The sequence below is a fragment of the Uloborus diversus genome, chromosome 10 (genome assembly GCF_026930045.1).
Source record: "Uloborus diversus isolate 005 chromosome 10, Udiv.v.3.1, whole genome shotgun sequence".
NCBI lineage: Eukaryota > Metazoa > Arthropoda > Arachnida > Araneae > Uloboridae > Uloborus > Uloborus diversus.
In genome coordinates, this window is record NC_072740.1 from 102,697,054 (window position 1) to 102,985,411 (window position 288,358).

At 32.4% G+C, this 288,358-nt stretch overlaps 2 protein-coding genes across 2 annotated transcripts; both read left to right on the forward strand.

Moving 5' to 3' along the window:
- Positions 1-11,961: 11,961 nt before the first annotated feature.
- LOC129231248 (tyrosine-protein phosphatase 99A-like) lies at positions 11,962-173,951 on the forward strand. Its single transcript, XM_054865527.1, has 25 exons — positions 11,962-12,028; positions 26,139-26,438; positions 56,233-56,356; positions 87,426-87,607; positions 89,111-89,295; positions 110,434-110,548; positions 117,695-117,892; positions 118,861-118,956; positions 120,295-120,479; positions 127,241-127,370; positions 130,413-130,526; positions 136,508-136,600; positions 142,669-142,766; positions 142,874-142,967; positions 143,077-143,156; positions 145,814-145,948; positions 151,330-151,464; positions 153,337-153,488; positions 155,072-155,207; positions 159,010-159,174; positions 160,197-160,367; positions 160,455-160,583; positions 160,670-160,941; positions 168,389-168,524; positions 173,823-173,951. Exons 1-25 carry the CDS (start codon positions 11,968-11,970, stop codon positions 173,949-173,951), a joined length of 3,615 nt encoding a protein of 1,204 aa, XP_054721502.1. The 5' UTR covers positions 11,962-11,967.
- A 37,446-nt stretch (positions 173,952-211,397) lies between these two features.
- Positions 211,398-256,510, forward strand: LOC129231788 (chitin deacetylase 1-like). The gene is made up of 5 exons (XM_054866153.1): positions 211,398-211,471; positions 249,770-250,012; positions 253,064-253,213; positions 254,067-254,388; positions 255,505-256,510. The coding sequence occupies exons 1-5, from the start codon at positions 211,429-211,431 to the stop codon at positions 256,334-256,336; spliced, it is 1,590 nt and encodes a 529-aa protein (XP_054722128.1). The 5' UTR covers positions 211,398-211,428; the 3' UTR covers positions 256,337-256,510.
- The last annotated feature ends 31,848 nt before the right edge of the window (positions 256,511-288,358 follow it).

Below are 288,358 nucleotides of genomic sequence, written 5' to 3' on the forward strand. Positions count from 1 at the left end.
AAAAGAAAGTAAAAAATGATGCAGGGAAAACTAATGAAGATACATGAAATTGTTATAGTTTAAGGTTAGTTCACACATCTTTTAGGGAGAAGATATGTATAGGGTGTAACCTAGACGACCCACCATTTCGTGTACTTACATTTGGCTAAAAAGATCGAGCACAAAGTGTCCTTATGGATAGCAAGATGACAGCGTGCACGGCTTGACCACGAAGAGACGGACGTTGCTGTCTCAATAAGCTCTCCCCTGTGTACACCCATAGTCTGAGCTTGAAAAATCTCGCATATGCTTGGGCCTTGTAGCAGAAACAGCTCGACGCCGTGATGTACGTCGCAGATTCTTGAGAAAGTCTGAAGACTATTTCTTACGTAGGGCCGAAAAAAACCCTGAAAAATTTAAGGAAAAAATACCTTACATTTCAGCTAATGAAGATTTGTATCTCACTCTCTAGGATATAATCTCAATGCCGATTTAGATTTTGTGATTCATCTACGTCGGTTTTATCTTGCCGACTATTTTTTGGGTTTTAATCAACGTTGCAGACTGCTGAAAGGAATTCTGCTACTGGGTACATGGGGTAAACTTGAAAGAACAAGCAAAATTAGCAGAGTTAAGATATGTTGCTGATTTTCCAAAAGTCAGAGGGCTCAAGTAAAGAATGTCTAGAAACACCAGCATGTCCTAAATTGAAGTTCACATTAAAGGTTGAAACCCCAATAATATTGAGTACTAATTGGGAAACAAGAGTAAAAGCCGGAGTAAAACCTGAGGTACAACTGCTGTATTAGTTGAGTCGTTTATAAGTAAGTATTAAACACTTTGTTAAGCTTTAGGTAATTATCCTTTTCATATTAATGATATTAAAGTTTTTGAGCTAGGATGATTGAGAATTTCTGTCTTTGCTGTATCGCAGTTCATTTTTAGTCGAATTTTACAACCATAAATGCCAATTATGAAGGTAATTATTATATTTTAAAAGAAACTACAAATGATTTTTTTAAGTGCTAATAATGTTATTTTTATTTTTAAAAGAAACACAGAAAGAAAGTTTTTGCATCTCTTTTACAATGCCATTGACGTTGAGTAGATATAAGTAGCGTTGCAACCAGAAAATTCTGCCGGCAGTGGCGTAGCTTAAGGGAGGGTCCATATAAATAAAAAAAAATCAAAAATGAAAATATCCATTTTTTTCGTGCATGCATTTACTGCTTGTATACACAAAGCTCCAGTTTGGAGCTTATGCAAATTTCATTGGACCCCCTCCGAAATGAAATCTGACTACGCTACTGCCTGCTGTGCTAATCCATAAAAATCTTTGCATGTTTGTATTTTAAAGTACTAGGATTTGAATTAGGACTTCATAACCAAGTGAGGGGAAGTCGCCGCAAACATATCCCCCGGTTGCGCCTCCGGAATACTAATATAAATTTTCAAATGAATTATGATTGGCCCCTGAATTATCCTTCTGCATCGAATAGAAGCAAGTTTTCGAAAGAAGAAAGAAAAAAATAATAATCGACGAATGTGAGATTGTGGTAAATGTTTAAGTATTTAAAATACAGTTTTTTTCTTTTTCTCTTTTTCAATTTCTTTCGAGAAAAATTTAATGTTGCTGTATTTTTTCATATAAATAGATGTTAGAGAGTGGTTTTTTAATTCTTAAAGGGGTAAAAAACACTGATTTATCACAAGAATTACCTCGACAATAGCATTTAACGAAACCATTATTTTCCGTACTTAATTAAGTCGGTTAACTTCTGGGAACCAATTCTGTGTGAACATTCATTCAGACGGATAGAGCTTCCGTTATATGTTGTAAAAAAGCTACTCTTTCTGGAACGTGCCAATTGCGTGCGGAAATAATACGCGAGTAAATCTCTAACTTGATCTCGATGTTACTTCCGCTATCGACAGAAACTTTACATTACACAGTCGAGGACTAGAGAATAATTTCTAATTTTTGCTGTAGGTAGAAAAACTAACTGCCTTAAAAAACTTTTGACAGCCATTTAAATACCGTTTAGCATGCTGGGAGTTTCTTACTAAGCTGTTCAGGTAAAAAATAGTTCTTTTTTTTTTTTTCAAAAAAAAAAAAAAAAAATCTGAATGCAACGGAAAGTTTATTAAATTGAAAAAAAGTGTTTTAAAAGTTTACATGTACAATCATTATATGCAGGCGTACACCGCCAGTACGGTATAGCTGTTTCACATATATCAATGGGACGGTAACTAACAGCTTATATGTTGTTGTTGTCTTGTGCCAACTATGTTGGCAATTTGGGATGCGCTGTTTTTTTTTTCTCCAACTGTACCGCAATTTGGTGTGAAGTCCGACTTCCACAGTTCACACATGCCATAAGGACCCGTTTCTCGTGTAGGCAACCATTCGCAGCACAACAACACATTCACTCAAAGAAAGGACAGGAGAGAGAAAGGACATCCATTCCCGAGCAGGATTCGAACCCGGAACCTCCCCACCGCAGTCAGACTACTCTGATCACTAGGCAAGGCGGCCGACATTAACAGCTTATTATCCACGCTTTTTACCTTCCCTTTACAAGATGAGCATCACCATGCTTTCCGAATCTCACTGGTGTGATAAATCAAGAAAAGGAGTGTACAGAAATGGCAAAGTTTTCGACCATCATTTTAAAGTATGGTATCCCTAAAATTTTATTGAGAACACAAAATTAGAAGATATTATTGAATCATTAAAATATTAAATGGCACAGTTAGAAATCGGAAAAACAAACTTACTTTAATAGCGTAAAAGTATTTAAAAGACTTAAAGACTAACAGGTTTTATAATGTGAAATATTTACCTTACATTACAGGTACGCACAAAATGAACACTGCTTTATTGCTAACAATAACATCGAGTATCACAGACCGTCGCAATACTTCATAGCCAAACGTGAAGTAATCGCAAATCTCTCATTTGAACTATCTCTACTCCTTAAAGCCTGGGCCAAGCAAGAGTAAGCAGCCTACAAAAATATATGAAGTCAACACTGAGAACGGTATCTTACACTGTTACAATACATCATAAGTCAAATGTAGACTAATCGCAATGCAGTCAAGCAGCCTCTGAAATTCCAGGTTTCCACATTAGGATCTCTGACTAGAAAGTTCTTGAACATTTCTAGATTTATTGAACCAATTTGAATGTAACTGGTCAGCGGCGTAGGAAAGGGGGTGGTGCCCGGTCCAGACACCTCCTTTGAAACACAAGAGTAAATTCCAAAATTGAAAACCTAAGTTATTCCCTTGTGTTTCAAATGGCTGGTTTCATCATCTTAATCAGTTTTATGTGTGTATAGCTACCAGGGCCGATCTAGCAGTGTGCAAGTGTGCACCGCATAAGGGCGGCAAAGCAAGGGGCGGCCGCAGGCCTCATCATATAGTTCTTTTAATCAAGCAAAATTCCTCAAGAATTTCTCACAAGATAACTTATAATAAGTCAAATAAATATGCTGAATTTTAAATGTTCAATTATCAAAGTAAGTGCCGATTTCCGACAGCATAGCATAGTTTAAGAAAAATAGATTGTTAGGGAACATTGTGTTGGTTCATTGTCCATTAATATCTACTCTTTACACACATGCTTCATTTGGTTGCAAAATTTGTGACAGAACCGGTAATCAGGCATGGATACAGGGGAGGGGAGATGAGGGAAATCCCCTGAAGCATGAAAGGGTGCCTTCTAAAAGGAGTACTCAGGACCCAGGGCGGCCGCTAATGTTTACCCCCCAAGCTTTTATAGACCTAAACAATGAAGACATATTTTATATATTATATTTAAAAAATCCTATACTGATTAGATACTCTCGCAAGCATTTCAAACAACAAATTCTGTTTTCAACAATCGCGGATGCGTGGAGAGACAGTGGAAAATTGCGACTCCCCTGAGAGTTAAACATATATCAATGACGAACTAAAATTTTGTAATTTTCCCCCTTTAGAACATTTTTTTCGAATTAAAATCACGAATGAACTGCCCGGTTTCAGATCAGGGCTCTTGCCCGGGTAGTAAATTTAAACGTAGCTCCAAAACGAAGATCCAAAAGGATGCCATGACTTCCTTAACGAGACTAAAGAAGGCTTAAAATTGCGTTTTTAGGACTTTAATTTCGAAAAATTTTGCTGTTTGAACCACCGATCTTAAGGACCCAATTAAATCTCTGATTCACCCCTTCCACCTTAACTTAATCAAACATAGCCTGAAAATGTTGGCTTTAAAATCCAAAATGTGTTTTCAGAGGACAGCCCTTCTTAATGTCATCAAAATTTGCTTAATGACATTTTTCGTATTTCTTTTTCGAAATTTTTGCGATGGAGGGCCCGAAATCCATTCCCAAACATTACTACCAAAGATAGTCTCAATTAGCGTCTTTAGAGAGCCCCCTAATCCCACTCCCTCAGTTTGAAATTGACTTCAGTTTCAAAAAACAGTTCGTGAGGGCACACTGAACCCCCGCCCGCTCTTTGTCCCATCGTTATCAAACAATGCGTAAAATACGATTTTCTAAAAAACTCTGGAGGAAACTGCCTGGCTTATGTAACTTTTTACGGCGCTAGGGCATATACCCATCAATCGTGTCGAAGTGAGATGGACAAAAGTCTATAGTTGTGTTTTTCAGATATTAATATCGAAAAATATCCGAAAGATCCGCCGAAGCTTCCCAGTTTTGTTAACGTCACCAAAGATAGCATAAAATTGCGCTTTTAGAAATATCCACTTGGGAGCCCCAAAACCCTTCCTTCCTAAAAATAGCCTAAAATGGATTTTAGTTCCGAAAAATATTTCGGTTCGGAATATTTTCACGTTTTTCCTATCGTTTTCAAATATAGCCAAAAATGGGTTTTTGAAACAATAGTGCCGAGAAATTACCGGAGGAAAGCCGCCAGATCCCTTACCGTCACCAAAGACAGCCTAAATTTGCGTTTTAAACTTCAATTTCGAAAACTTTCGATAGGAGATGATTGAATCTCCCTCCCTCTAGCAACGTCAACAAAGATAACCCAAAACTGCTTGTTTAAAACTTCAGTTTCGGAAAATTTCGGGAAGAGCGCCGATCTTTCCTAAGCTGCGGTCACAAAAAATAGCTTCGAATTGATTTCAATTTTGAAAGAATTTTAGGAGAGAACTCCAACATTACTTTTCCCCTGAAGTCTCGAAAAAGTTCCTAAAATTGCGATATTTGACGTCAATTTCGAAAATTTCTCCATGCACCTTGAATATACCCGACTCTTTTCTCTCCTTGCAACCAAATACAACCAAAGATTACTAAAACTATTTTTCGTACGCCAATTTCGATAATTTTCTGGGAGCAATCCCCCCTCCCCCGATTCCCCCTCCTCTGTCCTTTCTCTGATGTCACCGAAGACAGACTATAAAATGCGTTTTTACGACTAGTAAATTTTGGTATCTATTACTTTCTTCAAAGATATAAATTGTACCTAAGGAGTTTCTTACTATAAAACTTTTCTTTCCTTTTTATGACATTAGTTCTTTGCACACGGGCGAGCGACACCTAGGATCGGCCCTGGTGGGTTCTAAAATTAAATTATGACTGCTTCTACTCACATTTCCAAAAATCAAATTTGACTACTTTTTGTCTGAGCACCTCCCTTCAAGGAATTTCTTGATGCGCCACTGTAACTGGTTCGTCTATGAACTTTTCAAGTGATGAATATACATGGAAAGTTTTAATTTTAAAAATGTAGAGTTCATTGAAAAAAAAAGTATATTTGACTTCAGTAGCTTTTTCATCAAAATAAATTACGTTTAAATATGTATAACTGACAGATTTTTAAGTAGGCCTCGACAAATCACGGTAACATTTTTATCTGACTTATCAGCAACGGTTAAAAAAAAAGGATGAAAAGTATAATATAAATAATGCATATTTAAATATGGATTCTATTGAAAGATGATTAAAAATGCAAATAAACAAATTAAAAGTTTTCCAAGCAATGCCAGACAAAAAATAATATTTTTTTTATTAAATGTATATTTCATTACTGTAAAATAAAAATTAAAAAAAAAAAAGAAAAAACAAGTTTAAGTTTGTTATAGGGAAGCAATTAGATGGTGTAAGCATGTGACTAAAACATTTTAAATAATTTTTGACACAATAATCTTGAAATAAGCAAAAAAAGAGAGAAAAAAGTACATATGACGCCTTTAATTGTTTTATAACAGTGAAAAAGTCTGAGTTATAATACAAGAAGCATCAAGTCCACTAGCACTTTCGTGTTTGAATCTTCTTATCGATATTTCGCATAATTATGTTCCAAAAATCTATTTTGAACATTTAGCTCTTATAAAGAAGTTTTTGATGAAATGACCGAGGCTTTATTATGTACTACATGTTTCAAAATAGTCTGCAAAATAGTTTGGGGTTGTTATAGCCAAGTAAAAGTAAATTCCTACTGGAATCTCCATTCCAGCGCATTTGTAAATATTAACAAATAAATAAATAAATAAGTAAATCTTTGCAGAATTCAAACCTTTTGGGATTCAGATACATTAATTGCTTAAATATTATTGATATGTAATGATACTTAATTTTGTTACGTAGTTATTATTATTGTTATTGTTGTTATTTTTCACGTATTTTATCTTTTCTTTCTATATCTTAAGTAAAAAATAAATAAATAAAACTAAAATAAAAAAAAAACTTAAAAAATCGATTAAACCTTTTTTTAGATCTAAAAATTAACAATCAAAATAATAATTAAAAAATATCTTTATAAATGAGGAAATTCTAATTTTAATTCCAAAAATTTGGCCATCGACTATTTTTAGAGATGTCATAGATATAATTTTGCTATATATTCATGATCAGGGCCGCGCCGCCCCTATGTGCAAGATCGTGCGACGCACGACGGCGCCGGAGTCAAAAAGGCGCCGAGCTCTACCGATTAAAAATACTCCAAATGGAGAGAAAAATCTCAAACCAAAAAAAAAAAAAAAGAACTTTTTATTATATCTATAAAAGCAGGGGTGAAATTATACAGCTCAATAAAACAAGCAATCCTCCTTGCTGCCTACCTGTAAGGAAAAATTATTGCCTTGTTGTGTCTGAATATGCTATTCAAAAGCGCACACTCTTTTACACTGGAAACACATGGTGCTAATTAATGCATACATTAGCATTGTTCTTCATATTGTGGATTGTAGAGCCATGAATGTTACTTCGGCATGTCTGTAATTTCACAAGGTTGAGCGTACGAAGCAGCGCAAAAAATTTGCTATTCCCCATTTTGGTTCGTTCAGTAAATATGTTATATTATAATTCGTGCAATATGTCTTTTAGTGATTTTTTAACTATTGTTCGTGGTAATTTCATTGCATCATGTTATCGTACATTAAAAAATACGGTAAGCACATTTGCATGTTATTTACTTGTGCGTAATATACATATAATAAAGACAATAATTTAGATCAGCTTTTTAGTTCTGAAAAGTAACGACTTAACCATAATTACTCAATTTCTCCTCCACCCTTTTCTTCAACCATTTGTGTATTACGTTAAAGAATGAGCTTTGGGCTATGTGTTTGCTTTAGATATTAAAGTCAAAGCATTTTTAACTATTTCGTATTTTAGAATTATTCGTTTTACCAGCAAGTTTCAGTTTCAGATTTTTAGGTGGAATATTCTCTACAATATTATATCCTCCAATTAGAAATATAATCAGTATCCTCCTGTTCCGTGGCGCAACCAGAGGTGTGTAGGTGTACACAGGGCGCCCCTCTAGTTGCACCGCCCGTGCCCCATCTCCCCAGAATGCTTAGCTGAATGTTTTTTTAAAATATTTACAATTGAAAAGGGGGGTGGGGGTGGGGCGCGTCTTTGGAAAACAAAGAGATTTGAAAAAGGGAAAAATAATGATGTTGGAGTAAAACTTTAATTTCTTTTTAAAAAAATCTTTGAGTTAAAAATTCTGAACAGTTTCAGCTAATTGGTCAAATCTATTCTCCTCCGTCCTATATATATATATATATATATATATATATATATATATATATATATATATATATATATATATATATATATATATATATATATATATATATATATATATATATATATTTTCTTTTCTTTTTTCCTTATTATTTTTCTTTTTTCTAGTTCGCCTGGAAACAAGAAAGTTTTCAAAATGCGACTCGTCCAGATTTCTCCCCCCTCCCCATCAAAAGCATTACCGAGCTTCTCAAATTTCGTTTCCAGTTCTTTAATTCGAAAAATTTCGTAAAAGCTCCCGAATACGAAACAACGTCGCTTGAAACTGCGTTCAAAAATCACTTAAAATTGCCTTTCAAGTGCTTCAATTTCGCAAGATTGCCGGCCCCAATGTTACCAAATATGGCCTTACAATCACTTTTTTAAGACTTCAATTTCAGAAAATATTTGGGCAAGGGCCTTCGAATCTCCTTCCATTAACATCATCAAAAATTAGGTTTTTCAAACATGACTTACGAAAAATTTAAGTTAGAATAGCCTCTGAACCACTTTCCCTAATAATATCATAGACTACTGCTTAGGTTTTTAGGATTTTTATGTTGAAAATTTTTCCAAGGGGGAGCTCCAGAATTCCCCTTAAAGTTGTCTGCAATTACGTTTTTGGAAGTTCAATTTCGAAAAATTGGAGGGAACAGAAGGAAAATTGATTTCTATCTATTTTTCAAAAAAAAAAAAAAAAGGATCAGGTAGAATCCCAAAGTTCCATCCTTATTCTAACGTCAATAAATATGGTCTATTATCACATTTTAAGGCTTCAACTTCTATAAATTTTCGCGGATCTCCTTGTGCCCTTTTTTCCTAATAGCGCCAACAAAAATCGTCTAAAATTGCGGTTTTCAAACTAGAAGTTTCGAAATTTTTCCTTTGAGAAATCCCCGGACCCCTCTTTTTGAAAGATTCAATTTGTGCCCCTTAAACTCTAGTTGCGCCACTGCTCCTGTTGTCATGTTTTGACAGGCATAAAAGTTTATTAATTGTTCATCACTTCGAGATTTGATAGATTCAAAGTGGCTTTAACTTCGGTATCAAAATATTTTCTTCTTCCAAAACGCATTGTATTAGCATCAGAGGAGCTGCTGAACTCCGAATAATTTCGAGATATGAAGTACAAACATACACCATATTGCGAAATTAAATATTCACACATTATTTTTTGTATAGATTAAATGCTAAACGTATTATTTCCCATTTTTATATTTGTCTGCAAAACCTTCCTCCAGGCGATATTTTCCTCGAATGCCAGAGCATAACGGCGCTCAAAAGACATTTGCACGACGGCGCCGATCAGGCTTGGCGCGGCCCTGTTCATGATATGATTGAATTTGTGATAATCTTAAATATTAATTTAATTTTTCATTTCCTTGTCCAGCAACAGTATTCCAAATCGTTTCATTTCCAAATGACATACGGGTTGGCAAAAAGGACAGTTAGTGACACAGTTGGTTGAAATGTTTTTTTTTTCGACAAGTATTAGGGCAGTTTGATTATTATATTTTACTTGTATCTTATTGAGATTTATTCATAAGCAATTTCATGTTTTCTTGTTTGTCTCTTTAAATTGTCTTTTCGTGGATTTTTGTAGCGTTAAGATACTGAGAGCTTTTTGGAACGCTTCTGGCAATATGCTCTTCTTTAGATGCTGTAAGATTGTTTGAAAATAAACTCAAGAGTAATATTTTTTAAATAGTTTACTGAAGTTAAAAATTTAAAACGTTTAACAAATGTTGGATAACGAACAGTACTTGGTTTATTTTCAAAGTTAAATTCTACTTGGATTTTTTTTTTTTTTTTACAGATATTTTCAATGGCTGTTTGGATTATTTCAATAATAAATGGCTCATCAAAAAGTATTGAATGGAATAAATGGCCATTTTTTGGTAAGTTCTTGGATACAAAGAACTTACCAAAAAACCTACCTTGTCCGTAGGGTGAACCATTGACAAAAAAAAAGTGTTTTGAAAAAAAAAGTTGTTGAAATTTTCAATTCCCCTTTTTTTGACTATTTCTCATCTTAGTTGAGTGTTCAAAATTTTGAGACTGATAAACAATTTTTTCATGGGGCGGCTGGCGCACAGTGCCTACACTGCAGAAAACGCCAAAAAGCGCTTATATAAAAATGTCTTTTTTCCCCTACATTCAACCAAGTGAGGATTAATAAATTTGCACAGACCTACCTCTTAGGCAATCAGAATTTTAGAGCCCTTCGTCCACTACTAAGCTTAAAGGGAGCCTTTAGACGGTGAAGAACTATGAGTGCGGGAATTAAAAAAAAAATTGCTTATAATTATAATATATTAATTATTGGTATATTTAATTTCTTTCGTGTCCAACGAAAGAAATAAGACGACAAAAATGAATAATCAAATGTTCAAACTGAAAATTGGTTTTGATCAGCACCGAAACCTAGGGAATTCAAGGGGTTTTTTTTTTCTTTTCAAAATACTTTAGGAAAAAAATGTACTCTTATGTACTCTTTGAAATTAATATTAATTAGTCATCAATGGTTTGCATGAAGACCCTGAAAGGGAATTAGCTGCGTTAACATGCGAACTTTGGGCGCTGAGCCCAAACAAATCGAAAAAACTCGCTAATTACATGCCTGTGCAAACAAACCTCAGTCACTTCCTAAGCCGGGCTGATGAGTGCTAAAAAGCTCGAAACTGCAGTCCTCGGCTGGAATGACTGAGCTGGCGGTGTATTTCATGTATTTCTGCCTTAGCCCTGCCTGGCTATAGGGCGGTAACTTACTGAAAACGAGAGAGGTTTAAAAACATTTTAAAACGCTTTTTGGCTCCGTCGTCCCACTATGCGGTGTCCTAACTTACGAATTTTATTGATTTTTTCAGTTTTTCTCTCTTTAAAATTAATATGTGTTCACAGTACCACAATTTCTTAGCAATAACGCCAAGGAGGAACCTTCTCTTATCTAAGTTGAACTTCCTAAATTTCGGCATGATCAAAGATTTTTTTCATGGGGTGTCGGTGCCTCCTAATTTTTGAGTTTTCTCGAATTGTTAAGCTTTTCTTTCTTTATTGTAGGCATGTGTTCAAAAATTCTAAATTCTTTCGCAATAATGACAATAGGGGAGTGGGGGATGAAGCAAAAATTAATCACAAAGAAACTACAAAATTATCAGTCACTTTAATGTGTTTGGGGGGGAGTGGCAATTTTAATGTTCAACACTAGGGAGGTGAGTTTAAAGGGGTATCTCGTTTTCGGGAGGGGAGGGAGGGGTTTGTAATTATTAAGAGCGATGTGCCATCGTTCTTGCGGGATGGGTATTCTTGGTCCATTCTGTTTTACTCCATGTCAGATCCGACCTTTGGGGGGGGAGGTCAGAGGGGTCAATCCCCCCAGCTTTGAAATATTTATGTATTAACATACAAGTGGGCGTTGTTTTCTGATAAGAATTAGCATTGAGTATGCACCTTTGCCCCCCCCCCTCCCCCACACGCCCGGAAAAATTTGAAAAAACGGTTTTGCTGCACATGTAAGTGTGTCAAAATATTTCATAAATTTCTTATATGCATGCCCCTGATGCGCACGTAAGCTCATGATTATACATAAATAAATAGCGAATCAAGGTAGGAAAATATCAATTCATGGTAATTACTAAATTGATTGCGAACACTCAAAATTGTCGGGCATGACCTGTATTACTATTTTCCCCAAGAATGACCCTCAACAGAAACTTCCAATCCGAGAAAATGATTCAAAAGCACCCTCCTTCCCCAAACAGAACTCACTTCTCCCGAACTCCTCAGCTTAATCATACACAATTCACAGTGTATACGCCCCCCGAAGCAGCTTCAGTTCCCTTAGTACCTAATTCCCCGGCGAGTGGCCTGTTTCGCGCTTCAGGCGAGGGGTGGCGCTTCTCTAGCTTTGGCGCCGGCGCCACGGGCAAACGTCAGTTGCGTCGGTGGCGGAGGAGGGATGAGGTGGCTCTGGGCAGCTGCTTGGCTGGCCGTGGCGCGCGCGGAATTCTTCGGCGGCGGTAAGTTCCTTTTCCTTCGCCTGTCTCTTGCTGTCTTCCTCGTCGACAATTCTCTTATGCCGAGCTGGATCGATAAGATGCCGGGTGCCGATCGATGTTTCTGTCCGCCGCTTCGGTTGAGAATGGTGGCTTTGTTTTGTGTCCGCTTCCTCACAATGCTGCACTTGTTCAGAGACGATTAGGTTGAGGTGTTCAGGATATTAAATTATTCGCCATCAATGATATGCAATCTTTTTTTTTTTTTTTAGTTTGTCGGTGAATGAGACCAAGTATTTTTTTTCTACAGCATCGATCTGTTATCGCTAGTGATTAGTATCGATAAAAATATTACAGCAAAACCTGTAAAATTGACCACCTGTCTAAGTTGACCGCTATTTTTAGGCACAGAATTAGATCTGTACCATATAATTCAGCCTTTATAAATTGACCACCTGTTTAAGTTGGACCATTAAAGTAGTGCACTGCAAGTGATCAACTTACACAGGTTTCCCTGTAATAAGAAATTATCATTAACCTGTGGACGATAGAGCATTAAACACTTTTGCATAATTGTCTTTGTTGAGGCTTCAAAATAAGAACCCAACCACCTGTAATGATTTGACATATGCTTTCAAACATTTTGACAGAAACAAAACTAAGTTGAAATAGCCTCTACTTCACAACATTACCATTACTTATTAAGTATTAATGTTGAGGTATTAAAACATATGTGATAAATGACAGATAGCTTGTAAGTTTAAAAGTAATTGAAATAGAGGAAGGCAAGTAAGAGAGAGAGCATTTTTTGACAGCATCGATCTGTTATCGGAAGTGATCAATATCGATAAAATAGGAGGAAGAAATTATGACTTACCTGTTAACTTGATAATATTAAATAACTTTACATAAATGTCTTTGTTAATGCTTCAAAGTAATTGTCAAAACATCTGAAGTAAAAGAGAGCCCGAGTATGATTAGAAATTTGTTTTCGTTACGTTTGACATATGCAAAACTGAAAACGAAATTGCGTCCACTTCACAATATTGCCTTTGTTTATTGAGTATATGTGAATGTATTAAAATATCGGCGATAAATGACCTGTAAGCTTGAAAGTAATTGAAATAAAAGGAAGCGTTTAGTAGGGAAACATTTTTGACAGCGTCGAGGTGTTATCGTAAATGATGAATAACGATAAATTTAGTTAAAACTTTATATATTTTAACCTGTACACTGTAGTATTACAGAGTTCTGCATTAATTTTCTTTGTTAAGGTTTCAAAGTAAGGGCCCGACTACCTGAAGTAAAAAAGGGCGGGTATGATTTGACAGATACACTGGAATCGTTTGACATGGGCAAAACTAAAAACGAAATTGCGTCCGCTTCACAATATTGTCCTTGTGCATTGAGTAAAAACGATAAGGCATTTCACATGTTGAAACATTCATGATAAATGACAGGTTTTAGTTTGCATTTAATTGAAATAAATTAAAAGAAGTAAATAAGAACACCTTTTTTTTTTGACAGCATCGATCAGTTATTGTAAATGCGAATATCGATAAACATAGTGATCAAAAATTATCATTTACCTGTTACACTGTGGAATGTTAAATGATTTTGAAGACATTTTTTTTGGTAATGTTTCAGTATTAGTGTTCAATCACTTATAATAATTGGGGCGGACAAGATTTGATTTTTGCTTTCTACACTTGACATAAAACCAAAATCGAAATTGGGCCCGCTTCAGCATAAAACCTTTGTCTATTATTGAATGTAAACGGTCAGGTATTGAGAATTTTAAAACATACAACCCCTAAAAATGTGCGAATAATTGAAGTAAAGGGCGGTAAGTAAATAAGGAAATATTTTTTTCTAGCATCAGTCTTTAACCGTAAGTGATTAACGTAGATGTAAATTCGAATGAAATATTACCAGTAACCTGCTGACATTGGAGAAATAAATAATTTACATACTTTTCTTTACTAAAGCATTAAATTAAGGGCTTATATATCTGAAGTAAAAGACCTCGGTTGGGGTGGTATAGTTTACCCTCTAATCATTTCGCCCCAGTAAAACTTTAATTATAAATATGTTTGCATTACAATATTGCCCTTGTTTGTTGAGAATGATGTTAAGGGCTGTCAACAAATGATGTCACACTTTGAGGGGGGAGGGAGGTGTAACAAGAAGTGAGACATCACGTTTTTTTAAAAATAAGAATATGTTAATGAAAAATAGCGTGACATGAGACACGGGGGGGGGGGGGAGTGAAGTGTGACACTCTGTGACTCAGGGGAGAGGGGTGTCAAAATGGTGAAAAAGTGTGACATCATTTATGTACAGCCTCTTAAAACATTTAAAATGTCAAAACATCGGTGTCGAATGATATGCAACCTATAAATTTGCAAATAATGAAAATTGAAATGAAGAAAAGCAACTAATCAGCATCAGCCTGTTATTTTAAATCAGGCTAGTCATTTCAAATTTTTCAGGGGGGGGGGATGAAGCGTGAAAACTCCGTACAAATTGGGGGGGATGCAATTGAACCCCCTAAATAACGAACCTGACTTAAATCGAACATTATCACTAACTTACGTCAAACTGTTAAATAATTTTGCGATTTTTCTTTGTAACTGCATAAAAGTAAGGGCTCAAATATCTGAAGTAGAGCAGGGCAGGTGTGATGACATTTGCTTCTAATCGTTTGACATAAACAAAACTAAAATCAAAATTGCGTCCGCTTCTAAATATTGCCCTTATTTATTGTGTATAAATGTTAAGGTGTTTAAGATATTCTGTTAATAATTTTCTTTGTAAATATTTCAAACTACTTCAGGTTTTAAATAACCGGAGCCCCAAAGCAGAATACTACTAAATTTGCTACGAACGTCGCAGAACAGATGCCTCAGCTACAGAACAATTTGGTTCAAATGTCAGAGGTAGAGGATAACTCTCTCTGTCTCTCTCTCTCTCTCAGACAAAGTTTCTGAGAAAATCTACAGATTTCTGTGAAGACAGAAGCTGCAGCTACAGAAAAGCTGCAGTAACTGCAAATTTTCTGCATATGTCTTCTAACTCAAAAAGAACTTTGCGCAAATTTCTTTAAATTGGAAGAAAATCTAAAATTCTTGGAAATTATGATAATTCGGCGGAAAGCTCGCGAAAAATGTTAAATTCGTTCAGTCATCTGCCGGAACTTTAGATTTAACTTGAACTTAAAGAAAGTTGCAGAATTAGTGCAAAATTCTATCTTGAGTTGGAAGATATTTGCAGAAATTTATCAGTTAATGCTGATTTTCTGCAGAAATTTCATATTCTAAATCAGAAAAAGGCTCTGATTTTTCGAAGTTTTAAAAACTGAAAACAGACTCCCCCCCCCTCCTGTATGAAACTATTTTAATTTAGACTCCCGATTTGTGGAAAATGTCACGTTGGTTACTTGTGTGTACAATGCTTGAAATACTTGCAGAACAATTTTGGTCGAATGATTTTACGTTGCAGAACATCGTCAAGTATTCTGCTTTGGGGAATCGGAGTATAGGCGGGCAGGTAACATTTGACATTTGTTTTGTGATTGTTTAACCTAAACAAAAACAACATTCGATATTGTGTTGTTCTTCCCTATATTGCTTTTGATCATAGAGGATAAATTTATTGATGTTTAAGAGTTAGGGCATTACAAAATCTGTGATTGATGATAAGTCAATTAATAGTTTGCAAATAATTGAAATGAGCGGAACCTAGTCTACAGAAACGATTTAAACAACAACCGGCTGCTAGCAAAGTGTACAATGTTGATAAAAATATTTATAGATATTTCATCTTATGTGTTGCTGTTGTCTATAGACTGCTACACTTAACATAATTTCCTTTTAAAATACTTCAAAGTACATATTAGCGATCTAAATAACTGATGCAAAGGAGGGAGGTAGAATGTAAAACTTGGAAATCGCTCACTAATCGTTGAACATAAACAAAAACCATAATTAAAATGACGGTCCTTTTCAGTTTTGTCTTGTTCGTAGAGGATTATTGCTTACGGTATTTAGGAGAGGACATTAAAATATCCACGATGAATGATGTAAGTTTTGCAGACAATTGAAACGATTGAAGAAAATAATATAAAAAAATACCTCTGGCATAGTTGAATTGATTATTTTCAGTGTTTTCGTGTTCGTAGCAGACAGGGGCGGATCCAGAATTTTTTGAAAGAGGGGTCAAGTTTCAGTGGTCAGCCTGTTATACCGAAAACCTCATAATAGCAGTAGCCCAGTATACGAACTCATATCCTTTGGATTATGACGTACTGGGAAGAAAAATCCTACAGAATGAAGCAAAAAAAGGTTAACATTGATTCCATATAATTATGTATTAGTGTTTCATATCTAAAAATTTAAAGTTTGAATAATAATAATAATAATAAAATTCTTGTCACTGGGGGGTCAGCTGACCCTTTGACCCTCCCCTGAATCCGCCCTTGGTAGAAGAGGATACATGTTTCTGTGTTTAGAGTATCGAAGTATACGCGATGAGTGATATGCTTGCAAATAATTGAAACAATATAAGAAAATTATACGAAGTATACTTTTGGCAGCGTTGAATTTATTACTTTTAGTGTTTTCTTGTTCGTAGGGAATAAATGCTTCTGTATTTAGAACGTGTAATCATTTCGTAATCTTGCAAATAATTGAGGCAAAAGAAAAAAAAAATACTTATGTAGAGTATTTTTGGCAGCATCGACTGTTGTTGTCAGTTTTGTCTTGTTCGTAGAGGATAAATGCAGCTGTATTTAAAACATTAACATATCCGTGATAAGTGATATGCAATTTGCAAGCTTGCAAATAATTGAAACAAATGAAAAAAAAAAGTATATAAAGAATACTTTTGGCAGCGTCGACTTCGACTTTGTTGTTTTTAGTAGTGTTTTGTTCGTAGGGGATAAATGCTTCTGTGTATTTAGAGCATAAAAACATCCGCGTTGAGGGATATGGAATTAGTAAACTTGCAAATAATTGATACGAGGGAAGAAAATTATATGAACTAATACTTCTGGCAGGGTCAAATAAATTTATTAGTAAATGATTATTACTGACATAAATATTAATCAAAAATTGCCAAAATGATTTTACCGTTAGACTGTTTAATATCTTTACATAATTTTCTTTGCACGTGTTTAGAAATATTGCGGGTCTAAAATAACTGAATTAATGAAGGTAGGTAATTGATACCTGCTCTCTAATTAGCTGACGTAAACAATAACTTAAATAAAAATGTAATTAGTTTAAGGTCACACCTATAGTGCATATGCTCCAGAAGCGGATAACGTCTTCGAAAAATAAGGATAACAAGACTTTTCCCCTACCTAGGTGACCCCACTTACAAAGGGGGAGGGGGGGGGTAATTTTTAGGGATTTTCGGCGTTTTTAGAAATATAGTTGGAACATTAATAAAAAATATACAAATCATTTGCACATCCAAGTACAAATTTTCTCGTCCTCCCGATTCATTAGCGTAGAGTAGTAAAACAGCATTCATTGTCATTGTTGGTAAATTACTGGGGGGAGGGGGGATTACATGGAGGTCGGACATTTGACGCATTGAGAAGCAAAGGGATGTAAATGCCTAAATTCAGAGTCTGGAGGTAATCAGTACAAATGGTAGGAGAACCTCTCCTCTGTTTTAGGCCAAGAGTAGCTCTGGTGGGTGCTGCTATAAAGCATGATTTAGAAAAAAAAAAAAATCAATGAAAGCCTACCTAGTATCAGAAACTAAACGCGTTTCACTCGAAATTAAAAAAAGTCCAGTTACATCCCGTTGCTTCTCACTGCCTTAATCGTTTTCATTTTTTTCTAATTGGCGCGCGTAAACATGATGATCTTAACGCAAATTCTTTAAACCCTGTTCTTAAAGTCATGTTTAAGGGTTTTGTGTCTTCTGGAGGAACTTCGAATGTCTGGGAGATAAACAAATATGAATCCGGTCTCGATTAAAATTGTAAAAAGAAAGAAAGAAAGAAAGAAAAAAGCAAACAACTGCCGTATTTCTAATTATCCTAGAGTTTTGACGTTTCAAAAAATTGTCCCTTGAGTTTTGTAAAAATATGCATTTCAATTAAAAATTGTCCTCGATTCATGAAGAAGTAGCTATCGAAAAGAATCTTTAGGAAAGCTGGGTAATATGAGACAACGCACATTAAAAAAAAAAAAAAAAAAATCTTGCTTCAGATGAAGATAATACTCACTTCCCTTCCTGCTTTTTCACCAGTTAATTAATTTTCAGAACGGCACGCTGAATATAACTATTCTAAAGGCTTTTTATGAACGATGTAAATAAAACCGGAGTTAAAATTTGAAACTCTTTCCTTTGCTCCTCTTTAGAAATTTTTGTTTCCTGTTTCAAATGAATTTAACACATATTTATATTTACAGCAGAGGAAGTTGGGGTGGTATGGGATAGCGACACAGATTAGGAATTCTGTATCGTCTTTCTTTAGAAAATACTAATTAACCTTAGAACAGCGTGGAAAGTGGTCATAGTGTTTTTTAAGCTTTACATTAAAAAAAAAAAAAAAAAAAAAATGGCAGTCACAGGATTGCCGACAGAAATGGAACAAAATAAATTTGGTATATGTGGTGTGTGTTTAATTTTCATTTAAAATTAATTGTAATCTCAAGAATTAAAATTTATAATTTGTAAAATATCAGCCACAGGCTAGTTTTTACGTTTTTCATCTATAATATTATGTAAGCTTAAAAATTTTTCTCCTGGAGAATAAATGCACTGACCCGGTTTATGATCAAACTCGCGCTCCTTCAAATTACTTACTCATTATTTGGAGACCAGAGTTGGGCAAATTTTAACTGCATGGACATTTAAAGATTAACAATTGATTAATTGGTAAACGTAACCACAACAACTAACGGTCGATCAATTATAATTGTGGAAAATTACAATTGACAATTTCTTAATTGTTAATTGTAGTGGTAACAGTTAACAATTAATTAATAGTTAATTGTAACTTACTACTGTTAACAATTAATTGATTGTTAGTTGTAGTTTGCTACAATTAACAATTGTTAACTGCTTTGTGAATTTTAATTAAAACTAACTCTTAAAAAAAATACTGGTTTTTATAATATACTGGCGCATGTTGTTGGCAGATGTTAAACTGTATACATTAAATACCTAAAGTGAAATAATTAATATGCAATTGATTTGGCTTCATTACGAGTAATAAATTATTTACTGCAGCACATGACTTTTCTCAAAAAATCTTATGGCTCCAGCAAAATTTTCTCAGAAAAGGGAGAAACTAAATTTTTTTTCCGTACTAACAAAAGCCCAAAGAATATCTGAGAGAAATTACAGAAATGTATCTTAATTACACGATTAAAAAAAAATTAAAACAACAGATCGGTCTCTGAGACCTCACGTCCCCTGTTATTTCCTTCTTTCTCATCTCCCCTTTTACGGGTTAAACTAAAACAATGGTATACAAACTTAAAACTCTTTAATTAAAACAGAAACATTACTAGCTTGCCAAGAAGAGACTAGTATCCGCGGCGAGCGAGCAATCAGCACTGAACGAAAATACGAATTCGAATAATACTTTGAACTCTATACGCTGCGCTGTACCTATTGATACATTAAGTTAATTGTTAGTTTATTTAAAAATTTAAAATCTAGACTTTTCATCAGCTTGATTCACACTAAAAAGTATGAAATAAAATGAGTATTTAATTTCTTGATTATACTTCTCAAAAATTACAGAATATACCGCGTGTTTCTTCTATGAAATTTTTAATTTAAACTTTAATGGCTGCTTTAGCATTAACGTAAATATAAATATATTAAGATGAACTGAAAGTTTTGAGCATTATAATCAAGAAATCAATTACTTATTTTGTTGGCTGCTTTAGCATTAACGTAAATATAAGCATATTAAGATGAACTGTAATTTTTGAGCAGTATAATCAAGAAATTAAATACTTATTTCATACTTTTTAGTGCGAATCAAGCTGATGAAAAAGTCTTTAGATTTTAATTTTTTAAAATATTTTATTTCAAAGTTTTTTCGTTTTATTATTTAAAACGAAAAAACTTTTGTACGAAAAAGTTAAAACAAAAAAGCATACATATGTATTAAAGGCTTATATTTAGCTTATATAATAATTTAATGGCCAAAATCCATAACACACTCCCCTTTCTTCCGCTGGCCACCCCCAATATCTTCGTCTCTCGCCCTGTTACCACACGTCCCTTCCAAAAGTCCGTTCTAAACGTCTTTACAGCGGAGTGGCCTATTGCATTGTGCCGTTAGCACACGAGGAATCTCGCATAAGTAAAAATATTTATTTTAATGGCTTATATTTAGCTTATATGATTAAATTGCTAGAACCCACAAATGTATGCTTGCTTAGGTTTAGCCTTGAAACTTATGTGCGAAATTTATTAACAAAACTTTAGTTTTATGATTACTATTATTTCATTGTTTCTGGCAACAATTGCAAGCGGAAATGTGTAAAGTTTCACCGGGTTAAATTTAACCCGGCAACCGAAAGCAATGTGAAAATTATGACGGAGAAAACAAATACAGAAAAAGTCTTTAAAAACGAAATTGAATAATACTTGGACTCTGTATCCTGCGCTGTACCTATTGATGCTCTATAAAGTTAATTGTTAGTTTTAATTGTGTCATAAAACAGTTAAAAAATTAATTGCAATTATTTTGATTGTGAGAAACGATTAATGTGCAATAATCCAATTAAACTAATCGCAAAGTGCAATTAATAGTATAATCGCTATTAAATTACAATTACTTCTTTAATCAATTAACAAGTTAAATGAAAAAAAATTCGATTAATGCCCAACACTGTATGAGACTCACGCGCTGCTGACAGCGCTACTAAAGTTCGCAGTTCCCAATGAAAGCAAAGTAGTAAAGGAACTGAAAGAAGTCGCGCATGCGCTGTACTCCAAATGTCGGTGAGGTAACGGTGTCACGAAGTAAATGTTTTTCCCCACCTCAAAAATGCTTAACGTTCCTAAAGTTTTTACTTCACTTGACTTAAAAAAAAATGTTTGGAAGTATACTACCGAGTTATCTAATATTTTGGTTGTAAATTTTTTGTGATTTTTTTAAGTTTTTCATAATTTCCTGTCAAACAGCACCTAGATTGGTTATTAACTATGATATAGTTCATATCGTTTTAATTTAATGTAATTTCTTACTCAAAATGGATTCTGTACTATTCAGAAAAGTGTCAAAGCTAACGTTTGACCATGGATGGAGCCCACAACATATAGTTCTGCACCACGGAACTTTTTTTTTACATTTTAGATTCCGAATAAATGTTTTTAGCGGCTTAATATCGAACTAAATTGTGCCATTAAGACAAATAGAAGACAACAGCAATCAATCTGACGCCCATAGGTCGCATGTGACCCGCTGAATACTTCAAATGAAATTATTCTTGAAATCATTTAAAAAAGAAATCGGATGTAACTTTTAACAACAAACTAAATTTATGCAAAATGCACACAAAATTGTAACTTATATCAAAATTTAATCTCACCAAAAATAGGTAGTATGACACACAGCTGTTTCCTTTTGCCCCAGATGGGGTAAACGGGAGCACCTAAATTGCCACCAAAAATCAGCTGGGAAGGTGAACAATATTTTTAGTAACGTTTTACATGACACGTGATACTAATTAAAAACAATTTACTTCGCTTTTGTTGTCCAGCTAAAGAAAAAAAATGTTAGATTTCGAAGCTAAAAATTTTTTTTCTTCCAGTGTCATCTTCAAAATAAGATGTGAACTGTACAATTGTTTGGAAACACGCGGAACTCTCCAAATGTCTTCGATATGAGTCTTTACTCACCAGCATTTTTGTTTCAAAAATTGCCACAACATTTCCTCATGAACGTATAGAAATTAAGAAAGGGCCTATGAAATTGTTTAATAAACGGCAAATTGTTATCTTCCCTCTATTTAATAGCATGAACTGTTATTGCAGTAAAGATAAAATACAAACTAAAATGTGCATTTGAGGGTCATTTTTCAACTTAACAGGAAATCTAAATTTTAACTAAAATAAACCAAGATAAAAAAGGTATGAAGCACAGGGGGTTGAAGGAAATTATGTTAATGCTTATTAAAGTAAAAGTTATCTCCAATTAACACTTTTTAGTCGTGGATGTGACAACATGAGAAACATCTGTCGTATGAATGCCGTATGAACTGAAAAATGACTCATGTAACTGTTTATAGCAAATAGCCAATTGTTGTCTTCCCATAATTTTATAGCATAAACTGTTATTATAAGGAAAATAAATACAAATTGAAACATGCATTTGAGATTCGTTTTTCTAGTTAACAGGTAAACACACACATAAGCACGCAATAAACGATAAATCTAAATTAGAACTGAGTGGCTGACAGCATCTACTGCACGCTCGATAAATTTTATGGCAGAACGCATTTCGTAAAAGTAGTTCAGCTTTATATTTTCAGCAATGGTTAAACATTAATTTATGAATAGCTATGACAGTAAACGTAAATTAAAACATACATTTGACAGCTCTAACGTGTGTAATAAAACATCTTTTCTAAAATTTACATGAGTTCTTAATCATATTTATGGGGTTTATGGCAGTGTTGCGCAGTGGAACTGGAACATGTTTGAAACACATAATTTTGAAACTTTTGATTAAAATGTCTATATTAAGAAATTAATTTGGAACCTCTGAAGACTAACAGTTTGAAATGTTTTCTCCGTTATTCAAGCGATTTTTATTGACTGTCGCAAAAATTATCTCTAATTTGGACTCAGACTTAAAAAAAAAAGAAAAAAGTTTAGTTAATGTAGGCGTAATAAAGACCCTAAATATATAAGATGCTTCTTTCATAGCACAAACCTTATGAAGAATATGAACCCTACTTCTATTTAATAATGCAATTAAATTTTGATAATTTAAAAAGCAATGTTTTTTTTTTTTTTGCTCAGTAACGGACGTATCTCATAATGATACGTCCGTTACTGAACCAAAAAACATGATTTAAATATTGTTTCTGGAAATCTTCAATTTAATTGCATTAGATAGAAGTATAGTTCATATTCTTCATAAGGTTCATGCAGTGAAACGAGCATGTAATATATTTTGGGTTTTCAATAGGTGTTTTGTAATAGGTGCTAAAATAATAAAAAAGGTTGTAATTAGTAACTTACAAAACTCCAAATATGATAGGTACTTCTTCATTGCATGAACCTGATGAAGAATATGAACACTACTTCTATATAATGCAATCAAATTTAGAAAGATTTTCAGAAACTTTTTTTTTGTGGTAAAAAGTACTGACAACAAGTATACCAGCAGTTTTTACTCTTTTAAATAACGTTCGATTACATTTATACGTTTAAGCGGGTAGCATTCGATCTGCAGGCCACAGTTTGATTATTGTTGGTGTAAAACTGCTAAGCTGATTGTAGAAATTGGGATTATCTACCTACATCAACTTAATAAAGAAATAAATGGGTGATCTCATCAGGGGTGGAGGGGGGGGCACCCCAAGCCTATTTGGCGCGGTTGTGCGAATGTCTTTTGAACACCTTTATGCAGTAACGTTCAAGCAAAATACAGATAACACCTGGGTTGAGGTTTTTTTCGTTAGACAAATGTAAAACGAAAAAAAAAAAAAAAAAAAAAAGCGCGTTTGGCATTTAATTTATTAAAATATACGCAATCTGTATGTTTTAAATTTTGGTGTACTTTTTACTTCACATCTCGAAGTTATTTCGAGTTAGGGCGGATGTAAGGGAGGGGGAATCGAAATTGACTTTTGAAATCTGACTTTTTCTCTTGGAAACCTTGCATTGAGCTGCTATTAAAAAAATGATGGCCAGTTTCAGTTAATCAAAGCGGTTTTACGCCAACAATTAAAAAAAAAAAAAAAAAATCTTGGAATTAAATTGAAATAATTATTGCTTATTTTAGTCTAATAAGTACTTAAAAAAAAAGAAATGAAAATGGCTGTTACGCAGTCTAAATTTATAATATTTGATGTACTGTCCAGAAAGCAAGATGTTTATTTCTGGACTTCGTATTAATCAATATTTAGTTTGTTTCTGAAGTAAATGTTTTAAAATGGAGAAACTTGTGAAAACCCCACTTTGCCGAGATAGTGGGTTTTTTCAGGTATGTCTGCCCGGAAAAAAAAAAAAAAAGAACGAGCGAGTTTTTTCGGGCTGGGGCCGGTTTGACGAACCTTACCTTTGATATGATGATGTGTTTTTGGAAAAAGAACATATTTTAAATATTAAAGTTAACGTCTCTCTAAATTATGAATAATTATTAAAAAATTTTATGCCTGTGAAAACATGACAACATAGTACTGAATATATTTCTAAACTGAAGTAAAGAATATTCATCCTTAAAATTGGAAACTGAAATCATTTCCGGTAAAATCAAAAATTCTTAAATACGGAGCCGTTACAAAAGGCATTGAATTTAATATCTAAAACAAAGACGTAGTCTCTCTAAAGCTTTTTTTTTTGAATTTAACTCACAAACAGTTAAATAAAAGGGGGGGGGGAGAACCGGGTAATTATGGTGAAGTCGTTACATTTTGGAAGTAAAAAGTTAACCTAAATTACTGTCTACAACATATAAATATTTCGCATATCTAAATAACATGCAAATGTGCTTGCCGTATTTTTTTATGTATGGGGAAAAGGAAATTTCTTGCGCCTCGTATGCTCAACCTAGTGTACTATAGACTTATAGATATACCGAAATAGCATTCACGGCTCCACATTGAGAAGGAAAATGCTAATATAAGCATTTTTAAAATCACTTCTTTTCAGTGTAAAAAACTGCGCATTTGAATCGCATGTTTAGACACAACAAGTCTTTCCTTTTAGGTTCTCAGCGAAACGCATTAGTTGTTTCATTGAGCAGTATAATTTCACCGTAGCCAATAGGTAGATATAAGGAAGGATTCAATTTTTCTTTTTGGTTAGAGTTTTTTCTCTCTTCATTTGGAGCATTTTTGATCGGTAGAGCTCGGCGCCTTTTTGTCTCTTGCGCCGTCGTGCGAGCACGACCTTGCACATAGGGACGGCACGGCCCTGGTTCTCATTTACCCTCTAGTCTCTGGGATAAGAGGAAACATCATTTCATTCGCTAACAAACAGTTATGAAATCAAATTTTTAGTACCGTGTTACTCTCGTAGAGTGTAGTCTTTGGACACAATACACAATATTTTATCTCTCAATTCATCCAGAAGAAAGGGAAATTAAAAATTTTAAATTCTGTTCCCTTTTACCCCAGCCGGTCATACCTACCAAAGATTTGAATAAATAATTTTGTGCTTGAAAAGTAAAATAATGAATAACAACGTTTAATTGTACAGAATTGCAGATTACTGCAGACATAAATGTTTCGCTGTTACAAGGACCACCTTTTACAATGCAAAAGATGGCAATGCAAAGCTTATGGATGAAAAGATATTCGACAAAAGCCTAAGATTGTATCGGATGTCTTTTCATCCATAAGCTCATTTCTTTTGTATTAAAAAAGGCAATTACTTTCCTTGCTTCCATTTTCCTTTGCTTTCCTTGTAACGTCCGCAGTAATCTGCAATTTTGTGCAATTTTACGTTGTTATTTTTTATTTTACATAACTACCTAGTTTTCGGCGTGTTTAGATTTTACGGTTGATTTTAACAACTTATTTCGTGGTCGCAAAGATGGAAAGATCCTTTAAATTGTTGATCTTGTTTGGTGGGAAGCTGTTTGCTCACTATGCAACCACCTCAGTTTGAAAAGCTTCCCGCCAAACAAGATAAACAATTTATAGGACCTATCCATATTTCTGAGTTATTGAAGATGGGAGGAGGTTCTAACGGAAGTAGGTGTGATGAAAGAGGAGAACAGGAAGGATGATAGTTTGTCAGATACTTGGCGGGGAAAATAGATATTATAGCTTTTTAAGGCTGAGGGTTTTTGGTTTAGAATGAAGACCTTATTTTTTGTGGGGAAGAGATAAAGGTTTTCTTGGCCGGGAAATTTTTACAACAGAGCTGTTTTTGATGATTCTATTATTTCAATGGAGACTTTTTCTCCTTTTAGCTGAAGAAGAGCCAGAAGAGGATCCTCCGGAGCCGGTATTTGTGCGTGCAGGGGCGAATGTGACCCTGCCCTGCACGGGAGGTATAGAAAGTACTCCCGTGCGCAGTCTCTTTTGGTGGAAGGACTATCGTAAGATAGTAGAGGTTCACGATGAGCAGACCACAGTCTGGGAGGCTGAGCCTCATCTGAATCTGCTTGGAGAAGCCCTTTTCTTGCGCAACGTCGTCTACTCAGATTCAGCAGATTACCAGTGCCAAATTAATGGAGAGCAGAGAAGCGCTTTGCGTCTGCTTGTTCAAGGTAAGATAAATATCCTTTAACTTATTGCGTTAATTCTAATGAAGTAAATACGCTATTAGGAACACTGGCACTGATTTCTTGTATGTGGGCGATTAAGTATCTGGGCGCTTGCCCTAAAGCCCTAGATTGTAGCTTAAGTAACGACACGTCCACCATCTTGGGGCTAAACTATGTTTTTTCTATGTCTGCTATAGTGACGTAGCTTGTTTTGCTTCTTGATTTTGGTTTCTAATTAACGCCACGTCAATTTACAGTCAAGAAGCACCACGCTCAAGAAGCAAAACATGCTACTTTACCGTAGCAGACATAGAAGAAAGCATCGTTTAGCCCAAAGATAGCGCATGTATCGCTACTTATTCTACGATTCAGGGCTTTAGCTTGACCGATCGTGTATAGAAATCTTTCAGTTGTACAACATAAGTGCTTACATACACTTATTTGAACACACATAACTCATCGACTTATCGAATTGTATTGACAAAACAAAATCAAATTGATTTTAACACCCCAATGTGAATGTGTTGTGTTCAATTGATCGTCGTCAATCGACGTCAAGTTTATCACGTCTAATATATAGGTTAAAAGAGATTCAAGTGCGGTATGTTGCATTTCACAGCCAAATAGCAAACAAATTCATATCAAAACGGGCAACTGCAAACACATAAAACTTTTACATCTGCTTATGTACATCACTCAAATCGTTTCTTGATTTTAACCTATACAATGTGCACAAAAATGACAGAATGGCAAGATTTCATTCATCGAAGTAAATTCCACCATGAAACATTTTTTTAAAAAACATTTTAAAGCCAAATCTTATTTTTCACCGTGGTGCCATTCTATCAGCTTGGCTCCATCAAGCTGATCGAAAGAACTCGCGACACCCGTTGTCGTTATCATTCGCATTATTGAATCGCCTAATATATCGGAAATGTATCGAAGTTTGAAAAAGATGGAATTTCGATTCTAGTAGGCTAATAATATAGAGGGGTGAAACATCCACAACAGTGCTTGGAACTTTACCTAGGTTAATCGAACTTATTTGTAGATTTTCTGTTAACTATAAATGTCTGAGTTCAATGTGCCATTTAATTTAGAAAGAATTCAAAGCGCATTGCATTGCACCCCGAAGCCCCCCGTGCCTACCGCGTTTGCAGTTTACCAGTTTTAGATGCCCAAAATGACTCGGACAAATGGGGCCACAGGGACAGTTCAACCCCAACTCGACCCCATAGGAAAAGACGCGCTTTTGCCGAGAGTCTGAAACCGAGAACATAGCTGTGTTTATGCCAGGTGTGATTATAAAGTTTAACTCAAAGCGCATCGCTCCCTTGAAACTCCAACAACAACATTCATCCTTTATTATACCAAAAACTAAACTTCCAATATGTGCAAGAATTCAATCAAACTAGTAATGAATATCTGGTCTGAAGTCTGGTGTAACCCATATCTTTTCGACGCTTGGGTCACGTATTTGCCCTATGTCTGAACCGGTTTTGTATATTGTTAGGCAACACAGTTTGTGTTACCACTCTTTTGATTCTGCTTTCAAATTCGACATCTAATTAAAATTGCATGCCTTAGCTATGATAGATTACTGAAACACAGAGGGATTAGTGTTACTTACATTTCTAAAAGCAATGCCTATGAAAGGCATTGCATTTTTCAATACTATTTTTCTCAATACCTATTTTGGATTTATAACACCTTTCACTCCACTAACACAGATTTATGTTTTCATCCGTCACTTAAGGATCCCAACTATATTATCATCTTTATGCGTGTTGTCGACAATAATTGACTCACGTTATTTTAGCATACTCTCTGAAGATAGACGAATATTTGCATGTGTTTAGCATTTTGATGACTATGAAACACGAATCGTCATTGCTTTTCTTGATTTACCATTATTGATTGGAGGTATTGTGTGACGTCTTCGACAAACCAGTGCTGCTGATAAGAGACGCCATTTGACGTGTATAAATAAATCAGCTTTATTGACTAGGTATTAGACAATTAAACTACCTTATAGATCATAATCTCTTCCATTAGCTTTGTTTATCTTACTCGAACTAAGGTTACTGTTTATATCGAGCTAACTTATCCGACATTTTGGTTCCAAAAAGTGATACCACTAGTATGTGCTTCAAAATACCGTTATAAAAACTGCTAACTAAGCCTTGGATATGTTGCTTGCAAGGACATCCCGATGGGAGGTCACTGGAGGTCACTGTGACTTCCCAAAATTTTCTTATTTTGCAAATTTTGTCTGACAATTCGACAAAATTGTCATCATTCGGCAAAATTTGGAGTTCCATTCGGCAAATTGAGAGTTTCTGCCTTCCCAAAAATTTAACTTCGAGGCGCCCCTGATTGCTTGATTGATGTTTGGCTATTTTAGTCTATAACAGGAGAAGATTTCATTTATTCACATTTAAAGCAAATCATATATGAAAATGCAATTGTTCTTTACAGGAAACATGTCCTAATAAGCTATTATTAAATTTAAGGAATGAGTTTTCTTGCTACATATCCTCAAAGTGGAGTGTTTCGCAACTGCTCATTATTTTTTTACCGCGTTCGAGCCAGCTACTATAATAACGTATTTTCCAATGCATGAAACGAGGATAAACCCAGAGCTTCCTTGAAACCAAAATGTCGGATACGGAAGCCTGTCCTCTACTGTGGCTCTAACTCGAACTGACATGCGATAGGTAGTGTTAAATTTGTGACTCTGTAAACGCGATACTGTTAGGTTCCTTTTCACTTTAAGTGTCTGTGTCATGCAAACCATCATTATCCTAGAAGACTCATACTAAAATATGTTACTTAAAAGTTTTTTGTAATTACATTTTGTTGTGAAAGTTGCTTATATTTTTGGTACCTACAATTACCTTATTCAAGTTTCAACTCTTATGAAATGATAATTTCTGAGCGTAAAAGTTAAGTAAAATGGGATTCGTGTTTGACGTTCTTGGGAACCTCATTTGAACAGCTTCCCTCATTCACAAAATAAGAGATTTGGATTGAAATGACAAATTTAAATTTCTTTATAACAATAGTATTAATAATGATAGAAATAATAATGATAATTATTATTTCTATCAGTATTAATAATCATTAAGATAACAAGAGTAATACTTATTATTATTATCTTATTACTTTAGTGGGAATAAAACTTTAAGTAAAAAAAAAAGAGCGAGCCCTAGTTTTAAAGACAGGTAGAAGTATCTGCATGAAGTTTGTTGGAGATCATTTATGGAATTTCAAAAGTGAGAACTTTATTTAAACTAGATGTGTTGCCCGGCGTTGCACGGTCTACCTCGAAAATAAAAGTTGTGTCAAATGATGCATGTTCAACAATCAGACTTAAATAAAAGAAAAAAAAAACTAAAATTTTCCTTCAACGTGTGGAAAAGGGCAGTTTCATTACTAAAAATTTAAATTTAGACCTGTTTGGATTTTTTTAAATTCCAAAATTCAGTTATTGTTATTAAGAGGCGTAAACATTCCATTTCACTGGTTTTCTGGCGGGGGAGGGGAATTGGAGAAGCCCCCCTCCCCCGTGCGAATTCCTTAAGCATCAATGGACCTCTGTACCTAGTTTGGCAAAGATTCGAAATAAACTGGATTTGTATAAGGAAAACCCCCTATGAGAATTCCTGAGCCGCAAAGGACATCTGTGCCGAATTTGGAAAAAATCCGATGTAAACTGAATTTGTATAAAGAACAAATACGAACATACGTTCATTATTTATTTTTAAAAGAAAAAGAATTTTTTTTTTTCTTAACGCCTCAAAAATCGAGCGTAAAATTTTAAGAATAAATGTAGTAGTGAGAAAAAGAGCAGAGAGCATAAATTTTCTTGAAAAAAAAACAAAAAAAAAAACCGTGTTTGGGTGTGGTTATCTTAATAGGTAGGTCCAACAAGTTCAAAAAAGTCACCCGAGTGAAGTATTTTATGCAGTGATCATTTATTCCTTTACATTAAATCAACTGGATTGAATAATGTTATTTCCCCTGAACATTGGAACCGCAATAAATTCTTAATTTTACTTTAGAAATAATTTATGAATACGAAACCAATATATTTCATATTTTATGCGTATTCTCAAACGGCATCACTATCGAAATGTCGTTTTAGATATTTTTATGTTATCATTTTGTGTTAAATTAAGTCTAGTCTAGACATGGTGCAAAGAGCCTCTGACGTTTTTCATGCAAAGAAATCAAACCAAATGAAAAAAGATATGCTTTGAGTAGACTTACCAAATTTTTTTGTTTACAACCCTGGACATTTTGACGATGAGCTCGTTGCTACTGAGTTTCTGTTTTCTAAAGCTCATGCTTTTTTTTCCTATGAAAAATTTAATTGAAATTTATTAGAAGACTTAACATTTTCCTGAAATATTGTACTCAGAAAGATTGATTTGTCGTCTGACTCAGTTTTAATTCTCATTAGACATGAGTTTTTTTAAAAGGCTTATGTGATTAAATTTTATCAAAAAACTCGTAACAAGAAAGTTTTAAACTAATTTTAATGCTTAACAGATGTATAACAATATAAGCTAAAAGTCTCCCCCTTTCTTCAATGTAAATATTCCCTATAACTGAAAAAAATCTCTCAATTGGACCAAATGGTTTAAGTAAGCACATTGTAAATTCAAATATTTTGGAAATATTAATACGTACATAACTAGTTAAATGTGGGCAATGTGAAATAGTTGAGATGACCTAGGGGTGCCCACCTAGGGGCAGACTGTGCCATTGAAATTTCTGCGGTATGGGGTATTTTTTCTTGTTTTTTTTGGGGAGGGGGAGCTCTTGCTTTTAGGGGTCTTCACGATACTTGGGGGGGGGGGAGGTGCGCCCTTGCTCTTTGGGGGCACCCCTGGATAACCTACCTTTTTCAAAACAAAGAAACTAGAAGTTTGTTCTGAAAATTACGGTATATTCAAAAAGAATCATGTAGTTTGCAATAAAATTCGAATTGAAGTAATATTTTTCATTTTTGGCAGTTCATTTGTGCTTGGAAATTTTCCACTAAAATAATTCATGGGGCAAAGTAAAGATAGTCCTATTTTTCTAACCAATTTTTTCTGTGTTAAAAGTATTTTTAATCCGAATGGATGAATAAATAAGCGAATCAATGAAGAAATGTAAAAATAATGAAACAATGAATGAATGACCAAACATATAAATTGATATATATATATATATATATATATATATATATATATATATATATATATATATATATATATATATATATATATATATATATATATATATATATATATGAGAAAAATTGATGAATAAATAATAAATGCATAAGAAAATAAGTGAATTTCGCCCTCTAATCTTCCTCCTATCTCTTCTGTCTATTTCGGAAAAAAGTCCATAAGTCTATTAAACCATATATCGTTAAGAAGACTATTGAAACAATCTAGTTTCAGTTGATAGAACTGATGGCATAAAGTTGCAACTCGTTTTTACATTTTTCGATTAATTTGACATCACACCTAAACAAACCAAGTGCAATCGCTGGTTCGGTTTATTTAGCTTCGATTGAAATACAATATTTATCTTACCAGGAATATAAAATGTGTGGAAATAATTGATTCACACGAGACTGACAACAATGCAAAAACAAACCGTTGCTCCGTATTTACATTCGAATGTTTTGCTGTCACAAAAAGATTTCAGGTTTCAAACAACACGCATCACTTCCTGAACTTTAGTGCTGAAATTTTATAAGTTCTTTTCAATTTTGACAACCGCTAGGTAACACTGGTGTGTAAAAAACGTTGAGACACAAAATTGAGAGATTGCACCAGAGACCAGCGCACGTGACGGTATTTTTTCAAAATTACACAACAATCTGAGAAAATTTTAAAACTTTTGAAGCATAAAATATTTTAGATAAAAAAAATAATAATAAAAAAAGTGAGTAACAATATTTTTCTTAGGACTCAATTCACTTTTAAGTTTTATTAAGTTAACTGGAGGAATTTCTGAAAGATGCTAAAAAATTTTACGGATTTTTTTCGTGGCATGAATCTAAAGGAAATAATATTGAATGATTATTTTGCAATCAATTGATGGTAACATGTTCCAAAATGTTTTTCCTCGCTATTACTTTTTGCAATAACAATGAGTTTTTCTAAAAGTTATTGATTGGCTGCACCGCAATGTCAAACTTATTAATAACGGAGCAGAAAGTTTTTTTCCCTCCGAAGATCCCATAATGAAAGATTTTGACGTTTGACCAGTTATTGCAATGGCCTCATGAATTATTACTCCTCATGAATTAGCTGATCGATTCCCCATCACAACTAAACCGTTCATAATGCATCACGAAAATGTTCTTTAGCATTGATCGTACTGGAAAATTTTTGTAGAGACTTTTGCTATCAGTATATCCTCTTGTTGATCATGAAATCATTTTTTTTTTAAATGGTGTAATTTAAGTGCTGAAGATGTACTTAGTAAGAACTTCAACTGGGAATATATGCCAATTCAAGATCTAAATCTATGAAAAACATGTAACTGTCTGCCTTTCAGTTTAATTTGGCACCTGTGTTCTAAAATCAAGGCATAAGAAATATATGTCGCAAGAAATGTAAATGTCGTAAGAAATGTACACACAAAGAAAAAAAAATCTTTTTTTTTTTAAAAACACATAACTTGTATAGAGAGAAATTTTTACTGTGACGAATTGCGATCAATTACGTGCTGCTTATGTAAGAGTTAGAGCAGTTATGGTTCCCTAATTGAACTTTCATTCTTTTCAATATATTTCTTTAAAATAACCAAAATTTAGCACCTAATTGACGGTTGGAATTTTTTTTTGTGAGTCAAGGGTTGGAAAACAGTTGAAGTTACTTACAGATGAATTATTCATAGGATTTTATTTGGTGCATAGAAAATAGTTTAAGCTCTTGCTTTCTAGATTTTGATGAAAAAAAAGTAAGAAAAGAAAAACAAGAGAAACAATTAGAGAATAATAATAATTATAATTATTTTAAAATAAACTAGAAAATCGAGTTTAGCAGTTCATATTTGTTTTCTCCCCATAATTCATATTCCTGTTCAATCAACGCCGATTATCTTCAGGGTGTGCCCTTTAAATTTATTGCATGGCAGCTAATGCGATTGGTCATTCAATACATTTTGTTTTAATACATCGTGAAGGCATTTAAAAAGTTTTTAACGAAACTACTGCCGGTGTTAAATTTCAATGTATGCATAAGAGAGCTTGAAGAATGGCGAGGGGTATTCCTTATTCTCACCTCGTATAAGCTGTTCACTTATCTGATAATACTCCTTTAATTTTCTTTTTATTGAGGAGGGTGCAGCATAAAGAACAGAATAGCCACAGCACTTGTTGAAGGTATTGAAGCATTCAAGGTTAGGATCACAGTTAAGGTTAGGATCACACAATTTTATTTTGCATTCGCTGAAGTGTGGACTCGGAGATAAAAATAGATGTTTAATGCCAAGTATACTTCCCTAAACCTTATAAATAGTATCATCAAGTCAGAGTAGGCAAAACGATTTACTGTTTACTAGTACATTTTTAGGAAACTACTTGTTACTGCCTTATAACAGGTTGAAAGGATAAATGCCTTTCCTTTAGTACTCGCGCAACTTGAAGTAGGAGATGCTGCAAAATATTGGTTGTCATTCATATGCTATAAGTGGGCTTTGTATAAAACAGATACTCTCAATTGTGTGCGAAACTGTTGAGTACCTTTGAAAAGTTAAGTTACTGCGCAATTATTACACATACGCATTGTATAATTTTAAAAATCTTATTCCAGAGATATAATGCGAGATAATGTTCCGATGCAATGTGAGTCAGTATAACAGCTCCATAGAGCTGTGATACTGACAATACATTGTGATAACAACTCTATAAAGCTCTTATCACTATATCTGTGCTATGTTGACGCTGCATAATTTTTTTTGGCATTTTAGTGCACAAATGAGGCAGTGAAAAGCAAAGGGATGTAAGTGGACATTTTCAAGTTATGAGTAAACGCGTTTAAAGTTGTGGTGCTTGGTAAGCTTTCATTGCATTTTTTTCTAAGTCATGCTGTATAACAGCACTAACCAGGGCTATTAGTACAATCTCTTGCCCCAAGACAGAGGAGAGGTTCACTTACCATTTGTACTGGTTATCTCAAAATTTTTAATTTTGCCACTTACATCCCTTTGCTTCACACTGCCTCAAATTATCACGAATGTTGCAGATAAGTTCAGAAATCTTAATAAAGATGAGTGTATATTGTTTAAGGGCGTTAATGTGACGCCATATTGCACAATATCATGAATATTGCAGATAAGTTCGGAAGTCTTAATAAAGTTAAGTGCACTTAGCTTAAGGGCGTTAATGTGACACACTATTACAGTTTCTTCCCCTTACAAACTGTTTGGAGAGCGAAGGCAAGTCTATAAATAAGCTTTGTTGGATTTCCCAAAATTTATCTTCTAAATTAAAGGAAACCATTTATTCTTTTTCCATTCACCCTGAAAACGGCGAAATCGGCCGTCTTCGCCGTTGAATTTATGTGAGGGGAGAAACTAAGCGAAAAGAATTCTCCCTGGAGCAGGGTGTGCTGAAGAACTTGCGATCGATTGTAATGGATTGGAAAGACTCCCTCTCTCCTCATCTAGAGGGCAGGATTCGATCAGTGCATGCTCCTTTGGACTTAAAGAATCTACAAGAGCTGAAGAAACCCCTGCAGCCTGTCTTTCGCAGCAAGAATAGATAAGACATTTCCATGAAGCCTTGTTTCAGAAATTTGAATTATTTGCATTTTTTACGAGAACCATTCATTGTATCCAAAAGGTTTTATGCATGCATTTATGTTTCCAAGCAAAGTTGGTGCACAAAAATGTAGTGAAGTGCATGAGTATAGGACAAACGGTATTGTTTATTTTCAACAAAGCTGGGTTTACCTTAGAGCATGCTTGATAGCGAACAGAATTTAACCTTTTAATTACTTATTTGTATCGAAGACAATGTTTTGTGATGCGTGATTTCTTGGTAGCTGGCATTTCAATTTCAAAGTGTCTTGTTCTGAGTAACACAATTTGATTCAATTATTTTTCTATTAATAAATAGAAGGACAAAATTTTAAAATAAACCCATTTGTTTCAAACTTAACTTTTGGTAGTTAAATGATTTGCCACGTATTTCGTGTTTTTTCTTCAACATTACTAATTAATTATATGCAATTCTTATTTTTGTCTCAATTTAAAGTGTTTAAATTAAAGTAATGAGTAGTAAATCCCATTATAACATTGAACATATATCTTTTTACTTGAATTTTGTATATGAAAATTGCCCAATTGAACTTGGCACCTGACAAATAAATAAAAGAAATAAAATTGGCAAGCACTTTAAGTTAGTGTCTGTGTTTAAAGGGGTACAATGTTTTCTCGACCCACAAGAATGACCCATTCCTTGAATAAGAAGGCGCGTAACGCATATAGTTAGCACTTCTCCACGAGTGTCTTCAGAGAACTTTCCAGCATAAAAGAAGAAAATCGCTGCTTTCGAATCTGGTTTATCCGTATGGGGGGGGGGGGGGGGGGGGTTGGCTTGATAATCAAGGTGAAATCTTTATCTCTGTTCTAAAGCAGAGGATTACAGTAGTCTGATGATGAATCGCATCAGCTGCCGGGTTGAATTTGCTTTCTGTCTAGTGACTGTGTCAATTAATCCTTTTAAGGTGATCCAGTAGTTAGGCCGTTCTGCTGGACCTTGCAGCTTTGCGTCCGGAAATTTTTGTTCTCTTTAACCTCACAGCATTTATTAAGTTACAAATAGGGATTTTAGGCTGTAAGAATGGATTACACTAAGAAAGGCTGCCCATATTTACACGTACACCACCGAAGATAGATGGCAACTTTCACCTGTAACCTAATGGCGTCAGGCGACTAAAAGCGTGCTGTTTAAAATGAGTTGGAATCTTCATTTCCCGGGTATCGCTCTGAAATTACTCAAAATTAACCCTAAGAACATGAATAAGAAACGGTTTTATACATCTGTTTAAAGTAGCAGTACTGAAAAAAAAAAAAAAAAAAAAACACCTAATGGTACAATTACTCGCGATGCATTCACATTACTTCCCCGTTCCCTCCCCCCCCCGCAAATACCCGTTTTTACATCTTTTCCTATATGATTAAAAAGTTAGTAATCAAATGTCAGGTTGATTTTTATTGCAACTTGCTTCAAACTTGCAAAACTATTCTCACTGCCATCTGACTCTTCGCTATTTTGTCCTTTACATTTTTTTCTCTCTCCTTTTATAAACATGATTATCCAATGTGTGAAATTATATTAACCTCCAATGAAAAGCGTTGTCAATTTTTCCTTTACAGAAAAAGCAAAGACGTGACAATGGTTTATTCACACTTCGAAACACAAAAAACCTAGAGCGCGTGACATTGAAAAGAGGAGAAGAAATTTTGTTTTCATTATTTATGAAACTCATTGTTTTTAAAATTTATTTTTAAGTCAAAAAATTGTTATTATTATTTTTTTAAATTATTATTATTATTATACTTTAAAAAATACTGTACAATATTGAGTTGTCAAGTTTGTATCTTGGACTCATAAAACTTATTCTTAATTACTTCATAAACATTCTCTACAGGTATCACGCACAAAATTGAGCTTCAAAAATTTATAAACTGAGTCGGGGAAAAATGATGAATTAGGGTGTATAATTATGAAAATTATGCTTTAGACTTATTTATTTTTCTAATGAAATTCTTGATTATATTTTATTACGACTTCAAAACCCGTGATCCTTTATGCATCATTAGTTTTTCATGTAAAAAAGCAAATACTAAGGATACGTAAGTATCGTAATAAGTTAAAGAAGCCTTTTTGAAATTAACTTCTTTCAAAAATTTTGTAACATCATACAATTGAAATAGCCAGACATTTATGGGGACCACACTTCAACCTATGCTCTTGATAATGTGTGAGGAACTGATTAAGTTAAACAGATCTCAGAATAAATAAATACAATAAATACACGTTATTGAAATTGATAAAAAATAAATTACTTCAGAAAATTCATTTATCAAGAGGGGGAATGATTAAAGTACGTTTACCATTTTAACTCGAGCTTAAGTTGAGCTCCTTAACATTTGTTTTCTGAGAGAAAGTAGTGAAATTTATAACCTTTTCTTTCTATTTTTTTTAAATATTTTGAACAAAAATTGTCCCATTTAAAAGTGGTGTCTTAGTTGTTTATACATTTAGCTCAGTTTGTCACTCACTCAGACATTAATTGAGTCATAAAACACTACTACTTCAGTAGACAGTGAACGCATTAGGACTCGTTTTGTAGAAACATTTTCACGCAACAAAAATGTAAGTTTCTTCGTATGTTATTTTTGAAATTAATTCTGGAAATTATTTTTTACATACTACTTACTAGTTATATTTATACTTTATACTAGTTACCTGAAAACAACAATCTTTATACTTTATACTAGTTACCTGAAAACCACATTTGGTTTATACCCTTATTTTAAGTAAAATTGGGGGAAAATTCAGGACCATTTTTACTTGGCAGCAGAAAATGTCGGAAAATGAAACTATTTCAGCTAACCAAGACTCGAACTGGTTTTGTAAACCGAAGAGTGTTTATGAATTTAGTCAGTATTGAAAAAAACTGAAAAAGAAACTGCCACATAAACATGTCTATTGAGGCGGAGACTGGTAAATCTTTGAAGTTAAATATTTGTCGTACATTTGCCGAAGATGAATAAAAGTTCTGTCTAACACTGGTCGAAAGATGTGTGGCCTTGGGTGCGATCATTTATGTTTGGGTTGATCGTGCCAAACTCGTAGATCGTGAAAAATTAGCGGTTTTCATCAAAATTGAATCATTTAAGCTTCAGCCGATTGAAAATCAACTTATAATTGCCAGGCTATTTTAATCTAGGAGTTTTTTGTGGACTGGGTTTCTATGTGGATATACGCATTAAAAAAGAAAAAAAAAATTCTGTTGCGCTGGGTTTGTAACTACGTAGTTAAAACGTTTTAAATTATAAATAAATCAAAATAAAACCAAGCTTCATTTATCAATTTTTTTACTATGCCAATATTTTCAGCTCTATTTCTTATAGCATATTGGGTTATCTCCGTGTTTCAGGTATTTTTTGCGTGGGCGTTTGAAGCAATTCTTTTGACAACTGAAGACTGATCGAGCTGATTTTCAATTCAGTACAAGTTGTTCGCCTTGATCCTTCACTCTTTATACAGAAGTGATTGATCTTTGACAAATGTGTGGGCATTTTTTAATCGGTTTCTTCAAACTCTTGCCTCAAGCAATTCAAAAGTCGTTCACATGAGAGCTTTGGCAAATGTTCTTATTTTACAGTGGTTTGGTGTCAAGCTGTTTTAATTTATTACAAACGATGTAAATTCTGAACTTAGTGAGGTTCTGTTAGTCATATCGTGCTGTAAAAGAGTTGTCGCAGTTAGAAAATTAACGAAGCCATGTTCTGCCGCTCCCTTTTTACAACTTTTTGATGTAATGCGTGTTTTAACATGAGATGATTTTTTTTTAATAAAAAAAAAAATGGCAATTCAGGGCAGGCAGACAAAGCTTATAAACTATCAGAAGTAGACCACCAAGAAAGAGAGAGAGAGATCACTGTGCTCTTTCAGTTGGAGTTAAATGTAACAGTGGGATTATCTTTAGCTGAGCTTATCTCCTTCAGCTTTGGAACATGCTTCTATAACATATAATCCACCCTCAATATAGTAGGGTAAATAAAATAGTGTTTCATTTTACAAACAGGAGTTTTTCAAATGTATGCAAACGTAAAAGCAATACAATTAATTTTGGTAAAATAATGTAGGGATAAAAATGCAAAAGCTTTTGGATATGTTACATAGCTTAACTTCAAAAAACTTCTACGCCATTAACAGGAGATGTATGGATAAGCTGGTTTTTCAATAACTGGTTTTGCTTGTCTGAAAAATTTCAATAAAATCTTGTGTACTGTTTTTAAATAGGTAAATTGGGATCATGTCTAGAAACGAAACTTTGACCGTTTTTACCTAAAACAGAAATGTGCTTAAGTTATCTCGTCTGAAAATTTCTAAGGTGGTCATGGGTAATTGTTATCACCCTTGTAGTCGCTACCTTGTAGCCGTTACAGAACCACATAAGATATTGTAGAAAGTACCGACAATGCATTCCAACACATTACGATAGTGTCTACGCACTTAAGTTTCACCTTTTTACCTAAACACTGATTCTTACAACTAAAAAGAAAAAAAAATCCATAAACCTGGAAAATATTGAATAAAAATGTCACGAATTCGTATTCTCTGTTAGAATTCTAAGCTTAAACCTTTATCTTTTCGTAGATCTTGATTTTATTTGGGAACAACATTCTTCATGCTAAAAGTAGTTACAGTTGATTCCACTTAACACTCTCCTTCATAACTGTTTCAGTAGAAAGAAAGTGTGCTCTTGAAGCGTTTGTTTGTTTCTGAACTTCATGATCTTGGAGAGTAAGAGCTTTCTCCAAGAATCTGTAAATCTGAATTACTCACTACTTGAATGACCTTTCAGTAAGAAGCGGATCATAGAAAGGAGCATAAAAGGTGGTAGTAGACGTTCAATTATCGTTTTAAATGGCTGCGAAGATCTGTTCAATCAGAAGATAAGGCTTCTGATTGAATGATGAATTAGATTCTGATGTAGTGATGAATTAGATTTCATCTGCAGCAGTTGTGGGCTAGGACGGTTATCTCATATTTCAGTAGTTTGTGCTCGGTCTATACTTGCAATTTAGTTTCATGGAAGGTGGGGAAAAAACGTTCTCAAAAATCACTCGCGGTTATTACTTTAAATTTCAGTACGGTTGAAACGGGGGATGTGTTGAAAAATATGAATATAAAGCATAACTTTATAACAATGCACTTAGGTTAATTTCAAGTGTAGAAATAATCAGAAAAAGACTCTATTATTCTTTCGCTTAGAGATATTGCTCGTTTTTTTTTTTTTTTTTTTTTCAATGTATGAAAATACTCCACATTTTTTGAGCGAGTGAAAATTTTGAAAATAAGGAAGATGTTAATAGCCAAATAATAATAATAATAATTAAAAAAAACTTTCCAAAGATGAAATAATAGCTGAAAGAGAGGGAAGAAAAGAGATGAGTACTGTTTTTATTTCAAAATGTGGAGCATTTTGTTGCTAAAAAATAAAACATTCAAGTGCATTTTTTGAAACTTTCAAATACCTTTTTTTCCCATGATTTTGTTTTTATTTTCATCCAAAGCGTGAAAACTTGTTTGACTTTATTTTTGAGACACATTCCCGATTTTCAATGCGTGAAATACGCTTGTATAATATCTACTTCTGTCCCAGTAATGTCGCCATCTAGTCACGGGTATAACTCAGATAAAATTCGTTGCCAATTTGACTTCTAGAAAAATCATAATGTGGGCTGTGCAGTTTTATATTTAAGCCTTTTTATGTATTTGAAAATTATTTTATGCTTTAACCCCTATTTTCGAAGTATAAAGATCCTTGAAATAATTTAAATAGCAAGAAAAATTGGTACAATGATAAAAGAGGACAGTTTAAAAAACATATCTGAGAAATAAATTGTGATGGCTGAAAGTGCAAAACAATAACCAAAATTTGTTTCTCAAGTAAACTCATGACAAATTGTCAATCTAATTCATGACAAAATGTGTAGTAAAATATGTTAAATGTAATGTTTAGAATTTAACTCTTTAGCCTTAGTTAAATTTAGAGAAGGGCATACGAGGCAGCGAGAATAAAGGGGATGTAAGTGGCAAAATTAAAAATTTGGAGATAACTAGTACAAACAGTAGGGGAACCTCTCCTCTGTCTTGGGGCAAGAAATAATACTAGTAGCCCTGGTAGGTATTACTCTACAGTATGATTTAGAAAAAAAAAATCAACGCAAGCCTACCTAGGACGTTATCTTTATACGCGTTTTACTTAAAACTTGAAAATGTTCACTTACATCCCTTTGCTTCTCACTACCTCGTATGACGATTTTCATGAAAATAGTATTTGAGAAATAAATGCTGTTAAACCAAAAAAACAGAAAATTGGTTTGGTGGTCTGCCAAACAATTGGACCTTTTTAAAGTGTGGTTCAACCGTTGCCTTGGTAAATTGCATACCAGAAGGAAGAGACCTGTATCTCCTGTATGTATATATCGAAATATTTCAAGTTTCATACATAATAATTTTGAGCGAGAAAACTTGTTCTTTCTTTGTTAGAAATAAAAATGTTTCTCCCCTGGAATTGATCGTTTAATAGAGCTTAGAACTTATCAGTTACATTACGCGCTTCTTATTTTTTATTTATTTATTTGATTTTTTTTTTACGAAAATAGTTAACATGCATTTTTAAGTGAACAACGGCTTACCTTCCTAATATTTAATTAAAGAAATATCGTTGTTTTTTCTATCAGCAACTACAGGGGAGTTAAAAGCATTAAATCTATAGCAAAAATATAATTCTAGGAGAAATAGTTTTAAGAGAATTCTACTAAAACGATGATATTTTAAAAATGATTTCTAAATTCTTAGGAGAAATAATTTAAAAAAAATCCTTGTTTTTACTATCAACAACTAAGCATTGCTGATCAATAAATTAAAAGGTATAAGTATGTGAGAAAAATAACGATGGAATATAATAATATTACAAGCTGATGTAATTATCCCACATTTTCACCGACTATTAACCGCTTTTCATCCTCCCTTCATCACATTTTATTAAAGTGATGTGTCCGTCGAAGGAAAAAAAAAAGACTCTTTGGGAATAATTTTTTATTTTCTGGTTTCTCCTCAACGTTCCATTTTTATTAACTGCATTTTAACGCATTTTGCGAAGTAGAAATAAATTGGATTATTATATGCTTTTCGGAAGGTTTTTCTCTTCTTTATCCAAGCCTCTAATGAACTCTCGTCAAAGATTGCACTTTTCTTATCTTTTTTGTTAATTGAATGGATTTTAAGAAAATAAAAAGCACTAACTGCATTAAAAATATTTTATGTATAAACAATGATGAGTATTTTGTGCCTTAGACTCGACAACAATGTTTTATTTTCCTTTTTAGAACTGTTTTATTTCATTATGCTTCGCCTGGTTTAGTTATTCCCTTTCAAGTAATGCCATATCGTCACTTTATAGCAACATTTGCGCGTATCCTACTGTTGCCCTGAGGCAATGCTATAGTAATAAATTAAATCGATGAGTCCGAAAACCAGTCCATCCCCTCTGATACCCAGGACATAACTGGGTTTAGGACTCAGTGGTTCTATTGTAAAATAAATGGATTCCAAACAAATATTATTAGTAAATTTCTGGTTTGCAACCAATAATGATGCAGTGAAAAGCAAGGGGATGGAAGTGGCCTTTGAGTAAAACGTGTACAAAGTTGTCCTAGGCTGGCGACATGATTATCATGCTTATCTTACTATTATCATGCATTGCCGCATAGTGCGGAAGTTCAGAAACTAATTATATTTGTGCAAATGCATTATGTTTTTTGAATTCAAGTTTAAAATTGTAACATTTGTCTCAGTATCTTTCTGATGAACAGAAAATTTGTTCGAGGGTATTGCTCACTTTTGGTACATACAGTCACTCAAAATAATAGCCGAACAAAAATACCATTGCATGGTGTTTGATAACTGAATTAGTTCCTAATTTTTCACAAAAAATAAATCAGGTGAACTATAATAAAAATGTCATGAACTGATTTTAATAGAATTTGAATTATTGTGTCTTAAGATTTGGTCGGAACCTTGGGGGGGGGTTCCTATACTGCACTATGGTAATGATTTATATGAGAATATTTTTATTTGAAAATGAGAATTATAAAAAAAAAAAAAAAAACAGTTTGAACCCTATTCAGAGAGCCTTATATAAATAATAGCTAATGATAGAGTAACCCGCGTGTGTTTCAACAATGAAACTGACATGATAATGTGTTTTTGTTTTTTGGTAATGTTTAACACATGCAAGGAAAAGGCTAAACTGGATCCGGTAAATTAAAAACTGTTTTACGGGTAGTATCATTTCAAGAGAATGAAGAACATGTAACGCTATCTACTGGAATTTAAGGGGGGAGGGGGGGAGAGAGTTTCTATCAAAATATCAGGCAATGATTTAGTTCAAATATTACAAGCACCCGTCACTGGTGACTTTCTAGTTTTAATATAATTGTTGTATAATTTTCAACGATTTAAAATGATTCTATTGCTTTCTCTTAAATAATAACAAATAATGTTTTTATACCCATTCAATCCCACACCTGATCCTACCTCATTTTATTGGGAAAAAGGCTTCAAATGACTGTTTTATGAAATAGTGATAAACTCAGTCAGAGGTTTGAAAAAATAATAAATAAATTAATTAATAATTATAAATAAATAAATAATATATTTTTTATATGAATTATTTTGTTTTCCCGTTAACACAAAAATATAGTAATCAGATATATTTAATAGCAATATAAGCCTTGTTACGATAAAGCCTTTTCCTGCATTTTTAAACATTACTAAAAAAAAAAAAAAAATATGATATCATGGCCGTGGAGCGAGTAGAAAAGTCTTTTTTTTTTTTTAATAACTCCATAACATACTAATTTCGAATGAGAATATTTCCCAAAGTAATAGGAGAGACACCGATTTTTTTATTTCATATGTTAGACGAACATGTGTTGGTTATCAAACTTAATTAGTTTCAGATCTCTGCTATGAGGGTGAGAGTAGTAGTAGTTAGATTTTAAACATTTCCATTTTTGTGAAATTTATCACATAAAAGTTCCAACATCTTCTGGCGCCCTTATAGTGACACCAATTTTTATTACATATTTTTGATGTATGCAAGTGTAGCTAGGAATTTATGTGAAAACGTTGGTGTCATCATGAAAAGGCGCTTTGAGAAAATTGGCATTGAATGTAGTAAAAAAAAAAAAAAATATCAAACCTCTGTCTGAGTTTATCACTATTTCATAAAAGAGTAAAAACGCTCTTCACCTCATCAACAATAAAACTCGCTCCACGGCCATGATAACATATTTTTATTTTTTTATTTTTTAGTAATGTTTAAAAATGCAGGGAAAGGCTTTATCGTAACAAGGATGAAACTGGATTCGGAATTCCCGTTCATTCTTGCTGTATAGTTATATTGCTGGAGGGTCAAAATTTATATAAAGGAATTTACCCAAATGAACTGCTGCTGAAAAAAAAAAAAAAAAAACAAATAAATATGTGAGGTAGTTAATTTTCCTAGATCTCAATTTTCAACTATATAATAAAGATCGCAAGATAGCTTTGTATGATGATAAACGTAATAATTTTGATTTTAAAGTGAATTCTTAGCAAAAAAAGTGTTTTTAAGAAATTAAGGATATTTTTGCTGAACTGGGACAACAGCTGAAAATTAATTTTATACAAAACTAAAAAAAAAAAAAAATTATATATAATATATATATATATATATATTTTTTTTAGTTTTCTATAAAATTAATTTTCAGCTGTTGTCCCAGTTCAGCAAAAATATCCTTAATTTCTTAAAAACACTTTTTTTGCTAAGAATTCACTTTAAAATCAAAATTATTACGTTTATCATCATACAAAGCTATCTTGGGATCTTTATTACATAGTTGAAAATTGAGATCTAGGAAAATTAACTACCTCACATGTTTATTTGTTATAATATATATAATTTTTTTTTTATTTATTTATTAGAATTTCTTTTTTTTTCAAACCTCTGTCTCAGTTTATCACTATTTCATAAAAGAGTAAAAATGCTCTTCAACTCATCAACAATGAAACTCGCTCCACGGCCATGATAACATATTTTTTAGTAATGTTTAAAAATGCAGGGAAAAGCTTTATCGTAACAAGGATTAAACTGGATTCGGAATTCCCGTTCATTCTTGCTGTATAGTTATATTGCTGGAGGGTCAAAATTTATATAAAGGAATTTACCCAAATGAACTGCTGCTGAAAAAAAAATAAAAATAAATAAATATGTGAGGTAGTTAATTTTCCTAGATTCCATATTGGACCGCTGTCCTATAAATAGGACAGTTGAAATAAACAAGTATAAATCACAAGTAAATAGACCGATTTATATAAACTTTGTCACAAACTTTTTCTGACGTAGATATGTATAATATACAAGCAAATGTTTGACAAATAAATTTAATTTAAATTGGGAAATAACCATAAAACTTAATTAACATATATATATATATATATATATATTAATTTATGATTAATTAAAAATTAAAAATTCATTTAAAAAAAATAAATTTATGGATTTATTTTTAGTGTAGAAGAACAGTGCTTTTGCTATAAATAATAAAATTCAAGAAAACAATTATAGGTTTATTTAGCGAAATATTCATGTGTCCTAAAAACAGGACAACAGTCCACAATACCGACCCTCATTTTTTTTTATTTTTTCTTCTGGTTCACACATTTCTACAAAAAAAAAATAAAATAAAATAATCCTGAAACAAGCTGTATTCATACAATAAACAAACCAAAGTCAAGTGGGTGGATTTTTAAGGTGGAAGGGTGACCAATTGATTGACAGAAGCTTTCCCTCCCCCCCCCCAAATTAGGTATTCTTTTTTATATACAAGAGATATATAAAGATTTGCATTCCTCGAAACGAGATCTTTTGTAGGTGTTCTCTTTAGGGGAAACCATTCTGAAATTTAGGATTCCTTTTAGAGCAGAGTATCATTTGCTTTTTGGTTCGCTTTTGCAGTGCATAGTGTTTCTTTGATGATATGTGAAATAATGAGATTTTTTTTTTTTTTAATAAAATGGTGAAAAAATTTCTGACAGTTGAGGAAGCCCTTGATTATATGAACTCTCTCTGATGATGAACCAGAAGTGATTATATTCCTCCCGAACCTGATTTAGTTAGTGAAGAAGAAATAGATGACTCTTTCACAAATTGTCATACACCAGCGTTGATCTGATGTACAAGATGCTGCTAGAACTGTTGAAATCTTTACGAAAAACAAATGTGATGGGCCTCTTTTCGAAATGAAGGATGTGAAGTGGGAAAAAAAAAAAAAAGTGAACCAAAATTCGATCTCAGCTCTAAATCTATTTACTTTTCAAGAACACCAAAATATAACAGATATTGTTTCTGGTAAAAGTCATAAAGGCCAGAATATTGGGGTGGGGGAAAAAAAATAAAAAAAACGTGCACATATTAACATTATATGTCCATCGAAAGCGCCCAATTTTTCTGCTGAAGATAGCATCTTTTCAAAGTTTCTAAGTTGTATAAAAAACGAGTTATGAGCTTTTTTGTTCCCTGTTCGAAGGTTTTCATCAACCCAAGTCATTATTTAGTGTGTCATCTCAACTCCCAAGAATTGTTGTCTTGTTGAATATTTTTTATGTTTCGTCTGACTTTTTGAGGCTTTTCTCAAGTCAAATTTTAAAATAACGTTTTTTTTCCCCATAAGATTGGCTAAAAATAAATGGATTTGGCTGATCTTTTTACTTTTAAACGGAACTTATGTAATTAATGGTTTATTATTATGATTATTTATGCTGAGATTGGTCACTTGCTCATTATATCCAACCAACAAGCACAAATATGACCAGAATTTTTTTTTTTTTTTTTCAGAAAGATTTCCGTTAGCTGATGCCATTTGGCAGTTTTTTTTTTTTTTCCACTGTCGAAAAATTTTGCTAAATGAAGCACATGCACGAATATTATATAGTATTTTATTATTCGGAAAAATGGAACTAGAAGAAAATATATATATATATATATATATATATAAAGGAATTTACCCAAATGAAACTGCTGCTGAAATAAACAAATAAAGGATGTGAGGTAGTAGTTAATGATCTCGAGTAACGCTCTTGACCGCATCAACAATGAAACTCGCTCCACGGCCATGATATCATATTTTTTTTTTTTTTTAGTAATGTTTAAAAATGCAGGAAAAGGCTTTATCGTAACAAGGCTTATATTGCTATTAAATATATCTGATTACAATATTTTTGTGTTAACGGGAAAACAAAATAATTCATATAAAAAATATATTATTTATTTATTTATAATTATTAATTAATTTATTTATTATTTTTTCAAACCTCTGACTGAGTTTATCACTATTTCATAAAACAGTCATTTGAAGCCTTTTTCCCAATAAAATGAGGTAGGATCAGGTGTGGGATTGAATGGGTATAAAAACATTATTTGTTATTATTTAAGAGAAAGCAATAGAATCATTTTAAATCGTTGAAAATTATACAACAATTATATTAAAACTAGAAAGTCACCAGTGACGGGTGCTTGTAATATTTGAACTAAATCATTGCCTGATATTTTGATAGAAACTCTCTCCCCCCCTCCCCCCTTAAATTCCAGTAGATAGCGTTACATGTTCTTCATTCTCTTGAAATGATACTACCCGTAAAACAGTTTTTAATTTACCGGATCCAGTTTAGCCTTTTCCTTGCATGTGTTAAACATTACCAAAAAACAAAAACACATTATCATGTCAGTTTCATTGTTGAAACACACGCGGGTTACTCTATCATTAGCTATTATTTATATAAGGCTCTCTGAATAGGGTTCAAACTGTTTTTTTTTTTTTTTTTTTTTATAATTCTCATTTTCAAATAAAAATATTCTCATATAAATCATTACCATAGTGCAGTATAGAAACCCCCCCAAGGTTCCGACCAAATCTTAAGACACAATAATTCAAATTCTATTAAAATCAGTTCATGACATTTTTATTATAGTTCACCTGATTTATTTTTTGTGAAAAATTAGGAACTAATTCAGTTATCAAACACCATGCAATGGTATTTTTGTTCGGCTATTATTTTGAGTGACTGTATCTTAAATCTTAGGTTTTAGAATAACAGCTTTTATAACCTACCTAAAAAAGACAAGGTTTCAGCTTATAGAGTTAAATGCCAATTTTTATAAACATTTCATCATTTGCTTTTGTAAAAGGCTCAGTCTCAAAATTCTGGAGGCTAGATAGAGAGCGACAAGGCACCATACGAAGCTTAGGTCTAATACGAACACGGTGACTGTAATTTATCAGTATTTATCGTTATTTTGAAAATTTGGGTTTGATAAATTGTACACTGAGATATTGCTAGAGTGTTTTTAAAGGAGTGAAATTAAACATGTACATTTTGTAAAGGAGTGAAATTTATTTTGCTGGTGTGAAATTTATTTTGCTGGAGTGAAATATACGAATACAGTAAAGACCGTAATGAGGTGGTCAAATTCAAAACAATATTTCCTATGAATGAGAGAGAAGATGGCAGAGAATGAAAAGATGCGAATTACTAATTTGTTTTTTTAGCCTTCAGAATTTTTCACATTTTGAGTTTCAAAAATTTAAAAAACATTCAAATGAAATATTTTTCCAAGATTCAATTGCTTTTTTTCCGCATTTCCCATGATGCTAAATTTGTATTTAAAACAAGCGTGAAACCCGTTTGACTAAATTTTTGAGGAGTATTTTCGATTTTCAATGCGCTAAATACGCTTATAGGGCGTTAAAAATATCCCTGGTTATACGTTATGCAAATTTCTTTCAGACTCGTTCGACTGAGACTGCCCATGCAAAGGAATGTCCCCTTATTAAAAAGAAATTAGAAATGTACTTGCACCGTGTAAAATAAAGGTCATTGTGAAGTGCTCCTAATCATGGAATGATAATTTTCTCAATCAGACTTGAAATTCCTAAGCATTATTTAGGGCTAAGTTAGGGGCCGAATACAGGAAGTTACAGAAGAATGGATCAGATGTGATATGCCTTATCAGTTTACCCAAAGCGTATGATTGGTGCAAAAATGAAAGAAAAATTGGGTGCTTCGTAGAAAGTTGAAATGCTTTTTGGAAGCTTGAAAGCCTGCTTGTTGTTACTGACGAGACATCTCTTTCGTTAAAACCGAGAAAAATTGTTCAAGGCTGTTTCTGAATTTGGTTAATATCTTTAATATTTTATTTTATAATAACAGCTTTTCTAGTCTGTCTTTAAGAGGACAAGGTGTAAGCTTACAAAATGAATACCATTAAGTTTAATGCCGCATGAAATGTGTCAAATAAATTACATATTATCGTTGTATACTGATTGAAATATTTTAAAAGGATTTCTATTTTCTGACAGTTCAGGCTTCAGTGATTTAGTAATCTATAACCCCTATAACCTTGATCTAGCTTTTATATGTCGGATGAATAAATGAAGCATTCTCTAAGATGATTAAACGAAGAAAAAATAAATCTTATTAATTAATTTTAAGTAACTCAAACTCTTTTGCTTCCTCACAAGCTGAACAATTCATATTAACCAGTGAAAATTGAATGATTGCGGAATAGGAAACTCCGTGCAGGAAATTAAATAAGTTTACCTGAACTATTACATCTGTATGAGCATAACTAATATTTTATTAAATTCAAAAATTTTTTTAACATGAGAAATAATTCATTTGGAAGTTATATTTGACAAATCACGCGTCGATTAAGAATTGACTCTACGGAATGAAAGTTTTTATGTCAAAATAAAAAACTACTCTTTGAAAAAATAAATCAATCAATATTGGATTCTAAATCAATTACGTAGTTAACTTCATTTGATTTTTTTTTTATATTATTAATTGCTTAGGATTAGAACATTTGGTCACAGCTTTACACATACAGTAGACTCCCGATTATCCGCGAGCGGTTTATCCGCGGGCCGGATTATCCGCGAATCAATCAACAATCACGAACATGTATTTTCGCAGTAAAAAGCGAATACCAGTGGCTGTTTTTTTTTTTTTTTCCAAAAATTGTAAATTTACACTCAGTTGTTTTTGCTTGATTGATTGATTTGATTTAATTTTATTATTATTATTATTTTTGTGCGTTCTTCATCGTACATACACTTGTTTGTTATTGATGTTAAGTTCGGTTGTGCAAAAATACAAAACATTTGTACTGTACTCTATATATATTTTCACTGTTTGCAGAAAGTGTTATGCATCAATACAGTTAAGAATTTGAGATAGGACAATTTTTACCTGATTTGTCCCCCATTTTGTCTTTTTTGCGGTTATCCGCGATTTTTATTATCCGCGGCACTTGTGCCACCCAATTCCGCGGATAATCGGGAGTTTACTGTAATTCAAAATTATGCGAAATCGCAAGTATTACTAATACTCTGGTCTAGACCCTGCACAAAGGGAAAAATTCCCGCAGAGCAACTGTCCGCATCAAAAATATAGTCATGCGTATTTTCACGCTTTAAATTTTTAATAAAAATTTAGTTGCATGGAAATTGGAGTGTTAAAACATTAGAAATTTTAAAATAATTACATTTTAATATTTTATTTTTCTGAAATACAAAATATCACACATTCTAAATGTTAAGAATCAAAATAGTATGCACTTATTCTTTTACTGTAATCTCTCATTTCATCCTTAGGAGGTTAGTTTTTATGGAACTGATGACTATTACGGTCTTGACGGTTTTCGTATGTTTCACTCCTTCAAAATTAGCGTCACTCCTCTAACAACGTCAAGGAGTATTTTCACGCCTTGAAAAAAACTTGAGGGTCATTCCATGTCAAGTGATCCAAAGTTTTTTCCCTCACCTTTTTGTATTTCTTTGAAATTTGGCTCATCGATTGTACCCTTTGAGGTAATCAAAAGTCCAAATTTTTAGATTTTTATCTCTATTATTTTTTTATTTATGACACTTTGATTTTTCGAAAAACCCGCTTTTTTTCATGGATGCTTGAACATAAAATGGACGATAACTCAGCACCAAATATAGATAGAAAGATTTGGTAAAAAGCACTGTAAAGTACATTAGTTGATGTTTAATGGGATATGCAACATGACTAATTTCAAAAAATTTTAATTTTTAAAAAAAGAAATTTAAATTTTAAATTTAAATTTCTCAAAAAGGTATAATGAATTTTTTTTAAAAAATTCTCAAAAATTTGTGTGTATTTTATCTTTATTTGTGCAAAGTTTCAAGTTGGGATCTCAATGAGATCATATTTTTATGAATTTTTAAATAAAATTTGACTTATGAAATAATGACATTTTTCAGATTCTAACTAGTTAAATATGGGGTTCTTTTACTGGGGGTGGTCTAGTAAGTAGTAATTAATCATAACTATGCTTGAAATGAACTATCATGACTTTGTAGATTAGTACCCCCCCCCCCCCCCACCGCCACACAACCGCTTTTTATCATTTCTTTTTTTTTTCAAAACTGTATTTAGAAAAATAAGCCGGCATGTAAGAGTTATAACCATAATAAACTGGGACGCACGCTGCTACACATCAGTAGTGACTAAAGCTTATAAATGGGGGGAGGGGTCATAAAAGCTTAAAGTCAGAAAAACTGAAAAGAACCACTCATTTGCAGCTTTATTTTCTTTCGGAAAGTGGGACGGTAGGGGGAGGGGGGGGCAATCTGGAATGAAACATAACAACATGGAAGGTTATGCTCAAATTAGCAAAATTTGTTTGATCTATAACTGCTTTTAATATATGTATAAATAGATCTCGCTGCATTGCTCTCGTTTACAAGTGAAATTAAAAGAAAACTAGCATTAAAGAAAAGAAAAAACAGCTGCACTCCAAATGTTGTAGAAAGACAGTTAGTTTTATGCGGACAGAACATATGACCTGATATTTAGATTTATTTTTAGTTTAGTGTAAAAAGAATGAAACAACACGGGGGGAAGCATTCCTATTTTGCTGTGATCTTGGGACAAACTATTTTTTTCCTCCATCCAAAATTGAAAGTTGGTGCAGGGGTAAGGGACGAAATGAATAATAACTCTCCTTATCAGATAGTGAAATAATCAAGTACACTTTGTGAAGTTCGGATTGAAAAAGAAATACTTGGTCTGAAAAAAAAAAAGCATCAGGTGAAGCGTGATACTAGTATAGTGTTAATCATTTGTGTGAGTGAGTGGGGGGGGGGGGGAGGGGTAATATACTTTGTCTTGCTTTAAAGAAGAACATTTACCAGCTTTTAATATGTTTTCTATTCATTTTTGTTTTATTTTATTCATTTATTTATTTTTTACATTTTGAAAATAGTTTTGGAAAAAAATAATAAAAGCGGTGGCCCGGGGGAGGGGGGTCTTTTTCTTACTTTAAAGAAGAACATTTACCAATTTTTAATAAGTTTACTATTTATTTTGGTTTTTTATTCATTTATCTATTTTTTTACATTTTGAAAATAGTTTTGAAAAATAAATAAATAAATAAAAGTGGTGGTGCGGGGGGGGGGGGTGCTTGCCAATTTACAAATTCACGTCAGCTCATTTAAAGCATAGTTATGATCAATTACTACTTACTAGACCATCCCTAGTGAGAGAACCCCATTTTTAACTAGTTAGAATCTGAAAAATGTCATTATTTCATAAGTCAAATTTTATTTAAAAATTCACAAAAATATGATCCTATTGAGATCCCAACTTGAAACTTTGCACAAATAAAGATAAAATACACAAAAAATTTTGAGAATTTTTTTTTAAAAAAATTCATTATACCTTTTTTGAGAAATTTAAATTTAAAATTTAAATTTCGTTTTTTAAAAATTAAATTTTTTTTGAAATTAGTCATGTTGCATATCCCATTAAACAGCAACTAATGTACTTTACAATGCTTTTTACCAAATCTTTCTATCTGTATTTGGTACTGAGTTATCGTCCATTTTATGGTCAAGCATCCATGAAAAAAAGCGGGTTTTTCGAAAAATCAAAGTGTCATAAATAAAAAAATAATAGAGATAAAAATCTAAAAATTTAGACTTTTGATTACCTCAAAGGGTACAATCGATGAGCCAAATTTCAAAGAAATACAAAAGGGTGAGGAAAAAAATTTCCCAAATTTTGGATCACTTGACATGGAATTACCCTTGAGCAATATTTCTGCTTGTGACTAATGCCACGTGGGTTGCCGTGTTTTCGACTTTCAGGAAGGCCAGAAAACGATTATTTTTCGAATCGGTCCCATCAGCTGTATCAAAGGAACAGACTTCTTGTATGTCCGCCGTTATAATGTCCCCTTATTTCCTGTACATCCTTTTTCCGGACGACGTATTTCGAAGAACCAGCTGAAGCGGAAAGTTGCATGATGGTTTCGAAGCACGGGAAACAAAGTTGGCCGAAACTTAAGATGAAACTAAGAAAGAAAAAAAAAAAAAGAAAGAAAGAAATAAAGATGATAATTCAGCTCTAAGGATAACTAAGTTTGAGGTTGAAGTTTTTAAATGAAACCGTTGAACTAATGATACCCCAAATAAACATCGCATTAACTAATTTACAGATCATAATTTTTCACCAAAAAACAAGTATTGTTTTAAAGGCTTATTATATCTCTTCCACGGCTTTGAATAACACGATGGTTTTTGTTTCGTTTTAAAGAGCAACGTAACAGCTTTTTTCCCTATCATTTTCAAATTTTTCTTACCTAACCCACAGGCCGTTTTTAGGGAATGAAAAAAAGCCCATTTTCTTTTTTTTTCTTCTGAATTTAATCATTTTTTTTTTCATGATGTAGGACTATCAGTATACGCTTTTTTCTGTGTTTCTAGTATGCATAACTGCAACAGGAAAAAAAATAGCCTCCTTCTGTAAATCCTTTATCGACTATTGTATGCTCGAAATGACGAAAAGGGCCCTTTTTGAGCCACGATTTGACGCATGAAAATGTCTAGCTAGGTTTGCCTGAAGTCGTTTCTTATTATGCACTAATAAAAGTTCATTCTTTCAGCTTTACAATAGACCATGTTAGATCTTCTTACTAATTTAAATAAATTTACTAGTGCTTTCAGAAAATGGTTCAAAAATGCCAAATTTTAGTCATTCGTAGAACCAAAAAAGAGCTATATCTCAGGAATAAAATGTTGTGAGTGTAGAATATTGACCTACCAAATTTCATCAAAATCAAAAATGCTGCGGCGCCAAAACATCTGAAAATTTGTTGATTTTATATCGAATAGGGAAAAAACGTAGCACTAAATTGCTCCAAAAGGGTTTATCATTGATGTTAATGAATGGTGTTTTAGTATGACGCAAACTGATTTATAAGTATCGTACAAACTTTGAGTTATTTTTAACGTGCAATTTGTAGTTTCGTTTCTGCACACAAGTAGTAAAAAGGTGCTGCGCTGTAATTGATTTGAAGAGTTTAATTCGGGAGGTAAAATAATTTTTAACAGTGCGGATAGGTTCTACTTTCGCATTGCCGCATAACGAAAGATTTTTCTGGAAGTGTTATCGAAACATTCAGGTAAATACATGAACTGTACAGAAGCAACTTTAATTTAGTTTTTAATACAGGGGATAATCCTGAGGGGGGGGGGGGTCATGGCGCACACTGCGCTATTGAAATTTTTAGGGTTGGAGTTGTTTTGAGGGTTATATTTCTCTTTTTTGGGGGGAATCTTCGTGGTATTTAGGGGGTGCACCCATGTTCTGAGGGGGGTGGGCACCCCTGTTTAATAAGTCATACTAGGGGTTCATAGCGTATTATGCACCATGACCCCTCCCCCCCGGTGAAGCTATCGCTGAAGCACAAACCCGTATTTTTTTAAAGATACTTCTTGTCGATTTTTTTTTATCACCATGACTTTTATGCTATCTAATTATGTCAATTAAATCTTTTCACTCTTCAGACATCTCTTATACGGCCTACAAAAAAATCTACAAAATAATCAACCTGAATGAAACTAAATCTCAAGACTCCTCAAAGTAGTTGTCTTATGTCGATTCTTCTCTTCAGTTTTCTTAGTTTATTTTTTGTTAGGAAACCCTTTGTTTTTTCGCTGTGACGAAAATACTAAACACATATAATTGTGAAATACAGTATAAATAATAATGGTGAAGAGTTGAAAATCAAATGCCATTCTCTCTCTCTCTCTCTTTATATGGTTGCCTCAGAGCAACAGTAAGACATCTAATCCCATAAATAACACTAAGATATCTTACTGTTGCTCTGAGGCGACGACATGCAGATTTTGTTTGGGCTTTTGAAGATTTACTTATGAAGAAGTATTAATGCACTGGGGGTCCAGTGAAATTCAGGGGTTTTCAACAATACTTTTGTTTTCTACGGTCTTTTTTTGGTGGTTTTTGCGCAATTTATTTCAGCACGTTGGTTAATTATTATTATTATTTTTTTGCTCACATTATTTGCAAGAACACCTAAATATTTATGCATAAAGCATAAATGTTTCTTCGGATATGGATGTATATTATGGGAGTACAGGTCTCTTTGTCTTATAGCATGCAAGGGGAGATTTAATTTATCCTAATTTAATCCTGGGGAAAATACCTTTAAAAGTGAAACTATATATCTTTATCGCACAAATGAGAAATTCATAGACGAGATAGTTTATTAATCTACATCTAAATAAGAGTGACTGATTCTGAGTTGCAAAAAAAATGGTTTCCTCGAGTAGTCGCTTAGTTTCTTTACGCGCAGCAGCGATTATTCGGTTTCGGTTTTATGACACAATGGTCAAAGTGCTTTTTCTGCAAATGAGACGCGACTTAAGATTAAGAGATTACATTTTCAATAATTTAAAGCACTATTAGTTTTGTGTGTTTTTGAATTGTTTACAGCTTTTAAAAAGATCATATGGTTATTTAGAATAAATTTTTATTTATTTATATGTATAATGCATTGTTTTGTTCTGTTTGGAGTCTTAACTGTAATTTCTTCTCCAGATGTTCCAGATCCTCCTGGGATGCCCTTAATTCTCACATTCACTTCAAGATCTGTTAATTTATCATGGGCACCGAGCATCGACAATCATCACAGTTTCATTCTCCATTATATCATTCATATAAGGTAAGCTCATTTGATTCCCTTATTTCATCATGTAAAAGACCTTGTATAGTCGTTTCTGAATTTTTCCAACCTTAAAAACCAGAACGTAAGCTGTAAAAAAATATTAAATCAATGAAGGAGAAAATGACTTATGAAATGTAGATATGCCAATTATTATTTTGCAAGGCGTGAACTGTGTGAGAATGCAAAGTTAATTTTCTGTGTTGTATTAAGTTCTTGGAATGCAATTTTCATCATTTTATGTAGACAATGTGTTAGGTAATTTATTCATTATAAAACTGCTTCTTAAATACCATTTACGAAGGTTATTTAATAAAAGATCGAATGCGTTCAGTCCAATTGTCTAGTTGTTAGTTATTGTCCAAAAATTACTTCCCGATTCACGTATCAATTACGACTTACTTGCGTTCTTTTTTTTTTTTCAGAGAAATTGTCGGTTTATAGATCCTTACATTTCAACTCTAGCCTTTTAGAAGAATGATGATGGTTATATAATACTCCGTTTCCCACCTAATTAAAATAATGGCTACGAAACTGTCGAAAACTGAAAAAAAAAAGAAATATATATATATATATATATATATATATATATAAAGGGGAGTTATCCTAAAACAGTGGTGGGTGATGTGAGAAAACGATGTTCATGTGAGGCGGTGAGAAGCAAAGGGATGTAAGTGGCAAAATTAAAAATTTGGAGATAACCAGTACATATGGTAGGTGAACTTCTTTCTCTGTCTTGGAGCAAGAGATGATACTAGTAGCCGTGGAAGTTGCTGCTATGCAGCATGATTGAGAAAAAAAAATCAAGAATATTCTACCTAGGATGTTATCTTTAAACACGTTTTACTCAAAACTTGAAAATGTCCACTTACATCACTTTGCTTCTCACTGCCTCATATGTATTTGGATTCTGGGGGTCATTTTACATAAGAATCAGCAAGAATGGTGCCAGACGCATTTAAAACGTTTTTTTGTTTTTTTTGCCGCTCAGTGTATAATTCAAAAACTTCAACCATAAAAAATGGTGAAAATAACGATAATTTATTTATTTATCTCACTATTTTGTACTTTATTTCATAACTTTATTTATTTATCGTTATTTTTGTTTATTTTATAAATTAATTCTTTGTAAAACTTTTATTTATTTTTATTTCATTATTATTTATTAATATTTTTAAATTAACGCTGAAGTTTAACTTCCTTGTATGTTTCGACGACAACTAATTTTTTGCCTTTTATCAAACGCTCGCAATCAAATGAACTTCAGTAATTTTCATTCCGAGTTTTCGGAACCCTGATAATTTGACACCTGCACAAAATTTTGTTAGTGTTACCTGTGCAGGTGAAAATCGTCCGAAGACGCTCTCTAATCTCAACGAAAGGGAATCTTGCCTCCGAGTCGGCCGCGCCTTCATCCCATTCAAGGTCAAGGACAAGCATCTTCAGGCGGTACTGGTTTTAGGTGTCCCTTGGTCGGCGTTCAAAAAAATATTTGCTGATCGTTTTGGGAGCCTTTGGAGTATTTAAGAGGGGGCAAGGAACAAGTTTTTTCAGGGGTCCACTGGCAGACGATACAGGGTGACTGAGCCGACGTAATCATTTGCTCGTTTTTGTGTTGCTATAACATTGGAATTTATCAGTCAATAGTTAAGAATAAAATGCGTCGTGCTCCTAGTTTTCTTTCTCTCTCTTTTTTGGAAAATTTTGTTTTAGATGTAGAAGGGGGGAAGAGGATACCCTGAATACCCTGATTAGATTTTAGTCAAACATCTTTTGCGCAACAAATGGCTTTCAATTTTTATTAACTATATTTAGAAAACAGGATTTTTCACCAAAAACAAACTCTTCGACTCCTTAGAATAGCAAGACAGTTTTTGTTTCGTTTTAAAGAGTAACGTAACAACTTCCCATAGCCTCTTTATCACCTAACCCACAGGCCGTTTTTGGGGAGTTAAAAAGGTCATTTTGCATTTTTTCTTAAGTTTAAGCAATGTTTCCATCATGAAGGACTACTAATATCAGCCTATTTTTTTTCTCTAGTTCTAGTATGCATATAACTAACTGTAACAGGACAAAAAATATCTTCCTACTGTAAGACCCTCATCAACTGTTTTAAGCTCAAAATGCCAAAAACGGCACTTTTTGAACTATGATTTGACCCAGGAAATTTTTTTATCAAGGTTAACTAAAATCGTTTCTTTTTACGCACAGATAAATGATAATTTTTCCAGCTTTGCAATAAGCCGTGTTTGATCTTCTACTAATTCAAATAAATTTATTAGAGCTTTTAGTAAAAACATCAAAAATACCAAATTAACTCTCCCGTGGAGCAAAAATATAGCTATCTCAGGAGAACAAATTTTCAATGAACAAAATATAACAGTTTAGGAGTGCGGAATATTGATAAATATTACCTAGCAAATTTCATCAAAATCAAAAATGGACACAAAAATTTGTTGATTTTATTTGGAATGACATTTATATCAACAGTTTATATCAAAAGGAAAAAAAAAATTATTTTAGAGTACGTATGCTCAAAGATTTGTCCCGAGAAACACGTAAATCAATAAGTTATAGGATTGTAAGTGAAAAAAAAATATTTGAAAGATTGTAAGTGAAAAAAAAAAAAAGTGCAACACTTTATTCTTTACTTGAAAATGGATTCATTTTCAGACATACTACTGCGGCAACTTGAGAAAACTTTGGGTAATATCTTATGGTAAACTGCATATGGCTTCCAGGTGCTGGAGATGGCGTAGTCTTTCTACAAATATGCTATTCTAGTCTACAAATTGCTTCCGTTTTCTTGAGACTCTGATGATTGTGGCATATTTTGTTCAAGTACAAAAGACCGTATGTGTTTCCCAAAACTGTTTTATGTTTTTCTTCTTCACTCAGCATTTACAGCTTTTAATGAGCTCGTGCTTGTTATGGAATATATTTATTTTCCAGAGGCAGCCAGATTATTAGTAGGGATAATTATAAATTAATTGCTCGGAACTATATAATATGAATAAAAAGTTTCAGTTCCTGTTTGGTTTTTGGATAGTTTTAGTTTGTATTTAGACAGTTCTTGTAATGTTCTGTCCAGATATCACCATTCAAGTTACGTGTAATATTTTCGTTCTTATACAACACATCGCACGCAATATATAACGTTTTCTATTAAAGGAAAAATTAGTGGTAGCACTTCGCCCGGTATTGATTAACACTCCAGATGTGGTGATTAAAACATTTGCCAATCGGTCGCCGCTTCTGTCTCTACTTTCCCACAGCGCTATCTTGGAGCAGTATTTATTGCTCTCATGATCTTTTCCTAGCTGAGTGTATCATTTGCTTAGGATAAAAATTCTTCTATTGATACGCGTTTTTCAAAACATTTTTTTTTAACAATGGTATTTTTTATTGGTTATAAAGGTAACTCATCAAATTTAACTGGTTTTTAATGCTAATAAAGTAATTTTTACAATTTTGTAATTTAAAAAAGTCCGCGGTGGGTGAGCATTAGCTTTAAAAAAAAGTGATCATTTAAAAAACTGCAAGCTACCGGCCACTGGATATTAGCCAAATATGCTAGTTTTTGCTTTTGCCTTTTACTCTGCGTACTTTATGTTAGTTTGTTTTATGCAATTTTTTGTCCCATTACTTCAGAATAGCCAATGAAATGTCAATCTCAGTAATCAATTTCCGTGAATGATATTACGAAATTCTAGTTTTTTATATCCTTTTGTTCAAATTGCAACGAATGAAAATTTATCTTTACAATTATTTGCTATGAGTTTTGTATACTATTTTCACTAAGCTTGTACAATATATGAAATTTAATTTATTTTTAAGGGTCATTCCATAGAAATGTCAACCTCAACCTCAGAATTTTTTTTCCCACAAAGCTTTAATTGTGACCTATCATTTCATTCAGCATACTTTCTAGTACATAAATCCAGTAACAGTTTGCAAAATTTCATTCGGTGTTTTTCTTTTGGCTCTAAACGTGCGAGGTTGTAAAAAAGGCTTAGCATACGCAAAAAACATGCGTCTAAGTTTTCTTGTGTAATATAAATTTTTTGAAAATCTTTAAAAGAACTATGTTTATTCAGAATGATTAGATGTTGGCACAATAAAATTGACTTTTTTTGCATACATTACAAGATAAGTATTTTAATTAGTTTGGTTATTTCACTGAAAATATTTACGTTACGTTAGTCACGAAAATGTACTATTTTCTGCTTAAAAACTAAACCAGATGATTGAACCAAACAGCACTTTTTATTTTCTTACATTTGTGTCATATCCACTTAAAAAGGGCAAAATAGTTATTTTAGTATCAGTAGATATAAACTAATTAGTGTGACTAACGTACCATTTCAGCTGTGACTAACGTAACAGTTTGCATGTGACTAACGTAACAATTTAAAAATGACTGCTAATATTTAAAACTTATTTAATTTAATGTAAATTTTCATGAACAATTTTAAATATGTAGGCATTCTATATTGATTAAAAATATAAAGGGTGAAAAATACCAGTAATATTACATTGTAGACCTTCTGTTTACTTAGAAAAATACTTTTTTTAAAGATCTTTATAAAGATACTTCCAATTTAAGGAATTATTAAAAAAGAAAAAAGGTGAGTAAAGCAAAATGAGTGCTCTGCTGAATGTGCATTCAACACAAGAATCCAAGCTTAAGAATTAAGAAATTAAGATAATAGAAATACAGTCTTAACAAAGAAGAACGTCTCTATTTTTTAGAAAATACATTCTACCTATTACTAAAATGAAGTAATGGCTGCTCGTTGGAAAACATTTGAAGATGTTACATGATACAGTGACAATAAGCGCTGCTGCCATATATTTCAGAAAATGCAAGAATGATCATTTATTCAAACATTTGCGGTGATATCTGGAATTAAAACGCATTCTGCAAAAACGTTCGAATGTTTTTTTTTTTTTCAATATTACGTTTTAATTCAAAATTATACACAACACTATTCGTTCGATGAATCAGTAAACCTTAACATATAATATGCCACTGAAAAGTACTCCGGAGTTTCTTATGACGATAACTAGTATATCGGCAGAATACTAGAATTCGGTGAAACTATCAACTTGCATAAAGTTAATTTTTTAAAAGAGAGATATTTAGTATTTAATTAACCCAAGAATGATGTTATTCAGTTTGTAAAAGCAGGTTTTTTTATTTGTTCATTTTTTTTCGCACATTCAAATTGAGTTAATTGAACTGAATTCTTCCATTCAATTTCTTACACTAATATAGAAAAAAGTAAAGAAAAAACCATAATGCAACACAAAGAAGGTTCCTAAAAAGTATAAAAGTAATATAAGAGCAAGAAATTAATTATAAAATGTTTTTTATATGCTCGTTGCTTGTTATTCGATGGTTACGTTAGTCACGTTACGTTAGTCGCACACAGTTTTTAGTAAAAGTACCATTAAGGGCCAAAAAAAGATTCATCTGTAACAAATCTCTAGTACATTTTTAAAAATAGATTGTTTACCTCTTACAAATATATCGGCCAATTTTAAATGCCTGCGTAAGTTTCAGAAAAATTGCTCTCGTAACGTAAGCATTGTTTCTCAGGGTTGCAAAAATGTTACGTTAGTCACGATGCCTTTTTTGGTGAAAAATACCCGCCAGCACTTATTTTGCTTCAAATTTTTGGTAGAAATGAAAAATAGTCACCTTGTACATTTTAAATCTGCATATTAAACCAAAACACATTTATTTTTACTCCCGGTGTAAGTAAAAAGAGTGAAAATCAACTGCGAATGTTACGTTATAGTCACTACGGAATGACCCTTAATCGATATTGTAGAACTTTTTCCTGGAAAAATTATTTTCATAAATCAATTTCCAGCACAGTATATTGTTAAAATTTGTTCTTATGTTTTTATATGAGAAGATAAAGTTACGTCAATTATGTGGTGAACATTTTATAGACACGTACATTTCGATACTAAGTCATTCAAAACTGTACAAATGATGTGCTGGAGAAGGTTTCGGTGAAAGTAATTTCTGCTAGCCGTGATAATTTTGCCAGTAAATTGAAATAATTATTTAAACTAATAAGAAAATAACTGGAGAAGAAGTGAGAAAATACGAGAGTTGTCGTGAGATTGCATAGCAAAATAGGAAAATAATCACAATGGACTTCATTTTCTCGAATTATTTGTGAAGTCAGAGCAGCCATTAGTTTAGGAAATAAAATTACATCAAAGCCAGTTGGCATTTTGTTTTGAGCATTCGTGTGTTACATTTGTGCTCCACCCACAGTCGTACTTATTTTGTTAAATCACAATTTACTTAGTGTATGTCTGTGGTTAGAATCGGTTGAATTTGCATGGCTCTAAAAATTTGCTGGCATTGGTAAGTTTTTGTGGAATTAAAGTGAGACAATCATGACTGGAATATGATAACAGAAACCATAAAATAGGTCTGTAATTTGAAGAAAAAAAGAAAAACTTCATTAGCTTTCTGGAACTCCGCTATTTGTTTAGTTTTTAATCCATTCTGTCGGAATTATGAAATACTTAACCAAATATGTTTTTGTTTGGTAGACAGTGTACTATGGTAAGGAGTATCTAATGGACAAAATTTCAAGTTTCTAGGTGAAAAATCAAAAGAGTTATAATATGTCCAATATTCTGGACATACATTTTTTAAATAAATATTTAAGATAAAAAATCGATGAAACGTCAAACAACTCTCTCTCTCTTTCGCTCTCATTTTACCTAGCTATTAACTTATTCCGAATGAATAGTTTTAATGTAAACACAACTGTCTAAAAACTATATCTATCTTTTATTATGAGAAGGAAACTATTAGTTACTATCAAAAACAATATTAAATCTATAATCACAAACAGTCCGGCATTACATTTTAGCAATGTCTAGCTAATAACGTTGTAAGGGAAAGGAAAGTTTGGAAATCAAGCTTCTTTAATATCTGAGCATTAAAATGTAGCAAAAGCGAATCAATTCGATTGATTTTACTTTATTTATTCAAAACTTAATAAATAAATTAAAAGTAGTTTAAATACAAAACCTGGCACAAAGCAGATTATTTTTAGATTACAATCGCTTATTCCATATGAGACAAACTGTTTAAACTTAGAATTGTTTTCCAAAAAAAAAAAAAAAAAAAGGATGAAAATTAACCGCATCTCATCAAAAAGTAAAAAGCATGAAATTGAAATTACTTGCGTTTCTTATTCACAACTTATTTTCATCTTAGATCAAAAACTAAAGATGCGTTCGAAACCTGTGCAGTTTACTGTTGTTTTTTGGAAAAAATAAATAATTTTAATGAGTTCTTGTCTTCTTGGTTTATTTTTTTAATAAAAAGGTTCGATCTTCTCTTTAGTTTGTGAATTTATTTGTTAAATTGTGATTAATTTTATTTATTTTGTTCATGTTAAATGTTTTTAATAATGACATTAATCTTTCTTTTATGCTTTTATCATGTTTTGTCTTTGTTTTAAAACTTTCACTGGAAAGTATAACAGGAATGAAGAAGGTAATAGCTATTAAAGAAATAAATCTACCATTTGTTATTATTTTTTTTTAATTTCAAAAAATAACTTCAAATTAGAAAAAAAAATGTTAATCAATGTCGTAGACAGTCATTTGAAAGAAAAATGGCAGGGTAGGTATACCGACCAGTAAATGAACACTCGTCGGTGAATGAACAGTTCGTAATTTATTTAAAAAAACTAGGATGCTCCCCCTCCTGCTCGTTTTGCTCGCCAACCCCGTTCGCTACCTGAAGTGGCTCAATGCCACCTGCGGCGGGTGAAAATCGATGATATTAATACTTCTACCCCTGGATATCCTCAGGACATCCAGGGGTGACCTGACATCCCTTGGTTTCCTCAAAATATCCCCAAGAATGGATGTCCGGCCGCTTAAGTTTAGCGGGGTGAGAGAGGACGGAATGGTTTCCCCTCGATGTCCTGTATCCAACCTGTACCAGTATTGAACTGGTAGGCTACCATCAGCGCGAAGGAGATAGGGTTACAGACATAAAAGATTTATTAAAATAAATAAATAAATAAAAAAAATTCAAAAGTTTTTTCTCTGATGAATAGAAACATTAATTCTCTTCTATACAATTCCAAAAGGAAACGCAAAAAATGTTGTGTTTGTGAAGTGGCTGTGGGTGTTCATTTACTAGGTTGTTGTTGCCCTCTTTTCTATTTAAATCCCCCAAAACTTGACGCAGAACCGCAAAATTGCATTTTTAAAAAATAATTACATATATCACTTAAAATGTTTTTACTGCCATGCACCAAATGCTAGTTTCCTCAACAATGTTACATTTTTCTAAACAATCAAATTGTGCTTAAGTGTTCATTCACTGGTCGAACTAGCCTACAATGGAAATTCTTGAGGCGTCAAACTCCGGATTAATTGGGACCATAGTAGTTCAGATACTCAAACAGTTCAGATTTTCGAAAATTTCCAAGAAAATGTATTTTATGGAAAAAGTATGCCATTTAATCAATTAAATTGTTTATGAAATATGTACGAATATATATCTTACATTACAGTACAGAACGCTACAGTATGTGATTAAATTTTTTATCAAAATTTCACTCTCGTTGTTTATTGAACCTATAGGTAAAATGAAAAATATTTACCATATGCTATGCGTACTCTGTGATGAACTATTACACAGTAATTAAACAAAAATTTGAATGAAGTTCAGAAAAATATATGCCACACGAAGAAAATTGACTAATTTCTGTGAGGAAAAATTGACTTGAAAATTTAAAAAATGGTTAAAAAAAATCATTGATTTTTGGCTGAGAGAGACTTGGAATTCTTCTGAGTTCATTAAAACTACATGAGAGTGCGTTTGGATTTTTGACATTTTGGATTTTTGACAATTCGGATTTTTGACATTTTGAATTTTTGACAATTCGGATTTTTGACGATTCGGATTTTCGACATTCGAATTTTTGATATTTTGCTGTAATTTTTTTGGCCAGTACTTTCCTGCGCCTCATCTCCTACCTCTACCAACGAGTGCCCAAAACGGAGGCCACTGCATTTCGAAAGGTTATGTTTATACCAAACAAATTCAATGTTGTTCTTGTTAGTATTGGAAGGTGTCCAAGACTTGGAAACGTCAACATAAAAAAAGGAACAACTTCAAATTACTGTGAAACATGAATACCCTGATGATAACGCAGCCTCATTCAGCGAGGTTCGATGCGCTGCCGCATCGTGACGCACACCCTCCCAAACTTGGTTTATTCGTCTTATCTGATTTAAGACAGTAGCCACTTGTTGGCTTGTATCGGACATTACATTTATGCCACATGTCGACGTCTCTCGCATCATTCTTCTAATTCTTAATGTGTAAATGTCTTGAAATGTTTTTCGCCATATCTTTGACGGTCATCAGTATTTCCTTTATCTTTATGTCATAGATTCTTTATTCGCAAACACAAAGTAAACATTGATCAATACACGTATTGTTTTTGAACAATGAAAATTGATGTATCTAAATGCTAAAAATCGTGTTGATGCGTCTGTTGCTTTCTTAATTTAGTTGATTATCATTAGCACAATTTTTTCGCACAGTCGAGGAAGGATCCCTACTTTTGTTTTGGTTTTTACACTAGCGTCTCCCCCCTTTCTAAAAGTTGTATTATACAACTGTTCTTCCACTCTTTGATCTCATTGACCTGTTCTTGAATTTGTAAGCGTCCCTTTACCCCCTCCCCTCCCCGTCACACCTCACCCCTCACATACATACATAACTTTTCATATTATTATAGCCTTAAATGCTGGTTTACAACTAGGGTTTGGTTGAAGAGAATGGTTTTAAAAGAATTTCTTAGACTAGGGAGTATTCATGCGTAAAGTAGGGGTTTTGATTAGAAATTATAATTGTACGGGGAAACACAAGAGACAAACAGTTGATTTTATAAATTATTCTTTTCTTAAGATATTTTTGTCATGGGGTGGGGTGGGGGTGACATCCCCCCCCCTTTTCTTCTATTTATCTTTATTTTTTCCTTTTGCGAAAAAAATTTTGTTTCTGTTTATTTCATTTCTTGGTGTTTTTTTCTTCCATTCAGCTTTTCCTTTCTTGCGGTTCACGGTTATTGACATTGTCTTTTTGTTTAAGCTTTGTCTTAATCTTTGTCCAATTGAATTCTTTCTTTCGGTTTTACTGTACCTCAGAGAGAGCGCTTGGCCTTTGTCTGCATTCCTATTGGTTCCTTATAGGTTTATAATTTTCTCATTGGGTGTTTGGCTAATCCGCTATTTTTATCTTTTAAGCTGTGTTTTTATCTACTCTTGGCTTTTGTCGGACGTCCTTTCATCCATAAGTTCATTACTTTTTGCATTGAAAAAGGCGTTCCCTGCAACTCGAAACACGTGTCTGCAGCAATCTGCGAATTTGTGCTTTTCTGATGTTGTTTTTTCTTACTTTACCATTCTTTTCCTATTTTAATATTTTTCTTCTTTTCCCACCCTTTCTTTCTTTCTTTTTTGTCAGAAACCGAGGATGGTTATCATTGTTTTTTCTTTTTAATGTGCAGCAGATATATTTTTAGTGCTTTTACAAGATCATTTTATGCACTGAAAATCAATAAAACGCCACAAAAATGGAGGGTTAAATGTTTTGTTATTGTTTAAATACAAAATGTCAAACGTTCTAAATGTTAAAAATCAAAATGTTGCACACCTTACCTTTCTAAGCTATCTTCAATTTCATCCTTAGAAAGTACGGTTTTTTTTTTTTTTTTTTTTTTTTTTTTTTTTTTTTTAACGCAATTGATCACTATTATGTTTTTTCCTATTTTCGTATGTTTCAGCCCAAACTGAACTCTAAAATATGTAAAGGAGTGTTTTCACTTTTTATTTTGTTCACTAATTTCCTTTGCATATGCTTCTGTGTGATTAAAGGTTTCACTAAACTGTAGACAAGTTGTAAAGACATTGTCCCGTTGCTTTTGTCAATTTTTCTAATCGCGTATTAAGGTGCACGAAAAAAAAAAAAAAACAGCCGAAATTGGCTTGTCTTTATACTATTTTGTGACAAATTGTCTCAAGAAGAAAACCGCAAAATTTTAATTCTATTGGTTTAAGTCTTCAATTACTGCATTTAATTAAAGTTTGAATAATTAATCTTCAGTTATACTTTTGCTTGCTAAAGAAAGCATTATTTTAACTTGGTGATAATACTATTTAATGTTTCTTCAAGAAGTGGTATAGCAGCATTCAAACTCTTGAATCATAAAGAAAACCTTGGTTTGAGTAATAATCGAGTTAAAATACCACTTATAAGTGTGTATTTAGTTGCACGAAAAAAAATTTGCTTTTGAAATTCGCTTGTGTTTAGTGCTATTTTGTGACAAATTGGCTCAATCTAGAGTAAAAATACTGCTTAATAGTTTAAGTGTGTCCTTAGATGCATGGGGGAAAAAAAAGCCTTCGAAATGGGCTTTTAGTGCTATTTTGTAACAAACTGGCTCAAGAAAAAAGAGCGAAATTTTATCTCTATTGGTTTAGGTGCTGAATCACCGCTTAGAAATTTAAGTTGGAGTAATTAGTCTCTTCCAATTTTACTTTTTCTTGCTGAAGAACGTGCTATTTTGACTCGGAAATAATGCTATTCAAAGTTTCTTGAAAAAGTGGTGTAATATAACAAGACGGCTTGAAAACTTTGCGCAGAAATTCAAACGCTTGAATTATAAAGAAAACCTTGATTTGGGCAATATCGCGTTAAAAAAACCACTTAATAGACCGCCCTCGAAAATTTCCGCTTTAGGCGCCGCTCTGTCCGACCACCCTCGTAACAGTTTTGTTTCTAGATAAGACGGCCGGTATAAATATTAATTTAAATAAGATCCTCATCTGTTTGAATTTACTAATTTATCGCCGAAGGTGGAAATGGAAACAAATAACCTGGGCGTTTCTTGCTGTTTCAATCTAATGGAAGCAAGCGAAACGATCATTGCTTGCAATTTATTCGAATAAAGAAATTAAGTACGTAACTGAGAACCCCACCCAAATTAATCACGTAATAAATCATCTGGGACTAGCTTGATTCGCTGGAATGGGGAAGATATACTTGATAGGGCTGTGCAACAAAACCCATTGTTTTATCTGACTGCTATGTGTTATCAAAGTTTGATGTGCGATCAGAATCACTTCTGTAGGTGTATGGTGTGTGTCAGGAGTGCCCACCGGGGGGGGGGGGGGATTACGGCACAAATTGATCCATCAATACTGGGGGGGGGGGTATTTTTAAATTAAAAAAAATATTTGCCTAAATTTATTTATTGAATTACTTTAAATTTGAATTATTAATTTTATGTTCACTTGATTTTAATTTAATTTAATTTAATTTCTATTTTATTCGTTTATTTGCTTGATTTTAATTTAATTAAATTTAATTACTATTTTATTTGTTTATTTGCTTTTTTGTGGGGGGGGGGGCTGTTGTATGTAATTTTATTGCATACAGTTGACTCGCGATCTTGGTGGAATGGGGAAGTTTCACTCACGGGCTAGGTCTGCGTAACAAAAACGTAGTTTTCTCTAAGTGTAAAGTGTTATCAAATTTTGATGTGCAGTCAGAATCACTTTGATATTTTTATGTAATTTTGTTACATACAGTTCACTCACTAAACAACGAACATTAATTCAACACCGTGCTTCATATATAACGACTTGTGTAATGGAATTATTCATATCTAACATCAGCAGTTACTTGATCACTGGTTACAGCAGTTGCTTCGTATGAAGCAGGGGAATCTGATGCAAAGTGAAATACACTGGTGTGCAAAAATTAAGGACGAGACGGTTTTTTCAATATAACTTTGTACAAAAGCTTTCCAAATCAACACATTTAATACCGTAAGATCCCCAATACGTAAGGACATGTGTAATGTAAGCAACACTTACTAAAAGAGAAATCAGAGGGATAAAAAGAAGCTTTATTGAAAAAGTAGCATGGAGCGCAATGCGACTGAAGGCCGAAACATCCCTGTGATGGGTGTCCAGCAAGAAACATCCTATTTTTAGCATGGGATATGATCTCCTCCGACTGCTAGGCAGGTTTCACAGCGTCTGCCCATGCTGAGAATGAGGGTGTCAGTGAGTTGTTGAGGCATTGCTGCCCATTCGTCTTGCAGCGCCAATCGAAGCTCCCGAATCGTTACTGGTGGTAAGGTACGAGCTGCCAAGCGTCTGCCTAGAAAATCCCATACATGCTCGATGGGATTGAGATCCAGAGAACGTGCCGGCCAATCCATACGTTCAATATCCTCACTCTCTAAGAGCTGTTCGGCAGCTACTGTGCGATGACATGGTGCATTGTCGTCCATGAACAGGAACTGCGGACCCATAGCGCCTCTAAAAAGACGCATATATAGAAGAAGAATCTCATTACAATAACGGGTCCCGTTTACTGAACCTGCTTCAAAGATGTGAAGGTCTGTACGACTACCAAGCATGATGCCTCCCCAAACGAGAACACCACGACCTCCATACCTGTCCCTTTCAATGATGTTCGAGGGATGATTGCGGCTTCCCCGCTCTCTCCAGATGAGTATGCGATGAGAATCGCTACTCAGACTGAATCTGCTCTCATCTGTAAAGAATACTCGTCCCCATTCATTGTCTCTCCAATTCCGGTGTTCCCGGCACCACAGAGAACGCCTTCTCTGATGGGCAGGCGTTAGAAGTACACACCGTATAGGGCGTCGTGCAAACAGACCACCACCGTGCAGTCTTCTGGCCACGGTAAAACGCGATATCGGTCGTCCAGTCGCCTGTGTCGTGTGTGTAGCGATTTCTCCCGCTGTCTGCCGCCTGTTTCTTCTGGCCTGTAAGACAATATACCGGTCATCTGCGGATGTGGTTCCTCGTGGACGACCACTACTGAACCCCCGGATAGCTGTTCCTGTAGTTTGAAATTGTCTCCAAAGTCGTGAAACGATGCTGTGAGCAATTCCGAGCTCTGCAGCCACACTTGTCACACTGCGGCCTTCCTCCAACTTCCCAATGATTCGACCTCGAGTAAAAGCATCCAGATGTCGTCTAACAGATTGATTATTCGCCATTTCTCGCTGAGGCAGCAACTCGGTGTGATTTTAACTGCTATACGGCGTGCAATCTCTTTGCCAGAAATACTGATCTTACACCGACAACATGCTTTATACTACTCAGACACTCCCCCATTACGTCTGCCTGCATATCTGCGCATGTGCTACCGTACATCACCTTAATTAATCTCTTGATTGTTCTTTCTCTCCGCTCTGCCTCTTCTTTCAGCAGATATGCTAATTTTTCGACTTCGTCCTTAATTTTTGCACACCAGTGTAGTTATGATGGCTTAGCTTTTTCAAAATGAACAAACTGATTTTTTTTTTTTTTTGAGAATTACAGTACATATTGAGGAAAAAAACAATGGGTTTTGCAACAAAACTTGCATTGGAACATTTTTTATTTAACTTTTGGCAATACATTTGTACCTTCAAAAAACACTTTTTTTCCCCCATGGGGCAAAGTAAAACAATAAAATATTTTTCTAATGAAATCATTTTTATTCCATGGAAAAAGAATATTTTTAATCAATGAAATGAGTGAATAAAAGATGATAAAATAAATGAAAAAATAAACGGGTTAATAAATAAATAAATTAATTAATATGTGACGAAAAATAAATGAGTTAATAAAAAAGGGAATGGATAAGAAAATAAGCAACTGAATGAATAATTAAGTGAATTATTAAATGATGGAACGTAAATATATTAATTAATAGAGGATTGAATGAGTAAATGAAAGGAACTATTTCACTTTGCACCATCCACTTTGCTCCACACACTTAGCCCCACATGCACTTCACTAATTGTACAAAATATTTAAAATACAAATAAGCTTAATATTAACTAAATGAATACTGCATGGAGTATTAGTAGGTCTCAATTGTTATTTAAAATGTTAATAACAAGAATTTTATCATTTGATAATAACAAAAATAATTTTTACTTAGAACAAAAAATTACAATTTGAGTATCCATTTTTGAAAATTGCTTGCATTATCATTATGCTTTGATCTTCAAAGGAGTTTTCTTGACTGGAATAGGCTGCATATGTTATTAGTTAAAATATAACCAAATTAGTGGTGCTAAAAAACGAGTAAATATTTCACCATTTCACTTTGCCTCACATTTCCCTACTGAGATGGATGGATGTGCAATCACCTTTGTAGTTTTATGTAATTTATTACATAGATGGTTCATGATGTAAAATTATTTGCACACTTAGTATCAAAATGCAATGGTGACAAAGATTTTTACAAAATTTATCATTAAAAAAAACCCATTGATTTCTAGTTCTCTTAATCTTAATATATGTATAATATGTGTATAATCATGTCCACGCATGTGGGTGCCTCTATATAACCTTGAAAAGTAAACAGTTATAGTTCGAAGTAAAATAGTGCTAATGAAATGGAAAATAAGATTTCATTTTACTAAAAGAAATTGTTTTTCGTGCTGCTTCTCCCCTATAATAATGAAAGAAATTGAAAAGAAATGAAGGGGAATGAATTCCCCTATAATATGAAAGAAATATTCTTGGCGATCGGGCAACTGAGGATTTATTACTGCTGGTTGGACTTTATAAATTTATGTAACATAAATGATTATAATAATAATAAAATCAAATAAAAATATGACTTGCATCTCGTTAAAAGTTTTTTGTCTCCTGATATGAATGTTGCTTTAAACCAGCAATATTTACAACATTTATTATATATTGCATTCACTAAACTCAGAAAAAATACTTCCTTCTCATTTCTTTTGAACTTATGCTCATGTTTAGATAAATAAAACGAGCGAAGAAGTAAAATACGTCAGTTAAAGATTTAGGTATCCATGCGATGAAACCTGAAGATTTTTCTCAAATTAGCTAGATGTATCAGTGTCAATGTTTTCTAATTACTGGAGAATGTGGGACACGCTTTTCTCATATATCATGTCTCCCTCTTCCCCCATTTTCCCCCCTTTTTTTATCAATCCAAACTTTTTAATGAATCATATCGGGCAATGATTCATTTTGGTGCTATAATGTATCAAAAGTTACTTTCCCAAATTGTTTTTAGTTTGCTATGTTTAATTAATGATAATATTCAGAATGTCCCGCAACACTTGCCGTACATTATTTCCCGGTAGCAGAAACAAAGCGACTCTGCGACGTGAGTCACAAATTCTTGAGGAAGTCTGCAGACTATTTCTTTGCTGAAAATTAAAAATGTAAAATGTTTGTACATTTTGCATTATACATGTATTAAGGAATTTTTTGACGTCAATTTAAATTTTAGGGTTGACCGGGGCACGTTTACGCGGATGTTTTTCAATGAAGTTGCTGCCCAGTTTGTGTTTTTAACCGTTAAAAAAAGTATTTTTGAGCCCAAGTCGGTTGCGTGAACTTGCTCCAGACGCGGGGCACGTTTACGCACACTTATTTTGACACCTAACGTGGTTCTGTTGGTGTTTTGAACATAATGCCTTACCATCGCTAAAATAAAGCAAATTTATTGCAGACTGAATAGTGTAAAAAATTGAAGCTGAAAGGGCATGAAGACAGCACTACATGATTGTAAGCTATAAGATACGAATGTGTAACTCAATTAAAAATTAAATGGTAATTTTCAAAACTAAATAGCCGGAAAATACTAAAAATGTTTGAGACAGTTAGGAGTGAAAAAAGTGTCAGGGGCACATTTAAGTAAGACATAGCAAGAACGATTGTAAAGGTGCTCCGACGTGCAATGCGTAAACTTGCCCCGTCGCCTAGTTTGGATTTATTTTTAACGTGCAAAAAAATTTGATAACATTTCAGTACATACAAATAATATTTGAAAAAAGCGTAACGTGCCCCGGCTTACCCTACTGCTAATCTAATGTCGGTTTATCTTGCAAACTATTTTTGATTTTTGATGTGCGTCGCAAACTGCTGAAGCAAATTCTGCTACTGGGCATTAAGACCAGTTGATCACATCTTAGAATGTGAATAAATTGTACGTAAAATTTAATACTCTGCATAAGTCTTCAGAAACGGTCACTAAAAAATGTAAAAGCTTGGGCAATATGTTTTTTATGTTTAAAAACCTTTACCAGTTTTGTATGATATTCTCATAAAAAAGCTTATGATCAATTCCATGGTGTCGGATGCCTATTCGTATCACTTTTTTTAGAAGTTTTATTTTTAATATATCACAAAATGCATGTGCTCACGAATCTTATTTTAGAGTGAACATTTACAATAAAAAAAGAAAAAAAAAAGCTTTTTTAACGTACAATCATTCAAATATAGCTTCTCAAGATTTTAATGTTCGAAGCAAGCGGACAAAAATAAGACAGAAAAAGAAATAAAAAATTGTCTGATTTATTAAGTTGTACACATGTGATATTGTTTCTCGCATAAAGCGTGAAACTGAAAGATGACAATGGTTTCAAATTTTTATCATTTAAGCTCATACTTGTTTTCTAAAAATTTTTGAAAGTTAGTCTTGGAAATACACAAATAACGTCGGACGTACGGTGCTCAAAATTACAGGAATTTTACTAATGAAAATACGTTTAATGGTAAATCGAAAATGAAGCATTCATAAGTAATTCCACTGATTAAGCATATTAATTTAAACTAAATCAGAATAGGATTTTTTTAACTACAAAATATTTATTTTAATTGTGGCTTACCAACTAAGCCGAGACTGCCATTGTGCATCAACAACAGTTAGTAGCATAATTCGTTCTGTTTCCGATACATTAGTTCGTTTCTTTAAAAGGTCATTCATATACGCTCATATTCCCTGTAATTATATAAATTAGTTATAAAATCCTTTTTAGCTTAATTAAATTATTTCAACTTTTAAACATTTTGTTTCTGTATTATAATTTTAGATTCTTTCAGTCTTTATTTATTTATTTATTTATTTATTGAGGGACGGGTTGTTTTAGGAGGAGTTTGGTTTTCATAGCTTTTTTTTTTTTTTGCATTTTCTTTAATGTGTTGTTGGAATTGCTCTTTTTATAAGTTTTAGATACACAAATTTCCATATAAAGTGGCGAGATGATTGCTTATCAATATTGTATTCGCATTAAAGGAGTTTTTTTAGCTTTCTCTTCGAAAAAGATTTCAGTTTGATTTATTATAAATGCATACGAAGAGGAATAAAAGAGTATATAAAGTGAACTAATTTTTTCTTGGGTGAAAAAAAAGTTGAAAAATGCGACCAAAGCACTCTTTGGTCTAAACATTTATTAAAATGAATGCCTTTCCTCCAAAGACGCAGTGGAAGATAAGGAGGTCATCTTGAAGTCATCTAAGGAAATCCTTTATCGCGTGATTCAAATGCGTTTAATGAAAGAAGGAAGGTATTTGGGAGGACATATTCCCATTTATTGAGAAATGCCATCCTTTCCTTTGGATGGGAAAAGATGTTCCCCCGAACACCTTAGATATCGACCGTCGCATCAAACTTGAGAACGGAAATGACTTTGCCTTCAAATTTTATTGGGTTCAGTCCGGAGATGAGATTCTATCTGTTTGGGTGAAGTTAATTATGGCAAAGCGTCAATTTGATTTTGGCAGTGTTATGTCGTGTTAGAACTTTAGCCCGGATTCGGAATTTTTCCACTTCATTCATTAGCGCAAAATATCGTGGTCAGAATGAGAGTGGGGTAAGTCATTCGGACATAGTTTTGAGTAAAAGGAGATTTTGTTTAAAACATCTACAAAAATATCAGAACAGCGTAAATATCAATTTTAAGTACAGGATGTGTATTTAAAGGTTGGTACATTTTTAAATTATGAACTCTATTTTTTTGGCGGGGGGGGGGTGGTTAATTATGGCAAAGCGTCGATTTGATTTTGGCAGCGTTATGTCATGTTAGAACGTTTGCCCAGATTCGGATTTTTTCCACTTGATTCATTAAAACAAAATGTCGTGGTTAGAATGAGAGTGGTGTAAGTCATTCCGACATAGTTTCGAGTAAATGAAAATTTTGTTAAAACTATCAGGACTGCTTTTATTTTAATTTTGAGTAAAGGATTTGTATTTAAAGATTGGTACATTTTTAAATTATGAATTCGATTTGTTTGAGGGAAGCAAATTATGGCAAAGCGTCAATTAGATTTTGGCAGTGTTACGTCGTGTTAGAACTTTTGCCCGGATGCGGAATTTTTCCACTTCATTTATTAACACAAAATATCGAGGTTAGAATAAGAGAGTGGTGTAAGTCATTCTGATATAGTTTTGAGTCGGCTTATTTAAAGTTAAAATTATCGGCTTGTGTTTTCAAAGTTATTCTTGTTTCAAATTGTCACATATACTGTGGACATCAAGATACGTTTTGTCGCTTTCTGACGTTGTGAAAACGCGTTTTGGAATACAAACTCATAAGTGCAATGCAAACTGCATTGTTAATTGAAACCAATCTTTTCTCCTACACAGAAAAGTACTCTTAATGAATGCATAATTTATTCAACTGATTTATTGATAAAAACAGATAATACGCTTGTTCATGAGGCATGTGACTCAACGCTATACATATAGTTAGCAAACCATTATGCAAGATATAGTTAAAAATTCATTGTTTCCCTGATAAAGCATGGATTTATTCAAATTTTGGCAACAAAAAATTTTGTATCTATTTACTGCCCCAAATGTGGGAGAGCGGGAAAAATGTCAAAACTTGCTTTCGGAAAGATGATGAAAGTTTCTGTAATAGCTTAATAAGATTATAGCAGACTTATCTTACAATCAGCGGCTTAGCCAAAGGGATGGGGGATAGGGGGATCATTCCCCCTCCCATGAAACAGCAAAATTATGTGTATGAACACACATGCAAGAGCCTAGATTTGCGCTTTTCGGCCTTTAACTTCGAAAAATTTCTATGACCTCCCCCCAAATGAAAAATTTCTCGCTACGCCATTGCTCACAATGGGAAATCAAAGGTAAGAAGAGTTATAAAAAATATTAAAACCAACTCATCATGTTATGAAGCGCAGGTTGCATCCGATACTTGCAGCAGATTTTTTTTTTTTTTTTTAAATCTTAAGAATCATTAAAAAACTGAAGTAGCACAAAGGGTGAAGAAGTCAACTGTCATACTGCAAAAATTTCCTCGGCATTTCTTGAGAAAATTAAAACTGAGACAGGTTGGATCAGATAGGGTAATTAGAAACAAATTCCGACTCTTGGGGTAATTTATAAAACTAAACAGTTGGTGAGTAAAAACTAGCTGACAAATAGAAGATAATATTTGAGTTCTGCGTGTTTCCATGCAATTTTGTAGGCGTCATCACTGGTTGAAGATGACACTGGAAAAAGTTGTTAAGTTTAGTGATCTTACATTTTGCTTACCAGCAGGTCAACTAGAGCGAAGTAACTGGTTTGAACTAGTTTTGCCTGTCATGTGGAAGGTTACAAAAATCATTTAGTTATGGCCTAAAATTTAATTTTCTTCAAAAAAAATTGATTTTTTTTTCTATTTATTTAGAAAATACATATAAATTTGAATAAAATACTAAGTTCTAAAATTATTAGCAAACACATTTTCAAATCAACGTTTTCAAAAGAACAATAAAAGAAAAAAAAATCCACATCTTTTTTCAAATAACTATGCGGGAGACTTAAATATTGCAGGAGAGCAAAAAATTTTTCATCGCTATTTACCTACTTCACTGTTTATATTTTTCAGCTTGATAATTTCTTAAAATGTACATTAAATTTTTTAAAGAAATGTATAGAAAAAAATCTATCTTTTATAGAAAATTATAAATTGTATATGCCTCCTGCTGGACACCTAACTATTTTTTAGTTTGTATAAATATTTTTGTGGTACATGTGAGGGCTATAGGGGCAATGTTTTATCGATATGAAGTTTCGAACTTCCAAAAAAAATTAATTTTCGATTCGGCCTTGTACACAGTGCTAGTTTACACTTTCAGACGCTAGTCGGAATATATATATCATCTAAAGCCATAAAATAAATAAATTAATAAATAGATTTTATAAACAAATAAATCAAAGTAAAATTAATGAATACATATAATAAATAAATAAATATAATGAATAAATGTAATAAATAAATAAATACAATAAATAAACAAATATATAAATAAAAGAGAATCAAATTAAATCGAAATCTAAATTTAATTTGTTACCTCTTTTGAGGGAAAATTTCCACCTTATAGTGCCTCTATCACACGTGTTTGTATTGTTTATTGGTTATTTGCATTGACTGTATGTACATCAAATATCTCGAAAACCAAGTCACTCGGCAGAATAAACATAACACTTCGACGACTAGTTATTTCAGAACTAGAGAGAGAGAGGGGGGGGGGGACATTACGAATACAATTTTACACTATTCTTTTGCCTTCAAAATTTCAAGTAAATTGATAACAAGCAGAGAAAAATTTACACTTGCAAAAATTTGAGATTTTTCAATCATAAATATTTTCCAATTTTATTCTAAATAACATGTTATTGAGGTCCGGCGTATGTGGTTTGTAAAAAATTAAATAAGTTTTTTTTTTTTTGCTTTAGTTTTTAATATTTTGAACTTTATTTTAAAATTGAAGAATTTAGCCATTTAGCTATCAACTAAATTCATTAAGTTGTCGATTTATAAGAAAGCAGAAAGTGTAATGCTGTATGAACTAATTATATCTAATATCCTTCAAAGCATTCTACATAAATTGAACAAGAACATGAGATTTTAAGAAAAAGGCGTATCTCGAACATTTCAACGCAAGGTTCTTTTTTTTTCTTTAGTTTTTAATTTTACTTTTCTTTTTAGTTTTATTGATCTGTTTTTTTTTTTTTTTTTTGAATTGAAAGGTTGAGTTGTTGATCGAAATATGATGCATAAGCTATCCATTTCGCACCGAAATTTTCTATAAAAGCAATCAACCCTGAAAAATTGTCACATGTGGCGCCCAAACAAATTTCCTAACTCCTAAAATTTCGGACACATATACGATATAAATAGAATAAATGTGTAAAACTGTAAAAACATTGAGTATTGTGTTAATAAGGAATCGTGCATCAAAAAAACTTGTCGATGATGGTTTCTAGCAGTTGCTACCATTTCTCGTCTCTTCATCCTTTTAAAAGCTCTTTTAACATCCGCAGTTTTTCTTTTTCTTTTTTCTGTCTTTTTTTTTTTTAAATAATGTTTTTTTCAAATTTTACTCATACAGACACAACCTTGCACAGGGTTCTTATCATATCTTCGCTTTTGTTTTGTATCTTCAATCATCATAAAAACATGTATGTCTGGAATTTTTTCCTTTCTGAAAAGAGCTGTGAAGTTTGAATTTTCACCGGAAAAGGGAATTTTTTTTTGCTGATTATTTGTCAATTATTTCAAAAAAACTGATTATACTTTAATACAAATGTCCAACTTCACAAACTGTGACCGAGTGATAATTGACAATTCCGTAGTCAGTGAGATAGAGCAGAAGATGGCTTCCGCTTAAGAGGGAGGATTGGACGCAATTATCAGACGATCGTTATTCGGGACAGTTCATTTTCCTCGGCTTGGGAAGAGGACGAATCTGCCTTTCCTCGAAGTTAACACTGGCAGATAGAGACAAATCACTCTTTTGCAGCTGTTTTTTCTCTTACTTCTGTCACTGCTTGAGTTAATAGCATATAGGGTTTCAACTTTGCACTTAGCGCATTCTTATTTTGTCATCGGAATCTAAAATTAATTCACTAAGTACAGTAATATCTTCTTATAACGCGCCTCGTTATATCGCTCATTCGGATATATATCGCGCATTTCCTATATCTCTCCAAACGTTATATTAAACAAGCAATAATTTAAAAAAAAAAAAAAATGGTCAGTTCCTGCACAGGTCACAACAAAGAAATTTTTTAATTTAGTTACTTTTTTAAAATTATTATAATTAATATGAATCTGTATATACATGACAGATTCACAATATTAAATGGCAAAATTAATTGATGAATTAATATTTGAAAAAAAAAAAGAAAAAAAACTACATTGACATCAAGTCTCATCCATTATGAGTTAAAAAAATGTATTTGAACTTCAGTGGATGAATGAAAAGTATTTTATTAACGACTTTGAACAAGATATATAAATATTTAATGGGAGAATGTGATCCAAAATTAGGAATTGACAAAAAAAAAAAAACCACACACACACACACACACACACACACACACAATTTTGCTTTATATATCATATCACAGACAAAAAAAATTAAAAGAAACAAAAAACAATGATGCTTTATATTTCATATCACAGACAAAAAAAAAAAAAAAAAATATGTTTCTGAGAAAAAGTATTTTCTTCTTTTTTTTTTAAACCAGTGAACAAAAGTAGCATGTTTTCTACTTACTTAATTCGTTACCACTTAAACCTGCAACTTTCCACTCGTATTCTACCATAAAAAAAAAGAAAAAAGAAAGAAATAGTAAACTCCCAATTATCAGCGAAATTGGGTAGCACAAGTGCCGATGATAATAAAAATCGCGGATAAACCGCAAAAAGGCTAAAATGAGAGACAAATAAGGTGAAAATTGTCCTTCCTTAAAAACTTAGCTGTATTGATGTATAGTACTTTCTTTAAACAGTGAAAATATATAGAGTACAGTAAAAAGTTTGTATTTTTACACAACAGAACTTAACATCAATAAAGAACAAGTGAATGCACGATGAAGAAAGCACAGTAAATCAATAAATAAATAAAACAAATCCAACTGAGTTTAAATTTACAATTTTTCGACAAAAAACAGCCATTGGTATTTGCTTTTTACTGCGAAAGTACATGTTTCTAATTGTTGATTGACTCGTGGATAATCCGCTCGCACATAATCGAGAGTTAACTTAAATTCGTTTTCTTTCATTTTGAAAGAAAAATTGGAAGAGCAATTTTCTTTCGTTTTTATTGAAAAAATCGTCCTCGCTCTTTTTCGTTGCCTCCCGACAAGTGCGATGTAACGAGGGGTCAGAAACGAATTTAAGGACTTTTTTTTTGCACATCATCGGAACAGTACAATTCGAAGCATGTAAGTTTAGTTCCCTTCTTCTTCACTTTGTACCAACAAAAAGGGAGGGATAGTTTAAGACGTTGCCGTATTAATATAGTGATAAAACATTGAGCTGGTTCAATACAAATTATTAATCAACAATTAAACCATGTTTTTATTTTTGAAACGAATTAATAAGGAAGAAAAGTAGAAATAATTAAAATAAAAAACATGTGTTCAAATAACAATGATTTAAAATATGTACCTCTTAGGGATGCAGCATCGATGCCAGTCTTCAAATCATCGATATTTTAATAGAAAAACTGTATTGAAACACTATTTTAACCAACTACTTTTGTTTTCGCTATCAATTTATTTGAGTTGATGTTTGTTTAGCGTCGATATTTTAATAGAAAAATTGTTTTAACCAATGCTCAGGTTTTTACCATCAATTTATTTGAGTTCATGTTTGTTTAGCATCAATGTTATAATATTATCAACACTTTTTTTAATGAAAAAAAAGAGACATCAAATTAAAAACATAAAAATTAGCAAATACTGGGGTCAAAAATGTCATAGTTCCTCCACAACTATATTTTTTCTGTGCTTAATATTTATGTACATGTATTTCAAATTGCTGTAGAAATGAAATGTTTACGTTTTTGTTTGAAAAAGAGCTCAATTGTCCGTATTCGTATTCTTAAGAATTCTTTTCAATGAAGTTTTAAGGTGAAAGAGTTATTGCAGTTGTTACTTGATAGTAGTAATGAATTCTTCGTTAAATATTTTCGATATTCTTTTCGTGTTATTCAGTTTAAAACTGAAACCTTTGTTGTCGAATGTTCAATTACATTTTTATTTAGTTGTCGCTTGAGCATATAGGTACGTTTTCTTCAGTATTTTTTGGTCTAAAAATTAAATTTTCTTTTATGTTCTTGTCAATTTTTTTTTCACTTTGTTTTAACAGTTCAGTAACTTTATTGTAAAGCAATAAACACGACTCAGTGTGCAAGAAATTAAATCCCTATACAAAAACTTGTTACCATGTAAATATTTCCAAAAAAACAAGGTCTCACAAACGTTGATAGTTTGAGATATACGTACATTGTACACACTTGGATAATTTTATTTCCAAGTTCCGCCAGTACTTTACTGTCAAAGATTCTGCTTTTTGACAGTAAGTCACCGGCTTATGGTGTAAAACATTATAGTGGCGAAATTATATTACACTAATTAAAGATTTAAGTATTTTTTATAATTATATTTTAAAGGCAATTATCTAAAAAACACGCATCTTGAAACGCGATATAAAATCTAATTTTCCTCGACAAAGAATTCCGGCTAAAAACTACTCTAAAAACTCTTTATGTTGTCTGCCTGAATAAAAATGTTTCAAAGCATAGTATTTATAATGATTTTCTTTTTCAACAAGGGGATTAAAAATCGAGTACTTCATCAAAATTTCGCACTTTAAAAATCTACTAAAAATTTATTCTTCAACTTTCCTCAACTTTGAGTGAAGCACAAAACATATGCTGTGATATATAACTTATTAATCATATTAAGATTACTACTATAACTTAATTGTAGAGACATCAGGTGTGGAACAGGGTAATAAAGGGCAAAAACTTTATTTCTCAGAAATTGAATTTAATGTTTTGGAAATAGGGAATTTCATGTACAGCAAAAGAAAAAAAAAATCGTAGCTAGAGAAATATTTCTAGCAGGAACAATATTTTAGTACTGCTTGAAACCAAAAAAATGGGAAACATTTCAAAGAAACATATATCGATATTGCAGATAGTGGTTATTTTTTACGATATTTTTTTATTCACACTTATGTATTCATATAACAAAGTACGATATTTTCTTTTATTCGTTTATTTATTTATTTATTTATTGTCTGTGGCTTACGTACAGGGAAAACGGTAAGATCCGAGAATGTTAAATTTGGTTATGGATGCAATTTTTTCCGAGGTTTGGTTTCTTTGAGTCAGATTTGTGATTAGTTTGTTTTAAAAGTTATGTTATTTGTGATTTTTTTAACATGTTTAACCCACAGATTCCTAATAAAGAAGTCAAATGTTTTTTTTTTCCTTTTTTCTTTTTTTTCGATCCGATTGTAGAAAATTCAATTTTATAAAGTACAGTTGAACTCGGTTAATACGAAGTGTCAAAAATCCACGAATTTGTTTGTATTAGCCGCTATTCGCAACAACCGTGAATGAATGATATTGTGAAAAAAAAAAAAAAAAAAAAAAAAAAACGAAGAAATACTGATCTGTATTTAAAAAATATTGCTACACATATTGTAATCAATTAGGAAATTCAGAAAAAAATCAATTGTGTCTAATAAATGAATGTTTTTGAAAAATATTGAAAAAGGAAAATGATAATCGACAATCGCAGAATAGGTTGTAATCCACAGTGGAAGATCAACAATTTTATCTCCGAGTAAATTGAAATGTTCACAGGTAATCAAATGTGCGGGCTCTATTTTCTATGCAAAATATTTAATATTTTCTTCTCGACACACAATGGGACTTCTGCTACTAACAAAATGATGAATAATTTCTACAGAAGAAAATTACAGTATATAACCACGAGCATTATATGTAAATAGAAGGGAGTTTTGTTCGTCTTAGCCGAGACTATTAATTTAATGTGTGTATTATGCGTGAAATTCTTGATGTAATTAGATAGCGAACTAAACTTAACAAACAAAATGTTCATTTTAGCCGTGATTTCGTATTAAACGTGATGATATTAAGAGAGAGTAATCCCCCCTCCCCTTTTTTTGAAATAAAGCGACATTCACATTTTTATGGATCGCAAGATGGTTATAAAAAAGTTTTTTTTTTATGAAACTGCATTCTTAGTAATTTATCTAACGATAAAAAAAAATTATTAGAAAAAATACTTTTTTGCCTTTTGCTTTTACTGAGATCCAAAAATTTCATCTTCTTCAGAAATAAATAAATAAAAAACTAATAAAAATATGGCAAAATTTTATTTCTTTTAAATTTTTCGAACACAAACAAGATAAACATCTCTGCGCCTATCCGATTGAAAAATCTTTCGCTTTTCCAATTGCTTTGATTGGTTGTGCACGTTTCCATCACGAAATGATGAGGGTAAAAGGACGTCACTCAAGTTTCCTCTTTCCCAATAACTTTTACTACGAAGAAAACTGCCATATTTAAAGACTACATTTGGAATTTGCTAATTAAACAGCATTTCTTGCACTACTCTTTTCAGAAACTAAATTTAAACTTACTAGATCCTAAGTTCGGTATTGATGTATATTTTCCCCATTTCGTGTGCCTCGGATTTTGGATAGTTTCTGAAAAATTAATTTGAAAGGATAACTTTATTTTGAGCCACTGTATAAGTAGAAAACCTGAATTATCTGTGTTTTGAAAATATTTAATTGACCCGATTGAAAAAAGAACGATGACTATAAAATAGACTTTTGTTTCGACTCACTTTTATATTTTAGTTTAATTTAAGGCGAAATTAACAGCTGAAAGTATAGGCAGACTGGCAGGTAGTACAAACTATAAACATTGTAAAAGATATTTAACTTTAGTTTGAGCTTGTTAATATTAAATAATAACTTTGTTTTGAGTCACTGTATAAGTAGAAACCTGAATTATCTGTGTTTGAAAAATATTTAACAGACCCGATTGAAAAAAGAGCAAAGAAAGTTATATATAAATATGCACAATTTATTATAAATAGACTTTTGTTTCGAGTTACTTTTATATTTTAGTTTAATTAACGGCAAAATTAACGGCAGAAGATACAGGCGAGCTGGCAGGCAATGTAATCTATAAACATTGTAAAGATGATATATGAACCGTTTTACAAATAAAACCTGAATTATCTGTGTTTGAAAAAAAAAATTATTGACCCGATTGAAGAAAGATCGAGGACAGTTATAAAAATACACCATTTACTATAAAATTGATTTTTGTTTGGGGTTACTTTTGTTATTTTAGTTCAATTACAGGCGAAATTAACGGCAGAAGATATAGGCGAACTGGCAGGCAATATAATCTATAAACATTATAAAAATGATAGATATATGCAGAAATATTTTCAATGCATTGCTATGTACTATTCATTAATTTTGTATAACGAAATTTTCTTTAGGTCCCTTTGGCTGCGTTTTCCAAACAGAAAAAGAAAAAAAAAATCCAGAATGATATTAAAGACGTATTAATAACGCAGAAGTCAATTATCCCAATGACACACTCATCATTTGCTTGAGCTGCTCATTCATGAAAATGAAAAGAATTTCCTTAATGAACTTTATCGACAATCAAAGTACATTAACCCCGAGTTCCTAGATTTTTTCTATTGCTCTTGCTGTGGATGTGTGTAATTAAGCCTCTCTAAAGCTTAGTTACGAGCCTTTGGACAACTGGAATTTCGCGGTTATTTTATGCTCGTTGCATTGTCAACATTAGGTTTTAACTTGTTTTTTTTTTCTTTTTTTTTAAAGCGAATTATAGTTGAATTTGAATGCCTCAATTGCAAAATCGATTCTTCACATTAAAAAAAAAAAAAAACCTCATTTCTGCTTTAATACTGCTTTATCAATGCTTAGCATGTGAATTTATATTAAACTTTTAGTTCCGTACATTTCTAACCATGTGATGGCAGAAAATGTAACACGAGAGACTATTTACTCTTATGGCACTCACCATCTTCTTCATAACTATTTTCAACTTTTTCTTTTTAAGTGTCTCATTCTACCATAGATATCCTGTTCCATGCATTGCCTTAACGTTAGCATTTAGGGGAGAGCGGATCCAATTGATACCGAGTTATGAGCCTTAATTTTTCGAGTGCGTATGTGCCTGGAACTGAAAATTTCATTTAAAACCAACCAACTTTGACATACATGCATGGGAGAACCAGTCGTTTTTTATGTAGTTATTTTTTTTTTCTTTTTTTTGAGAGTTATTTGTGAAAAATTGTTTTTTCTGTGCCCAAAAGTAAGTTTTTATGATTTGCTTTCAGCTTATGGGGGAGGGGGGAAAGCAAGATGCTACTGTGTTCCTTGATTAGGAGGCATGATTTAACCTAGAAGTTGCTTATATTCATGGGCGCCCGTATGCAAAATTGTTAGGGGGGGGGGGCTCAGATTTTTTCCCCATGGTTTAGTAGAATATTTTCCAAATGGAAACTGATTTCAGTACGGATTAGAGTTATTTAAAAATTTGACATTTTCAATAACTTATTCATTAATGGCTGGAGAAGAAATGTTTTTACATTTTTTGCGAAGAAAAAAGTACTAAAAGTAAGGAAGTTCCAATTTCTAAGCGGGGGCGTGAGCCCCACTTGCCCCCCCTCCATATGGGTGCCTATGCTTATATTCGACGCTTTCTTTTCACCGTTTTTGAGTTAACGCAATGACGTTGTTTCTGTCAAGTTGATGCATGGGTCAAGTTGGTACCGTGTAATAATTAAACTCACAAATTATGCGTGGTTTTCCCCCCAAGAAATGCTTAAAAGAGATTAAAAAAAAAAAAAAACCTTCAAATGAAGGAATCAGCGGATGTTCGGTTTAAAACTGAATCATTCAGAATAAAGAGGATCCATCGTATTACTGAAATAGCAAATCATGAAGGAAGAGTAAGTTGAATTTGGTAACATTTGTTTAATCAAGAAAATAAAGGGACAGAAGAATGAACATTTTTCAGCATTTGAAATGCTGAAGTCAAACAAGTGCATTTTACGGCCTTGAATTTTCCACAAATTTGCTATAAAATGATGGTTTCTAAATGTAATCTCTTTAATGGTCCCTAACGTTGCAATGCCTATTGAAAAGCCCCATTATGCTTAATGCAATGCATTTAACTAATTAATAGAATGGCCAATCGATATAATATGTCATTCAGTGGCAATACTATGCAGGTGCTCTTGTGCAAAGCTATTGTACATACTACAAATGTCTGAACATCAATTAGTAACTGGAGGGAGCAAATCCAATCACTGGAAATGCTGAGGTAAAGATCTCAAGCCACATAGCTCAACTTAGAAACCTGATTTCTTCCCATACTTTACTTTCAATATATCATGTGACTTGAGATCTATGCTTCAAGAATGGAAGGCTTCACTCTCACCACCATTTCTTCCTTCTCAATGGTTGCTGCAAGCTTTTACGGTCTCCTTCGCTTAATTTAGGATTTAAAAGCTTTGTGCATTTGATGGGGAAAATATCCCATTGCATTGCATGTTTCATTTTCTCTCTGCTTTTTCTTTTCTTTCCTCTTGATAAAATTTCCTGTCAATGCAACATCATTTAATGATGCTCCAACAACCTTACAGAGATAGTATTTTGAAACTGTATTGTGTACAAATAATATTGTTTTATTCTCATTAAAGTCGTGCTGTATTGGTGGTTATACGATGTATATCTTCTGATTTTTTTTGAAAAATAGTGTGTAACCTGTGATATTTGTTGATTTGGATATGTATTTTGTATTAGCAAATTTTTGAAAATAATATTGTGAAAAATATCGGCCAACAATATATGGTAGACATAAACGGCTATCTCTTTAATTTTATTCACATCATTTATTTTTCGTTACGTATTATAAGTTTGTAATAGTTTATAGATGAATATGCATCTCGCCCAGCTATATGGACTGTATTTAAAAAAAAAAGAAGTTCTTAGTATATCGCCTTTCTACATTTTAAACTAAATCACCCACTAGATTCTTAAAATTTAGCGTATACCTTCTTATTTTAATTAATGCACAGTACACCTTCTGGTACTTTTACGACTCTACAGAACTGATAAAAAGGTATCACAAGGCTTTGATTACAAACTTCTTCAATTGTTTAAAAAAACGAAATAATAATAATAATAAAAGCTTGGAAATGTTGAGCTTAGAAATACTTCTTATTGTAACATTTTATACATCTTGCCTCTGAGCTTCTGAAAAAGATCTTAACTTAGAAATAACGTTCCTTTTTATTTTCTTTTAGGGTCGGAGAATCTGGAGAATGGGAGGAATCCAATGGCATCTTGACTTCAGACAACAATACCAGTTGGCAAGTGATTGGACTTCAGCCCTACACTGTTTATTCCTTTCGTGTAGTTGCTGTGAATACCATCGGAGCTTCAAAACCTAGCAAAGAGTCTTACTATTTGTTGACTCTCCGAGAAAGTAAGATTTGTTAGTTCTTAAAGCGAGGGAGAATGATTTTCGATTCCATTTCTCTCTCTTTTTTTTAAGGTTTTTCTTTTTCAAATGTAAAAAAAAAGTCCCCTCTCCTTTTTTTTAAATGTGAGCTGAACATGCCATTCATATGCTCGTAGTCGTAGATTAACTGATGATGGTTTTCTCTCGATATTAGAAAAATGGATTTCATCGGAAGTTTCGAATGATTTTTGATTGGTTACTCTTAGGTTATGGTAGATGTATTCGTTCAAAATTACACACACACACAAAAGGTATTTCTTACGAGTAACATCAATATAGGAATTGTATAGGGTAGTCCAAGAGTAACTTCCAGTATAAACGAAGCCCTAGTGGCCTTTCCGCTGAACCAATTGAATAAAAATTTTAAACATGGTTCTTTGAAGGTATGCGCTCGAGAAGGTATAGGCCTATCGCTCCGACGTCATTTTCGGTATTTCAATACACTGATCAATTTACGCAATGAAAAATGGATGTTGGGGTTCGAAAAGTTTGAAATGCATTTACTATAACCGTAACCACGAGCACAGCGTTTTTTGAAATCATGTCAGTATCGATCGCATACCTTTAGTATAACAACAGATAAAATTTTTGTTCGATGGGTTTCAGCGGCTACGCCATTAGGGCTTCATATGTAGGGGAAATTACTTTTGAACAACCCTGTCCTAAACGTACTGGGACGCTTTAAAAAATGTAATGGTAAAATATCTTACAATTATATTTTTCAACTATCTCAACGGAAATTTTTTTGCATATTATAAGTCATGATAAGAATCCTGCCCCAAGAATTTACTCTATTTACAAATATGCAGATTCGATGAAGATTTGCTAATTGATATTGCTTTACGCTGTGTGATATGTCTCATTTCAAATGAACTTGTTTTTGTGTTTCTCAATAGGTAAAGATGATTGTTATGTATATTTCACTAGAATATGCATTTTTTTAAATAGTGTTATACTTAAGTTTCTTTAGGTATCCAGCATATCTAGGCAATTCTATCCAATATGTTCAAGGTAAAACAAATGTTAAAATGCGATTAATGTTATTTATATAGAATAAATATCCATAATTTGCGTATTTACGTTGCTCTTAAACTCAAAGGTACCTCCCCCTCCCCCAGGAAAAAAATATACATCAATTATTTATTAAACTTTTGTGTCTTCGAAAATACAGATGGATCATTTAATTGAGGAAATCGTTAAATCAAAGTTATACTGTAGTTCAATTTGCGGCAAAAAGCATCATCTAGTGGTTTTCTTTGGTACCAGATCGTTAATTCTGAATGTAGACTACGGGCTACAGCTCGCAATTCCGTTCGAAAATCTATTTGATGAATTTGGCAGGCAATCGAACAGTATGTTACCTACAGTCTACACTATTATATGGAGAGTTATGGAGAATTTACCTATGTAATTATTATGACAACAGCTGGTTGCAGGTGAACAAAGTTGTGTTTTTTCCCCTTTTAGTTCCGGATGGCAAACCGAATATTACGTATGCCCACAACACAAGTAGCAGCTCAATATTGCTGCGTTGGGCCCCTCCACCTCATCATACGCTTCACGGTGAATTTCTTGGTTACCGAATCACCTATCGTCTGCGAGAAAGAGCTCGTGGAGAACGAGAAGTCACTCTACGAGATCCCGAAGCTACGGTAAGTCAGTATTTTAACTAATTTAATTGCCATTAAATGCTAAGTTGAGAATCAAATCATAAAGCTGGAGTCGTGCCCCAAATTTGGGGATTCAAATCATTTTTTGGGGATTTTGTTATTGTAAATGATATTAAAGTTAGTTTTATTTATAAGGGAATCCCATCCAATTGATTTCTAAGACCATTCTTAGACAAGAGGTGAGCTCAGATATTCAATTCAAAGCTCTGTACCTGGGAGGTAAAGGACACTACGTCACAAAGACAAAACTTTCCAGGCAATGAGTTGAAAGTTTTTTTTTTTTGAAATGCATGATTATTTGTTAGCTGGAATCTCATTTTTAAGGGGTTTTTAAATGGAGATTTTCTTTTTATAATCTCTTGATTTTTGATTTTTTACATGAAATCAGTTTTTGAAATGCTTATTTTTTTAAGATTATTTCTTATTGGGGTGCTTTTTACCTCCCAGGTCAGTGGCGTAGCTAGACCCGACTTTCGGGGGGGGTTACTTCTTTTATATATATATATATATATATATATATATATATATATATATATATATATATATATATATATATGTAATCGCTTGGAATTTTTTCCTTTCTCTTCTCTCTTCTTTTTCTCTTTTTTTTTTTGAGACTAACTTTTCGGGGGGGGTTTTGTCCCCAAAACCCCCCCCTTAGCTACGCCCCTGTCCCAGGTACATAAGTAGTTCTGCATTTACGAATTATCTCATAAAAAATAGTTAGCAGCGAAACATGACATAACGGTTTGTACCAAGCACATTTGCAAGTGACTAAAACTGTCACATAATTGTGCATTGCGGGAAACCAGTACAGTGCATTTATTATATGCTTCGTCTTAACCCATAAATACCCCTTCTAGGACACTGTGTACTGAGTTTGCCAATTTCAAAGAAGGGATTTGCTTTCAGATACGTATGTATACCTGCATATTCGTCGAAGCCAAAATTTGAAAAGGAAAAGGGGAGAATCATAGTAATGATAGGGATTAGGTGGTCAGTTGGCGATTTTCTTGCCATTTTGACAATCCCGACTATATTAAAAAGATAGTGTTTGAATTCATGAAAGAGAGAAAATTCCACATACTACTACTTATTAGTTTATAAGATTACGAAACATTGCATAATCTATCTCTTTGTATGGGATTAGACTATGATGTAGTTCATCGTCAATCCATCGATATCAATGCCAAAATTTCTGAGCTTGCTTTCAGTAGGCTTCCTCGGCGCCTGCTGTAGGCAATCGATGGCCTTTACGCTCACCCAAGGTGGCACTATTAAAGCTTTGAAAAAATAGAGGGCGGATGAAAAAAGACCTCATGACACCACTGTTACATTTTCGTAAAATCGATGAGCTGCACAAGCTGCCTTTCATTACAGAGTTTGCAGGAACCGTTTTTCAACAGGATATTGTTTAGTTACACGCAACAAGGGTGTCAGAGGACTGCCTCTGCAAGTTAAACACACTTCCTTCACCCATTGGATTAACATGCTTAGCTCCTCATGTGTACATTAGGGTGGAGTGAAAAGTATAGGGAAAAAAAAGTGGTTTTTTTTCGAATTATCTTTTGGTTCGGAGTAGGAAAGTTGAACTTTAGACATATCAGTTTACAGATTTTTTTCATTGAAATCCATTTATATCTTCCGGTGCCTCAAAAGCCTCAAATGTAGTTAAAAATTGATACTTTTATAAAAATTAATAAAATGTGTATATTCGAAATATTTTTTAAATTTATTTAATCGTTTATTTTCTGTCTTGGGTTTGGAAAGTTGTGTGATAGGTATACTAGTTTATATATATTTTTTCAATTAAAATCCATTTATTTTTTCTGGTGTCCTAAAACATCTTAAAAAGCCTCTTGTTTATGGGAACACTATAGAAGTGTACAATAAATCTAACCATTCATAAAAGAATTGCTCAGCATTGACATTTGCTCCATCGCATCCAATTACTCTTTGCTGATTTTATTCTGTGTTATTAAAATTCTAATTCCTTGTAAATAGCCGATGGCGGATCCAACTTCTGATGTTGGAGGCAGTTGTTATTACACCATGACCGCACTAAATGCAATATTCAGGCACAAGTAGGGACTCATGGGCTCTCGGTCGGTCGTTTTCCGAAATTGAAGCCCCCAAAGCATAGTTTTAGGCTGTCTGTGGTCACCTTAAAGAGATATTTTCTCTTGGAGGACTCTCTGGATCCACACTCGAATGCAGCACAAACAATCAAAGCAGCTGCTCTATCAGAAACTCCATATTCCCATTCCTTATAATAAAATAGATATAACTGAACGGTTTTGTGATTGATACAGCATCGTACTTGTACCTGTATATCCATATTCGAGGCTAAAAAGAGAAAGAGGAGATAATAAATAGTTTTGATATTTTTATATTACAAATTTTCACATTTGTTCCCACTCAAATCTTGAGGAAGTGTTTCTGGTGACTGTGCATGAGCTTCAGCGTGAGTATTACTTTAAAATTTTTTACGTTTTATACTTTTGTTTTCTTTTTTCCAATTGATCCTATGGCAAAATCCTTTCACCTTTCAGCAAGGGAAACTCTCATGCCATTTACGCTTCTGCATGTGTATGCGGAAAAAATGAAAAATTGGATCTTTAAAAACATTATTTTGAACGTTTTGTAATTTTTTTTAAATACAAATTCATCAACGTGGAAAAGAAAGTAATTAAAAAAAAAATCGATATCTAATAATACTACAGTCGAGTCCCGACTTACGCGAGGGATGCGTTCCAAGACTCCTCGCGTAAGCTGAAATTTCGCGTTGTGGAAAAATATATGCATACAAATTTTTTAAAGCATACCAAATACTTTTAGGCACTTATAAACTCCCCTCAAACTGCTCTAAAGCATTCCTTAAGTAAGCACTGCATGCAGTAAAATTAAAATGATGCACAAAAAAGTACTGTACAGTAGATACAGTAGCAATATTTACGAGTAAAAAATGAGGATACTAGTGATGATTTATGCTCCAAGATCAGATCGTTATTCTTATCTAATACATTTTTAAATACGCTTCACCTTTTATTTAAAACGTTTCAATTTGTGGCTACATCTCCTCTACCTGATCTTTTTATTAATCCACAATGCAAGAGCGCGTAGCTTCCATTTTCATCATTTTTACTTTGCTAGACTGCTCTGCAAGCTTCAATATTGAAACTAAGTTCTAAACTTTTACGGACATCTTTTTGTTTTGACTTTTAATTGTACATGTGGAAGATTCACTCATATTTATTGTCGCACTACCTTCGACGTTTTGTGATTGTTCAAGCACATCAAGAATCTTAGCCTTTTTAAAAAAATTTATCAGAAACTTTCTTTTTCTTCACATTTTCAAACTTTAGATGAAGGTGACACTAAGGTGCCATTATGGTTATTTGATGCACTAGACTAGTTTGGCGTGGGAACTTTGGCTGTCAGTGATGCTCAAAGGGACGTAAAAACATTCACGAAATCAATATTTAGTAGCCAATAACGAAGCTGATACTTACTTCTAAAAAAAAATCATGTTGTGAGCGAAAAATTCGCGTTAGCTCTAAATTTCGTTACTCCTGAAAAATTCGCGTTATAGCCATTTCGCGTAAGTCGGATCGCGCTGTAGTGGGAGTCGACTGTATTATATTTGAATGTTTTGTAATTTTTTTAAACACACAATGTCAATAAAAAAAGCTGAAAATCAAAATGTAGTACACATCTCTTCTTTACCTGCCATCTTCCATTTCATCCTTAGAAAGTTAATTTTTATGGAATTAACCATTATTATGTTCCTGACTGTTTTTCTTACGTTTCAAAAGAATCAAGGAGCAATTTTAAGCTTTAAAAAAAGAAAAATCCTAGCTCTCAGTGACTGGATTCCGACCAGGTATAGAAATAGTATTTTGAAAAAAAAAAAGGATCAAGGAGTATTTTAAAGCTTTAAAAAAAGAAAAATCCTAGCTCTCAGTGACAGAATTCCGACCAGTTATAGAAATAATATTTTGGAATAAAAAAAAAAAGAAATAAGTCACAAATTCCAATTTTTTTAGAAGATATAAAATCTATTTAAAGGCTGTTTTTTGATGAGGTTTTTGACGAAAAAAAAAAAAAAAAAACCTCTGAAACATTTCATTAATTAGGTTGAGGTCAAACTTGAAGACTTGGATCAGGGACACCCCGAAATTTTTAGGAGAGCGGAAGTTTTCAATTTGCGGAATGGAACTCCAAATTTTGCTGAATGATAAATACGGGTATGCACACATCTATAAACAGGGACATTCGGACATATAAAAACTGCAATATTGCAATTATGTCTCCAAATTTTCCGAATCGTCAGAAAGAATATGCCGAGTGAGAAAAAAATTTGGGAAGTCACAATGACCTCTCGTGACCTCCCACCAGGTGCCCCTTACGTATATGCATCTGCTATTTATATAGATGAAGTAAACAAGTAGATACCGGTTTTTTTTTTTGGACTTACTTTCTTTCCCGTGTCAACACCTCAATTATTGATATATGCGTATTTAAAATTATTGTTGCAGTTCGTTTTTTGTTTCTTTTTGGGTGTTTAATATGCTTATGTTTTCCCCTCAAAATGAGACGTCCCCTTCCACCCCCTGGAATAACCTCTGGTGTCACTAAAGCTCTACACTAGTAACTTTGAAAAGTTGCCACTAGTTACCAGAGTCACAAAAAAGGTAGCCGATTTTGATTTTTGGTAGTCATTTTCTTTTTTCAATATATTCAACACAAAAAATAAATGACGTTAGGGAGTTTACCCTGAATTACGTTGCCAAGGTTTAGTCAACTGGTGCGCTGAACATCTCAAGATTAAAAACGTGCTGTTGTAGCGCGATATACAATATTACTTTTACAAATAAAAAAACATATGTTCGCCACTTTTGGCGAATAAGACTTATTTTTTAGTAGCCATTTTCAATGAAATGGACGCCGTTGGCGTTTGGCGTAGCTAATCCAGAACTTTAGGTATCGCCTATAATTCGCTCGCCCCCTCCCGTCCCCTATTCGAGTGGAAACTTGATGAGTGAGATCTATTCTTTTTCATAAAAAGGGGCAGGAAAAGGGGGATCTGTTCTCATGGACACCAGTTATTTAGTCGTGAATCTTGATCACAATCTATGCATCCAGATCCAGACAAGGACGAGTATTTTTACTCTTCCAAGCAGATTCTCCTGTCTCTTTTCCGAACAAAAGAATTACTTTTTTTCTTCCATAAACATGTTTTTACATCAGATCTGAAGTCTTATGAGACCATGATTATAGTGCCTTTGTGATAAGAAATATGAATAAGAAAGGAACATTTTTCGGCATTTATTCAAAACATGCGAACACGTTTTCGTCTGCAGGAGACCAAAACGAATTGATAGTTTCAATCCTACATAACCGGTTACGAGTTTGCATGCGTAGAGATGATGCGTTTTCCTAGCTCTTTCGGGAGCCTCACCAAAATGTTAGACTACTGTCAAGTTAATGGGCTTGCGGAGAGAAAGAGAAAAATGAGAAGATGCCGAGGAATAGGTTGTTATCACGCTACGAAACAAGCCTCCTCTCTTAGTGTCTGCAAATACCAAACAGGGTGCTGAATTGCGGTGAGATGGAGTAAAGTTTTGTATCTGGGAAGCACATTAGGAAGAATTTTACTGCACACTTAGTGTCACTACAAGGAATTTGACTCAAATAGCTTAAAATATATCTAATGCTAGAGTAGGATGTGATGAGTCATTATGTCGGGGTACGAGGGATGAAGTACTAAAGTTTTTTTTTTTTTTTTTTTTTGACTTGGAAATTTGTATAAAAAATTTTACATCAGAAAAAAAAAGTTTTTTTTTTTTTTTTTTTGGTCCCTTGTGTTTTAGAACTGATTTTAGCTATATTTGGTGCGCGGAATTGAAAAATAAACGTTTTCAATTGATTCATATGAAATGTTTTGAAACTGCCGAAAAGCGCAATTTTAGCCCGTGCATGTGTTTTCATACATATAATTTTGTTGCTTCATGGGCGGGTCATGAGCCCCTGCCCTATCCACTCCCCTTGGTTATGACACCGCACATTACCGTCAACTTTTTACCGTCTACTGTATATGTAAATTGTCAGTCCCTGATAGTTATTTTTCAGCTATTTTTTCTCATCCATGTTTTGCAACAGTTTTTTTTTTCTTTTCGAATAATAATTGAAAAACAAACACGTCTTGGTTCGAGAAACGTTTTTTATTTTCATTTGGAATACAGATACCTCAAAAGAATGACTGGATTTTTAAAAAATATATATACTTTCCAAACTGACGTACTACAGTCGCACTCGCTTATAACGACCCCCCGATGTCAAGAGAACCCTGACTTTACGGGGGGATCAGAAATGGTTGTTGCCATCTTTAAGGGAACATAACTCGCTTTTAGCGAGCAAACCTCGCTTAAAGCGAGAAACATTTTGCGATTCATGAAATTTCTATTGAATTCCAGTTCAACTTATCCTTTTTTGGAAATATTCCTTTATCATCCCAATGTCGACCGAGAGTGAGAGAAAGTTACAATTCATGAGAACGTGTGATGACGGTCTATTATTTTTACTTCCTTTTACAAAAAAGGAAGCATTGTATTCGCGAAAAAATTTTCACTCAAAAATCGGCCTTAATTTCTATTTTGCTCGCCCCCGAATGAACATTGATATTTTTACTTCCTTTTACAAAAATTTGTATTCGCAAAAGATTTTCACCCACAAATTGGCCTTAATTTCCATATTGCTCACCCCCGAATGAATGTTGAGTTTTTTTCTTCAACCCGACCACACGTGGATATGTGCCTAGGAACGTACAGACACCCGACATTTGACAATCCCCGAGTTAATTACAACGAATTTTCTCATGAGGTCTGTATTAGTGATGTTCCGGATATCCGTATCCGTATCCACGGATATCCGAGGGAAAATAAAGATCTGTATCCGTTACTTTTCTGACGGATCTTAAACGGATCATTTCTATTCTAAATTTTTTTAAATATTTGAATGAAAGACTCTTAAATTCCGTTTAAATTAGATTTTATTCCCTATTTAAATTATAAGGTATCATTTCAAAAGCCAATTTGTCCCCCCCCCCGTTACATAAAGGAAGCGGAAATAAATTTTAAAAGTGTGTATCAGTGTGTCTTTTTGTGGCATCGTAGCACCTAAACAGATGAACCGATTTTGATAGTTCAATTTTCGTCCAAAAGGCGATTTGATCGAAAGTGTTCTTAGCTTGGCCTCGTTTTTGTAGAACTTTAATTACCGGAGATATTAATTAAAAACCGACTTAACGTTTTTTCACAGTTATGGTAGTAAAAATTACCCATACGCTAAAAATGTTGGCCCTAATTGAAAGAACGAAGGTTTCTGCGTTTGATATTTATTTGAAACTTCTAACTTATATACAGTAGGAGGTACATAATCTTGTTAAGTAAATTTTAAATGCAATTCTAAGCCTTTATACGCGTGATTGGTAGCGATTTCATAGTCAGAAGATAAGGAGAAAAAGCTCAATGATTTAAAAATTTTTACCTGCTGTCAGTTCATGCTTGTTAACAAATGTGTAATCTGTCCCGCGAAATTCATCTTAAAATGAGGTCGGCTCTCTGGGACATGTTTTGTTTTTTTAATTTTTACTTTAATATTAGTTTTTGTTATTGGTTTGGAGTTTCTGTTATTCTTTATTTTTGGTTTTCTCGTCACCTTCAAAAAAAGTGAGACTAAATTCTCTATTTAGTGTTTGTAAAGGTGTTCCCGTTTTTCATCGGTCGGAGTAAGTTCGGTGGAATGGGTCAGCGCTGCATTTATGCTGAAATAAAATGCGAAAAATTATTTCTAGCCTGTGCAGTAGCAGCTTTACACTCTTGCTCCTGTATCCTACATCTACCGAGTAAGGTACAAATCATTTCTCACATTCCATCTAAGCATTAATGCAGCGCTGGCATTTAGAGATGGAATGTGAAAAATTATTTCTACCTTACTCGGTAGATGTAGGATACAGGAGCAAGAGTGTAAAGCTGCTACTGGACAGGCTAGAAATAATTTTTCGCATTTTATTTCAGCTCAAATGCAGCGCTGACCCATTCCTTCCAACTCTCCTTCAATTTTAACGGAGATTTCTTTAAAGAGTAAATCATAGTCTTGGTTATATTTTTGCCACAGTTGACATTTTTTGAAGAAACTGCCCTTATTCTGACGGGAATACCTTCCGTAACAAATTTTACACTTGGATAGTTGAATTGGGTTAAAAAAAAAATTGAGATCCGTATCCGCGGATCTTGACACTAATGATCCGGATCAGCGGATCTACTTTTTTAACGATCCGGCACATCACTAGTCTGTATGTACGTATGTATGTGCGTATGTGTGTATGTATGTCGCATAACTCAACAACGGAATGTCCTAGAAAGTTGAAATTTGGTACATAGACTCCTAGTGGGGTCTAGTTGTGCACCTTCCTTTTTGGTTGCATTCGGATGCTCCAAAGCGGGTCTTTTGCCCCTTTTTGGGGGGAAATCATTGTTAATTTCGATGTAAACTCAAGTGGTGTTATAATTTGGCGGACACTTGGCGATATATCACCAGTCTTTTGGTCGCCAAGTTTTGTCGCCAACTTGGCAACAAATTTGGCTATTTTATTTTAATTTTTAAATCTGGTTTTAATTTGGCCGCTGTTGGTGATATTTAGAGAGTAAACTATTGAATCACATTAAAACTGCCAATAATTAGAAAATTATATTAAATTCGAGTAAAAGGAAGTCATGTGATGCACACATCAGCTCGTTTTCAACCCGACTACACGTGGATACATGCCTAAGAACGTATAGACACCTGAAGAAGCCATTTTGACGATCCCCGAGTTAATTACAACGAGTTTTCTCGTGACGTCTGTATGTATGTATCTCGTATAACTCAAGAACGGTATGTCCTAGAAAGTTGAAATTTGGCACATAGACTCCAAGTGGGGTCTAGTTGTGCACCTTCCCTTTTGATTGCATTCGGATGTTCCAAAGGGGGTCTTTTACACCTTTTTGGGGTAAAATCATTGTTAATTTCAGTGCAAACTCAAGCGGTGCTATAATTTGGCAAAAACTTGGCAATATATCGCCAAGCTTTTGTCGCCAAGTTTTGTCACCAACTTGGCGATGAATTTCGTGGTTTTTTTTTTTCTAAATCTGGTTTTAATTTGGCCATATTTAGAGAATCACATTAAAACTGCCAATATTGGGAACATTTAACTGTACAAAACGTTTTCTTTGCTTCGGTTCGCAACAGACTTGGAATGAAAGTATTTAAAGTGTTTTTTTGCTCATTCCGAGGCACTATTATTTTTAAATTGGAGTAAAAGGAAGTCATGTGATGCACACATCAGCTCGTTTAATTTGTAGAGTAGAGAAGCATTTGAAAATTCTTTATTTAATGGCACCAATGTTATCACTTTTTAGATGCCTACTTCCGATAATATCGTTTAAATGCTAACTAAAGCAGATGAGAAAAACAATAAAACCGAAACCTGATGTCGAAAGTAAGCTGGTCGACCTTCACCATAGTCAAAGGTTTTTGATATGCAGAAATACTTCAAAATTTTTTCGAAGCTTAAGGTGCAAATAGCGATGATCTCCAGGTCAGGAGTATTTCCTGAAAAACAATAACCTAAGACTGTGACAATAAGACAGTTCAAGTTGAACCAACTTTTTTTGATACAATAGAGAAATAAAAACCTAACAATGCAGTTATGTATGAATTTTTATGATTTTTTTCGCGAACCCATTTTGTTTTACGAGCACTAAGTTACAACGAGCAAATATCGCAGTCCCTTCGCCCAATGTGTGGTATTTTTTCGTCTCGACAAACATCTAATCTGATATCCAGTTCGTTCCACGCATCTTGTAATTTCGTTTTGTCAAAAACACTTTATAACCACCTATGTCAAAAACACTGCAAGGACTTTCAAGAACACGCTGATATTGACAAAGCGATGCTGCAAAATTGTACAGCATTTTGAAACATTGACAGAACGCATTACAGAACAGAACTATGCAGCACAACGAAACATTACCAAAAAAAAAGAGATCTAAATTTAGATTTTGAGTCCCAAATTTGCTCTTTTCTACACGTTGACGGAAATTTTTACATTATTTATTTATTTATTATTTTTTTTAAATTTTATTTCAGCTTGATTGTTGACCATGCGTCACTTGACATAACTTTTATTTTCACGGTAAACCCAGGAGTACCCGGATGGGAGGTTACGGAAGATCCCTGTGATCTTCCAAAAATTTCCTTATTCGGCAACTTTTGTCTGATTATTCGGCAAAATGATTATCATTCGGCAAAATTTGGAGTTCCATTTGGCAAATGGAGAATCTCCGCTATCCCAAAAATTTAAGTTCCGGGCGCCCCCGGATAGATCGTGCAACCCTATATCGATGCAGCTGGTCAATGGTTACCTAAAGTAAGCTACATTCAAGTTTGGCGTCATTACAAAAATAAACTACTAAACAAATAACCCTCCCCCCTTTCCCTCTTTTCAGTTACCTAATCAGTGGTACTGGCAGGTTTTTAAACTAAAGTATCATTAAATTGGAGAATGAAACACGGGTTGATCTGTTGTGTGGCTTTGCACGGGGCATTTCAGTTGGCCTTAATCCGCGTCCATGAAAGCGCGAATTGAACACTTTTTTTTTCTTTTATGGAAGAAAGAAGCCTTTCGACAACTTGTCTTATGAATCGTTCCATTCATGAAGCCGAAAGCATCATTCGTGACCCTTTCACTCCTGTCATCGGTTTTCGGGGACGCCTTTTTCCGCAAAACACGTAAAAACGGGCATGTTTCTCTAAACCAATCTTATTTGGCGGATTACCGCTGTAACGCATTACACAAGCTTTGATTCATTTTCGTTAAGGGTCTTTTTTTGCTCTATCTGTTAATCTTGTAAATTTGATTTTTCCCCCTTTATTTCTGTTTTTATTTTATTGCAATACATAATACTTACAGAGCTGGTATGAGGGAAAAAATAAAAAACAGGTTGCCTTTGATATAAATTATATGTTTGCTGACATATGGTGCGTAAATGTCTTTCTTTATTTCTTTGAAAATTAATAGGCAGGTGTTGTTAGTTGTATGTAATTTTATCAGTCTTTTTTCTCGTGAAAACATTTTAAACTAACTAATATTAAGCTAAACTTTGTTATGACAAATCAATATATGGATATTAAAGCAAATTTATGACAATGTTGAAAATTTTATATTAAACTAAGAGTTCTCTTTTTTTGCAAGTTAGTTTTAAGGTAGATGACGGGGCACTTGTGAATATAACATCTAGGAGCACGTGGGAACAGTTCCCATATCCCCTCTGTGATACAATGGACGCGGCTACAACGCGATTTGACTTACGCGAAATGGCTATAACGTGATTTTTCACGAATAACGAATTTTAGCGCTGACACAAACTAATGATCAGCTACCAAAAAAAAAGAAAAGAAAGGGAATCGTGAGACTTAAAAATCGACTTCGTTATTTGCTACTAAATATTAGTTTCGCGAATGCATCACTGAAATCGAAAGTCTTTCCTCCCTCCCGTCTCGGCGAAGGAGATTTCTCTAATATGATGGAAGAGGATATCAACGAACTCATCGAATAACATGGCCAAGCTTCGTCAGATACGGACCTTGCATAGTTAGTTAAATCTGCGCGTGAGGAAGAAGACAAAGATGAAGAGGATGAAAAGGATAGCTGTTTGCCCTGAATTAAGAAGTTCAAAACAAAGTTAACATGTGTGCAAGAAAGATGCTAAAGCTGTAGGAAACTCATAAACAGAATATGATGCGTTCCATAATCTTAACTAATCATATTGCGTCTACGATGGTTTTAGAAAAGAAGATACTAAAGCAATCAAAAATAAATTTTTTTCTGATAAAGATGCCTGATCCACGGAAAAAATCCTATGATGATCCAAGAGAAGCAGATGATCAACTCATCATTTTTCTTCTTCCTTTTCTTCTGATGATTTGCCTTGTATGCGCTATCAGGAGAAGACTGATAACGATCTGAGCATAATCTTTTTTTTTAGTGACAGATAAAACTTCTGTATCTTCTGTACAATACTGATATAGTTCTGTGTTTTCGTACCGTTTTATTTTCTGTCTCTCTCCCCTATTTATCATTGACAGTTCATCATAACAGTATGTTATGTGGACTAATACAGCTTTTTTTTAAAAAATACGGTAAAAATTCAGTTCTTTAAGTTAAAAAAAAAAATCCTGCAGCATATAGTTAAGAAATGGCATAAAATAATGTGAAGGGTGTTTACAAATGTCTAAAACAATTATCAGATTGTAAATTTATAGTTACTTCTTATTATTATTGACTATTTATTTCTTTATTTTATTATTTTTCTTTTTAACTTTTTTTTATTTTTAAATAGTTGGTCTGCAATTAAGTGTTAATGTACTTACAAGAAATAAAAAAGCACAAAATATAGTCATTTAGATAAAAACTGAAGTTTAAAGTTATTTTAAAATACATTATCTAACTCTGTATGAAACTTTAAACAACATATAGTTAGAATAATCTTTACGTAATAAGTAATAAAACATTCTTTGTAGTATGTAGACAAGTTTTTTTCGTCTCATCCAGTGATTAGTACAGACTTTAAAATTTGATAGTTAGTAGTTATATATTGGGACAAAAATATTTTCTTAGTGAAACAGTTACTGTGCAATTTAAACTGACGCAGATTACAAACTCTTCAATATAATTGGTATATATGCGAATATGATAATTGTTCTGCATTTTTTAATCGTGTTCATATGTGCCCCAGGCCTCTTCGCATTTATCCCGCTATAGGAGCACATGTGAGTAAAAGACAACATTTAAAAAAAAATACCATAAAATAAATAATTAAAAAATCTCAAAAAAATCTCATGGCACAAATCAAAAACTATTCAATCATAGGGGCGTTTTTGCGCTGAGAAATTGATAATATTCTTTGAAAAATGAAGAAATGGGGGGGAAAGATGTTTACATGTACCCCGCTTCCCACTACTGAATGTAAATGAAGAAAGAAACAGTAAGAATATGTTTTATACAACTGAAGAGAAAAATAGTTAACAGAAATTTATCGCATAACTGCGTATCTTTATACCTCGGAATGCGAAAAGTTTCTGAAATTGCAGTGAAAATATTTGCAGGGGAATGCAATCGGATGAAACAAATATTATGAAATACACCAGGCAATCAGGCATATAAACCTTCACCAAATGCTGCAGTGAAAAACCATTTAGAAAAACAGAACGGAATGTAATTGTGTCTCTTTAGAAAAATAAATTAACGAACTCCCAAAAAAGACGAGGGAAAAAACAGCAACGTTGTTCATCGATGACCAATAAATCGATACCGGGTGTAGCCCCAATATAGTAACCGCTAAATGTTTTTCTTTCTTTTTCAATTAAATCAGATCCGAATCCAGTGAAGGATGCAGAACAGTGTTTATTCTCAAACTTCTTCTGCCCTTGAATTCCTTTTTGTGTATCATTTACTATGCATGTCCCCAACAAACGCATTTCAGTTTTATTAAAATGTGTTATACAAGTTGAAGTTGAATTGTTAAAGTTCTGTTACGAATTTATAATTAAACTGAAAACAAGAATTTTTATTTTCATGTACATTTTATCACAAAGGTTTTATTTATCACACATAAAGTAAAAAGAGCGCTGGGCTTATTTTAATTAATGAAATTCGTCAATGTTTGGCTCCAATTTAATAAAATATAGACATGAAGTGTGGTTTTGATAAGCTGAGCTATGTCCTTGGTAATGGTTACCGCTTTTTGGGGTGTTCGGTGAAAAAGTGACATATTATTGGCGCGGATTTGGGTTTTTGCAATACTTCTGCAAAACTACTATGAAAGTAAGCCAACTAAGCCCTTCTTAACCAACATTACCTTCCCCTATTACCTCCCCTAAAAAGAGGTAAACATTGTCATGGCTAAACTTATCAGAGAGAGAGTCACATTATAAATCAGCCTCAAAAATAAGCAGGATGGGAGGTCACGGGAAGTCACTGTGACCTTCAAAAAATTTCCTTATTCGACAAGTTTTGTCTGACGATTCGGCTAAATTGTCATCATTCGGCAAAAGTTAGGGTTCTGCTCGAAAAAATTGTCATTATTTGGCGAAATTTGGTGTTTCATTCAGTAAAATTATCCCCATTCGGCGAAATTTGGAGTTCTATTCGGTAAAATTATTATCATTCAGAAAAATTTGGAGTTCCATTCGCCAAATTGAGAATTTCCTTCCTTCCAAAAATTAAGTTCGGGGCGACCCTGAAAATAAATTTGTTTCTGTACTTGATTTTCAGGTAAGTCAAACTCGAGAACCCCTTTTTCATGCAAGTTGTTGAAAACACCAGAAGATACTTCCCGGTGATGGCTGCTAGTTCTCAGAGTTTTTTAATTTTTCAATACAGTTTATAGTAATTAACAATGTATATCAATAATTTTGTTTCAATATACAATCGCATGTTATCACTCAAACCTTTGTCACAATTAAACACTAGCATTGACAATATATATATATATATATATATATATATATATATATATATATATATATATATATATATATATATATATATATATATATATATATATATATATGCCGCCCGCCTTGTCTAGCGGTCAGAGGGGTCTGACAGCGATGGGGAGGTCCCGAGTTGAAATCCCAGCTCAGGCATGCGTGTACTTTCTCTCTCCTGTTCTTGTCTTTCCTTTGTGTGAATGTGTTGTCGTGCTGTGGATGGTTGCCTACCCTATAAACGGTCAACAGGTCCATAGTCCATATGGCATGTGTGTACTGTGGAAGTCGGATTTCACATCAAATTACGGTACAAATGAAAAAGTGAAACAGCGCACCCCAAATTACCATTCTAGCTGGTACAGGACAACAACAACCAATATAATTTTATATATCCTTTTTGCTAGATAACCGTGTTACCCTTGCAGCTTTTCGCGTACCCCAAGGAGTTACGCGTACCAATAGTTGAAAATCATTGATATTAAGGGCGTCTCATTGAAATTATGATCGTAACAAGTGAGCATAGGAAACTGCTCTGCGCGTAATTTGTGTTATGCATTGTCGAGGAGATGGATGAATCATTGGCGTCGTCGGATAACATTTATTGGGGGGGGGGGACCAACTTTAAAACTGCTAATTTCAAGCTGCTCCAAAATTAAATAAAAAATGTATACATAGTAAAAATGGATTAGTATTGTCATTTAATACATAATATTAAAAACTGAAACATCTTTATCAGCATATACTCACAAAATAAAGAAACTTTCCTAGTCAGTATGAGTGATAAAAATAACTGTTTATTTTGCTCTCTGCGATTTTTTTTTTCTAATGAAGTGTTAACACAAGACAACAGAATTTAATCACTTTTTGTGTATTTTGAGCTTAATTAACCTACTGAAACACAATTTTGACTCAGAAATGGGGGGGGGGTTTCTTCCCCGGAAAATTTTCTAAATTATTGTTTTATAGACTCAGTTTTAGACGATTTTTGGTGATGTTTGAGAGATTGTAGGCCATGTTTGGGAACAAACAGTTTTTTGAAGTTGAAGATCCGAAAAAGTTGAATTTATATAGATGACTTTCGATGGTGTAGGAAAAAGGAATTTCAAGGCTTCTTTCCCAAACTTTTTTCGAAAGTTTAGGTATAAACGCGAAGTTTTAGACTCTTGGTTAGGAAGAAAGGTTCAGGGATGTTAGAAATATTTTCACAGTTGAAGCCCTGAAGACGAAAGTCAAGACGATCTCTGATAGTGGGGAGTGGGCGTTTTTCCAATATTACGCTGAGGGCCCTCTCCTGGTAGTTTTTCGACATTGAAAATGTAAATATGCAATTGTCGGCTATCGTTGCTGACGTTAGGGGAAGAAATGGTATTTAGATACTCTCTCTTGCTTTCAAAATAAAAGTTTCAAAAACATAATTTTAGGCGAGCTCTTATGAAGTCCTGAAGTGATAAAGCTTGAGGATAGTCTTTTTCTTTTTCAAAACCATTTGACTGCTTGTTTTCTATAGAGAAATTTTCCATTTCCAGCCAGATATTTATTTGAAATACGTCTACGACTTCAGTAAAAGCACTTTTAACATTTTGGACTAGTGTAATGTATTTAACACCAGTAACGTCGCTATTGGGGACGGGACGAGGCGGTACCCTTCGGGTGTCACCCGTATGTAGGGTGAAACCCAAAGTGAAATGTAAAATTTCAAGTTTTTGAAAAATACGAAGCTAAAGTGCATTCTTAAGACTACAAATTTAAAAATTTTCCGGCGGGAAAACTCTCGGACCGCCCCTCCCCCTTTTCCTACTCCTCATCATGGAGTGAATACTATACTTAGGATTAGGTTCATGTCAATACTTAAGCCTAGTCGTGAGTTCCTGTAAAAAAAAAAGAGTCCTATTATCTTCACTTGTATTTGAGATATGTTTGACATAATTAAAAGGCCATCAATTTCATACACCCCCTTACTTTTCTGACCCTACGTTTGTAGGGGAAGGGGGAGGGGAACACCACAAATTACCGCCCGAGGTGTCACCCATGCTAGGTACGCCATTGTTAACACTTATACATTAGGTCTATTTTTTCACTTTATTATAAATATCATGCCTCCTGATTATCTTAATAAAATTTTGTTTTCCTTTTTTTTTTCAAACATTCAAGTACTTAGAACTTTTGGTGTGATTATTTCATTACAATATTTTAAATCTTTCTCGCAATATTTCAGCTTTTTTTTCTATTTAAAACATGCTTCGGTCGCCCAGGTGAGGTAATTTAATAAGACAGAATTATATTTTGAAATTGCATTTAGAAAAAAAAAGAAATTATATATTTTTTTTTTGTTTTAAATTTATTGTATTTGTTCGTTTATCATCTACTTGTTCACTTTTAAACCTATCTTCTAGACTCGACATAGTTTCTTTTTTTTTTTTTTTTTGACAAAATAAATTATGTGTTATATAACTGTGCATGTGCATTATCGTCCTTTTTTGGAAATAAAACAGTAATAAGTTCTCCCCAAACAATGGATTTTATTTTAACAAATTCAAATTTTTATGGGGGTCGGACTCTCAATTGTTGAGGGGGTCCGGACCCCTCGGACCCCCCCCCCCCCCCGGCCGCGACGCCCATGGGACGAATCACAATTGTTAAAAGGACGTAAGTCAACACTGATCACAAGTTGACTAACGCCCTGAGAACAAAAACTGATTCAGATAAAAGAAACAGCTTATGACTACGGATTTTGTACATTTAAGGAGATATATCTGATATTTCTTAGAGCACCACTGAACTTTTTAGGGCGTGTTTTCAAAAGTATTTTTTCTCATTTTTTGTATGGTCCTTTTTTCTTGTGTGTGTGTCTGGGAGAGGGTTGAGGGGGGTCGGAGTTTGCCAACACTCTTTGAGAAATAGCACCCTTGACTTGGGAAAATTTCCTTTTACTTTTAAAACTGTATCAAAACTGATGAATTAATAGAGAACTTATGTTTTTGCGATACTATGCATAGGATAGTATTTTTTAAATAAACAATGAAAGTTTAGCAATTTAAAGCAAAGGTTTAGTTACCGATAAATAGCCTTTTTGTTCCAGAACTACTCTGTGAAAATGAATTAAAGAGTAAACTATATCCTGTTATTGCCCTAAATAATACAGGAAAACAAAAAACATTGTGCACTTACATAGAATATATAGGGATCGGGCCGGGTTTAATTGGTCAATGGGTTAAAGTGGTAATATATCAAATAAAAGGCTATATCTTTAAAATAAACTAGAGGCACGAGAGTTAAATTTTATTTTAGATTTTAGTAACACGGAATTAAGTTTTGAATTCAAATTTTTAATACGGACAATATTTTATTTAGTAAGAAAATTTGTTTTGTTTGCTTATTAAACATTTTAAAATCTGAACACCTCTATTAACTTCTCTATGAAATTTTGTTCATTAAAATCTTCCTCAAAAGGCTTCCCTTATGCCTCAGGAGCATTTCCTCATTAACAGCTATGCTGCATTTAGTTTATATAATTACTTTAAGAAGAACAACTTTGAATAAGATGGGATAAAGTGGTCATAGATTAGATTTGACATACATATTTCTTCTAAAATCACTTGATCTTAATTTTTAAAGCAGAGATTAGTTGAATATTAATTTTACTAAAAGTTTATTGTTTTAAAGGTAAACTTCATTCAATAACAACTTAGCTGAAACACAATACATACATTGAAATTAGTGCATTATTGTGTTTCTATAATTTAAAAAATTCTTAGCATTTTTTCTGCAAACTGCAACTTTGAATTTATTCTAGTAAAACAATTTATGTCCCAAAAAGTCCTTGTTAAATATTAATGAAAATTAGACGCTTAGATCTAGAAGTATTTTATATACAATGAAGACTTAGATAATGTTTGATCAAAAAATGTTTTTCTTTTATTTTTTAATAAAGTAGTATTTTTTTTTCAGAACTGTCAATAGAAAATATTATTTTTGTAAAATGTAATTTGAGTAACTTTAACACAGTGCAGATGCTATCTTTAACATATTTCGGTAACATTTTTCGAAGCTATAATTAGTCAATCATTAGAAATTGTTACATTTTCTGATGACATTGATGAAATCGAGGAATCAAATATAAGTAACATTCTCAGTAAGCGATCTTTTAACCATAGTTGACCATCACAAACTTGTAATTTATTTAAATATAGGTTAGACTTTTTTTCGAATTGGATATTCTTTGTATGATTTCTAATTTCCGTTCTTCGGAACATTATTTAGCATTAACTGTTTAGTTATTGCAGTTGTGATTGATTATTCTTTAAATCATTTCAAGCTTGAGAATTTCCTATACCAAAGAAATTTAAACGAGCTATATTTGAAAGATATTTCCTATTGTCATTTGTCTTCTGTAAAATAAATATATGTTTTTTATTTTTAATATTGCAATTTTTCGAACAGTATATTTTATTGAATTAACTTACAACTTTTAAAAATACGGAGTAATCACATACGGAGATTTGAATTCAAAAAAAAAAAAAAAAAAAAGAAAGAAAGAAAGAGAGAGACAGAGACAGAAGAGAAAATAAATAAGAAAAGAAAAGAAATAAGTAAAAACAATGTTTTGAAACGTAATCATGCGATCTTTGATTGAGAAAATTTGGAATTGCCAAAAAAAACTAATTTACATTTATTTGTGTATTCATTTATTTATTTGTTATCCTTTTTTCTCAACATTTTTCTGTTATGAAAAAACTGCCAAATCTTGAAAAAACTGCCCAATCCAGCTTTTCATGGTTTCAGCTCTAACAAAGAAAGTTTAAAACATTAGAGCATTAGCAAATGCGTTAAGATGAGAGGAACTAACAACATGAAAAGATTTTGATGAATGAATTGGTTTCCAATAACTTTTACAATGGGTGTGGTATGAATAAAATTCCGAGAAAACGTAGAAAGGAGCTTTGATGCATCCAAAACCATTCATAAGTTTCGGTTTCTTGGTAAGATCAATTCTAGTAAGAGATTTCCGTTGATGCATTGTAGAAAATGAAAGGCTGAAATGTAAAAGAAAGGAGCAAATGATAAATGAAACTGAGTGTGTTTGCTAATAGCATAAAAGTTAGATTCGCGAGTTTTAAGAATTGAATTGTTAAATAATTAATTATTCTGCAATTCATTCATTACTCTGTAGCTTTTGTTTCATTTTCTGAAAGGGAGCATCATAAATTTAGCAAATCTAAGACTACTGTCATGTAAGTCAGTCGTAAATTTATCTGCAAATGATTTACTTGTTCATGATTTTATACGAACACTCAACGTATTTTTAATAAATTCCAGGATTGTAATCTAGTCCAGACATTTATTAATGCAAATGAAAAAATTGCAAGGGGGAAAAACCCCATGCTCACAAAAACTAAATTTTTAAGATTACTTAAACTGTACTATTTCTAAAGGGTATCAAACATATTTAAGTAGATGCAAAAGGCAAATTTCCTAATCTACAGCATGAGAATTGAATTCAAACTGTCTCACGGCTTATTAAATTTATTAAGGTGTGAACGAAATGAAGCCTTTTTTTTAACGAAGAAATCTCAAATTTTTAATGTATTCTTGAGATATACTGCCCGGTAGTAGAAATAGCGTGAAGCTGCGACGTCAGTCGCAGATTTTTTGGGAAGCTCTGCAAACTGCCTGAATTGGAAATATATATACATATTTTTTAACTTCTTTTTTTAATCGCAAAGCTAGAAAAGCAAACAATAAAACCAGAATAAGAACGTTTAGCGTTTAAAGTATTTTAAGGACCACATGGAACCTTGAATTTGGCGTTTGTCACACTATCCTTATAGTTGAGCTTTTACAGTAGTTCAAGTTTAAAATTAATATAGTTTGTGTGATTAAAGATATGTGTGAATTAATTTCTTAGTGTTTAGTTACAGGGTTAAGCTAAAATCGGGATTTTCAAATTTGGTTCGGGAGCAAAAAAAAAAAAAAAAAAATCGAAATTTTTTTCCCTACTATCCTAGAAATGTAAACTACTTTTTCTACTATCCTGTTTGAACACTTCTGAATTGCTCAACTAATGTGCGAAAAATGCAAGTGCGTTAAGTTTCTACAAAGCTTATTTTGACGATTGTTCGCGGGTCGAAATCTTCGGTAGTAATCCGAAATTTGTGAACTGAGTGGGGCCATTGCTACTCCTTTTTCTGCTTTTTTTTTTTAATTTGCGAAAAACTTTGGTGCCAAATCAGTATTTAGAAGCTTTTTTGCCATATTTTTTCTAACTTAACATCAGCCGCCGATACTGATGCCGATATCTAGTTTTTTTTTGGAAAAATCGATGTTGATACATCGGTAGAACTTTAATGTATTTATAAATAAATACAAGTAAATAACAATGACCTCCTGTATATAATTAAAATAAATCAGGTTGAAATATTTTCAAAATAAGTCGTCTCTGAAAGAATCAATTGAAATTTTATACAAAATCAAACTGCATTGATTTTATATGCATTACATTCTTCTTAGCCGCTCATTTTCTTTCAGGAATACATGATCCGAGGCCTAAATCCTTTTTCTCAGTACTTAGTTTCTGTTCAGGTATTTAACCCTGCTGGTAAGGGACCTGCAACAACAGTAGCTGTGATGACAGATGAAGGAGGTATGTATCTCTCTTTACTGCTTTATTTCACCATCATATTTTATTTCATGTCTTACGAATGGAAAGATTGAGTACAACTAGTTGCTTTTCTTGCAACAAGCTTTTTCCTAGCTTTCAGATCGAAAGGAGGAGCTACAAAAATTCAATCGTTCAGAGTTTTCTAGTGTGGCTCTGACAAGATGAATTTTTGACTTCTTTTTGGGGAGTTCAGGGAAAAAGAGACGCATTTTTGGCCTGAATTTGAGTTAAAATACTTTTATGCTACAAAAATCACCCTACACACCAGCGCCAATCATCCTTCTCCATTACCTCATAAGAAGTAAACATTGTCAATGTCAAACCTCAACTTCTCAGAGCCACCCTATAGTCAGGCTTCGGTTAAAAGATCTTTGGTCTCCGACGCTTTCATTTTTGTCAACGTTGAAAAAGAGAAATTCTTAGACTAGTGGAACGCCAACAATCGTTATCGGCAACTCCTCTTCCCTATTTCAATAAATGGAATCGTTCAAGCCTAGACTGATCGGAGATCAATTTATCAGAGCCTGACTATGTACGACAGCACACTATGTACTAAGATAAAACATAGAAAGCAAGGAGCTCAAACGCGGAAACTAATAAGCGATGAAATTTGTGTTGCTATTGCTCCCCGTTTTCTTTGATTTGCTTTTTTTTCTTTTTTTTGCCCTGTGCACTTTTCTTTTATTTCCTTTTTTCCCGGTGCACTTTTCCATTGTGCGGTCCTTTGATGCTAAGAAATTAACATGGAGGGGGGGGGGGGGTCGAAAATTTAATTCATAAAAAGTGTTCTCTTCTTCACGTTAACGGGAAATTTTACACAATTTTGTTTTCTTTTATTTAGAACCTATCCACCTTATTAATCTTATCTGTCTTTTACTTTTATTTTTTGTTAAAGATGCGTCACTTAACACATCTTTTATTTTCGAGATAGACCATGCAATGCCGAGGGACGCAGCTAGTAGATAAATAAGTCGGAGAACGACAAAATTGTCAAATTTAAGCGACAGACAAATTAATTCAGAGTTTATTGGAAAATCCACTGTAACATGTCTTCTGAAAGAACTAGCCTCCAAGGTATATTTTGGTTTCCCTTGCTACCCGACACCAAGACTCTGTTAGAATCTGAGATAAATAAGTAAATAAACTAAAATGAATATGACATAGCAACTTGATTTAGAGATTCATGAATTGAATTGAAATATTTCTTCAAAAGTGTAATGATATCCAGTTTCAAAAAAAAAAAAATCGAAATTAAAATACATTTTTAATTTATTTTTAAACCCTTAAATTATAACATTGGGAAGATGCTTCCCTACTTTCTTTAGTTCTTCTGGTAATTGTAATGTAATTGTGGGGGAAAATCGAAACTTCCCACAAATCTTCTTTTTTTCTCATTAAGCGAAATTAGTCTCAATTTATGTCTCTCCGAGAACTTGGTTGAGTCATATTTATTTTTCTCTTATGTTTGAGGAATTAATTATCGGAAAAAGCGGAAGATTTACTTTTTCCTTTTACTATTAATCGCCAAAGCTATTCCTTTATCAAAACTTGATGTAAACTAAATGTTTTATTAAAAGTCTAAAATCCAATTTGTTCAAATCTCTCTTATTTTCATTTTTTTAAGTGTCCTAAGTATTTTAAATAAAATACATTTACCATATTTTCTTTTTGAACAATTTTCTGTTCGTACTTCTAAAACAAGAGTCTAAAACAACGTTGAACATTTTAAGATACTTAAAACTCTCGTCAAGCTGTTTTCCCCGACTTCAATTTAAAGAAAAGAAAGTTCTTTTTCAAAAAAAAAAAAAAACATTAATTTTTAACTCTTTGATACAAATTGAAACTTTGGTGGTCCATCAATTATTTAATATATAATTACACAAAAATTACTGCACCCAAGCTAAAATATTGTTTGTTAAGACTTTCGGTACTGTCAGTTATTTTCCTCTTGAGAAAACTCAAACACTGAAGGAAGCCACACTACGCGGAGTCGGAGGCTTTAAAATTACGAGTCGGAGTCAGAATCTTTAAAATTCCAGGAGTCTGAGTTTGCAATTTCCCCTCCTACTCCGCAGCCTACTAAGCAGCACATAATTTTCAAATCTTTAACAATACAATGAATTAGGATTACTATAAAAGAACTACCACCATGACTTCAGAAATCTTACTCGACTCAATAAAATACGAATGCACGTAAGAACGTACCCCATCTTTGTATTAACATGTCTCTTTCCGAGCTTAACTGCAGTGGTTGACGTACGTCTGACGCAAAGCAACGTTATCCCCGAAGACGCTTTTGAATCTACAATAAAACACAGAAGCTTCATTTCTCATTTTTCCCCAGTTCTCCGCTAACATAATTCTATTTCTCCTGTTATACGAGCAGAATACAAAGTAGATACAATCATTCCGCCGACGGGATGGAAACAACCGGAAATAACGTAGCGAAACTACACGCTCTGCGAGTGCATCGAAGCATACAAAATAGATGGATTCCGCAATGAAAGCTTATAAAGCTACCTTATAATTTATTGTGTTTTGGTATTGTTCTTTTATTAGGAAATACGGACGGAACGAACACGGTTAGAACCAGGAGCTAAACATTATTCTACAAGGATTGACTGTTCACCTTATCCTACAGTGGTCAAAACAACTTATTTGAAGAGTGAAACTGACCTGCACACTAGGGTGGAGAAAAAAAAAAGATCAAAATCTGATAAACGTTAAGTAATAGTGCGGAAAAGTTGCTTTTGTAAAGATATTTAGTCATGCAGAAGGATTTCGACAGAAAAAAATATCTTGATGGTTCGCCCGCGCCTTGAAGTTGACCATTATTGCATAAAAACTGGGAAAAGTTACGATAATTTCATAAAAAAAAAAAAAAAAAAAAAAAAAAAAAGATAAATTTGATGTAATATTACTTAAGACTAGGCTTTTGTGTAGATTACACACCGCATGTGATCATTTTAATAATGAACTATATTTTAAAGTTCCACACATGCTTTGAATTTGACCAATATAACCTCCAAACTGACCAACATCGAAAGGCTCCGTACTTTGGGAAAAAGTATCAGAAATCATTATTTGTAAAAATGTGCTCTCCTATTAAATTATTCCTTACATAGATAACGAAAAAAAAAGTAATAAAAGCATTTCTTACATACAGAGAGAAAAAGTTGATTTCCCCTTAGCGCATAACAAAATAGAAAGTTTACGTGTGATAAGGAACGTAAGGCCCCTATAGTGGAGGAACTGATGGCGGATGCGGCCTCTCTAGTTATAGGGGTTCTAAAAGAATGTAAGCGCGTAACTTAGAGGCAAAATGTAAAATTTTGGTGTGCTAAAGAACGTAGGTTAAGTATAAAATTTGGAAAATAAATATGTAGCTTGCAACATCCCACATAAGTCACACCTTGAAGCAAAAGAAGTTGCTAAATAAATTTTAATGGTTTTTGAGCTCTCTAACTGTAACCACATTTCACACTATAAAGCATAGTTTGGCTGGCGACTCGAACTTATTATCTTGACTCCTACCAATGTTTGGCCTTAGTGATGCATTGTGGGGTAATATTTCTGGATTCTAATCTGACTCTAAGAAATCCATCTCTCTTGGCTAGACAACAAACTGTGGTTGACGCTTCTTTGTCTAATTTTACGCAGCGTCTCATTGTTTTAGTATGACGTGAGATTTTGTAAATCATACAATTCAGTAGGTACGCCATCAATTACCGTTTCTTTCAAAGTTCCTACTTTAGGTGGAAGATTCGAGTTTTCCCATTCCCACGTATCAATGAACTCAATGTAGTCTCTCAGCATCGAAATTGAAATCTGGAATTATAAATTTTTGTTCTACAATCGAGTTCTTCAACTTTGCTATCGTATTCTGACGGAAACCATGTTCTCAGATGACGTTTCGATCATCAACAATATTGTAGTTCTGTACACTGGTTACTTTGAGAATCTAAAAAATATAACACTGGAGAATGAAAATGATCGTCATCAGAGAACTTGGTTTGCATCGATTACGAAGACAAATTCGAAGAATTCGACTGGACATTGAAAAGTTACAATTTCAGATTTCAGTTCGAAGCTGAGAGACTACCATGAGCTCATCGATAAGCAGAAATGGAAAAACTTGGCTCCACCTTTCCAAAATGGGAATTTCAGATAAAACTTCGAAAGAAATGGTGCTTGATGGCGTACGTACTGAATTTTATGGTTTTCAAAACCTCACATGTGATACTAAAGCAGTGAGACCGTAGGTAAAATTAGATAAGAAAGAGCTAGCTATAGTTTGTTTTATTACCAAGAGCCAACCTTTATTCGAATCAAATTAGAATCTAGAAATACGCCACAATATAACACTAAAACCGAAAATTGGCAGGAGTCAAATAGTTCAACTAGCACGCCAAATTACATTTTAGTAATCAATGTGATAACAGTTTGAGGCCTCAAAAATATCAAAATTTATTTAGCAACTTTTTTTGTTGCGAGGTGTGGATTATGTCGTCTGTTTTAAGCTACATTTACATTTTCAAATTTTTACACTTAACCATTATTCCTTATCATAGGCAAATTTTAATTTTTGACCAAAAGTTATTGACTAAGTGAAGAATTATCTTTTTGAGCAATCACGATTGCTTATTGCTTTCATTTGACTGTTTTGAGGTCCTATCATTTTATTTTCCGCCAGCACCCTCTGCAGCATCACCGTCAACCGGCTCCTCACGATGCTGCTATAGCGAAAACCGTCTCCAGGTTGGGTCAATATCCTACACTTACACGCATACATACATACATACACGCACGTACACACACACACACAAACACATACACACACATGCATACATACAGATACCTACACATACACACACCTATAGACAACTCCCACACACTCATGCCTGCACATAGACACAAACACATATGCCTACACACACATACACATCCCCCCCACTCACACAAACATTCATACACACAACTATCCACACACTCATACCTGCACATAGACATAAACACACATGCCTACACACACACATACCCCCTACACACAAACACACATACCCCCCACACACATAAACACATACGCCTGCATACACACACACTCACACACACTCGTGATTGCGAAAAACATAATTTGAATTCAAGAGGTCAAAATTGAAATTATTTTTTTTTTTTTTTTTTACTGGATAAGAAATGCTTGTATTACTTATTTTTTTTCGTATCTATGTAAGAAATAATTCAAATTTCAAAGGAAGCAAATTTTTGCAAATAATAACTTCTAACACTTTTTTTCTCAATATACAGAGCATCACGATGTTATTCAATTTTAACGCTATATTCGTCAAATTCAAAGCATGTATAGTTGAAAGTATAGTTTATTATTAAAATGATCTTATGCAGTGTGTAATCTACACAAAACGCCTACTTTTAAGTGATGTTACATCAAATTTATCAAATTTTTATTTTTGATGAAATTATTGTAACTTTTCCCAGTTTTTATGCAATAATGGTCAACTTCTAGGCGCGGGCGAGCCCTTAAGATATTTTTTTTCTGTCGAAATCCTTTTGCATGACTAAATATCTCTACAATAGGCAACTTTTCCGCACTATTACTGAACGTTTATAAGATTTCGATTTCTTTCACTCCACCCTACTGCACACATCATATCATTTACAATCCCATTGGAATTAGCATAAATGCTTGAAATGATAAATTCTGCCAAATTGTAAGAAACTTAAATGGCTTAGATCAGGGGTTCCGAAAGTGGGTGCCGCGGCACCCTAATGAAAGGCGAATGATGCCGCAAAGTGTACATGGTATCTATCCAGTAGGTATAAATACATAATATAGGGATAGACTTAGGTGCCATGATAAAAATTATAATTCTTTAAAGGGTACCACAAATTGTAAAAGTTTGGGAACCCCTGTCTTAGACTTTAGCTTTTTTTTTTTAAATTAATTCTTAGATTTATATATACAAAATATTAACCCCGAGTAACAATAATGACATTTAAAAAGCAAAGACCGCCGCGAGGTCAAAAAATCGGGTTGGGAGGGGCAACTTCCAGTGCAGAACTACTAAAGTATGAATGAACTCACAAGTTAGGAGAATCGTGTTACATACGCAGATTACATTAGTAGCTATGTGAATTTAGTCCTAATTGTATGAGATTCTTTCCCCCCCCCCCCTTGAAAAACTTTTTATACTGAATTCTTAAAAGAGCTATTATAGGTCATTTTCGCTGACGTTAGGAGTAGGAATGGGTTTTAGGGACTTTAGGGTTTAGGGTTTCCTCCGGCAATTTTTCGAAATTGAAGTCCTAAAATCGAAATTTTAGATAACTTTTAGTAATAAGCTAGTTTCCCTAGAAATTTTTCATTAGACTTAAATACGGAATTGGGGACCATCTTTGATAGCCTCAAAGGAGGGGGAAGAGGTTCGGGGGTTCTAATCCAGTTTTTTGAAACTGAAGTCCTAAATACCCAATTATAGGCCATGTTATATGATGACAGGGATGGAAATCTTTCTTAAAAGTATTTCGAAATTGAACTTTTAAAAACGCACTTTTTGAGGATCCTTGATGATGTTAGAGAAGGTGGGTTGAGGATGTGGGTTTGGAGAGCTAAATCGAAACTGAAACTCTAAGATCGCAATTCTATGCTATCTTTGATGATGTAAAAGGAAGAAATTAAATTCTGGGTCCCTCTTGCCTCGTTGGCTAGTAACTATTCGCTTTAACCACTTCAGTATGATAAAAATTAATAATGACCAGTGATTATTAGAAGAAACCAAATTGATATATATATACGCACTGTAACAGTAACATTTGGACTTATGGCCTGGCTCTGAAAAAGCCACTTCCGACGGACGAAGGATTATACGAACTATTCCATTTGTTAAAATAAAGGTGAGGACACCCAGTTTGCTTTGCTACTAACAGTAGTTGGCATTTCGCCAATGTAGGAATATATCCTCATTCAACCTAATTACGCTTGACCTCGGACGAATTCATGTATGATTTACTCAAACATATATAAACTCGCTCAAGGTAAAGCGTTTTGTTACCAGTCATACTATATTACAGGCATCTTCATTGTTTTTTTTTTTTTTTTTTTCTGACTTACAGCGCCAAGTCGACCTAGGAATCTTACGGCAGTGCGGATCACAAACAATTCAGTAAAGCTTCGATGGTTGGAGCCAGAATACGCAAATGGCGTCATCCAAGGATATCATATCTATTATTTGGACGTAGGTCCTAACAATACAGATAAAAAGAAAGTACTTAATCCAACGCAAGTTATGGACCATGTCCTTAGTCCTCTAAGTATGTATTCATTCTATTTAGATCTTTGCTATTGTTTATTTCAATGATTTTTCTCATGTAATTCTTACCTATGAGTCCGTGAATGATCGAAGAGAAGCTCTCAATTACATTTTAAAATTAAAATTGACCTAGCCCAACGTCACTAGAATTTTTTTTACTTGGTTCAATTAGACTAAATTTTTGAAGTGAAAGACAATGTCACGATTAACTGTTCTATTGAGAATGTACTATCGCAATCGCTAAAATAGCGATAAATAAGAAATTTGATTCAACTTTGTTTCACATTAAGTATTAAATTTATACACTATATACACCCATCTTTTCGAGAGGACTTTCTATTACTTTCCTCAATCGCATGAAAAGAAAAAAAAAACTTACGCTTTTAAATATCTTAAATGACGGATGACTAGTCTTACTTTCACTTCCTGGACATAAAGCACTTCACACGAAATTCAGTTTCTTGAACAATTGAACTCCATTTAGTTTGTAGTTACTTACCTGAAAGATATGCTTCATTTACCAAATCAGGTTTATTCTCTTTTTGATAGTTATCAAAAGCTGATAAAAATACCAATGATTCCGCTCGGTCCACAGCCAATAATTTTAAAAATTATTCAAAAAATTTCTACATCTAATTCATGAATTCTATTCAAAGTACCTAAGACTGATTTTACATTGATCTTATCGTATTTCGAGCTAGATCAATTTTTATTTCAGCTATTTACTTAAAATATATCCTTTCTAAAACTTTAGTTCTTCAAATTAGTACCCTTTATAGCTTAAACTTTATTTGTATTTTCTAAGAAATATAATCAGTCAACATTTATTTTTAAAAAATCTTGTATAGCAAGATTTAGTGATCTAAAGCAATAGAATCTTTTACTGTTGTTATTTTCAAACTATGTATACTGATCAATTCATCGAGGTAAATTGATCAACATTTTATGTTTTTCTTTCTTCTCATACAGAATCGTACACACAGTACAAAGTTTGGGTAAAAGCTTATACTGGTAAAAACGAAGGATTGGCCAGTAACAATTTGGAAATTATCACAGATGTACAAAGTAAGTGTTTTTTATCGTCTTACAATTTTATATTAGTTTGTTTTATATTGCTATGGATACATAAAGTTTTTTTCCATTTATCATTTACTAGAGGTTCCCGCTACAGCATTTACCGCGTACATGATAAAAATGAGAAAAGCGCACGGAAACGGAAAGAAATCGCCCACCTGTCCATTTTATTCACTTTTATATGTTCAGGCAACTGTTTTATATGTTGTAGCCTTGTTAATTTTCTTTAAAAATACAGAGTGTCCTCGAATACCGTGTACAAGCTTGGAGGAAAGGTAGAGAACACAATGACAAGCAAGAATTATTTAGGCACATATATGAACGCAAACACAATGCTGACGAGCTACATGCACAGAAAATCAGAAACCTGCAAATGCGAAACATGTTACAAATTTGTTACACAAAGACGATTTCGCACAGCATTACGTACGCACAACATTTCATTTCGCACAGCATGAGAAAAATTTAAAGCGGCTGTTAAAATTTGTGTCTTACAATACATCTATATTACATGCTAGTTTTAACAACGGCTTTAAACCTATCTTAAAAACTAAATTGTTGTGTGAAATCGTCTTAGTGTAAAAAAACAGATAACCGTTTCAGATCCATCAGTTTCTGGCATTGTGTGCATGCAGCGCGTCAGCATTGCAATTGCGGCCATCTTGCTTGCGTTATTGTGTTCTCTTCCTAGTCTCTAAGTTCTTTGGGGCGTTCGGAGACACCCTGTATATCTTTTTAGCAAAATTTAAAATTCGTCACTTACGGCTTCCAATTGGTTTGCCTGTTCATATAGGCAACTTTAGATTTTGCGACCAAAAAAAAGTTGAATATCATGATTATTTTTCTTTAGTAACTGATATACACTGAACGTTAAGCATTAGCAGTTTTATTACATTATCAATCAATTCAATGAACAAATGAAAAGTTCACTGAATCAAATCTCAAAACTAATTGTACCATCTTGAATGTCCCTAGTTTTGTACTGAGAAGAGACACCAGGTCCAGATCTACGTCCCCGCAGATTCCACAGTGCGGGGGGAGGGGCCCAACATCCTTGAGGGGCCCAACGGTCCAAGGAATTGAAAAAAAAAAGAAAAAAAACTAACACTAAGACTTAACACTGCAAATATACACTGCTAGCCTCTAGGGAAAGGCCTTACAGATTCAGTTGCAGGGGGCCCAAAATTTATAGATACGGACCTGGAGTCACCACTAAAAGATTAATATCCAAAGTCATAACTTAACAGTTATGTGATACTAGTTCATGCTCATAATGAGAGTTTGGATGACGCTGTTTTTTATAAAATAACATAACGTTCTTCTTTTTAGGTCCTAGTGCACCACAAATATCCAATTTAACTTGTCAGTCTTCGGATAGCATTTATGTGCAATGGGAAAGACCGAAAATAGTTTTCCATAGAATTGATTACTACTTCATATCCTATCGATCAGAAAACACGTGGGATTATGAGGAGATTTCTATTTCTTCATCTCAAGAACGTCAAAGTCACACGGTAAGTCCTTTCTTTTCGAAAATATATCTAACCGTCAATTGTTGTACTGAGGTGCTTAGAATCTTGAATATCTTGCAATGTATAACTTACCATTGAGTTTCCGACTGAGAATTTTCGTCCTTTAGAATTATTTAGTCCCTTAGAAATTTTATATTACACGCGTTGATTTTTGTTGACCGTGGACGGATTTACAGAAAGACATTCAAGCCATGTGCCTATGACATGAACTTGTAAGGGGCCTCCAAATTATGTATGACATTCATTATTTAGTAATATTATCTTGTTTCCTATATGAAAATGCTAATCGATTATCTGGTTATTATATTTTACTATTTTTTTTTCAAAATTTTGCTAAATTAAATTTTGAATTTCTTTATGATGAACTTAAAAAAAAAAAAGCGCTTCAGGCAGTTTACAATTTGCTGTCGTTTAAAAATTTTTTGGTGCTCTGATCTGAACCATCATGCACATTAGCGAAACTTGCGGTCTTTTTTTAGAGGAGCCCAAATAACTTTGTGCTCAAGATCTGCAAATCTGACCCTGGTCGTCGACGATCTTTTATTTCATACTAGCAGTAACCGCACGGCGATGCCCATTGAATTTAAAGGAAATACCTTGAATAAACAAAAATTTCTCTCCCCCCCTCCTTTTTGATGAAAAATGATCATTTTTCTTTAACTAAAATGCGTACACTCCCTTTCAAAAAAAACCTATAAAAATTTCTTTGGAATTTTAAACTATTCGCCAAATCGTTAAAATATCCGCATTGCAAATACAGCAAATTGAAAGAGAAAATGAATTTACATTCTTGTTTGTGAAAATTGCAACACCATGAAGGAAGTATCATAGTTGAATGAAATTTAATACACAGTTGAGTGGCAATGGTACAAATAAATGATTACATTTTCAAACCAAACAAACAATAAAAAGAAATAAAAATTAGTATTTTGTGTGGTCACCACGCGCCGCAATAAGAGCTGCTGCACGACTCGGCATGGAATGAAACAAAGTTTGAATATCTTCCTGCGGAAGAGTATTCCTTATTGTTTGTATGCGCAACCAAAGTTCATCTGTCAAAAGCAACAGGACGAGGATCACGAGCGAGACGCCGCCCAACGCAATCCCACACATGTTCAATCGGTGACATGTCCGGGGAATATGCAGGCCAGGGAAGAAGCTGTACCTGCTGCGAATCAAGGTAGGATTTGACAGTCCTGGCGACATGTAGACGGGCATTATCCTGCTGGAATACAGCCCCTGGCAATCCTTGCGGGAAAGGAGTAGCTTGGGGCTGTAAAACTTCGTTTATGTATCGGGTTCTGTTCAAACTGCCCACAATTCGTAGCAATTGTGATCGTCCACGATATGCTATGGCCCCCAGACCATAACTCCGGGTGTTCGTCCACTGTGGCGTTCGATATGCACTCTGGAATGTGCCGTTCACCGGCATAGCGCCTGACACGAGTTCGGCCATCATGGTGCCACAAATTGAAGCGGGATTCGTCATAAAAGACGATCTGCTGCTAATCAGCACGCCAGCTCCTATGCACATTGGCCCATTGTAGCCGCAGGCGGCGATGGTTTTGCGTGATTGCGTGAGAGGAATCCTGTATAAAGGAATCCTTGCGCGCAGCCCACGCTGCAGCAGACGTCTCCGAATTGATGAAGCACACAATGAAACACAGCTGTTGCCCACTGTGCTGTCCATTGTCTTAGAAGAAGCTGTGCGGTCCGCCAGCGCCATACGCACCAGGTGTCTGTCATCGCGAGCTGACATCACATTTCAGGGTCCACTCCCGTATTTCCGAGCTGTCCCACCCTCGTCCGTCCACTGTTTCCAAACACGCATGATTGTGCTGCAGTTACGCTGCACACGAGCGGCTACTGCACGATAAGGTACAAAGAAAGAAACATCGTCTCCTTTATAGACACGAATTAAAGGTTAGATTTTTAGAACGTAACTTTCAAACAAAACATTTAATAGTTTTTTTCTAATTTATTTATCAAAAATCGGTCTGCAAGGTGCACAGCGTCGGCAAAAACGACTCCGCTGTATCAGGGGTGAATTCATAAAATGTCGAGGACCAGAAATGGAAATGTCCAGTACCATGCCAATGGAAAAATAACTGAATCCTGAGTTTCTAACAGGATTTTATGGGGGAATATTATATGGAAGAGGAATTTCTTTCCTCCCCCCCCCCCCAAAAGAAAAGAGAAAAGCAATACAGGAACGATTTTCCGATTCGTTCCGGTAATGTCTTAGACTTGTTTTTTTTTCTTCTAATTTCATGTTTCTAGGCTTTACCTTTTTCCCGGGAAGCGTGCCACACACAACACACAAATACACACAGATAAACATCTCGTTTTATTATATAAAATATCCTAGATAGATACTCTAAACAAGCTGCATATACCGCAGAAATGATGCGGGGATGGACAGTCGAAAATCTCATTACATCTTCATCCTAGAAATCTCCACGAGGAATTCGAAATTCGTTCTCTATGTCTTGCGAAACGACATCCTCAAAAAACCGGAAGTCCTTTCTCGTAATCACTTAACTATTTTTAGAAGCTGTAATATATACTCCGCCCGATTCTGAGTAAGGTATGTTGATGTTTTTGGTAAGAATGGATGTTCATAAATTATTCAAAAGGTAATATTGCTTGAAAAAAATGCAAAACCAAGTCAAGAAGTAAGAAAAAAAAAAAAGTCAGCAACATCACCTGGCTTATCCCCCCCCCCCCAGAAGCGATGACACACCCTATTAAAATGACGGCTTAAATATCCTAAAATATATCCTCAAAATTTCAATGTCGCAATCTGCAATCAACACAGCAAGACTGTAAACAAACATCAAAGGACCCAGTGGCGTAATAACGCGACAGACTCCTCCTGATCATTCTTGGTATTTTGGTCAAAGACCTTGACGGTCCTTGCACACACAAAGTCAGTCTTTTTGTTTTTCTTCCTTTTTTTTTCTTTTTTTTTATGGCTGTTGTTCGTCTTCCATCATACAGCAGTCAAAAAAGAAGAAGCATAACTACACTCTATACAAGTTGTACGTAGTACGATCGAAAAGTTCGGGGGACAAGCTGTATAAAAAATTATCCAGAATAGTTCACATTACCGAAGCACATCCACCTTCAAAAGGTCATCTTGATGGACTATGTACTTCTGCCAGTGTTCAAATAACTTTTGGAAACACTCCTGGAAGCCATTTTTCGCTACCTTCTGTGATGCAGCTTTATCTTCCCCTGAGGGAAGAAAGCGGCGCCCATGCAAATGTTTTTTTGCTGAGAACAGGTAAAAGTCACACGGAGCTAAGTTCGACGAAACGTTATGTTATTTGTTTGCCATATCAGAGTATTGATCAATCGAACCGTGCATCCTCAACCTGAAAGTCGCCTTCTTCCCCACGATGAAGTTAAAGCAGCAGCGCAAGAGGCCCTACAGGAGGTTGCGATAAATGTCTTCCAGGAGTCCTTCTAAAAGCTATACGAATGTTGGCAGAAGTGTATATATGCACCAGTTGTCATTTTCCAACAACTGGTGCATACCTTTGCACAAACTGAGAAGACAACAACAGTTTTCTGATCATCCTTAGCTGGGAATAAGCTATAAATTTCAGAAATAAGTTTACGCACTATATACGTATATAAAATTTATTTTTATGTTTTCGTGAAAGTATCACTTAATTCACGAAGATATAAGCTATCACTTAAATTCACAAAATAAAGCTTTTTTTTTTAATACCAATTTCGCTCACATCAGGTTTTTAAGCAGAATTTTCCATCAAACCTTCCCCTCAGAAAACTTGACAGCATGTAAAAAAAAAAAAAAAAAAACAGATAATATTTCAATTTGAAATTAAAATATTGAAAATTTTATGAACTATGAGCGTTTAAAGCAATTATTTTTTTTACTGCGCATGCGCGAAAGATAGCAATTTATTATCTTCATAATTTAGAACCCAAGTCCCCCAATTCATAATAAAATTCCAGTTTAATATGAGCGATCTACTGAGTCGAATTTCAATCGTTCTTGGATAGGCGAGGAATCGTGAGGGATCGTTTGCAAATAATATGTTTTTACCATGAATCACACTGAACGAGTGCTGGCAACTGTTGCAAATTTGCGAACGACCCCTTAGTCTTCGTCGCCTATACAAGAATTATTAAAATTCGGCTGATTAGATCGCTGATCCCCTTTTAATACATGAGTGGTTTAATTTCAAATTGGAAAATGTCAGCTGGAAGATACCTTTTATATATGACAAAAAAGTTACAGAACAATCGGCCCGCAATTTCTCGAGAAAACGAGAAATTCGTAAAAATGTGAATTTTTGAAAGCGTCCCAATAATTTTAGTGATACAGTGTATTTGCTCTTATCTTCTGCATGCAAATTCGTGCTTTTTTTTTAAAATGCAATAAATAGAACGTATCCGTAATTCAAATTATAGCATATTGTTTAATGATAAATATTGTGGCGTATTTTATTAAAATTTTCCTTGCTGACCCTTGTTCGCTTTACGAAAATAATTCGAAAATAAATTACGAAAATAAATAATACGAAAATAAACATTTTAAGTTCTATGTTTTAAATTTTAGTCACATATATTAGGACTCTAGAACTTCCCCCTATGTTTAGATTACTTGACCAAAATTTCTCTCTTATTCACTAAACGTATTTTTGAATTGATACAAAATTTTTCGCTAGATGGCGGCACATGTAATTTGCTTGTGGTCTTGGTTCTGCGTTGTTGATCTTGATAATTTACTTTTGATGTTTGATAATGATAAGCGCTAATCGTGTTAAGTGTGTTCGAGTTAATTATCCGAAAGATGATGGAATTCTTTTAATTTATGCTACTCAAGTCGAAACGATTGGGAATAAAAGTGATTTTTTTTTTCATAATAAATCTCATATAGTTCAATAATTTTTATTGGAAGATAAACGGTTCGAAATCTTTTAAGACATAAGTAAACCTTTTTTTTTTTTTGTTTTGTAACGTTGAATTTAAATTTTATGAAAGAATTAATAAAAGGGGCAAGCGAAAACTACTACAGACACATGAGGAGACTCAGAAAGTTAGAAGTAAAGTAATAAATAGGAAAAAGTATTTCCCTTTTTTTTTATGAAAGCTAATAATTGTACAAGGGTTGCATGGTTTATATGATTAGATTATTTAGATCGAAAATCGGGAGATATGCTCTGGTTTGTGTGTGGGGGGGGGGGACAAAGTACCTACTCCTTCCCACACCAGATATTCCTTCTCATATCAACTAAATAATTTCAGATCTTGCATGAAAGAAAAAAAAATGACACAGCCATCCTGCAAAGCACATATTTTGTTAAATTATTGCTATTGTTTTTGAATTTAGGCCATCATGAATTGTTTGTAAATCAGATGTGTCTAATCTTACAGCACACAACAATTTTTTTGGTTATCTACATAGATCAGGAGTATTTACAGCTGGAAACAATTTTCATTTGTAAAATTTTGTTACTTCTCAAATATTCCAAAATTCCTTGCTTGAATACAAAAAATTGATCGAGAAGTGGTATTAAAGTTGATAATGCATGCCAAAAGAAGTATTCAAAGATCTAATTCGTTAATACTCTTATTCATTTGGTGGAATTTTAACAGAAAAGTGATATTCTAACAAAAAAGAATGAAGAAAATATTATTCAATCACAGAGACATTTTTCCGCTGAGAAATTGATAATATTTTTTGAAAAATGAAGAAATGAAAAAAAAAATTGTTCACATGTGCACCTTTTTCCTGTACATTTTTTAGAAATTCAGGTAATGGTACTAATTATTTGTAAAACAAGATTTTTGGCTGTGAAAAAAATGTTTAGGCATTGGAACCAGTTCCTTGTTATACTAGAAGTTATAGTTGTAAATCTTTCATCTTTACACTGGGTCCTTGAAATTTAAAAAAAAAAAAAAAAAAAAAAATTGGCTGGTAGTGTAAAGGTTAAAATATTAGAAACAATTGGATGGAAAAATTTATTTGCTCGGAAAATTTTTTGGAATTGGCATTAGATCTTGCTGCAAATTAACTAACAAATTGTTTATTTACTAATAGAAACAAAAGCAGGACCTTTTTTGATTTTCTTAATTTTGCTGATGATATTTATTACTAAATTGTTTATAAGCTAGAAAGAGAATCATAAGGAATTTAGATGTTGCATTTTTGAGAAAAGAGTTCAAAGTAAAATATTTTGTTTCTAGGATTTTTGATAACATATATTTCAAGTTTGTGTACTTGGTTACATACAACCCATATATAAGCTTACGTCCAACATGACTGATGGTAAAATACATGCACATAGTGTAGGACAGAATTAGCAGCACACATAAATAAGTTACAACCAGGGCAAAAGACAATAATCAAATCAATTTTCAAATTTGCTGCTTTAAATTAATTGAAACTCAGGTTTCAAGTTGCTGACTGTAAAACAGTTTGAGTTATTAAAGTGCAATTCAATGAAGTGATATATTTGGAATGTAATAGAAATGCATCTAACTTCTTGTTAGTACTTCCAAATAGAGCTATTCATTAAAGTTTATTTAAATTTATGTGATAAAGTTCATGAATACAGATTGAAACATTAAGTATTATTAATACAAATTATTACTGAATTCATAAATAAGCTGTATCAAATTTATTTCTTTTTTAGTCATATGAACATTTATAATCTGTTTGCACTATTTTAAAAAACAAGTTCATGATATGTTTTCTTTCTGTTTAGATGATTATCTCCAATCTAACATCAAATATGATGTATGAGGTAAAAATACAAGGGGCTACACGTAGTGTTGTAGAACATTCCAAATTGTACAAAGGACCATATTCTGAATCAAAGAAAATATTTCTGCAAAGTAAATACATTTTGTATTGTGTCTTTAAACATTTCCCATGTACAGAAGGTGATACTTCTTTACTATCTTATATATTAGTTATTTCAATGCATGCTCGTTTTTCTACTAAATTGAACATTGTAAATGAGAGGCATCATTTCGAAATTATTATCTCTAACTACAGACTAATATTTTTGCCTTAGATATTCTTATTGTTCTTTACTGTGTACATGAACATAACTGGTTCCATCTTCAAAATGAATGAAAAATATATGTTAGTAGCAAACATACCCAGCTTTGCCTGGGTCAGTAATAATATTGAGAAACAATTTATACTTTCCTTTATTTATTTTTAGCTGTGCCCCGCAGTTTCACCTGTGTTAAACAAGACAACAATGTATTAAAAAACTATTTTAAGTACATCATGCTATGATATATATAGGAAAAAAATTACACACCCTTATCCACATCAATGTTTTCCGTTTAATGAGAAAATTAAAGAAAAAAAAAATTTCAATCAAAAATATCTGGTGTACAAATAAGTTTTAAGGGATTTTTTAAAAAGTTTGATCTTTTTTGTGAAAAAATGCTTTCATGTTCAATTTTCGAACTAATGTCCATAGTTGGCCACTATCTTTTCCTATCTTTTTGGCAATTTTCGGATGCCATCTTGGAGAAACGATGCATCTTTTGATGTGATCCACAAATCAATCCAATTTTAGACTTCTTCAAAAGAACGGAAGTGCTGATCCTCAAGAGCAAGGCCCCAATTACCCAATAGGCCACCTTAGGCCCTGGCCTAGGGGTGCAAGCCAGAAAGGGTGCACATCACAGAGAAAAAAAAAACTAACAAATGACTTGTTGAAAAAATAAAAAATAAATGTGACGTGCTAGTATATATGAAGAAGCAAAATTCAACTAGAATAGATTGCAACCAGCCCGTTATGCGGAGAAAAAGAGCCATTGGAGGATAGGTAAGGGGTGTAATGATTGATTCGAGTTCCTTTTCTGGTCAAAGCAGACAATTTTCGATATCTTTGATTTGAACAATAATTTGTTAAAAATATAGCTTTGCCCATGGGTGGACTATGTCCTCCAAGAGGGCATCAACCTTGACTCCCAAAAGGCGCACAGGTTTGAAGATGCATAGGTTCGAAGGCCGGGGGGGGGGGCTTTGCAAAGGTGGAAAAACTTATTAGAAGTAAGTCACACACAAGAAAACTAGTAAAAACCATGACCTAGAAAAGGTTCAGTTATAAAACTAGTTATTGAAATATTTTTCTCTTTAAATTACGTCAGTAAGTATGTGTTATAACTGCCAAACATCGGGGTGCCCAAAGTTAAAATTTTTGGGTGAGGAGGAAATTATCAATTTACCGAATAAAACTTCAAATCTCACAAAATGACAAAATACGAGCATGCACATGTACCAACATCTAACGAAAAGAAAGATTAGACATCTTATTTTGCACAAAATATTCAGCATAGACTGCTTTAATTCTCTACTCACACATGCATTGCATTCAAGTTCTTAGTAAATAATTTATTATACACAATTTAATGTATTTTTAATGATGTAAGTTATCGGGGCTTGCTTCCAACATATTAATTTTATGAATATTTTTATTCAAAATTTCACCATGGAGATCAGATCAAAGTGGATGAAAATGCATGGGATGCCTGGAAGTTTGTTTTAAATGGAAGAAAAATTAAAATATAGAGAGAAAGAGTGATTCAGAACACTGTAAGGTAGAGACATCAGCAGTTCTAAATTTTTCTAAGGTAAAAAAATGACTGGAAAACCATTGAGTTCGGTAAAGTTTTTTTTCACTTGTCTTCGTCCAATATAGCCCCCAATTTGGCATCCTCAAACATTTGTGACCGTCCATTGTTCTCTTTTTCATTGGTGTTAATGTCACCATTTTCAAAATGTCTACACCAAAACTCACATGTGGAAATCGATGAAGCATGTGCCCTGTAAGCTTCTTGCAGCATTCGATTACCTTCAGCTGCACTTTTCTTCAAATGGAAGCAGAAAAGTAAACTTTCCGCAAATTGTGTTTTGTTGTCACAAAAATTGGCATATTCAGAGCACACAAAAACTATGTTGTTTTCACTTCAACAAAATGTCACATACTGAAAATGAATGCCTAACGATGAGGTTATAATATGAAGTTAGTTGCAACATTATTCGTTTTGATTTGATACCAGTGACGCCATCTCTTGAAAATCCTTTCAAACTTATTTGTACACCAGATAATTGAAAACTCTTGATTTGAAAAAAATAATTAATTTTTAATGTAACCAGGTAATAAATACTGAAGTTCTTTCCGCCAGCAGCGGGGTTCAAACCTGAGACCGTAGGGTTGCTGGCCCAGTGCTTTACGAACTGAGCTATTCGGACAACAAAAGTTCAAGCTATTGGTGCAACAACAAAAAAAAAAATGCATAATGATTATTAATGATTTAATTTCAATTTATTGCTGCTCCTCTTCATAGCATGATGTTATATAGCCTGTAGCCTTCCTCAATAAATAGACTGTTCAACACAAAAATAATTTTTCAATTTAAACCAGTAGTTTCTGAGATTAGTACATTCAAACAAAAACTCTTCAGCTTTGTATTATTAGTATAGATATAAAAACATTAAAAGTTCAACCAAGACATTAATATATTAAAATTCATGTATACTGCAAAATATTTTCTCCCATAAGAGTCAACTTTTATGTTATGAGAGAAAAGGAATTTAACTTTTAATCTAATGAATTCAAAAATCTCTTTTATTTGAATTGAATTTTGTTCAAAATATTTCTGTTAATTAATTTGATATTATTTCATTTTACTGTATTGTTTGATTTCTTAATTTAAGTGTCATTAATTCATAACTCACATTACAATAATTATTTTATCCTGATCAATTTTAAAAATTGAGCGTAAGATTTCTTTTATATCATTGTATACTAATTTTAAAAGAAAATGTACTTTTTTTCGCTTTAATATTTTTACAAATGCAATTTTTAACAATTTTTAGCCTCTTGTTAAGTTTATCTAATCATATTACAGGTTTTTCAAGTTCATCTTTAGAAGAAGCTACTATTGGTGTTGGAATCATTGCTGGAATTGTCTGCGTGTCATTCATTCTACTTTTTGCTATATTTTCCTTCCTTGTGTGGAGGTTAGTCATATCTTCCTTTTTTACTCTCAAAATTTAAAGGCAATTAGCATTTGGAACAAAACTGATATTTTTAGTATATTAATATGTACATACTTAAACACCATGATTCTGTTGATAAGCTTGAACTTAGGGATTCAAACTATTTCATTGATAACCTTTTTGAACTACATCTTTTACCATCGATGTTGATTGTAGGGCATTTGATTTGAAAAAAAAAAAGTCTTTTTAAATACAAATTAAAAAAAAAACCTAAATTAGCATAATGTTTTAACCATTGATCATCCTCTCATTTTCCATGCAAATGCAGAAATAATTTTAAAAGTTAATTAAAGTAAACAAAATAAAAAAGTAAGATGTCATCCTGAGCTACATTGTTTCAGTGGCGAAAAGTGCGAAGTCTTTCTTTACTCTCTGCTCTTAGAAATACATCATTTCAACAATACATTAACTCAGAGTTCTTATTCTGAAATAATGAAATAAAAACTTAAATGATTTAAACATTGTGCAGAAACATCTCTTTATTATCACTAAAGATAATGAATCAAACCTAGTTTTTATAACTTTGTTACTACAGCATATTATAACTCAAAATCAATACAAGTTATAATGAATTTGTGAAGATTTAATTTCAATTTTTGAAGAACATAATATTTTCATTACAACTCCTATGTGTATTTCATAGTGAACAAGTTAAGAAAAAGTAAATAAATAAATAAAAACATTTAAAAAATAGTAAATTATATTTAATTTTAGTAATTTTTGTTTTTTACAGTATGTTATAATTACTGAGATAGGAAGTTTTTAGCTTTGCATTTTATCAGACTTAAGGCACTTTAAACTGCTGAATATTTTCAATTTCTTTATGAAAAGCAAAACAAACTTCTATTTGTTTAACTTATGTATGTAATGGAATTTTACTAGTTAGATATTAGGATGATCTTGCAATCCTCTACAACATACTATATTAATCACATACAAATGCATTAATCACAAACAAATCCATAGTTTTGAATTGATGGGTCGTGTTGCTTTTCTGTTTTTTGTTGTGCTCATTATATTTTTTTTCTTTTTCACACTTGAACATTAGGTTTTGTAGTATTATAACATTGTTTTATGAAATTTGTACCAATTCTGTATCTAGTAATGCTTATATATATATATATATATATATATATATATATATATATATATATATATATATATATATATATATATATATATATATATATATAATTTCATTTGATACTTTGCACAATTTTCCATTTACCACTGTAATCACCTCATATTTTACAAACACTATGTATATTGTTTTGTGTTCTATATATTTTACAGAAGTTATTTATGTGTTTTCTTTGTTATTTCATAATTTTCAAATTTATTTCTGCTGAAAAAAAGTTGGATCAAATATTTTTAGAAAATTGTTGATCCAACTTTTTCCCATTAATAATGGGTATTTGCATGTAAGACAATTTTTTCACATAATGCTAATGTGTACTCAAATTTCACAGATTGACTGATAGCTTCTATATAATGGTTTAAATAATGCAGTATGTGCTTTATTCTATATGCTTTCTTCTCACACACATTTTGCACTTTAAAATTTATTATGCCGCCAAAGAAAATAAAGACGAGGGAGAATGAAACAGATAACTGTTTCTATAGTGTAATCTCTATCATGGCATCTGTATAAATGCAATGAAGGGAAATTTGAACATAAGGTGTCTTAAAAATACATAGCTCTGATGTTAATGTTAATCTTTCATGTCAAGATTCATGAAAATTATTAAAATTGAGCTCAGAATTTCTTCTAAAATTATGATTGATATTTTAAGACATAAAAGTCTTAACTCATGGTCCTTAGTAGCTAGACTTATTTGGTATGCAGAAAATATCACCTTTAATTATCAGCTTTTCTGCAATGACTGTAAGCATAACCTCCATACATTTAGATTGATAGTTCTCCATGGTTATACAAATACAAAAGTGACAACCAGCAACAGGCTCAAGGCCTATCTAGGCTGTTCCTAGTCAATTTATCAATCCCCAATGTAGATTAGGAGTCTTCTTGAAATTCTTCACCCCACTGCAGGTAACAGCTGCTTTTGATAAATTATTCCAGTTACCTACAATTCTGTTGAAGTAGTGATAGTTCCTGATTTCAAGATTAGCTTGGGATCTGAACAGCTTGAAATAATGGCCTCTGTTTTGCCATCTGTGCAGAAACTTAACCCATAAACTTTAATAAATGGTTCATGTCCCCTCTTACTCTCCTTTGCTCAAGACTATACATGTTAAGCATTCTAAGCCTGGAATCATAATCTAAATTAAAGTCCATTTACTAACTTTCTAGCCCTCCTTTGAATCCTTTACAATGAATTGATATCTATCTTAAGATAAGGAGACCAAAACTAAACTGCATGTTCTAAATGAGTTATATTTAAACTTTTATTACCACTCCCTAATTTCACAATAAATATTTTGTTCAGGTATTTCTTTATAAAGAGGACACTTTACATAGAGTGCATATAGGCTGTTTTACCCCTTAAAGAAGTTAACCCGAATTTAAAGCTAAATCATTTGTTTGATTAAGTTCGATGAGTAATAGGAATGTTATGTAAAGTAATGAAACCTGAAGAAATATTTATTGTTATCACCACTTTTCTCTCACGGATTCATTTGCAGGAAAAAACAAACCGATACTGTCCATGCCAGAGGTGAAACACTATAACAGTTTTCATCTGTTTCTCTCTCCTGTCCTCTATCTTCTTCCTCTCCTGTGCCTTCCTTCTTCTCTATGTGTTTGAATTTTACTGATGGGATTATCTGTCTTGTCTGGTAAGCTTGCATCAGCTATGCAGAATATATTGGATTAGATTTTTACATTTAGAAGTTTCAAATCTTTAACCATATCTCCCTTCACCCTTTTGCATTTTATACTTATGTTATGAATATTTACATCTTGATGCATGCTTTATTTTGTAGTTTGAAAAGTTTTTTTATTTTTAAAACATTCTTCTTATTTTCTCTATTTCACACTAGTTCAAGTTTCATAAGGTTCATTTGTTGTAATTTGACACTAACATTAATGAGTCATGTATGATTAATTTAATTGCAATCAATTCAAGCAAAGTTGAACTTTCAAAAAAGAAAAAAAAAATCTTTTGCGTTATCAATCTATCTAGAAAAATAACTTTTAAAAAATCAATTTTTGATTTATTAATGGAATTATAAGCAACTTGTAGTTATAACAAGAATATTAATTGTGATAAATAAAACATTTTGCTGATATTTCTCATAGAAAGATAGAAACTAAAAAATTCATTTGTTTTTCAATGAATAAATCTACTTTATAATGTATAGCAGAAAAGTCAATAATTATGATTCCGCAGCGTTTGAATTGAACTGGCTGTAACTAATTGTGTTGTTGTAGGTGTATGCCAAATGTTATTTCAAAGTGAAGAATCAACATAATTTCATAGATAGTTATGAATAAATGCTTTGTCAATTCTTATTTTTTTCCTAAAAATCATTTTGCTGAGAAATGTTTGAGTGAAATGTATACTTTTGTGTAAGATGGAATCAAAGAAGGCATAGATTGAACTGTATTATAGTTTCATATCACAAATTTATTTGTATTCATTTATAGACTTTATTTCATTGAAACTTTATGGAAGTATGGAGTTATAAGTGCATGTGCAATATTTGAAAGCTGTTAAATAGCTCAAAAAAGAATTAAATATGAGATTATTAAGAAATTAATCAACCAATTTTTATTTTTTAAGTGAAACAAAAGAATCAGACTAGCAACATTAAAAAAGTAGGTGTAGAGATTGAACATATCTTTTTTTCGAAAATGCACAACAGACAGTTAGTGATTGTTCTACTTTTAGAACTGAACAACAATTCAATGTTAAAACTACATTGCCAATATGTTTGAGGTATTTCGGTATTTTAATCAGTTTAAAAGCTGAATGTAAGTGAGATTGTGCAGAAATGACATGAGCAAGATGTAAACTGACATACTACTTAAGCATCTGTGTTTTTAAGAATGATGCTTTCTTTTATTTGAACAGAATTAAAGCAACTATGGCTCCAGGACCTGACAATATTCATCCAAAATTTATTTATGTGCAGACATATTAGTGGATGTTATTTGAAAATAATATCTAAAAATAAGAAACTTGAAATTGACATTGATTTATTTTTTATGGTATATTTATTTTTGATATTTCAGCCGTTCAATCAACTATCTCTGCCAAATTTGTATAATATCCATAACTTCTTTTATTAAGTTTATTTGGAATTGAATTGATCATATTTTGCTTTCCCAAAAATTAAATAGAAATCGATTTTATGCATACAAGCTTCATGTTTTTTAGTTTGTTTTTCTGAATTTTTGTATCCTATTCAAAAACTTTAAACATATGCAATCAACACATAGAGAGAAAATGTTCATTGAAGGCCAAGGAGGGAATTATTTTTTCTATTAATTTTTCTTTTAACAACCGTATATTTCTTGAAACGCTATATGATATTTTTTTTATTACAGAAATTTTGATCTCTCTTATGTTTATTAATTTTTTGTAATTTAACAAACAAGGTTATCCATTACAATTCCTTCTCAAAATATATTTGTTTTTCATGAATTATGCATACACTGTTTACAAGAGATATTTTTTAGGGAAACATTTTGTTTCTCATGTGAGAGCGGTAAATATCTATGAAACTCACACTTTCACGAAGACTCTAAAGAAAAGGCTAACTGTGACTCCTTTAATGCCCAGAAATCTTGCTGCAATATATCGGCTCTGGAGGAGTCTATTTTGAAACCTTTTCACATGCATTCTAGTGGTCAGATCAACAATTTGTCGCTTGAAAATAATAGTGACACATCTCAAAAAATACTGAAAATGAGATTTTTAATTGATAATACTTTTAAAAAGATTATCTATGAAAGACGCAGATTGTCGATAGCAAAGTTGCCGGTAGATCGTAACTTTGATTAAAACCAAATTTCACCTAAATTTGATTAAAATTTGTAGGAACCTTAAAATGCTCGCACAAAAACTGCATGAAATAAACAAAAAAATAGTATTAACAATTTTTAAGGAGCATTACAATAATTAGGAATTCTTATTATTGAGACAACGTTAAATTATAAATCGTAAAAATTTTAAAAACAGTCTCCTGAAAAAGTTGCTTTTTTGAGTTGTGTTACTATTCTTTTCAAGCTGCAAATTGTCTTAATCAACTCACTGACATTATTTTCGGGACAGGCAAATTTATTTTGGGTAAAGTAGCCATGTTTCATCCCTACATCCTAATTATGTCCGCCTAAGTTTTCTGGTCGAGCACTAGGTGTTACCACCTGTGATATTTTTTTCTAAAAGTACACTATTTGTGATGTTTTTCTTTAATATAATTTTAATCTGTATATATTATTATTACTTGGTTTTTAGAACATTACCTCTTTTTCAAGGTGTATTAGAAGAGAAAAAAATGGGATAACTATATTTTCAATTCAGGAAGAAATGCATTAAAAAAAATTGAATGCCAAATTTAAGTTAGTTTGTGGTGTTATATAATATTTTTTTTTGGGGGGGGGGGCTGGAGGGTTAGTTCATTCTAATATATAGTACTCAAAGACCAAACACCTTAAGGGAATCAAATATGGCACCTTTACCCTATATGTTCTATATGTTTATGAAACATAACATTTATTGTTTACATAAGTAAACATGATTTTTCTAAACTGAAAGCTTGTTGTAGGAGCAGCAACAACTTCTGCCAGATCAAAACATGCACAAAAAAGTTAAAAGATTTTTGCAATTTGAATTTAGTTTAATTTTTTTTAATCGAAAGCAAAACACATTATTTTTATAAACTTCTAGACTTTCTTTTTGTGTTATTTTTTAAAATATTGTTCTGATATTTAAAAAATAAGTCACATGATGTATTTCACCAGATGTTTTTAGTTATTTTCTTTTTGTTTTCAGGAAGTATTTTCAAGCTGCCTATTATTACCTAGATGATCCTCCACGTAAACGTGCTACTTCAGAGAATTCAAAAACATTTGGTAAACATTCCTTTTTTTCTTACACATTTATTATATGTATTACAAGTTTGAGCTACTGTAGTGGACAAAATTGTGAACACCTTTTGAAAAAAATTGATTTTAGTGGTTTGATGTCTAATAACACCACTTTTTTCTGTAGCAATACTATAAAGTTAGTTATCATTAGAAAAGAAATTTAATCAAGATTGTAAAGCAATAAGGTTTGTTCAGTTATCTGCGTTATATCAAAATTATAGCAAAATAACCAGAAAAAAGAAGCACAGCTAGCTTACGTTTATAGAAAGTAGCTTTCCTTTGTTTGAATGTAGCCAATCAGCATGAGGGCTTACAGAGCCAAGCAGATGTCATCTTGTTCTGGCAATGTTTTGAGAATGAGCAAACAGTTCACAAGACACTTATCAGTGTTTTCTAATTTATTATTTTGTTTTTGTTTATTAACTAATAACTAATTACTTCAATCTCTGACATAAATTTCGTATGATTGATTTGTGAATGGTAGTTACTTCTTTATTCTCTGAATAATTTTCATTTGATACATAACATTTTTTTTTTTTTTTTTTTTTGCAGTCCACTTTTCAAGACAGCAATGAGGCTTTAGCCCCTCAAATTTATTCCAAATTACGACTTAGCTTAAATTCTTTGTATGAAATTGTAAATAATTTTATGTTCCAAAATATTTCGAAACATTTTAGAAACTTGTTTTAGTTTTGAATATACAGTAGGCACCGCTTAATGTGATCACGGTTAATGTTATCATTCGCTTAATGTTATCAGAATCACAAAGCCCGGAACACTTGTATGTTAACATGCGTTAAAAAAGTCGGATATTTTAATCAGTGTCTTTGTTTATTGTTATCACTTTTTCATAAACTTTCAATTTTTTTCACCGTTTTTGTTTCTCAATTAACAGAAATACATAAGCAAACCCTGACAAGACTAACTTTCTTTGTAGCATTTTGTGGTTTTCAATAACAGATCAAAATTTTTCTAGGAATGAAGCTACAGAAAGTTCGCCCCCCAGTGACCACAGACTCCCCCTAAGATAACTTTCTTTTGCATCAAAAATTCAGTCGCTGGATATGTTGCAGCCATTACTTTGTTTGTGTCTAGATTGAAAACAAAGCGAAGTTAAATTAAAATTTAAACAACAAGCAAAACCATGCTGGAAAAGATAGAAAAGCTGAATGTGCTTTGAAACTGGTTTACGAATGTCAGGGAAAACGGTCATATTTTACTTCACCTATTACTATGTGATTAAAAATTGCATAATTCAGCTTCAACTTTTTATAATTCAGATATTTCCATTTTGTTAATTTAATAAATAAAAATTTAAAACTGCATTCAGTTGAGTCATTGTGATTTTAATTTGAGGTTGTCAAAATAAATGCACCTTAATTGGAAAAAAATCATTATTTTGTGTCTCCTGGATTCTTTTCGGTTATTGTTATCAAATTATATTTGTCCCAAAGTGATCACATTAAGTGGCGCCTACTGTATAATGTTTCATTTTATGCACTGTATTTTAAATTGCTTTATTATTTCATTCTTATGATGTGTTTTAAAATTTGAGCTCCTGCATATCATAATAGTTGAATCAACATGCGAACTTTTTGCATGTAGATTGTACTTTTTCTATTTCTATTCCATAAAATTCTTGTAATTTTTTTCTTCAACCTTGTTAAATAAATTTATGTAAAAGTAAAATGGAGCTAAATTTGTGGGAACAAGTTATTTTACAATTTGTGCACATTATGCTATCTGTTGTTTAGTGAGATTCATTTATGTGTTTTTCTTGAGTTCTGAAGAGAGTTTCTTTGCATAATAAATGCCTGGAGCGTGAATTTCTACTGATTGCACTTTCTGGCACATATATTCTTTATTGTACTGTGGCTCATGTCAGAATTTTTTTTTGCTGGTTTATGTTTAATTATAAAAACCTTTTCCATTTACAGCATTTAATTGTTTACAGCATTAACATCTAAAAAGGCATTTTTTTTCCTATGGAGGAAGGGTTGAGCATTCAATGGGTGTTGCAGTTTCATGGTAGTTTTTACCAAAACATTGTCTACTGGTTGATAAATTTAAAGTTTTATCGTGTTAGTTACTAAAAAAAAAACTAATCTAAAAATAATCAATCACGAAAATTTTGAATATATTATGGAAATATTCCTTTCACTTCTTTGTAAACCTTTTGAAACACTTTGAAATCTTGCGTCTTTGTATTTACCATAAAATCCCAAAAGTTACCCCTATCGATTATAGCCACCCCTTTATGTGGAAAGTGAAATTATTTTATAATCCCGAATAAATTCCCCTCCTCTCATTACCTGAAATTTTTTTCGGATCATCTTCATTTCCTGCTCACTCAAAAAAAAAAAAATAAATAATAATAATGTTGAATATTTTCTGCTTTACTTGGCAAGCATTTTTAGATGTTTAGTTTCCCTCTCCATGTGCAGGTTTTCTTTTCCAAAAAAAAAAAAGAAAAGAAAACACTATGATTTAAACAAAAGAACAATAGCGGGGGAGGTTGAGAACCGGTTTCAGCTTTTTATTCCTTTCAAAATGTCAACATGCCTTTTGATACAAGGGCGCCTTTTCTTTTTGTTCATATGTGTTACAAAAGAAATTTATATGATTGTACTGATTTTTTATTTATATTGGACTAGCCGCCTTTGGCAACCTGCTGGTTCACCTTCTTACGCCATTCGCCTTTCTATGCAAGCAGCCACCTACGGCTGCTGTTTGGCTAACTTGTCATTTACCTTTTTACTTCAAGTTTGCCACCTTTGGCAGCTGTTTAAATAAATTTGGCAGCAGTATTAATCGATCTATCTCTATCTTTTTTTTGTACCATTCACATTTTAACGCAAAGATTGCTGCCTTCAGAAGCTATCTACCTTTATGATCTATCTCTAAATTTTCTTATCCATCTCTGTTTATTTTAACCTTCCGGCCCATTTCCTAATAAAAACAAAGATCACTCAAAAAACCGCTTTCTTTATTTAAGTAGAACAAAAAAAAAAGTTACCTCCAAAATTCCCCATAGTGTGCAAAAAGTAACGTTTGTCAAAGAAAAATAAAATCTTGCTGTTTTTATTGAATTAAATGCGCACAACTATGAAATGTAACGTAATATAGATACAGCAAAACGCGCAGATTGGGGGGCGGGGCTAGAAAAAGAAATAAATGCAATCCCTAAATAAAACAAAAAAAGGAAAGAAAAAAAGCAAGCGCTGCCGTAAAAACACATGGTCATCAATCACCATCACGTCATCAAATGTAGAAGTAAGCTATATAGTAAAAAAAAAAGATTAACATTGTTTGCGATTAAGATTCCATCGTAAATATCAAATCGAAATCCCAGTAGTGACGTCAGAGGCATAAAAGATTGAAGAACGCTTTTTTCGATCGATGTGTGGAAAGACATGATGTGTGTTTAACATTGGTTTTGACATTTAAAATATTGTAAAAAAAAAAAACTATTGTGTATTTTTAAGAACTTTTTTCTTCTGAAGAGGACGAAATGTTTTTACTATTACCAACTTAAATTTTAGAAATGAGGCTTTGAAACTTTTCGCAGGATGATATTAAAAAAAATAAACCCAGGAAAAATGCAAATTAAAGGTTTTTTCAAAAATTCATAAAAAATACAAAAAATGCTAAGCTTCAAAATTTTTTCATTCATCATATTTAAAATTAAATTTCCTACATCATATTTCAAAAAATATTTGTGCAGTGTGATTGGGTCGGGGTCTGTGAGGTAAAAAGTACTAAAAAGGGCAAAAAAACACATAAGACATTAAATAAAAATTTTTCTATTTTAAATATCAAAAATCGAAGCCCGAGGTGCACATCTTCGGCAAAAACTGCACCTGTATACCAAATTTCATCTTTCTAGGCCTTACTGTTTTCCCGGGAAACGCGCCACACACAAATAAACATCTTATTTTATTATATGTATAGATGGTGCATTTTTATTCTGACTTGTGAAAATGAACAATCTTCAACACGATGGCATTTTGAAAACGTGATGCTATTTTGGAAACACATTGTTTAAAAAGTAGCCCGAAACTTAGAAATAACCATTTTTAAAGGAAAAATAAAGTAATTAAATGAGTTTAGGATCAGAAATGTATAAATTACTAAATCGAGTAAGAGACTTTTCTGTTTTTACGATCGTGAATTTTGTAAAGAACAGTTTTTGAAACTTCGATTTTCGTAACGAATTTGCTGTTGTGATTGCGATTTTTGCTCCTATTCTGAAAGAAGAATACTAAGATTTTGCTTCATTTATTGCAACCTCATTATATTCATCACACTAGAAGTACCCGCACAGCAATGCCTGTGATAAGACGTTAAAGGAAGTCTGTCGAACAGAAAAATCCCCGTCCCCTTCTGATGTGAAATGATCATTTTTCTTCAACTAAAATGCGTACATACCTTTTCAAAAGACCTATTAAAGTCTATTTGTCAAAACCCATAAAAAAACCAACAGTATCTTTCAAACTCAAAAAATATATATTTTTACAAATCATTTTTAGCATCGTTTACAATTTTCTCTAAAAAGCACCCTCAAGATGCCTCATGGCTGACTTGAGCGTACGCCCACTGGATCGCAAAACCCGCATTTTCAGGTCACGTCACCGTGGCTATGCATATTCTGCATTCCAAGCAAAATTACCTGTTTTCATAACATTTTTTATTGATGCTTTACTCCTTTTAGTCATAGCGTGATGTTTTATAGCCTATAAGCCTTCCTCAATGAATGGACTATTCAACACAAAAAGAAGTTTTCAATTCGAAACAGTACCTAGTTCCTAAGATTATGGCGTTTAAACAAATAAACTCCACAGCTTTATATCATTAGCATAGATGATGAATTTTCAAGCAAGATATTAAGGGGTTTTGCCAACTTTAGGTGCAAAACCATTTCTTTTGAAAAAAACAAAAGGCACCCCCTTTTTGCAATTTATGACTACTAGAAAATTATGACTGGTTTTTATTAATTCATTTTTCACTCTTCTTTAAAATTAATATTAGTTATTTATTTCTTTTTTATTTTCTTTACTCATAAATTAATACTACTAAAAACAATTTTTTTGGCTTTTTTTCCAAAACAATTTCGGTTGTAACCCCCTTTTCTGAAATTAATAAGTTTTGTTTTGAAAATGGAGGGGGGGGGGGGGACTTTCCAGATTATACGGTATTTATTTATTTATTTATATTTTTTGCAAAGTCTCGACAATATCTTTTAGTATATGGGGTTAAAATGCTATAAAATCAGTCCTAAAGGCTACACTCTTTCATTTTCTCTTAACTTTCCCTTCTACTTTGAAAGCTACGATGTTGCTTTTTACATGAACAACAATTATTTAAATGTGTACAGCCTTGAGTTTAATTTTGTAACTTATTTAATGGAAAGTTAGCTTTATAATAGGATCATCTGAGGAATTGATATTTTAAATAAATGTCTGATGATTAAATTTTTGGCATGCACCCAAGTTCTTTGTTACATGTAAATTCAAATATACAAGTCGCCTACTCTTTAACAATTACTGAAAACTGAAGTGTTTTTAAAGTATACTTTACAATTGACTTTTTCTTATTTTAATTATCTTTTCGCAAGTGTAAAAAAGTTAGCGACATGAAATGTTAAACGCAAATCTTTTCAAATTTAATCACTTAAGGCACACATTCAACCCAAAAATTCATCTTTTTTATAAATATCAACTTGATGCTTTTCAAAGCACATTATCCTGATAAATACTGAGGTTCTTGAAAAGACATGATAAAGTTGGTAATAACACTTTGGAAATTCTCTTGATAAGCTAAAAACAGTCATTGTTGAATTAAACATCTATAAAATAAATTCCTTAAATGTCTGAAGTATTTAGTTTTATTGTCAGGTTGCGAGTTCTTACATGTATTCTTTTGATATTTATGCATGTTTTTTTCTTTGCTTAAAACAGTTTGTTCATTAACACACAAATGCTGAACATTTATTCGATTTATTTATATTATGAGGAAGATAAAGTTGATTTTGAAAGCATGTGCTTTTATTTTAGGGGATATTGATAATGCATCTGTTCCGGTTTCTTTATGGTCTGAACATGTTTCTGGCCTTCACGCTGATGGTGACATTGGTTTTTCCAAAGAGTATGAAGTAAGGCATTGACTTCTTTTATTTTATATTTGAAAATTAGCTTTTTGTATATCAATATTTATATTTTTATAAGTTCCTATAAAAAACGCATTTTCAATTATTTATAGGCTATTCAGCAATCAAGTGATTTGGAATTGTCTTCAGAATGCTCTCAGCTTGTGGAAAACAAGAATAAAAATAGATATGTGAATATTGTCGCCTGTGAGTTTTCTGAATTTGTTATGTATAATTTCTGTTTTAATAAGGAAGAAACATTCAAATGCTCAAAATAAACAGACATAGTTTTATGAAGAATTTTTATGTTTTCTAGATGACCATAGTCGTGTTGTGCTAAAAAACCTTCCAGGGCAAAAGAAAACAACAGATTATATCAATGCTAACTACATTGATGTAAGTGTAAATTATATTTCTACCTTCTTTTTGTATTTTACATTTTCAACTTCAAATACAAAATACAACTTTTTTTATTTTTACATTAAAAAAAAAAAAAAACAGTTGCATTCAACTTCACATGGCTTTCATTTGTTTCCATTTTTCTTTGCATTTATGTTTTTAAGTGTACATAATTATTATTTTTATAAAGATTCAAATCATCACAGCTAATTCAATAAGAACATAATATTGATGGAAATGGGAATGTGATGTTTTAAAAAAATGGGCTTTTTCACCTGAGTCATTTCATTGGAAAATTTCTATAATGTAGGTTGTTGAGCATAACTGACAAAAAGTATGGCACTTTTACTTTCCAAATACAGTAAACTTTGATTATCTGTTGCCTTAAACCATTTTAACTTTACAAATGCAAATCAATTTTTATATGTTCCTTGGCTTTAACCTAACCCCTTTACACCTTCTTACGTCACGGGTCCTGGACTGCTTGAAACCTGATTTTTAGATCAGCTCTACTTACTGCTTTAGATATACCCTACCTACTTACTGCTTTAGATCTACACTATTTACTGCTTTAGATCTACACTATTTACTGCTTTAGATTTACATTACTTACTGCTTTAGATCTACACTATTTATTGCTTTTGATCTACACTATTTATTGCTTTTGATCTACACTATTTACTGCTTTAGATCTACACTATTTACTGCTTTAGATTTACATTACTTACTGCTTTAGATCTACACTACTGAATTTTAGATTTGCACTACTTACTGCTTTAGATCTACACTAGTTGATGCTTTAATTACCCTACTTGTGTGCCTAAACAAGTAACCAGACCAGTCTGTTCGAAAAAAATCCCCTTTCCCTTCCTTACACATGTTTGGCGTGACCTAGCTTGATTTGTTTCATTAAATATGTTTGCAGGATTTTGCTTACATATGTGTGTAATCCATTTGCAATAATGAGAGATCCTATTTTTGCTTTTACTTGCATTTATTACACATACTGCTATCACTTTAGCAATAGTTTAAAAGTATGCAAGTGTTCAATTGTTTTAAGCTATTGTGGACACTAGTATCATTTTTTACATCTTTTGCGGATTCTGATCCACGGTGGTTACCTTGCCACCCTGCTCCGTGGATAATCAGGAGTTTACTGTATATGTTTTTGTCTTGATCAATTTTTCTTTAAAAAAAAAATCCCTAACTTAAATTTTGCTTCATAATGAGAAGCAATATGTCATGAAAAAAATTTATTATTATAATTTCTTGATAGTAATGTGCCTGAAATTAGTAATTAAATAATGAAAAAGGCCCTTTAATTATTTCATCATATCTGTGAACTTTAACTAACCTCTGGACTGCAGATATTTGCTTTCCTAAGCCAATGTTAACTGTCCCACTGTCATAAACACTTTTTTCTAAAGTATCCTTTGTATTGTGCTGCTATCAGTGAAACTACTCCCATGACCTTGCCAATGCACTAAGGTGAAATTGGAAATTGGCCTTGACAGCACTTTCAATGCTTCCAAAGAACTTCATTGTGCACTTTTCTGAAAAGTTGTAGCATTGGGAAACAAATCTCATAAGTTCTCCTAAGCTGGTTAAGGGTTAAACATTACTCAGCATGTCCCTGTTTAACCTACAAGACCTCTATTTTCTTAACTGTTAGTTCTAGATACATACTTCCAGTTTCAAAACTGGTCAAAACGTGATGCCGAGTTAAGTTATTGAAAGTTTGAAGCTATAAAAGAATTTAGTGAAGAAATATGAAATCTAACTTTTTATATGGCCCCCAAATCCCAAAATTACATTAAGAAAAATCACAATCCTAAAATGACAAAAATAATAAAAAAAAGAAAGGAAAAGAAACATTTTTACAACCAAAATTCAAGGAGATATTCAAGTTCAAAATTCTAAGAGAATGTGCAGAAATTGGGTGAGAAAACATTACCCTACCAGATAAATATGGATTATCATAACTATTGGAGCAAAAAAAGTCTTTATTTATCCTGTTCATCGCTATTGCTAAACTAAAGTAAATGTTACACTTTGTTTAAAAACTCTCTACAAAAACTCCTACATTTTGAGGGGGGGATATATATTAAGTCTCTATATGGTCCCTGAAAACCAGGAGTGCAATGAGGTATAAGTCACAAAGTGCAGCAATATCATATCTCAGTGAATATTGATAGTACTAATGAATGCCCTTTGTTTATTGTTATATTATTTTTTTATGCTTGTGATTTTTTTAAATGTAACTTTAGGTATAGGGAGGCGTATAAAATGTTAATTTTTGTTGTTTTTTCTCTAAAATTTTTTTATTACTTCAAATTTTCGATACCTTAACTCTGCATCTCATTTCGACCCTTTTTGCTGTTGAAAGTATGTATCTAACTTAATAAAATAAAGGTTTTGCAGGATAAACAGGACACACTGTATGTAACAGCTATTTTATTATGTTTGAACTAAAGTCTCTGGGATGATATTCAGTGCAAAAGTGTTTATTTATTAATTTACGTATATAGTTATTCTTGGTATTGGAGTTGTTCTACTGTATAATAAAAAAGAATGAAGCCTCTGAACATTGTATTCCCCCCCCCCTAAACATGGACTTCATTTTTCGCTTTGTTCTTCACACTATATTTTTTCAGGGTTACAGTGAACCAAATGCATATATAGGCACACAAGGACCGTTGCCTTCAACATTTGATGATTACTGGAGGATGATTTGGGAGCAAAAAGTTTTTATAATTGTTATGATAACAAACCTTGTAGAGAGAGGAAGAGTAAGTGAATTTCTAATTATGTTTATTCTGTGTCATGTGGTATTATTAATAAAATGGGAAATATGAATATATTTATATTTTTTGCTTTAAAAATCATAGTTTTATAATTTGATGATGTGCTATTAAATTAAATTTTAAGACGTTAGGTGAATTAGGGCATGAGATTTTTCAAAAACGATATGAGTTGGCAGTTTGTAATTATAATATTTTGATTAACAATGTCTATCTTTACAATGTAAACCATTAGTAGTTACAACATTTTAAAAAAATTTTGCAAAAGGTTAAATACATTTTTAAAGTACTTGTAGTTCATTACTTGTTTTTACAAAAACTTTTTTTTCTATTTAATGCTCCCCTCCATCCTTATTGTAGTACATACACAGCCAAATTTAGGATTTCGAGGATGACAGGCATTAGAAGTGATGGGGCTCCCTCACACATGTATTTTATATATAATCTCATATATTATTTCTCTAACCTGTTTTTCTGTCACCACCCAAAATCTTCCTTATTCCTTAATCAAATTTCATAATTTACCCTTCATCTAAAGCTTATTATAATTTTAGGTTCCGACTACAATTTTAAGTATTACCAATAATGTTTATTAACAATTAATACAGTAACTTATATTTGTTTAATTTTACTTTTCATTTTAGAGCTAGAAAAAACGATTTATAGATCATTACTCAGTAAAATATTGCTGAAGCATTTATACCATTACTGTTAATTGTACCAATTTTGAGGGGGGAGGACTGTTCACCCCCCCTCGAAGAGAATAAAATAACTTAACTACACCATTAACTAGATTTTAAGTTACTTCTTCAGAACATAAGTAAAAACTAAAAAAAACGAAAAACACGCACACATAAAACATAGGAATCCCTTTGATTTTGTTATGAAAGCAATATTGCAGTCAGGGGTCAGTGCAAAAAAATACATAAAGCTAACAAATTTTGAACTCAAAGATGCAAAATGTCACAGTTCGTTCATTAATACTTCTTTGATAGAAAGATTGAAGTGATTTTTCTGTTTTAATACCCTCTTGTTTTAATTATCATAAAAATCTTTAAAAGTAATACACAGCATTATTATACCATTTTGGTGAAATTGTATAAGTTTTAGTAGTTAAGGGGCTTAAAATGCTAAAACATATATTTTACCACCACATTAGAAGTAAAATATAACATAAGATTTATATATACTTTAAAGAAGAATAATCGACTTTCAGGCTTCTTTTAAAACACTTTAAAGGAACCTCACAAAAACTGTTTAACAAAACATTATAGGGAGGGGGGCACTTTTGACTTTTTCATGACCCTCCCAAAAACTATTTCTGCACCTGCCCCTGATTGATACTTAATTAAGTAAATATTGATAAAAAAATAATATCTTGTTACAAATAATATGCTTGAAACAGAAATGAATGATACATAAAACGAATTCTTGCTTTTTTTTTATTTGTAATTGTTTTCTCACCTTTCGCATTGGAAACTTCTTGCTTCTTATAAAAGTATTTCAACATTGTTGTGCTTTCATGCTTCATTTTTAAAGCAAAAAAATAAGCACTTCAATACTAGTTTAAAATATCAACTCGGAAACCAGCTTAAGAACTCCACTTTAAAGTTTGGTTACCATACACATATAAAAACTGAAAAGGACCAGGCTGGCATCTACGTTAGAGTGAAACCTTTCTTATTAAAACTTTAAAACCACCACCTTTCATTCTGGGGAAAAGTGCTGCGGAAATGGTAAAATGTAAAGAAATGGTTTGCAGGAATCTAACTATAAGCTCTTACAGAAAAACGGTGTTCTTAGAAAAGGAGTGCGGAACTAGTTTCTCAACAATTATAAGATGTCACTAATTTACTCTACCTCAAGGAACCTCACATTGCTAAGTGTTATCAATCCGCCTAGAGGAATTTTTTTTGAAAATAGTCAATTCACATTTGAATAGCGATCAGCGGTGGTGTAGGGGTGTAAGTAATATGTAACCCAGAGAACGTTTTCTCATCAAAAAGTTCTTCCAAAAGAGCTTGGAATTCTAAAGGGACACAGCCAAAAGCGCTTGTGTTTCTGCAAATACATGCATTCATAGTTCTCTTTGATGACCCACCCATGCTTTTATCTCTTTTAGACCATGCAGGAAGTCCCCTGAGTATAAGCACAGTTTTCTGAAAAGGGGAAAGCATTTCACGATCACTTCCCATATGGAAAGGCTAACCAAACCTGCTTTCGGTTGGGTCCCCGTAGTTGTTGTGTGTGCCCCGGATCCCACATGTCTAAATTGGTTCCTGTTTGACAGCAGTAAAAGATGAGATAGAGAGAAAAAAAGGAAGGGAGCCTGATTTTTTTACTTTTACTTTTTTTATTTTGTTGAAAAGAAAACTTTTTTCTTACATATTTTCAAATTTAAGATTTCTCCGGGGCCCCTCAGAACCTTCGACCCCTAGGCAACTGCTTACTTTGCCTATTTAGTAATCCAGCCCGGAGTGCATAATATTTCTAGCTTTGCAATTTTGAAGTGTGAAGCAAATCTAACTAACGTTATTACTCTAATAGCAAAGTGACCATAATAAGACACTTTTGTAACTGTCACATAGGTCACAAGCAAAATCTCCAATAGGTGGGAGCAACTTACGAATGTCAGTTCGTGGCGATGTCACAATGTTAGGTTGCAGTGATAATGATAAACGTCACAAATGCTATTGAGGTCACCTAGTGGTGGTTTCATGACATTACAGCAGTTGTAACAACGGTTGTGTGACCCATTTGTGATCTTCATTTGAGGTCACATTGAGACAACTTTTATTCATTCATATGAAATCTTTTCTATTTTCCAAAAATTAAAAAGAAGGCTTCTCTAATATTTGAGCTCACTGGTTTCAAGGTCCATACTATTAACCCCTACACCATGGATATAATATACATAATATACAGTGGCTCCCAAAAGTTGTTCGTACACCTACGACTTTCACTGAAATAGGACCCTCTCCATTGGTTAGAACTAATATTTCGGAATAGGTATTTAATTATAAGATCTATGATCAATTTTCAACAAAACTACATGATATTTAAAAAAAAAAATTTAAACTTAATTTTTTAAAAATCAAAAACCAAAAAGTGCCGGAAATTTTATGTCACAAAAAACTTTGAAAAATGTCTACATATATTATTGAATAATCTAACTTTTTATTAAGTTACTATTTAGTAGAATATCATGCAGTATCAAAAACACCTTTTAAATGTCTTGGAATAGATTTCATTCTTTTTTATGTCTTTTTTTGCATAATTTCTGAGTAAGTGTTCAACCCTATTCGAGTCTTGCTGTTTCTAGCTCTATTTTCGTTTCAAAGCCATATTCATAATCTAGCCTCCAGATATCTCTAAATATGTTACATTAAGTTCAAATCTGGAGATTGAAGGGTATTTTCTAAACTTTAGGACAATTTTTGAGGCACTAGACACAAACGTTGAAAACAGTGTGCTTCTTATGGTTATTTTGATAAAAAACAAAGTTGTTTCTGATAACCAAATTTTTGGCTAAGAGTTTAAAATTGGTTTTTAAAACATCTAAACGAACAGCATTAATCATTATTTCATCAAAAAATTCCAAACTACCAAGTCCTAATGTTGATATGCACCCTCGCACAAGAACACCTTCACCGTCCTGATTAGCTGGTCCAACTGAGTTCTTAAGATTAAGTTCCTAATTTTTTCTTCTACTTACAATTATACAAAAATGTTGAATTTATTTTTATCTGAAAGAAAGACGTAATTCCCAAACATATTCAACTTATTTATCATTGATTTTGCAACGAAAAGCATAAGCTTTCTGTTTTTCACATGGCCAAGAAAATTTCTGCGGGAAGAAGTCTCATTTAATCCAGCAAATTGGAGAACTTGGCGAACAATTTTAGGGGAAAATTAAATGTAAAAATTTTCATTTAACTGTGCAGAAACTTTTACAGCACTCAAATGTGTATTTTTCATAAATTTTTTAACTGTATATCTCCGATCACCCTTTGTCAACTTTACCGGTTGACCTTTTCTTACCTTATTTTCGGTCCGATTCCTTTCTTTAAAGCATTTTATCAAGCACTTTATATAGAATGGAATAAAAAACCTAATTTAGAGACATTTCAAACCAATTTAGCGCTACTGTGAGGAAAAAATTCAAATTTTGAATGGTGTTTGTGGTTTTTTACGAATACCAGCCATTTTAAAGTAATAAGCACAATATGAAGGAGTAAATAAACAAAAAAATTCAAGCCAAGTGATTTTTAAGGGTCAACACAATGCAAAAATAATAAAAAAAGACATATGATAGTTTAAATGAAGCATTCATTCGAAAATATTTGAGTGTTCGATGACTTTTGTGGTATATTATTTTTCTTTCTTTTCGTTTTTTGACTCATTTCAAAAAGAATATCCGTCAATATTTTTTAAAAACTACAGGGTTTTATTTAGAATGACATAGGAATGATGTAAAAAAAATATTGAACTTCATATTCAAATTCAATTTCGCGTTATTTTGGTTTTACTAAAAAATTTCAAAGTGTATGAACACTTTTGGGAGTCACTGTACATAAACACATTTGTTTTAAAATATGCATATGCATTTTTTTTATCTTCATTTTACTTATTAACGATTGTTACTCTTTTGAAAAATGCTTTTCATAGTGAAATAAATAACAACACTTGAAAAGTTGAGTTTTGGAAATTTCTGTGCTTAATGCCTGATTTTTTGATTTTCTTACTGCATAGAGTTTTTTCTGGAATGGTGAGTCTATTACTGCCATAATGGTTTTTAAATGGAAAGTGTCAGAAACCAGAGTGGTTAAACAAAAAATAAATAGCATAAAAAAGGGGCTTGTTTGTAAATAACTGGTAATTTTGCAATGTTACTAAAAAGTATAGTAAAATCAGTGGCCAGATATATGTAAAATTATAAAATTTGTAAGCTACTTTGTCTCAAGCTGAGCAGATTTAAGAGTTCGCTGTAGTACTATAAACAGATTGGAAGGTACAAGGAGCCAAATGCCAATGTAGTGAGTGCTCTAAATATTTTCTTTTCATGCACTTAATGTAAAAATAAATGAAAACTCAATTTTTTAAATGCTTATTTAAACATTTTAATTTTAAAGTTACTATAACAGTTTTTGTGGTTTTTCTTATTAATGTGAATGCACATGGCAGGACACTGACAATATAAATTGATATGCTTTTGTATGTTTTAAAACTTATTTCAAATCTTGTAAGCATAAAAACTGACATTTAGTAGCACCTTTTGGTTACCAAAAAAAAAAAAATAAAATAAAAGACAACTACAATTTGTTTCTGTGCAAGAATAAACATTGGTATACTGTCTTTTGTATTTTCAGAGAAAGTGTGACATGTACTGGCCTAAAGAAGGTGCAGACGTTTTTGGGATTATTCAAGTAAAATTAATACAAGAAGTTGAATTAGCTACCTATACTATTCGAACATTTGTGATTAGGAATTCTAAAGTAAAAAAAGTAAGCTTTATTATTTTATTTTTCTGCAATTATTAAAATCACATCTGTTTTACTAACCAGTAAAGTAAACCCTAAGGTAATTATTTTATGGCCCTGAATAATAACAATAAACTTTGGCAGAAAACTCATTTTCTCTGAAGTTTTGGTTCAAAACGTTATTTATCTATATTATTTAATCATCTCATCATTGAGACTCAGAAATTCAAATTAGAAACAGATTTCTAGTTCTAGGTGATTTTTAGGTTGAAATAAATTGAACCCAGTGAATTAATTCAATTGTTTTGTAGTAAATTAATAGAACATGTCCACCTGATTTAAAATGGCCCCCAATTTCTAAGAAGTTACAACTTTTCAGAGGAGTGTGATGATAGTTGATAAGGTGAGCAATCGTGATTGCTCTTGGAAAATTTATAATTTGTACATTTTGAAGTCTAGCCATAATGTCGTAATGTGTCATCAATCATCCTGCAATTAGATTTTATTTAACCATTTGTGTAGAAGTTTCAGGCATGTGGATTTAACCGGAAATTTTAAGTTGATTACGCTCAGCAAAAAGTTGTAACAGCCACACTGGCAATTTGGATTGCATAGATCTATGGCAATTTTCTGCATTTTTTGTATTTTAAGTTAAATAACTTGTGTTGTTAATTAAATGTTATTCTCTCTGTAGAACATTATGGTGGTCCAACATTTTGAAGGTGAAAATTTTTTGTCCTTACCTCCTATTTTTTTCCCAATGCATTAGAAAATTCATGGAACAAAATTTTGTAACATTTACAAAATATTTAGAGGTAGCTCAAAGCAGACAAAGTTTGCATCATTGCCAAATAAGGCATATTGACAAAGGACCAAACTAATTTGAAATATAATTGCTATTTCCATTAAAAGGAAATAATTGCATTATAAAATTGCTATTTTATGTACACTGTTTTAACATTAACCATAAAATATATTGTGTAAAGATAAAAATGTTTTTTGTAAGAGGGGGGGGGGGAGGGGTTGCAATTTTACAACTCTGCAGGAATAAGGCTTTGTTCACAAGTGTTTGTGCTTTAATTCAATGATACTCAACATTAGCAAACGCGATAGCATTTGCTTTACTGGAACAAAAAAAAAAGTTATCTCTGGAATGTTAACACCACATTATCCAGTGAAAATATAAATAATGAACATGTTGTAATCATATGTTTATAAATATCATATGAAATAATCAAAAATACTAACTTCCAGAATACCAAACAGTAATCAAAAGCAAAATCGGAATGTGTTGAACACACTCTATTGATCTTGGTTGATAGTAGGGAATCTTTTGATCCGACTGAGGTTGCTAGTTGCTGGAGGTCTCTAATAATGCATGATTGACTACCATCTATATTAATTTTTGTACAAAATCTAATTCATCTAAACCTCTCTACCCTCTTTCCCAGCATTACAGTAATCAGTATAAAATTACATATTGTTATGTATAATCATTTGTAATCAAAAATATTGCCTGTGCTTTTTACATTACATATTTCATGTTGATGCTTCTTTTCTTTGCTTAAATGTTCGAGTTAATTGAAGATGTTATCTTTAGTTATTTATTTATTTATTTTTTTTTTTTTTTGCTGTTGTAGAAAAATAGTTATACTTTGTTTTTCAGAGAAAAAAATATTTGCCAAGAAATTGTTTTAGCTTTTATAATGAGTAGAGAAACTTTTAATATCTTTCTCTCATGCAAGAAATTATGTTGCAGTGTGCATTTTAATTCAAAAATTCCTAAAATGGGTTTGAAGTTAATATCCCTGCATGATGTACGTATTTTCTACTAAAATATTTTTATCTCTGCACAATTTATGAATAATTATTTTGTGACCTTACATCCTTTCATAGAAAACTTCAGCTGAACGAACTGTTTACCAATATCACTATACAAACTGGCCAGATCATGGTGTTCCAGAACATCCTCTACCAGTTTTAAGTTTTATTAGGAAATCTGCTTCTGCTAATCCTCCTGGAGGAGGTCCTGTTATAGTTCATTGCAGGTAAAATGTGTTTTAAAAATTCAATTTTTTCATTTTTATTTCACCTAAAATTCTTTCTTTTTTTTGCTTTAAATTAAGAAATACAATTCTTGAACATTTTGTTATTTAAAACCAAGGCTAAAATAGGTATTCCATTTTAACAGTTAAATACAAAATAAGAGAGAGAGGAGGAGACAAAAGAAAACCTATATCTTAAATGTGGTGAAGACACACTTGCTATTCTGGGAGCTCTAGTTTTTGGTCCTTAGTTCATAAAAGTTTTTTGCATCAAATTGGTTCTCAAGTCTTTTTATATAGGGGCCAATATAATAGGCCAATTGGCTCTTTTATTCCATTGTGTTGTTTTGTCTTTACCAAAATAGTATTCCTCAAATTCAAAAATATCAGATTCACTACATGAATCTAAATTTTCTTCTAAGCATGAGTGAGGATCACTATACTGTTCTGTGTCAACTTCTTCATCATCATCTTTAATTAGGGAGTCCTCATTAGTTGAAACCTCAGCTAACAAGGTCTGCAACCTCTTCATTTCATCTTTTTAGCTTAAATAGCAATGCATTTCACAATCTCTTCGTTTACATTCACAATCTGAAATGAAAAGCGCGAGCATTCGCTCTTGGCCTCTGAGGCCTGAATTGGAGTTTTTGGAGAAAAGGTGGAATGTATGTTCCTAAAAAACATGTGGTCAGTATGTAGGTTATCCATTTCCGTTGAAAGGGTGATTTTCGGCAGTGTAGTTTTCTAATGACCGGTTTGAGAGTCCCAGTGCAAGTCCTGCCGGGTTAAATGATAAACAATCAAGGACTGCATCTTTCCCTCCAATTTGATGCTGTAATGCTTCTATTTTCTGACTGCTACTCATTATATGCATTTTCTAAATTTAAATGTTCACTCGACACTGATGAAGCGGCTGGTTTTAATAGTCTTGAAACAGCTGTTTGCCAAGCTTTTTTTTATAGCTTTCATTTGCAATGCTGTTTGTGTTCTCTTATTTTACTACTCATATTTTAGTACACAGTTTGGACTTCATAAATATGTAACTGATTTCTAAATTTTATATTATTTGTAGGGAACTCATAAAAATTGAAATAAGCTAATGAAATATGCAATATTTGTTGTTAATTTGTTTATCACATTAACTGTTTGACTACTGAAATATTTGTTTTTTGCACTCAACTTTTGACATCTCAGAGTGACTGTAGCACTCTGAGATGTGTCACAATGCAACTGCTGCTCACCATCTTAGAGCATACGTTGACACAGAGAGGTTGAAAACTCCCCCTTTAGATGTGCACTTAGCATTGAATTTTTTAAGAGTTTATTTTCTACAAACATTTCTTCAAAATAAAAAGTGTTTATTTATGAATAAAAAAAATAAGGATGATACAATTTCATGAAGAAAAGAAGGCATCATTGTTTTAGTTTTTACTTCAAAATTATATGACAAACAAATGCATTTCTTTAAAGTATTAAAATCATAATTTCTAAAATGCATAGCTTTCATTCTGCACATTATAAGATATATTATTTTAATGAATATATTATTAATATTTATGCATTAATTAATTAAATTTTTGTTTAAGTGCTGGAGTTGGGAGAACTGGAACATACATTGTTATTGATGCAATGATGAGGCAAATCAAACATAAGCAATCACTTAGTGTTGCAGGTTTTCTAAAGCATATTCGTCAGCAAAGAAATTTCCTTGTGCAAACAGAGGTAAACCTTTTAATAATTTTGCAAACAATGTAGCTGCAAATGAATGATAACATTATTTAAGCACAAATTGTAAAAGTATTGCAGATACCTGTGTCAGAAATACAAGAGATTATTTTTATAGATATTTAATAATATAAATATTTAATATTCTTTTTATAGATAATATATTGAGCTTATAGAAGTAAGATATAAATTGATCTTATAAAAGTTAAAAATATAACTGAAGTTAAAAAAAAATCCATCTCCTTGCATAAATTTGAATTTTGACATCTTGATTTCAAATTATGTTTTACTCAATCACTAGTTGTCATAGACCCTACTCTTTGGGACTCTTGTTTCTACAAATGGCTCCTATTGCAATTATAATTGCAAAAAAAAAAAAAAAAAAAATCAAAATATAAAAAATCAAATGCCAGGGGCTGGGTGTAGTGTGCTAGATGCTGTTTTTGTTTTAAGATCAGTGTGTAAAGTCAAGAGGGTCAGGTATGAATAAAGTTGATTTCGGGTGTCATGATTCCTATTGCCCAGGAAAAGCACTCTTGTGTGGAGACCAGTTGATGTCAAAAGTAACATAGAACACCAACTTCAGTGAAGTGAGGACAATTAGCAATTCGTGATTGCCCAAAAAAGTACCTGAAGGCATACAAAAGTAGTGACTTAGAAAATAGACAGTAGAGTAGAATTAAAAAAAAATAGTATAAACCAATTTGAAACACCCAAGGAAAGAGCCCCTATCATATAGTCATAGACAAGAACACGATAAGGATGTTAGTTTGTATGCTTGTCAAAAGAAACAGAAGGAAGAAATCACATTGTTCTTAAACTATGAAGCAGAATAAAGAACTAGAAAATTTTGGCGGCAGCTAAATGTTTCATAACTGAGTAAGAAAATTAAAAGCATGGGATAAATCTTCAACAGTTATTGTTTCTTGGAAATTCATGCTTAATTCTAGTTTTCTTGTTTTGTTGCAAAATAATTCCAGTTTTTCATATTTATTTTTCTTTATTTTGCTTTATAAATTTTGAGTGATTTCATTGTTCCCATTCTGCTTATAAAAATAATTGGGATACTATTTCATTCTTCTTTTGTTTTCTGTTTTTGATTATATGACAGAGCTGCAGTTTATCCACATGCTTTTGCATTGTGTGCTATATATTTTATATAAAACATTCATTGTAACATAAAATACATCACCAGCTCAGTTATTCCATCCAAGGACTGCAGTTTTGTGCTTTTTAGCACTCATCAGCCTGGAATAGGAAATAACTGTGCTGGAGGCGGAAAACCTCTGAAGGGAACCTAGAGAGCCAAACCAACTGGTAGCTAATGTAGAATTAGCGCACCAAACGAGTGACTACATTATATTGCGATGTATTCTATGCATTTCTGCCTTTGCCCTGGCTTAGGGCGATAACTTACTGCAAAATTCATTATAACACTTACAGTTTATCTACAGTCACCCAAAATATAACTTTTTAAAGCTATCCACAATTCTCATTTGTATTTAAACCTCAATATACAGTATACTTTTGATATCACGGAGTCGAAGGGGTGGTAAAAATGTTTTGAGATATCGAGTGTTTGAGATAACAAGGTCATAATCTTAACAAAATAATATTCTAAAAATTAGTCACGATAGTTAAAAATAAGTAGAAAAATGTAATGAGAGTTGAAAAGAAGTCTTAATGCAATAACAAAAATTTTAATTTTTAAAATGAGCCTAAAATAATCAAGAAAAAAAGAATAAAAAAGAACACTCTAGTGACGTAGCAAAATGTAGTGATTAACCATCACTAAACTTACCAAAGACTTAGATTATCAAGTTGCAGAATGATTTCAAACAAGTTTCGAGCACATCAGAACAAAAGAAGTAGGACAAAGAATTGCACCATTCCCTGTGTTTCTAAAGGGTTTTCTGTTCATCTCCCTTTTTTACGGAGGTGGAAATAGAGTCAAAAGGTCCATCCAACGAAATGGCGTAAGAAGGGGGAAAAAGTTTTAGGTAAGTTGTTTGAGCTTCTCATGATTTACATTTTCTGACACCTCCGGGCTCTAGAACGAAAGTGTCAGTTGGTAAGCTTATACGAATCATTTCTAACCCCTGAGAAAAATATTGAATGGTGTGAGAAATTTTTAGAAACATTCCTCGAGTTGCTTCGTGACAATAAACTGTGGTTTTCTGGAAAAATAATAGTTGATTTTGAAAAATATTCAACATAACAAGGTTTTGATTAAAATCTCTTTGACATATGATTGAAAAATAGTATTAGATAAATATGCAAAATCAAGACGAAAAATAATTTTTCGTCATATCAAGGTTTTCGAGACATCAAGAGTATACTATAGTTTTAAAACCTATTTCAAAGTAAATTTTTCTGATAGGAAAATTTGTCTTTATAGCATCTGACCCCCAGGGCATATGTGTATAAAAATGCAAAAAATTCAAAGATTTTATAAGACTGGAATAACCTCAGGTATTTTAGGAAATGTTTCCAAAACTATGTGAATGTGTGTTAGCTATGTGTTAGCTATGTGAATGCCACTAATATATTGGTTACTTTGTAAAGGGCTGTTTAGTAGGTGTGCTAATCATTACCTCTGACACAGAACAATTATAGTTGGTTTAGTCCTAAATTCATCAAGCCTATCAAGTTTCTTTGAGGAAGGGTGGAGAGGGTATATGCTTTGTGCATATTATATTGGAAAACACAGTAAAACCCACTCCTACATTTATGTAAGTACATTAATTTCTCAAAGCCAAGAAGGCCAATAGACCTTCCTGAATATCTGAATAGTGGGCCTGCTTAGCCCACAAAAATGGAGCCATCGGCTACAAGGCATCTCTGTCTCTACAATTTTGATATGAAGCTGAAGAGGAGAGAGATTTTCTACAATCTCCTGCTCCCATGATCCCCTATGTTGATGAGAGTAAAATTGCTAAATTGCTTAAAATCTACTTTTTGTAGTAGCGTCTATTTTATAATAAATTTTTTTTTTGTATCATCTTCGGTAAAAAGCCCTTGATGGAAATAATCCTACTGTATAGCAGTAGATATTGTTATGACTAGGGACATCATTTAGTAGTTTTTATGAAGTACTAAAAAATTAACATCCAACTTAATTGTTCATCTTTTTAATTTTAACCAACAAAAGAAGTTGCTGTTATTAAAATTTCAGTAAGTTATAACTATGCTCTGAGCAGATTTATGTTACATAACATTGCTATATGACAATGATATAGTTAATTTTTAGTTACAATTTTAAAAAATAAAAATGAAATTGGTAAATAGAATATTTCATTACTTAAAACTGTTTTTTCAAATCTTCAAAATTTCCTTTCTAAAATTTCAAAATTTCCTTCTGACAAAAATTGCTCGTTAATTCTCCAGAATAAACTCAGCTTTTGCTCTTTCCATCCATTTGTTGAGTTGTTTCGCTTAAATCCTTCAATGCACATTTGCATTAGCACTTTTTTTTCCCTTCAGGATAAAACTATTTTATATGCATGTATGACTTCTAAACAGAGTAGTTATTGAAAGTGTTTGTCATTATATGTATTGCAATTTATGTATTAAAAATATTAATTAGTAGAAGTAACCCATATTTATTAAATATCACAAATCCATAGCATTTCCTAAATGAACTGCATTTTAATTTTCATATGCATTTATTGTAAAGTGTATTGCATATAGAATATTGCATGTGTCATTGAGTTTAAGAATGTAATGCATTTAAAAATCGGTTTTCTCTGTCTGTAAAAATCTTTCATCTCTGTTCTTGCTTGAATGTCTTCTGTTTCAGGAACAATATATTTTCATCCATGATGCATTATTAGAAGCAATTGAAAGTGAAGAAACTGAAATATCTACTTCAAATTTTACTGAATATTTCCAAAAACTACAAATATCAAATAGTGAGAGTGAAACAAATGAAACTAAATCACCTCTGCTTGAAAAGCAATTTAAGGTAAAAAAAGTTGTACATTTATTTTGAAACATTTCTATCATTTACTTTGATTTTGATGTTATCTTTCCATTACTTTTAGTTCCTAAACTTTAATTGATCCATTTGTCCATTGTTTTGAATTTTAGCACTATATTCATGCATTTTTCATGATTGTTTTCATTCTGAAGATATTTTTCAATTACATATTTAAAGTAATGATACATCTCCTATTAATACTAATAAGTACAAAAATATGATCAAAAGTGACAACCAGCAACAAGCTCTTGGCTGGTTATAATCAATTTATGAATCCCTAGTGAAGATCAATACTACTATGGGAAGGTAAAGCACAGTATCGACAGAAATGCGTTGAGACATTTGAAAGAAACACATTTTGCATTCCATACCAACAATAGGGAAATAAAGGAATTAGCCTTTTTTGTATGTTTCATTTAAAGGTTTTAGTTTAGGGGAAACCTAATGAGCAAGCTTGTAGTATGAAGCTAAAGTGCTATAGATGACAAAAGTGCAAAAAAATGAAAAATGATAAATTGCAGATATTGTGATTTATCTTCCCTCAGCAGAATAAGCCATCTACCTCTTTGCTTGTTACAGCTTTTTCCAGTAAGCTCTTCCAACCCTATTGAATTTGAGTAGCTTAAAAAAATGAACTCTGCTCCATGCAAAAATTTTGCCCAGCAATATCTTTAAATTTTATAAGTTTAAACAACTGAACCATGTCCCCTCAGACTTCTTTGTTCCAGATTAACATGTGCAGCCTTTTAAGTCTGATATCTTAATCTTAATCTGAATCAGAGAGTCCCCTTGCTAGCCTAGTAGCCCTCCTTTGAACCCTTTTCTAATAAAGTATTATCTTTCTTCAGATAAGGAGTCCAAAACTGAACAGCAGCATGTTCCAAATGAGGACTTAACAAATTTTTATGTTAATATGTTTCTATCTTATTTTTCTTATAATGTGTGTTAAAAATTGTCTATTTTCTTCACTATTATATATATATATATATTTTAAATTTTGATTTTAGTTAGTGACAAGTTTTAAACCAAAAGACTTCAGCATCATTTCAGCTACCAAATCTTGTAATCGAACTAAAAATCGCAATATAAACATTATTCCAATTGAATCATACAGGGTACATATAACACCCAAGCCAGGAAAAGATGGATCAGATTACATAAATGCTAGTTTTTTGCAGGTATCTATTTTTATAAAACAATATATAAATGCATTGTTTATTTTTTATATTCGTTTGAATTAAAAAAAAAAAAAACTTGTGTTTCAGGGATTTCATAAACTAAATGAATACATTGTAACTCAACATCCAACAATCGATACTATAGCAGATTTCTGGCAAATGGTATGGGACAACAATTGTCAGACCATTGTTATGCTATCATTTGTAGATGAAAAGGTATTGTACTTTTTTATTTAGTTTTAATTTTCTTCTGAAGTTTTCTTACTTAATCAATTTTTATTACACATTACTGTCATTTTTAGGAATATCCATGTTATTGGCCTGATGAGGACCAAGAAAATGATTATGGAACTTTTAAAGTTAAAATGAGTGAAGAATGTAGTCAAGGGTGCTTTGTGACTAGAGACTTTATTCTGCAATCTATGCAAGATGATTATGAAGTAATATGTCGTATAATTGAGTGTTCTGGTTGGCCAGAATGTTGCTCTCCACTTAGTAGTGTATATGATCTAGTCCGTTTGGTTCAAGAGTGGCATTTAGAATATCAGAATGGTCCAATGGTGGTTGTAGACAGGTAACTAGTTTTATTTAGTTCATAAATGATTCAAAAATGAGATGATTCAAATATAAATAAATAAAATATTATTTTCAGCAAGAAATGTGTTTTGAAGTGCGAGATCGGATAGAAAAGTATCCAACCTTATGTTTTTGTGGAAACCTGATGCATATGAATCAAGCGCTTTTGCTTAGCTGATCTTGAAACATGCGAATAGAGGAATTTTTCCCCATCCATTTATAGCATCAGTTGCTGTCAAGCAGCATTTGACTGAAGTTGTGTATTGTTTGTTTTAATTTTGTGGGAGACGACTGAATAACTGGAGCAGTGCTACTGCATCAAATTTTGTCAGGAGTTGTGTGGCAGTCGAGGAAACTGTTCAAAAGATGCAGACAGCTTTTGGGGATGATTTTTCAGCACATATCTTGCATTTGATTCAGATTCTTTTTTTTTTTTGCAAAAAAAGCAGAATTCTGTGGTTCAACAGGTTCCTAATTCTCCTGATATGGCCTCCTGTGACTTCTGGCTGTTCCCTAAACTCAAGAGCCTTTTCAGATTGCTTTAACCATGGTAGAACCTCTGGAAAAAGTGTGTGGAGTCCCAAGGAGACTATTGCCAGGTTTCCAATCCTTCAGGTTTACCAAAGTTTTTTCTTTGGACACAGGTCAGATACTTTTCTAACTGACCTTGTATAGTAGGAATCACACTCTGTTTGTTATTCTGAATTTGGCTTTAACTTTAAGAGGTTTTTTGTCCAATAATTCTGCTGAATTGAGTGATTTCAAATTTTCTGCTACAAAATAAAACTAATAACTGTTACAAATGTATTCAAGAATGTATTAATAGCAGGGGTAGGAATTGTCCTAAAAATCCTAAAATTTAGAGTTTTGTCCTAAAATTCCTAAAATGCTCATTATTATATTCCATACTTGTACAGAGAAAGAAATGAACCTAAAAATGAAACTCTTCATGATGATATACCTATATTTTAGGATAAAATGAACATGCTAGATCCTAAGAAATGATCTCTAAAAAAAAAAAAAAAGAAAGAAAAGAAAAACCTATGCTGCTGCTGCCTTTTTTCTGGGGGGGGGGATGCATTTAACCATAACATATGCTCAATATAAAGCTGTTTGTTTTATCTACACTTTTTAACGTTTGCAGTCATTCCTCTTCTGCAAAAAATATAAAAAAATAAAATAATATGCTGCAGAGGTTGCAGAATAAAAGAGTTAGGAGAGGAGAATAGGATCTGATATTTTTGATTTTTCCTGCATTCGAAAAGAAATGAAAAATATGTGAACCATGTTAGCAGAGCTAACATGGTTTACATATTTTTCATAAGCTCCTTAACCTGGTTAACAAAGTAACTTATGTTTGCATACTGTGCATAATTCTATGAGCAAGCGAGTTGAAAAACTTTTGCTCCACATTGCTCTTCTCTTTTTCTCTCATTGGAGAAGCTTTCAGTGGCCACCTACAGCTGTGGTCTTTCTCTTCTGCTTCCCTGGTCCAGTATTAAAATTCACCTGCTTTGCATTTTCTTCAGTTATCCTTCTTGTAAAAGTCTGAAATCTGTAGCTTTCAGAGCTTATCTTACTCGCCTCCCGCCATTCTTGAGATGGCTTGCATAGTCCATTACAACACATGTCTCTTCTCTCTTGTCAGAGTCGAGAATTCCTACAATAAACTTTTCCTGATGTTTTCATTATTTTATCGAAAATATACAAATACAAATACAAAAGCGACGACCAGCAACAGGCTCTGGGCCCAGCTAGACTAGTCCTAGTCAATTTACAATTCCCAGTGAAGATCAATGGCCCTCTTAAAACTATCTACTCCCTTGCTCATTACCACCTCTTCCGGTAAACTATTCCAAGGTTCCACTACCCTGCTATAATAATAATTTTTCCTAATATCCATGTTAGCCTGAGATTTAAATAGCTTAAAACAATGACCCCTTGTCCTGTTTTCAGTGCTTAACTTCAGCCCCGTAACATCTTTCATTTTAATAAATTTAAACAACTGAATCATGTCCCCTCGGTCTCTTCTTTGCTTAAGACTGTACATTTTTAACCTTCTAAGCCTGGAATCATAGTCTAAGTGAGAAAGTCCATTTATTAGCCTTGTAGCTCGCCTTTGAACCCTTTCCAATACATTAATGTCTTTCTTAAGATAAGGAGACCAAAACTGAACAGCATACTCCAAATGAGGTCTTACCAAACTTCTATATAAGGGCAGAAGAACTTCTTTAGTTTTGTTTGAAATAGATCTATTGATAAACCCAAGCATCTTATTGGCCTTGTTACTAGCAATGCTGCACTGTTGGCTAAACTTTAAATCCTGACTTATTAAGACCCCCAGATCAGTAACTTTGTCTGCCTGACTAATGACTGAACCTTGCAAATAATAACTTGTACACTTATTTCCATGCCCTAAATGTAGCACTTGACATTTCCCAACATTAACAGCCATACCCCATTTATCAGCCCACTCCGTAATATGATCTAGATCCTCTTGCAGCTGTTTTGTTTGTTCTTCATTATCTACAGTCCCCATAACTTTGACATCATCAGCAAAACAATTCATGTTCCCAGAAATATTTTTGTGAATATCGTTCATAAAAACAATGAACAAAACAGGCCCTAACACTTGAGGAACCCCACTTAAAACCTCACTCCAATTAGAGTAATTTCCCCTTACAACTACCCTTTGTTTCCTTCCGGTCAGCCAGTTTTTTACTCAAATGAAAGTTTTCCCTCCTATTCCTATATCAGCTAATTTGCTAAGTAGAGCAACATGCGGTACCTTATCGAAAGCTTTTTGAAAATCAATGTAAACAACATCTACAGGCTTTTTATTGTCCAAAGCCATGGTAACTTTGTCATAGAAATGTAATAAATTAGTTGCACAAGATTTGCCTTTCCTGAAACCATACTGAAAACTAGTCAATAGATTATTAGTCTCTAGAAAATTTACTATCTTAATTTTTATCAATGTTTCAAAAATTTTGCAAACCACCGAAGTTAGACTCACAGGTCTATAATTTCCCACACTCCCTTTAGACCCTTTCTTGAAGAGCGGTGTAATGTTAGCCAGCTTCCAGTCCTCTGACACTGTCCCCGAGTTATAAGAAGCATTGAAAATATTTACGATACAACTGCTAATTCCTCCGCACATTCAACTAAAATTTTTGGATAAATATTATCAGGTCCCGGAGCCTTAGTCTCTTTAATTTTTTTCAAATGAAGTAAAACGTCATCCCTGGAAAATACAAAGTCCTCAAGCTGTACTATAGCTTGTGTCTTGTTGGTGTCAACTGTTGAGATACAGTTATCGTTAAAAACACTCGAAAAAAAGTTATTAAGAACATTAGCAATATCAATATCGTCCTGAATTAAAATTCCGTGCTCATCAACCAGTGGCCCAATATGACTATTTCGAACTTTCCCCGAATTAGCGTATGCAAAAAACCTCTTGGGATTCCTGTTTATGTTATCTGCCAGTCTTTGCTCCAACTCTCTTTTCTGAATCCGTACCAAATACTTAAATTTTCGCCTTGCCTTACAATATTGGAGCCTATCTGCACTGTGACCAGTTTCTCTAAACCTATGAAAAGCAGCTTGCTTGTAATTTAGAGCGTCTTTACCCGAGTAGCATCAACTCATCGGCCGATCATCGGCCGATCATCGAAATCCGATCAAACTTTGATCGGTCGATGATCGGCCGATGATCGGATTCCGATGAGTTTTCATCGGAAATTGCTCCAATATGTCTCATCGGCAATAGTAGAATCCGATCATCGGTATCCGATGAATTTTGCTCCCTATACCGATGAGATTTGGAGCAATATACGAGCAGTGCTTTTCCGAGGCGATGAATTTTGGATGAAAATACGATGAGATTTGGAGCAATATACGAGCAGTGCTGTTCCGAGGCGATGAATTTAGGATGAAAATACGATGAGAAGTAATAACAACCGCGATATAGGGACAAGCAGGAGGAAAAAAAATTAACAGTGGTAATATGGGTCCGCCATCTTGGATGATCACGTGACACTTCCGCCATCTTTAGAACTTTCAGAAGGGATATTTTCGGATGACGTCATGTGGGACAATTATTTAATATACTTTAATTTCTTTTAATAACTTGATTAGTTAATTTCTTATTTAACAACTTTTGATGAACGTGATTCATGAGCTCAATCTAAGTCGCTTTAGCCGGGAATCGAACCCTAGACCTCTGGAATACAAGATTCATACGCTAACCACTAGACAAACAACGCTCTCTCCAAGGAGGAAAATAATGTATTAAATGGAAAATCATTTGTGGCGCCATCTATCGGGGGACAAGGCCATGACAGATTTCTGAACGGAAAGTGAGAATTTTATTCAGTGAATATACTTGTGGCGCCAGCTAGTGAAGAGTCGGAGTCGATCATTTTGCCCGCAAACCGAGTCGGAGTCGGTAATTTTGGGAGTCAAATTGAACAGAATGGAATTGTTTTGGAGATAGAGAGAAATCATTCACGAGTCGGAGTCTCATTTTGTTCGCAATTCCAGTGAGGTGATCGGGGTTGGAATCGTGGAGTTAAAGTTGAATTGATTTTGCAGCAAATCGGAGTAAACCCTTCCAAAATCCAGGAGTCGGATTCGGAGTCAAAGTCTCAGTCATTTTTCCTCCGATTCTCAACCCTAAACGTTGATCCGTATAGCCTTACGTTTGATCAATAGTCGGATATTCGAATAAAAAAACTTATCCTATTTTAACAGTTGGGAGATTTCCAAAAATTTTAGATTGGGAAAACTTTTATCGGAAAATTTAAACGACCTACTTTTTTTAAGATGAAATGTAACTCGGCAAATTTTCATCGGAAAATTTGATCGTTGCGATCTCTTTTTCCGATGAAATGTAGCTCGGCAAATTTTTATCGGAAAATTTGATTGTTAAGATCTGTTTTTCCGATAAAATGTAGCTCAGCAAATTTTCATCGGAAAATTCGATCGTTACGATCTCTTTTTCGGATGAAATTTCGCTCGGCAAATTTTCATCGGAAAATTTGATCGTTACGCTCTCTTTTTCCGATGAAATGCAGCACGGCAAATTTTCATCGGAAAATTTGATCGTTACGATCTCTTTTTCGGATGAAATTTCGCTCGGCAAATTTTCATCGGAAAATTTGATCGTTACGATCTCTTTTTCCGATGAAATGCAGCTCGGCAAATTTTCCTCGGAAAATTTGATCGTTACGATCTCTTTTTCCGATGAAATGTAGCTAGGCAAACTTTCATCGGAAAATTTGATCGTTACGATCTCTTTTTCCGATGAAATGTAGCTAGGCAAATTTTCATCGGAAAATTTGATCGTTACGATCTCTTTTTCCGATGAAATGCAGCTCGGCAAATTTTCATCGGGAAATTTGATCGTAAGGATATAATTTTCCGATAAAAAACAGCTCATCGAAAACCGTTCTCGGATTCTGATCACAACGATATCAGCGTGAAATACGCGATGAGTTTAGGAGGAGTCGATGATCGGCCGAGCAAAATCCGATGAGTTGATGCTACCTGGGTAGTTTCCCTGGAGAACCACATTGGCCAAATTTTAGTATTGACACCCTTTCTCCTAAAAGGAACGTGATCCCCAACCGTTTTCGCTAGCTTTTCCTTAAACTCTGCCCACTGAAGATTCACATCGCTATTGTCCAATCCAGAAGAAAAAACTGCTTTCAAACTCTGCCTAAGTGCCACAAAATCAGTATTTCTGAAATTGGGCACAAACCTAAAATTCTCTACTTTGTGCGTATCAAATTTAATCCCAAACCTAATACTGTTGTGGTCACTGTCTCCAATGTGTTCCCCTACACATAACCCCTGAACAGAACCTTCCATATCACAGAAAACTAGATCCAAAATCACGTCCTGTCGAGTACCCCGAGTTACAATTTGATCTAAAAAACAGTCACCAATTACTTTCAAAAATTCCTCTTCTCTGCTATTACTATGGTAAAAATTATTCCAATCAATTCCTGGAAAATTAAAATCTCCCATTATAATGACTGACCCCTTGCTTGAAATGTCACTAATAATACTAAACATCTGTTCATCTTGACCCTGGCTTAAGTTTGGTGACCTATAAATGTTCCCTAAACGTAGTTTATTTCCCTTATTGCTCATCAACTCCAGCCAAATCATATCAATCTCATTTGGTTTATCATTAATTACCAATTCATTGCAAGTTAAAGTGTCTCTCACATAAAATAAAACCCCACCACCTCTTTTAAATACTCTATCTTGTCTAAACAAATTATACCCAGCAATAGATAATAAATCATCATCACTTTTGGTAGCCCATGTCTCAGTAACTCCAATAATATCCAACCTCTCATCTATAATTATGCTTTTCAATTCTTCCATCTTGTTCCTAATACTACGAGCATTTGTATAAAAAACCTTAAGTAAGCCCATCTTACTTTTATTTAATGCTGCACGATTATTTGAATCCCAACAGTTAAAATCTTTTTTCTTATTAGCCACCCTATTTCCGTTTCTACTAAAATCCAAATAGTTAATACCCTTTCGAATTCTGCTCCTAAAACCATGCCCCCCATTCCAACTTAGTTTTTTGATTCTGAAGCCTCTAAAACCAAACCACTAACCATTTTGACCCCAGTAGAGCTCAGATGCAGGCCATCCCTAGCAATCCAATCGCGTTTACATTTACTCCACACATCAATAAACCTGATACTACGCTTAACGCAAATTTCCTTGAGTATCAGGTTCATACACCTAGCCCGTTTTGTTTAACCAACTCTTATGCACTCCGTACCTGGGAAGCAAACCAACCAAATAATTTTGGATCTTGTGCAAGCAGCTCCAAGTATCATCGTAACCAGAGTTTCACCAAACACTGTCCTAAAATCTGGAGCCATTTAACATTAAAATTGTATAGCATGAGCTTGGGACTTTGAAAAAGTGACGTGACATTCAGAGTGTTGTGAAATCCGGGCGTCACGATAATGAGGTTCAGCTGTACTAAATACACGCTGTACTGAATATGGAAAAAAACTGAATTGGTAACTTTGCTGTTGCAACATACAGAATTGATCCAGATACTGTATGTTGGAAAACTCGAATTCAGTGTGTGGAGACATTAAAAAATAAAATTTTTGTTTTCTTTAGTCAAAAATGATACTATCTGGTGTAGAAATTCACTAATACAACAACACTTTAAAAAGAGACCAAAGTAAAGATTAGTAATATTAGTTTATCTGTCCTACTTCAACACAATATAAACTGTTATAAAACTCAACTAAATGTATGTATGACATTGAATTTTCATTAAACAAAAGTAATTGTGACAGATTTACAGTATGGATTTAGTAAAGCTTTGTATCTTTGTGTATAAATTGAAAACTTCTGCCAACATGTGTCAATTAATGTACTTAATCATTTATTTGTTTAAGATTTGGTGGAACTGAAGCTGCAACTTTTTGCTGTCTTAGTACACTGCAAAAGCAATTAGAGTTTGAGAATTCAATTGATATTTATATGTGTGCAAAATTATACCACATGCGAAGACCTGGTATCTGGCAAACACAGGTAAATATTTTTTGATTCCATATTTTTTCTGGTTTGAATAATTAAAATATTTATTGCTCAAAAATGACGGTTAATGTTCTAACGAAGTCTATAAAAACATTCTGTAGAAATATCTACAATATATGACCTAAAGTATTGGGACGCTTTAAAAAATTCACATTTTTAAGGATTTCTCAAGAAATAAATGACTAATTGCTTTTAGTTTAAGAGCTAGCCCTAAAAAATCGACTTGGCAACCGAACTGGAGAGTTTTGCTTGCAAAGGGCATCCCTTAACATAATACATCCCTTAATGTCCCTGCGCATTGTCCAACACCTTTCCGGGGCCGTTAGGTGTGGGTGGACGCATGAACATGACTTTTTGCAATAATTTAAAACCGGTAACCAAACTGCACGACATTTGAGCAACTGGTTCGAAATAGTTTTATAAACACGTAGTGAAATTGTTAGAAACCTTTACTGGGCCGTTAAGCGAGGATGGATGCACGAACATGACTTTTTTGCAATCTTTAAAAACCGGCAACCAAACTGCAGAACATTTTGGCACAAGGTTAAAAATAGTTTTTTAAACACATAACCAAAGTGTCAGACACCTTTCCGAGGCCGATCGGAGGATATGTTCTTTTTTTTTTCTGCATGTCAATTCAGCACCACGGCTTTTTGCGGTCAAAATGAGCACCGTCCAATCAAAAATAAACAAACTTTGAAACATTGACTAAAGGCAGGTGTGCTAAATTGATAGGTGGGGGAAAAAACCATATTGTCCGATCGGATCCGGAAGGTGTCTGATAATTTGGTTATGCATTTAAAAAACTATTTTGAACCTTGTGCCAAAATGTCGTGCAGTTTGGTTACCGATTTTTTTAAATTGGAAAAAAGTCATGTTCACGCTCCCTTTCTCGCTTAACGGCCCTGGAAAGGTGTCTGACAATTTTGCTATACGTTTATAAAACTAATTCCAATCAGCTGCAAAATGTCTTGCAATTTGGTTATCGGTTTTTCATTTAAGAAATGGAATGTGCAGTGCTGAATTGATAGGCGATAAAAAAAATATCCTCCGATCGGCCCCAGAAAGGTGTCTGGCAATTTGGTTGCGCATTTAAAAAACCATTTTGAATCTTGTGCCAAAATGTTGTGCAGTTTGGTTACCGGTTTTTAAAGATTGCAAAAAAGTCATGTTCACGTGCCCATCCTCGCTTAACGGCCCCGGAAAGGTGTCTGTCAATTTTGCTACGTGTTTATAAAACTATTTTGAATTAGTTGCCAAAATGTTGTGCAGTTTGGTTACCGGTTTTAAATTATTGCAAAAAGTCATGTTCACGCGTCCGCCCATGCCTAATGGCCATGGAAAGATGTCGGACAATGCGCAGGGACATTAAAGGGTGTATTATGTGCTTTTTGCTAGTAAAACTCTCCGGTTTGGTTGCCAAGTCGTTTTTTGGGGCTAGCTCAAACTATTTGTAGCTTTCGTCACATAAAAGGTATGTTTTAGCTGTCATTTTCCATTAAAAGTTATGTCACCCATGCAATTAGGGGACCAGCAACAAATTGAGGGAAACAAAAATGTTTTCTGACCATCGTACATCGTAAATAGCTGAGAATAAGCTGTAAATTTCACTAATTAGTTACCTTACCATATACAATCATTTTACATACTTTCGAGAAAATATCACTGATATTCATGTAGATATAAGCATTTCTCTCAAAACTACGAATTTTATTTGAAGTTTTTTGGCTCACAACACATAAAGTTTTCAATCAAAGCTTACCAAAATTTCAGAAAACTTGACAACTCACAAGAGAAGTGTTATATTAAAATTTAAAAGCAAAATGTTGAAAATTTGATAAAATATGGAGGTATAAAGCATTTAATTTTTCTCTATGCATGTGCGAAAGATAGCAATTTATAACTTTCATAATTCAAACCCCAACTAGATTCTCTAACTCATAATAAAAAATTCCAGTTCATTATCTTAAAAATTCAGAAAATTATCAGTGATATAATGAGTCAAATTCAGTTAGATCTTGGATAGGCAACGACTCATTAGGGATTATTCGCATCGTTTGATTACATTCGCTCAGTGTGATTCGTGATAAAAAGAGATTATTTGCGAATAATCCCTCATGGTTGGTAGTCTGCCCAAGAGGTATTCAAATTCAGCTTATTAGAATGCTGATAACTTTTTGAATTTTTAAGATATTGAACTGAAATTTTATTATGAGTTGGAGAATCTAGTTGGAGTTTAGATTATAAAAGTTATAAATTGCTATCTTTTGCAAATGCGCAGAGAAAAATTTAGTGCTTTAAACGTTCATATTTAACGAAATTTTCTACATTTTAATTTCAAATTTTAATGTAATACTTCTCTTGTGTACTGTCAAGTTTTCTGAAAGTTTGGTAAGCTTTGATGGAAAACTTTACACATTATGAGCCAAAAAACCTGCAAATAAAATTCGCAGCTCTGAAAGAAGTGCTTATATCTTCATGAATATCAAGGATATTATCTCAAAAGTACGTATCATATATACGTACATAGTAAGATTCCTAATTTCTGACAGATTCAGCTAATTCTCAGCCATTTACGACGAACGATGATCAAAAAAAATTTTTGCTTTCCTCAAATTGTTGCTGGTCCCCTAAATGCATGGGTGGTATAACTTTCAATGGAAAATGACACCTAGAACATACCTTTTATGTGACAAAAGTTACACAGCAATTGTTTTTTTTTTTCTCAAGAAATCCTTTAAAATGTGAATTTTTTCAAGTGTCCCAATACTTTTGGTCATATATTGTATATAGTCTTATAGAATTATGGCCCAATTTTCCATAGAATTCTATGAAGAAAAACTCTATAGGTTTCTATAAAATTTGGTCTATAGTATTCAATGCTGAATAGTTTTTAATAGAATTTTATAGAAATCTCCTATAGAAAATTGGGCCATAATTCCATAAGAATCTATACAGGCATTTCCTTATAGGGCCTCTATAGATCTTAGAGTTTCTATACATCTTCTTAAAGAGCCTCTGTAAATCTTCTAAAGAGCCTCACAAAACAATGGTAATGCTCTACATAATCGATATATGTTTCACAAAAACCAAACTATGCCTAAGAGAAATTTGGTGCAGCAATTACATATCTCTATTCCAACAATGAAACATTATTGTTAGATACAGATACTACATAAAACTGGACAATGGCATAGCATTTGGGAGTGGTAATTCAATATTAAAACTCCAATAATGCAAAAGCATCTAGTAAATTAATGTCATTTCTCATTCCTTGTAACAATAATATTTTAACACTGGATTTGAGATACTTCTCAAGCTAATTAGAAACAAAACATTTTGAAGTGATATATTTCACTTGTTTATGCATGGTTGTTTAATCTAATAATACCATTATTCATACAAGTGTTACCATAACAATATCTCTTACAGCCTTGGAGTGATTCTTTAGTTTTACAATTTAAACTATTCAAATTTCAGTTCTACTTCTGTAATTGGAAAAGAATTCTTTATTAAACTAGAAACGTCTACCATCAAATCCAATAAAACAAAATAAAATTAATACAAGCAACGTTCCAACAGTCCTCTCCTTTCCAACCAATTAGGCAAGTGGCCATTTTCAGTTTGCAGGTGTCCGGTATGTCTTAACAGCACTTTGTGACGATGATTATCGCACGTGGAAAATTGACGGTTCCATTCCCTAAAAGGAGAAACAGATATGGTGCATGCACAAAGCTCCCAGGACAATACAGATTTTCCATCTTGGAATTTCTATTGTTTTATTTACTAAACAATAAAAAACAAGTCCTGAAAACCAAGATACAAAAAAAGTTAACCAAGATACTTTAATATTATTTTGTTCTTTCTTTTTATATATGGATCATTCTTCAAAAAGTGTAACTTTTTTGTCACATGCCTTTTACAGCAAAACCTTTAAGGAACAATTCATTTAACAATGCTTTTTAATTTCCTCCAAAATGTATCTATTTAAACCTGCCAACAATTTTTTAATAATAATTTTTATTTTAGTATATTTTTGGTTCACAACATGTGAATTCTCAGCTCCATGGCATGTCACACATCTGGTGTGACTGTTTATGTTGCTTAATAACTTGTTTAATTAAAAGTATATACTTATTTATTCATTATTCTTTCTCAAGTGTCTCAAATACTAATTGTTTAAATACATTTAATTTTTTAATATTGTGTTTTTAGTTCGTTTTATTAGGATAAGGAGTCGTGTCACACAATAAATTCTTACCTCTGTTACCTAACCACGAAATGGCATTCCTCATTAACACGTGGCAGTAATGACATCAAATTTTATTTCCCATGATGCAAGGGAGCCCCCTTGTTTATATTCAGCCATAAAGAAGCTGTAAGATTTTTGTTGAAAAACAAGAAGATAGATTTTGTTTTAAAAACTAAGTGTGGTTATTGTGACTTCTCACCTCCGTGAACTTGAATTTCAGGGGTGTAAATTAATGTAAAAAAAGAAGTGAACATGTTTTCATATGCTTAATGTGTGCAGATTGTAGCAACAAAGAAAAAAAAATTTCTCCTGAAAAAATCTATTAGACCTATATTAATGGAAAATTCCTCACCTCCGTGACAGTCCTTATGAATGTCATCATTTCTGAGGGGAAAATAAATAATGGAGGGGAAATACATCAATAATAGGCAATCTACCAAAATTATAAATTGCCAGTATATCCTCAAATTTACTAAATACTAAATTTTAACATACATTTAAAACTACTAATTAAGCCGTATTTCAATTAAGAGAGCTTAATATTATGTTCCAACTAATCATTAAAATAGCTGATTGTTTGCACAATTAACAAAATTACTACTTTGATATTAAATTTGCTTCAATATTTAAACATAAAAGTGTTTTCTTTTATTTCCATGGACAAAGAATTTTTTTTATTTATGAGCAAAATAATTGGAACTTAGCTGGACCATTGTTTATGGTTACTTCTAGTAGCTAACACTTTCACGTAAGAATGGGGAAAAAAAAAGAAAACAAAAGGTTTAGAAATTGAAAAATATTTGTGTTCAAAAGTTACATTTTCTGAAGAATAACCCATATAAAATTCGATACCAATTTGAGATCACTAAGGTATAAATTGAACGGAATATCTAGTATTTTCAACTAACATATGCCCTAATATCACAAGACCATATTTATTACATTGAACTGTCGTTAGAAACACTTTGATCACTAAAAGCATACTGAACATAAAGTTAACATGTTTCTTTTCAATTGTATTGTTTCAATTTTCTTTTCAGGATGACTACTACTTTTTATATAGAGCGGTGAAAGAAGGTTTGCTGGATGGATATGAAGAAATTCCTTCTTTTACAAATGCAATAAGCAATGGTCATGTCCTTCCATGTAAAGAAGATCCAGTTATATAAAGTTTTCCTCCTATGCTGTACATAAACAACTCTTAACTGTATATTTTTTGTGCCTCATACAAAGTGGCAATCAGGACTACAAAACCTCGCTATTTTTCACAATGTGGAGGATGGTTTGTAATGTTGTGTAGCATATTGTTATGTGATACAAGCTATTTTCTAAAAAGAAATAGATAGCAAATTGATGACAATCCAGTCAGTATGATGAATTTCATCAGGGTAAAAGTTCAATTTGTTATTTTGTTACTGTTAAAATTTTATATTCATAATATCACCAAGAATATGTTACTCGGGGTGGAAGATCTACACCAACTCTGTCATTTTCAAGACCTGATATAATATTGTAGAATTGGAGAGTTTTGCACCGAAATTCACATTTTCTTTCTTAAATATTTTCTGTTGAGAAAGTAAATAGCTGTTGTTGTCAAATTAGCAGTATATGTCGGAAAAGAGAAGGAGGCAGAATTATTCACACTTTCATTCATTTTTAATGCTAGCATTTGAAAAATTACTGTGACACCTCCTCCAATATCCATTTAGTCTTATTAAGTTTTTTACTCTTATGAGCTATTTTTGATTTCAGTCAAAATGTTTCTGTTTTTTGTATTGATAGTTAAACTTGGAACAATTGTAATATTCCAACAGAACGGATTTAAAAGGTTGCATTTAAAAAATCAGGTTTTATTTAATAATGATTTTTTTTAAATAACTAGACTTGTTGTGTCTATTTAAGTAAGTATTTTTTCTGCTTGCAAAAAAAGAAGAGCTTGAAGATTAAGTGCTTTACCTTGAAACAAATCCAATGAAATGTGAGATTATGAGTTTTTTTTACCTTTTCCATTTTTTAGTTAAAGTTCTTTAAATAGGGTATTTTTGATCATATGCATAAAACAAATATTTTTTTTTTAATTATGCACTTTTTTTTTGCAAAATTAAAATTTTAGGTAAATAATTTTTATTATTTAATGGATACAAAAAATGCTGTGTTTCAATATATTTTCAATTTTAGTAACATGCCAGAGAAGTTTTATGATTTGATTTTCATTATTTGGTCATTGTAAAAGATAGTTTCACCTCTCCCCCCCCCTCATTCTGAGATTCTTGAAGTGATCCTCACCCTACATAGATATTAATGTATTTACTTTATTAAAAGTTATGGGGTATCACTAGTGAAGCCATAATTTACTTTTGCATGTGTGTTCAGGGACGGGGGGGGGGGGGGGGGGTCATAATGGTCCTTGCATTTATATAACTACCATATTAGAATTGGCAATATATGTTGAAAACCAAGTACTTTAGGGGTTTTTTCAGACACCCTGAGCTCGTGTGGAGTATAATACTAGAGAAAGTAGAATATTGGTTGAAATTATATGAAAGAAACTTCTTTAAGATAGATTGAATTTTAGTAGTACTGCATAAAAGAGCTTCTAGTTGAATTTCAGTGCTAACTATTTGGTCATATTTTTTATAAGAAGCTAGTCATCTTTTTTTTAATAACTATTTGAAATACTCTAAATTCTGCCTAATTTTAGTTAAGTCTGTCGAAGAAGTGTTACTTGAGAGTTTTGCATTGCACACAATAAGGTTCCTCTTTATAACTGTTTTCCCCTCTAGTGATAGATAGTACTGCTACAAAGTTCATGTTTTTAATATTTGTTTATTTGTTGCTACAAATCTTTTGTATATGTTCCAAAATTGCAAAATTGACCTGCTACAACTGAAGTTTCTGTTATAAAGTTGTAAGCTAACCTGAAACAGAACAAAGCCCAATGAATTTTGACTATAATATTGACGTTTTTACTGATTACAATGTTGGATTTCAGATTTTCCACCCCAGTGTTACAGAAAGTTTTTAAAAACTTCTTTGATATGTTGCAGCCAAATTTTTCTGAAGGCTAATGTTCCAAATAATGTGAAGGAAATTTTGCAACATTTCTGCCAAATTTTATTAAACTAACTTATTATCTAGTCATTTCTGCATATAATAATCAAGTTTCATGTTTTAGTTTCAAAATAACATAGTAATGAACAATCTCAATGAGAGAAATATGCATAATTTTAAATGAATATTAATATACTTGAACACTAGTGCTTTGTCTCTGTTGTATGTTAAAGCTAATGCTTTAAAAATATAATCAATATTATTTTGTGCCAAATAATAAAGTAAAGAAATCTTTTTCATTCTGTTTTCAAGAACTTTTGAATTTTTCTCTAAGAGTCCGGCCTTTTTCCGTAATGAAAATAATCTATTTTGAGATGATGCAATTTTTATACATATGATGCTTATTGAGCATAACATTTTTGGGGGCAATTAATGTATTATTTGTTAAAATGAAAGCCTTATACATAATTTACAGTAATAATTTAAAATTAGTTTTAAGTTAATATAAAATGTCAGGATCCACCTCCATACCATAAAAATAGTTCTTGACAAGTCTTCACTTTTTAAAGAAAGACTAATTTTTCTCAACATGACTAAAATATGTATAAATATGCCTTAAAATTCAAGAACATATTCTTAAATACTATGCATATGCACATATTGCAGTATAAATGCAATATTTTTTGGACAATAAAATTTCTATGTCATCATTGTCTTTAGAATCTTATTTAGAACATTGTTTTTATACAAAATAATGTTTATATATAAAAAAAAAACTACTTGACAAACATATTTTGGTGAATATTTTCAATTGAGATATGGAAGATTTTCATAACATGAAAAGCAGCTAATAAAAAATTAAGAGTATTGTTTGGCTATTGGATATTGAACTAATAATGTATAATGTGTGATAAAATGATTTTTTTCCCCTTTGAGTCTGTTTAATTAAACTCCTTCAGGAGGGTTAGATGCAGAGTTACGTACAGAGGGAGCATGATATAACTATTTAGAATTGGACATTTTTTTTTTTTTTAAAGAACCTCAGAATATGTTAGCATATTTACAATAAACAATATCAAGAGATACATAAAAAGTTTAAGCTATGTATTTGAAAAAAATGAAGAAGCAACTATATAATTTATTTAAAGTCAATGTTTTAATTCCTTTTAGCTGTCCTCATTTTGAAAAATGAAATAAAATATAAATTTGAGTAGTTAAGAATAACTGAAGGTAATCAAGCTACAGAACAGATTTTAACACTTACTATGATATTTTAAAAACTCTAAAAATATAATTAGTCTTTTTATGATGTACACAACTTGTTTCAAGAAACGCAAAAGTTTTTTATCGTCTGAGATGCAGCAGCTTGAAGTTTACTCTTTTAAATGTGAGCTTTAAAGCAATTATGATTGAAAAAAAAATTTTTTTTCTAAATCTTTCATGAAGTTTAGTTATTGTGCATGTGGAAACTGTTTTGCACATTTGTTCTTTCATGTTTTCGAGTCTCGGGGAAAAGAAATATAATTCACATTCTGTTTTATTTTTCTATGTGCTATAGTTTCAATCTTTGAACATATTCCACTAAAATGTTTTTGTTGTGAATTAATATATTCTTGTAGTGCATTTAATGTAAGATTTAGTAATATTATTGTAAAGAAAAAAAAAGCCACAAAAACTTGAATTAAGTTTTTTGTTTTATCAGAAGTCTAAAAATAATAAAGTGTACTCTTTCACCTCCTTTAAAATATTCGTAATTTTTACCCCATTATTCTATGTCTTAAATTCCTGACACTTGAAAGAGATGTGATCTTCAGATATAATTAAATATCTTATTCAAGGAAAACAGCACCTTCATCTTTAACATATCAAGTTATTTCAAAAACCTTTATCAAAGTATTATTTTTATGTAATGTTTTATAATATTTTGTACGTTGAATTCAACTAAATAGTTAAGCTCTTTATAGATGTAAACATTTGTGTGTTTCAGTCAAAAATCAAAAGAAATTAAAATCATAGACTATGTTTATTATGAATGTTTATATTTTATTCAAAATTGAATTGTTAATTATTTAAAGATTGGCATTGTTGTTACTTATTTGTTTTTATTATTAATATGTTGTAAATATTTTGCAAGTGTAATTGTTAAGCTTGTTTGTGAGTTAACTTTTAGAACAAAATATTCAGGATTTTTAAGGAGTAAAACCCTTGTTTTTCTAGAGGAATTTAGTTCATAATTTACTGCTTCGTTTGTTAGAAATGCTTCAAATAAATCAAAAATGTTGTTTGTAAAAATTAATATTTCTGAAAACTTTTGTGTGTATCTGTGATATATAAGTTCTGAGCAAAATATCTCACATGTATATAGAAATATTTTTAATTTTAGTGCAATTTCATTAGAGGTTCAATTGTAGCATTCAGTCATTACTTTTGACTTTCTGTTTTTGTTTCAGAAACATTTTTTTAAAGTTTACTAATATTACTTTAATATTTTATTAAAGTTTTAAGGCAATAGCAATTATTTTAAAAACTGTTTTCCTAAAAATGTTCTTTGCCAAATGTTCTTTCTCAACTATCTTGTGTTGCATTAATGTTGAGAATGCTATTGCAATTTTATCAACAAAGTTTTTCACATTCTCTTTTTAATTTTTTGTAAGCATTTTTTTTTAAATTTAGGAATCTTAATCGCCATACTTTTTCCATTTTGAAGATTTACATTTTCATTCCATTTTGGAGAGATATCCATCTTTTTACTAAAAACAAATTTTTAGAAATAATTTCCATTGTATATTTTTAAAATTAAAGTACTTAAATATTTTATGCTTATGCAACAAAAGCAGTTTATTATTCTTTTTAGTTAGTGTTTATATTAATATGTAGATTTTTTCATCCAACAAGTTACATAGCGTTCATTGTACTTACTTTTCAATATATTTTGTTGTGAACTGAAAAATATTGTATCTTCTATTTATAATTAAAATTGAAAGAGAAGTACAGTTCTATATACTGCAATGGAAACTATTTTACATTTTAATAATAAATTTGTCTTTTTTGATGCAGTATTACTATGTACATTTTTACAGCTTTGCATACCTAATTAGCATAATGTTTTATATAGAATGTAATACCAGCTATCACATTTTGTAAGTGTTGCATTTCTACTGTTTTATATTCGGTATTTTTCCGCAACATAATTTCATTTTAATATTTGAACGACAACAATATAATTTTTCATTTTTGTAGCATTTTTACATTACATAATTGCAAGCTTTTGTTATGATAAACTAATTGATTACCATCATGCATTTACTGTAATATTTGAAAATGTTCATTTCGAGCTTTTCAAGAGACTGCTTTATTTTCTTTTTTTTTTTTTTAATTTTTTTTTATTGAATTTGCAGATTGCTGCAATCTAGTTCCCTTTGTGCTGAAATTGGTTATTACATTAAATTAAGTGAAAAATATTTCTTAGAAGTGATTTTTAGCCCTTAACAATTTAGTTTTTGTCTTTTGTTTCAAATAAAACCATGAGGTGGGTAATTTACTGCCTTTATTAAGTGCAATTAGATACGTTATTTATTTACTCAATTCCAGTCTTAATGTACAAATTAGTTTTACATTTTACCCATCATTCCATTATGCTGAGTAGATAAGGCTTTATGTGATGAAAGAGACATAGTCTCATTATAGTTAAAGGGATAATGGAATGCCTTTTCTTTAATTTAATAATATCCAAGACTTTTTCCTTTATCCATACCTTTTGATATTTTAATTAGCTGAGCAATATCTAGAATTATTTACAGTATGAGTAACACATACACAGCGAAAACTCTTGATACTTATTACAATTAGTGTCAAAAAAAGTTGAGTGATTTTTATATGGGTTCTAGTAAACATGCTCTTCCAAAGAATACATCACAGTTTTTCATTTTTGTTTTCCCAAGGATACAATTTTATTCATCATGGGAAAAAAAAATAGAAATGAAGTAATAAATAATTTATTTAAAAAATCATTTGTTTTGACATACAAAGGTTTTTAACTAAGTTAGACCTTTTGAACTGATTGTGTTAATATAATTCAGTGTTTGTTCACAATTTATTATCATTGATTTATTTACATCTTTCAAGTGTTCCTTACAATCTGTATCAGGTTTATTATTTTATTAAATTTCAACTAAGTTCATAAAAAATGTTTAGGTAAATCTGTTGAACGATGTGCAATTTTGCTGTGCAATTAACTCAAAGTATGTGCATCTGTCTCATGAAAAAATGACTTTTCAGCTCAGGAACACCTTTCATATGCATATTTCTAATTCTTAAAAAGAAGCTCTAAAATAGTCTGCTAAATCTACTTTTGCCAGGATAACATAAAGAATAACTTATGTAGCATTGCAAAAAATCATGGTATTTAGATATTTACACATCAGGTGAAATAATAAGCTTTCATTCTTTAACGATATAAAGTTGCTGCAAATATTTTCATTTAATTTAATGGCGGTTTGTAACTGAAATAGTGAGGTTCTAAAAACCATTCTTAAAATCAGATTATGTTTCTACACTTATTATTTTGAACATACGTTCATTTTAATAATTTAACTAAAAGCTTTGAATGTCAGTTCAGTTGGTATGAAAAATATTCATATTTTCTTCAATTCTGAACCTACATATTTTCTACACGTCCCGTTTGAATTAAAATATTTTCCTCGATTTGGTGGGCTGAGTGAATGTTGTACTTCCTGGGCTTTAATGATTAATTTCATTTGTGCCTCTGAAAAAGATAGTGAGCCAAAATACACCTATGTCTTATAAAATGATAGTGTGACAATTATTGAAAGATTTTTTCGTATGCTATAATAACTTGTTATTTTTATGTGAACAATACATTTGGTATATCAGCAATTTGAAACTGCAATACTCCAGGAAAGCATTTTAAAGATAGTTGAGTCGATAGTTATAATTAAGAAGAAACTGTTGATTAAGACTTAGTGCATTAAATTATGCTTATTGATCTTTTTATATCATAATAAAAGATGTATATATATATATGTATATATATATACTTAAAATTTATAAATGTAAAAGTTACGGAAGATATGTAACATTCCCTGAATAATGCAAAACTTAGATTATTGAACAATTAGGCTATTTGATTTTTTTTAAAAATTACTTAGAACTTGAAGCAAATACAGGATTTGTGAGTGACTATTTGTTTTTAAATAGCTATGCAGTAATGTAGGAAGATGTACATGTCCTTTGTATTGTATTTTGTGCTTATTAAAAGTATAATAATGACTGCAATAATAGCTTAACTGTTTTTTATAAACCTGTCTTCTCTCCCAAAAAATATATACATATATACTAGGTCAGTTTGTTATATGCTTATATGAATGTTGTTTTTATGCATTTGTTTCGAAATACTTTGTACTCTTTTCTGCCCAAATGTTTCCTAGCACATTCCAAATTATACATGATACTTGAAGTTTTATAGTACCAAATTGCTTTACACTCAAGTGTGCATTTTTACAATTTTTCACATAATGTTAGTTACATGTTTAGCAATATTTCCTACTTTTGCACAAACTGTTTTACAGTATATGTATGCACAATATAAACGAAATGTAGTTATATTGTATGTAAATATTTGTACTTGATTGTAAATAGTTCTCTCATTCATAGCAAATAAAATGTTTTTGATTTAACATATTTTTTTTCTTTCTTTTTCTGAAGAGTGTACGGTAGTTGTATGCATTTGAGAATATTTCTATTTGACATAATTAAATCAAAAATATCTGAAAAGTTTCCTTATTTATGAGTTACTATTCTTTTTAAAAACAGAGTTGAAGTTTATTGAGTTGAAGTCAGATTCTTTTGCCAGTAACGGTTATAGGCGTTGTACCAATGTAAGAGTTTATTCTTCAATCCATTTTAAAAAATAAAATTATTTAATCCTTCGCACCATCACTGTTCATGTGCTTTCTTTTTAAACGCCACTGCGAGTGTTTTCTTAAATTTTGCTCACTAGTAACTTTGTTTATTTTACTTAAATTTTGTCTTAAGAACTATGAATACGGAAGTCTAGCCTTCTAGCTAACATACGTACCAACACCTCTCTTTCCATAAAAATCAACTATCTTAACACAAATGGACCTGCGAAATGATTCAGAACTGCAGCACTGGAAAATGGGCTGCTCCTACTATCACGCTAAGTCCCCTATTTTTAATCCTAATAATGAACATCATAAAAGCCTTAAAACAGGGTCAGCAGACCTATTTTTTCCTATTTTCTTACTTTTTTTAAAATTTTCCTGTTTTTTCCTATTTATTCCTATTTTTTCAATGCATAATCTTGCTTTCGCCTTTTTACCCATACTAATATATTTTTGTGCACCTTATCCACAGACAGTGACGGATCCAGACGATCTTGTTGGGAAGGGCGATTGAGTAATGCATCAAGTGGGAGGAGAGGGGACTAATGAAATAAAATCTAGAAAAAAGTTTAATAACTGAAACATGTTTTTTTGTATTTTTTGGAATAATGTGTATCGTTCAAAAAGTTTGAATGAAAGTTATAAGTGTTTCGAGTACCACACACACAAGAATGAAAAATTAAAAAAAAAAAAGTTTCTGTACTGGTATTCTGGTTCTATTATCTGATCTAAACCTTTCAACTTTTAATTCGTGTGAGGACTTATGAAGTTTTCCCAGTATCTATTCAGATCCTCAATAGTACTTTTTTCCTTATAAAAGAAAGGTAGCAGTATTAAAATGGCATCTCTTTTTACCAGTTTTCATACCAAACATAATGAAATACTAAAATTGCTTTTGTAAATAAAATTTGAAGAGAGTTATGGATTTGTTTGTTGTTGAGTTGTTTAATATTCGCGCATAAATAGGAGTGTTTGCAGGCTCTCCCCGAAAATGTTTGTTAGAAATGCCATTTTTTTAGACTATTTGGTGGTTATTAAGAGGAAGTTTGGGTGGTCCCTTTTCGGAATTTTTTTGAAATTTAAGGGTATATTTTTGAAAACACAATTGGTTACTATCTTTGTGTTCTTGAAGGGAAAGGATGAGATTCAGGAATTCTCCCATAGGCGGATTTAGGACTGAGTTCCTGGGGGGGGCAAGATTTTTTTTAAAAAAATTTTAGCAACACTTTTATTGCCCCCAACTCCCATGTTTTTGTCTGTTTCCTGTGATGCATAAGTCCATGCTTTACTTTTTTGTGTGTCGTTTTTATTAATGTGTGTTTTCATGCTGTCCTTTTTGAATTGACCTTAAGCTGGTATCAAGAGAGTGATGCTGGCGTCCCTTTTAAGTAGGAAATAGAATATCTCCAATTTTAGGGGGCCGAGGGTTTCTCCCCTGGAGAAAATTTTGTAAAATGGATATAAAATTCTGCATTTTGAAGCCTTATAAAGGTTAACTGGATAGACATAGAAATTGATAACTAGATTATACAGTTGTACAGTATTGTTCAAACTTTGTAAGAAACAGCCATTTTAAGTTTGAAAGAAAAAATAATCTGTAGATTTCTCATTACAACAACCTTTTTTTAATTATAAGTAGTGCAGAAAACGAAAAGGAATAGAGGTGTATCATTTTTTTCCCTTAACAATATGCAGTAGAAGTAATTGGAGCCCACTTTGCTTATAATTTTCAAAGACTTATCTAATTATTTTCAAGGACTCTAGAATAAATAAAATTATTTAACGCACTTCATTTGTACTTTCCAGTCTCTGATATTTTAGTACTTGATTGTAAATTTTTACAGTCCTGTTCTAACTTTGTGAGAAATAGCTATTTTAACTTCAAAAGAGAAAAGAAACCATAGATTTTTCATGACAACAACTTTTTTTCAGTTGCAAGTGGGGCAGAAAACGAAAGGAAATAGAAGAAGTGTGTATTTTTTTCTGTGCTAAACAGATAGATAATACGCAGAAGAAGTAAGATAAAAGCAATCAATACAAAAGAATTTCCAAAATACTGCATTCGGAATTGAATACATAACAAGATATGAAATATGTGAGTCACAAAAATTTATATCAAATAATATCAGGGTGGCGACAGATCATTATATAACTTTATTAATCAGGGAAATATCAGGGAATTTTGAAAAAATAACAAAAAATCAGGGAAAATTAATTTTATGAAGAAAAAAAAATTTTTTTTTTGCTTCACAAAATTAAATACTCTAATTCCCTACGCATTTTCCGCCAATTATCTGTTCAAAAAAGTAAAATTAATGAGGTGCGATTATACACTGCCGCATATTTGTGCATCTTTTTTCCTCAACGTCAAAGTATTGAATGTTACTTATTAACCACAGGATGAACTTATTAAGATTGCTTCTGTGTCTGTTAGGTTGTTTATTTTACCTAGCTTGAAATTTCCTTTTATACTTTCAATGCTACGTAAAATAAACAACCATACAGGCAAAGAGGAAGCCTTCATTAATGCCTTAGCTTGTTGCCTTTATTCCATTGTCTCGAAGTAATTAAGTACTGTAATCACGATTTCAAGAAGAAATCTTTGGTGGTTTTTGAATTAATACTATAAAAGCTTAAAAGTTATTACTTCTTTGGGTTTTTAATTTAATTGCTAAAATAGAACTTTCAATTAAAAAAACTTTGTTTTTTGCCGTTATACTATTTGTTGTCGCCGCAGATTATAAAGGTTTTCTTTTCTTCAGACTTAAGTAATTTTTTAATTTTATAACCAAGTTGTATTCTTTTATATATTTTGATACTAACTAATTGCTTTTTTTTTTCTTGCATTCAAAGTTGTTTGTTACAAAAGCAATCTAAGATTTTTTTTCGTTACATACTGAAATCATTTGAAATAGAGTTAACTTGTGAACTTAAGTAAATATTTTTATTTTTTTATTGTTAAAATGCTGTATTCATTCATTAAAACCTATATTCTTGATTAGAGAAAAGCTCCCTATGAATGGATGTCAAATGGTTTCATCTATTTTGCATAAATATGTCAATTAGTTAGATAAGAATAACTACATTACTTCTATTCTTTCACTATTACTTGTTATTCTTGCAACAATTATTATACTGTTTGAAAACTTAGTTCAAAATAATTTCAATTACTTTTAGTTCTATCATAAATACACATATGTTTTTAAGAGTAATTTTAATAGTTTCTTAAATTTCTTATGCTAAGTGGTTTCTGGAAGTAAAGTATTTTTTTTTTTTTTTGAATTTTCTATAATCTTTCCATGTATAAAAATTTAATATACTGTTTTGATGGTTCTTCTTTCCTTCCAAAAACATTGTCTTTTTTTTTTAATAACCATTTTATTAAAAAAGTAGCATTTTTTTAAAATGTATCTTTAGCTCAACAACTTTACACAACTTAAAACGTTTAAAATACTGCATTTAATACAAACATACAATGGATTTCAGGGCAGAAGGATTTCAGGGAAGTAGAGCAAAGAAAGAAAACCATTATCATTGGTAACGTAAATCTGGGAAATTTGGTGAACTTAATCAGGGAAATCAGGGAAAAGTCAGGGAACTTTTTTTCACAGTTCCTGTCGCCACCCTGAATATGTTACCAACGTGAGAACTATGATTTTTACATTTTTAATACAGGATGTGGCTAAATTTGACATATTTTGTCATTCCTCCCCCTCTACCATTTTTTAGAAATTTTAAAATTTAAGGTTTGTAGCCACACGTTTCCAAATATTCAAGGTTTTCAAGCACTTAAAAATGAAATTAGTTTTTTCAAGCAATTTAATTTTTTAAGGAACGAATCATGAATTTTTTTGGTAGTTAGGGACCCACTTCAAAGCAGGGGCCTAAGTAATAGCTTTTTTATCTTATAGGCAAATTTGGCCCAGTTTGTAATTCACTCTTACCTGAAAATTTTTGCTTGATTTTTTTGTAATTTTTACGAAAATTTGTCAGTTTTTACGGTTAAAGGATTTTTACGATTTTACCAATCTTTGTAAGGTTTTTATAGACTTTTATAAAATTTCAGCAAATTTTTCCAAAACTTTTGACGACTCAATTATTTACATTTCAATAATGACAAGGACTGACTCACTTAAACTTAGATGATTATGACTTACCTTACTTTTTAAACAGTTTTTATAAAGTAAGTAAAATTGTACTCTCCCTCTCAGTAAAAAGATTCATTGAATCAAAACACTTAGATAACTGAAATTTATTCAGTTTGTGATAGTATTTATTTTCTCTCTCTCTCTCTCTTAAAGAGAGAGAGAGAGAGAACGAAGGAAAAAAACTATGTTTTTCAGAATTTCTCAAAAGACCAATTAATCTACTAAGAACGTAAATATTATGCACAAATAATACTTTAAATGTGGACACAAATCATAACGAGTAGATCATTCTGTTAGCGCGAATGGGGGAAGGAGTTTCCCCCCTTTGCTTTAGGTTCTAATTTGTTAAAATAATCGTCAATTATTATAAGTGTTGCAGCTTAATGTATAGCTCGTTTAGCCTATATTTTCATTCATATACTTGCCCAAATGGTTTTCAGTTCAAAATAGTGAATTTAGACACATTTTCAGCACCCAGTGACAGCTGTACTATTTGTATTTAATGTTCGTTTTTTTTTTTTTTTCTTTTCTCCCATCAGAAAAGGACATTTGCTTTTCTCTTCATTTTCATTAAACTATTCAAAAAAAAAGTCATGTTTTTTGTTTTAAGATTTCGGAAGATGTGTTATTACAATATAAAGTCCTCCCAAAACTGGGGGGCATTGCCCCCTATGCCCCCCCCCCTATAAATCCACCCATGCCCTTCTGAACTATTCAAAAAAGAAAAAAAATTTTTTTTAATTTTTGGAACATGTGTTGTTACTACATGAAGTCCTCCCAAAACTGGGGGGGCATTGCCCCCCTCTGCCCCCCCATAAATCCGCCCATGAATTCTCCCCAGTCTTTTTATGATATTAGAGCTTCAAAAACGCAATTTTATATATCTTTAGTAATGCTAAAAAGAAGGGGGTTTGGGGTTCCCCCGAAAAATTTTTTGGAATTGAAGTCCTAAAAATGCAATTGTATGCCATCTTTGATGACGTAGCAGAAGACATGGGGTTCAGAATTTTTTTCCAGAAACTTTCTAATGTAAGAGTTACAAAAACGTTGTTTTAGACGATCTTTGAATGATGTTGAAAGATGAGTAAAAAAGGACATGGGTTCTCCTCTTCGGCACTTTTTCGAAATTGAAGTCTCAAAAACACAGTTGTATGCCATCTTTTATGACGTAGGAGAAAGGAATAGGGTTTGGAACTCCTCATCAGAAATTGTTCAAAAATGGAGCCTTGAAATGCGATGGTTAACCATCATTGGTAATGCTAAGGAAGGGGATGCAGTCAGGAGTTATCATCCCTCAACTTTTTCAATATTGAAACTTTTAAACCGTAATGTTAGTGGGTCTTCATTAACGTTAGGAGAAGAACTCGAGATCGAGGGCTCTCCCCCGGAATTTTTTCGGAATTGAAGTTCTAAAAACGTAATTGAAGGCCCTCATTAATGACATTTTCGAAAAAGTTTTCGATTCTGGCCATTTTTTCGAAATTGAAGCTCCAATAATTCAAAAGTTTTGACCATCTTCGATGACATCGGAGAGAGGGGTTGAGGAACTCTCCTCTTCGGAATTTTTGAAATTAAAGTCGTAAAAATACTTTTGTAAACGATTTTTGTGATGTGTTAGGGGGAAGAGGGAGTGTGGTGACCTTTTCCCGGAATTTTTTTGAATTTACAAACCTTTTGGTGGGGACGATCCCCCCTCCCCCCCCGTTGGATCCGCCACTGCCCACAGACTATCTGCTATGAAAGTGCAAAATAAATGATGCACCGATTATCTGCTTTTTTTCCCCTCAAAGTTAAAACTATTGAACCTCAATTTACAGTTAAGAAAAGGACTGCTCCTGTGCCTGTAAGGTTGTTTTTTTCACTCTGATTTCCTTTTACTCTATTGATTGATTGCAGCTATGTAAATTAAACAACTTTACAGATAAAGAAAAGGCTGTCTCTGTTTGCCCCGCCCCCCAATAGTACAGTAAAACCATGCGAAAAAAACGCCAAACACGAACATCCCCCCCCCTCAAAAAAAATGATAAATATGTTGCAAATAACTTGTTACCCTTTCAACAAGAAGGGGGTAAAAAGTCCCACCATTTTGTGCGTCGGGTTTGGGGGAAGGGGGGGGGACAAAAAATCCTCTCTTTTTAAAATTCTATTACTTAAAAATATACTCAAAAATCGCAGAAACCACTCTATAATAGTAAAATAATAAACTCTAATAAACAAAAATGCTAATTAACCGGAGTGCCCTGGCGGGGAAGGGGGGGGGGGCGAGAGCTCCATGGCGCAAATAGCGCCATGGGAATTTTTAAGGAAGGGTTTTTTTTTCTTTTTTTTTTTTTTGGAGGACTTTTATTCTGGAAGGATATTTCCGTTACGCTTGAGGGGTTCTCCATCGCTTTTTTTTTCGGGGGGGGGGGTGTAATTTGCATTCTAAAATCAACGCTTACAGTGAAGTTCATGGACAAACTTCACTGATTTTTAACTTTTTCGAAACAGGTTAAAATGCCTTACAAGCTCAGTGATAGTGGCTTAGCTACAGTTTCTGCCGGGCGATTCCCCTGTTTGCCACCCTTTCATTAAGACATATCTAATACATTAAACCGTCAAAAATTATTGAACTTAAAATTGAAATCTTCATTTAAGGAAGTAAAGGGAACTAATTTAATCCATATTCCTCCTACCAGAAAAAGGGGAGAGGGGGTGTCAGGTGTCAATCTTGGAGAAATATTCTAAATTTGCTTCAAAAATTGCAGTTAAAAGTAACGTTTGGGGGGGATGGGGTTCTCTCCCGAATCTTCATCAAAACTGAAGTCAGTTTTAGTCTTTGGTGACATTAGGAAGTCAGGGTCTTTTCTTAAATATTTTCCGAAATTTAAGTTTTAAAAATAAAATTTAAATTTGTCTTACTGAACGAATAGAAAATGAGAAAGGTTTAGAGATTCACTATGGAAATATTTAAACTTTGAACACTGAAAAGCGCAATTGTAGTCTTACCAAAACCTTACATTTTGAAGGTTTTTTTTTTCTTTGCTTCCAATAATAGATTTAAAGTATGATTCCCTTATTTAATTTGTTTCACATTAAAGGTGCTGAATTGCCAACCCCCCAAAGTATGCCCCCCCCCCCCGAGGCGGACCGCCCCCTCCGCAGTACCCTAGCTACGCCACTAGATATAGAAATGTCAGAAGGCTCATTCTAAAATGATTTAAGTGAGCTCAGAAACCAATTTAGTTGTGACTAGAGTTATTTAACTGTTTAGTCGAAATGCTATCAAAAACTAAATACCTGTGAAGCCCAAAAAAAGTTCAAATTGACTGAAATTTCCTTTGTCCTTCTTAATTAATTTACTTCAACTTTTGAATTGGACAAATTTTGATCTACTAGTTTTAACTCGGAACTCCCACACTACAATCTAAATCATAGCATCGTCTTGTCATACCAGTATAGGATAGTGATGGAAGAAAAAGTTAGAAAGACACTTACATATACAAATATGAAACTTATTGTAGTTTAGTAAAAGGGGGAAAGGGCGAGCTTGAGTAAAACTTAAAAAAGTAGGTAACATAGTCCATCCTCGACTACACTATTATCTAAAACTAATTTAAATCAAAATTTATGGAATTTACTTGATTAAAATAGTAGCAATTGCAAGTAATTTCTTTAGTTCCTTATCACTGGTTTCAGAAAATAACGGTCACGGACGCAATGAAGGTCACTTCGCCCCCTCCGCCTCCTATTAAATCCCCCACTGAAGCCTTTTGCTAATAGTTAATTGAAATATATAAGTAAAACATTCCCTTAAGCAAAACAATTTCCTGGTATTTTTATCTTGAATAAAATTTCTAGTTGTTTTCATTAATTGTAATATGTTTAATAAACATGGAACAGCTTTGTAGCTCTTTTTTCATAGTTAAATTCGTAATTATGATATTTTATATGTATATATAGTTGCAATTTTCTTCCTTTTTTAGAATATTATTTTCCTTTATTTTCCTATTTTTTAAAGCATAATTTTCCTATTTATGAAATTTTTGCTCCTATTTTTTCTACTATTTTTTTCTAAAAACTGTCTGCGAAGCCTGTCTTAAAGAGACTTTTAATCTGATGATTTCGATGTATGTAGACATTGAATGTTGAAATAGTTGAACTTAAATTGAATTATTGTCCCCAATTGTTTAAACTATTAAACGTAAATTCTTGGTTCTGATTCATTTTCTCGCTATTGTTTAAAATTTTTATCATAATAATAAACACAAGAAAAAAAGATGTATGGATATTAAGTACAAAAGATAAAGTCTAAACATGCATTTTAAGAAAAAGTCAAGTTTTATTAAAATTAATTATAAAATGAACATAAATATTTACATCGAAGTACTTATAGAAGGCATCAGACTTTCTTACATTAGTACATTTTAAATTAAATTCGCTATTCACAGATTATGAGGTATTTAAATTTTCTCTTGGTAAACTTTTTATTTGTTGGATTTCGCAGTAAATGTTTCGGAAGAGTTATTTAAAACAATTTTAGGAACAACTTCGATTTTGTTTTCAAATTAATAAAAATACTAAAAAACCTCAAATTGCATGCGGAATTCCAAATTTTCTGAAAGCAATTACTAATAGACTAGCAGTACCTGCACGGCAACGCCTGTGCTAAGAATGTAAAGGAAATCCGTGGAATACCCCCCCCCCCCCCGATGTGAAATGATCATTTTTCTTCAACTAAAATGAGTACACACCTTTACAATATACCTATTGAAGTCTTTTTGGAATTTAAAACTATTCGCTAAAACACATAAAAAGGTTAACAGTAGCTTTAAAACTCAAAATAGTCCTTCAACTGTATAGGTCATCGCTTAAAGTGCCAAGCAACCACGCTACCGTAACCATGCCTTTTAGCGAGTGAAGCAGCCTGAAATTTAGAATGTTTCGCCAAATAAACAATACTATAAGGGTCATTCTTCAAAAAGTGTAACTTTTCTGTCACATGCGTTTTACAGTAAAAACCTTAAGGAACAATTCATTTAACAATGATTTTTAATTTCATCAAAAATATATCTATTTAAACCTGTCAACAAGTTTTTAATAATAATAATCCAATAAGACTCTTTGAACTAGCAGTAGTAAACCAATAATAACACCAATCGCTTTATAGCATCGGTGGTTAAGTGTCAAAGTTATAATTTTCTTTTGTGCCAAATACAAATGTGAAGACCAGCAACAGGCTCTGAACCCAGCTAGGCGGGTTAGGCAATTGATTAGTCACCAATAAGGATCAATGGCCAGCCCTCTCAAAGATACCTACACCTTAACCCTTCCAGCTTCTTCCGATAAGCTGTTCCAAGTGCCCGCAACTCTTCCGAAAAGGTGACTTTTCCTAATTTCAAGATTAGCTTGAGATTTGAACAACCGAAACCAATGACCACTTATCTTGCTTTCCGTGCGAAAGTTCAATCCATTAACATCTTTCCTTCCGATAAATTTCAGCAGCTCTGGATCATGTCCCCTCCGACTTTCTTTGTTCCAGGCTTATACATCTAAGAGACTCGCAAAGGCTAAATAGTCTCTCCGAAATAACCTTTTTCATGAAAGCGAATGCTTCTATTTCTTATGTTTTCTATATTTCAAAATATCATCATTTTCCAGGAACATCCATTTTCCAGAATGTAATAATTAACCTAGGATTCAATTTAGTTAAATTATTTTTAAAATGTCCAAAATCATTAAATGTATCTATTTTCTTTGTTGTCAGAACACATTATTTATTTCACTTTTAATGTGTTAACAAAAAACAGGAACTCTGATGCATCATACTCAACGTGCAACTGGGAGGGTTGACTCCACTGCCAATTATATTTAATTTTGAGAGGTTCTTCGTTACCTATTTCGATTTTGTAATTTTCTAGGTGGGATTTCGGTTTCGGGTCCAAACACAAGTTAAGTTGTGTTATTCTAAATTATACTTTGAAACGCTTACATGCAAGTTTTTCATGATATCAGCATATTTTCAATTTTGGTTTTAAGATTTGAACCGCTCATGCTGTCACCTAGTGACATAAATCTATTTATTTGTCTAACTTTCGTTTTACAGCAAGCTATTCTGTTGGTCTTTACTTTTTATTACTCGTATTATTATTTCTGCAAGAAATAAGTCTTAAAAGGGGGGGGGGGGACTAAGCAACGGAATGCGTTCTTATACTGCTATAAATTAAAATTAATTCGAAAATTAAGAAGGGAGAATCAAAACAAGTTTCCGACACACAAACATAATCTTTCCTTTTAAACTCTAACGGAGCAAGATTTTCCGTTCTTGCATTTAATACTTGACGTTTATCAACCTTTTTTTTTCTTTTTAATGAGAAGAACAAAGCAAACCCTTTTACCTATGCCTTTTTAATTTTCAATCATTCGAGTAAAACCTTTACAGAAATGTAAAAATAACACTAAATACGTATTACCAAATTTAAAACTCTTTCAAATCGGTCTAAATCAAATCAATGAAAAAACAAAAAGCAGAACCAAATTTTACATTTCTTAGCGTCTTAATCCATAAACAGATTTAAAATTTCCAATTTTTCAGAAAAGAGTAAGGATGAAACTTAGCAGATTTGTTGGAATAAAGTGTGAATTTCTTCACTGGATCACTAGCGCCCTCTAGATATAGATCGTTTTGTAGTGATTACAGGGACAACACGTAGAGAAGCATTTTGCGACATCAATCAGTTACTGTCGCCCGAAGAGAAAAAGTGATTAACATTTGCTTCAGTTTATTAAGCATTTTGGGTTTTCAGACTGTGGACAATTTTTTTTTCTTATTGACTTATATTTCATTCTTCGCTTTTTCAGTAAAATAATCTAAAGTTTAAATTCAAGAAATTTTAAGAAAATACTTTTCGTGACTTCTTACCAATTCCTTTATTTTCCATTTTTGCCTAAGCGGAACTGGCAAACCATCAAAACATCGTCAATATTAGATGTTTTGAAATTTTACAGATATTTAAAAAACTATATTTTTATACATTCTAATTATGCATTAAATTTGTACTTAACTTTAAAACACGTAGTTTTTAAAGAATATAAAAAAAATAGAGTAAGGTCATCAGTAACAGACAAGGGTCCAGTAACAGGCTGTCATAAGTTTGAATTTAAATAATAAGCGTTTTAGGCGTTAGTTCTGATGTTACTGTGGCCCATGAATACGATGCAGATACAGTAAAATCCCGATTTTACGTCCCCCGAATTTACATTTTCCCCTCATTTAACGTTTTCCCATCGGGTCCCATCATCAGTTTTGCTGCTATGTATTTCCCGTATTTTACGTTTTCCCCACATTTTACGTTTTTCATCCCAGTCCCTTGAGAAATGTTAATTCGGGGTTTCACTGTACCTAGTGTTACCAGAGTAAATTTTATGAGTCAGTTGGTATTTGCAAGGCAGTGGTGGACGGTTATGAACAGCCTCCAAGAGGTCAGCTGGTGTTCCATGTTCATTTGAATTTAATGAGGCTTTAGTTCTAAAATTAAAGACATTTTGAAGACTTTGAAGAGAAAAAGAGTCCTTTACTCATCTTGTCTGTTACTGGGTATCATCAGAATTGGTGTCTGTTACTGGGGGGGGGGGACCTTTTTTTCGGAAATTCCGCAAATAAAAATAGAATTAACTAATTCAGAGCATCCAGAAGCAACCAAAGGTTAGACGAGATGTTGTTTTAGAAAGAGAGAAAAGTAGGTAGTTTAAAACGTCTAAATACATTAAAAAACTCAGAAAATTGAGTAAACCTGAGAGCGATGATGTCTTGAGCATGTCTTTGAGTGGTGCCATTACCCTTATTTACTGAACAGGAAAAAAAAAATCACTTTACTGGGGAGTGATCAATTTTTTTCAAATGTCGTAAGCTTCTCAAATCTATGATTATTAAGCAGAAAACCTTTATTAATAATTTCCGTCATACCAGTAGTAATTAGGGCTTAAGCATGAACATGAAATATCTAACGCGAGTTTTACACTATGCAAAGAATTATTTTTATTTTTCTAAACGTATTTTACTGTTTTCTCTAAATATATTCATATTAACTAATATGTGCAACTACTAGATTTTATATCATCAGTTTAAAATTTCTAATTAATATTCTTATAATGTATTTAAAAAAGCTTAATTATTGTAGAGTAAGATGTAGGAACTATTTTGATAGCAAAATTACGTTTAAGAGGTAAAACCAAATCACTGACAATATTAATAAAGGGCATTAAATTATTGCATGAATAAATCACAAGAAAAATATCTTCTCAGAAATAGAAAGTGTAAAGTAAATTTTAAAAAAGGCAAATTCATTCATTAAAATTATTTATGATTAATCATTATTCTTTGCAGATTTTAATGCAATCGATCGCTCAACACAAAAAATAAAAACTTACCTCATTTTTTAATTTTGAGGAAAAGATATACCTATATAGTATCGTATGGCTGATATGAATGATTTTTTACTTAATTTCAGAAAATTATATAAATCACAATGTTTGGAATTGTTCTGAAATAAATGCTTTTTATTTACAATTTTTTTGTAGAGTCCAAACTTGGTCCAACATGCGAGGCTTTTTTTGATCATCTCTTTAAAAACTGGACATTTGAATAACCAAACCGCCAAAAATATTAAAGTTGACCCGCTTAAGATGGCTCCACGATTTGGGAAGCGCTCACAGGAGAAAAGCATTGGAAAGCCATGTGATGGGTCCTCTAATACTCTTAGTTAGATTTCTGTGTTCTAATTAGAATCACATGAGAAGAAAAGGTAAAGAATCTTACAGCTGTTTGCAAGTTCTTGTTGTACTTTTTATTAGGAATTTTTAGCTAGCAAATTTTGCTGAAAAATCTTGTTGAACTATGAGAATTTAGAACATTATTAATAAATTCATAAAACTTTTGATAATTGCTGATAAAAATTTTAAATAAATTATTTCTTTGAAAAAAAAAACTGATTTAACTCAACAACATTCCTAAAATAATGAACCTTTGGCAGCACAAATTCGTAATGAAGGATAAACTATAAGCTGGATTTGTTGATGGAAATTCTTACGAGCATCATTGTAAAAATCTTTGAGAAATAATTATAATTTTTAAACAATAAAAATATCAAACAATAAAGTTCAATGAGCTTTTAATAGTTTTGCTTCTTTGGAAACATGCTTCAAAAGTTTCATGTAGTAAAGCAAAATCGAATTCACGAACAAATCTTTTAAATATCTAATATAACCCTCAATAACACACAAGGATGCCCAACCTTTTTTATCTGAAGGCCACACTTCATATTAAGACGAATCTCACGGGCCAGGGAAAATATAAAATTTAAATTTAGTGAAATTTTTTTGGGTGACATGGGAAAAGACGGAAAATGAAAGAAAAATACAAACCACGAATTGCTTTTAGCACTACTACACGCTTATTTTATTGATATGAAGCTTCCATCTCTGTGTTTTAGAAACCAATGCGGACTACTTTGCTTCAAATCACCAAAAATTCTTCATAGCACTTTTCATTGAATGAAAATTATCGGTTGTTTTGAAAGGTTTCAGAATGTATTTTTCGATTCGTAATATTGAATAAAACAGCGGGTCACATATAGCCCGTGGGCCGCGGGTTGGGCACCACTGCCATAACCTATATGGCAATGATTCCCTATCTTTTGCACGTCGTAACTCCTTTTTGACAAATTTCAACCCGCGACCCCATAGTCTATATGCGTGTAGAAATTAGTGAAATATAGCTACTAATAAAATTTAAATCCTTGAAACGGAATGTTTCCGCGAACAATGACAAAACTTTTTGAATTTCAAAAACACAAAACAAAGAGGTCTAAATTTAAATTTTGAGTCCTAAAATTGTTCTTCTCTACACATCGACGGGAAAATTTTCCATTTTTTTCTTTCTTTCATTTAAGCCTGATTGTTGAACATGCGTCACTTAACACAATTTTGACCCAACGAGATAGGTCAAGCAACGCAGCTAGTATATTATATTTTAAAAGTAAGTATAATGTCGGACCCCATAAGACACGCTTCAGTACCCCATTTGGTGTTGTGACCCATTGATTGGGAACCCCTGCTATCTGTGATATAAAAGCAGTTAAATATATGTAATTTATGAAGACTTATGTTATTGAACATAAAGTTTTCAATCTCTTTATTTGGTTCTAGCTAAATAGTCATACTTCATTTATTTATTTTGAAGCGAGTCATCAGATCAAATCTTACAATATTTTAAATAATCAAAAACGTGTGAAGTAAGTTTAGAGGAACTTAAAACTTGTGCCATTCAGCGCAGTTGTTATAACAAAAGGAGTAACCAAGTGGATCGGTTCACCGGTTATTTCGGCCATACGTTTTCTTTTGACAGACACATAATATGAATTCTTGAAATTCAAGCATATATTCTTATAACTGTGAGTGTCTACTGATTACATTACATGGATGAGAGCAAAAAATAGCAGAAGGTCCACTAGAGACATTTTTCATGTGGAAACAAAGTTAAGTTTGAGTGAAAGAGGTTTTACTGTCACTTCGTTTACATTTTATGGTGCAAATTTGTGGCAATAACAATTTAAAACACTTACGATACGTTTTCTTTCTGCCGAAATTTCCTTCATTGCCAAATGTAGATTTGAAAATGACTGACAGTTGAAATTTAATTCATGATATTTAACGTTGAAAAGTTAAAAATCCCTCAAAGGAATTTTTAAGAAGGTGGGGGGAAAATCCTAAGATTGCATGTAATTTGATTTTTACTCTGAATAAAATGAGCTACAAACTGGACAATAGTTTCCAATGTGTAATCGATTCGAGTTATGGAGGGAAAAGTATTACAACATTTTTTTTTTTTTTGTATTGTTTTAGTCATTTCTATCTTTCAAAAGCATCCTAAATTTAAAAAGTAATAGATTGAGCCTTGGTAAAATAGTTAAATGAACATATGAGAACATTACGCAGTTCCCGATTTAAAAGTATTTTAAAACAATGAATCGCGAGAAAAATTTTAAGAATAACGTAATCGATGTAAATTGCTTTATAGTAACAATATGAAGCTAACATCAGCTACAAGATAAGTGCGAATAAACAGAAATGTATACATGGACCATTTCACGAAAAAGTCAATCGCTTATCCCGCACGTGACGGTTGATATATATTTCATTAAAACATAATAATTTTAAAGGGTAATGACGACATTTTTTGCTTAAGATATCACACATAAGTTTGTAACTTGTTAAGCAGAAAAAATTTGCTCATTAATATGCTAAAGTATTATTTTTAATGATATATATGAGGCGTCACGTGTGGGATAAAATGACCGTTTTCCGTGAAATGGCCCAAATGCAAATCAATCGCACTTATCCTTTTGTCGCGGAAATACTAAGAAATCCACGGAAATCAAACTATATTTCCAGGTTTGTTTAGCTATTTATTTTATTTTATTTATTTGTTGTTTAATTATTTCGTGATCAATTTTCATGACTCTTCTGACATAGCGAGTTTGTTTGACCCCTTTTCCAAATCAACAATTTATCCTTGAAGCATTTAATTAAATTAACGTAGAAATTGAATCAAAGTTCAATGTGCGATTCACTCATTTCTGGTTTAAAAACAAAAAATATTTTATCTCCATTTCTCCTTGCGACAACTTTTGCAACTAGAAACAACACCTTGGGGGGAAATTGTCCAATGACTGTCCCTCAGTTCGTCACGCCTAAGCAGGAAGATTGATTTGCACAGATTAATGGTTATAACCTCGGGACAAAGGTTATACTGAAAGACGCATTAATTACCGAAATCTAAATAAAATTGAGGTAATTTCTTTTCAATACAGTTTTGCTTCCACTTGTCGTCCGACGGTTCAGTAAGAGCTGTAATTTTTTTTCCCTTTAACTGATTTAAATTTGGGTCAGTTCAACTATGGTAAATAATTCTAATATACTGAGAGAAGTTATGGTAGATAGCATTAAATTCTCTCGATAAACATTTTAATGACTGTTTTATCAAAATATTGAAAATATATATACATAATAAGGCTAAAGGTTACACATATTAGTGGTTTTCGACTTTTATTTCCCTTCAGATTCTCACAAAATAAAATCAATCTTCTAAGATTAAACAATAAAACTAACAGTTACTTTCAAGCTGTCAATACTGTTTTTGAACCTTCAAATCATAATAAAATCTCAAAATCAAATTTTTTCTTTTTTTTCAGCGAAAGTGTTTCAATTCGAAAATAAAGTGATTCTTTCGTAGGTTCTTCTGAACGTTTTTATTGTTCATCCACTGAAGCTACGAAAAAAACTTTTTCGAATTTACTATGACTTGTCTCAACCCACTAGGACTTAAAAAAAAAAAAAAAAAAAAAAAAAAATCGGTAAATATTGAGAGAGAGAGAGAGGAAGATACAACCGTTTAGAAAAGTGTTGATATGCAGGAAGGTAGGCTCGTTTCGTTCTGGACTAACTTATTGTTGTTCCATTGAACAGAAATAAGTTATGGGCAAGAGGGGGGGGGGAAATCACTGATACGTTTAAAATCAATGAGTGTACATTTTCTTGATGTATCTTATAACTTTTATTAGCATGTCATGAAATTACAAGTAATTATGTTCTTGATTATAATATTAGTAAGGATTATGCATTGACCACTTATAATATGCTTCAAAGTCAGGTTCAGATACCAAGATTTTATTTGGAAGAGGGGAATCCAACTTGAGTAATTTCAGTAGTAATTTCAGACTAAGTTTTGCAAGCGGAGGAGCGTCTTGAAAGAACGCTTTAAAGAAACAAAGAATGAACAAAATGAAGTTGTGTCTGAGAAAGATCATCAAATGATGACATATAAAAAAGAAATAGAGTTTTGTAAGGGAAGGGTCTTGAAAAAAGTTATCCCAGTAACGACGAAGAAATGGAAAACGAAGAAAAAGAACGTTAGAGAAATAACGTTACCCAGAAACTGAAGGAAAAGTGATCATTTTTACGTGTCCCTGCAAATCCTTCCTTTACAAAATAGCCATAATCTCTTCTAGTCTTCAGCTATTTTCGCAACCACATTTGAAAATACAAGAAAGAGAAGTTTCTAACTTTTCCTTTTTAATCATTAGTAGTTATCTACACATCTATGATAGGTTTTAAAATTTCATTATTTCTTACGTAAAGCTGCAACTATTCCACTTCTAAGCGGGAAAGGAAAAATAATAAGCGTTCTCACGTTGTAAGAAAAACCCCTTTCTAATTGCTTTGAAGTTGCCGCTGAAATTGTTCAAATTTAACAGAGTGAAAATAGTTTGCACGGCTTGAAAACGTTTTCATGTCATGGTCTTCAAAAACAGGTGAAACGAGAAACTATTCTCCAAAAAGAAACAACCTGAACTACGCAGAAGGAAATGAATAATAGTTTATGAAAGTCAGTTACTCATATAAGTTACCGAGTATTGAAGAAAATATTACATTCTAATTAGTCATTAATTTTTGTTTTGTTAATATTCAGTTTATAGAACATTTTATTCTTCCTCAAAACTAATTATTGCGTTTCTGACAAAGTGCGTTTTTGGCTAAAATTTTTTAAACGCTTACCAACGATGTTTTTTCATTTTTTATTTAACCCTACCTTTAAAGTAGTAACATTTTTGAAGTGAAACGAATTAAGAATCACCCCTTGGCAAAATAGCTTTCTTCAGCGGTTTAAATAAGTAATTTAAGGGAAATTCGTATTTACAATGAGCGAAAAACAAATTTGAAGTGCATAAATAATGAATCGATAGATTTAAAGCAGAATGAAAAAAGTAAAATCAACATATTTTTCAAACGTATATGATCATTGGCAAGAAATTTCAACCATGCGGTTCACTGTTAAAAATGAAGGTCAATGTGTCACCAAGAAATTGGTTAAATCTAACCAAAACCAAGCTGCAACCATCATATTGATGATAATTTTTACTATTGTAGTAACGTCTTTACAAATACTCTAACAATAAAAATGAAAATATTAATTTCATAGTTAAAAGTTGAACCGTATAAAGTCATTTTAGAAAGAACACGAAAGCAACCAGGCTGTTAAACAAAGGTGATACCATGTCCGATCGAGCGTTTTGTATATTATTGAGTTATTATTATTAAAAAGTATAACTTTCATGATGTAGTAAATGATTATTTATACATTTTTATAAACTTAAGTTTAAGATCTTCAACTTTTAATGTCTTGCAACACCCCAACAGTTGATTTCACTAAAAAATATTGATAAAAAGCAGAAACTTAAGAAGCAATTAACATATTTAGCCGCATAGAAAATCAAAAGAAAAAACACGAACATCAACATCACTAGTTAGGAACTGGATTCCTTTCTATTTGACGATGTACCATTCCTCCCTCTTCAAAATATTTTTTAAATACTTTTCAGATGAAGTATGCTAAATTTAGTCCAAACTTGAGCTTTGGTTCACCAACGCTAAACATTTGAATTTATCGAGCGCTTTCAGTAATAATTTTGTTTTGCAAATAATCTATTTTCAAAACTCATTCAAAAAATAAAACTTATTTATTTTTACCCACTTCTAAGGTAAAATTTTTTTTTTCAATTTTTAGAATTTAAGACAGTTTACTGTCTACCACTAGCGCAGTCAAAAAATTTTCTAGAGGGTTTTTTTTTTTAATCATTAATACCTTCTGGTTTTTTTTTTTTTTTTTCATAAATACCTTCTGTGGGGAGTTTTTTTTTTTTTTTTTTGATGAAAAATACTTTCTGAAGGGAATTTGATTTTTTTTTTTTTTTTGATCAAAACAGCCCTTTCATGTGCATAAACTACTACTGTACTACTACTGTACTAGAATTTGCATTTATGTTAAAACCAATGACTCTGGGGGTGGTTTTCACCTCCCCCCCCTTCGCTGCGCCACTGCCATCTACTGAAAAAATTAGAGGTAAATATTTTATTTCAACATAAATGCAGCTGCCCCATTCCTTACGATCCGATTTTCCCCCATCAGTAGTAAAAAAGAATTTTAAGTCAAAATCAGTGTTAAACAACGTCCAAAAGACAGCAAGAAACCTAAGGCGAAAACTTGAAGTGTTAACAGATCAGAAACATTCCCATAAAATCGAAACAAAAGCTTAATTGTTGCGATCATATTTCTTAAATTTAAAATAATTTATGAGTTTTATTAAACATTTTCTTAGCATACATTGTTAATTCTTTCATTCTTTGTTTTTAGCTAGTTAAAAAAAAATACTTTTGACCAAATACAATAGTTTAGTTGACTGCCTGGAAGATGATTTTTCCACCTTTAGAGTAAATAACTGAAAGACCACGGCTAAGAAGAGAGAGGCCTGGAAGAAAATTCTTGAGACCCCCAGGGCCCACCCTGGGCTGTTGTGCAACTGCAGAAGAAGAAACATAAATAGTGTCAAATTAGTTCAAGCTTGCATCGATTTAGAGTTTGAAATTTAAAATCTCTTACTGTAAAAATACTTTTTTATCACGAGTCTTTAGTTTTCGCAAGGCCGTCCTAATCGTGAAAATTTAAACCTTACGAAATAATTTTGATTATCATAAAAAATATTTAAAATTCGCGACATTTTCAGCTCGCAAAATCACTTACATGTATATCTCCATTTTCGCGAAAATTGTGGTTCGCGAAAACAAGTGATTTTACAGTACTATATGTTGAGCAAAATTCGGAAACAGAAGTAGAACTCCATAACATTAGAAGTTCAACCAGAGTTTGTAATCCAGGTGTATAGAATGAAGAGTATTCAAAATGATTAGACCGTCACCAAAAATATCTTATATCACGCCAAGTAATAGAAAATGCATAAATGACAGTGGGAGTTAACATATGTGTGCCTAGTACGTAGTATTCAGGGTTGAGCAAAATAAAAACATTAACTAAAAAATTGAGACGATTGTACCACTTAAGGGGGTCCGGGACACAAAAATCCACAAATTTTGAAAAAAAAAATTTATAATTTGAAAAATTGCTTCGTTTTTTTCTGCTTAAGAGGACGTTTGAATCTTGTTTCTACCTTAAATAGAACGAAAGTTATAGTTATTTTTGTTGCATGCATCTAACGAATGTGTACATAACTTTAAAACTTTAAACGCGTTTTTCTCCATGATGCAATTTTTCCCGATTTCTTTCATTCAAACAAGTCAGGAACCGATAGAGATAAAGTAATGAAACTTGGAGCTTATCTTTTTCAAGCAATTTACTTTAATTTTTATTCGGCGAATTTGAAAAAAAAAAAAAAAAAAAACGTTTACTGCAAAAAATATGATTTTTTTAAAAAAAAGTATCTTCGAATTTTTCGAAATTTTTCTTCAAATATTTTTTATTTTTTATTGAATCAATATTTTTAAAATCGCCGAATAAAAATTAAAGCTTAGATATTTGTGCATACTTTTTTGAAAAAAAATTGAAAATTGACCAACAATGTTTTGAGTTATAGCAATTTAAAGCAACCCCATTTTTTTGAAAAAAACTAATTAAATTTAAATAAAAAAAATAATTTTTTTTCATATTTATGTTATGATTTTGCTTATTAAATAAATGATGAATCAGTTTAAAAAATTTCAAAACTCTAAAGTACATAATAAAAAAAATTTCAAAATGTGTCCCGGACCCCCTTAAGCCGTACTCTTACAAAATATTAATTAAAAATAAACGAATAACTCACGAGTGCGTAATATTTTAATGCTCACAAGAATACATTTCTTATCTTTCTTAATGATCTAGGTTTTGATTAATACTCTTAATGAATCTTTTGATTCGGACATAAAATTAATCTTTCCATCAATTGATTCAATAAGATCTTTGAATCAATGAAATATTATGAATGATACTTATCGTAAATAATGCTGGGGTACAATACTTAATACCTTTTAATCTCTTCTCTTTGGTGTGGTGACTATTTAGAAACTTCAGCTAACTAGTCAAACTTCAGTTCACGTGTCAATGGTCTGATGATTATAAATTGCTGAACTGTTGTCTCTAACTCAGATCTTTTTGTTCACAGCGTAATAAGTACACTGAACTGTTACTTTTAATTTCCTATTCGAGTATTTATTCTTTTTTTTTTATCTTCCCGCTCGTGCTTTTAGTAACATCAAGAAATTCTTAGTTGAAAATGATGACTCAACTAATTCAAGGTAATTTTAAGACATTCAATGCAATGCAAGAATAATGTAATACATTTCGTGAGCCGTTTGAAAAAAAAAATATTAATTTCAAATTTTCGCGGGGAAAAAATATCTGATGCTAACACTACGCTACGTCCTCGGACGCCTATTAAAATATCAATATATTTTAATTCCCACCACCATTGCAAGACTTAAGACTGGGCACCTAAAAGGCATGAAAATCTGGCCAGATGGGCCCAGAACTTACGATTCAATATGTTCATACTGTCCATCTACATAACTAGACAATCACAATCTCTGCCATTGTCAAGCTATGGCTTTGACCCTCTTCAGCATCGACATTAACTGGACCAAAGACATCTTTTTCTCTGACTATGCCGAAGAAGTGGCCAAAGCAGTACTTGGTATCTTTGGCTCAATCTAACCTTTTTGCACCATGGACACAACAACAGCAATATATTTAAATAACAAAAAAAGAGCGAGTGCGTGTTTCTTCAACATGCACGCATGTTGAAGAAATACTTCCTAAATGCATGAAATACACCGCCAAGTCACTTAATTCAGTGAATTGACTGAGCTGGCGGTGTATTTCGTGTATTTCTGCCTTAGCCCTGTCTATAGGGCGGTAACTTACTGAATATACCTTGCCTTGCCTGCAATATTCGAGTTGAACCGAACCATTGTTTCGGTCACTCGTCTGGTCATAGCGAATTCTGAATTAGCTATTACCAGTTTGTTTGGCACTCTAGGCTTCCTTAAGAGGTTTTCCACCTCCAGCTCGGTCACTCCTATGCCGGGCGATGAGCGCTAATAAGCACGAAACTGCAATCCTCGGCTGAATTGACTGAGTTGGCGGTGTATTTCAGGTATTTCTGCCTTAGCCCTGGCTATAGGGCGGTAATTTACTGAATACTTCCTAAATGCATTTTTTTAAACTCTTTCCAGCAGCTATAAAAAATATCGCACCCCGGCAGCGGCAGTGACGCAACTGAAAAAAATCACCATAGGAGAAAATCAAGGTTTTACGCCAAAGTAGTTTTAAGTAATTTAGTCTCAAATACACAATACATACAAAGAATATGATGCGATGTTTACTGGTTAAATTTTGCTGTCTAAATTAACAATACACACTTAAAGTGCAAAAATTTTTCTTTTAAATTATAAAATTTTGATGATGTGTTACTATTGAATAAATTGTAATAAAGCTACCACGCACCAGTTATGCAAGCCAACTTTGTGCTCGTTTCATGGCAAGAAAGAGCATTAAATTTAGATTTTAAATTAATAGCTGGTACGTTTTTCTCAAATTTTGAATTATTTGGGTTATTACATTATTTTGCTTTGTTGGGGTGCGATATGTTTAATATAGAAAAAACAGTACTTTCGAGTTGAAAGAAATTTGATAGTTTTTGCTGTATGGGATCTGAAACTGAAACTACAGCTATATAGAACCTGTTCGCAGATGTTTCAAAAGTAAGGAAACAAGAGTTCTGACCGGTGTGCAGATTCTCTGTATGAATAAAAATCACACCGAAAATAACGAGGATGATCAGAATTTTCAAACTAGTGGATGGAGTTGAGTGTTCACCAACAGGACAAAATGTTTAGATGATGGCTGCTTTGAAACATGGTCCACAGTTGAAATACGAAGTGTGATAAGGTTTTTGAGTTGGCAGGTATTGCATTGGACCCACTTCCTTACAGTTCCGACCTCACACCAAATGATTTCCATCTCTTTGGACCTTTAAAGAAACACTTGGTTAGCATTTCAGAACGGATGCTACGGTTCAGCAAGTCGTTATAATAATTTCTTCCATGCCGGTTTCGATGTTTTGGCAGGGTGCCCACCCCTTAAAAGTAAGGGCGCACACCCTAAATATAGCGAAGACCCTCCGAAGAGCAACAGCTCCCCCTTTCATACAGAAAAATACCCCTGAAAACACCACCTCTCAAAGTCTGCGTCATGATCCCCTCCCCCCTCTAGATGGGCACTCCTGGGCTTGGTGCACCGCTGGAACAAATGTCTCAATAAGTATGGTGACTATGTAGAGAGGTAATCGGCAGAGAAGACGTGACATACATTATAACCTAGAAATTACAATTATTCATCCTCAAAAGTGAAATCACTGCATACAATGGCGACTGATCAGGGTTAATCTCTTTAAATTCAGGCATTTTGCTCTGCAGATGCATGTGCAACAAAGCATTATCACCATTTTGGGATAAAAAATATAATCTATTCTACTTTTATTATTACTATCTTAGGAACAGTAGCCACTTTTGGCTCACCAACCATATGGAGAATCTTCTCACGAGCGATCACCTGCCGCTACAAAAAAAAAAAAAAAAAAAAAAAAAAAAAAAATGCTCGTTATGAGGGGTGGTCGTTATTAGAAAAGTTGACGTTGGATTTCCTCTGTATGGATTAATATTCCAATAAAACCATAGTTGAAAAAAAAACATTGGATTGCCTTAAAAAAAGCAATTAAAATTTTATCATCAAATCATCAATCCGAAATACTTAAAAAAAAAATTGTTTATCTATTGAATTCAATTTTTAAGAACGACTTTTAAACAAATTTTGAAAAGAAAAATTCTTGAACATTTTTGAAGTACGAAGAAATCCCGTATAGTTTGTTTGTTTCTTTTTTTCTTCTTTTTTCTACTTTACGGGTGTACCAATTTTTCAGAAGTTAGTTTTCAATTCCAAAAAATAAATAAATAAGTATTTAAGCATATTAATGACAGGAAAGTTCTCTGAGTTTTACACGATTGAGGTTATTTGTTTATTGGACTTTCCATTTTGTTTTTCTCTTTGGCTCGATCTGCTGAACGAGGTCATCTCACGGACTCTCTTCTTGACTCTGCATCAACGAGTAAAAGGCAGAAAACATTCCAACACCTTAGTTTGAAAATTTAAACTATTATTGATTAATATGTAAGTAGGAAAATAGTAGAAATATTTTCTGATGAGAGATAAAACCGGTAGCTAGCAGATGATTGCCTGATCTCTTCAACTACTCCTAGAGCAGGGTTCTTACATTTTTTTTCAATCCACGTACCCCTTTTTGTGTATCATTAAGTGTGCCCCCTCTTCCCAAATACGTCACTTTTGTTAAAATGTGCTGTATTATTTAAAGTTTAGCTGTTAAACTGTTCAAGCTGAAATACGTATAGGTAATTTGAAGTAAAAACAAGACATTTTATTTCAAAAGAAGCTTTGTCACAAAGTTTTTACTAATCTGACATAAAATTAGTCAAATGAATTTTCAAAGATGGCTTTTCGGACAAAAAGTTTGGCGAACCCTGTCATAGAGTACTTAGGAGTTGATAAGAGAAAACAATTGATGCCTAAGAAACTTAGCTGTTAAAGGAGGTGGTCGCTCACAGAAGCTTCAGTTTGCTCTTAGTGGTTTTTTAAAGAGATACTATGCCGTCTTTCATACTTTCAGAAATGTTTTCAAAAAATCGGAGTGAAAACACATTCTCGCAAAATTAAAATAATAATAAAAGAAAAGCGTTTCCTTTTCCAGGTTCCAGGTGAGGCGGGGGAGGGTGAGGGGTAACTACCAAACTTTCCCTCGAGAAAAGCCGCCACTGAGTTAAAACTGTCAAAGATGTAGTTTTATCTGAGTTTCTGATGAAGAGGATTTCTAGAGGAAGACATTCTCTTCATTAAAAGGAAGGAGAGGAAAACCAGTATTTATTGACCACTATAGCAGAAAAATGTAAGAAAAAGTAAGAGTTAATAACCCTGCGCTGCAAAAAATACTTTCAAAGTGCTTCTGACGTAATTCTTGCTGATTCTTATGTAAAATTGATCACCTCAATGCATTATATTAGCAATTAACACTCTCGGGACTAGGGATGTGCAAAATTCAAAAGCATGGACATTTGGAGCAAGTTGAGCGACTCGTGGGAGTACTCCTCTTAAAGTATTTTTAAAATCATCAAAGTCGATATTTTGTTTGTTTTGCAATTTTTTCTCTGATTTTTCGGCACAAAATCACAGTGTAGGTTTCACTTTTATGAGCCCCATGTCCGAAAAAAATTTCTCGTTGTAAAAAGAAATTGGAAACATCGCATTTTTCATATCCAGAATCGCATCTCTGGTCTTCAGCAAAGTACCTTCCCGTATTTATTAATTTTAAATTCACAGATATAATTAATTTTAAAATGAACTTCAGTTTGCTTATAACATATCATTTACGTATACTTACATTTCTGGGGATGCACTGCCCCCATTGCTTTCACTATATCAATAAGTGATAAACAATGGAGCCGGTGCATCCCCAGCAATATAAATATATTTATTAATACTACTTTATAAGCATACATAAGTTCATTTGTAATCATGATTATATCCGAGAATGTAAGTTGAATAATGCTGGAAGGTTCTATATTGAAGATCTGCGATGCGACTCTATGCCAACATGCGATGCTTCCAATATCTATTTTTTTTTTACAATGTGAAATTTTTTTCGGACATAGATATCATAGGAGTAAGTCTTATGCTCTGGTTTTATGCCGAAAATAAGTGAAAAAGTTGTAAAATAAAGCATCAGTTTTGATGATTGTAACAATATTTTTGGCGGAATACTCCCATGACTCTCCCAATTTGCTCCAAATGTTTATGATTTCGAATTTTACATCTCTCTACACCCTCAGAAGAAAAATAACTGCTAATTCAATGCTCCCTTTCCATCCAAATAAATATAATGGCCATAAAACTGTCGAAAACAGAAAAAAAAGCGGGGCGCTATTTCCAAAAAGTGGTAGGTGAAGATCGAAAACGTTGGTCATATTTGGATTCGGGGGGTCATTTCACATAAGAATCAGAGAGAAATATGCCGGAAGCATTTTGAAGTTTTTTTTTTTTTTTTTTTTTTTGTCGCGATGTGTAGTAGACAATTTTCAACTGATTGCAAGAACAAATTTCCAGCACCCCTTGAAATGCTGTTATATTTTACAGTAGTAACTAAAGTTCTGATCGGTGGTTAGGACGGAACAATTATAAAGCCGTTAATTCAGAGAAAATTCCAAGAACGTCACTTTTAGTACTAGTTAGAAGCGTTATGCGATGAAATGTTCAATGATATTGCTTGAGGTTAGATTTGATTCTGCAGATTTATTTATTGAAACATACACATCATCCGTGTTCGCTGTAAGTAAATAAAAAGAACCGTTTAAAGACTAACCATTTATTTTGGAATTTAGAGGTGATCAACTGCTAGTCATCTAAAATACTACCAGTGCCAGTTATTGGTACAAAGCGGTCAATTAAAGAACTAGTTAGTTCAAAGCGCTTTGCGCAAAACCAAAGTCATTACAAACATTTTTGCAAAAAATAAAACATAATAGAAATTTTAGTAAAAAAAAATATTTTTCCCATTAATTGACTAGTGCGGTTAATTGGTAAATGTTCTTGGCAAACCACTAAATAATTGTAGTTAATCGAGATATCTCCAAAACATATGATTTTTTCTATAAGAGCTGCTGAGAGAGGATGTCAACCAAGTCGGAAGCTAGGATCAGCTTTGTGGGGGAGTCCGACTTGAAACTGAAATACTATACTGCCGTAGAAAGGTAAAGCGCAATGTCTACAAACATTTCATTCTTTTAGTTTTTTGCCATCTATTGTACTTTAGCTTTATTCTGTGAACTTGCTTATTTGGATTCCGTTAAAAATTAAGTACGAAATGAAACATGTAATTCCAAGATTTCCCTATTGTTAGTATGAAATCCAAAACGCATTTCTACAAATCTCTGAAAAACTCATTTCTGCAGATACTGTGATTTACCTCCCCATAGCAGTATAGATCTTAGGGGGTAATGTTATGGGAGGTGAGGCTCGGCGCTAAAACTGACATGGTGCCCACCTGTGAGCGTACTATTAAATGTTATATACAGTAAACCTCCAATTATCCATGAAATAGGGTGGCACGGTACAACTCCACTCTCATACATTTGAACAATAGATAAAACTATAACAGAGTAGGGGTAAGGGGGGGGGGGCAACGTGTTAACATGATATGTTTTACTTGGATTACGTCAATCAAAAAATCTTGAAAAATTCTGAAGTAATGGCAGTTCCAGTCCTATTTTTTGGCCAAACTTTTAGTGCAACGAGCCAGTTTATGTTTGTGTATTGACAACTTCTTTGTTTTAGTTACTGTTGTAATTTTATCGCTGTCTTTTTCAAGTGCAAACATGTTTTAAACTAACTAAAAAGCTAAACTTAACTATTGCAAGCCATTATATGACCATTCAAATAAATTTATGACAATGTTTACATTTTTAACTTACTTAAGAATTCATTATTTTTGAAAATTAGTTCTAAGGTAGTTGACGAGGCACTTGTGAATGCAACATGTAGGAGCACATGTGAACAGTTCCGTAATATAAATTCTAGCGTGAATTTATTATAAATGTTAAAATAGGTGTAAAGATTTATAATTTATATTTTATTATAATCAGTTTGTACATTTATTGTTAATTATTATTACATTGTTTTAAATTATTTCTTTATTTACTTCATCATTTTTTTATTTTTAAATTCTTTGGTTACCAACATACATAGTTGACCAACAATGTAGTGTTACATAATATTTAAGAGAAAAAGAAGACGAAATATTTTCCTTTAACTTAAAACTAAAGTTTCAAAATAAATTTAAAATTCATCATCATATTCTGATGAAGCTTAAATGCACTATATGACAAGAATAAATTTTACATAATAAAATATTCCCTTAGTCTTATAATTTTTTTTTCTTATCGATCCTGTGATTAGAACATGCTTCGAAACTTTAAAATTTGACTGTGAGCAGAGTTATAGAGTTCGGAAAAAATATTTTCTTATTGACAGTTGCTGCACAATCTAAAAAAGACACTTGGTAACAAACCCTTCAATGTAATTAGTATGTATGTATGTTTTTTATATAAAAGAATTTTTCGTTGAAATATGATTTTTTCCTGTATTTTTCAATCTTTTCATATGTGGTTTTTATATGTGCTCCAGACTTGCTCACATGAGCCCAACAATTGTGGACATTCTAAAAAAATTCCTTAAAGTAAAGAAATAATTTCAAAAGAAATCTGGAAATATTCCAGGGCACTAAAAAAAGTCTATTTACTCATAAGGACACTTTTGCTCTGAAAAATTGATAATATTTTTTGTGAAAAAGAGAAACGAAAAAGATTGTTTACATTTGCCCCCCCCCCCTCCCTTTCCCCTACATGTAAAAGTTAAAAAGAATCGCTCATTATTGCAAACAGATTACAAACATTCGTGAGAAAATCGTGCAAGGTGGATAATTCTAACATATCGAGCTAGGTTACATCAAAAATGCACAGGAGAGAGGAGAGGAATTTTTTAAGACTGGTCCGGCCACTCGTTTACGCAAGTAAATAGAGTAGATAATCAGTGTGCAGGGTAGCTCTAAAAATCAGTATGAAATGTAGATTTAAGAATCAGGTTTCAACTAGTCGGGTTCCGGTGACCATGAAAGGAATTGAAACCCGTCATTAGACAGGAGGGGGAGGAAAAAAATGGGAACGTTAAAATTTGGATTTGCACTTGTTAAGTCATACAAAACATCAATGTCAAAAATGTTTCGATAACACCGTTATCGGTGTCGCATATTCAGTAGCTAACGTAACTACGTTATTATACTAACTTATTTAGCTATTAAGTAAGTAAATATAGAAAAGGCTTTATGTTAAGTAGCTAACGCAATTAAGTTATTATATTAAGTAGCTGACGTTACTAAATCATTATACTAATTTATTTAGTTATTAAGTAACTAAAGTAACAAAGTAAAAATATTGAATAGCAACGTTATTAGGAAAGTAAAAACTTGATTATTTAGTTTTAACTTAACTATTACAGTTTTAACGAAAATTAACAGTTAAAGCACTAATATTCTCTCATAGAAACCGTATGGTCCTAAAAAAGTCATGGAAAAATTCTGAAATTCTGTGAATAACGTTTTGGAGAATTTTCAATGATGTAACAAAACTTCCTTATTCTTAAATGATGTGTGCGTAAACAAGACTTGCGGATACGATGCTGGAAATTTAATCACCATTTTTACACGCCGGTACAGATAGGTATGAATGAATCCAGATCGAAGGAAAAAAAATGAAGAGCATATTCATTTTTGTGAAAACCGAAAAAGCTTCGACTTTCTCAGTATGTCTCAGAGGAAAATAGCAAATTCGGGCTAAGCGGCGCAAAAATTCTAAATTCTTGGCCAATGAGATTCTTGGAATCAACCACCTGTGAAGCAACAAAAAAGTGAGCCACTGACGGGCCGGTTTAAAAAGGAACGCGCGCGTCATTACCCTCACTCAGTTCTCTGTTATCCAAGATGCTGTGGATCGGACTACTCCTCGCCCTCAGCCTTGCAACCGGTAAGTACTTAAAAAAGAGAAGCAATTTTTTCCGCCGGAAACTACAATTGTCAAAAAATCACTAACTTAATATGTACTGGCCCCCTAATTGAGCCTTAATTGTTCAACGCCTAAGTGAATTGCAAGGTCCTGGTATTAAATTCCCTCGGTGTAATTAATCCATGATCTTGACAGGAGAAACATATTATCCAGAGAATTATGATGCATTATTAAAATACTTTAGCATTTTGAAGCCTTAGAAAATTGTAAGGTCCAGGTATCCAACTCCTTTGGGTGTAATTAATCCAGTCTTAAAAAGCGAAACTTATACTGCTGAGAATTATGTATCAAAACATTCAATAATTTTCAATGCCTTAATGAATTACAATCTCTAGGTATCTAATTCCTTCCGTGTAATAAATCCATAATCTTGACAGGAGAAACATATTCTCCTGAGAATTATGATGCATTATTAAAATATATTAGAATTTTCAAGCCTTAGAAAATTGTGAGGTCAAGGCATCAACTCTTTTCGGTGTAATTAATCCATACTCTTAAAAAGAGAAACTTATACTGCTGAGAATTAGGTATCAAAAACATTTTATAATTTTCACTGCCTTAATGAATTACAAGGTCTAGGTATCTAATTCCTTCTGTGTAATTAATCCATAATCTTAGTAAGAGAAATCTATACCGGTCAGAATTATGGATGCGTCAAAACATTTTGATTAGTAGCATCTTTTTAGGTTAACAATATAGTTGCTTTAAGGAATTATGTGTAGTCAATTGAAAATATAGTTGTTGTAAACTTGTTAATTTATAATTTCAAGAAAATACAAAATAACTTCTCATATTTACAATGTCTATCATTTAAGAGTATATTATTCCTAGAAAAAATATCTTTAATTATTTTGACTGTCGCTGATTTTTTTTCCCCCGACGGAAACTAAAAGTGTCTGAAAGATACGATCTTAATTACCGTTGGCCTCTATTGTGCCTAGAATGCCTAATTGAATTGCAAAAATCTCATCAAATTCATTTGTTGTAGTTAATTTATAATCGTAATAGGTGAAAGTTTTACTGCGCAGAATTATGATCTGTCAAAACATTGTGATTAATATCAAATTTTTCTCAGCTAATTTTTTCTCAACGCTGCCGCTTATATGAATTACGCATACTTAATCGGAAACACAGCTTTTGTATACAAGTACAAAAATTTCCTGAAATACCATATCTTATCAACCAATGACCCCAATTGCATATTGAATTTTGAACAGTTTAGCGAACTTCAAGGTCTATTCATCAAATTTCTTAAATTTATTAATCCATATTTCTCTTACTAGGAGAAATTTATGTAATTGGTATTAAGAATGGTTAAAAGACACGATCTTAAAATAATCACTGACCCCTATTCGTGCCTAGAATTTTTGTGTTGTTGTGAATTGTTAAGTCCAGCACCAAAGTACTTCGGTATAATTAATCCAAAATCTTAGGAGAATTTTATACTGTTCAGAACTATGGAGTGGCAAAACATTTTAATTAACACAAAAACCTTAACTAGTTTAGCAATAACGTTGCTTTAGTATAGTCAATTGAAAATGTAGCTGTTGTATACTAGTCGATTCACAATTTCTCTCTCTCTCTCTCTCTCTATATATATATATATATATATATATATATATATATATATATATATATATATATATATATATATATATATATATACTTGCAATAATATCACTTATATATGCATATCGCTTAGAAGTACCCTGGTCTTAACAAAAGACCAGGATCCAGAGGTCATTTACTGCAGCTAAAAACTTTTTCTTTCAGTTAGGATAGTGTAGTGCTTCAAGGATCAAAGCATACGTATTTTGTAGACATAATCAAATTCTGGTTAGATTTCAGGATGCAGTGCATGACTATATACAGTTTATAAAGTTTATGATATAGGTTATGAATAAATGTGATTAAATTCAATATTACCATCGATAAAATATGCTTCAGTTTTCGGTAGTAGAAATCTTTTAATATCTAAAGTTTAAGATAAATTTATTGAAGATTAACTGACGTGCCGAACTGGTAATATATTATGGAAATATTAATAGTAATTTATTATTGAAATATTAATGAAAATTTAAACAGTTTCACAAAAGAAAAAATAAATAAAAAAGCTGTTTATCAGAGTTAGAGCTTTTTTCTTCGTTTCGGTTTTAGTCACAATTGTACTATGATTCGGTCCTTTCATTCAAAACTATAAAGGTTTTACTGAAAAAACTTTATCCCGCAAAGATAGCATGCCATACAGCAGTTAAAGATCAAATTTTATGGAAATTCGTCTTAAGTTTGTTCTTGAATATTCAAATATCTCTTGTGATGAAGCATATTTAAGCGGAACAATGAAACATGCTGAGCGTCTAGATAATATGCAATTACCTCGTTTGCTTCTTTCACGGATTGTATAATGCATAAAACACTATTACCGTGTCTTAGTCAAAAATTGTAACTTATACAAAATATATTTTGTCATTACAAACTAAAATGTGCTTCTGAGCACCCCTGTGCAAATCGTGTAGTTTTAGTGTAAATAGCTTAATATTTATAAGGTTACTAGGGGGTTCCACTCCCTGCTCGCTTCGCTCGCAGACCTCCGTTAGCAACCTGTGGCGGCTCAATGCCGCATGAACCGGGTGAAAAATTGATGAGTTTAATGCTTTTCTGTGTGTCAGGACATCCTTAAATTCTTGCACCGAAAATCTAAAAAACATTTCTTATTGTTTACGCCCCATTTCAAGCGCCAATGGAGGGCCAATTTTGGCCCTCATTAGAAACACTAAACTAATCCTTTGTGATTTGGATAGCAAATTTCATCACAGTTCGGGTCTCCTAATGGAAAAATATAATTTATTTACTGTAACTAAAATTTGTGACTATCTTAGTGTTTTAGCGCATATTTTTGGAATTTTGAGACCATGCTTCTCACAGATTCTACTATTTGATTTGAGATTTTTTAAAATTTCCGTACTCATCTCATTGGAATTGGACACTTTCTGTAGGTATTATATTTTGCTCTGAAAAAGACATGTTCGAAATGAGGCACTCTATTGTACAATCCAATAACTCTGAAGTTACTGTTTAGACATTACTGCTGAATGTTGATTTGAATTTCTTGAACGCTTTCCACCTTTTTTGTCGGATTCTATACAATGTAATAAATTATGCAAATTTTGACGCGCATTGAAATAAAAGTAGGGAGTTTTTAAACAATTAGAATTTTAATTTTTCTGGTTCACAGTTGCGCTTTTTTTATTATAAAGTAATTTATTTTACATCACATTTCTGACATAGTTAAAATTTACCCTGAGTGGTAGAATAACTTTCGATCAGGTTAATCACTTATTTAAATTGATTTAAAAAAAATATTTTTTTAAAATTTGATAAATATACAACATACTTTTTTTTCTGAAGTTTTATGACAACAATATGATACAATAATGCTATTAAAATATCAATAGGGCAGTTAAAAATAGAGAAACTGAAACAGAGTTACCTTAAGTGATTTTACACATGTCTTAACAGTTGACACTTTTTTCAAAGCTATATGGCTCCCATGTAGCTCTTTACCAATCTAATATGTCTTTTAACCATAGCTAAGGAGCTGGAGGAAAAATGACCGACTTCTACTTCAATACCAAAAAATCAGACTGATTTTGATTTCGTAACTCTATATAGATTGCGCATATTCATTTTGTTTATTTGTTTCCTTTTTATTGAAAAGTTTCCCGCTGTAATTTAAGAGACAACAGTAATATTTATTTTTATGCTGTTTAAAGTCGATACATATTTTTCTTAATGAGTTGAGTCGATTACGTAAACAGTTTGCGATTCGCGTGTGTCCTTATCTGTAAATTGTCATTCGTAAATAAGCTACGGCCTGCGTTTAAATAAAATATTTTAAAATGTTAGGAAAGAGAAAACAAGCCCAATTAACATCATTTTCTTCAAAAAAAATTTAAACTCTTTTTTTTGTGTCTGACTCTAAATATAAAATTGTTGAGAATAACCTCCCGGTTTAACTTTCTAAAGCTATCTAACTGGTCTGACGGCTCCACTGGAAGGAAAACATTATGATCCGGTTGACTTCTAATTTAAAAGTAACTCAAGTCTCGTCGAGATGCAATCAGCTTTTGTCACTTTTTTTTCTTTTTTCAAAGGGAGTTGACACGACTGGAGAATGAAATTTGGAATAAAGGTTAATAACAGAGTTCTAGAAAAGTTTCAAAAAGTTCAGTACATTGGTTAGAATAATGTGCGATTTCATACTTTTATACATTTATTTATTTATGTTTTCAATTTCATTAATACTCATAAAACTGAAACTGGAATGTTGAAAAATGCAAGGCTAAGAATGAAATGTGATTTTTGCTCACAGGAAGAAAACGTATGAAAAGGGCACTTATTGAATATTAAGAAATCTGTGTTCATCATAGTTTAGAGAAATAATTTCAATAAATTCATTTCTAATTTAAAACTGCAATAATTAAAACATGAACACACTTCATATTTTACTTTATTTCTTGTTTTTTTTTAATTATTGATTTTTTTCATTTTAACTAAAGCTGATACGAACTTGAAGTGGAAATGTTAAAAGACACACGACTAGGAATGAAACGTGATTTTCCTTCAGGAAAAGAAAACACATGAAAAGAGCATTTACCGAACAGTAAAGAATACATCAGTGCCAGTCTTGTCATTTGGGAGCTCAGGGGAAGGGGTCAATTACCAACCTCCCCCCCCCCGAATTAAACATAATGAAACGGGACACTTTCGAATGTAATTTGCTGTTTTTCCCCCATAAAATACATTTCACAGTACACCCCCCCCTTCCCTTGGACAAATTTTGAATGACGGGCCTAATCAGTGTTTAGGATATTTTAGAGAAATATATATCTTCAACAAACTCTAACTCTTGGGAAGCTATAACTAAAAAATGAACTTATGTTAACTACTGTTTTCTAGTTTTATGTCTTAAAAAACATTTAGAGGAACTTTGCACCGAATTTTCTTGAGTAGTAGTGATCTGAATGAGAGGTAAATGCAAACATTTTCAGAGAAATTTTATGGCTTTTTTTTATATAGTATGCATTAAGTACCCGAAATTTATGTGCTAAGATATTACTTTATGTATAGTTTGAGGTTAGTTTTTTAAAGTGTTCGTGTCTATTTTAAGCGACTTCAAAGATAAATTGAAAAAGTTAGAATGTAGTTAACATCAAATACACCTATTAACTTCAACTGAAATTTATTTAACAAATGCAGAAAATATATAATTATATTCCAAGTCATGCAAATAAGTAATGAGTCTCATGAAAAATAAAATCAATGTATTGCTTAAGAGCCCACAATAGCATTTATGATGTAAATGAGAGAAGATGTAAAATAGAGCATTTATAGTTTCTATGGACTAACGTTTCTGAAAGATTGATGCAACTATTTTTTAATGATAAGAAATTAGGTTCATCATAGCACCTGAGATCTAAGCAAAACCACGACAATGAAGAGCTTAAATGCTACAAAACGAACAATGCACCATCCGAACATCATTTACTTTAATTACTTACTCTATAAACTAACCCCTTTTTGCTGCTTCTATTCATGCTAGCTCAACCGAGGTCTCACATAAGTTTTATAATTAATCGTCACGCATTTGAGGATTTATTAGTATGAAGTGACTTCTTGTGAAATTGAAATTTACATTCAATGATCAGTTTCCTGTTATCACTCACCCTTCTTCTTAGACCATTGTCTTAAAACCAATATCCTTACTCAAATTGTTAATGTGATTCAACAAGAAAAATTTAACTGCTAAGTTACATTTAATAACTTTTTTCAATGATATAATCTCTGTACGAAAAGATTCCTAAAATTGAACATTAATACACAGTGAAAGTTTCAGCGTTGCTTAGAATGATGCATCTAAAATTGCATAAATATGTTTTGGGATAAAGGAACCAAAGCGCTTCTTTAGCGCTCAAGAAAATAAGACTAAAACTTAGCGATAAAAGTAGCAATTTTACTTTCATATCTTTATTTTCAAACCCTGGGGAAAAAACTAATCATTCTAATACCTCAGTAACTATTAATAAATTTAATCCAAATTATGTTGGATTAGTTAATGTGTATGGTTACTGAAATGCCAATAACTTAAACTTAACACAAATGGTTTCCATCAAATATACTTCAGTTTGTTCAGAGCCTCATTAAAACGATATATTCATATTATCTTAAAGAAACCTAATAAGCCCAAAATCTCAGTAACTGATAACAAATTTGGACTAAATTCTGATGGATTAGCTAATGTGCATAATCGTTGAAAAGCAAAAAACTTAAATTGAGCAATTATGATTCCCCATCAAATATATTTCAAAATATTCAGAACGCCATTCAAATGATGTATTCAAATTGTTCTGAGTATCTCTGCTTAAGGACACGTGAAATGCATAGCTTGAAACTTGTGGTACACTGCAGAACCTTTTATCCGGGAACCAAAAAACCGGGAAACCAGAAAACCGGCAACTTTTTCCCGATTTTCCAGCCATTTTCTAAAAATACGCCATTTTGTCATTTTTTTTAAAAACTAAGCATTTTTTCTGAAATACCAAAAAGAATATGAACGATTTCTTAATCAACACTATATTACTCACGGAAAACTCGGGAAAATGTTTACAGACACTAACTTCAAATGGTTATCCTTTATGCGGGGCAAAATTTCAGAAATATTTTCTTGAATTAAAAAGTACATTCGTAAGTCTGAAATTTTCGTGTTTTATTCTGACTGAACGCTAAGGAAATGAATATTGTCGTATTCTAATGCAGTAATTTATTGAATGGCCTCTAATTAATGGCGTTTGGCGTAAGTGACGTCGTAAAAGTGTGGGAAACGCTGAAAACCAGATTTGCGAATTTTCCGGATACTTAGTTGATCGTGAAATCTAGAAATCCATTAAACGCAAGACTAATAAGGCTGCAAAAACTCATAAATCAAATTTCTGTTGATATTAACGAAATGCAAAAGCATTAGTTATCAATAATTACCGTAATCGCAAACACAAAACCTTTATAAAAAAATAAAAAAAAAAAAAAAAAACCCGCGATCATGAAAGAGAATTCTTTTATACACTATAGTAGAAAAATCGCACATTCAGGCTCAAAAACTTATTTTTTGCCTTTCCCTTCATTTTCTTTCGTTTTAAAACATCGAAAAGTGGTGGATTTTTTTTTTTTTTCTTTTCCAAACAGAATGTTAAGGTCTCAGATATTATGAATAACTTAAGTTTTTTGGTGTTTAAATTATTCTCTCACTATATTAGTTTTTAATATTTCGATATTTATAAGCATTTCTGAACCGTTTTCTTCTTATTTTAATATGTATAACCATTTATTATAGTAATTTAAGTTTTACAAACAATTTTCCAATAGCGCTTTTTAGCGATCCAGAAAACCGGGAAATTCAGATATCCGGGATAGCGATGGTCCCGAACTTCCCGGATAATCGGTTCTCTATTGTAGTATGTTTCAGAACGACAAAAGGAAGGAAACGAAGCAGCGCAGTTTTCTTCTTTTAAAAAAATACACGTTTCTCGCCATTCATGGCACTTTTACGTTAATAAAGACAACAAGAATAGCCTGAAGGAGCATCCGTTTAGTTGAGTAAACAACTTATCTGTTCTTGAAATCTTTCGTCTTATTCTTAAAAAGGTATGTAATTATATGGTGAGGTTTTTAGTTGTAGCATCTCAGCACCTTGAACAAAAAACGAAGGATTTTAGGTCGTTTCGCCTCTGTCAAATCTAAAAGGTTTTACTATAAAATAAGTTATTCGTAATGACTTTTTCGAATTGTTGACTGCTTTTGGTTCTCTTGTTTAGAGTAAAGGTTGTCAACAGGTTGAGCGCGGAATGATTTCTAGTCGATCTGCGTATGTTTTATATTATGGTTATTTAATAATGTACTAAAGAACCAATAATGGGATATTTTAAAAGTAATTTATTCTTATAATAACGGCTCTCATCAACAATCAAACTTAAAGGTAGATTGCGACACATTGTTAATACGTAACGCTTGCCTTAATGACAGACGAGTTATCAAGTAATTGTCCCACACGTGACGGTGTAATCTCCCTAGTAATAAAAACTGAAAAGTATTCTGTCGATATTGAATCACAAAAGAACTGCAAATATTTCCACACACAGGGTGATTAAAAAAGATGGACACAATTTAAAATTGCTATGTTTCCCCACATTTACAGTGTACTTAATTCTGTAAACTATGTGTGGTTATACGTACAGGGAAGTTAACAGATGTTCAATATGATTTCCTCCGAACGCACGGATAACTATCTCGACGGTACTCCAATTCATCCCACACTCAATGACGAATGCCTTGCATCGCTGAATTCACCACCGCTGTGACGCTGTTTTGTAAGTCATTCATATCTGTGTGAAGAAGTAGTACGTAAATAGCATCTTTCACGACTCCCAACAATAAAAAATCGCAGGGTGTGAGATCAGGGGACCTGATCAGGGAAAAACGCACAAAATTTTGTGTTCCATATGTGATTGTCGCATACCACTAATGCAGTTAGCAATTCAATAAATACTGACGCTTCAGCTCAGTACGCTTCGGGAGAACTTTCGTGGTATTATACAAACTTTTACTGTCAAATATACTTGACGAAATTCAAGTATAATATGTAGTGCAGGAAAAAAATAGCAATTTGAAATTAAGTTCACCTTTTTGAATCGCCCTGTATTTTCTAAAATAGTAAAACACACTTCATCGGCATTTATTTTTTTATTTTTTTAATGCACTTTTATGACTTTGAACTGCAACGTGTTTATTCGTCAGTCTTAAACAGACTTTCGCCGGCACAAAGTTAATTCTTGCGCAGCAAAACTGCCATTTGCTGGTTGAGACGTGTTTTTCTGCGTTATTATTACGCATTCGAATGAAAAGCATGTTCAACAAACTATTCTGTCAGATTTGAAGGGTTTCTTGCTTGAGTCTTTCAGCTCTTACTTATTCATTCTTTGCGATTGACTTGATTAAAGTTTCATAGAATAGCATACAGCTTTTGATCTTTAGATGCAAAAGGCTCCCAAATGTTGCAATCAAAAATATTTGTTTTCTCAAAAACACAATATTTTAAATAGAGACATCAAGAAAGCAATGGTTGGAAACCTACATTTTTTTTTTTTTTTTTTTTTTTTTTTGTAGCGACTACATCTACAACTCCTTTTTTTTTAATGCAGTGAGTACGAACTACTTTTGAAATGTAGTCGCTGCATCGCTACTTTTGAAAAATAAATAAAAAGCTCACACACACCGTTTGAAGATTGAACGTAAAGTTGCTCAAATTATTAAATTACCTTTTTTGAACATGGAGTATTACTTAGAATTATTTCTTTCTTTCTTTTCTTTTTTAAACCATTTTTACAAATATTCGCTGTAAGAAAGGATTGAAAAGTTGAAATATTCAAATTTTTACACTACGGCTGCTTGAAAAATGTAAATAGAAGCAGTCGAAATCGGATTTAAATTTTACATCGGCATACAAGAACATAAAATTGATTAGATGAGGAAAACATCTTTTAAAGAGAGGAGAGAAACTTTAATTTTCTATATGGGATTAATTTTATAGGAACTTACATGTTGTAGGTTCTAATTTGTTAGTTTTGAACTTCAAGCTAGGGGTCTGGATCTGTATATCATTCCCTTTCTTACGGTACTGATAAAGTAGTGAAAGTACTTTTATAGTAGTGCGCTACACTGAAAAATACTAAAAAATATAGCTACTACAGTAGCGCGCTACTCCCGACCACTTCACCAAAGTTTTTTGGCAATCTGTTAAAAATACATAAATACGAAACAATAATTAAATACTCTTGCTTTTCGTGTATGTAACATACTATATATGTGAACATACTAAGTGTACACAAATAAAGTTTGATCGTCGTAGCCCCCTCTAAAAAATTAACAACCGATATTTTAATAATGTTAAGTGCAAACTCCTCTTTATTTTCAAACGTGAAAATTATATTTCTGCATATTACTCGCAGAATGGTGTAATCACAGAAAGGAGATGGGGGGGGGGGAATAAATCAGTGAACTCAGTGATTTGTTGTCGGTATTGTTTTCTCTTATTTTTCTTGTATGAAACGATACAAAACTTCTGCCGAAAGCTCTATTAATGACACATTGAGACTTAGGTTGGCGTACTTAATAAAAGAATAAAATCACCACAGTTTTTTTTTTTCAATAATATAAGCTTTTGTAAAAGAATCACATTGTAGGAAAAGTTTATAAATTTAAAGCAGAGCATTATTCCTTGCTGTTAGGAGGGAAAACATTAAGACGATACTAAATGTCGGGAGACGGTTGGAGGTCAGCAGACATCTTCAACATGTTGATGGTTGAAAACTATATAAACCCCGAACTTAAAATTACGTTCTTAATTCACTATACGTATAGGCTGAAAACTTCATTAATTATGAACCTAAAATTGCGAGCATCATTCAACATATAGGTTGAAAATTGCATTAATTACGAACCGAAAATTACACTCATCACCGAATAAGTAGACTTAAAAATACGTTAATAAGGAACCAAAAAGTGCTCTCTTTACTCAAATATAGGATGAGAAATATATTGATTAGGAATCATTCAACATATACGCTGAAAATTAAGTTAATTACGAACATAAATTTATGTAGATCATTCTACTCGTAGACTGAAAACGACATTAATTATTATCTTTTCCACTCATCATTCAACATATAGACTGAAATGGCGTTAATTACGAACGGAAAATTACGCTCATCGCCGAACAAGAAGTCTAAAAAATACGTTAATAAGGAACCCAAAATTGCTCTTATTACTTCAAATATAGGATGAGAAATCTAAATTTAAGTTCAGGAGAGGAAATGTTAATAGTTTAGTCACTTGCAACGGGCAACTGCAAAAGAGATATAAGAGGCATATCTAGTTTCAAGTGAAAGGTGCAATGGGTTTTCCCAGTAAGAATGAGAACGTCAAAACGGTACCAAGGGGCCTTCAAGGGCATAAGAAAGATTTTAGAATTTTGGAGGAAACCGTGTTTTATAGTAGAGGATTTGAAATGACCTGATAATGCCATCGGAGGGACAATAAATTCGATTTCAGGTTCTGCGGTGACATTGAAGGAAACTTGCAAAAGTTGTTTTCATCTACGGGATTCGAATTTTTTTTTTCTCTAAAATGTATTGCAATGCCTTGGTCTACACGTCTCGTTTATTAGAAAGATGTAAGATAGCAAGTTTTTTCTGACATTTCCGACAGAGAAAGATAGCATCAGGTGACACTTCACAGAAAAAAGAACGACCCACAATGATCCAGAAGAAAGTTAAGAACAGCTTACCTACTAATGCTCAAGGCCTGCGCAATTTTTATTTCTTGTTAATCCGCTAATTATTTTAAAAATCGTGATTCAAAATCATTTCAAATTTGAAATTTGTTGGTTGAAGCATGTATTTTTGCTACATTCTTTATGGTGTTTTAATACCGCTATGGATAATTTGACAATAAAAGAGAGACACTATATATCTGATTCGTCTGAGGTACCGAGAGATTTTGACTGGAAGCAAAAGAAAAACAACGATTATTTTGAATTATATTTTTTTCCGAAACACTCAATAGTTCATAAAATAACTATATTTTAAACGTAAACAGTAATGCACGTGTTTGAAATGACATGGATTTTTAATGAACCCATAATTTAAAAAAAAACATAAGGTAGAAGATAATTCTTAAACTGATGACAAAAGCGATAAGTAGCATTACAACTCATCCGATGGAAGAGATGATTATCTTTCTCAAAAATGCTCAATATAATGGCCTTCGATTATCAACAATATCCAAAGCTGAAGGGCACAGTTTTGAAAAATGCTGAGCTTATGGGGATGGCAAGACAATGTCGTTGAATAACGTCAATAGTATCCCTGAGATTACGCACGCGTAATTATGTTACGGTAAATTAATGACTTTAAGGTTTTAAACTATTTTTAAGGGTTTCAATGAACAGCCTTTTCAATGACAACTTTTACGTGAATACGGAAATTGGAACATTAATGACTGAACTTCTAAATTTTTGGACTACATCATGTGATTGAAAATAAAAATTGAAGGACCTGCCGCAAAAAAGTGGTAGTTTCAAATTGCAATTTTCAAAACCTTCGCATTAAAGTTTAAAACACCAAATCACATTTTTAATTCATGACTGCTCTTGTATAACTGTACTGAGAAGCATACAAGGGGAGTTATTAAAATATGAAAAAAAAAGAGTGAATTGATGTTTTAAGCTCTAATGCGGACGTTTTGCAAACACTGAAATTGCAGCTACAGCCTTTGTGCAGTAAGCCCTTCAAATTATGTTGAGAAACCGTAAATGTTTAATATTTAGATACAGAAATATTGTCTGACTGGCTAGTTAAATTCCTATTTGTATAAATAAATATAACTTTGTAAAAATAATTTAACTTGTTGAAAGGAGAAAAGTAAAACCTGTAGCAAAGCTTAAAAAATTTCACATCAGGTTGCATAACACAGCAAGAAAAAAACCCTTTTGTAATCTTTTTTTTTACACGAAAACAAGAAGGCAAAATCAAAAACTTACTACAGTTTAGAAATCATAAAAATGACCGTATCTTAAAAACATCATTATATTTCTGATGCAACTGTGAGTAGGTCAACATAACTAAGACTTGTTGCAATCGCAGAACAAGTGTTGTTTGATCAGTAACGAAAGAATAGTCGCACGAAAATTCTTTATTTAATCACAACATTTTAAGCTCATTACTAACAGAACTTGAGGAAGTTGGATAAAGACTACTTCAAGATTCACCAGCAGTTATCAATAGCGACAATGGTTGCGTGTTTGTTGAATAGATCATAATAGTTTTAGGAAAAATATTTTTAAGGAGATGCGTTTTGGGGGTGATCAAACTGTGTCTAGTATGTTTTCTGGCTATTAATCATTTTATTTTTACGTAAACTGAGCAAATCTTTTTTTTCTGTTCTTGAACAAAAAACCGAAATATTGTTAAGAACAATTAATGATGAAGATTATGATGATTTGACATCTGTAATGGGGATTCTTTTTAATTCACGATAATCCCACATTTATTTGATGCCCCGGTTTTATGCGGCTCGTAGGCCCAACAATGGTTTCCTGAGTTAGCTGACAATAAATTTCAGCGAAATGGACTAATAGAAATTATATCTTTGCCTACAGCTTAGAAACTCTATGCTTTACCAAGGAAAGTTTTCTTTATAAAAGAAAAAGTCCCGAGCATCCTTAAACGGATCCTGGCGCAAACAGACCTTTTACCATTCATACATTTTTTGTTTCTCTCATTTGTATCAAAATAAAAATCTATTGCAATACATCCTGAGACAACCTTGAAGTTTGCAAGGAGCTCCTGCTACTCGGACTGAAAGGAGAAAATCCCTCTTTAAAAATGCAATGTTCATATCTTCAAAAACAGGTTTTAGGGTATAGTCTTTTTATTTTCTTCCAGCCGTTTCATTTTCATTAAAAATCCTTGCAATTTAATTAAATCCGAAGAAGAATGCTTTTGAGTGGCTGAAAAGCTCTATGAAAATAAATTTACTTTTACTAACTCAGTTGTAGAACGAAGAATTTGAAAGTTGAACGAAATTCGATACTAACGAAAACACTTTTTTCATCCGCGATAATATGAATCATAATAACAATTTCAAGCCCAGTTTTGTTCTCCCTTATAACAATTGTAGACCCAGTTTCATAATATTTACTGTCTAAAACTAAATAAAGCTTCTTTCGAATTCATGTCGCTCAGAAATTTGTAGCAGTGTATATGATTTAATGACAAAACAACAATTTTACTTTATCATAAAGCCAAAAGTTAATTATTAGTACCTAACAAAGTTCGGACAAACGTGAACAGATAACTATTTAAAATACTCATTTTACTGCATCTATATGTATAATGTAAAGGTAAACAGCTGTGAACGTTGTTCTTAAAAATAAACTTCCCATTTTAAATATATTGTATAAATATCTATATCAACTTTGGAAAGATTTCGTCGACATACGCAATAACAAGATTAAAAAAGTTATTTAGAAGAATGCATTTTAAATTTTTTACAGTAAAAACTATAAATCTAGTAAGTTTAAGACAAAAATAATGTTTAGAAGTCTTTTATAGGGAAAAAATTTAAAATGATTTAAGTATGAGTTGATTTTAATTAGATGAGGATAAAAAAAATTGACTGCCTAATATTAATCTAGTATTATCCGAACTGTTATGTATGTTAAATTCAATCGCACAAAAAATGAATAAATAAACATTGATAAGCTTTTTCCAACAATACGATGTGCTATTAAGAAGAAAACTACTGTATTGCTAACAGCTGCCTATGCTTTTAACCTAAACCGCAATCTAATAGAACTCGATGATAATCGTATTTCCCCCAAACATCAGAAGCTAGATGCTGATTTTAATCTTTCAAATATTGCGATCAGATCAATCTTAAGTCAACATTCCAAGAATGAAATATTCGCTAAACAGTAAAAAACAGCATTTCTAACAACTACGTAAGTTGACTTGATTTGCACTTGAACTACGATCAATTAAAGATTGATGTCTCAATCTAGTGCTGTCAAAGCATCGGAACAGCTACATAATGCTGATTTTAGTTGCTCATAATAAACAATGAAATAAATCTTAAAACTCAAAATTAAAATAACGAAATCCCTTCTAAACCACTAAAACAAAGCATTGTTGACGGCTGGGAAAGCTGAGTTAATTTGCATTCAATCCACGATCAAATAAAACGTGATGATCAGAATAACAATATGATTTCAATCGATCTTTAGCCTGATATGAACAAATCTTATCTCAAACCCAATAATGTAGTATCGTCTGAACAACAGAATATTTTTACTGCTAACAGCAACATATCGTCGCTTCAAAAGCAATAGTAAGCTATCTTACTGTTATTTCTGGGATTAGAAATCTTTCTGTTGGTCTGAGGCAACGATATGCAGGTTTTATTTGCGCTTCAAGATCAAACGAAGCAACAGGAAATAGAGGGGGTGTAAGTGTCGAAATTTAAAATTTGAAGATACAGTCGAACCCGGTTAGTGGAATAGCCTTTTTGCCACAAAACCTATTCTAATAAGCTGGATATTCCATTAACTGGGATCAGAATAACACATTACATTGGTTTGGTACATTGAAAATGTATTACATTAAGCAGGATATTCGTTTAACCGATATTCTAATAAACGGCTCGATTCTATCTAGTAAAATGGAAGAAGAAACTCTGTGTTTTGTGGAAAGATGTGGTTATAGTAATCCTAGTAGGTGCTGTTGTGCAGCATGATTTAGAAAAACGTTTCAATGGAAGCCAACCTAAGGATCAAAATCCACACCCGACTTACTCAAAAATTCAAGTACATCCCTTTGCTTCTCACTACCTCAAATGTAACTCAAGAGGGAGATGTCCCAATACTCTAATTTCATCTAAACAACAGCATTCCGAACAGCTGCATTAGCCGATTTTAACCGCGCATAAGCTACTATCAAAAACTCGATATCTGAAATGCAACAATCCAACAACATCTAAGCGTAGTCCTAGCCCAGCTGCATTGCCCTAAAAACAAACTCAGTGTAGTGACCCAAGGCATGATGTTATGCATGTATCGTCGAAATATTCCAATAATTAATAAACCTAAAAGCAGCTTCATTTTCATTTACTCCAGCCAGCGGTTTAACCAGTATGTCATGTTTCCACGATGACGCCTTCGTAAATCTGGTTTCCAATCGGCTTCTGAAAAGGAAGAATGCCATCGAATGTGCGCTTTCCAAGAAATGATTGATGATAATTATCAGAATGTGGCTCAGCGGGTATTCTATTTCAATTAATTGAATAAACATATCTTCTAGGAATACATTAGAATGAATTCGAAGAAATATTTTATTCTTTTGAACGCGTGATAGAAATTTATTTCAACAAAATGATGGATGCTCGTGGCTACGGATTTGTTTTGAAATCGTATGTTTGATTGATCTAGATCAAATTCCGAGAGAGAAACGAAACTATGATAAAGTCCTCTTGCCCTACTAATTGGAACCAGTAATTTATATGCTCAAAATTGGCAACACTCTGCAAAGTTTTTACTATTCTAGAACTTCTCTAAAAATAAATGCTCTTTTACTGTGATTTCAAATACTTAAGTACCAAAAAAAGTTGAATATATTAGTGCAGCGTGCCACCATTTCATTCCAACAAGTTGAAGTTTTATTCAGATACATTTTTTTCTTTGTTGTTCTGTTTAATGCGTACTATCAATCATCCGATCGCAGCTTCTGTTAATTATGAACTTATTTGGAAGTTATGTAAAATTTTAAGGTAGTGACTAAAGATTAAATATACTTATGAAATATAATTCCATTATCGCCTTCACTAAATGAGATTATTGTACTGCCCATATTATTTTAGAAATTAGATTGTATGAACTGCATTGAAACATATCAGACACCAAACGTTCTGGTACAAAAATGATTTTACTCTCTTGTTTTGATTTTTAGTAACAGTGTAAAACAAGTTGACACATTTTAAAGCTAATGCAGCGTAGTATATTTAAACAATTCATAACACAATTCTGTGAAGGAATTACAATAGAAACAAAGATTTGATTTTAAAAAAAATACTTTGTTGTGAAAATAGACTGTATTTTTAAAAACTATAACGGTGCTTAACTGTTACTATTTTTAATACTTAAACAGTAAGAAATCACGCATGCATACTTGCATTTTTTAAAAATTTCTTTGTTTTTAGTTAATATCGTCACATGTGTTAAATGAATTAAGGGGCTGTCCATAAATGGTATCACACTGTTTTCCAACATTTTTTACCCCTCTCTCCCCCTTCATTGTCACAAAATGTCACCTAAAGTTGAATTCACCATACCCCTCCCCTTTTGTGTCATGTCATGCTTCTTTTCAAAACCATGTTCATACAAAATTCGTGATATCAAATTTCTTGCTACCCCCTCCCTTCTATTGCGTTCAGTGTAAAATGATAAACAACTTAAATACTTTCGATTCTTAATGTCAAGAATTTTGCATTTTTTAGACATATTTTCATTTTTATTATTTATTTACTTGTCTTTAGATTTCCGAGTTAGTTAGGATTACAGAATAAGGACTTGTTAAGTTCTATTACAAGCGAAAATTAATTCATTAGCTGAAAATTTAGCGAAAATTTCCCAGGTTAATGTCAGCAACTATGACACAAATAGTCAACTAGATAGAACAACACATAATTCAGTATCATTATTGCATGCTTTAACAAAGAGATTTAAGTAACACCCCCTCCCCCCATGATGGAACAATCTTATTAATTAAAATACATTACCTACATGCATAACGGATTAATCTCAATCAAGATCTAGAAAGAAATGAAAACACTCTTCTAAGGAGGTATAGAGCATGATCATGAAAGGAATAATTCTTCTCCCATGTGATCACAAATCATACGCGAACAAAAGTAAGTGTTCGCATGAAAATAAACGTTAAAGAACAAGCCATCCCAACTTAAATAAACAATAAAATAAATCTCAAACTCCAAATTTAAACAAAGAAATCTCTTCAAAACCACAGAAGCACATCATCGCTAAGAATGTTGAATTTATTTGCATTCAATCCACGATCGAATAAAAAATTCGATGATCGGAATAACATTGTTTTTAATCGTTGATTTACCCAAACACGAAATAAATCTTAATCCCAAACCTAATAATGTAATATCGTCTCTAAACAGCAGAAGAAAATCTGTACGAATAATTTATACTTAACGACAGTAATATGACAATATTAGATATGTGTGGAGTAAATGTGGAGGGCATCATACAAAATTGTTTTAACACCCAAAGCTTGACTCGGTGTTGTAAAACAAGCTGAGGTCTGTGTATATAGTCTGATTCTGATAAATTGACTTCAGACTTGCTGAGGCCATTTGTTATAATAGCGGTAAGGTAAAATTTGTGTTACCGATAACGGTTACTGTCATAGTACCAATTTCAGAATTTTCTTCTCTTTGATCCCAAACACAACTGAGTTAATTCAAGGTTACAAATATTTTCACCATAACCGGAAGAGACTACCATAATATTTAACAGCGCCCGAAAACAAACATTTAATCTAAATGTGATTTAAGTGTATAGATTTCGTGTTTGAGGCCAGAATTCAAGCTCGTTTAAAGGACAGGAAATTTCCCTCATTTTCTTATTTTTAGGTGTTACGATACTTACTGAAAGGTGCTACGTCATCATTTAAAAAAATTAAGTTCTGGCCTTACCATTTTCATAGAATCTATTTTCGGCTGTATTTCTAGATTTAGAGCTTTGAGAAATTTAGGGCAACGCCTTTGAGCTAAGCTCTTTCGAGTAGGAAGTTTGGTTACAAGCAGAGCTACGGAGCACAGAATTTGACTGATTTTGAAGTAAAGAAATCAAAATCAGAGCCTTTAAAACTCCAGGGGTAGGAGACAGAGTCAATTATTTTCCCTCCAAGACCGCAGTTCGGACTTAAAGTCGGGCTGATTTGGCGGGGAGGCTAGGGGCGGGGAGATAAAGGAGTCGAAGGCTTTTAAATTCGAGGAGTAGGAGTCTGTCATTTTCCCTCCAGCTCTGCAATTTTCGTCAATACACTGATTCTTTTGCGAAGATATAACATTTTTTAAGGAATAATTTCAATTTTAGAATAAATGCTATCATCAAATAAATGCACCATGAGTGGTTCAAACTCTAAATTTAAAGCAAACAGAATAGTTCTATTTACCTGGTTTCCGTTAAAAGCACCTGTGGGTAGAAATCAGTGAAGCTTGCATCGGTTGAAGAGAATTCTCTCAAAATGCTTAATCAACAATGATGTACGGGCTTACTTAAGATGCAGATTTCGTCTAAAACTTTTGCATTTTTAGGTGTATTAAAGAGATGTAAAACCGCGTTGCAGTAAGATCAACACGTTTTCGGTTTTCAAAATACTTTCACTCTTTTTTGAGAATTAATTTTCCACATTAGCGTTGAATATGTCCTTTGAAAATATGTTCCTAAGGGTAAATTTGCAAAGAGTTTGAAATAATCAAGTATAGTAAAACTATTTACAAGGATATACACTACTCGACACATATAACATTGGTACCAAAGACAATTTCAACGCTCGCTCCATTCTCTGTTTTGTGGTTCTTCAAAGAGAAAAGAAACCTAAATGCAATGGGAAAATTCCATCTCAATAGACTAACAATCACAGAAGGGACAATAGCCTTTATACTTTTCAAAAGCTTTAAATAATCATTCAAATCGTGGTTATGAATTGTATATGATGAAAGAGTGAGGCAAAGGTAGTTATTTTCTGAAAAATGTTTAATATCATTAGTTATAGACAACAAAATGTCATTCCACCGGATTAACACAAGCTATGGTTTTTTAGACATACCTTTATAGCTGTTCCTGTTACCGTACAAAATAACTAATAATTATTTATAAAAATAATATATCAAATGCAAAAAGGAATGCAGAAGTAGTTCTCTCACAAAATTTTTTTAGCGCCATATAGTGAATATGATGTAAAAGAACTTGCATGCGTAAGAAACTATTATTTGATTAGTAATAGATAAAAAAGAATTAATTGCACCAGTTGAAATATATACATTTTAAATTTTCAAGTCAATCTGATGAAATAAAACGGACATAACTTAGCAGCAATGCTCAATCTGTGACACATGAGCTACGCGCGACCCGCCTAGTTTATCGTTCCAGACGAAGAAAGGTAACATTAGCTTGGAATTGTCCAATATGAAAATTGAGAAATATATATCCAACAGAAAACACAACAAAAAATTGAAAAAGTCATGCCTAGTTAATTGAAGCATAACCTTTTTAAAATATGTGATGCACAACTAAAGTTATCAGCATCCTTTTACCATTCATTTATTGCACCATAGTTACAAATAATAACAATTGTAAGTCAGTCCTCAGCTTGTGTATAAAAAACTTAAGACTTTTTTGTAGTTACCTACTTTTTGATAGAGCGAATCAATGCTTTATGAAATATTCTAAATGATGTTACTCATTTGTTTTAACATTAAGAGTAAATATTTAGTATAAATTTTCCTGCTTCAAAACAAGAAAACACATTCACTTAACTACTACAAAAAGTGTAGTTATCTGTTACTAAATAATAGTGAAAATAAATATTTTAAGGAAGTATTAAAAGCAACATTGTTCAAAATTAAAATATAGGGCTTGGGGCTGTTTTTTTTTTCTTCTTCAAATAACTTACTAGGGCATTAAAAATACATTTTCCTCTAATTGTTTAAAGTGTTGAAAAAGAAATAATCTTCGCCTAATTAAATTTTAAAATGATCGAGTGTTTATGCTCTGATAAGCATTTAGAAAATGCTTGTGGTTAGGGAAAGTTCTTGACAATGTTTTAGGGTAATCAAAACCACAAAGTTCTGCTTTGTTGGTAAACCATAAAATAGCTTTATATATATATATATATATATATATATATATATATATATATATATATATATATATATATATATATATATATATATATATATATAAAACTAAGTTGTATAATAATCTTAGAGAGTTCCTACATTTTTATGGAAAATAAATTGCATTGCAGAACCATTTAAAATTAAAAAAAAAGCAGTTAAAAAAAGATGCTTCGTTACCTTTAAAAGTTTGTTTTACAAAGAGATAGAAGAGATTATTTTATCATTTAGCTTGCTGCGTCTTGAAGAAATAGAAACTAACGTCTAGAGGCATTAAAATTAATCAACCACAATACAATGAAATTAACGAAAAAAATCACAATGAAAATAATTTACCTTTTGGATCGGTAGCTATAACAGAGCGATGTAAGACAGTTTGTAAAGGACGTTTAGGTACTGTATTGGCTTTCTCCGAAATTTGGAGAAAAGTTAAATGTATTTTGGCAAACACAAAATAATGAGCAATTTGATAAAACTTGGTATACATTTCAGTTTTATGAAAATGAAAACTATCAAGTGCAGGTATACTAGTTGATGAGGAAGAGTAAATCTGCGATGTAATAAAAATGGTAAGCCTAATATTAAATCTCTTAGAAAACGCCCCTCCCCCTTTCTGCATTCTGCACTAAGCTCCCCAAACCCCCTTCCCGCTTCCCTACACTCCTTTAGTGTTTCATGAAATTTCCACTTCGTTGAATTCGATTTATGATTATTTATTACAGGGGCAAATACAGAAATAGTTTTTGGAGGGAACATAGGAGAGTAAAAAGTGTCCCCTTTCCCCTCGTACAATTTTTAATGAAAAAGTTCTCATAAGGTTATTTTAAAATGTTTGTTGGAGTCCTTAAACCCAATTAACTTGCTTTAAAGTGCAGAAACATTGTGTATTAATTTACTAGGTAAAATATCCTTTTTAACATTTTAAACTAATTTTATTCTAATCCCTATACAATGCTCTAACAACGAGTGGTATTAATTTGAAACATTGTGATAATGATTAGAACACAAAGACTACGTTATTAAACAGACTCATAGAGACGCTTTCAGTTTTTATGAACTAATTAATTTTTTTCTTCATGAGAGAGAGTGTTTTACTCTCCCCCGTACCCGCTTGGACGAGGCTTCTGATGTATTGTTTATAAAATAATTATGCAGTTAAAAAAGTAATTAATAGCATATGAAGTTTATTCTCAAAGCCATGATAAAGCTGAGATTTTATTTTGTTACTACCTGTCGTCTCCATTAATATTGTGGTTTTTCATAACAAGTACAAGGCCGCCAAGAGCCTAGATAGGCGCCTTTTCAATTTGATCGCCGAGCTCCCTCAACCAGATAGAAACTAAAAAATTTATACCACTCCGATTCCGAGCATGTCTCCTCGAAGGGCCAAATTTTCGATTAGACTGACATGGCTCCCCACCGCCCCGCCCCCCACCGGCCCTGAGAAAGTTTCTTCATTTTTCATTTCTTTTGAGATTAAAATAAATCCTTAATTTCACATTCAGCTTCCTTCAAGTAATCGACTCTTCTTCTAGCTAAACAAACACTTTCATTTAAAATGCTGATTACCGATTTCATCAAATGTTAATTGCCGATTCTATCAAAGAAGAAATAATTAGGCGAATCGAAATATTATACAATCCTAGAATATAAAACCACTGAGTAAGTAAGTAAATTGTGTATTCTTTCTCCCTGACCTTTGACTATAATATTACTCCTACAGCAAACAAAAGTGATTTTATTCAAGCATGCTTCGAGTCATTCGAGTCGGGACAAAAAGACGTTTTAATTTCATCAACATTTTGTCATATCTCTTAATATTTTAATCAAACAGGGGTAAGCATATTTTTTAGTCTTTAAATTTGATACAAGGAAAGCCCTGACACAGTTATATGTTTGTTAAACAATTTTATCATTTGAAAATTCATTTATTTGCGTGCGTCACGTGCGGGACATCCAAAGTCAACCTCTTGTAACTTGCTCATGAATTACATAATACTTTTGCTCTATTAATATATGAATGTTGAAATAAATTGTACATTTTGAGAGCAAAGGTTCCAATGTAAAGGAAACTTATCTCGTTTGTTGAGAAACAATAGTTTAAACCATTGAAAAAAGGTATGTAATGTGTTTTTGAAAAATGATAGTTGGAAAACTTTGATTCATATTATGGACACGTACTTTTTTAGTATTTATCGGATTTCAAGCAAAATTAATGCATGGTTTGAATAATGAAATAATAATAACCAAGCTGGCGAACTGCACAATATCAAGTAGAGCGCAATATCGAGCAAAATAAAGCAGTATGTGCCGAAGTTTCTTTATCAGAATACTAACAATAGAGAAGTGAAAGTGAAGATGAAAATGGTTTTGTGTGTGTGTATTGAGCAGGGTTATTATTTCGGAACAATGACGGGGTGAAAACTGTGTTCGGGGTCAAAAATACCTTAAATAGGCATTTTTATAGGCATATACGGTGCCGGTAATCCGAAACAGAAATTAAATTATTTGAAGTTCAAATAATTGATGTCTGAAATGCAAATAGTTGCTTTCTATGCGTTTTTTTTTTTTTTTTTTTTTTTTTTTTTTTTGTGGTACTACGTTATAGGAGTTTTAAACTTGTGCACTGAAATGATCCTAAGCCAGTTGAATATATTGAATTATTGTGCTCAACATTATTTTTTCTTAGTTACATTAGATGTAAAACAGAGAGTACTCCTATATTCAGTACTTTTACGCTATGAAACCATATTTGTCCGTAAAAGCAAACTCAACTACGTTAAGCAGGCATAATTATGCAAAACAATCGCAGACCTGATTTTTGAGGACCTCGGGAATCTAAATTCCGTCTCAGTGCAGAATGCTGTGAGATGGTGGACGTACAGACATACAACAAATTTTACCAAATCAAATGTTAGCAATGTCTTGCATACTTCTGATTGTTTATCGTTGCTGGTTTTTACCTATACTTTTACCCCAAAGATAATTATTTCTCACAGTTGTTGTACGATAAATTTACTATCCTTATTAAATCAAGTTCAGGTTCTCCCTAAATCTCGGCGTCAGAAAATAATCTCAAAGTCTAGTTCGAACTTTGCCAATATTAAAAGTTAGCAGTGAGTTCACATAAATGTAGAAACTTCTTTTAAAAGAAAAACAATAGATTTTCCAATATATTACAACTTAAGAAAGTCAGTTTTAAGTCTCTTTTATTCTGTTATTGAAATACTCACTGGGACTCTTTTTTAAACGAATTATCACAGGAAAAAGCATGTTCGTATTAAAGAGGGAATATTACATTCTCTGTATTTACTGTTAGAAATTGGAAGAATTCACAAAGAAAAAAGAAAGAGTTCAGTAAAAACATTTTCTTTGCACGGTTTTATGTTAGTGAAGAAATTGCGGAGTATTTTTATTGCTTAAAAATAATTAAATATGTTACCTGTCATTTAATCGACCTCACTTCATGTGAATCAATATTATAGAGTTAGAATGTAAATTGTTTTAATTCAATTCTCATATAACCAACATTTTTTGTAAAAATTTTATCTTCATGTTTCTCTACTTCATAAAATAAATTGCACGTTTCTTTTTTAAACTAGTGTTAGCTGATGAAATGGTTGCATTATATGTACCTGACTCATAAAAAATTATCGTTTATTTAAATGCAATACAAAATGCTTTACACATTTTGATTAAAATTAATCCAAAAAACTGAATAAAAGCGGATTTCCAAAATATACTTGAATAATTTTTTTTTGCAGCTATTCCAATAAGAGACTCTACAAATAATGTTTCGATAGTAAAAGATTCAATTACAGAAATGAACCCACGCTGTCAGCAATAGTATTAAGCATTACATAATAATACTTAGCAATAGTATTACATAAAAGCAAATTGTTTTTAATGAAACAGGCTCTTTTGTGCTCTTCAATAGTTATTTACCTTGACGTAAGAAAACATTATGCAGGACAGGCTAAAAGTTGAACGAGTCTTTTGTAATATGTGGTCATTCTCTCCTCCTTCCTCAAAACGTGTTTATAATTATTCTTGCAATGTATTCGAGATTAACCATGCTTTTCTGCTTTGCCGCTTTGTCCTCCCTCTTTTTTTGCATCATTAAAAAAATCTAAGTTGCATGCATATTAATTCTTTACAACGCTGGTGCATGTGCAATCTATCTAAATATCACTAAAGTATTATTGTATGTCATAAAACACCATATATTTATGTATCATTAAATAAAACTTAAACAGTTTTTCCCCTCATTGCAGAATTCTATAAAATCAAAACTACGGAACTTTAAAATTATTTATGCTTAATCCATTAGTGCAAATGAGATATTTTTACCCATATATTTGCACTTTATTTTCGTAATTTTAAATTTAAGCTTTTGATTGTGATATATTCGAATACATGGAATCATTATGAATCGTAATATGAATTATGCCACCTAGTGAAACTTTCTGATTGGTTGAAGAAGAGGTCGATTGACGGTTCGGGTTTCTTACTATAGTTCAACTCAGCCGGTGAATAGGGTCATAAAGGTAATCGGCTGTCTCAGCAGTTTCCTTCCTAGACTGTCATACCAGCTGTAAGGGAGGCTCACCTGGGGGAGGGGGGGGGGGGAGTCATGGCATAGACTGCTCCATTGAAATTTAAAGGGGTCGGGGTCTCGTTCTTGGGAAGGATGGACACCTCTGCCAGCTGTTATGGCATTTGATCCTCAGTGATGAATCTCACTTTTTTCTCATCATCAGTTCTGTGACACTATATTGCTTCTCAGTGCCGATGATCCCTTATATCTGGAGACAGAAGGGTTAGTGGTTCAGTTCATCTTTTAGTGTTAAGGGGCACACTGCCATCACAGGTTTTCTCCGCAACACCCCACCTCTTAAACCTAAGGCTGAAAGCTAAGAGGTAAGGTGTTGTGGAGAAAAGCTGTTATGGCAGTGTGTCTCTTAAAACCAAACGCTGAACTGAACCACTAACCATTCTGTCTCCATATACGTATAAAGGGATCATCGGCATTAAGAAGCAGCATAGTGTCATAGAACTGATGATGAGAAAAAAGTGAGATTCATCACTGAAGATCAAACGCCTGCAGTTGGACACTGCTTAGTTTTATTGATATCTAGGGAAAGGCAGACGGCACTTGCTTTGTTCGCCAATAGAGGATAGCGACGGTTGGTGTAAGGATTGCGGTCCTTTCAATTTCTGAACCCTCTAGTGCATTTGGGATGAGGAAGTGTCCTAAACCTTTGCGGCAGCTGGCAATGCCTTTTCTGGTGTTGCCAAGACCGTGCAGCTATCATATTGCTTTGAGTGAAATGTTGCCTCATATGTCGGTTCAACAAAACTGCTTCTGTAAAGCGTATAACACGTCCCATTGCAAACTCAGACACTTTAGTGGCAACGAATGAGTCTAAAGGCATTTTTTTTTGAAAATTCAAAGTATCACAAGTAGTAGTCTGGTTCCAATTTGCCGTTAATTAGAGTAACTTCTAACAACTACCTGCGGCACAATGTTAACGTTTGGTGCAAAAGCAAATGTTAACGTTTGGTGCAAAAGCACCCACAAATTACATTTCTGCTGAAATGTTAATCATTTACATCATTCTATAAAACGTATCAGCGTACGAAAACTCGCAACTCATGCGCAATTTTTTTTGGGTGTGTACGCACTTTTATGTAAGGAATATTTTTAAGATCTGCATTTGCAATATTTATACTGTCCAGGTACAACATCAAATGTAATAAGCACCGTTTTCAATGTTTATCTTTGCTCATAGTGGCACACAAACATTGTGAGAAATGAATTTTGTTGCTGTTTCTTCCGTTTGGAAGGAAACAGAGATTGAAGGGAGCAATAAGTATCAAAAATGATTTTCCATGTCAATTCTTAAGTTCACTTTTAAGTCTGTATATTACTAGACCATAAAATCAGAGTTGAATTGTTACACGAGACTTATTTTGTAACAATGCGTTTAGAAGGGTCCTTTTCAAACGCTATTATGAGTAGACTTGGCTTTAGACGTACCACAAGAAAAATTACTGCATTATTTGAGGACTAATTTATCAAAAGGGAACATATCCATTTTCCAAAAATGTTCATTAGCTGAGAAAAATGTATTAGGGTAAGAGCAAAATAGTTTTATCAACTTTTCTGGGTACAGAATTGAGCACAAAATCACAGCAAATCATGGCCTAGTGTAAGAAATGTTTGTGTCAAAAAAACAAGGAGATATCACCATCTTAGTTTTGGATTTGTGCCCTTTTGAAGGAAAACCTGAATGTTGAAAAGTCGAATTTCACTAAAACTCTAATATTTCACCTTCTCATATTCTCTTATCGAAGTACGTGAACCTAAAAGTAGTGGATTAAAATTTGAGGATTTTGGACATGTGTTTCTTTGGATCTAAAATTCTTTGTACAGCAGATTCTTTCAGGATATGTCCCCTTTTGTTCAAAATAAAACGTGCAGAGGACGAATTTGTTACCTTTTGATCAAAAAATCACTTTACTCTTAAATAAAATAGGATTTTCCACGTTTGGAGTTCTTGAGAGTAAGTGATTTGATAAAGGTCATCTGAATGATTTAGAAAATGTCATAAAATTAAATTTTCTAAAAAGTGGATAGGTTCCCATTGATAAATTACTCATTTGTAGTCTTACAAACTTAACACATTCGAAAGAAATTCGAGACGCATTTTTTGACTGCTGTTCCTTACAGTTATCACATTGTTGAAATAAGATTATTTTGGAAGTCAAGAAAATTAATCGGGGAACTTTGAGAGAATTTTTGTTGCTGTTGTTTCCGTTTTGAAACCAGCTTTATCGATTGAAAGACGCTATAAAAACCGTATTTTCTGTGTCATATTTTATGTTCATTTTCTCTATCATCACTACTACTTTATTTAAAACGGGTGTTAAGAGGTAGAATGGCCGAAATTTTTCAGAATAAGTAAAAGCATATGCGTAATTGTTTGAATGCTCTTAATACTCGATTAATATTGATATGCCATTTAAAAGTAGTCTTGTGAAGGATTAATTAATATCCAACACTTCCAGCAGAAAAATTAGAAACATCCAAGAATTCTTCGGTTATATATTGTTATTTTTCTAGTGGGACTGCGTATTGCGTCTCCGCCCTTCCGTTGTTTGTAATTTTACGTCAAAGAAAAGTATTTATTCCCCCCCCCCCAGATCGCAATTACATTCTTCATTCCTTGAATAACACATTCTTTGATGTTACTGACCGACTAAAAAAGTCATGTTATTAAAAAAAAACTTATTTCTATTCTGAAAAAGGAACACGTTAAAAAACATTTCGCACTAGTTAATTGAATTTCAAAATAAATAAACTATTATAACTTCATTAAAAAATCGCGGGCTGTCTCGGAAAACAGCTATTAATGTTTTGACGCAAATACATCAATGTGAATTATGTTGCCTTGCATTTGAGTTTACAGCTACTATAGGTTAAAAGTGATAGTATCAAATATTGAAACAAAAGTGAGAAAAAAAAATGTGGATGAGATGAACTTTAATGTTTCAGTGAAATTATATGTAATTGAACAGTAATTACATTTTGATTATACAAAACTAAACTCAATGAAGTATGAACTGCAAATAATCGTGGGAAGTATTTCTTTTTTTCCTTTTTTATTTCCATTTTACACAGCACTGGAGCAAGTTATAAAGCACTATAAAATTATTAGACGCTACAAATCAATTTCGCGCAATAAAAATACTTTCGCCGATTATCTTCTAGATCTAATTATCCCAAAACGACTTCTTGTCTCGAGGCATTCCCATCGCACACCCCATATTCCAAATAAAATCTTCATTCTCATTTCACTTTTACAAGAGGAAATACAACAAGAGGTCAGCTTCCTGTATTCGGACAGGAGGAAGTTTCGAGCCTGGGAGCCAAGGAACATGTTTTCCTGCTAAAATGCAAACCAGAATTCAGGTAGTGTGATATTTATTTCCTGAATTTAGACATCAACAGAATAAAAATACATTTACACGTGTATAGCCCAATGAAATAGGAAATCGATATTTAAATGCTACTTTGAAAATAATCGAATTACTTGCATCATAAAACAACGTAAGAGAATGCTGTGATAAGTTGAAGGGCACATAAAGTACTTTAACCTCTTAACTTTGAAAAAAAAAATAGTTAGTTATCATAACTTCGCAATAAATTTAACCCACTTGACATACAACGACATCCGGGAGACGTCCCTCATTTCAAGAGCGATTTTAGATTTTGATGTGACCGAAACGTCAATTGAAATGCCATTGCGGTTAAGTTCTTCAAGCTTTCATTCATTTCATGTGCCATTACGGACTATGGTGTCTTATGGTGGTATGTCAGTGGGTTATTCAACTTCGAGAACTTTTGAAAAAAAAAAAAATCTAAAGGGATTTATTTTAAAAGGTATTTTAAATATATTTAAAAATATATATATTTTTACTAAATTTTATGTCGGCCACTTTGTTTAGTGGTCAGAGAAGTCTGACTGCGATGGGGAGGCCTCAAGTTCGAATCCTGGCCCGGGTATGGATGTTCTTTGTCTCTCCTGTCCTTGTCCTTTCTTTGTGTGAATGTGTTGTGCTGTGAATGGTTGTTTACCCTATAAACGGGTCCTTATGGCATGTGTGTACTGTGGAAGTCGGACTTGAACCAAATTACGGAACAGTTGGAAAAGTGAAGCAGCGCCCCCCAAATTGCCAGCCTGGCTGGCACAAGACAACAACCAAATTTCGTTGAAAAGTTATTAAAACAAACTTTGAAAGTATTCATTTTTTTTATCGAATAAGCTGCAGTTTTTCTTTTTATTCAAACGTAATTTTGAAAATCCCAGAGGGGTCAAGAGATGTATAAATAGTGATTAGTGGATGAAAAAAGGTGACACAAGTGATGCTTTCCTCTTCTTTTGAACTAAACTTTTTTAAAGCGTTCCCTGAAAATAATTAACTTTTAAGTTTGTCATCGTAAAAAAAATGAAAGACAAACCATATTCAGATAAGAAATGATTTATTTTTTAAGGAAAATAACCTCGGTGTTTCAGTGGAATGTGAAATTAGGAAAACAAATTGAGTTTTTCCAGCACAACATTAATTACTCACCAAAATCCTTCCATGGGACTTCCTTGACATCCTAATTCAAGAATTTAGTCGATTCCACTTAATTTGCTTACTTATTATTTTAGTAGCGAAAAAGCGGCAATACCCATAACTTTTGACACATTTTAATTTTCAAAAATTAATTTATTGATTTGTGAAGATAAAACAAGCAATGCTCTCCTCACTTTTTTAACTAAACATTTTTCTGATGTTCCTTGAAAATAATTAACATTAAAACTTTTCACCATAAAAAAATGAAAGATAAACCATATTCTGATATGAAATGTATCATTTTTATAACCATTGAAATAACCATGGTATTTCAGTGAAATTTTAAACTAAGGAAAAAAACACAAAAATTGCTGATAAAATTTTCCGCTCGATATCAGAGATGGTGTACAAAATACTAAAATTGCAAATTCAATTGACAGAGTTATTCTGCGAATTAGTTTCATGTCATGCTTGAGTTAAAATGAATTTTGTATGCACAAAGGAATTCTAAAAAGTGGAAATTTGAAAGATCTGTTTTGTGTTTTATTCACTGAATCTGGCAATTTTAACATTTGTCGGGCGTTTTCCCTACATTACCTAAATCTCAACAACATTCTCCTAAATACAAACAAGGAAGTCAAATTATGTTTTAATAAGTTAATGTTTAATTCGTGAAAGGCAATTAAAGGTGAAACTCTCTGAAATTCCAGTTCTGTCATTGACTGAATAAGTACAAGGTTCTTCTTTCTTTCCGGTTGAGAATTTTGAGAATTTTTATCTGTTGCATTACAAATAACGTTCAAAATTACATGAAGCACCGAATAGAAGAACAATTAAGAACTTGCATGCAATTTACTTTCTAGAAACGTTTCAGTAAACAATCGGTTGAAGCTAAATCTGAAAAGTATAACTGCTTATTAGATGGAATTGAAAGTTGTAGAAATTATTTTGATTTGTGAAGCTTATTGGAAAATATCTGCTCGTGATCTTTCAGCCTCGGGCGAGTTCGTCATTCTTATTTCTCCTTCGTAACGTCTAAAATCGAGGCCAGCCGGGCTTTTTCGAATGTCCCCATTCGAATCCAGCTTGGACTCGAAAGACGGGTTCCACCTCTCACTACGATCATCTTCTCACCCTGACCCACATAGGCACGCTTTAGATTCGTCGTGGTTCCGCGTTCACTTGACGTCATGCTTCGAAAACCACGCAAAATACCATCACCAACAATACACAACTTCGGAATTTGCCGACGCCTTACCAGACAACAAACGTGCATGTCATTATGCTGGAGGCTCGACCAATAAAAACAGTGACAATTATTGTACTTTCGTTTACGAAAGAAAGCTCATTGCCCAAACGATAAGTCTCTCGTTCATCAATATATGCATGCTAAGTAACAACAACAATGATGTTCTCCTGGAAGGTTTCTGTTCCTGTTAGGTTGTTTAGTCAAACTTCGTGGCTCGTTGTGAGGAAATAAAACGATTGATACGCTAGAATGAGTAGGATTGCAATTGTCAAATGTGTTTTTTGAAACACAGTAAATTGCCTTGCAGGAGATTACATGGGTGTATGATGGATATTGCTCTATGAGCATTTTATGTACAAACATGCATGGTTGATTACTGGGAAACTATATGGAATTGGAGAGGTTGTCTTCCCCGATAGTAGGGGAGAATAGGGAGGAATGGGTAAGCTGCATTTATGTGCCGAAATAAGATGGGAAAAATTATTTCTGGCATGTCCAAGAGATGTAGCAGTTTTAGACTGCTGCTACATCTAGTGGAAAAGTTAGAAATATTTTTCCACGTTTTGACATTTTATTTCGGCATAAAGTGTAGCTGTTTTACCCCGGCTCGCACCTAATCAGCTGCAGTATAACCCCGATTTAACGATTGCCAATCGAATGGAAAAAGTTTTCGTGAAATCAAGGATATCGTTAAACCGAAGAGCATATACATTCAATGCAGTTAAATTCAGACCAATGAAATGTATTATTAACTTTAAGAAATCGTTAAATCGAAGTTATACTATATCTACAGAACATTATTCATAATAATATTCTGTAAATATAGTATATTATTCATAATGCCAGGTTTATTCGCACGTTTAGCATCGTGAACTAAGCAAATGTCATTGCAAAAAAAAGCATGATCTTGTTCATATAGTTGAATTAAATATATGAGACACTTTTGAAGGTTTACTGCAATATAGTATTATGGTACTGCGCATTATAGTCGAAAAATGGTTATCCATTTCTTTTTCATAACTCAAACACTGTACGATTCTGAATTCTAATCAAAGAAAATCTTTAAAACCAACACGTTCAGAATAGATCATTTAAAATTTAACTGCTTTGAAAAACTTTTGTATGCACCAAAAATTATTACTTAACTAAGTTCGCATTTGAATAATTCAAATAACACATTTTTACACTTGCATGTTATTCAAGTTCGATAATGAACGTTAATGACATGCAAGTGTAAAAATACGAAGGATTATGTCACAGATTAACACATTAAGTGTCATGCCAGTCACCAGTGATTGATACTGAACTTTTCGTTCAGGTTGCGTGACGATGAAATTTCCGGTCAAACCGTGGGTTTCATCGGAGACTGACATTATGAAATTTGATATGAAATTAAAAAATGTCAATGTTTGTAAGTAAGGATGATATAATTAATATACTTAAATATTATTTGGGAAATACTTTCATGGATTTATTTGAACTTCTCCAAGTAGAAAAGCAATTGTCCTTTAATACCTTTGAACTGCACGCGTGGCCTGATTGGGAGTTCTTCATAAATGCATTTAACGTGTTAAATAAAACTCTTCTCTTTGAAATCATGACTCATCATATGCTATTGATAAAAATATGCTAAATCCTGAGCTTCTTCGTTTCTATCATAAAATCTCCAAATACGATTACGTGATGCGCTCAAACATTATTTAATCTTTCTTCTATAATTACGCAATCATTAATTGTTCTCTTAATCGCCAGAAGTAACTTGGATCTTTTCGGTTCTCGGCTTAATAGGTCGCCTTTCTAAAGAAATCGAACCGGGTCAATGTGCGATTATCTTTAAGTCTTTATTCTACACCATCTCCTCTTGGCAGAACAAATATAACAATTGAAAACATGCTTTTGAAAACGCCTCTTATTCAGAACTTTTCAATACTGTCTGGTTACAGTTGAATAACAAGCTCATTTAAACACACGTGAAGATGTTCAGATAGTGATATTTGCTTCTCTCGTCTACTCTTGTTTTGAAATCCTTGATAAAAAGAAGTTTTTTTTACATGTTTCACGGGAACCTGCATAATTAACTTTGCAGAATTGTGCTAGTGCTGTACTAAATATTTAATTACTATTTAAAAATTATGATTTAAAAATATTGGTAATAAATATTTTATTATTATTTTCATGAGATCATTTTCGAACTTTTAATCGTATTAATATTTCAAGTTTAAAAGCAATTGCTTTGGACCAGGACCCAGGGTTGCTATTTTTTTCTGATTAGCTGCACCCTTTGGAGCATTAAGATTTTCTCACGACACCCTCGTCTTTTTATAATACGTATGAAATATCAGGGGAGCCCACTTGGGGGGGGGGGGGAGGGGATCATGGGGCAGACTGCGCTTTTAAATTTTCAGGAGGGGTTGTTTTGAGGGGTGTTTTTCTCTTTTTTGGGAGGGGGGTCTTCGCGACATTTACGGGGGTGCACCATTGCTCTTAGGGGGGCACCCCTGGGAATATTGATAAAACACTTCGTTGCATCTCTCGTCTTTCTCTGAGGCACCCAGGGAGCTGCCCGGTTCTCACTTTAAGAATCCCTTCTTTAGACTATTAAACCTTTGAGAACATAAGCTTTGCTGTAGAAAATCGGTGTTTGTGGTGTTTTCAAAAAAAAAAAAAAAACTAGTTTGTTTTTTAAACTATTATGATTGTAATGGCTCAAAAACATGAAAAAATGTAATGCAGACATTATTTGTAATTAATAACTTATAATATCAATTTGAACTTAGGGGATATGTATGTCCCATAATGATTCTTAAAAGGTTAATTTTTACTTTTTCTTGAACATATAATTAGCAGTGATGAACGTATGGTTCGCTATCAATTATTGTTTCAAGAAAAAATATTTTTTAGCAATTTCAGTGCCACATTGCTATTACTAATATTAGCATCAAAGCATTTAAATTCAGTAAAATAACATGCATAAAATTATGAACGCAATAAATTATTTAGCTTTAAGTCAGTGTCAGCAGTAACACAAGAAAAACTCGTTAGTCTAAACTGTTTGAGATTGATTCATGTGAACAAATATTTTGCCTAATCAAGTAGTATTTTATTCAATTTTATTGAGAACAGATTCTTGTATACTGAAATAAGGAAAACATATTGCTGCTATTATTATTATTGTCATTGGTGCTTCAACTTCATCCTTTTTAAGTTTGTAGAAGGTTGCGAAGTTTTTAATGTATGTTCAAAGATTTATTGGGATTGATGGACAGTTCTGGAAGGCTATATCAGTTAAGAATAAAATCAAATTTAAAGCCAAATTTAGTTCAGTTCTACAGCTAAAATAATCGTTCAAAAACTCTCATACGTTTCATAATAAGAAGTTAAAAATATAAATATTAATAACCAAATAACTGAATTTGTTGAGAGCAAAATTGAAAGCTTCGGCGTGAGGAGAAGTTTTTTGTGTATAGGGCGATTCATTTTTTTTTTAATGAAAGAGGTGATGGTATCCATCCTGACGAGTAGTAATTACCATGAAACATAGAGTCGCATTCCACTCGAAGAGAGAAAATGCGGCCAACATGAGCAAGTCAACGCCCTGAAAGTCATTTTCACCAGCGCCTCGTAGTATAATTTCTAAGCAATACTATGAAGTAAATATACCGTTGGCAAGTTTATAGTAAAAGCAGCAGTCATATTTTAGGAGTAATCTGTCAAAAAGAACAGGGGCACCTTTTAAAGAAATTTTTTTTTTGACATTTTCTACATCATTCCGATGAACTTATTCGAAGCCCTTAGTCTAAGTCGAAACGGAACAAGTAGTAGTTTATTCAAGGGTAAAATTTGGCTTTTCTTTGAAAAGGTAAAAAAACAGTCCCTTAAAATTTTTCAGAGTCTTTCGAACAAAAGGGAACATATTTTGATTGAACGTTGTTTAATGAAAACTTTTTTTTTCAAATGTACTCGAGTTCAAATTCTCCGAATTTTAATCCACTAAATTTAGAGTTAAATACTTCGGTATGAGGCTATGAGGTGGTGATATATTAGAGTTTGCTAAAGCTGGGGCCATCCACATTATGGTTTTCGTTCAAAGAACCCATTTTCTCACTTTTCTAACAAAACGATACGTATCCAAAATTGAAATCGCGATATATCTTGATTTTTTTATATGAAAATTTCTTACTTTGAAACATAATCTGTTATGCCTTTATCCTCAGTTTTGTACTCAGAATACATGATAAAACGATTTTTCTGTTAGACTAATTCTCTCCCTCTTTTTTTCACCTCTTGAACATTTTTGAAACAGGATGCGTTCTCTTTTCGAACATTAGTCCTCATTTGTTCAGATATGATTCAGTAGGAAATCAAAGTCAGACTTTTACCCATCGTGCAGGTTTTAAATTAGCAACACGCTTAAATGCCTCTTTTGAGCACTTGCTTTAAGTTTTTCTCTAAATCAGTGGATCTCAGCTATTGAGGAGCACTTGGTACCTTTCTAAGCGACCACATACGATAAAGATATCATTTAACAACAAGTATGCTAGGTGAATGAGTTAAATCCAAAAATGTTCTTAAAATAGATTTAATTACAACTTTATAAATGATAAACATTAATTTTCACTAACTGTTTTTGAACCACATGAGAATTGCTTGCGTACCACTAGTGGTCCATGGACCACAGGTTGATAATCACAGCTCTAATTAGTGAATTTGCGCAACTTTTGGTATTGTTCATTTGTATCGGCAAACCTGTTGTAAATTCAGATTGAAATCCAAATTTTATTCTTCTTTGCTTCTCAGATGAAATGCGACAATACTCCATGGTAATTATTGCTCCTCTGGATAAGTATTGTCAGACCTCGTTTCGCGTGAAAAATTTGGAAACAGCCTATAAAGGTGAAACCAAATGAATCAGTTAAGCAGGGATAAAGGACATTTTTCATTTATTTTAACTCAAGACTAATTGTATTAACACATACAAGTTTATGAAAAAAATTCTTTAACCAAGTTGAGCTGGATCAATTGCAATTCTAGTTTTCCAACAAAAATAAATCAGATTGATATTAATGAAGATCTTTTTTTTCTTCCGTAGTCATAACTAAACTAATGAACCTATGGCAAAATGCTTCAGTTATGCTTTTTTCTGTTCGGTTTTGCCTTTAAACTTATAGTATTTTCATTCCAGGGAAAAACAACTTGTTTGAATAAAAAAATAATAAAACCTGTGTAACAAATATAAAGAAATAGATAGAAAATAATTAGCTATACAATGCGTAAGATAAACAAAATCCTTCTCAAAAAGGATACTCGCTTGCTGAAAGGAAGCTATGAATGGCTTATATTTAGATCGTCTCTTTCAAAATATTTTTCCCAGCTTGAAAATAAAGTGGAAAAGAATGAATGAACTTGTTAGCATCATTTGACAACATTTAAAACAGGTTTAAAGCATTTGTTTTGTTGTTTGCTTGAAAGTGCGTGAACTAGACATTAAAAATGCTTGACTAACAGATTAGCAGTAGTAATGAATTTTAATTCAGTCTTAATGACCAAGTTGAAATATTATTCTTAACAGGTTTCTTGCATATAAGAAAGAAAGTTAGCGTCACGAAAGAAGCATTGGCGTTAAAAATAAAACAGAACCTCATTCTAGAAAAGTGAATATTACAGTTGGAATCGTTACAGGAATACAAACTTCTTACCTAAACAGATGCTTGCATTGTTTAACCATTACAAAAAAATTTAAATATCCCAGAAACAATCTTTGCAAATTAACAAAAAGAAATTGCTTTCCAATTGGTAGAGGGTGAGTCAAAAAAGATGTACAAAATTTCAAATTGCTATATTTTCTGCATTACATGTTGTATTTGAATTCTGTCACATGTATTTAAAAGAGGAGGCTGTAAAGTTTTGACCAATAATCACTCGAGCTTTCTAGAACCGTACCATGCTGTAGCGCCAGTTTCATTGAATAACTGCATCAGTTACAAGCGACATGCTATTATGGAGCAAAATATTTTTTACGTTCCCCCTGATTAGGTCCACTAATTTTACAGCCTACGGTTTTTTCTTATAGGGGTTAATAAAGGATGCTCTTTGTGCACCACCTCTTCCCAGAGAGTTAAATGATCTACGAGATTGTATCACAGCGGCGCTAAACATTTGCAGTTATAACATTAATTTGTTATATTACTCGCTCTACGTAAATGCAAGTTTGATTGCATAAAAACACGGCGCTTTCTTCAGCTTTTTGAATATGCTACGTAAAAACAAATTTTATGCAAGCTCGAAAACCCAACTCAGCATATCTGAAGAATGTAGTGTAGCAAAACTCTACCCAGATATTTGATGAATTTATATGAGTTCGTACAGCCTTAGTTCTTAATCTAACCCAGCCCAAATTACAGAGTTAACTTCTTCAGAGCAAACCACTTCCGTTTAAATTACCACATCCGATATCGAACAAAATTCATCAAATACTATTCCCCCTTCAATTAATGATGACTATTTGTCGGTTATGCTTACCATACAATAATAAAATTACCTTAACCAGATTTTCCCCTAGAAACAAATATATTTATTCAGGCCGAATTGCGATCACTTTACAGTTCGCACATCCTTCATAACAAACGTACAACGTTCGTACATCCGTCTAACAAAGCCCAAAACACAGAATCCTCCCAGAGCACCACTTCCATTAAAAAACCACTTCAAGTATAACGAACAAATTTATCAAATGGTATCCCCCTTTCAATTAGTGATAACTTGTCCTCGATTATGCTACTATACAATTGATTAAGCTACCGGGATTAAATTTCAGAGTTTCCCCTGGAAACAAATACATTTTATTCACGCCAAATTATCATCACTTTTCAGATTATATTACGACTGTTAAGAGATATTACGTAGCCACAAGGGTTATTGGTGGTTTAATCTGTCTTAAGAAAAAATTGCTCCTGAGTATGGTGTTACGCTTGTAATTATAAAGAAATGACTACTAATAGAAATATCTATAATCTAACTAAAATTCTTGGTATAATTGTGATACTTATTCCTAATTGAAAAAAACATTGCTCATTTTCATCCTCTACTTAACGATCACTTTTTACTACAACCGTTCTCTACAGCGCAAGAAGAGATATAAATTCGAGTTTTCTCCTCATGAAACAATTGCCGGAGAGAAGACTTTCTACTTAGAGATTACTTTCATTTGTGTTGCATGGCTATAAATAACAATCATAACTGACTACTTTCTTTACTTTCACACGAATTTTTGAATAAACAATTGATATTTTTTTCAGGGGACGCTAAATCCGTGGTAAAACGACAAGTAGCAGCAGATACACAAAATGATGCTGAACTATGCAAAAACCGATCTCCAAGTGAATATTTTAGGTTGACAGCAGATGAAGATTGCCGAGATGTCGTCCGTTGCTCAGTGCAAGGTCTCCTGGCTTTGCGATGTCCTTCTGGTCTAGCTTTTGACATTGAAAGCCAAACTTGCAACTGGAAGGCCAATGTTAAGAATTGTCAACAACTCGAAAGTAAGTCACGACTATAAATAAGTTTGATGCTATAGATAAATGTTGTTGCGACAAGGTTTTTTCCCCCAAAAGTGAATAGTTTTGTAACACTGGTCTGAGACGTAAAATCTAGAATAAAAACTTGTAGTAAAAGCACAGATCTTAAAATTAATAAAAAATTTAAACTGAAAATCTTAAGTTTTACATATGCTTTGCGAAGTGATGAACAGTGCGCGGTGCAGCGCTTTACAAAGGCAGGTGCGGCAAAGTACATTGCAGCGGCTTCATAAAGAGCTATACATAAAAAGTAGCTTAATGTTAACTTATGCTTTATAGGGATTATGCTTTACAAAAAAAAAGTAGAACTTATTCCTTACGATATGCTGAGCTTCAGCTTTTAATTGCTGCATTCAAGCTTAAATATGTGCAAAACTTAAGATTTGCAAAGCGTGAAACTTAGAATTCAGTCTTTCGGAAGTACCATTAGCTACAAATTATTTCACACATCCACCTTTGTTTTACATACCGTATTACCCCGCATTATCCGGCATGTCGGAAAAAAAAGCAAAGTTGACCAGCATGCCGTTAAATTCGAATTTTCCGGCATGCCGGATAATTCGAGGTTTATTTTGCAACAAAACAAAAGTAAATTTCCCCTTTCAGTTCCAATCAGGAAGCAAACCACTGTAAGAAAAAAAATAAATAAATCCCGAAAGTAGCCTTCTTTCAAAACAAAATGAGTATTGCATATAATATGTGCTTGTTATTTATGGTAGGTCATTATTAATGGATTTAGTTATATGCCAATAAAGTAATCAATTCAGAAGAAAATCATCGTTACTGCGATTTGTTCATATTTTTTTTAAATAAATTATTTTAGGTTCTTTTTAGAGAGGTAAGTTTAATTTTTACTTATTGAATAGTTATGGTAAATCCTTTAGCACTGGTTTAGGGGGTGGTAACTTACTGCTTAAATGTTTGCTTACTTAGTTTTAATTTAATTTTTATAAAATTATTCGTTATTAAACAATATTTTTCTTTTTTAAATAACAAATGACATTGTTAGTAAATAATTTTTACAAGATTAAACTGTTTTCTAATACTAATAAGATATGTATAAAAGGTATATTCGATTTTAAGCTATAAATTATTAATATATTTTTTGGATAAAGTTTGTGTGTATATTTTGCGACATTCATCATTATATTTCATTTTCGTGACGGTAAACGCACATACGAAACAATCTTATCCATTCTTATAAAATTATTTCAAATTAAATTTAAGTAATACGCAGCTTAAAGGTATCCTCCACCAGTTAATTATTCTTTTGAAATATGATCACGAAGCACAAGCAGTCTCACACGAAACTGTCTTTTCTTTTTTTTTTTTTTTTAGCAATCAAAATAAACTTATTGTTTTCAATTTTACCGTAGTTTCGCATTTTTCAATCTATTTACGTTATGATTAGTAGACATCGAGTAACTTGATACATTGCGCCAGATACAGGGGAAGGGACATGGGTTCATGACACACTCTCCCCCAAACCGTCGACAATACTATCCATCCATCATTACTGAATGTAATTTTAATTTAATAATTGTATACGGGATGGATGGATACAGAATATCATGCTAATATGTTATTACACATTTTATTCAAATACGTAATGAAATAAGTGTAAGTGTTTTCCATAATCTTTTAGGTTTATAAAAATTATTTAAGTAAATATTTGAAATTATGCCATTTTTTAAATTGTACTTTATTGACATTCAAATAGTGTCGGAAATGCTTCGTACCCCAAAACTCCATATTTTTCAGCATGACTCTCCTTAAAATGCTAGGCTGTATTCACCCCTACATTGAGCTGAAACCAATGAAATCCATGAAGATGAAATTATGAGGGGAAAAATAGCTTATCTGGAACTATTTCTTCTCGTTGCCTTGCCTCGCATGTAGAAATAGTACATACTTATTTTTATTTATTTCTTTTTATTTTTGGCAATTTTTTTCGAATTATATATTTTTCGTTCTTGTTACTATTTCTATATCTGTTTGAAAAAAAGATTTAGATACTGTAATTAGGAATGATTATTCTTTAAATTATATCGAACGTATGCGTTTCGTATACTAAATATATTTGAATAAATTTATTTAGAATGTGCTTTCCGTTTTTGATTTTTTTGAATAATTTTGGAACATTATTTAACTTTAAACGCTTAGATGTGTTAATTATAAATAATTACTTTTTGAACCATGTCAAAATTAAAATATTCTTATATCACAGATATTTAAATGAATTAATTTAAGATGTTTTTTTTAAGTTTTTAATTTTATTATTTTTATTTTACTGTTGTATGTTTTAGGAGCATTTTTCAGAACAATTTTAAATGCTTAAAATTATGAATGAATATTTTTTAAATTTTATCTAACTTAAGAATTTCTTCATACGAAAGATTTTTAACCCCCCTTTTTAATGTTGCCTACTTTTCAAAATAAGCATTTTACTTTTAAAATTACAATTTAACCATCATTTTATTTAATATTACAGCTGTGGTATTTCTTACTGCGTAGATAATTTAATTTTTGATGATTGCTTCATGCATTACAGTACATTGTTTAAAATACTGCGATTAATTGAAGTTCATTTTGTACATTTAGTATAAATAAAAAATTCGAAAAGACAGACTGAAATTTAAGTAAAATTATAGCTGTCAAAAGCACAGAATGATCAAGAAAATGCATAATAATTCGAAACGTTTCACACACACACAAAAAAAAGTAGGAAACAAAGAAAATAAAAGAAGAGAAAGCGAAAGAAAGGAGATGAGGAAAGGGAAAAGAATGTTTCAAAACCTGGCTACAATTTTTGATTGCTTCTGACAAACTGAAATTTTCAAATTCTTTTTTTCTTAAATTTTAAAATAGGAGTAGAAAATTTTTGGTCTGAAAGACCAATTTAAATGATGACTCATGAAAAAAGCATCTGAATTTGCTTTAAATTTTGCCACTTGTAACCCTTGCTTGAGTGTAAATAATATACTAATTTCTTATGTATTAACTCGTCAATTTCAGAACCTCGTCTGGCCACTCCTCTTCTGGCCACTGATGAACCAATATGCGAGAAAGGGAAACTGGCTTGCGGAAATGGTGAATGCATTATGAAAGAATTATTTTGTAATGGTGCCCCAGATTGCCCTGATGGATCAGATGAAAATGCTTGCAGTAAGTATAACTTACCTAATTAATGACTTCAAACCTTGGAATTTTTTTTTTTTAATTATTGCAAATTATCTGTAACACAGATAGTGCAACGAACTTATTAATCGAAGTTCGGAAAAATATTATCAATCAAAATACTTTGTAGCAGCTTGCAGTAATGTAATCCTATTGCTTCAGGATTTTATTTTATTAGTCATCTTTATGCCTCTAAATTAATTTTGCATCTTTCTCTGCTGAAAACAAAACTCTTTTAGCAATATTTTTGTAGCTTCTTCATTGGCAAATAAATTATGCCTTCAAAAGTTTACGACTTTCAGACAATAAAGTATTTATACTCAAGTACAAAAAGAATACAAGCTTTTGCACTTGAGTGCTTGTTGCTTTTTTTTCAAATCACTAAACGCACACACAAATTTTTTAAATCATCTTACATAGAACATTTATGAAATTAAAAAAAAAAACAACAACAATGATTGAACTGATGCGTTATCAATAGTGCATGTACCTTAACTATGAACACTAATTGAGCAATAAAAGTTAGATACAAATAATATTTAGGAAAAATACGTTTTAACCATAAGCAGCACGAAACAAAAGTCATCTATTGTGAGATAGAACACAGAGCATGAAACACTAAATCTAGGAATGCAAGCTTAGGGGAAAAAATTCTTACGCTTTTCAAAAAGTTCGTTTCTTCCTCATCCCCCCACTCTACTTCAAAAAAAAAAAAAAAACTCTTCAGAAATTTACACGGCCATTATATGGTACGCCGATTGGGATAACAGGTGCACTTTATAGTTTTAAAAATTATAAAATAATCGCATAACTAATCCTCGATCCTATTTTTTCTTTACAGCCGTAGACAAAGATCCTAATCGTGCTCCGCCTTGTGACCAAAACCAATGTGTTCTCCCTGATTGTTTCTGTTCTCCTGACGGAACTCAGATTCCTGGAAAACTTGAACCCAATGCAGTACCTCAGATGATTACCATTACTTTTGATGATGCTGTTAACAACAACAATATTGACATATACGAAAGGATTTTCCGAGAAGGACGCAACAATCCAAATGGATGCACAATCAAGGGTACTTTCTTCGTCTCGCATAAATACACCAACTATTCGGCTGTCCAAGAGCTTCATAGGAAAGGACATGAAATTGCTGCTCATTCCATCACGTAAGTTGTAAAATTATCCGCAAATGAAGTACCATTAAATTGTAAATGAATAGCTCTGCACTGACTTTGCAACTGAAGAAATCCAATTTGGTACGGCATAATAATTTGAAATGAAAATTGTCTAAAAAGGATAAAAGGTGACTAAAGTCAACTTTTTTCTGCTGCACGGCTTCGTTTCTTTGGATTGAAAAGGAAGTTGCCTTTGATTCTAAAATTCTTGAATGCAATTTTCATTGTAAGCATGACCTATCACCTTTGAATTCTTCAACAGCTAAAGAAACTAGCATTCCAATGTACGATGGCATTTAAAACTTGTGTCTTTAAAAATAAAATGTAATCATACTGCTCTTTCATTGTTTCTTTAGATTTAGAGAGTATTCAGTATCATTCGTAGGATTTATCTATAACTTTGCTGTGTTTAATGGCGTGATATGATTCAAATGATACTGCTGTTGTTATTAAACAACAATTTAGAAACTTGATTCAGTAGCAGCTTATTCATATACTCCAATAGTTTGGACAAAGTATAAAATTTTAAAATTTCATAACTTAAAAAATCTTTTCTTTAAAGTAATTGACCACCTGAAAATGTTCAATAACTTTTTTTACGTTCATAGTGGTTTAACTGAAGGTTTAAGTAAAGGCTGGGGATTGTGTGATCTTAAATACCTTACGCAGTTTTTCTTTCTTATGTTTGTTAAGTTTTTATTTAAATTTTGGACTTCACAATAAATAACATTTTCTCTAGCTGTTCAAAATGTACTCGTAAGTCCAAAACGTCTATAATTAGCCTTTTAATTCGAATGATAATAGTTATAATAATAGGAAAATATTAGTTAAAATTACAGGAGATCATTTCACTGACTTCTTTCGAAACGCAATGCATTCTAAACAACTTTGTGAAATTACATGCAACGAAATTCACTTACTTCGACCATATTGTCACAAAATGTTCGATTTTTTTAACATCAAGTTTACTATATTTCCAAGTTTTTGGGCAGTCAAAAAATAATAAATTTATCTCAACCAATTCTGAAATTTTTTGAGTTACATTGCTATACTCTACATTAATTCTTATTACTTCATTAATTTATATTCTTTTGTTTCTTACTACAGACATAGAAATGACGAGAAGTACTGGAGTGAAGCAAATGTTGAAGCCTGGGCAAAGGAAATGGCTGGAGTTCGACTCATCATTGAACGTTTCTCAAACATTACAGATAACTCAGTTGTTGGCATCCGAGCTCCTTACCTTCGAGTCGGTGGAAACAACCAATTTTTCATGATGGAAGAGCAAGCTTTCCTTTATGATTCAACCATCACAGCTCCTCTGAGCAATCCTCCCCTTTGGCCATACACTCTGTATTTCCGAATGCCTCACAAATGCCACGGAAATGGACAAAATTGTCCAACTCGATCTCACGCAGTCTGGGAAATGGTCATGAACGAATTGGACAGAAGAGATGATCCAACATTCGACGAAGAACTTGCAGGTTGTGCTATGGTAGACAGTTGCAGCAATCTCTTGACTGGGGAGCAATTCTACAATTTCCTCAACCACAATTTGGACAGGCACTACAAAACCAACAGAGCTCCTCTTGGACTATTTTTCCATGCAGGTTGGCTGAAACTTAACCAAGAGTTCAATGATGCTCTTATTCAGTGGGTTGACGAAATGCTCGACAAGAATGATATATATTTCGTAACCATGACACAAGTTCTTCAATGGATGCAGTCTCCAACCGAGCTCAGTTCCATCAGAGATTTCGCACCATGGAAAGAAAAGTGCGAAGTGAAAGGACAAGCTCTGTGTTCTCTTCCTAACGCATGTCCCCTGACCACCCGAGAGTTGCCTGGAGAAACAATCCGTCTACACACCTGCATTGAATGTCCTCAAAATTACCCATGGTTGGAAGATCCAACAGGAGATTACTTCGCATTTAAATAAAAACTTTAAACATTAGACATTTGAATGAAAACTTCATACATTTGTACAGAAAATAAAATTGTAAATCGCCCTTTTTCGAGTTCAATTTTTTTGAATGCTATGTTTAGTGAACTCATTTCAAGGGATTTTCGACAACTGCTCGTTTTATATAAATTGTTATTCCTTCGTTTTGTGTCATAGTGCATTTCGCTAATCAATTTTTACTGCTGCAACATTTTTACATGATAACCTACTACGTTTGTAATACATATATTTCTCACGAAATGCGTTGCTCTTAAAAAGAAAGCGTGATTAATTAACACGTTGACCGCCAAGCTACGAAATATTCGTAGCATATGAGCTTGACTAAGACCTGTTCTTGTGAGTCAGTTTTGGTTAACAATTATACAGAAAAGTGTTATTTTGTATCCCAAAGGGGTGCAGTTTGGTAAGACAAGTATTTTTTTTACAAACTACAAAAGTTCATAAAATATTGCTATTTGTTTTATAGATATTGAGGGTTAACTATGAGACAAAAAGTTTAACAAAAAAGTTTCATTTCGCAATTTTTGTTCTTAGTTTTCATTCATTTTGGTTCATGGATCAAATGAGCAATAAATAATTAATTTAATTTTTCATCTAAAATCAAAATAAATGTACTAAAAATGTTTAAGTATGGAATTTTTTTTAAAAATACTTATGAGCTAATTTTTGTAATGAGTTTTGAATAAACTTACGGAGTAAAACATTAAAAGTTAAAAAAATTAACTACAAAGACAAAATAGATCTAAAATATCAGAAATAATGCCTTTGGTATCATTTTATCCTCAGTCTATCATTACCAACCACATGCTTATAACTTTTGCGCTGGATGGTAATGACATGAATGAAAATGATCTTTTAACATATTTCCCCTGACAAAACACAAAATATAGCTACTTTCGCAAAATTTTTAATGTTTTGAACAAAAGCTCATTTAATAACTGTATCTCAGAGCCAGACTGCCTCAAAACACTCCCCCTAAAAATTTCAATGGTGCAGTCTACGCCATGACCCACCCTAGGTGGGAACCCCTGCCATGTGAAAATAATTCTTTTTAAAAAAATCTTTTAAATTTTTTACCAGAGATAAAAGAGCGCACGTCCCATCCTTTGCATGCGCAAAAAAAAAAAAAAAAAAAAAAAAAAAAAAGTTTTTTCCTCTCGCTTGTAAAATTATCATAATGTGACTTACGTTCTTCTGGCTTTGAGGTACAGATATAAGCATGAAAGAATAGAATTGCACAATAATGTTAAAAATAGCTCATTATGAGTAAGGATGGTAATGACAGCCGTTAATTAATTTTTTACTGTGATGTTAAATACTCCTATAATCAGAAAGCATAGGAATTTCTATATACACACAAAACTCTCACCTTAAAAACAAAGTTATAATGGCTGCTCTACTAAAACTGAAAGTTATTTGAGATAAAAACCTTCTAAAAATTGTTGGATGGTAAGAACGCAAAGTTTTAACTACACAAGGCGCATACCAATATATGTAATCAAGCAAAAAGAATTTTGATTTCAAATAAGGATTCATGAAGCATAGCAAGAACCTATTTTAAAGATACATTTTATTTATTTATTATTATTATTGTTTTTTTTTTTTTTTTTTGCTGCTTCGCAGATCAAGAAAGAGAAATTCAGACTAGAGACCGGGGATGGTAATCGCATTTCAGAACTAATATTAAGCCCTCATACATATAAACGTTATTTAGCGCTGCTAATGCCTGTCATATTTTCTTTAGAAGGTGACTAAAGAGAAATTAAAAGGTTTTTCTAAGGATGAGCCTAGAACGAGAAACTGCGACTTTCTAGAGATTCACCCATGACAAACCGAATCTGAACGAAAACTGCGTACAAAGCAAGTACAAGCTATCTCATCGCAGTCGATTCTATTAGCGAAGATTACTTGCTATGAGTTATCTCGTAGTTTGGCAATCAATGGATTAATAAATATATTTTGGTCTACAAAGATGGATCGCTGTCAACTTACATTTTTTCGGATTACTTAAAAATTAAATTTTAAGATTCCTTTAGTGCTCTCTATTTGCAAGTATAGGTCTCATGTATTTAAAAAAAATAAAAAGAACTAATTTGCTATGCGCACAATTGGACTTTTGCGAGTGATAAAAAAGAGCATGATGTTCTAACAATACAATGCAGTTAAAAGAGAGAACTATCCAGACGGAAATTATAAGATAAAATGTCCCATCAAATACATAAACTGTAAGCTGTTTAAACAATAAATCTTAGGAACACACAGGACGATGATGTCTTACGCCAGACAAATTCGGAAAATTTTAAATAACTTAAATTTTGTTGGTTAGTCAAGTTTTTCGGACCTTAACCTCGTCTAGGGGTTGCTGCTTCAACAGAAGCATTTCAACTTGAAAATATACATGATTTTTTTTTTTTTTGGGGGGGGATCATGTTAAGAGATTCAAACTTCAAATTCCCAGAGGAACGAAAATAAAATTTTCAACTGCGTATTGATTCCGTTAAATGAAGTAACATGTAACGCATCCCGTGGCAAAAATATTATTCAAGAGATTTGAAATTTAATGAGTCAATCAGCCTAGTTTTGGGAAATTGATTAATTCCGTGTTAAGATTTTGGGAAGTTATACTGCTTGGTACTCACATGCTTAAAAAATATTCAGATGTAACCAAATGTCTTAAATTTTTCATATTCTGCTAAATATGAAACTTTGAATAGTATCGAATGGTTTAATACGCTTCATTAAAGATTCCTACTGTTAGAAAGAGCCAAGCATGAACGAGATCTTACCAAAGCACTATACGATTGTGAAGTAATGAAAGAAAAAATTAAATATAAATAAATAAATAGGTAGCAATCGAAAAAGCGCAGCGATGTTTTTTTTTTCGACGTATAAATTATTTGCCCGTCATTTGTCCTATTATCGAGAGATGAGGTCTAAAGTCTGCCAAAATTTTAAGACAAGCCTCCAAATTTACAGACTTGACAAGAAATGGAAGGCATCACGCGATTTCAGCATCTGTATGTAACAGGACATCCATCTGCAAAGCACGTGAAAGATACTTAAAATACACCACCAGCTCAGTTATTTCATCCGAGGACAGCAGTTTCGTGCTTTTTAGCACTCATCAGCCCGGAATAGGAATCACATGACCTGGAGGCGAAAAACCATTTTGTATTTTAAGTATTTCTGCTCTGGCCCTGGCTTAGGGCGGTAACTTACCACAGGTGGTGTATTTTAAGTAATTCTGCTTTAACCTTGGCTTAGGGCGGTAACTTACCACAGGTGGTGTATTTTAAGTATTCCTGCTTTAGCCCTGGCTTAGAGCGGTAACTTACCACAAAATACCATGTGAAAGATGTTTTTCATTTGTTGATGAAACTTGCTATATTTAGCAAATTTTCTCAAAGTGTAGGCAAAATGTGAGCCTTCATATTTTGATCACGGAGAGAGGAGAGCAAATAATTTGAGCTTCCAAAAACATGTTTTACTATGTTCCTTTCACTGCCACTTTTTTAGACCGCTTATTTTGATTTTTTTCCTATCATTACACTATCGTATGGCTTTCTGGTAAAGACAGACTTTGTAGCGTCTAATTGACTGTTGCACTGATTTTCGTGTTTTGTTTTCCCCGTAAGAAATATAGTGTCCCATGGAGAAATGACTTGCTACATAATTACAAAGTAAAAAAAAATGTATAACAAGAAACAGTCAGAGCCCGATTTGCCTTTGAAATAAGGAGAAGCTTGGTCTCATTTCAGGCCCCCCCCCCCCCCCCCCCCCCCCCCACTTTTTGATTGGAGAAATATTTCTAAAAATGTCAGGCACATTGATACAAAACTCATTATTGCTACGAGTAGTATTTACAAAAGTGACCCAGCAGAATTCAGTAAAGATTATTCAACCTTCCCAAATGATTAAAATTTCGTACGCTCGACGAATAAGGGTAGAAAGATGTTGAATCAAATTTAACACTTCACAAGAGAAATTGAATGACATAAATGCGCATTATAGGAGGTGAACATAATCCCATATTTGAAATGCTTTAAAGAAAAAAAAAACTTGTCACAACATTTTATAAAATGTATCCTCACCTTTTGTTATTCAATTCTTCCAAACATGTTTATTTGGCAAACTCTAACGTTAGCAATCTCTTTGAAACGCAGTTAAAAGCAGAAACTGAAATTGTTACGCTGTTTCAGTCATATTTGCCCTCCCCCCTCTAAATTCTGGGGGGAAGTTCAAGCTTCCTGAACCTTTTGGGCAATCAGGCGCTGGAAACAATACTGTGTTTTTAAATACCCAGTTATTAAACTTTATTTAAAGCTTGACTGTTTGAAGCTAAAAAGCAATCCGTAGAATATCCTCCTTACACTACAATGCATATAGATATGTTCACTGCTACACTGCTTAATGTGACTTTACGACAAGATTAAATTATTTAGCAATAATGCTTTATAAAGATAAAAACAGATTTAATATTCTTACCCACAAATGGACAATACCTGTAACAGAAACAGCATGACGCTGAGACACCCGTCGCATATTCTCGAGGAAGTCTGCTGACTATGAATTAAGAGATAGTTTTTAGTCACAATCTTCTCGAAGCTGTCAAATTTAAAACATAAGAATAAAGTTCTGAATGAAACAGGATATAAAAGGTTAAAAAATAACAATTTTAAGGAGATGATTTTGCTATCTTTTGGTATTTCTGCATTTAGTTAGCTTCTTTGTGCTTTCCTCCTGCATCCTGAAGATCTTGTCACTGCAGGTGATCTGTGATGCGGCTCATCACGATGTGCGACGCTTTTTTTTTCAACTTGAACATACTTTCATATATGGGTACTCACACGAGTGAGGCCGATACTTTGGTTTAACACCGAAAACAAAATGGAAAAATTATAGATTTTTTTTTCATTTTGAAAGAGTTTTGCTTTGTAAAGACTAAAAGAGCCCTTTGATATAATTTGCCAAATGACAGTTTTGCCTAATCCATAGGACATACAAGCATTTCTTTCAAAGATATCAATTTCCTTCAGCGTGCATAAAATTTGACAACTAACAAAAGTAACATCATACTCATACTGAAATTATAATTAAAAATTTGAATAAATACATTTAAAAGCGTGAGTGAAAATTGACATTTTTTTCCTTCATAATGTTATAGCCAAAAAATATGTTGTAATTTTAAAAAAAGAAATCCAGACTTTTTAATTTCAATGACTTTCTAATTCGAATAACCCTTTTACTCTCATCTATACTCTATTCCGTTTACTTTTTTCTGTTGTTATTAACTACTCTATATTTTGTGATGAAAAACACTACCATTTGCGTTCCCCCCCCCTTTTCCTGGCTTCCAATCGCAACTCAATAGGCATTAATTAAGATTAGCATTCTACAGACGACAAAAAAATTGTCAGACATAAATAAAAACTTCTAAGTTAAATATAAGTTTTAAGAATGAATTAGTTGCAAAGTAAGAAAAGAAAGAACAATAAAATAACTTCGACCGGATGATACGCCGCCACTAATCTATTTTATCTTTTTAAGTTTTTTGTTTTTTTTTAACAGAAGAAAAGTAATGATAATTCCGAATGAGCGATAGATGAAGTGAAATTCAAATTTTATGTAACCAATTCATGTGGAAATATGCCAACAGATGTCGACAGTTGTCAAACCTCAAGTCGGATTTTCCTGCTACTTCTCGTGGTAGTACTTGAAGAAAAGCATCTTTTTGGGAGATTTTAAATGCACTATTTGCCAGGTACTTAGGTTACAAGATCCCGTTAGAGAGGAAAGCCCGTCATTTCTAAGTTTTTCAGAGGTTGGGTTGGAGAGTATTCAAGCATTTTATTGAAAATAGAACAAAATACACTGAAAAATTCATAATATGTTTTTTAAAACTCGGGGTAGAAGGGCCTGTTCAGAAGAAACTCCCGGAATTCCCCAGTATAATTCATTGAATGATTAATAATTTTATTTAGAGAATGAAATTCTAATTACTTCCTGAAGTTTCATCAAAGAGATTGTCACATATTTGCCACTTAAAATCGTTCCCCCGTGAATAAAAAAAAGAAGGATCAAATTACGAAACAAAAGACAATTCTGGAATCTGTGGTGTCAAATTTATGAGCGCTGTAAAATTTTAATTAAAAGTATTTTTAGCTTTAACCAAACTTATAAACTTGATCTCTAGTTTTAATTAGCGCACAAAATGTTTCACTTGTTTCTCTTCTCGGCTTTACACTACTTTCACAGAAATAGGAATAAAAAGGTAAAGTGCTGGTATAAAATCGAGAAACTTGAGGCAATATTGCAACCATCGAGAAGGGATAAAAATGGAGGGACTGAAGACTTTCATTTGTGAAACGAAGACAACAAGTCACGTGATAGTTTTTAAAGTGAAGCATTGGAAGAAGTTTCTTTCACTAGTTTCACGCAAAACGTGTCAACAATTCGTCGTTGTTAAGTCACGTGACTTGAGATTTTGCTACGCCAATGATTGGACTTGCTCCCTCCTCTTAAGATTCCTGCTCTAAGTTGCAAACTACTTCTAAATCCATCACTGGTTGGTTCTATGCAGTTAATTTCTTTAAGTTGGTTCATTACACATTCACTGTCAGTTATTCCGTTTCAAGACGAGCATCAATTGCTGCACAAAACACCCAACGATGATTCCAAATATGTTAGATCCTTTCTTAATAGCATGAACTTTTTGAAGAACATGTACTCGACATCTAAAAAATGCATGTAATTTAAGTTTGAAGATTTCCAGAAACAATATTTAATTAATGTTTTTGACCAATTTCGGACGTATCTCATGAGATAGTCGATTTAGAGAGACATATTTATACAATTCATGCAATGAAACAGGGATGTCACATATTTGGAGGCTTTGTAGGGTATTTTGTGTCACAACCGAGTCTTTGCAGGGTATTTTGTGCAACAATATATGCCTGTTACCGCAAAATTGACTTGTGAAAGAATTTTTGTTTTTGAACTTCATGGTACTGTATTCAAGCAAGACTTAAAATGTTGTACACATTTTATTAAAAGAGAGCATTTTAAAGTGAAGGAATCGTCATGTACGCTATAACGGTTAATTTTTCACGTAGTGCTTATTTTTTAACCCATATTGATCTCTATGATTGAGAGGTCATTTATCCTAAAATAAAACGCCGGGTTATATGGATACGATGGAATATTTGAGATCTCACCATTGCCTGACTATGACTTTGGAAGAAACTGGGCACGAACTTTATTAGGTACCATCTTAACTTACTTTTATCAAAGTAATTAAAGTATTGTGACAGAAGTGATGATATAAAAATTCATTATAAATGTGAGGTTTCGTCAAATTTTTCCAGGTTGCAGTAAAACGTATTATCAAAAGTATCAATTATATAATTTTAAACTGCACAAATGTTATAAGTTTTAAACATGGAGGGGCGAAGGAATAAACGAAAGGGATTAAAATTCTAAGGAGATTTTTCTTTTTCTTTTGAATTAAATATTTACATACTGCTTTAAGCAATATGAAATTAATTTTTAAAGAATTTGGCTAGAAACTATTTTTCCTTAGAACTGAAAATTTATTTTTTCGTGTTATTAGTTTTTTATATGAATAATTAATTTTTCTTTAGGTGTCAACCTTAAAATTTTTTGGACTGCTGAAAAAATGCCTTTAAAACAATCAAATCAGTTAATTTTATGAATAAATTTTACTTCAATAATCTGTTATCTTATTTTGTAAAGTTTTTATCTTGTTATAGTTTTCTTTTAACCGATATTTTTACTATACATAAGCCTTTTTTCGTTTTTTTTTAACAATCACGAACTGCTTATTCTCACTTGACCGTAGTTGATTTATCATATCCTTTTATTTTATTTTAGTTGATAATACATTTCTTGTTTGGTTGCAAGAAATTTGGTGACAAATGAAACTAAAAGTGCAATCACACTGAAAAGAATTCTTAATGAATGCTGAATGGGGAATTGATCGTTAACTTGACATGATCGGAGTTATGATAATTCCCCCAAAAGTGGCTTTGAATTGCAGAAAATTCGTCTAAAAGTAAATCAAGTCGTCAAGAAGACACCTATTTTATTCAACTTGTTTTAAGAATATTAGTTATGAACAGTCTTTGCATACGTTAATGTTTCTCAAAATAGAATAAACAAATAAATTTTTATAACAAACGATAGTAAACAAAATCAAGGGTTGTCACTAAAGAAATTACAGCTGATATATATATATATATATATATATATATATATATATATATATATATATATATATATATATATATATATTTTTTTTTTTTTTTTTTTTTTTTTTCTGTGTGCGATTTTTTTTTCTTGGCGATTTTTTTTTTTTTTTTTTTTGTGCGGTATATGAAAATTTCAGTCAGATTGGACTCCAATGGCGAAATTATTTATAAAACGAGTGCGAGGTAGTATCTTCAAGTGATGACAGAGGCATCCCCGATGGGAAGTCACTGTGACCTCCTTAAAATTTCCTAAGTCGGGAAATTTTGTCCGACTATTCGGCAAAATTATCATCAATTGGTTTATTTTGATTTCGTTTAAAGATAACTTTTTGGGTTATTTTCTAAGTGAGACTTTTTTTATGCGGTTCCTATCCACCGCATAAAAAAATATTTTTTCACTGTGTTACGAAAACAACTTTTTATAGCTACTCGTGAAGTTTCGAACAATTTTTTTTATGCAGTCCCTATCCACCGCATGAAAACAGGTTTGGGTGTCATTGAATTTTAAACAAACAATGTCGCAGATGATAAATAATAGTTGGTCCCTGCAAAGTCTTTAAAATATAAAACACTGTTTACGGTGATATTTAAAACGAACAAAAAATATGAAAAGGTGAACTGAAACTTGTGCAATACAACTTTTACAAATAGAGTGAACACCTAACTTTAATTCTTGTTTGCAAAAACTTTTAGTTTGCCAGAAACAATGATTTTTATTATTATTAACGTGATAATATACAAAGGAGTCACATAGTGAGCTGAGAACTCAGCGATATACTAAAGGCTGTTAGGCTGTACATATAAGACCCCATTAAAAAAACGGTAATTGTAGTTCCATTCTCATTCAGACTTGAGAAATAATACCACTTTGAAATACTTATTCTAATTTACTTCCCAAATGCCTTTGTGTTTCTTCAATTTTATTTTTTTAGGCTTAAAAAAATTTATTTTCATGAAACATAAAAAGTTAGAGTTACAGTCCGTATTAGGAATGAGTTTGACAATTGTTCGGCGGGATAAGTGGTGCACACAGGAATTTTTCAAAGGGGAGGGGGAGAGGTCTAAGATCGAAGGTCCACCATTCTCATATCCAGACCCCAACATGCGTCCAAACACATTTTTTTTAATTTTACCGATTGTCGGGAACAAAAACATTTTGAAATAAATATTGAATAATTACTTAGCATTAGTTAAAAGAATAAATTAATTAAAAATATTTAATTACAACACCAGAAATCACAAAAAATGAATGTAGTTACTTTCCTTATAATTAAAAATAAAAACAGCAAAGTAAAATCCTCATTATAGAACAATTTATTTTCACATACATGTCGATTTTGCAGGGGAAGAAAGAATTTTTTTTTTTCATTTATTAAATCTAAAATAATTGGTACTCTTGCTTGGAATTATTTTACGTACTATATACGTAGGATTATGGTCAATCAAAAAAAAAAAAAAAAAAAACAACTCAAGGGCGATGGATGGGAGGGGTCTGAAACCCCTTGTGCGCGTCACAAGGCGAGATACATTTTGTGTTTCCTTTATGGAGAAGAGATGATGAAAACGTTCTATTTTGGGCTTTGTAAAATAGTACGCTCAACTCACCACATTTTATCTCTTTTTTGCACCACTCTTACCCCCAAGTATTTGAACAACAACATCATTCATCTAATCTTTAAGCACTAATGAATATGCAACTTTCAATTATAAGGCACATTAAGTTAAAAAAATGCGTAGCACCTAACTCCAGACAAACAGTTGAAAATTTTCGATATCTAATTATTAGTGCTTAAGATTTCGAATTTTCAAACACTAATTATCTAAAAGCAGGTTTCAAATGATGAAAAATCCATGTTGCCTACTTCTAGAAAACAGTTGAAAATCTTGATATATAGTTATTACTACTTAATATCTCAAATCTTTAAACACTAGTAAATATGCAGGTTGCAATGATTCAACACGTTAAACTCTAGAAAACAGATGAAAAGCCCAGATGCCTTATGAAACAGAAGCTTCCAGCTGGGACAATTTATTCAGTAAGTCAAAAAAAAGAGGAGAAAAAAAAGTTTAAACATTGCCTTCGCCTGCAGCAGTCTTATGGTATCTGTAAATGTCTCAACGACTAAAGAGCTCAAAAAAATCACGAGGAAAACGAATTGCACACAGTTTAAAAAGAAATTCCGCGATAAAAGGAAGAGGGCGCCGACTATGGAATATATATGAAGTTATAAATAAACAACATTGCTACTTCGTTAATAAGAGCTATACATCAAGGCGGTATCTTAGTTTATGCTCCACTGTGACTGATTAGCTGCTAAAAAGAATTTACGCAGCTTGATTCAGTAAATGCAACTAAATTCTCTTCAAGTGGCTTCTTTTTAAATTGAATGATGAATTTGACTACGTTTAAGAGCTTGAAGTGTTTATATGGTTTTTGATTATATCACTGAGGCTAGGACTGTTCTTTATACAAAGAATATTTGTTTCTTTAAAAAAATTAGATGAAGTTAGATTGTGTTTTGTCTTTTTACAGAGTTCAACAAAAACATGATTTTTCAGAGAAATAAAATACTTGATGTGAATAAAGAACTGAAATGCAAGGGAAGGGCTCCCTGAAGATACATTTCTGAGAGGGGGAAAATTCTTAATTTACCTAATGAAACTCTGAATTTTACAGAGTTAAAAAATGCGAGCATGCAATGTGTACCTACATGCATGTGTATCAATAATTGCAATTTTTAAAAGCCCGAATGTGCCTTTTCATTAGAAGAACTCTTATGTGTGCATACCCATAATTAATCATTCGGCAAAATTTTTAATGTCATTTTACAAATTGACAACTTTTGCCTTCCCAAAGCTTTGCGTTTTGGTTGCCCCTGGTACCTTTATTTAACGAGTAAAGACATCAAGCATAAAAAAAGAAGAAAGAATGAAAGAAAACATGCAATACTGTCTCTAAATTTGCCAAATGTCAGACATCGTAATAACCTCCCATGTCCTTTCATCAGGATACCCACGCTGAAGTGTAAAATATGTAGTAAGTATTGTTGCTTCCACGGATTGCTGATAAGACCACAATTGCTTCCATTCATTGAACCCAGCACACATACACAATTGCTTATGAGACGAGCTGTGGCACCGATATCGCTTATTGGCTTCTACCATGGTGTATATATATATATATATATATATATATATATATATATATATATATATATATATATATATATATAAACTGCTTCCCATCCCAAATTCTGGCACAAGGTTAGTATACATAAATCGTGCGTGGTGGTGCATCTTCTTTTTCTATTCTATATAGAATAAACATAATTAATAATTCTGTTCCATTCTATTTTTTCCATTAGTGGTACTTTTTTAAAAAATTCCAACTAAGAAGAAAATGGTACAAACTATAATGATACACTACTAAATTTGAACTGCAAAAACCAACGAGTTATCATTACATATTACAATCTTTAGAGTATATTATAGTATTTTAGTATGTATCAAAAAATTTAGGGTAATTTGAAGCTTTTTCTCCAAGATTGATTGTTTACAGCAACTTTACTTCTTAGATAAGGATTTAAGAAGGATTCAAATTTCCACTCATAAAGCCTAATTTTAAGTTTCTTCTTCTTCTTTTTTTGAACTGCTAAAAAGCACCTGAAAATTTTTTTTTCAATTATTTTTAAAACATTTTTTGTGTTTTTAGACGCATTTTTACGACCAGTTTGAATCTTCCTTAATGCTTCTTTTCTCAAATTTTTGCAGGAAAGTGACCAAAAATGAGTCAGATTTTTGAAATGGAACTTCACGAATGTGATTTCAACTACAGAGCTTAGAAACAGGTTGTGCTAAAGAAAAATAATGAAAAGCTCTTACATTTATTACGAAACTATGGTCACAATAAAGAATATCAGATAACAATATACTTTCAGAGGGGTTTTTTTCTTCTAAATGATAAATTAATCTCCAGTCATAGGTCTAAAACATCTGAACTTACGAGTTATTTTTGAATTCCTTTGTGTAGTGATCTTCGCTTAGACATTTTGAGTAATTATCTGTAAAGCATTACCAAGTGAAAATATTATCTTTAGAAAGAATTTGTAGTATGAAACATTTTTTGAAAAAAAACTTTGCCCCCTTATTTTCCTGACAACCGAACTTCTAACATTACGGAAGACTGAGGATACTTGATCACCACTTTAGTTTTCAATTTTTTTCTCTGGTGCAAATCATCAGTTTAAAAAAAAAAAAAATACGTGAACAATTGTAATTGTTTTCTCTATCTGACAGTATGTTTTTCAGTTGAAACTAAATAAATAGTTTTGGTAAAATAATTTTTTTCAATATTTTTAAAAAGAGATCATGTATCTCCACATCAAGGGATACTTGAGCCCTTCATGGGGGATTGAACCCACTGAGAAAATACGTATACTTTTCATTAGCTCAGCAATTTACCTATTGATTTAGGTTTTCTACATAGTATTTCTAAAAAATAACAATATTTCTCATTTTCTGTCTTAGATGATAATAATGTGAACGCAAAAATAACATTGTTTTAAAGTCAACTAGGAAATTTGTAGAAAAATGTACAAAACTTTATTGAACTAAAATGTTTTTGATCAGTTACTTATTCTCCAATACGGTTGTGAACAATATATTTTATAAATAAAACTAATAATTCTTTTAAAAGTAGTGTAATGAAGCTAAAATTAAAACAATTAATAAAAGAAAAGTATGATGATACCTACAAAACTCCACGTATTTGCTTCTTGTCTTGCCATAATAAAAAATTAGGAGTTTTTCAATTGAAATTTTTTTCTTTTAAAAGAGAAAAATGTAAGTACTTGTATACTTATGAAAAAGAAAAGAAAGCCTAGCATATGTTTTCAAAACCTGAAAACTCAAATGCAAACATTACAGCTGTTGTAGTTCTTAACGTTCCGTTCAACCTAACTGGATGTGGCATCTCAACACATTCATTCTCATCTACTACACTTTTGTCAATTTTTTAGTATAAAATAGATTGATTAAGCATATACTTTTTCGTTTTAAAAAACTTATTTCAAACTCTGGAAATAGAACTTTTCATTCCATTTAATTTATGTACATAATGGGCAACTATCTTTTTCGCTGTAAATCTAACTATAGTAAAATCATTTTTTTAAAAAATTCAAACAATCAATTAGGTTAATCAATTTCAACTTGTTCAAGTTCATTTGGGTGATCAGAACATAATTTATCTATACTGCCGTGCTAAGAACAAAAGTGGTATCTACACTTTTTGTCAAAATTGAATTATTGTCACGAGGTGGTTCTTTATAACATGTTTTACCCCTATGCAATGTTTTATTGTCATTTGTGAACTGGAACTATTTTTTAAAAAATCTAAAAAAGTGAAATCTGGATCAAAAATACATGGAGGAGTAAAACTTTAAATAGTAGTTTTTCGGTTTGACCTCAGCTGCAGATACGACTTTTGCGCTTAGCACGGTAGTATAGAGTTAGTTTATGATTATATGTTTGAGGTGTCATTTGTAAATAGAAACCCTGAGTTTGGTTACATGTGTGAACTGATATTTTAATTATTTAGCATATTAACTGCAGTGATTGTTTATATTTTTCACTTATACTAGATAAATGTTACTATGTTAACATGGTTTTGAATGCTTAGAATTAAAGTCAAGTAAATAAACTAGTTATATTGTTTTCATTGTGTTTATATTGTTCAAGGGATACTTGATCCCTGGGATCATGTATCCTTGAAACCAAAAGGATCAAGTATCCCTAACATGAGACTTTTACAAACATACATGTTCTATTATTAACAACCAGAGGCAGTTTACTAAAAAATATTTCTTAATTATTAGCGTCTGCATATACTTTAAAATTACACTTCGCGTTTTTTTTTTAATTGTATATAACAGATAATGCAAACTTCAGAATGCTTTTCTTAAAAAGAGTTTCTCTTGACACATTCAGACAATCACTTCTTGAGCTAAAACAAAATATTTGAAAAAGACAGTGTTGCCAGTTTTTATGTACAAGTATAACTTTAACATTGTTACTCTACCTAATGATTTTGGTACATTTTTGGCTGAGGGATCATGTATCCCCAGGGATCAAGTATCCCTAGTCTCCCCTACAAGCAAAAATCATGAGTATTTTGAAGTTATTTGATAGGAAGTTTTTAGATTTAAAAAATCTATTTTCAGCAAGATTCAGAAATAGGAATTATTAAATGTGAAAACATCGAAGTATTCTAGTATCAATCATTTTAAAGATAACAAATACTCTAAAAATTTAACTCAATTTGAAAGTCGCAATGTAGTATGCAATTGAAAGTATAAATTGTTCATCAATTATTTAGATACATTTCTCATTCAAAAGACATTTGCATTTGAAACACAAGAAATATATTAAAACTTTTCAGTGTGTTGAGAGTCCTTAAAAACCACGTTTAAAAATTGCAACTATTTTTCTTGGTAAGGATTTTCAAAAAAAAAAAAATTCTTTTTTTTTTCGAATTCTGTCAGTCGGCAGTAAAATGAAACTTGCTCCATTATGTATGAATAAATATTTTTAAGTACTTGTTTAGATAGAGAGATTGTTATTAGTACAGTCGGACCTCCATATATCGAAGTAGCAAATTGCCGGAAAAAATCGATATATAGAAATTTCGTTATATAGAAACAATCTGTTTTCATCATAAAAATCTCCTAAAACATTAAAATTAAAGCTCATTTTCGTGTATGAAATCCAATTTCTAATTTATACGAGCATCAGATTAAAAGTTAAGAATTGAAAAATTAACAGAAATTACACTTTTGCGTCGTCACATATCTTCATTTTTCGTCAATTCAACTTGATCCGCAATATTAGGGTATTTTCGTTTTGACAATGTGATCGAGAGAAAAAGAAAAAAACCACAATCTCCTTAACCTGAATGATTTTTCTTGAAGTTAAAAGACTAAACATGATAATCAACAGACAAAAGGGATAATTTGAAACTGATTTTACAGTGTTACTGGTAATAAGATTTGAAATGAACTTGACGGAATTTTAGAACTCCAGAACGGAACAACCACAGATCTACACACCTCTCAGCCCCAGATTCCATATGAGTTTCATAGCAACTTTAGTGAACATAATATTCTCCCCCAACCTTCATTTTTCATGAGACAAACAGTTTAAAGTGGAAAAAAAAATCTACGAATGTATCGAGAAAAATTTCGATACATAGAGATTTTTTCGATACATAGAAACAATTTTTCTGTGTAATGAACATGGAAACGTGCTGGAATTTCGATATATAGAAAATTTCGATATGTGGAAGTTCGATATATGGAGGTCCGACTGTAACTGAAACGTCTCCGAATTCTGTGTTAAAATTCTAAAGCTGAAATGTATCGGATGTAACAGGACTGTCTTAGTGACTCTTTTCAAAAATATGAGGCATAGAAAACTAAGGAAAATATTTTAAAAAAATATTTGACACATGAGGCAGTGAGAAGCAAAGGGATGTAAGTTGACATTTTCAAGTTTTGAGTAAAACGCGTTTAAAGATAACATCCTAGGTAGGCTATGATTGAGTGTTTTTCTTAATCATGCTGCATAGCAGCAACTACCAGGGCTACTAGTACTATCTCTTGCCCCAAGACAGAAGATAGGTTCACCTACCATATGTACTGGTTGTCTCCAAATTTTTAATTTTCCACTTACATCCCTTTGCTTCCCACTGCCTCATATGTTAACTATTGAAAAGAAAAAAAATACAAGAACATCTACAGCTCAGAGTAATAGCATTTTTTCCCTTTTATGCGTCAAAAATTAAGTTTTTTAACTCCACAGCGTGTGACTTTTATTACTCCGCTCTCCCCTTCTCCAAACTGTTTTGTAAGTCAGACAAGGAAATCTTTTGTTTGACTGTTCAGCTCGAGAAGATAGATTATGATCGAGCTTTAGAAATTCTGGCTCTCCTCTGATATGCCCCCCTCTTGGCGAGATTTTAATTTTTCGCTCGATACGAAAATCGCCAATAAGGCGATAACTTGGCAACCCTGGTTTTGCAACTTGAACGCTGGAAAGTAGTTTCTCGAAGTCTGTCTTTTTGCACGTGTGTGTGGTAGGAGGTAGGTGCTCATATGTTCCGCTCTTAGGGAGATTTTAAGTTGAATACTGTAAAATAAAGTTTCAATTCAAACTTTATTTTAGAGTATTCTTTTTCTTGTTGTTTTTTAATGTTAATTTAGTTGAATTTTCTATTTTAATTATGAGTTCGGTTTGTGATGTTGTCCAAAAGTATCAATTGAAATTTTTGAATGAATCTTCTTTTTCTTTTTCGTCAGGTCGTCAGGTAATGATAATAAAAAATGGGATAATTTCCCTAAGAGCGGAACATATGTGCACTGCCTCACGTGAGGAAGTAAAAGAAAAGTAAAGAAGGTAAGTGAACATATTTTGAATTATTGTGTTTTTTGTGTGTTTCTGGTAGTTTGTATTTTGGTCTGGTTGGCATTTTTGTAGCACAAAAATGGTGTCAATTTCACATAAAATCTGTGACTTTATTGTATACTGAACGGAGGAGATCTGTGACTTATATCCGACTGTGATGTATATTAAAAGTCAGAGGGATAACGGACCGAGCGGCAGCGAGGTCCTGGCGAGCCCGAGGTCTCATAGTACTTTCGTAATGAGACCGAGGCAGGGCCGGCGAGCCGAGGTCTCATTACGAAAGTACTATGAGACCGAGGGCTCGTATCCCGGAGAAACAACGGAAAAAAATTAATGCATTAATTTCATTAAATAATTAATGACATAATTTGAATTTTTCCTGTTGGCGCTAAAAAAGCATCGCTAAGAACGATGTATGACATATGACGTCATACATAGTTTTCTTGGCGACGCTTTTTTGGCGCCAACAGGAAAAAGTCGCCAAGAGGGGGGTATATCAGATTGGTTCCGAAATTCTTGTGAACGTTGATTTCTTTGATTATTACGATGAAAATATATGATTTGTTACACAAGCATCAAAACATACTGAAATTACTTTAAATACTTCATTAAAACATTTACCATAGCGGCAGTTATTTCAACCTTACTGGAATTGTACGTGGTTCTCGCAAATACCGTTCGAATTACTAATTACTTACTTCGGATGCTGTTGAATCATAAATAGTTTTGACCTTAAACTGTTGAGATTTTTTTTTTTTTTTGTGTAACGTAAGGGGTGATATGGGGTGTTATGATTACTAAACATGCTGTAAAATCATAAATTCACCTTACAAGTGAGGTGATATTTCAGAACGTATGTGGTGAGATGGGGTGCAATTCCAAAATCATATTTATTGTACACTCCACAAAATTTAGGAAATTTAAGTTGCGAAGCTTCCATTGTTTTATGTTATTTATTTAAATAAAAGCGTTTGAATATATACTGAAAGCTATCGATTTTATGCGCTAACTTCGTGGAGAATCCTCAAAATAGGTTAGAAACGATAGTAGTGCACACAATAGCTAAAAAAATGAACAAACCTCACACGTACATTTAAATTCTAGCTAAAAACGAAAAGAGTGCATAAAAATGGTGGGGAAGGGGGGGAAGTGATTTTTCCCGTACGAAACTAGTCTGATAACTCGTTTACACGCTTAAAGAGTGTAAATGTAAAAATTGGATTTCAAACAGACGTTTTTTCGTTGACATAGAAAGGCTTGATGACATTGGAAGAAAGAAATTGGAATGTCTAAAAATTAATATGCCGTTGTTAAGTTGAAATGGATGCATTTTTTTTCACATTAAGTCATCACTGAAAAAAAAAAAAAAAGAAAAGGTGAAAGACGTTGATAAACCGTATAGCTGACAATCAGGAATTTATTGTTCATATGTTACTGTGGAAGACCGAAATGGAAGAATGTCGATTTTCACCGGTGATTCACCAGAATGATTCGGTTCGATATCTTTCATATGTGAATGTTGCTATTCACCAGCTAATGTCGACATTTACAAGATCTCGGACTTTCACAGCAACGCATACATATAAATACAAATATTCGAACATTATAAAACCTTTGAAAGCAAAAGTGCAATTCATCTGGGGTGTAAATCACCCCACTTCACTAGTTAAGATTGCTAGTTGAAAAATAGGATTGCGTTAAAATAGGCAAATGTTACATCTTTAGCAAGTTAAAGCTCTGAGCTCAAATTTATTACAGTGATTTCTCATTATTGATGAATCTTTTAAATGCTATGCAATCTGTGTTTTCACATGTTATTGAAAGTATTTTAGCGTGAGCATGCTAAACTTTTTAGTGTGAGCTAAACTATTCGCAGTATAAAATCGCTTAAGACCTATATAATATTTTGTACAATCATGTTGTGCAAAGCAAACGGAAAAAGCCACTAGAATACAGAAAATACAATAAAAAACATATACACTTAACTACGCATATGATACATCAAAAGCATATTACATCACTTAAAAAAAAACATTACGAAGCGAAAATTCAATTTCAGCAGCGGATGAGTTCCGTCCTAAAATATAAATCTGAGCTAAACGTTTAGTTTTTAGCAGATACAAAGAAGTTTATTGCTTTAACAATTCTTGAAACAGAAAATTTATCGTCAGTTAAAGTTTTGTATAAGGCATAAAACGTGTGACGAAGATGTAAAATATATTCAACTTACCTGATGTGATGTAGTGGCAATTGTAGATTTAAAGCTGCCTAATAAACAAACAGGTTCGACCATTTTCAACAAATTGTTCTGTTCAAGTGACAGCACTTTAAGTAAGAAGTGTTCATGGTTGACATTTAAATACAATCTTGTTTAAGTCCACAAAAGATAGTTTCAATGGGAGAAAAAGAATAGTCTTGGATGAATTATATATAACAGCAAATTCTGTTTTCATTCAATGCATCGAAATGCTGCCAATATAGATTTTGAAACCAATGAATATAAATAATTTAATAGCTTTAAGGAAAAGTTTTAATCTCCTTCATAATTGCTTTCATAAACTTATAACGTAGTGCCTGGTTTTAGGTTGTTGAGATAAGTTGTTGAATCGTTATTTCATACATTGAGACAAACAGTAGAAGTAATGAATGATTCATTTCGGCTGGCAAGCAAATTCACATGTTTTTAAAGACAAATGTGTAACTATTGCACATTTTTAATTGTGCACAATTGCAGAATTTTAGGATCTCGAAAGGATCTAAGTAAAGACCTCCGCGGCCACGCGGTCAGAAGTACTAGCTCCGACAGCTGCCAGAATGCAGTAAAGGAGGGGAGCGGTTTTATTCCCGCGTTTGTTCGGGTGCTATTTCCTTCACTTTGTGAGGAAAATTTCAGCCTGATTTGTGCTTTCTGTGCCGTGTTGTACTAATTTGGTGCATAGTAAAATGTTTGTAATAATAATACTAAAAAGATAGAAAAATGAGCTTTTTCATGATGAAAGTTCTACACGCAGCTCCGTTAGAAACAGCTACGTGATGAAACAGCTGAATATAGCGTACCTCGGTATGAAAAAAGACACAACTAAAAAAAACGGAATTGGGAAAAAATCTAGGTTTTACGCAATAGTAGTTTTAAGCGATTAAAACATCAAATACAGTCTCCGCCGCTTATATAAATCACGTTTGTTCTGAAGAGTTTTGATTCCATAAAGCGGCCTGATTTAATAAAGCGGCTAATTCAATAAAGCTGGATTTTGTTCAGTTTTTGACTATTTGGCTCATTAAAGAAGTTTATTCAATTTACCTGTTTCAATTACAGGGTGTCCTGAAAAAGACTGACTGATTTCAAAAATTTATAAGAGGAGAACGGTTAATGATAAAAAACGAATTCTTGCAGAAAATTCATGGGGTGGGCGCTAAATTTTTTTCCTCAGGGTTCGAAATTTTAGTTCAAAAAATATTTCAATAGAGAGCGCTGCACGTAGTAAGCCGGTAAGTCAAAAAAGAAGAATTGAAATTCACCGATTTTTCCTTCAGTTGCGACATGGGATTACAACCGACGATTGTTTGAAAATATTGTTTTGTTCTTTTGTTCATTATTTTCGAAAAATTATGATGCAATTCTCTCTCTATTTTTTTTCTTTTTTGACTTACGGGCTTACTATTTGCACCGCCATCTATTGGAAACATTTTCAACTAAAATTTGGAACTGAGGGGGAAAAATTTACGGCCCACCGCATGAATTTTCTGCAAAAATTATTTTTTATCATTTACCGTTTTCCTGTTATAAATTTTTAAAAACAGTCAATATTTTTCAGGACACCCTGTGCCAGTGTTCACTGTATTACTGTATGAGCAAAAAACAAAAAAAAAAAGAAATGTGCGTCACGGAACGCTCGGCAAAAGTGATAACTTTCATAGGATTTAATTATTATTATAATTTAATCCTACGAAAGTAACAATTGGCTTATGGTAGCTATAATAAGGAACGAAATTTTTGCATTTTCTGTTATTAAAAAATCTTGCAAAGACTGCATCAAGTACAGTTCCGTGACTTGTAGTGGCTTCTTCTGGCTTATTAATCATTTGTAATTGTAATTTAGATTGTAGAAACGATACTAAATTTTTAGCTCGATCAGAAGCAAAATTAACCTATAAAATCTCCGGTTAAAATTAAAGGAATTGTATAATAATCTTCATTAACTAAAGCAGAACCTTCGCACTCTCAGAAATGAACTTTCAAATCTGACGAAATTTTCTTCGTTTTGGACGAAACCACTTCCAGGGATATGCTCCGAGCGAACATTTCGTCAAATTGAAGAAACTGCTTTTGTTAGTGGTTTGAGGATGCGAATTTCGTCAAATGTAACGAAATATTTCTTCATTCTAGTTTCGTCAAATTAACAATCATTTTCGTAGTTTTGAGTGCATTAGTTTCGTCAAATTAATTTCGTCATGTATGAGGATGTTAATTTCGTAAATTTTTAAGAAAATTTATTTTATTTTATTTTATTTTTTTTGAGCACATTTTTTTTTTTTTTTTGAGAATACAGTCGAACCTCGTTAATTCGAACACGCTTAAAACAAATAAATGCTGAAATGAACTTTTTTGCAATCCTTGTCTAATTGTTTATTGTTTTTTGGATAAAGCGAACCACGTTTTATAATAATCGATTTTAATGGTCCCTTTAAATTCGTTATAACGAGGTTCGACTGTATTTTATAAGATTTGTGTGCGTGTGATAAAATCCTAACTTCAGAATCTTACCACCGTAGTTTCCCACTTTATTGCGTATAGTCACTTTCACAGACCCGTCATTTACGGGGTCAGGGGGTCAATTGACCCCCCCCCCCCCCACCAGTCTTGATTTTTGAACACTCATGTTTTTACACATGACTGGCCGTTGTTTTAGTCCGTTTTCTGTAAAATTTTTATTGAGTACTGACTGTTTGTCATATTTGGGGAAAAATTGAAACAATGGGCCTACAGCCCCCCCCCCCATAAAAAAAAGACAAGTAATTGTTAAAAAAGAGGCACATAAAATACGTCAAGAAAATTTTTATTTATGTAAAAATGCAAACAAACAGCTTCTTAAAAAAGGTAAAACAAATCATTGCAGATTAAACTCCCCATGGTATCTAATTAAACCCCCCCATAATGGGGGTTTTCCTTCAAACAATCTAATTTTTGTCGGATATTTTCCAAATTTGGCACAGAGGTTCGTTATTGGAGGCTCGGAAATTCACACAAGGTCGTTTATGCCCCTCTGTGTGGGGGGGCGGGGGGGGCAGACAACCCCGCATTTTGGGTTCTCCGTATTAAAAAAAGTTTTTGTCCTATCTTTTTTAAATTTACCACAGAGGTTCTTAGATGCTCAAGAATCACGCAGGGTAGTTTTCATCACTTTATAAGGGGAGGGGGGGGGGGTTCCTTCAAAAAATCCAATTCTTGTCGGATCTTTCCAAAATTTGACACATAGGCTCTTTGGTGCAAGGGGATTCACGCAGGGTAGTTTTCGGCCTACTATGGGGGGGGGGGGGGAGCAACCCCTATGGTAGTTTTCCTACAAAAAATCCAGTTTTTGTTGGATCTTTCCGAATTTTGCAGAGTTTCGTTATTTGATGCTCAGGAATTCTCATAAGGTGGTTTTCTTTCCGCTATGGGGGGCAACCCCCATACGGGAGGGGTTCTTATAAAAAAAACAGTTTTTATCATATCTTTTCCAAATTTGGAACAGAGGTCCTCTGATGCTCGGGAATTCACACATGGTAGTTTTCAACCCTCCATGATGGGGGGGGGGGGGCAACCACGCATTAAGGGTTCTCCTTATATAAAAAAAAGTTTTTGTCCGATCTTTTCTAAATTTACCCTAGAGGTTTGATGCTCAGGAATTCACGGAGGTTAGCTTTCGTCAATGTATGGGTGGGGAGGGGGGCAACCCCGATGGGGGGTTTTCCTTGAAAAAAATTCATTTTTTGTCGGATCTTTCCAAAATTTGGCATAGAGATTTGTTCATTGATGCTCAGGAATTCTCATAGGGTAGTTTTTGTCCCGCTATGGGGGACAACCACCAAATGAGGGGTTTTCTTACAAAAAAAAAAAAACAGTTTTATCACATGTCTTTTCCAAAATTGTCACAGATGTCCTTTGACACTCGGGAATGCCCATTTTCGTCCCGCTATGGAGTGGGAAACCACGTGTGTGTGTGGTTGGGGGGTCTTATAAGAACCCAGTTTTTGTCTGATTTGTTCCAAATTTGGTACATTTGTCTTTTGATGTTTCGGAATTCTCATATAGTGTAGTTTTCGTCCCGCTATGTGTGGCAAACCTTATAGGAGTTTTCCTCATAAAAATCCAGTTTTCGTCGGATCTTTTCCAGATTCGGCCCATATATCCTTTGATGCTGGAAATCCACATAGGATAGTTTCCCATGGGGTAGTATTCATATGGGGTACTACCCCATGTGATTAAAGAACCTATGTGCCAAATTAGAAAAAGATCTGACAAAAGCCTGGATTTTTGTAAGGAAAACTCCCCTAATTGGGGAGGGGGTGCCCCTAAAGCGGAAAGAATATTTCAAACTGTTTGAACTACATCGCTACATCGCGATGTAAGGATGGCGATGCATCACGATGTAGAAATTCCTACGTCACCCTGCCCCTACTGGGAATATAAAAGTGCTACTTCCTCAGCAGACATTGGATTCTGGAAAAAAAATCATGTGCCACTTTTATGCACAGTCAGATCGATATATGCTCGGAAGAAAACTGCTGAAAAGTTTCTTCTTCATTGCATCGCATGAAAAAATTCCAGAAAAAAAAAAAAGATTTTTATCCAACTTATACCACAAATTTCAAAGAAAAAGTATAATAAAATGGACAACTTTAAGTTAGTACATATTTGTTCTAAAATTAGATACAGAAAATAAAATTAGATAATCTTAAGAAAAAGCTTACCTTTTTCTTTTTCCAATTAATTATTTGTTTTATTAATTTTGCTTGTATGTAGAATGTTTATTTGGCCAAATTTATGTTTAATACAGAAACTTTATTATTGCATGCAATGCATACTTCATACTTTGAAAACAATTCTCTGCCAAAATTGCAAAAGGTATTTGAAAATATAAATGTTAAAAAAATGCAGATGTGAAATAAATATTTTGGTAAAATTAATTTAGTGTAATGTTTGTTAAATAATTATAAAAATATACCTTTGCTTTTTACCCCTAAGTTTTTATTTTTATTTCCAAACATGTGTAACATGAAATCAATGTATAATATACGAACATTTAGAATATTGTTATAATTATGAAAAAGTCTTCGTCTGTCCTTGTTCTGATTATCTCCATGATGTTGGATCCATCCTAAAAAAGTTTTAAAAAGAGAATATATACATAATAAGTAAAGATTTAAGTCCATGGGTGTATGCCCTCATGCACATGGATCTTTTTTCTATTTCGATGAAAGTTTGCGATTAAATGCAGCAGTTTATTTCTGAAATAAAACATGTTTTCACGATTTCTTTCAAAAACTGAGTTTTTTTTTTCCTTAAGTTAAAAAGCTACGATTTTCTTGTGACTTTGAAAAGCATCTGATTTAATTTTCATATTTTTCAAAATATATGATTATTTCGATACTGACAGCTTTTTTTCAAGCAGATTGCAAGAATGAGTTATTTTTACAGCGGATGAACAAAATTTTTATTTAGGCAGCTAGACTCTCATTTAGTTTCTGAAATTAATTTCTGAATAATATTCTAGAATTAGAGTTTCTTCAATTTATCGAGAATCAGCATTATTTAGCCATTAAACGAGTTAATTCTTTTGCACATCAAGTCGTGAATTTTCATTTTTTTGAGCTATAAAAAAATCAAAAGTGCGAAAATTGTTGATCTGTGATTTTTTTTTTTAAATTTATTTTTTATTTTAACTGATAGCCAAAATACACCGTTGTTTTTTTTCCGATTTTCGTGTTCCGTTTTCTTCACGAATGTTTTCTGAAGTACTCTCCCCCCCCCCCACCCAAATTAGTTCCAATAAAGTACTTATCGATTAAGTAGTACTGAAATTGGTGATTATGATTTTATTTGCACTTTTTTCAGAGATTTTATTGTGCTATGTTATCAATAAACAACATTTACTTACCGAACTTTACCTCCTTAAACTACTATCAAATTAGAGTCAAAAACCCAGGGCTCCAACACTCGAAGCCACGCTCTATTTCGTAAGTTAACTAGTAATTACATAAAGCTACCTTCTAGCTGATGGATAGGGATTTAGTAGGGAAAAAAACTGATTTTTCTGCTATACTGGGGGTAGAGTACTTACAAAATGGGGCGTAGCTTAAGGGCGTGTGTATTTCGGATTTTTTTAACTCAGCTGGTAATGATTTTAAGAGGGAATGCTTGCCAAGTAAAGTTGTTAATTGATAGTATACTACTTTGAAATCTTTAAAAAATATTCGAACAAAATCATAAAATCATCAGAATCAATCACTAGTACAAAAATATTCAAACGTAGCTCTACTTACTTGTTTGGGACGGAGACGAAGGGAGTATCATCTTTTAACTAAGCATAATTGATTTTCAAAATATGCAATTTTCACGCAGGAAATAAAAAAAAAACGCCAAGGGAGAAGAGCTGCCAAAGATAGGGGAAACCCAATAACAAAGTGCATTTTCTTGTTTGTTTGTGTCTTGAGAACTAATTGACTGATATCAATGGATTTTTTTTAAAGGTATATAATGAAAATAGGGACTAGTGTGGTGAGCAAAGCTTGTTACATATATAAAGTTTATCATAAATTTTCATTATCTTTTTTAATTTTTCATATATTTTCATTATCCTTTCAATTTTTCAATTGAAGTTCGGGTAAATTTTCAGACATTTTATTTTATATGCAGCAAAATCACAACTCCAACTAAAAGATTTGGATTTATTGGAAGTTCATCTATAAAATGCTTCTTAGTCTGATTTAATGTAGACCGGGATTTCTCACTTTTTGTTGGCACTATCTTGAGGCGGCAAATATGGCAATAAAATTAATGCTGCATTTATTTTAGCAGCAGAAACTATGTATAATTGAAAAATTCATAATTATGACAAATCATGTAACACAAATTGACATAGAAAAACTTATAAATTTAGTGCATGAAGTGGGAAAATAAACAACAAATAATACTTATTATTGTTATCACAATTTTCAAACATGCTATATACTATATTTTCTTTTTTTTCTTTTTAAATCGAGGTTAAACATTAAAACTTCACTTCAATAATTTATTTTAATTTGCGGAAAAATTGAAAAAATACTGAAAATATTCTGCTGAAATATAAAGCACAAAGAGTTCTTTATGGAAATTAATATTTTCTCTATCTTAAAATGATTTTATCAAATTGATATTTACTTTACTTCATGTTTTGTGCAAGTTAAAAAAAAAAAGGCTGCACAAATAATGAACATCAGAACTGATTGCTAGAAACATCTGCCGCAGGGAAAGAGATTATATAAACAACGTGGGGTAAGCTGGTAAGCATATTGGGGGATTGGTATATAGTATTTGTTTAAGAAAATAAAAATGCAGAATGAAACAAATTTGAACTATTAAACTAAAAAATATACTTCGTTTAACAGAATTATTTTTGTAAAATTCATGGAGAAGAATGAAAACACATAACCATATAATATATTTCATGTTGAAATTAAAAGCTTCAAAGTTCTATGCCTTTTATAAAAGCGCTGTATTTATCATCTGTGTTAGTTAAGCTACGGTGGAGTTTTTTTTTTGTAAGTTTAAATTCGTAAAAACTCTTTAGTCATGTTTGTAATTTCTTTAACGAAATAAAAGAAGTACGCTTTTGAAAACAAATGTCAACGAACCAACATTTTCTTTTAAATAAAAAAAAAAACAACGCTAGCTAAGCCTAACGTGGAGGTGACTCAAAGTTAACACACAGAATTCTAAACCTAATCGAACCGTTCGTTTTCAATTTTAATGTGTTTTAAATACAACTATAAACACAACACTATACAAAAATGTAACAATACATAAAAAAAGGCACATTGCACATACAAATTTCAATAAATACTAACCTTTTTTATGAATCCTTTAGAATAATTGAGATAAGATAATTTAACGACAAAGTACAAGATTGAAACGAAAACTCCCAGAATGCACTGCAAATGTGACGAAATCGGGACGAAATAATTTCGTGAAAAATTTGAGATTTCTGGTTTCGTCAAATATCACGTGATTCGGTGACGAAAGGATCGTCGAAAATAACGAAATAGTGCTCGAGGATTGCCGAATCGTCAAAATTGAGCGTTTCATTTTTGACAGTGCGTGTGTATAATTTAAAAGCTGTTTATGAATAAATTGAATAATACTTAAAATACTTTTGTTTGGAGATACATTTATGTTGGCCATAATAATTTGTTACTTTGCTTCATTGAGACATTCCACTATGCACATTTCTCCAATATCGTTTTGTGTAGATATTAAAGCTTGTAGCATTATTAACATGTCACCCTATATTTGGAGTGATAATATTTATGCAATCAAGACCATTCTGATAAACTGCTACGCCTCCTGCTCTTATATTTTGACTCTTTAATTGCACAATACGTTTAAAAGATGGAATAATTTTAGTATCATCATTTTCAAACCATGTTTCACATAAAATAAGAATATTACAGCGTTGAAAGACCGAATCAATAAGATCGAGACTATGAGCATTAAGGCTTTGACAATTAATTGAAAAAAGTGTCGCTGATGTTGATGCACATCTGCAACGACTTCCATTTAAATAGTCCTAAAATAATGATTTGTAAATAATATTGAACGTTTCAATACGTAAGAGAGAGAGAAGGGTGCTTGCTAGTTAAGATTTTTATTTAAAAAAAATTTTGAAAAAAAATAGGACCGACTTCAAAATTGCTCTACATGAATAATTTTATTCTTTGACTTTCTTTTTATTCAGATTACTTTTAAACATAAGTTTTGATGTTGGCGCACAAACAATAGATTAAATGAAGCGTCGTTTCTAAATATCTCGTTTATCAGAAAAAACACTCAAACTTACGAAACATTTTAGATTTTACTCTGTGATGAACAAATGAAATATTTATTTATTACTTTTGTTTTCTCGGCCATCCCCAACCGCCGCGTTGCGGAGTCTGCGGGGATGAAGTTCGTTTAAAATATGTACACCTTATCACAGTTCAAGACCCTAAATGAAGCGAGATATTTTCAGTATAACTAATCGCAAAAATGTTTTTGTTTTGAAAATAAATTTAAAGATTAAATGCTGTTTTGAATATATATTGTTTACAATGTTATTGGTATTATAATTGCATTATTAAACTCACCTTTCGTTAGGAGATTGCGTTACGTTGCGACGATCATCCATCTTCTGTTAGTTTCATTAATTTTCTGCTATCACTTAACGCTTAAAGCTGACCCAAAGAGTAAAGAAACAAAATTTCCCCGACCATGTGCGCTTCTGTCGTATGCGCGAACGAAAGGAATGGCAGACGAGAGTTGCGCGTTACGCGCGTTATGTCACAAATCGGTTTACCCTCCCATAAGAAGTTATCACTTAAAAAATTATGATGAAGTGTTTACTGATCAGTTTTTGTTGTCGACATTAATAATATATACTTAAAGTCCAAAAATTTTCATCTAAATTATAAAATATTCATGATGAGTCAATATGCATTATATCTCTTTTGCGCCGCGACGCACCAGCTATGTAAGTTAACGCTGTTCGAGTTTTGTGGCAAGAAAAAAACATTAAACTTAGATTTCAAATAAGTAGCCAGTACGTTTTGCCCAAGTTTTGAGTTTTGTCACATTCCTTCCCGAGGTGTGATGTAATGTCAATCGCTAGGCCATTCTAAAAATAATTATACTTTGTTTCATCACACTAATTTCAAAATTAGTAAAATTCAAAAAAGTAACTTTGAATAATATTGTGTTCGTTCAAAGAGTAACCCAATGTCATTCTTTTGCTATCCGTATCGTACATGTGAATTGCGCAACTCATGATGTTTGACTGATTTCATAATTGAATAAATTTGATAGTGTTAATTCGATATCCTATGTAGTAATCTAACTTCAGAAATCTTTGCCCAAATAAGAAAAACGACACAAGTTTATTTTTAACCTAACGACATCGAGTGATGCTTTCAAATAAATTTTCAGAGAGTGTGTGTTAAAATTTGAAGAATAAAAGGACCAAGGAAATCCAAAGAAATTGACAAAATTCATTCTTCGCACTGTAATTTTTTTTCTTGTGGTAGTATTTATAAATTGGAGACTTTTTTCTTAAAAAAATTTATTCGTTATACCTTGTTGAGGTTATCCTAGCCTTGAAGTAACGTAAGACAATCCTAATGAGGTAGTTTGCTAAAAGTTAAGGTGTGGAGGGAAAAGAATATACTTAATCATAATGTATATGTCGCCACCAGGGGTGCCCCGAACTCAAATTTGTGGGAGGGCGGAAATTCTCAATTTGCCGAATGAAACTCAAAATTTTGCTGAATTATGTTACTTTTGCCGAATAAGGAAATTTTTGAAAGGCCACTGTGACCTCCCATGATCTCGCATCGGGGCGCAACTGGTAGTCAAGTACACACGTGGATATATATGTACGTATACATAAGATGTTTTCAGTATTAAAACCAGTTCAACATATCTTTAAAGCTTTTACAAGAGAAAACGAGCATCACATGACTTCCTTTTTCTCTAATTTAATGTCATTTCCCCATTACTGGCAATTTCAATGTGATTCAATAGTTTACTCTCTAAATATCACCAACAGTGGCCAAATTGAAACAGATAAAAAAACCCGACAAATTTGTCGCCAATTTGGTGACAAAACTTGGCGACCAAAAGACTGGCGATATATCGCTAAGTGTCCGCCAAATTATAACACCACTTGAGCTTAAATCGAAATTAACAATGATTTCTCCCCAAAAAGGGGCAAAAGACCCCTTTAAAAACATCCGAATGAAACCAAAAGAAAAGGTGCACAACTAGGCCCCACTAGGAGTCTTCGTACCGAATTTCAACTTTCTAGAACATACCGTTTTTGAGTTATGCGATATACATACACACATACGCACATACATACGTCATGAGAAAATTCGTTGTAATTTACTCGGGGGTCGTCAAAATGGATATTTCGGGTATCCGTAGGTTCCTAGGCATATATCCACGTGTGGTCGGGTCGAAAAAAAAAACTCAACATTCATTCGGGGGTGAGAAAAATGAAAATTAAGGCCGATTTTTGAGTGAAAATTTTTTCGCGAATACAATACTTCCTTTTTTGTAAAAGGAAGTAAAAAAGCTTTAACGCTATGCACACTTTATTTACCCGAAGGATTTTCCTTTAAACAACTTTCAAGGCACGAACTCATTTATTTTTTTAGTTACCAGCATTTATACATAATTTAGCTAATTATTTACTGATTAAAGTAATTTGCATTGAGCTGTTTTTGATTTTTTTTTTCTTTTTCCATGTGAATTATTGTATCTCAACTGTATGCCATGTATTCAATCGTAAAATGAAAAATGGGAGTCAATTAAGCAATTAATTATAATAATGTTGCTGATGTTACCAGTGAGTTTTTGTGATGGTCGTTTAGTAGAAGCATGGATTGAGCTCGTTTTGAAACAACACTAGTTTTTAGCAGCTGTTTTTGATCTGATCGGGAGGAATTTGTTTTATATGGCTTTCAGAGCATATCAGTAACACATAAGTTATGAAAATTCATGAAAACTCTCAAACTCCGTCGCTAAGAACATTACCTTTGAATTTATATAATGAAATGACTTACTTAGAAATTTACGTTTATTTCAAATGCGTGGTAAAAAACGCTTTTATCAAAAAACTCTGTTATTGTTGTAGCAAGTAGGGTAGACCGACCAGTGAGTGAACACCACCCAGTGAATGAACAGCGCGTCATTTTTTTTTTAAAAATAAGCTTCCAAAATTTTTTTTCTGAATAAATTCACTACAAAAGCGTTCTTTATTGATATTCTAAGCTATCTGACACCTGATTGGTTACTTTGGAGACGTATTTTTTTCCTGGAAAAAATTTGAAATTTTTACTGCCGTGAATCGTTCTTTCTCTCTTTCAAAATAATAAGGCTGGTTTCGGGGAAGCAATTATTTTGATACATATTATTTTTATCGATAAATTTTATTTTTTAACTCTACGAAAGAAAAATTAAGTATACATATTTAGGCTATGGATTTAAATTGTTTCAGTCAATGCAGAATGCGTAGATTTTCAGGTAGAGGCGTGTTCAGTCACTGGGTACGAAAAATTGCAAAAACCCAGTGAATGAACAATGACAAAATTTCTTTTGATTTAAAAAGAAATGTGAAGTTTCTTTGAGATATTTTCATTTTCGTACTTTTTTGTAATGCAGATAGTTTTATATGCTTATTTATTTATGTATTTCATTATATATTATATAATTTCTTTGTTTTTGTCTTTGCAAACAATGCACTTTTTACTGAGTTTTATCTCTTATCTATCTATACCTCTATCTGTATATTAACCTACCTACCTACATCTAGCTTTCTATATATTTCTCTCTCTTGATAGATAGACAGGTAGATATGTATGTATGTTTGTATATAGATAGATAGATAAATAGATATAGGAAGATATAGAGATAGATATATAAAAAATAAGAGGTAAATAGATATATAGGTAGATAAATATAGAGATAGAATAGGTGGGTAGATAGATAGATTTATTGATAGATAAATAGATAGGTAGTGGTTGATCGATAAATAGAGAGACTAATATAGAGATGGATAGTAGATATATAGACAGGTAGATAGACCGATAGATATAGATAGGTAGATATATTGATAAGGAGATAGATAGATAGGTAGGTAGATAGACAGGTAAAAAGCAGGTAGATAGGTAAAAAAGCAGATAGACAGATAGAAAGATACATAGATTGATTAGGATAATAGATCGGTAGATATTTAGATGTGCAGACAGATAAATAGGTAGATAGTTAGGTATATAGACAGATAGATAGATAGATAAGTAGATAGATAGATAGATAAATAGATAGATAGATAGATAGACAGATAAGTAGATAGATAGATAGTTAGATAGATAGATAAGTAGATAGATAAGGTATATAAATAGATAGACAGATATATAGATAGATAAGTAGATAAATAAATGGATAAGATATATAGATAGATATATAGATAGAAAAAACGATAAGTACATTGATAAATAGGTA

Bases quoted from the DNA above. Each gene is read 5' to 3' on its own strand.
- LOC129231248 (XM_054865527.1), top strand. From the start codon at position 11,968: ATGAGGTGGCTCTGGGCAGCTGCTTGGCTGGCCGTGGCGCGCGCGGAA. The intron at 87,608-89,110 runs GTAAGATTTGTT...TTCCCCTTTTAG, and splicing joins TTTGTTGACTCTCCGAGAAA to TTCCGGATGGCAAACCGAAT. The intron at 153,489-155,071 runs GTAAAATGTGTT...TTTTTGTTTAAG, and splicing joins CCTGTTATAGTTCATTGCAG to TGCTGGAGTTGGGAGAACTG.
- LOC129231788 (XM_054866153.1), top strand. From the start codon at position 211,429: ATGCTGTGGATCGGACTACTCCTCGCCCTCAGCCTTGCAACCG. The intron at 211,472-249,769 runs GTAAGTACTTAA...TATTTTTTTCAG, and splicing joins CGCCCTCAGCCTTGCAACCG to GGGACGCTAAATCCGTGGTA. The intron at 250,013-253,063 runs GTAAGTCACGAC...CGTCAATTTCAG, and splicing joins GAATTGTCAACAACTCGAAA to AACCTCGTCTGGCCACTCCT.